The 288,358-nt window shown below is 44.0% G+C and overlaps 1 protein-coding gene across 3 annotated transcripts; it reads left to right on the top strand.

Annotated features, from left to right (window-relative positions):
* The first annotated feature begins 139,980 nt into the window (after window positions 1-139,980).
* Window positions 139,981-287,322, top strand: LOC137525837 (sodium channel protein type 2 subunit alpha-like). 3 transcript variants are annotated; one of them, XM_068247056.1, is made up of 27 exons: window positions 139,981-140,235; window positions 141,112-141,230; window positions 157,396-157,485; window positions 162,099-162,227; window positions 175,067-175,158; window positions 180,506-180,703; window positions 186,628-186,691; window positions 188,301-188,442; window positions 190,143-190,349; window positions 195,541-195,834; window positions 200,530-200,865; window positions 210,635-210,767; window positions 211,208-211,449; window positions 214,567-214,740; window positions 215,965-216,321; window positions 218,053-218,535; window positions 229,787-229,802; window positions 232,131-232,256; window positions 235,503-235,657; window positions 251,235-251,408; window positions 251,521-251,643; window positions 260,594-260,875; window positions 273,414-273,467; window positions 275,460-275,597; window positions 278,166-278,270; window positions 281,581-281,851; window positions 286,133-287,322. In XM_068247056.1, exons 1-27 carry the CDS (start codon window positions 139,981-139,983, stop codon window positions 287,320-287,322), a joined length of 5,949 nt encoding a protein of 1,982 aa, XP_068103157.1. The 3 variants fall into 3 exon arrangements, with proteins under 3 accessions (XP_068103157.1, XP_068103158.1, XP_068103156.1); XM_068247057.1 differs by lacking the exon at window positions 229,787-229,802 and adding an exon at window positions 191,337-191,366 and having other exon boundaries at window positions 195,541-195,816; window positions 232,127-232,256; window positions 275,460-275,601; window positions 278,170-278,270; XM_068247055.1 differs by lacking the exon at window positions 229,787-229,802 and having other exon boundaries at window positions 232,127-232,256; window positions 275,460-275,601; window positions 278,170-278,270.
* The last annotated feature ends 1,036 nt before the right edge of the window (window positions 287,323-288,358 follow it).

Here is a 288,358-nt window from a genome sequence, read left to right as displayed (position 1 = left end):
ACACAATGAAGCAATAACCGATGGCTGTATGAGTGTCTCGGGGGGGGGGGGGGGGGCACACCCACGATAATAAGGTCGTTGCTTTATTGTGGACAGACCAAATTCGATTAGCTGGACAGTCACTGTTCTGTCATTCAGCTACCTCAGCCCGGCGACCATATGGGCTTGAACTCTGGCCTGCACTCTAGCCATGGTGCGCACCAGTCCAGCAAGGCCGTCACTACACAAACAGCTGTTTGTGGTGCGTTACACAGTGAGTTTGGTGTCTTAGTGTGAAGCAGTACTCTAATTACACTCTGGGATTGATGTATACACATGCAAGATGTTTTAAAGCACTTTATGCCTAAAATTTAGCATTGCAATGTGATTTCTGCCCTTAAAGAGAACCCGAGGTGGGTTTGAAGAATATTATCTGCATACAGAGGCTGGATCTGCCTATACAGCCCAGCCTCTGTTGCTATCCCAAACCCCCCTAAGGTCCCCCTGCACTCTGCAAGCCCTCATAAATCACAGCCACGCTGCTGACAAACAGCTTGTCAGAGCTGGCTGTGTTTATCTCTATAGTGTCAGTCTGCTGCTCTCCCCGCCTCCTGCAGAACTCCAGTCCCCGCCTGCATCCCTTCCCTCCCTGCTGATTGGAGGGAAGGGAGGGGGGCTGGGACCGGAGCTATGCAGGAGGCGGGGGAGCAGCTGAGACTGACACTACAGATGTAAACACAGCCTCACAGAATGGCTGTGATTTATGAGGGATTGCAGAGTGCAGGGGGACCTTAGGGGGGTTTGGGATAGCAACAGAGGCTAGGCTGTATAGGCAGATCCAGCCTCTGTATGCAGATAACATTCTTTAAACACACATCGGGTTCTCTTTAAAACGCTGCTTTGCGTCAAATACAGATTTTTCCCCGGGACTTTTGGCATCTATCCCACTCATCCATGCAAAAACTCAGATGTTAGACCCCTTGAAACATCTCTTCCATCACTTTTCTGGCCAGAATTAATGTTTCTAGTTTTCAAAGTTCGTCTCCCCATTGAAGTCTATTGCGGTTTGCGAAAGTTCGTGCGAACCGAACTTTTGCGGAAGTTCGCGTTTGAGGTCCGTGAACCGAAAATCAGAGGTTCGAGCCATCTCTAATCATCAGGGGTGTCTGTATGTGGAGGGGTGAACTGCGTTGCTGTAGGTTCCCAGGTGAGTATGGGCCTCTACAGTCCTTGAACTGGAAGCTCTGAAAAGTCTGCAAGACAATGAGGTGATCAGTATCACCAATGCAGACAAAGTAGGGGCTATTGTAGTTCAGGACAGGTCTAAATATGTGAATGAAGCCATGCAGCAGTTAAATCGTAAAGACCAATATAGGAAGTGTAACAGGGACCCCACGATGAACAATCAAAAAAAAAAAAATGGATTTATTGATTCAACAAGGTATTGAGGATGGGATCCTAGATGGACAAACTGCAGCATATTTATACTTAAAGGGGAGCTTCAGCCTAAACAAACATACTGTTATTAAGTTACATTAGTTATGTTAATTAAAATATATAGACAATACTATCTCTTACCCACCCTGTTTTAAAAGAACAGGCAAATGTTTGTGATTTCATGGGGGCAGCCATCTTTTTGGTTGAAAGGAGGTGACAGGGAGCATGAGACACAGTTCCAACTGTCCTGTGTCCTGATCACCCCTCCACCCCACCCCTTGGCTTCAAATTCAAAATTTAAAAAAAAATTGCACCAAAACAGCAGAAGGAGAACAACAACATCAGAAATCCCATCATGCTTTGCACAGCATCAGGGGAAAAATGCCCGGGCAGTTTTCTTATGTGCAGCTAAAAATGAGGCTTGAGTAAGAAAAATAGCTCTGATTCTCTGTTAAAGAAACACCAAGCCTTTTCAGTGCTGCTGAGTAGATTTTTAGTCTGAAGTTTCACTTTAAGATACACAAGTTTTTGGACACATTCATGGGAAGCCCTATAGTCTCGGGGATTATGACATGTCCAACATGACTGTAAAAGTCCTGCGCTGAATTTTCATTTCAGTACTGAAGCGGACAATGAGCAGAATGGAAATGTCGGCACGTCTGAATGGATCCTATGTTTAACCACTTCACATTACTGGATTTTTACCCCTTAACCACTTCTGTGGTTTACTACAGTATATCTACATCAGACAGGACTTCAGTACCTGCCCAGTCATGTAGATAATCGTCAATGGCTGCGTATGGCCGCTGCTCGCTCCTGCCGCCGTACTCACTACTGCCTGTTGGAGGGGAGATGAATGAATGGGAGTTCCCATTCATTAATCTAAGTCCCCGTGTCAATGATCGCCGGCATCAATGAGATGCCGCGATCATTGTAACAGAACAAAGTAACACGTCCATGCATTTCTTCCTGTTCACGTACATATAGTACGCTAATAGGAAATAATGCCTGAGACATCTTGTGGTCAAATAGTAAAATTACATCTAAATACATTTATTTTAATAAAAAGACCCACACTTACATTTACAATTAACTCCTTCCCTTCCATCCTCTCCCATAGTTACCTAAAAAAATTATATGCATGTAAAAAAATGACAAATAAAAAAAATACATAAATAGTTACCTTAGGGACTGAACTTTTTAAATATCTTTGTCAAAAGGGTATATTAATGTTATTTATTAAATTATGGGCTTGTGATTAGTGATGGATGCAAAATTGAAAAAAAATGCACCTTGTGTCACGAATGGGGCAGCTGCGGCGAACAGCGCCGCCGCAGCTGCCTCCACGCCGCCACCCGTCCTCCCGGCGTTTAGGACGCCGAGGACGGAACGTTTGTCTCAGGAGGTCGCCGTCTCATGCGGGCGCGCGCACAGACGGGACCTTTATGCTGGGAGGAAGCCTGCCAGCTGACCTGCTGGTCAGCTGATCGCAGAGGAGACTCACGGTGCCCAGGATTGGCTGTGCGCAGGGTGGCGTGCCAGTGAGGTCTCCTCTGCTTCTTAAGCCTCCGGGCTTCAGTCTGGCGCTGTCTGCTGTCGTGAATACCTCGTGTGTTAGCGCTCAGACCTTAGACTAGATCCCAGGTGTTGAAACCAAGGACTTCACACCTAGCTTAGGAATTATTTATATTGTATTGATTTTCTGTGTATGACTCTGGCTATACTCTGACTCTGATGTCGTTTACTGATTCTGTACCTCCGCCTATCTGCCTTATAGTTGCTGAACCTCTGCCTGATTTCCGATTACTCTTCTGCCTCACGATTCTGTATTGATACTGTCCTCTCTGTTGCCGATCCTTGCCTGTCTGACCATTCTACTCACCAGTGGGCACTCGCCACTGGTGAGGTGCTAGCTTCACCAGCTCCTCTGGTGAAGTTATTCGTTAGTGCAGTGCTGTTTGTGTCTTCTGCTCCTAGCAATCCAACAAAAACCCCTGCGCTCAAATCTTGGTCTCCAAACGATTCCACAAGTCCTGGCTGTCTCTATGTACCAATGCACGGCTCAGCTCCGCTCTCAGGGGTGTGTACAGCTTTAAAACAAAAACATGGAGCGCTCCATAGTGCATTACCATAAAAACTTCTTTTATTCCGCAAAGTAAAAGTTGTACTTACAATGTATCTGTAAAAAACTCGCTTATCAGCGGCAAGCCCTCCGCTTAACTCCCCGGCGGCTAAGACCCTCGCACTGTGGCCAGCAGCGCGGTCCGATGGTTTCCGTAGCTCGTCTCTAGGGGGGTGGGCGTGGCTTACTCCGAACGTGCTTGTAGCGTCATTACGCGTTTCGGCGCTCTGCGCCTTCGTCAGATGACGCTACAAGCTGGATCACGCCTCTTATCTGGTTGTATGCCCCTGTAGTCATGGCAACACCCAGAGGGCGGATGGGAGGCGCACGGTGGTTTAGAGTGGGAGGCATAGTCGGTATCTAGGCAACCCTCCGCCGGCTGTTAACACGTATTATCGAAGCCGCTCTGCTGACCTCCATGCACTCATTGGTGTCTGAACAGTTTAAAATACTTAGACAACATATCTATCTAAAAAAGCACATACAATAAAAAATATATATATATATAAACACTGAAAAGTGCAATATGCTTCCTATATACCTTCATAATTTACATATACATACTGATACATACATGCATATCTCTAGGATTATGTCTCAACTCATAACTATAGCAATGTTGGTTTTGCCATGCATTTTGCAAACAGTTCGTTCTCATGACGCCATAGAAGCATAAAGAACCAATTTTAAACGATATATGTATACAGATAAAACACATGATGCAATTTCATATCAACCATGAACGGCCACTTTTATAACCAGCATTTGATTCTTTCAGACCCTACTGCAGCACAATGGGTGAAATCCATATTTTCTGCGATCAGTTCATGCCCATAATGAAACAGCAACATAAACACCAATCTTAAACATCATATGTGTATGAATAAAAACCATAATGTTTCCATATACAAATGAACAACCGCCTTTTGGTTTATTCAGACCCTATTGCAGCAGAATCAAAGGATGGAGAACGATGCGCTGCATGGGACTGGAAAGGAATGGAAAACAGGGGGGAAGGGGGGGGGGGGGGAGGGGGGAGAGGAGAACCGGGACACAAAAGGAAGGGAGGGGAGAAGGAAGACATCTCGGGGGGGAAAAATAGGGGGGGGGGGAGGAAGAAGTAGAGGGGGGACTGGGATGGGGTGGATTTTTTGTGTGTTATAGACCGAAAAATGAAACCATAATTCGGAACATTATTTTTCTTTCCCCTATGTTCTGAGGGCTTGATGAATTATACATTGAGGCTGCCATGCATATACCTACTATCTTATATCTATAAGGTACTCACCACCCTCAACTGATATGTGCGACTATTGTACAAGGCAGTTAAAAAAGGCTATATGGGAAGAAAAAAGAAAAGAATAGAAACAAATATTGGTTAGTACTTTGAGGCCCATTACATGAATGCTATACTTTAACTTATAAATATGTAGAAATCTCTAGTGCCTCATTTAAACCTTTTGGGGTTAGGGAATCCATTTTGAATATCCAGAACGTTTCTCTTTCACAGAGCTTCCTATACCTTTCCCCCTGATGTAATTTTTTGGAGATCGTTTCCAATCCCATAATCGTGAGGCTATCAGTTTCGCTACAGTGGTGTTCTTTAAAATGTTTTGGGACACTGTGTTTTTCGGTCCCCTCAAGGATATTTCGTTTATGTTCACCAAACCTTTGGCGAAGGGGTCTTGTGGTCCTGCCGACATACACTTTGGGGCAGTTGCAGGAGAGAAGGTATACTACGTAATCACTCCCACAGTTAATAAATTCTTTGATCTTAGTGGCTTGTTGATTACCATCCATTATTTCTTTTGTTCTGTGTCTCATAAAGGGGCAGCAGCCACATCTTTTGACATTACATCTAAAATTGCCAACAATAGTGGGAAACATATTATTACTCTTTGCCGCATTATTTCTAATGTTACTAGGAGCGATACAATTCTTAATCGACTTCGCTTTCCTGAAAATAATTCCAGGTTGGTCTGGTAAAGAGTTTTTTAACAACGGATCTTGCCTTAGAATTGGCCAGCTTTGTAATATGATATTTTTAATTTTCCTGGACTCCTCTGTGTATGGTGTAATAAAGGAGATTTCTGATTTATTGTCTCTAGGGATACTAGGTTCTTTATTTTCCTTGTTTTCCACTGGCCTTACTTTGAATTCGTCAAAGACAGTCTGAACCTGACCTTTTTTATAACCCTTTTCAACAAATTTTCTGGATAATATTTCTCCTTGCTTTACATAATCTGTATCAAATGTGCAATTGCGTCTCAACCTGCAATACTGGCTCCTGGGAATATTATGGATCCATTTGCGGTTGTGGCAGCTGGATGCATGGAGGTACGAGTTGCCGGATGTAGGCTTAAAATGTGTCCTAGAACAAATAACCCCACTAGCATCAAAAAACAATTCTAAATCCAAAAATACCAGTTTTTCGTTGGAAACCACATGTGTGAAACTTAAACCAAAGCAGTTCTTATTACAATATTCAACAAATTCAGCTAACAGCTCAGGACCTCCGTCCCAGATTATCAAAATATCATCTATAAATCTCGTATAACAAACAAGATTCCTGGAGAAGGGGTTGGAGGACCAAATGTGTTGACTCTCCCAGTACGCCATATACAAATTGGCGAAACTGGGTGCGAACCCGGCTCCCATGGACGTTCCGCACGTTTGTAGGTAGAGTTGCTCCATAAAACTAAAATAATTATGTGTGAGGGCAAATTCAAGCAAATCATGAATGAATTGAGCTTGAATTATAGGGACAGAGCCATCTTGCAATAAAAAGTACTGGATGGCTTCAAGCCCCTTTTCATGCGGTATACACGTATACAAAGAGGCTACATCAAGTGATACCCAAAGGTATTCTTTCTCCCATCTGTATTTTTGCAAAAGTTCCATGACGTGCAACGAGTCACGTGTATAAGCCTCTGTTTGTAATACAATGGGCTGTAGAAAATAATCTATGTAGGCTGAGACATTGGCAACTAACCCCTCCATCCCTGCAACAATTGGTCTCCCCGGTGGTGCTTCTGGATTTTTGTGTATTTTCGGGATATGATAAAAATATGGGATGGAGGGGTGGGCTGGTATTAGGAACCGTTTCTCTGGTTCATCCACTATCCCATTCTGAAAAGCATTGTCCACTAAATCACGCAGTTCTGTGATGTATTCTATTGTAGGATCGGATTTGAGCATCTGGTAGGTGGTTCTATCTGACAGCATTCTCAAGCCTTCCTCCCTGTAGCTCACATGATCCATTAATACAATACCCCCTCCTTTGTCGGCTTGTCGAATAACAATTTGTTTGTTGTCAATAAAATTTTTTAGGGATGTTCTTTCATTTTTGCTTAAGTTATGATACTTCTTGGAGGGTTCTTTGCACAGTTGTTTAAACTGTTCCAGCACTATTTGGTAATATGTATTAATGTATTGACATTTTGAGTGAGTTGGGTAAAACACTGATTTGGGTTTGAAATTTGTGTGTTGTATATTTCCATCAGGAATATATTGTAACCAGTCGGTCTCCATTTCCCCGATATTCTCAACAGTTTCTATGTCAAACTGGTAATCAAATTCTGGGGTTTCAGAGAACTGGTATGCTCCAGTTTCTCCCAAGCCCTTATCGTTATTTTTGGATTCTTTTATAGCAAAAAACCTTTTTAATGTGAGTGTTCTAATAAACCTGTGTAGGTCCTTATAAAGTTGAAATTCATTGGATCTAACGGTTGGGGCAAAGTTTAGCCCTTTCTCCAATAGACATTTTTCACTGGGGCTCAAATTATGTGAGGACAGGTTAAAAATTTTTATGGTGGAACTATCTGCCATCATTCTTTGTCGTTTCTCTTTTCTTTCTTTGATCGCTCGCCCTCCTCTATTACCCCTTCGACGTCTTCTAGCCCCCTTTTTCTCTGGGTCCCAGGTGTCTGGGTGGTTGTCACCCCTAAAAAATGATCTAGTTTGGGATCCCTTTGCACTCCCTCTGGGCTGGTGGCTCTCAAGGATAATCCCTCTTCTATTACTTCATATCCCTTTAATTCCTCAGGGGTTAGTAGATCTATGGTCCATTGTGGAATTTCACTGATGATTTTTATATGATATTTTGATAATCTGGGACGGAGGTCCTGAGCTGTTAGCTGAATTTGTTGAATATTGTAATAAGAACTGCTTTGGTTTAAGTTTCACACATGTGGTTTCCAACGAAAAACTGGTATTTTTGGATTTAGAATTGTTTTTTGATGCTAGTGGGGTTATTTGTTCTAGGACACATTTTAAGCCTACATCCGGCAACTCGTACCTCCATGCATCCAGCTGCCACAACCGCAAATGGATCCATAATATTCCCAGGAGCCAGTATTGCAGGTTGAGACGCAATTGCACATTTGATACAGATTATGTAAAGCAAGGAGAAATATTATCCAGAAAATTTGTTGAAAAGGGTTATAAAAAAGGTCAGGTTCAGACTGTCTTTGACGAATTCAAAGTAAGGCCAGTGGAAAACAAGGAAAATAAAGAACCTAGTATCCCTAGAGACAATAAATCAGAAATCTCCTTTATTACACCATACACAGAGGAGTCCAGGAAAATTAAAAATATCATATTACAAAGCTGGCCAATTCTAAGGCAAGATCCGTTGTTAAAAAACTCTTTACCAGACCAACCTGGAATTATTTTCAGGAAAGCGAAGTCGATTAAGAATTGTATCGCTCCTAGTAACATTAGAAATAATGCGGCAAAGAGTAATAATATGTTTCCCACTATTGTTGGCAATTTTAGATGTAATGTCAAAAGATGTGGCTGCTGCCCCTTTATGAGACACAGAACAAAAGAAATAATGGATGGTAATCAACAAGCCACTAAGATCAAAGAATTTATTAACTGTGGGAGTGATTACGTAGTATACCTTCTCTCCTGCAACTGCCCCAAAGTGTATGTCGGCAGGACCACAAGACCCCTTCGCCAAAGGTTTGGTGAACATAAACGAAATATCCTTGAGGGGACCGAAAAACACAGTGTCCCAAAACATTTTAAAGAACACCACTGTAGCGAAACTGATAGCCTCACGATTATGGGATTGGAAACGATCTCCAAAAAATTACATCAGGGGGAAAGGTATAGGAAGCTCTGTGAAAGAGAAACGTTCTGGATATTCAAAATGGATTCCCTAACCCCAAAAGGTTTAAATGAGGCACTAGAGATTTCTACATATTTATAAGTTAAAGTATAGCATTCATGTAATGGGCCTCAAAGTACTAACCAATATTTGTTTCTATTCTTTTCTTTTTTCTTCCCATATAGCCTTTTTTAACTGCCTTGTACAATAGTCGCACATATCAGTTGAGGGTGGTGAGTACCTTATAGATATAAGATAGTAGGTATATGCATGGCAGCCTCAATGTATAATTCATCAAGCCCTCAGAACATAGGGGAAAGAAAAATAATGTTCCGAATTATGGTTTCATTTTTCGGTCTATAACACACAAAAAATCCACCCCATCCCAGTCCCCCCTCTACTTCTTCCTCCCCCCCCCCCTATTTTTCCCCCCCGAGATGTCTTCCTTCTCCCCTCCCTTCCTTTTGTGTCCCGGTTCTCCTCTCCCCCCTCCCCCCCCCCCTTCCCCCCTGTTTTCCATTCCTTTCCAGTCCCATGCAGCGCATCGTTCTCCATCCTTTGATTCTGCTGCAATAGGGTCTGAATAAACCAAAAGGCGGTTGTTCATTTGTATATGGAAACATTATGGTTTTTATTCATACACATATGATGTTTAAGATTGGTGTTTATGTTGCTGTTTCATTATGGGCATGAACTGATCGCAGAAAATATGGATTTCACCCATTGTGCTGCAGTAGGGTCTGAAAGAATCAAATGCTGGTTATAAAAGTGGCCGTTCATGGTTGATATGAAATTGCATCATGTGTTTTATCTGTATACATATATCGTTTAAAATTGGTTCTTTATGCTTCTATGGCGTCATGAGAACGAACTGTTTGCAAAATGCATGGCAAAACCAACATTGCTATAGTTATGAGTTGAGACATAATCCTAGAGATATGCATGTATGTATCAGTATGTATATGTAAATTATGAAGGTATATAGGAAGCATATTGCACTTTTCAGTGTTTATATATATATATATTTTTTATTGTATGTGCTTTTTTAGATAGATATGTTGTCTAAGTATTTTAAACTGTTCAGACACCAATGAGTGCATGGAGGTCAGCAGAGCGGCTTCGATAATACGTGTTAACAGCCGGCGGAGGGTTGCCTAGATACCGACTATGCCTCCCACTCTAAACCACCGTGCGCCTCCCATCCGCCCTCTGGGTGTTGCCATGACTACAGGGGCATACAACCAGATAAGAGGCGTGATCCAGCTTGTAGCGTCATCTGACGAAGGCGCAGAGCGCCGAAACGCGTAATGACGCTACAAGCACGTTCGGAGTAAGCCACGCCCACCCCCCTAGAGACGAGCTACGGAAACCATCGGACCGCGCTGCTGGCCACAGTGCGAGGGTCTTAGCCGCCGGGGAGTTAAGCGGAGGGCTTGCCGCTGATAAGCAAGTTTTTTACAGATACATTGTAAGTACAACTTTTACTTTGCGGAATAAAAGAAGTTCTTCTGCTCCTAGGCTGCAGTACAGTCTGAATAACCTGCTTCTCAGGCGATCATTATTTCAGTACTGTTTGTATCTCCTGCTCCTAGGCTGCAGTACAGTCTGAATCACCAGCTCCTCGGGTGATCACTCGGCTGCAGTACACTTTGAATCACCCGCTCCTCGGGAGATTCAGTCTCTTCAGTATTGTATCTCCAGCTTGCTGGAGCTTGAACCCTATTACACGGTCAGTGTACCTGTAGTACCTCACCAGCCCCTCTGGTGAGGTCTCATAAGACTATTAAAGTTACGGTTGCACCAAACACTACACACTCAGCTCTTTCTGTTACTATACTGGTATTATTGGTGATTCTGCAGATCACCCATAATCAGGTATAGCGTCTGCATTGTTGGTGATTCTGCAGATCACGAAATAATCAGACATCTGAGTTGCGACACCCAACCGTTACACCTTAATTTCCAAATAAAATATTCGCACCATACATTGTACTAGGGAAATATTTAAATGTTTTAATAACCAGGACAAATAGGCAAATAAAATGTGTGGGTTTTAATTACAGTAGCATGTATCATTTTAAAAATATAATTAACTAAAACTGAAAAAAAAATGATTTTTTTTCTATTTTTTCGGTATTTTTCCCATTAAAATGCATTTAGAATAAAATGATTTTTAGCAAAATGTACCACCTAAAGAAACCCTAATTGGAGAGGGGGGGGGGGGGGGGGGGGGCAAAAATATATAGATGGTTTCATTGTGGGTTCATTGTGAAAAGTAGTAAGAGAGTTATAAGCAAATTAATGGAAGGAGTGCTGAAAGGTGAAAATTAGGTCAGCAAGGTCCAAATTCAGCCATTTTTAATTAAATATATAAGGAAAACACGAATTCAGACACCAACACTCTTTAGAAGTACATGGCGTCTTGTCGCCACTCAGTTAGGCAAGTAATGGCTCTCCCTGCTTCCGCTAAACTCAGGGATGCCGTTAAATACTATTCCTTACTCCGAGTTGCGACAACTGTAATTTGAATGGCAGCCGCCAGAGCCCCGAATTACCAATACACGGGGCGCGCTGCATAACATTGCTGCTATGACAGCGCCCAATTTCAGCGCACGGCACTTACCACCGCGTGCCAAAATAACCTGATTCGCTCTTTAGGAATTTAGTAAATCATCTTTCCTTAACAGATACCATGAACAAGGCTGCAAAGGTTAAACAAGTCAGAAGAGGGCGCCAGAGTAGTGATCTGAAGTTCTTCAATACATTTCCCAAGAAAAGGAAAGGATGTACAGTATATCTTTGTATATTATATATTATATACTCATTGTATATCCTGTACAATCAGTAACTGTTCAGCAAGCCGATCAGATGCAAACATTGGTTCATTTCGAGTTCTACTGATAATCCTGATATATCTTCTTATTTTATTACTTTTAATGTAAAGTGAAGTAGAGAGTATTGAGGTAAAAAACAAAAAGGTACCCCTCTAGCTGCATATAGAGTAAGGAAGGGTTATAATTTCATTAGGATTTTTGTTACTGTCTGTGTTTTTAATTGAATGGCTTCTGCTCACTTCCTGGTAAAGCGGACCTGAACTCAGAACTTCCTCTCTGCTCTAAAAGATACGCAACATCATAATAACTTTTTAAGAAAAACATTTCTTTGTTACAGCTGATAAAAATCCTGCAATAAATCTGCAGCGTGTCTACTTCCTGCTTTCATGAAGTAATCATATTATTAACACCCTGTGTTCACATACGAGCTGCTCTGTTGAGGTGACCACCTGCCACATCTGAGAAATCAAGTTACAGTTGTGATTAGGCATTGGTAAGGGAGAATTAGACAGGTTGAACTGTTTAAATGCATACAGGGTGTATTTCTCTATGTTTTCCTTCTGTCCTGTGCAAGAGTTCAGCTGCACTTTAAGTTACCCCTTAGATTAACCTAGAGAGGAAATAAAGGAAATATTTACATAAAAGACACAGCAGTAGTATGGATTTAGTGCAGCTGTTTTTTGAAAATTGTGCTTTCTCGTACGTGGGCGGCTTGGATTAGCATTACCTATATCCATAGGGAAAATACTATTCCTAGACCTAACCTACCTCTCTGATTCCATTCATGATAAGTACCCCCCTCACAATGTCTATCCCTAATCTCCCCTGGGGTTAGTCCCTTTCTGATGCATAACCCAAACTTCTCTAACAGCTTATGCTAATAAGATGTTTTTGCAGGACTGGCCTTTGCCCTGAGCAACCGGAGTGGCCACTCAGTGTATCACAATATTCCTCTTTCATCGCCCCTAGCCATGGCCATTCTGCAGTTCTGCACAGCCATGGGTGGGCCATATTTTTGAGGTTACTGAACTCTAGGCAGTCCATTGACAACATCTCTCTTGAAATGCCCTTTTTTCCTGTTACCCCCTTGGGGCCCCTCTGGCCCAAGGGCCCCAATGCAGTGGCTACCTCTGTACCCCCTATTGCTATGCCACTGGGTGCAGGGCTACTTAAAACAATACTAAAGTGAACCTGAAAAAAGTTACATACTCCCCTATGGAGAGGGATCCAGTAGAGCCTTTCCCCTTCCCTGCCCTCTCTCCATGCCCTTGTTTCACCGCGGTACCTTCGTGAAAGTTATTTGACCAATTAGCTGAATATGCCTTCCGGAGTCCTTGTGAAGGCTTTGGAACTACTCCTGTCCCTGAGTACTTCAGACACAAGCAGGTTCTTATTGTGTGTGGAAGCATGGAAGCAAGTGCTTCTAAAGCCTTCTGAGGAATCCAGAAGGCGTGGACTTTCATGGGGGTCAGCGGTGGACTTAAGGTGGAGAGGGGACTGGGAAGGCTCTATAAGATCCAGAGCCTTTCCTCTCCATAAGTGAGCATCTAACTTTTTTTACAGGTTCAGTTCAGTATTGCTTTATTACTTAGGGCACATCTGGCGTTTTCCAGTGGTGTTTCCCAGTGATTTCCCAGCAATTGTTTTCATTGTGTTGAAAGCTTTTTTTTCAGAGATTAGGGCCCATTCACACTTGCTGATTGCAAAACGCTAGCGATTTTGCTAGTGTTTTGCTCTGGCGTTTTTTGGAGATTAACGCTAAAAAAAAATCTCCATTCACACTTGGCGATTTTTTAGCGATCGCGTTTTGCGCTTCTATAGCACTAAAACGCGATCGCCGGGAAATCGTCTGAAAATGGTGCAGGCTACACATTTGCGTTTAGCGTTTTTGGGTGATTTGCGGCGATGAGCGCAAATTGCCCAAATGAGAACGGGCCCACAGACTTTTATTACCCTAGTGCTTTGAAAAGCGTTAGCGTTTGAGCGTTTTTCCGAAATCGCTGGCAAAAGTGTGAATGGCCCGTTAGTGTTTTATGATTTCTATTTCAATGAGCCTTTTCTGGGTAATCTGCAAGGTTGGCTGGGTAAAATCGCTGGGAAAACTGTTGATTGTGAACAGGCCAGTGATTTCTGAGCAATTTTCCAAAATTTTGGTTTGACGAAAATTCATTCGGACTACATTTTTTTTCACTCAATGGAGATTAACCAATGGAGATTAATTACAACCAATCCGATCAGAATTTCTGATCGCTCAAACGATTTTTTGCTAGAAATTGGACCGTTAGTTTTACTTTAGGTTTAGGTTTACTTTAATTATTTACTGACTAAGGTAACTCCTGGATGAGCCTCCTGACACCGCCTACCACATTAAAGGAAAACTATTGCGAAAATCATAAAACTGTAAATACATGTAAACACATTCAAATACAAAGTACATTTCTTCCAGTATAAAATGAGACCTAAATTACTTTTCTCCCATGTTGCTGTCACTTACAGTAGGTAATAGAAATCTGACAGAACCGACAGGTTTTAGACTAGTCCATCTCTTCATGAGGTATTCTTTATTTTCTTTATTTTCCGAAGCACTTTATAAATGTCAGTTGCTCCATCCAGCTACCAAAATAGTGTGCAGCGAGCATGGAGGCAGGCCAGCATCATTGTATAAATCCCTTTTCAGGGATTGTCTTTATAAAGACTAAAAACCATGCTGAGAATCCACCATGAAGAGATGGACTAGCCTAAAACCTGTCAGTTCTGTCAGATTTCTACTACCTACTGTTAGTGACAGCAACATAGGAGAAAAGCAATCTATAGCTCATTTTACTCTGGGAGAATTGTACTTCTTATTTGTGTGTGTTTACATGTATTTTACATTTTTTCGCAATAGTGTTCCTTTAATGGGCAGCCAGAAGAACAGACAGGGACAGGGACAGATTGCAGCCGGGCCCGTTTGTGGCACTGTTCGCCGGGCCCCAGATTCATTGGGCCCCATACAGCAGTCTCTCCTGCAGTGGCGTAGCTAGAAATTATGGGGCCCATAGTAATATTTTCATGGGGCTTTCAGAACTAGACACTCATGAGCAATGCCACCTGCCCCTATGGATATGAGTTGATTGGGCAATGGAGATTCCCGTGCAATGTACACTGTGTACAGTACATCAAGTACAACCTGTGCCCCCTCTGCTCCAGGGCCCCATAGCAGTTGTTATGGCTGCTATGGCTATTGCTACGCTCTTGCTCCCCTGAAGTTGGCCCTGAGTTCAGCCTTCCTGCTGAAAAAGATCTAAAGGTTTGGATCATGTTCACTTTCAGGGATAAAAAGATTTGACTGCTTTTGACCACTTGATGGCAGCATAGAAGCTCATCATTGAATATACTGTATGTTACAGTACAGTGTACAGATTTCACATGTGCTCTGTATAGTAAATAGTAATAATAGTAATAATACTTTGTCAATATTGAAATGCATTCAGGTAGGTTATGTAAAACAGAATATCAGTCTTTGATGAACATCTTAAATAGGAGATGATAACCCCTACCTTTGCCTGCTAACCCCTTGGTCTACTCCTCCAGCTCCAGTGTCTTAACCCCACTAACCCTTTAGATTGTGAGCTCGCACAGGCAGAGGCCTCCCCCTTTTGTTTCCTGTTTCTGTGCAATTTATCAAATGAACATCTATCAGTATTGGTGACGGTATTCAAACTACACATCAATTGTATGTATCCACACATGTGTCACTGCTTTCCTGCTTGTACAGTAAGCTGCACTGCTCATGTATCCATGCTTTCCATTGTTGTATGTTTTGCACATTGTACAGCACAATGGAATATGTTGGCACTCTAAAAATAAAAATAATAATGATAAGAACAAGAGCTGAGGGGATCTGGTCGCTGCAAAACCGCGGCTCCCTGCCCAGGCCCGGATTTACCTCACAGGAGCCTATAGGCACAGATGTCCTGGCACCCTAGACTTCACCCTAAATGACCCTACAAACCTCCACCAAAGCGCACCGCAAGTGTGCTGGCTGGCCGAGCTGTCCCTTCTCCCTTACTTCCCTTGCCCTTCATAGGTAGCTACAGGTGCCCCTTCCTATTAGGTGGCCAGAAATACCCTCAGTATTAAATAGCTAGAGGTGCCCACAAGTATTAGGTGGCTAGATGTGACTCTGACTGAAGGGAGATCTGGTCAGTGGAATGTCGAGAGCAGGGTGAGCAATCTCTCATTTACACTCTTATCAGGACTCTGCGTAGGGAAGGAGGAAGGGAGGCTCTAGGGGAGGGGAGTGAGCCGCCTTTTCATCATCAGGCGTCTGTAGGCACGTGCCTACAGTGCCTTATGGTAAATCCAGCCCTGTCCCTGCCACTCCTGTGGGCCGTAATGGCCCACTTTCAGTTGCGTGACCTCTGGGTCATGACGCTGCAGTGAGAGACTGTGTGTCTCTCATAGTGTGCAGGGAGGTGGAGGAGCGGCAGGGGGCATGGCCAGGGAGAAAGAACTGCCCAATGGCAGCTCAGGAAACCCTGCAGGAACGCCCCTGGTGGGTGTTTTGAACAGGGAATTCCTCTCCCGTATGTTTACCTATGAGTTAGCGACAAATCTTGTCACTAAACTCGGGGGGCTATAGCGTGGGGGGGGGGGGTGGCAGAGAGCAGCAGTTGGGGGACAGAAAGCCATGACATTAGGCAGAGAACATGCCTCTGTGTTCCATCTGCTCCCCAAAGATCCACCTCAGGTTCTCTTTAAAGAGAATCTGTACTCTAAAATTCTTACAATAAAAAGCATACCATTCTATTCATTATGTTCTCCTGGGCCCCTCTGTGCTGTTTCTGCCACTCCCTGCTGCAATCCTGGCTTGTAATTGCCCGTTTTAGGCAGTGTTTATAAACAAAAGACATGGCTGCTAACCAGCATGTGATAGGCTGAGAGAAGCTCAGTCTGTGACTCATACAGAGCCTGGAGGGGGCATGGAGAGGGTGTGTATAGCTTCTTCCTATCACAAGCAGAGCAGCACATTCCAGCCTGAGCCAACAAAGCTGACAAAAGAAAGAATATTAGATTATATAACAGAGATAATACAGCCACTGTGCAACTAGGAAAGGCTGCAGTAAGCCAGACTACATGAGAACAGGCATGGAAACTTATAGGATAGAAGAAATAACGGCTGAAAATGTTGTTACAGAGTCTCTTTAAAGCAAGGATGTCCAACTCCAGTCCTCAAGGGCCATACCAATACCAGTGTTTAGGATGGGCTGAGAAATTGAGTTGTGTTCTACCTGATGAACGCCACCTTTCCTGATTTAGTCCCATTAATTAATTTGAGCTGTGCCAAAAATGCGTGAGGACCTCAGCCCTTAAGGGCTGGAGTTTGACAGACCTGCCTTAAAGTGTCCCTGTGTGGGTAAAAAAGTGCAGCTACGGGGTACGGACCTTTGAAGAGGGAAGCCTCTGGATCCTGAAGAGGCTTCCCCTGTCCTCCTCCATGACACATTTCAGCGCTGGGCCCCCAGGAAAGCCGCTTGTTGACAGTTTGTGTTTGCGCAGTTTGCACGACCCGCTCTGGCGGAAAAAGCCGAGCTCCTTGTGTCCGGCTACTGCGCATGCATGAGCTACCTGTGCATGTGCAGTAGCATGAACTGGATTGGGCTCATTTTTTTCTGCCTGAGCCCTAGTGGGTCTGTGTGCAGGTGCACTTCTTAGGTCCCATTGCTGGATCAGCCTGGCTGAGGACGTTGAGGAAAACTTCTTGAGGATCCAGCAGATTCCCCATCCTGAGGCAAGTATTGAAATATGCCTGTAGCAAACCTCATAGGTTTGGCTTAAACTGGACAATGCATTTCTGTTATAGAACATTTTTCTCTCATTGCTGCCACACTTACTTCTTCATGTCTAATGAGGTCGGGTCAGGAAAATATGGCGTGAAGAAAAAATGGCGCAGTGATAAATCTTTTAAAACGGTATTTATAGTTTTAAGGATATGTAGTAACTTTAAAATGTTATTTATCGTTGGTGTGACCCCCACCCCTCATGTCCTGCTGTGTCCCCGGTTCCTGTCTTCTGCCTCCCCCGCACGTCCAATTTTGTCCCCCAGTGATTTCACCTCTGCCCCGGCCTGGAGTATAATGCTACAACAGTCCTACCCACGCAGATCTTACGAACAGCTAGTGGATGTATCTGCACGCTGCCGCTGGAGACTTTCTGATCCACCAATCACGCGGGGGGCGCTGCTCCAGAACCGCCAATCACTGCTGCTCATTTCTCTGCTCCGTCTGCTAATTGGACCCAATGCTCCCGCCTCCGAGACCATCGCGTCCAATTAGCAGACGGAGCAGAGAAATGAGCAGCGGTGATTGGCGGTTCTGGAGCAGCGCCCCCCGCGTGATTGGTGGATCAGAAAGTCTCTAGCGGCAGCGTGCAGATACATCCACCAGCTGTTCGTAAGATCTGCGTGGGTAGGACTGTTGTAGCATTATACTCCAGGCCGGGGCAGAGGTGAAATCACTGGGGGACAAAATTGGACATGCGGGGGAGGCAGAAGACAGGAACCGGGGACTCAGCAGGACATGAGGGGCGTGGGTCACACCAACGATAAATAACGTTTTAAAGTTACTGCATATCCTTAAAACTATAAATACCGTTTTAAAAGATTTATCACTGTGTGCCATTTTTTCCCCATGCCATATTTTACTGTACGCGCATAATAACTAACTGATATTATTATGCATATGTTAATTGTTTAATTGACTGGCTGTGCGTACACAAATGCCTAGGCAAACATGTGGAATGGATCAGTTTTGAAAGGCATCATTCGTGACCCTCTGCTACATTGGCGAAGATCCAAACTTGCAGTCTGTTTGGTGGAACGGACCGAACGGATCCGTTCAAAAGGAGAAATGTAAACGGATCCTTGTGATTAACATAGGATCTGTTCATCTCTGTTAGGGTCAGTTCCATTACAGTTTACTAACAGGACCATTTTTTTTGTCCAATGTGAGCCTTAGTCATCCTGTAGTGGTCCATATGCTTGCTCAGATATTGCCTCTCCATTTGAGCAAAAAAAGATGTACAATTTATGCCAGCTTTCTTTTGATATAACTTGAATAAAACATAACTGAAAAAGAACAAAAGCTGTTTAAAATGAAGGTACATTTGTAGTGAACAAAATTGTGTTAGACCCCAGAGATCAGATATGATCTTGAGGTACCGTTGTGACACTTTGGATATGATGTACGTAGCACTGGTAAAACTGCTTTGTGCAGGCAGCTCACTGCAATATTACTGGTACTAATGCTCAATTCACATAACCTGATTAATATTTAGAAAACACAAGAATAATTCCTATCTGGAGTGTGTACATTATAAAATATAACTTTTATTAATATAATTAAAATAAATTCATATGCCTAATTGACCTAACTGAGGTAGGTTACAAAATCAACGATCAGATATTAATCATTTGTAAACATACATCTGATCAACCTATTCCTCACTAAGATTGCTAAAGTGCTATAAAGAAACCCCCCACCACCAATCCGACATGTTTCAGCTCCCCATTTGGAGCCGTCGTCAGGGAATAAAGTGCTAAGTGCTAGGGTGCAAGGTGCATATCTTATACATTAACAATCATAACATATAGAAAACAATAAATGAGAGCTGTGCTCTCTAGCTCAGTCAGGCATCCATGCACAGCTCTCATTTATTGTTTTCTATATGTTATGATTGTTAATGTATAAGATATGCACCTTGCACCCTAGCACTTAGCACTTTATTCCCTGACGACGGCTCCAAATGGGGAGCTGAAACATGTCGGATTGGTGGTGGGGGGTTTCTTTATAGCACTTTAGCAATCTTAGTGAGGAATAGGTTGATCAGATGTATGTTTACAAATGATTAATATCTGATCATTGATTTTGTAACCTACCTCAGTTAGGTCAATTAGGCATATGAATTTATTTTAATTATATTAATAAAAGTTATATTTTATAATGTACACACTCCAGATAGGAATTATTCTTGTGTTTTCTGGTACTAATGCAAGCAGATTACTGAAAGTTGCACAATCAGTGCGACTCAAAGTGCATGGGTAACATGACCAGTACTATGGTAATGCGTGGTAAGTTACTTGCATAGTGTTTTACCAAAGCAAAACTTGCAGCACCCATGTACTGCAAATTGCACTAATTGTGCAACGCACGGTACTCTGCTGGCGTTAGTACCAGTAATATCGCCAACTGTTTGCTGCCTGTGCAATGCAGTTTTACTGGCGCTACATGAATCAGGCCAGGGACGCCTTCAAGGCATTGCAGGAGGCATTGCTGTCCGGGGTCCGTACAGTAGCAGTGCCACGTGGGCTCCAGCTGTCAATCTCTTCTGCAGTGTGCAGTGTGACTGGAGGACATGCGGCAATGCAAGGGGGGGGGGGGGGGGAGACTTCACTGGAAAAATGCATTGTGGCTCCGGCCCAGTAGGTTTGCCCAGAATTGGGCCCAGAAAATCTAGATGGTGGCCCTGAATCAGGTCCTTTGTGAGCAGCATACTAGGAGCCCCAGAAATCTAGAAAGTCAAGGGTGGTTCTTCCCAGCCCTGACTCTCTTATCACTACCACTCAAGGGCAACTCAAGCTGCTATGAGCCAATAGAAAAATTGACAAGGCATAGTCCACTATCCCAGAGGGACTAAAGATTTCTCCTCCTCAGGTTTTTTATGAAAGATATAGCTCCAAGCAGGGGCACCAGGGGCGTTGCTCGGATCCGAAGAGATCTGGGGCACTTTTGGGCACTCCAGCCAAAAAATGGGTGGGGCCATGCACCATAATGTGGAGCCAAATTTACATAAATTTAACAGCAGTCTAAGTAGGCCTGCTGAGCAAAATGTTGGAAGAAGCCCCCTCTCCATCAATACAATAAATACATCAATACATACAGCAAATCACATAACTAGGCAGAGTTACCAGGCTTCTGTGCTGGCTGTTCTGGCTTTATGCTGGGTGGGCTGGCCTGCAGCTAGTCCCCCTATTGCATTCCCTGCCCTTCTAGTGGACCCCCTCCCATGCTCCTGTGGACCTCCCAGTGAGGCACCACAAGTCCTAGCAAGCTTCCATAGAAGAACCATAGTTCCCTGCATGCCCCTATAAAGTCACCACAGCACCTAGCATGGCACCACAGCACCCTGCATGCAGCCTTAGAGGCACCACTGTACCCAGCATACCCCCCATTGTTGCACCAAAGCTCCAAGCATGCCCACCATTGAGGTACCACAGCTCCCAGCATGCCCCCATAAAAGCTCCACAGCTCTGACTTTCCCGGGGGGATATCTGGGGCACCCCAAAATAGATCTGTGGCACGTGCCACTGATCTTTGGCTCTAGCAACTCCCCTGAAGGGCACCGCTGGCATTGGTCTTCTGGTTCGATTTCAGTAAGTTTACATTTAACCTGGAAATGATATACAGTCTACAGACTCTAATTTTCCTTCTATGGCTTCTACAATAGACAGTATACAAAGACCTATAAAAACCGGTTTTTCAAATACTCTTTACACATTCGCCCTAGGTGTAAAAATGGTCAGTAAATCAGGCAGGACTGTGCAATTTTTTTCTCTTGTTTATGTGGCTAGAAGCATCTGGGACCACCGTATTGGACCATCACTTGACTGAATCTTCTTCTGTTGATTGTAGAGGCCACCTCTCTGTGCTGATTGCAGTCTTGTCAGATTGCTTGAAGAGCTACTGCTAGCAGTATCTGGGCTCTCTTAACGTGGACCTGAACTCTTGCACAGGATAGATGAAAAACAGAGAGAAATGCACCCTGTATGTATTTATAGAGTTTAGCCTGTTTAATTTTCAGCTAAACTAATTTTAAAGCACAGCCTGATAACAATATGTCTGCTTCCATGAATCAGGAAGTAGAAACAGTACAAATTTATTTTAGGATTTGTATTGTGTATCTTTTAGAGCAGAGAGGACGTTCTAAATTCAGGTCCGCTTTAAGGCTCATACACATGTCCAACAAAGTGCACGATCAACTCCACGACATGACCGACCCCACGACAAACCGTTTACGCAACTTGCATTTTCCGTGCACCAACCAACTAAACAATAGAGATGGGCCGAACCTTCGCGGAAGGTTCGGCTCGCGGAAAAGTTTGAGAACCGCAATAGACTTCAACGGGGATGCGAACTTTGAGAAATAGAAAAAATTATGCTGGCCACAAAAGTGATGGAAAAGATGTTTCAAGGGGTCTAACACCTGTAGGGGGGCATGGCGGAGTGGGATACATGCCCAAAGTCCCCGGAAAAAATCTGGATGTGACGCAAAGCAGCATTTTAAGGGCAGAAATCACATTGAATGCTTTAAAACATCTTGCATGTGTATATGTTACGGCCAGAACCCGAATTGTGGCCACTTCGCGTTCTGGCCAGCCACTTCAGGTTCTGGCCGGCCAATGTGCGAAGTGGCCGCAGCGCAGCGGCCAATGTTAGAAATGTAACGTTTACACTTATTTTACAGCCGTCTCGTGATAGATGAAGCCGCCGGCTTTTGCACTGCCTCCTCCTCCTCTCCCCCCCCCCCCCCCCCCCGCCTCTCTCCTCTCCCTGCCTTCCATACAATACGGAGCCGCCGGGAGAGTCGTTCGTCGCGGCAGGAGAGCAGAGCGGGGAGGCTGCAGACATTGCTTCTGCCAGCACCCGCTCTGCAGGAACGGCAGGATTCCCCTGCCGCGACGAACGACTCTAGGGGACACGCGTGTCCCCGCCCGGCTGCTCCGTATGTCGTATAGGAGGCAGGGAGAGGAGAGAGGCGGGGGGGGTGGGGGGGAGGAGGAGAGGAGGAGGAGGCAGTGCGAAAGCCGGCGGCTTCATCTATCACATTGCCGCTGGCTATATTTAATTAAATTAAGCAACTTTTAATACATTTGGCCGCAGCGAGACGGCCGTAAAATAAGTGTAAACATTACATTTCTAACATTGGCCGCTGCACTGCGGCCACTTCGCACATTGGCCGTAACATATACATCAATCAGGGAGTGTAATTAGAGTTTTGCTTCACACAGACACACCAAACTCACTGTGTAACGCACCGCAAACAGCTGTTTGCGTAGTGACGGCCATGCTGGACTGATGCGCAACATGGCCAGAGTGCAGGCCGTGGCAGTTTTTCAGCCCATATGGTCGCCGGGCTGTGGTAGCTCAATGATAGAACAACGGAGACTATCCAGCTGATCAAATTTGGTCTGTCCACAATGAAGCAACGACCTTATTATCTTCTTGTATGTAGGTAGGCATAGGTAGGAGTCCCAGTATAGGTAGGTAGGCATAGGTAGGTGCCTCAGTAGTTAGCTAGGCATAGGTAGGAGTCCCAGTATAGGTAGGTAGGCATAGGTAGGAGTCCCAGTATAGGTAGGTAGGTATAGGTAGGTGCCTCAGTAGTTAGCTAGGCATAGGTAGGAGTCCCAGTATAGGTAGGTGGGCCTAGGTAGGTGTACCAGTAGTTAGCTAGGCATAGGTAGGAGACCCAGTACAGGTAGGTAGGCATAGGTAGGTGCCTCAGTAGTTAGCTAGGCATAGGTAGGAGTCCCAGTATAGGTAGGTAGGCATAGGTAGGTGTCCCAGTAGTTAGCTAGGCATAGGTAGGAGTCCCAGTATAGGTAGGTAAGCATAGGTAGGTCCCCTAGTATAGGTAGGTAGGTAGGTGTCCCCGTATAGGTAAGTAGGTGCCCCAGTCGTTAGGCATAGGTAGGAGTTCCAGTATAGATAGTTAGGCAGGGCCTGGCTGGCACAGTAATAACAATTACCAAGGTCCAGCTGCAACAGATAGGGCTGTATAATGTCAGTGAGCAACACACACACAAAAAAAAACACATCAGGAAAACATTAGCTCTCAAAAGAGCTGTTGAGGGGTGCTATTTTAGCAATAACAATCAGCCAGGAGCAAGCCAAGAGCCTAACTAATCTTTCCCTAGGAGAACAAGTCTAGGTAGCTATATGCAGTGAGGTGAGTTCACTGAACACAACAGGTAGTTAGATGCAGTCAGCTGAGTTCACTCAACACAAAGGTAGTTATATGCAGTGAGGTGAGTTCACTCTACAGAAAAGGTAGATATGCAGTGACGCAAGTTCACTCAACACAAAAGGTAGTTATGTGCAGTGAGGTGGGTTCACTCAACACAAACTTAGGTGTATGCAGTGATGAGGTTGGTTAACTAAACAGGTACTAGTAGTAGGTAAATGCAGTACTGGGTAGGTAGTACAATGTGCAGCTCCCTGTCACACACACAGGTGTCACTGAATGTGCTGCTGAATGCTGGTGGGCTGCTGGCAGTGGGACACACACATTATGAATTAGCAATGCTGTCTAAGCAACACAAGTGTCTCACACACACACAGGTAGTAGTCACTGAATGTGCTGCTGCTGCTGGCAGTGGGACACACAGTATGAATTAGCAATGCTGTCTAAACAACACAAGTGTCAGTTTCAAACACAGAAAAAAAAATTGATCACACGAGCAGGATGAGCTCTGAAAAGAGCTTTTCTGGGGCGCTATAATAGCAATAAGATTCAGCTAAGCAAGCTAAGAAGGCAAGAGCCTGACTAATCTGTCCCTAGGAGAACAAGTCTGCAGCAGCTGTCCCTAGTCTGTCTCTAGCAGGCACACGAGTGAGTGTAATGGCCGGCAAGCCTGCCTTATATAAGGGGGGGTGGGGCTCCAGGGCTTAGTGTAGCCTGAATGGCTACAATGTGCCTGCTGAAGGTGATGCAGAGGGTCAAAGTTGACCCTCATAGTGCATTATGGGGCGAATCGAACTTCCGCAAAAGTTCGCCTGGTCCAGGCGAACGCGAACCACCAAAGTTCGCCTAGAACCGTTCGCCGGCGAACCGTTCGGCCCATTTCTACTAAACAACCAACTCATTTGCGTACTGTACGCACAAGCGAAACGATGGACTGCACAACAAGGCTGTATTTAAAACAAGTACGTTGTTCAAAGGACTTGTACACATATGGCCAACTGTTATGTGAGTTGATCCGCCGATTAGATTGGGCAAACCGCCTGTTATCAGTCACTCATCTAGTCTTTTGCTACGCGTACACACACCTGATTGGCGTCCAGCAGATCAAATTCAGATGACAATTGGGCGAATTTGCTGGACCTGTGTATGCGCCTTTAGAAGGACATCTATACAAATAAGTCATTGCAGGGGTGCATATCTGATCACTTTATTATTCACTTGCATTAATGCGTGAATTGTACATTTCACATGAGAAAAGCAGACATGCTGTCTGTATTTAACTAGTTACTGTAGTATATCTACATCCTGCAGGACTTCATCTGAAGTCCTAGGGATGTAGATATTCGTCTACTGCCGCCTGTTAGTGGGGAGATCAGTTAATGGGAATGCAGTTCCCATGTCAATGAACACCGGCATCGATGAGATGCCTGTGGTCATTGTAAAAAACACAGTAACACATACATGCGTTACTTCTTGTTCATGTACTAACCAAATTAGTAAAATGACATCTATATACATTTTTTAAAATTAAAATTACATACATCGCCCATTAAAATTAACCCCTTACCTCCCCCACTCTACCATAGTGACTCAACTTTTTTAAAATGTCTGTCATGAGGGTATCTTACTGTTATGTTTGCAAATAAGGACTTAGGTGTAAAGGTGTAATAACCAGGACAAATGGGCAAACAAAATATGTGGGTTTTAATGACAGTAGCATGTGTTAAACTATAATATAATGGCTGAAAACTGAGAAATAATGATTTTTTCCCCATTTTGTCTTAGTATGCCTGTTAAAATGCATTTAGAGTAAAATAATTCTTAGCATAATGTACCACCCAAAGAAAACCTAATTGGTGGCGAAAAAAATAAAATATAGATTTTTTTTAGATAAGTAGTGATAAAGTAAAAGCAAAAGATTTATACATCCCTGGGGCTTCCTCCAGCCCCATCCGCTCGGATCACTCCCACGCCGCCATCCTCCGATGTCTACAGCTCCGGTACCTGGTCCCCGCACTTCCGTCAGTCGGAGCCAGTCTACGCAAGAGAATTGCGTTCTTTGTGTTTCTCTCTAGCAGCTGCTGGAGAGATACATAGAGGCTACACTTCAAACACAGAACATTTATATCACGCTTTTCTCCTGGAGGACTCAAAGCGCCAGAGCTGCAGCCACTAGGACGCGCTCTATAGGCAGTAGCAGTGTTAGCGAGACTTGCCCAAGGTCTCCTACTGAATAGGTGCAGACTTACTGAACAGGCAGAGCCGAGATTTGAACCCAGGTCACCTGTGTCAGAGGCAGAGCCCTTAACCAGTACATTATCCAGCCAGCCACTTCTCTTGCGTAGACTGGCTCCGACTGACGGAAGTGCGGGGACCAGGTACCAGAGGTGTAGACATCGGAGGAGAGCGGCGTGGGAGCTCTGGTTTCCTTTAAAGTGTATCTGAGATGTCGGATTAAAAAGATTTGTTACCGGGGCTTCCTCCAGCCCCACGAGCACAGATGTGTCCCACACTGTCCTCCCGGGTGCTTCTGTTCAGCCGCAATCACTCCCGGTAATCTGGCTCAGTCGCGGCAGTCAGCTCTTCTGCGCATGCATGGCCCATCCACGCGTGCACACAAGAGTTGACTAGTGTGGCTGAGCCACATTACTGGGAGTTACTGCGGCTGAACGGAGGCACCAGGGAGGACAGCGTGGGACACATCCGTGCTCATGGGGCAGGAGGAAGCCCTGTGTAAGTATCAAATCTTTTTAATCTGATGTCTCAGGTTTCCTTTAAGGGGAAAAAACCCTCAGTGGTCAACTAGTTTAAACAAGGAAATAATGCAGATCACATACGAACGCACAAAAATTGTGATGCCTTTGAAATACATTACATGTGTGTCAACTATGCTTTCAGAGATTTGCAAATCACACAGGATTTCTGACAAGTGTGACTCCTGCCTTACTCCTTAATGTTAGAAAACCATTTCACATACCAAAGTCATTTAATCTTCCAAGCCAGGATGTCATATTTTTCTGGGATCCATCTGAAAATGGCGCCTGCGAATAATGGCGCACAGTGTTGCCGCTAATCAGTTTGTCACTTATCGCTATTTAATGTTAAAGCCTTAGCGTTATTTATCGTTAAAGCCTTATCGTTATTTAGCGTTAACACACAGAACCCTCTCTTTACCTATCTCTAACCCCTAAACCCACCCTGGTGGTGCCTAACCCTAACCACCCCCCTGGTGGTGCCTAACCCTAACCAACCCCCCAGGTGGTGACTAACCCTAACCACCCCCAGGAGGTGCCTAACCCTAACCCCCCTCCCTGGTGGTGCCTAACCCTAACCACCCCCTGGAGGTGCCTAACCCTGAGACCCCCCTGGGGGTGCCTAACCCTAACCACTCCCCTGGTGGTGCCTAACCCTAAGACCCCCCTGGTGGTGCCTAACCCTAACCACCCCCCTGGAGGTGCCTAACCCTAACCACCCCCCTGGTGGTGCCTAACCCTAAGACCCTCCTGGTGGTGCCTAACCCTAACCACCCCCCTGGTGGTGCCTAATCCTAAGACCCCCCTGGTGGTGCCTAACCCTAAGCACCCCCTGGGGGTGCCTAACCCTAACCACTCCCCTGGTGGTGCCTAACCCTAAGACCCCCGTGGTGGTGCCTAACCCTAACCACCCCCCTGGAGGTGCCTAGCCCTAACCACCCCCATGGTGGTGCCTAACCCTAAGACCCCCCTGGTGGTGCCTAACCCTAACCACCCCCCTGGTGGTGCCTAACCCTAACCACCCCCCTGGTGGTGCCTAACCCTAACCACCCCCTGGAGGTGCCTAACCCTAACCACCCCCCGGTGGTGCCTAACCCTGAGACCCCCCTGGTGGTGCCTAACCCTAACCACCCCTCTGGAGGTGCCTAACCCTAAGCACCCCCTGGTGGTGCTTAACCCTAACCACCCCCCTGGTGGTGCCTAACCCTAAGACCCCCCTGGGGGTGCCTAACCCTAACCACCCCCCTGGGGGTTCCTAAAACTAAGCAACCCCTGGTGGTGCCTAACCCTAAGACCTCCCTGGTGGTGCCTAACCCTAAATCTCCCCTGGTGGTGCCTAACCCTAACCTTGACTTTGTCACATTAAATCCATTCACCGTTTTGCAGTTAAATAACGTCTGCAGTTTGGCTTATGTAGGTTAGCTATTGATAAATAACGTTACTGTGCGCAATAACAACTGCTGTTTGGCATATAAACGGCACTATTGATAAATAACGTTACTGTGTGCCTTTTTTCTTCTTTTTTCCCTGTGTGCTATTTTTATGCAGTACTAACGATAAATAGCGATAAGCGTATCTTTTTAATGCGGCACCATTTTTATGCATAGGCGCTGTGCGCCATTATTCACTGATCCGATTTTTCTGATCTCTGGAATTTTGCACTGGGTGGATACAGCTAGATTCTGTACAATGACATAGATTAGGGAAATAAGGACATGTAACAAAGATCCTGACTGCAGTGTAGAAAGTTGTGGCGTGCTCTGTGTATATTTATTAATGCACTTCCGTTTGTCACTTCCCACTCTCTGCAACGTGGGTGGAACAAACGGGTGAAAAACAACCATTTAAGGCTCTGTGTCTCTTTACACGTCTGTTAACAGCACATAACATAAAACAGAGGCATGGCCTATTCATATGCACAGCTAAATGGTACACATGTGGTTATCTGCTGAAAAGTCTGGAAAATAATGCAGATATAAGCGCGAGACAGCTACCCCTGCTGGGCTTTATAGCCCCACAGCCACAACTGTGACAACATATTCTGAATCTACAGGTCTGACCGTCTGATGAGTCTTTTGTTACTTCTCTGCCTCACTCTGAGGATGCTCAGGCACTGCCGTCTCCCTCCTATAATATTACTAAAAGTGTAACTGTGAGGCATAAAATCAAAAATCAATTCTTTATTTTTATCTGGTAAACAAGTAATAAGGATGCTAAACAGGAAATCCAAAAGTTAAAAATCATTCTTACTTTTCTTATCCATAAAAGAACATAGAACAACAAGAAAAGCTTTATGGAGATGAAGATTTCATTTTTCAGCACGACCTGGCACCTGCTCACAGTGCCAAAACCACTGGTAAATGGTTTACTGACCATGGTATAACTGTGCTCAATTGGCCTGCCAACTCTCCTGCAGGGACGGATCTAGGGGGGGGGGGGGGACAGGCAGGTATCTTGCCCCAGGCGCAGTTTGTTGAATTCTTAAAAAGGCTGCAAAATTTGGATGGGGAATGGCAGTTTAGGTGCCAAAACCTGATCTTTAGGCGCCAAAACCTGAACTTTAGGCACCAAAACTGGATGGGGAATGGCAATTTAGGCGCCAAAACCTGACCTTTAGGCGTCAAAACCTGACCTTGCCCCAGGCGCAACTTGGTCTAGATCCGTCCCTGCTCTCCTGACCTGAACCCCATAGAGAATTTGTGGGATATTGTGAAGAGAAAGTTGAGAGACGCAAGACCCAACTCTCTGGATGAGCTTAAGGCCGCTATCGAAGCATCCTGGGCCTCCATAACACCTGAGCAGTACCACAGGCTTATTGCTTCCATGCTACGCCGCATTGAAGCAGTCATTGCTGCAAAAGGATTCCCGACCAAGTATTGAGTGCATAACTGAACATAATTATTTGAAGGTTGACTTTTTTTGTTTTAAAAACACTTTTCTTTTATTGGTTGGATGAAATATGCTAATTTTTTGAGATAGGAAATTTGGGTTTTCATGAGCTGTATGCCAAAATCATCAATATTAAAATAATAAAAGGCTTGAACTACTTCAGTTGTGTGTATTTGAATCTAAAATATATGAAAGTCTAATGTTTATCAGTACATTACAGAAAATAATGAACTTTATCACAATATGCTAATTTTTTTGAAGATCCTGTAGGTTCAGCGAATGAGGATATACACGTAGTCACCAGCTAACGAACAAGATAGGGACTGTAGGTTAGTTCTTAACCTGATTCTGTTCTTAAGTTGGAACACTGTTCTCTTTTCCTCCCCGTGTCTCCTTCTGTCCCATTTCGATACCCCTGGGCCACCATTGGTTCCCTTGTGCCACCTTTATTCCCCCAAATATCCAAAGAAGGCACACCACTTCAACAGGAGCTTTCCATTGCTCCATCACCATATACATGTATATACATATACATCATATCACCCACATTACATATAACCTTATTAAACCAAGTTGTATGTAACACTGGTGACACGATTGTAACTGTGCATTGATTGTGTGTACAGTATATGGTGATAGAGCATTAAAAAGTTCTAATAGTAATCAGCTAATTACGATTACATGAAAATTCATGTAAATTTTTGCATTTACACTTATGCGTAATTACGATTTGTAGATTCAATTGATTTCGTATAGTGATTTGTAATTTCGCCTAAAATTTTGCGTAATTTTCATGTAATTTCGTGCTGATCTTGGCAGTGAATAGCAAAGCAAAGCCCCTATACATGGTAGTGACACCACAATGGCTACATATGTTAAGGAGAATAGTGGGTACAAGTCAAAAAAAGAATTTTCCAAAAAGACCTTGTATTTTTTGAGAAAATCTATTCTAAAAACGCAAAGAAAAAGTGTTTTTTAAACTAAAAAAAAATGAGTTAAAAAGTTTTTTTCTTTGCATAATTAAAATCAATATTCTCGAAAACTACGTCTTTTTGAAAAATTATTTTTTTAAAATTGTGCCCAATATTCTCCTTAAAGAGGAACTCCAGCCTAAACAAGCATACTGTCATTAAGTTACATTAGTTATGTTAATTAAAATAGATAGATAATATAATCTCTTACCCACCCTGTTTTAAAAGAACAGGCAAATGTTTGATTTCATGATAGCAGCCATCTTTTTGGTTGAAAGGAGGTGACAGGGAGCATGAAACACAGTTCCAACTGTCCTGTGTTCTGATCACCCCTCCCAGTTGCTAGGCAACGTGAATAACAACATAGGAAATCCCAACCTGCTCTGCACAGCATCAGGGTAAAAAAGCCTGGGCAGTTTTCTTTTTATGGGTGGAGCTTGGCTAAAAATGCAGCTAAAAATGATGCTTTGGTAAGAAAAACAAAGTTCTGATGTTGTGAAACTGTTAAAGAAACACCAAGCCTTTTCAGTTCTGCTGAGTAGATTTTTAGTCCAGAGGTTCACTTTAACATGTTAAGCAATTTTGGTAGCAATAGCATGTTTAGGGGCTTTGCTATTATCACAAAATTATGCAAAAATTATGCGGAAAATTACGTGAAATTATGAAATATTACTATTACATACAAAATGAATAACGATTTTCCCTGAAATTTCGCATTACAATTATAATGCGTAAATGCGAATTTTGATGTGAAATTTCGCATATGCGAAATTTCGGCCCACCACTGCTGTTAAAGTGATGTGCAGACCTTCTTTGGATACATGTATAAACTCTGGCTACTTGGTCCTGCACCCACCACCTCTGCTGGACGTTGATGTGCAATCTTTGGAATTACCTTTATTCCCCCTGTCCCTCCTTTATTCTCCCTGTGCAACCACTAGTCCCCCCTCTCCCCGTGCCACCATTATGTCCCCCTCTGCCACCGTTTGTGCCTTTATACCATTACAGTATGTCCCCTGTGCCAACTCTTCCTGTGTCATTATGTCCTTGCTCTGCTGTCCCTTACTGGCTCCTCCCCCATGCTCTCAGAAGCTGTCAATTTAAAGAGAATCTGTACTGTAAAATTCTTACAATAAAAAGCATTCCATTCTATTCATTATGTTCTCCTGGGCCCCTCTGTGCTGTTTCTGTCACTTACTGCTGCAATCCTGGCTTGTAATTGCCAGTTTTATGCAGTGTTTACAGACAAAAGACATAGCAAATGATAGCCTGAGAGTATCTCAGTGTGTGAGTCATACAAAGTGTGCAGGGGGCCTGGAGAGGGTGTGTATAGCTTCTATCCAATCACAAGCAGCATAGCACATTCCAGCCTGACTGCCTGAGCCCGACAGACCCGACAGAGGAGAGAAGATTAGATCATATAACAAAGAAAACATAGCCACTGTGCAACTAGGAAAGGCTGCAGTAAGACAGGGCACATTAGAACAGTTATAGGAACTTATAGGATAGAAGAAATAAGGCTCAAAATTTTGTTACAGAGTCTCTTTAAAGCAGAGTGCTAACTCGGCTCCCTGCTGGAGTCCAGCACTGTCCGTCCTCCTAATCACTGCTAATCTCTCTCACTGGTACCTTCACTTCCATATGATGTCATACGGAAGTGCTGGCACTAGTGGGGATTAGCGGGCCATTTGTAACGACGGGTCATTTGTATGTCAAGGGTTCATAAGTCGGTGACTGCCTATACAGTAAATCACCCATTCAGTGGAAAGGACCATAACTGTTAAACCCAGCCCCACGTTGAAAAAAAACCCACCATGGCTATGGCCTGATAGGCGGCCGTTGAGCTGGGAGTGGTAACAGTAGGGTTGGCCATAGAACTCCAAACTTCAATGAAGAGGCTTTGGGTCTGCAATAGGGGTGGGGTTTACCAGTGGAATGTCCCAAGGGCTTTGGGTAAGTTGTTCACTAAAGGCAGGGAGTTAATGTGAAACCAAGCATACCCTTATTTCCAGCATTAGAAACGGAATGCTATCTGATTGGCTGCTCTGTTCAGATGCCCACCTGGGGTATACAAGTATCCTCATCAGCAGCCACCAGTGTCCCATGGAAGCAGGGTGTCTTTGTTACTATTCAGGTCAGGACACATGTCTATAGATGGATGGTTTAAGTATGCTCCGCTTTCTTCGATATTAAAATACAAGCAGTGTAACAGCATGCAATAAATATACATGGGCTAATCCTGGCTCTCCCTGTAATTATTCCGTCTGTCTTTGTTTTATTAGCGTGCCTTCTAACAATATGCAATATTCTTCCCATTTGAAAGTCGCTGTTCTGTATTCATGGACATATGCCGTGCAACCCCGTCCCCTCTCCCCCCATATGTTACATGTGCAAAAAAAAACATTATTATTAAACAATTTAGATAGTAGGATTTTCCTGGTGTTTTGACTTTTGATTTTTGTCCAGTCATTCATTTTCAGGGTGCAATTGCATTTAATAATAATAATAATAATAATCCGAACATTTGTATAGCACTTATCTCCTGTCGGACTCAAAGCGCTCCAGAGCTGCAGCCACTGGGACGCACTCAGGAGGCCACCCTGCAGTGTTAGGGAGTCTTGCCTTGGTCCGACGGTTCTTTGGTAAAAGAAAAGAAAAAACTAAATAAAAACAGTGTAAGAGTGAACAGAGGCGCCAGCAGGATAAAAGGTTCTAAAAGGCTTAAAATCCCTCAGGAGGTGGTGGTGGACACAGAGGCGCTATTCGTGACCTTGAGACTATACTGTGTACTCCTATCTGTTTATTGCCTGAGGAAGTGGGAACATACCCGTGAAACGCGTTGCACTGTTTGTTTTGGAGTATATTAATAAACCTGTTGTCATAAAACTGACGGTATCTTGTCTGCTTCGGGAAGGCGAGTCCACCACCACCTCCTGAGGGATTTTAAGCCTTTTAGAACCTTTTATCCTGCTGGCGCCTCTGTTCACTCTTACATTATCAATATCCACCTCTGGTGGAGGGGTGTTGCCCCTTATTTCCTTATCTACAGAGAGCGACTTTTAATCCTGAGTGAGGACAGGTCTAATCTCCTCACCTGCCTATACAGTGGTTGCCTAGGCGGTAACCCACGTTTGTGAGTATATACATTATATACTTTTCATTTCCAACCCTTTGTTTTGCATACCACACTATATTGGGCTCTCGGTATTTCTTTTGTCTAAATAAAAACAGGGACTCTTTCAAAAAGTTTACTTACACCTAAACTGTAAAGGTGACCATAAATCTAGTGATTTTGCTGCTGATCACCCATCCGATATGATAAGTGTTATCAAAATCGGTTGAAAATCACTGCCACAACAAACATGCCTGATCCATGATTTGACTGGTTTCACTCTGAAATCTGTTGACTGTATCGATCAGGCGAGCTGGCAAATCTTTGGCCGATGTGGTCAATTGGGTGTGCAGTGGTACCGGTGTGCGATATCGGAATGAGCTACGAAAATGATGGAACCCCTGGCAGCTGTCCCCCCCATATGTTCATCTGGTGTTGAGGAGGGGTCAGGGGACTCGGAACATATAGTGTGTCTTGCTCAATAAATTACAAACGCAAGTTTGGAGCCTGTGGAGTGCCTTTTTCTACATTGGTGGAGTACTTGTTTGGCAGGAGTGGTGTACCTGCAGAGAAAGAGCACTGGCATCTGCTACCTATATCAGGTTAGCCAAATCTGAGCACCAAGGTGGAGATTGTGTTCATCTGGTGCTTCCTGGTGCCTGTGCATTAAAATCTCTCACCTGTCCAGCCGCTGCAAGTCAAGCTGCTCCTTCTTCCACATATTTGGGCTCCACATGGCTGCTGCATACAGCATTGGCATGTGTGTGACATCACAAATGCGCCTCATGCTATGCATGGCAGTCACGTGGGACGCAAATGTAGAAGAAGAGCAACTGGATTTGCGGTGGCCAAACAGGAGATTTCAATGCAGGAGCACCCGGGAAGTGAAGGGACACATTTTGGGGGACAACAAAGGAGACGGTGGATGCAACGTCACAGGGCTGATTCCATGCTGAAATTTATCGAGAATTGGCTTGTGGTGTATGGGCAGCTAACAGATTTCTCTCTGTTTAGATTGGATCAGAGAGAGATCTGTCTCTTGGTCTATCTGGCCATACATCGCAAGTAGGGATGCTCGTTTTGATTCTGCGAAAATGCAGTTTCTGCATTTCCAATCGGAAATTGCATTTCTGCATCGGAATTCGGAAATCGGTAATACAAGTGCGGTAGGCTGATTTTCGCAGAAATCGCGGTAATTTCCGCCGACTTTAACATTGATTTTCCCCCAAACGACAAGGTCTTTTGAAAGATCTTTTTCCTTTTGTTCCCACTCTTCTGTTTAACATACCCTGAATGTCTCTAGCACCTACAGGGGCTTTGCTATTAACTGCTAAACTTGGCGGCCATTGACTCTAATGTAAAATGCGGAAAATCCGCATTACTGATATGCTGTATGCCGCCGAGTTAATAGCAAACCCCCATAGGGGCTAGGAACGCCACATTTTCAAAAAGACCTTGTAGTTTTTGAGAAAATCCATGTTAAAATCGGCGGAAATTTCATCAAAAATCTGCGGAATGCGGAATTTGGTAGCAGAAAGCGGTATTAATCGGCAATGGTGGAAAGCGGATTTTCCACGGAAGCGGAAATTGGCAATTCCAACCATCCCTAATCGCTAGGAGAGCTAATGCAGGAGAGCTAATTAAGGAGAGATAATTCATTAGATAAACATATAAGGAGAGATAAACCATGAGTTAAATAAGTTAAGGGACACCTGAATTGAGTGAAATATGGTGGTTGCCTTTAAAATTCTGCTGATCTCTGGCTGCAGTAGTGTCTGAATCACTCACCTGAAACAAGCATGCAGCTTATCTTGTCAGACTTCAGTCAGAAACATCTGCATGCTTGTTCGCCGCCAATGGCTAAAAGTATTAGAGGCAGAGGATCGGCAGAACAGGAAATAAGAATGACAGCCTCCACGTCCCTCTCACTTCAAGTGTGCTTCAAGGAGAGATAAATCATGAGTTACGTCAGATAAGGAGAATTAAATGATGAGTTTTGTTAGATAAGGAGAGATAAATCATGGGTTAAGTCATTTAAGGAGAGATAAATTGAGAGTTATTTAACAGAAAAGCTTTGTGAATCAGCTACATTGTGAGATAAGGATTCTAATGAGGTTTTACTGTAGGAAAGTTCAAAGGGGCATCATTAGTTCTGTAAGGGCCCATTCACACCTAAAATCTGTAAACGTTAGCAATTAGCGTTTTGCGTGGGGGATTTTTGCGTCATTTAACACGGAAAAATCACTTGACAAATTTGCGTTTTTGGAGCGATCGTGATTTGCGCTTCTATGAAGGCTAATCGCGATTGCTTTAGAATCCCCACAAAACTGCTGCAGGTAATGCGTTTGCGATTGGTGCTAATCGCAAAACGCCCATGATCGGCGCCAATCGCAGCAGTGAGAACACTGCCATAGGGTAGAATGGCACTAGCGTTTTTAAAAAATGCTAGCGCTTTGTCAGTTAGCGGGAATGGCCCACTAATCGCCCTAGTGTAAATCTTCTTGCCGGTAACCCAAGCTGAGCTCGGGTAACCTGCGCAGGAGGATTGCTCTGGCCCTGCTGGGCTGATTTTCTCAATTTTTTTCTACACGCAGCTAGAACTTTGCTAGCTGCATGTAGTACGTGATCGCCGCCGCTACCCGCCGATTCGCCGCTACCCGCCGATTCGCCGCTACCCACCGCGCCGCCCCCCCCCCCCCCAGACCCCTTGCGCAGCCTGGCCAATGAGTGCCAGGCAGCGCTGAGGGGTGGATCGGGACTCCCTCTGAAGTCCCGACGTCCATGACGTCAGTGACGTCATCGCGATCGTCGCCATAGCGACGGGGGAAGCCAAGCGGGAAATCCCATCCCGGATTTCCTGCTTGCGCAGATCGCCGGAGGCGATCGGAGTGGGTGGGGAGATACAGCTCACCGGCTATCATGTAGCTAGCGCCAGGCTAGCTACATGATTTAAAAATAAAAAAAATTTAAAAGTGCTGCGCCGCCCCCTTGCCAACATAATTAGAACGGCAAGGGGGTTAAATAAGGCCAAGTGTGGATTGTAAACATCAGCAGTGACAGTCTGATGCAAGCTTAACCACTTCAGGACCAGCACCCTCTGCCCCCTTAAGGACCAGGGGGTGCTGGTCCAGTAAACCACCGCTTCCCGACGAATCACCGCTAAAATCCGCCGCTCCCGCTCCTGTCCCCGCTGCAGCTGCAGGCTGCTTTCTCTGTCGTCTCTATGATGGCAGAACGCTGTGCGCCGGTCAGGAGCCGATTTTATTGGCTCCTGACCCTGTCACTCCATGTAAGCCAATGGGATTGGCTTACAGTAATGACAGGGCCAGGAGCCAATGAAAACGGCTCCTGCACGGCTCACAGTGCTCTACCGTCATAGAGGTGGCAGGGCAGCATATTGCGGCGGAGATCGAGCGCCGACAGCGGCGGGGAATGGCGGGGGCACGCGGTCAATGGGACATAGTGTTTACGTCAGGTCAGAACCGCAGCGCCCCCTGCCCGCCGTAGATTTATACTGTGGCAGTCCGCAGGTAGTTAAAAATAAAGTTATAAAACTGAAAATAAAAATATGAGACTCTTTTCTGTTTATTATCATCCATACTACACATACAATTCATTATCTCACAAGTTTATTTTCACTTCAGGATTGTTTGATGATCGAGATGATCAGTTGTGAACAGCCAGGCTCCACTTCCCGGAGGTAATGAGGGGAGCTATCTCAGGTCAGCTACTGGAGGTGGGTGGAGGTGTAACCAGATCTGCACTGCAGCCCACATAGAGATTATCTTTTAAATGATCTGTTGTTATTTTCTAATTCCAAACAATAATAAACTGTCTGTCCTTAGTGGCATCCTGCAATTAGTCAGGCCCTGCAGGAAAATGAGAAACCGAAATATGAAAATGTCAAAGAACACTTATTATTTTGGTGCGTTCTCTAGCCTCAAGCTTTGGAACGCATTTTCCTTTAATTAAAGAATTATAAAGAAAGTATAATATCATTTTTGTGCAATTCAGTTAAAATACTGAAAAACTAAAAAACATTCCCAACTGAATGCCTAGCAAGTCTGAAAAAAACACTTATAGCTGAGATGATTAAGGAAAAAAAAAAAAGGATGTGTGAGCGTTGAAGAAATAAGGAGAGCCTTATCTCTGCAACTACAGCTATTAGTTTTAGGGCTCGTTCCCACTATCGCGAATCCGCATGCGTCCAATGCATGCGGATTCGCACATGTAATGCAAGTGGATGGGCCTGTTTCCACTGTAGCGTTGTTGAGGTGCGTTTTTTTCAGCGGTAAAAAAACGCACAAAAGAGCCAACGAATTCGCCTGCGAGTGGAATGCATGCGAATCGCCGCTAATGTATTTAATAGTAAAAACGCATGCGTTTGTTACATGCGTTTTTACCCGCGATTTCGCGTGCGATTTCGCACCTTTTTCAATTTTATTTTGCCCTGGCAGTGTCATGGTTAATTTCGCATGGCACCCTGCCATGCGAAATCGCACGCGAAATCGCGGGTAAAAACGCATGTGGAAACGCATCCGCATGCGTTTTTACAAGCGTCGGAATGCCGGCGAAATCGCGTCGCAACAGTGGAAACAAGCCCTTATTGTGTATTTTGTGCATTTATATAACATTATTGTATATTTGTATAACTCTGACCTTCTTCTACAGTGCATTACAGAGTATACAGTCATGTTCAGGTGCGTAACTAGACTGAATGCCCCCCCCCCCCTGCAAAAAAAGAAAGCATGAGGTCCAATTGTTCCCCCCCTCCCCCACCACCACCACCAGTGCAGCTAATTCACAAGATATATATGTAAACAAACCCTCCCCCATTTCATTACCTTACAAAAGCACGGAAGATGACCATCTCCCCACTTTACATAAGTGGACCTGAAGTGGGGAATGCAGAATTCGCCAGAAACTTTGTTCTATGTCCCACCTGCGGCAGCCTCTGCACCAATAGTTGCACAGAAGGGAGGATTACCTATGATAAAGGTGTTGTTGCTACTCTGACCAATCACTGGAACCCACTCACTCAACCATTGTGAGTGGCACCGATACAGGGGCGTAGCAATAGGGGGTGCAGAGGTAGCGACCGCATCGGGGCCCTTGGGCCAGAGGGGCCCCGAAGGGCTCTCCCTCATCTACATTATTACCTCTCTATTGGTCCTGTGCTCATAATAATCATTTCTATAGATGCTGTGAATAGTAGTAATCACTAACAAACTGTTTCCCAGCCTCTTCTTGCACCTCTGACACTGTAGTTGCCATTGGCAGGTTTTGGCATGCCGTATCAATTGTTATGTATAGAGTGCTTGGGGGGCCCCATGTAAAACTTGCATCGGGGCCCACAGCTCCTTAGCTACGCCACTGCTCCGATACCTGTGCGGGTGGGACCAGGGTAATGGCCGACACCAATCAGGTGGACAGCCAAGGAGTTGGCAACAAATTGGAGGCAGGGGATTTCCCCTGCTCCCTTCAGGGTAAAAACTGAAGCTGATGCTACTGTGAACAGGACCAGGATCATAGTTTCTGGCCAATCGTGTACTCCCCACTTTGGGCTCACGTATATAAAGTGGGTAGGCGGTGATTTTCACGAATTAGATGGACATCCGAGGAGCCGGAACCCAATTGGAGGTCAGATCGCGTTGCCACAACCATTACACCCAATAGAAATGGTTTAGGAGAGCATGAGGGGAGGATAGGGAAGAAGGATTGATCCTCAATTTGGAAGAAGCTTGTAACATTTATTGTGATTAGACATATCTTGCAAATTGACTGCACTTATGGATGGGGATAAGGAGGAGTAGCAGGCCCGCAAAGCTATGTGTGTGGCCAGCATTGGATCAGATTGCTGTGTGTGTAGCCAGCATTGGATCAGATTGCTGTGTGTGTGTGTGGCTGGCATTGGATCAGATTGCTGTGTGTGTGGCCAGCATTGGATCAGATTGCTATGTGTGTGGCCGGCATTGGATCAGATTGCTGTGTGTGTGGCCAGCATTGGATCAGATTGCTGTGTGTGTGGCCAGCATTGGATCAGATTGCTGTGTGTGTGGCCAGCATTGGATCAGATTGCTGTGTGTGTGGCCAGCATTGGATCAGATAGCTGTGTGCGTGGCTGGCATTGGATCAGATTGCTGTGTGTGTGGCTGGCATTGGATCAGATTGCTGTGTGTGTGGTCGGCATTGGATCAGATTGCTGTGTGCGTGGCCAGCATTGGATCAGATTGCTGTGTGTGTAGCCAGCATTGGATCAGATTGCTGTGTGTGTGGCCAGCATTGGATAAGATTGCTGTGTGCGTGGCCGGCATTGGATCAGATTGCTGTCTGTGTGGCCGGCATTGGATCAGATAGCTGTGTGTGTGGCCGGCATTGGATCAGATTGCTGTGTGTGTGGCCGGCATTAGATTAGATTGCTATGTGTGTGGCCGGCATTGGATCAGATTGCTATGTGTGTGGCCGGCATTGGATCAGATAGCTGTGTGTGTGGCTGGCATTGGATCAGATTGCTGTGTGTGTGGCCAGCATTGGATCAGATTGCTGTGTGTGTGGCCGGCATTGGATCAGATTGCTGTGTGTGTGGCCAGCATTGGATAAGATTGCTGTGTGTGTGGCCAGCATTGGATAAGATTGCTGTGTGTGTGGCCGGGATTGGATCAGATTGCTGTGTGTGTGGCCGGCATTGGATCAGATTGCTGTGTGTGTGGCTGGCATTGGATCAGATTGCTTTGTGTGTGGCCAGCATTGGATCAGATTGCCGCATGTGTGGCCAGCATTGGATCAGATTGCTGTGTATGTGGCCAGCATTGGATCAGATTGCTGTGTGTGTGGCCAGCATTGGATCAGATTGCTGTGTGTGTGGCCAGCATTGGATCAGATTGCTGTGTGCGTGGCCGTCATTGGATCAGATTGCTGTGTGTGTGGCCGTCATTGGATCAGATTGCTGTGTGTGTTGCCAGCATTGGATCAGATAGCTGTGTGTGTGGCCGGCATTGGATCAGATTGCTGCGTGTGTGGTCGGCATTGGATCAGATTGCTGCGTGTGTGGCCGTCATTGGATCAGATTGCTGTGTGTGTGGCCGTCATTGGATCAGATTGCTGTGTGTGTTGCCAGCATTGGATCAGATAGCTGTGTGTGTGGCCGGATTTGGATCAGATTGCTGTGTGTGTGTGTGGCTGGCATTGGATCAGATTGCTGTGTGTGTGTGGCCGGCATTGGATTAGATTGCTGTGTGTGTGGCCGGCATTGAATCAGATTGTTGTGTGTGTGGGCAGCATTGGATCAGATTGCTGTGTGTGTGGCCAACATTGGATCAGATTGCTGTGTGTGTGCCCGGAATTGGTTTAGATTGCTGTGTGTGTGGCCGGCATTGGATCAGATTGCTGTGTGTGTGGCCAACATTGGATCAGATTGCTGTGTGTGGCCGGCATTGGATAAGATTGCTGTGTGTGGCCGGCATTGGATCAGATTGCTGTGTGTGTGCCCGGAATTGGTTTAGATTGCTGTGTGTGTGGCCGGCATTGGATCAGATTGCTGTGTGTGTGGCCAACATTGGATCAGATTGCTGTGTGTGTGCCCGGAATTGGTTTAGATTGCTGTGTGTGTGGCCGGCATTGGATCAGATTGCTGTGTGTGTGGCCAACATTGGATCAGATTGCTGTGTGTGGCCGGCATTGGATAAGATTGCTGTGTGTGGCCGGCATTGGATCAGATTGCTGTGTGTGTGCCCGGAATTGGTTTAGATTGCTGTGTGTGTGGCCGGCATTGGATCAGATTGCTGTGTGTGTGGCCAACATTGGATCAGATTGCCACATGTGTGGCCAGCATTGGAACATGTTTGCTACATTTGTAGTCAGCATTGGATCAGATTGCTGCGTGTGTGGCCAGCATTGAATCAGATTGCTCTGTGTGGCTAGCATTGGATCAGATTTCAGTGTGTGGCTGGCATTGGATCAGATTGCTGTGTGTGTGGCCAGCATTGGATCAGATTGCTGTGTGTGTTGCCAACATTTTATCAGCCTGTTGCATGTGTGGCCAGCATTGGATCAGATTGCTATGTGTGTGTGGCCTGCATTAGATCTGATTCCTGTGTGTGTGTGGCCAACATTGGATCAGATGGTTGTGTGTGTGCCCAGCATTGGATCAGATTGCTGTGTGTGTGGCCAGCATTGGATCAGATTGCTGTGCATGTGACCAGCTTCGGATCAGATTGCTGCGTGTGTGGCTGGCATTGGATCAGATTGCTGTGTGTGTGAACAGCATTGGATCTGATTGCTGCGCGTCTGGCCAGCATTGGATCAGATTGCTGTGTGTGTGGCTGGCATTGGATCAGATTGCTGTGTGTGTGTGGCCGCATTGGATCAGATTGCTGTGTGTGTGGCCAACTTTGAATCAGCTTGTCGCACGTGTGACCAGCATTGGATCAGATTGCTGAGTGTGTGGCCAGCATTGGATAAGATTGCTGTGTGTGTGGCCAGCATTGGATCAGATTGCTGTATGTGTGTGGCCAGCATGGGATCCGATTGCTGTATATGTGTGGCCAGCATTGGATCAGATTGCTGTGTGTGTGGCCGGCATTGGATCAGATTGCTGTGTGTCTGGCCAGCATTGGATCAGATTGCTGAGTGTGTGGCCAGCATTGGATAAGATTGCTGTGTATGTGGCCAGCATTGGATCAGATTGCTGTATGTGTGTGGCCAGCATAAGATCAGATTGCTGTGTGTGGCCAGCATTGGATCAGATTGCTGCGTGTGTGGAAAGCATTGCACTGATAATCTGGCCACAACAGAAGACAATACAGATGTCATGCTTCCTGATTGAGACTGCAGTGCAGACACTGTCTCACACATGCTCTGTTCACAGTCACAGGGGCGCCTCGGAGCAGTAACAGTGTCACTGGGGTCTGAGTTATGTTAACCATATACTGTACACAGAGGAATGCAGGCCTAATAAATACTCTGACTAGGCTATCACTAGGAAATAATGGCATTACCATAGCTGATGAATAGCCTATCTGCTGTCCATGGTGCTGATCCTGTGACTTTGTACAGAATCAGCACTGGACAGCTCCTCTTTTTCTGTTTGTTTTCACTTGCTGAATGCTTATGCCTCCTCCTCCCCTCCACAGATACAGGCTCAACACAGCAGGAATGTGGGCTGGTGTCACAGGGCTGGAGGGAAGGAAGGCACATGGGTCTCACTGTGATAGGGTACATGTTGGGGATAGTTAGCCTCAGAATCACTCTGCTCTGCATACCTCCCACACAGCTGCCGGCTGGACTTTTCTTTTAACTCCAAAGCTCCCGTTCACACTGAGGCGGTGTGTGATGTGGGGAGCTTCTGCTCCAGCCGACAGCATTAGTTGCGTGGGAAGTGCAAACCGTTTTAGCTGTATTGAATAGAGCTGTGCTGCATTGCACAGAATCAAAGCCAGAGGTGGGCTGGAGGTGCTCAGCGCTGCTTCCTCTGTGATAGTTACATAGTTGGTTTGAAAAAAGACATATGTCAATCGAGTTCAACCAGAAAATATCTTCCAACACTAGCCTACACCCTCATGTATTTCAGTTGATCCAGAGGAAGGAGAAAAACCCTTACAAGGCTTAAACCAATTAGCCCTAAAAGGGGGGAAAAATCCTCCCCAACTCCAGATGGTAGATAAAATCCCTGGATCAACACTGCCGGGATTTACCTAATGATTATAGCCATGGATATCTTTCAGTGCAAGTAAAGCATCCAAGCCCTCTTTAAAGAGGAACTCCAGTGAAAATAATGTTTTAAAAAAGTGCTTAATTTTTACAATAATGATGTATAAATGATTTAGTCAGTGTTTGCCCATTGTAAAATCTTTCCTCTCTCTGATTTACTTTCTGACATTTATCACAGGGTGACATTTTTCCTGCTGGGAGGTGATGTCACTGGAAGGAGATGCTGCTTGCTTTTTTGGCGGTTGGAAACAGATGTTATTTCCCACAATGCAATGAGGTTCCCACAGTGTGATGTCAGTACCATGGTCCTGATATCACACTGTGGGAGGGGTTTCACCACAATATCAGCCATACAGAGCCCCCTGATGATCCGTTTGAGAAAAGGAATAGATTTCTTATGGGAAAGGGGGCATCAGCTACTGATTGGGATGAAGTTCAATTCTTGGTTACGGTTTCTCTTTAATCACCATAACTACTTCCTGTGGTAACACATTCCACATTTTAAATACAGGATACCCGCTTATTCAGGATACCCACTTTGTTAATTACAGTACCTGGTTTCAGCATCACAAACACTTCTTATACCTATATGTTGCTGTATATTGGTATGTGACCCCACCCTCCTGGTGATGTCACAGCCTAGGCTGTTTAGCTATGTGGATTTCTCCTCCCCCCCCCCCGAACATTCTGGGAGACCAGGTATAGTCTGTACTGGCTTCGGGACTCCCAGTAAACAAACATTCCGCAGAGAGCACCTGACAGGAGATAAGATGTCACCACCTGTAAAAACTCTCAAAATGTAAATTAGGGTTTTACAGTGAGAAAACACTGACTTAATACTAAGTAATATAACCCTAACTGTCCCTGCATCATCCTGTCCCTGTGTCCCGTATAACTTGGCTACTGCGCATGTGTAGCCGGTGGGACAGGAGGAGGACGGGGCTAGGGGGTGCGGGCGGACGGGTGCGCACGTGCATGCGGTGGGCGGGTGCACGCGTGCTGACATGCGGCGGTGGCGGCGGTGAGAGAGTTATTTTTTAGCTCTGTTCCTCTTTAATATGAAATAGTATAAAACGAAGACACAACTCATTTACTGTTTTGTTACTTTTAATGTAACTTTAGTTAAAATAAAATTATTACACATACAGTATAGCACATCAGTGTTATTTATTGATGTGAAAAACTTCCATTTAATTTGGCATGCACCTATAATTTTCTATGAATGATACATTTCTTTTTTACTTTTTTGGCAGCCATGGTTACAGCACAGAGTTTGGTGTACTCTTTGACATACATAATGCCCCCAAAATCCCATTTCCAAGTAATTAGCTGTACAGAACTGGAAGTCTTGATATTGTTTTTGCACACCTGGACTAATCAAGTAAGGGTCTTTTGTCTTCTTCTGTAACAGTTAAAACTCTTTTCTCCCAGTACCCCCTGTGAACGCAATTCTTTTAGCCATCCGATGCTTTGCTCAAGTTTGTTGATGTCTTCACTTCTGATCATTGGAATAATGGGAAAGGTAAGAGAACAACAGTCTTGTCAATTAATTCCACATTCCTTACCCTACTTAAGTTCTGGTTGCCCAAAGGGTGGTATACAGCTAGAGATGAGCGTAATGGAGTAATTACGATTTCGCGAAATTTCGCGTAATTAGTGTAATTACGTTCTTGGCCGTAAGTACATAATCGTAATGAAGAAGGATTTCGCGAAATTTCGCGTAGGCGTAATTTTCGCGTAATTTTCGCATTGCAACGGGTATTACGAAATTAATGCGTATGATCATGCTCCCGAAGCGGAAAAGTTGACGCATGTATCAATGTTAGGTAGCCGCCGACTTTAAGGGTTAATAGCAAAGCCCCCTTAAATGCTAAGAGCCTCAAATTTGGAGAATATATTAAAGAGACTCCGTAACAAAAATTGCATCCTGTTTTTTATCATCCTACAAGTTCCAAAAGCTATTCTAATGTGTTCTGGCTTACTGCAGCATGTTCTACTATCACCATCTCTGTAATAAATCAACTTATCTCTCTCTTGTCAGACTTGTCAGCCTGTGTCTGGAAGGCTGCCAAGTTCTTCAGTGTTGTGGTTCTGTGATGCATCTCCCCCCTCCAGGCCCCTCTCTGCACACTGCCTGTGTGTTATTTAGATTAGTGCAACTTCTCTCTGCTCTATTATCTTTTACAAGCTGGATAAATCCTCCTCTGAGCTGGCTGGGCTTTCACATACTGAGGAATTATACAGGCAGAGCTGTCTGCACTCTGCAGGAAGAAACACCCTGACACTTCAGTGGAAGATAGCTGCAGGGGGAAAGAAACACACAAATGATCTCTTGAGATTCAAAAGGAAGGCTGTATACAGCCTGATTGTGTATGGATGTATTTTCTATGTGTGGACATACTGTACATCAACCTACTTCCTGTTTTGGTGGCCATTTTGTTTGTTTATAAACACACTTTTTAAAACTGTTTTTAACCACTTTTAATGCGGCGAGGAGCGGCGAAATTGTGACAGAGGGTAATAGGAGATGTCCCTTAACGCACTGGTATGTTTACTTTTGTGCAATTTTAACAATACAGATTCTCTTTAAGGAAATCAGGAGGAATAAGAGGAAAATTTTTTTTTTCAAAAAGACCTTATAGTTTTTGAGAAAATCGATGTTAAAGTTTCAAAGGAAAAATGTAAACATTTAAAAACCCGCCGACTTTAACGGTTAATAGCAAAGCCTGCTTAAAGTTTAGGAACACCACTATCCCACTATGCATATATCACCCACAGGAGGTAGCCAGGGAGGAGATGAGAGGAGGAGCCAGACAGTTTTTTTTTCCCCGTGAACAGAGAGCTGGCCCTGCCCAGTTTCTCCTTTTGCTCCCCAGGAGGGAGCAGAGGGAGGAGATGGGTGAGAACAAGTGATGGCACATGTGAGGTGGTAATAGTGAGTGTGCAGAGGAAGAAGCTCTCATCCTACTTGTAGTTCTGACTGACTGTTAGAAACTGAAGTTCTGTGGAACGGTTGTGTCCCCCTATTCCCCATTACTAACAATAATAAATCTGGGAGGGGGAACTAAGGCATTTATGTGGAACTCTAGGGAACTGTAAAAAAAGAAAATGTCATACTCCCCTTTCCAGATCGCAGCTCTGCCAAAGCTTTTTTCCTCCATGGTGACGGCAGGAAAGTTCTACCGACTCATCTTCTAAGATGGACGCTGTATATAGAGTTGAGCTGAAATTTTCGTAATTTCGCATTACTAAAATTACGCATGCGAAATTTGCGATTACGATGCGAAATTACAGTAGCGTAATTGCCATTAAAATCGTAATTGAAAATACCGTAAGCGTAATTTTCAACGCGTAATTTCGCGTTTCGTTCATGCCGTAATTTCGCATTAAACGCTATGGTAATTTCGCGTTAAACCGTAACGCTCCATATAATGTAAAAAAGCCGCCGACTTTAAGGGTTAATAGCAAAGCCCCCTTAAATGCTAAGAGCCTCAAATTTAAAGAATATATTAAGGAGATCAGGAGGAATAAGAGGAAAAATTTTTTTGCAAAAAGACCTTATAGTTTTTGAGAAAATCGATGTTAAAGTTTCAAAGGAAAAATGTAAACATTTAAAAACCCGCCGACTTTAACGGTTAATAGCAAAGCCTGCTTAAAGTTTAGGAACACCAAATTCCCAGGGTATATTAAGGGGATCAGTGGGAATAAGAGGACATTTTTTTTTTTTCAAAAAGACCTTATAGTTTTTGAGAAAATCGATTTTTAAGTTTCAAGGGCGAAAATGTCTTTTAAATGCAGAAAATGTCAGTTTTTTTTGCACAGGTAACAATAGTGTATTATTTTCATAGATTCCCCCAAGTGGGAAGAGTTTTACTTACTTCGTTCTGAGTGTGGGAAATATTAAAAAAAAACCACGTGGGGTCCCCCCCTCCCAGACCTCTTTAACCCCTTGTCCCCCATGCAGGCTGGGATAGCCAGAATGCGGAGCACCGGCCGCGTGGGGCTCCGCACCCTGACTATACCAGCCCGCATGGTCTATGGATTGGGGGGTCTCGGAAGGGGAGGGGCAGCCAAGCTTTCCTCTCCCCCTCCGAGCCCTTGTCCAATCCAAGGACAAGGGGCTCTTCTCCACCTCCGATGGGCGGTGGAGGTGGAGGCCGCGATTTCCTGGGGGGGAGGTTCATGGTGGAATCTGGGAGTCCCCCAGATGCCCACCCCCCCTCCCAGGAGAAATGAGTATAGAGGTACTTGTACCCCTTACCCATTTCCTTTAAGAGTTAAAAGTAAATAAACACACAAACACTTAGAAAAAGTATTTTAATTGAACAAAAAACATAACCACGAAAAAAGTCCTTTAATATTCTTAATTAACCATTAATACTTACCTGTCCCTTTAAATAAATGATCCCTCGAAATAGCCTCGGAAATGTTCTATCAGTTACAATGTAACAAAGTTATTAAATTGTAACAACTTTGTTACATTGTAACTACGCCGCACCCGACGTCACTCGCCGCCGCCGCATACGCGTCTGCGCTGCACACATTCCCGACAGAGCTCTGAGCTATATAGCTCAGAGCTCTGAGAAGCATCTTTGTATTTTGGCTCCAAGGAGCCCCATTGGTCCTTAGCAGACCAATGGGGTTCCTTCAAATCAAAAGGAACCCCATTGGTCTGCTAAGGACCAATGGGGCTCCTTGGAGCCCAAATACAAAGATGCTTCTCAGAGCTCTGAGCTATATAGCTCAGAGCTCTGTCGGGTCCGTGCAGGACGCTAAGTCCCCGCATCTCCCGCTGTCCACCCCGCCCACATCTGTCACCCACATGTCACCCACATGTGGGTGACATGTGGGAGAGGCGGGGAGGGCAGCAGAGCCGGCGGGGACTTAGCGTCCTGCACGGACCCGACAGAGCTCTGAGCTATATAGCTCAGAGCTCTGAGAAGCATCTTTGTATTTGGGCTCCAAGGAGCCCCATTGGTCCTTAGCAGACCAATGGGGTTCCTTTTGATTTGAAGGAACCCCATTGGTCTGCTAAGGACCAATGGGGCTCCTTGGAGCCAAAATACAAAGATGCTTCTCAGAGCTCTGAGCTATATAGCTCAGAGCTCTGTCGGGAATGTGTGCAGCGCAGACGCGTATGCGGCGGCGGCGAGTGACGTCGGGTGCGGCGTAGTTACAATGTAACAAAGTTGTTACATTGTAATAACTTTGTTACATTGTAACTGATAAAACATTTACGAGGCTATTTCGAGGGATCATTTATTTAAAGGGACAGGTAAGTATTAATGGTTAATTAAGAATATTAAAGGACTTTTTTCGTGGTTATGTTTTTTGTTCAATTAAAATACTTTTTCTAAGTGTTTGTGTGTTTATTTACTTTTAACTCTTAAAGGAAATGGGTAAGGGGTACAAGTACCTCTATACATATTTCTCCTGGGAGGGGGGGTGGGCATCTGGGGGACCCCTTTTTAAAGGGGACTCCCAGATTCCACCATGAACCTCCCCCCCAGGAAATCGCGGCCTCCACCTCCACCGCCCATCGGAGGTGGAGAAGAGCCCCTTGTCCTTGGATTGGACAAGGGCTCGGAGGGGGAGGGGAAAGCTTGGCTGCCCCTCCCCTTCCGAGACCCCCCAATCCATGGACCATGTGGGCTGGTATAGTCAGGGTGCGGAGCCCCACGCGGCCGGTGCTCCGCATTCTGGCTATCCCAGCCTGCATGGGGGACAAGGGGTTAAAGAGGTCTGGAAGGGGGGACCCCACGTCGTTTTTTTTTAAATATTTCCCACACTCAGAACGAAGTAAGTAAAACTCTTCCCACTTGGGGGAATCTATGAAAATAATACACTATTGTTACCTGTGCAAAAAAAACTGACATTTTCTGCATTTAAAAGACATTTTCGCCCTTGAAACTTAAAAATCGATTTTCTCAAAAACTATAAGGTCTTTTTGAAAAAAAAATGTTCCTCTTATTCCCACTGATCCCCTTAATATACCCTGGGAATTTGGTGTTCCTAAACTTTAAGCAGGCTTTGCTATTAACCGTTAAAGTCGGCGGGTTTTTAAATGTTTACATTTTTCCTTTGAAACTTTAACATCGATTTTCTCAAAAACTATAAGGTCTTTTTGAAAAAATTTTTTTCCTCTTATTCCTCCTGATCTCCTTAATATATTCTCCAAATTTGAGGCTCTTAGCATTTAAGGGGGCTTTGCTATTAACCCTTAAATTCGGCGGCTTTTTTATATTATACGGAGCATTACGGTTTAACGCGAAATTACGGTAGCGTTTAATGCGAAATTACGGCTTGAACGAAACGCAAAATTACGCGTTGAAAATTACGCTTACGGTATTTTCAATTACGATTTTAATGGCAATTACGCTACTGTAATTTCGCATCGTAATCGCAAATTTCGCATGCGTAATTTTAGTAATGCGAAATTACGAAAATTTCAGCTCAACTCTATATACAGCGTCCATCTTAGAAGATGAGTCGGTAGAACTTTCCTGCCGTCACCATGGAGGAAAAAAGCTTTGGCAAAGCTGCGACCAGGAAAGGGGAGTATGACATTTTCTTTTTTTACAGTTCCCTAGAGTTCCACATAAATGCCTTAGTTCCCCCTCCCAGATTTATTATTGTTAGTAATGGGGAATAGGGGGACACAACCGTTCCACAGAACTTCAGTTTCTAACAGTCAGTCAGAACTACAAGTAGGATGAGAGCTTCTTCCTCTGCACACTCACTATTACCACCTCACATGTGCCATCACTTGTTCTCACCCATCTCCTCCCTCTACTCCCTCCTGGGGAGCAAAAGGAGAAACTGGGCAGGGCCAGCTCTCTGTTCACGGGGAAAAAAAACTGTCTGGCTCCTCCTCTCATCTCCTCCCTGGCTACCTCCTGTGGGTGATATATGCGTAGTGGGAGGAGTTTGCTATTCATTCCAGCCAAGCAGTATCTGACATTAGTACAGAAAGTTAGTACTGCAAACCTAGCAAGCCAGTTAATAAAAATGAATACAGCAGAAATAACTTATGTTCAAAGCAGAAAACTTTGTGCATTGTTAATTATAATATATATTCCACACAAGGGGGCGGATTCGTAAAGTTTTTCTGTTAAATTATGTCACCTTACTTATTAACTCACAATTTATTTTCCCTAAAATGATCTAACTCATGATTTATCTATCATTATCTAATGTAGATGAATGAAGAAAACGGACTCCGGCACTCCAAAGCAAGAGGTAGTTTATTTAAGCACGGTTACATAGCAACGAGTTACAAGCCGCCTGTGTCAACAGCTGTTTCGCGTGTAGTCACGCCTCCTCAGGACACCAAGGCTCACCCCTTCCTCCCTCTAGCCCACCTATATACCTGGCCCAGAGGGCGGGCACATTCCACAAACAGTACACAGAACATTAACCCATTAACGGAGGGGTGTCCAATACACATACAATTCTATACAGATAAAACCCATACACTATTTTAAAAAAGCTGAAATTTCATTTCTATCGTTAAATCCTAAGTTCCCCAGCGCATTGGTCATTGATATGATAGAGGCCTCCTTACGTAATAACAGTTCTTCCTGTGAACCCCCCCTAGACATATCTGTGATTTTTAATAGGCCTGCCACTTCTAAACAGTCTGCATCACCCCCATGGCAAGAATTAATATGGTCAATCATGCGGCGTGATCCCACCCCACTTCTGATCGACCTTTTATGTTGCAGGAATCTATCCTTAAGTGGCTGGGTGGTCTCCCCAATGTAGAATCTCCCACAGGGACGCAACCAGACGCAATACACCACATACCGGGACCTGCAATTAATAAATTCTTTAATATGCCATGAAGTGGCTCCTATCTGGACTACCTTGCCCTTCCATACAAATTTACATGCTGAGCAATGGCTACATGGGAAGCTGCCTTCCCATTTTTTCTCTGTCAACCAGTTTGTCGATTTAGGTTTATTTGACTTAAATTCACTCTGGACCAACATCTTTTTTTAATCTTTTGTTATCTAATGTAGCTCATGGTTTATCTCTTTAGCTAACTTAACTCGTGATTTATCTATTCTTATTTGACTTAACTCATGATTTATCTCTCTTTGAGACACATTCACAAAGCTTCTCTGTTTAATTTATCTCTCCTTAACTGACTTAAAGGGACTCCGAGCAGTGCCTGTGGGTATGCCTTTAAGCATACCCACAACTAACTAATTAATTATATCCTCACACCTACCGGCATGGTGTTTGTAATTATATCCCCCTGGGTTCCTTGTATTTCATTGCATTGCACTGAATGGAGCTGCCGATACTGGGGAAAGTGTCGTCCTGCATAATACAATGCTGAATAAGGAATCCAGGATGACGGCCACAAATTCGATCGCGAAAATAACGAAAACTAAAAGGTGTAGGGTGGCGGTTTATATATCATTAGAAAAGAGGAGAAAGAGAGCTTCAAAATGGTATACATCTTTCCATAGTTACTGCACTGCTTGAAGTCCCTTTAACTCATGGTTTAACTCTGCTTATTTGACAATTTATAATTTATCTCTCTTTTTCTGTTTATCTCATGAGTTACCTCTCCTTACAATTAGGGTGAAAAATAAGTAAGCTTTGTGAATCAACCCTCTTATCTGTTTATGTCATGAATAATCTCTCCTGGGTGTTGATTCACAAAAGGCCAGTAACATTGCCCACAATGCGGTGTGCAACTATCACTAAGGAGAGAACTCAAGAGAAAAAGTGAGTTGCTTATGGGCCATGGTGAGAAATAAGTAAGCTTTGTGAATCAACCTCAGTAAGCATTTACCACTTCCCCACCACAGTTTACTTCCCTTTAAAAACTAGAGCAGTTTTTACATTTCACGCTCCTCCAATTCATTCACTAATACCTTTATCTCCACTTATGACACCGAATTGATCTATACATTTTTTTCGGGGGGGGGGGGGGGGGGGGGTTGCTGCAAATTAGGCTTTCTTTAAGTGTTACTTTTTGCTGAGAATTATTTTATTTTAGCTGCATTTTTAAAGGGAGTAATTAAAAAAAATATTTTTTAAAAAAAGCATTATTTCTCAATTTTCAGCCATTATAGTTTTAAAATAAAATGTGCTGCGATAGATAAAACCAACACTCTTTTTTTTTTGCCATTTTGTCCCAGTTATTACAATGTTAATATTGTGTCCCTAATACAATGTATTGCGATAATATTTTATTCGGAAATAAAGGTGTATTTTTTCCATTTGCATTTCTTTATACTAAATTAATAATTATAACCCCTAATTTGCAAAAGTAGTAGTTATATACCCTAATGACATACATATTAAAAAAGCTGAGCCCCTAAGGTATCTAGTTATGATTTTTATTTTATTTTATGTTGTCACTTTTTTTTAACAATAACTATAATTACATAGATAGGAGGGGGAAATAAGGGGTTACTTTTTTTTTTTTATTATTCATTAACATTTTTAGGTGTATTATTTTTGGCCACTAGATGCCCCCATAATATCCTGTGTATTGAACAGCACACAGGAAGTAGTAAAGAGCTGTGAATGAAGACAAGTCTCATTGATGTCGGATCATCATTCACTTTGAAACTAGGTGTTTAAAGTGGACCTGAACTCTTGCACAGAACACAAGAAAAACAGAGAGAAATGCTCCCTGTGTGTTTTTAGAGAGAAGAGCCTGTCTAATTCCATCTCATCTGTAAGTAGTCACAAATGTAGTTTGATATCTCAGCTGTGTCAGCACAGAAATTTGGCAGTCCTCGACCATCACCGCTAATATGTAAACAAAGGATGTTAACCCTTTGTCTGCTTCCATGAAAGCAGGAAGTAGACACATCACAGCTTTATTGCAGGAGTTCTGTAAGTTGTAACAAAGAAATGGTTTTTATTTAAACGTTATTATGCTGTTGCTTATCTTTTAGAGCAGAGAGGAAGTTCTGAGTTCAGGTCCGCTTCAAGTAATGGTACCACGTTAGTTTTATAAAATCAAACACTACTTTGTCAACCAAAGTTACGTTTTAAAAGTAAATTAAAAAAAATAAAGATGACAGTCATTGTAAACAGCAGTCACAGATGAAAATGTCTTCTTTTTTACCTCTCTCTCTTTTGTCTTAATGAAAACCTAAACTGAGAAGGATATGGATTTTTCCTTTTAAAATAATACCAGTTGCCTGACTCTCCTGCTGATCCTGTGTCTCTAATACTTTTAGCCTCAGCCCCTCAACCAGCATGCAGATCAGGTGCTCTGACTGAAGTCAGACTGGATTAGCTGCATGTTTGTTAGGTGTGTGATTCAGCCACTGCTGCAGCCAAAGAGATCAGCAGGGCTGCCAGGCAACTGGTATTGTTTAAAAGGAAACATCCATATGCCTCTCAGCTTAGGTTCCCTTTAAGTTCTCCTTAAAGCCACGTCTCCTCCACCCATTCCTCAGAGACTGTGTTTGGCACGCTGTCTTATCCTCGTGTCCTTATTATACTTTTACCAGCAGATGGAGCTGCCATATTAAGGTGTTGCATGTGTGTTTTTTTTATATATTTATTTATCCTGCAGTTTCATGCATTACCGACCATAGAGAGAGACAGAGTGCGAGAGAGCACCAGTGCCGGAGATGCAGAACAGTAAGAAAACCCTTATGTTCTGCTTGATAAGAAGCATGAAGCCAATATAGGCAGCCTGGTGGGTTGGGTGCCTCTCAGCTGACAGCCTGGCTTGGGGGGGAAGAACTGCCTCTACGCTGTGCTAAGCTATCTCAGTTTCCCCTCATCAGGTAAGATCGCTGTGGCTTTGCTGCCCCTGCCTTTTCCCCGCACACATGGTCTGTGTGGCTCCCTCCTGAAATCATTGCAATTGTCATGTCTAATTAACTGATCTATTCAGCTCCCTCGCCCCGCAATCCTCAGTGTATTTCACAGCTATCTGTTGCAAGTTAGCCAAATGCATTTTCCTCTGTTGTGTGGTTTTTTTTTTTTGATCTGTTGGTATTGTTGTTGTTGTTGCTTGGAACAGTCTAATCAGCCTATCATTATTTAATACTTCTTTATCTTTCGCTCCCCATGAGAGATAGAGAGAGAGGGAGGAAGCTACAGCTTGCTTTCAGCCTGCCCTCCCCAATACACCAGCACTGTTATCACACATTCACATCAGATCTGTTATTGGATGCTTCTGTTTATTAGACCTACTGCTATTTTCTGAAAAGAAAAAAAAAAGAGAAAAAATAGACACATCCTATAGGCCTCAGGGATCATTTTTTTTTCTTAACAGGCTTTAGCAGAGGCCTTTTAGACAACATCCTTCCTATTCCCTATAGAAAAAAAAATCCCAAATATTGGCCGCAACTCCCAAGTTAAGTTTAAACAGTCGGCCTTGAATAATATGATAATAAAGAATTTTGTTTGCTCAGAAGTGAATAGAGCCTTCTGACTTGTAGCTGGTTAATTGTGTCCTTTCTCTCCCCCCCCCCCCCCCAATTACGTCTCGAGAACAATGAATGCAAAAGAGGTCATCGTTATAGTAAAACTGGTGGTTGTGTAGAGTCCGGTTCTGTTGGGCGTTGCCATGTGTTAATTGTCTTCTGCACGTTCCTTTGTTGGGTGATCCCAGCTGAAAAAAAGGTTAATTGCGGGAAAATCATGCAAAGCGATGGTAATTTATGCAGATTGGGAGGTATTCTTTCACTATAGGTAAAAGGTTTGGTGATTGCAAGTAACCTCATTAAGCTAGGGAAGTCTCTGTACTATAGATTTAACGTCTTCCTGGCTGAGGGTGTGGTCGGTGAGCTTTGCACTCGATTCAAAATCGCTAACTTGATACGCAACACCTTTGACTGGGATAACTTCGACACGTGAAAAAAAAAATCTGACTTGATCAGTGTAGAGGGAAGAGGACCTGTCATGGAGTGGGCATTGGTAGTTTTGTTTCTTTTAACTCTGTGAGCGCCATCCTGAGTTCTCTAGCCAGAGGTGAGAGTGATCTAGAATAGCCTTGTACAACGGAAGTTTAGACCCTCAGAAATCACCCCCATGCCTGATTAGGGCCCATGACTCACTGGGTCTGACTTAATGGATCACTATTGCAAAAACATAAAAAAAAACACTTAAAATACATGTGAATGCATATGAATAAAATGTGCATTTGTTCCTGCGTGAAATGTAATATACATTTTTATCTTTTGTCAATGTCACTTACAGTAGGTTGTAAAAATCTGACAGAACTGACAGGTTTTGGAATAGTTTATCTCCTTACAGGTGATTCTCAGTGTTTTCTTTATTGTTAATAGCACTTCCTGAATGGCAGCTGCTCAGTCCAGCCTGCAAAATAGTGTGCAGGCGAACAGGGAGGCCGGTTGGCATCTTTGTAAAGTTCCTTTCCAGGAAGTGCTTTTTTAAAGAATATGGGTATTTAAAGTGTACCACATAATTAGTACGTTTTAACTTTCCAAATGATCAGCCTGAAATCTAACAGCCTGTTATTATTATTATTTTACTGTTATTTTTATTATGTCAATTTTTCATCATTATGTCCAGAAATTTTGATGCACAGATGACTGTATGAGTGTCCTCTCTCCTCCTCCCTGGCCTGCGTTCTTTTTTTAGCCTGTTTGCAGAGTCCACTCTGAGTGGTTTTCTCTTGTGTACATAATTCTCTATCACCTGAGTCTAGCAAATCCTTTAGCATATCAACTATGGACTCCGTTTCAGTGCAAGTGATTTATGCTGAGTTTCATCAATATGTTGAAATGGCGTTTTTAAGCAACCAAATATAATATTTTGTTTGTTTTCTATCTCAAATTTTCTCTGTTTGCCTTATGGCAGGGGGAGAAAACAATTTGCACCCTAGAGAAATGGGTACTGCCATTGTACATTACTCAATTACAAGCTACAGGTGGCAATTTGGGCACAAGCGGCATTGCATGTTAATAGTGATGGAACCTGTTTTTAGCAGCATTAAGTTCACACCATGTACAGTGGCAACACCTCATTTTGAAATATTGGAAATAAATATGGCAGCTTCCATAGGTCTCACTCCTTGGGTTTCCCTAAAATATCATCATTAGGACACCAAAGGCAATGATTTGGTGGGGGTTGCATCAATAACTTTAGCTGCACTGCTGGTGTTAGGTGGGGCGATTAGTGTTAGGCATAGATGGGGAAGTTTCGTTTTAGGAATAGATGGGAGTAGGTTAGTGTTAGGAATAGATGGGGGTAGGTTAGTGTTAGGCATAGATGGGGTAGGTTAGTGTTAGGAATAGATGGGAGTAGGTTAGTGTTAGGAATAGATGGGGAAGTTTCGTTTTAGGAATAGATGGGAGTAGATTAGTGTTAGGAATAGATGGGGTAGGTTAGTGTTAGGAATAGATGGGGGTAGGTTAGTGTTAGGAATAGATGGGGGTAGGTTAGTGTTAGGCATAGATTCTCCCAGTAATTAGAGAAGGGAGAGGTGCTGCAGAGAGAGCTATAGGGAAAGCTTAGTTAGGCTCTTGTAGGCTTGTTAGCTTGCTCCTTGCTGATTCTTTTTGCTAAAAAAGCACCCCTCAACAGCTCTTTTGAGAGCTAATGTTGTTCTTGTGATCTTTTTTTTTTGTGTGTGTGTGGCTCACTTGCATTATACAGCCCTGTCAGTCAGTCGCAGCTGGCCTTTGGCACCTTAATTCCTGCTGTGCCACTGCCAGGCCCAGCACATTCAGTGACTACCTGTGTTTGTGACAGGCAGCTGCACATTTGTAATCCCAATCACTGCACCTGTTCACTATTCAGTGCACCTACCTACCTATACCTACGTGAGCGCACGCATTGTTAATACCACCAGTCATTGCACCTGTCATTGCAGTCCGTGTGTGTGACAGGCAGCTGCACATTTGTAATCCCAATCACTGCACCTTTTCACTGTTCAGTGCACCTACCTACCTATATCTACGTGAGCGCACGCATTGTTAATACCACCAGTCATTGCACCTGTTCAGGGTACCTGTGTGTGTGTGTGTGTGTGTGTGTGTGTGTGACAGGCAGCTACACATTTGTAATACCAGTCACTGCAACCTGTTCACTGCACCTGTATAACCACACATTGTTGTACCAGCAGTCACTGCACACTGTACCTGTTCACTGCACCTGTGTAACCGTACATTGTATTAGTCAAGTCAGTGCATACCTTTCACTTCATCCCCCCCAATATGGACAAAACAAAAGGCAGAGCAAGAGGCAGGCCACCTGACAGGTCTGTTCGAGGTTGCGCTGTCGTGATTTCGTGCGGCCCTCGACCAAAGTACAGTATTCAGAAGAAGGCACGTGCCATCAACCCCCAATATTGTCAGGACGTAGTTGACTATTTTACACAGAACACCTCATCTTTCTCAGCTTCCGCACGGAAGCGTGACATATCTTCCTCCTCCTGCTCTGATTCTGGCACCCCACTTAACACTCAGTCGGCCGCCACCACCAAAGTGCCATCACCCCAGGGCTCAGCGGTGTGGACATTTTTTTGTGTGTCTGCTTCAGATGAGAGCAATGCCATCTGTACTCTCTGCCACCGAAAATTGAGCCGTGGAAAGACCAAGACCCGCGTAGGGACAACTAAACTGTACCGTGATGTTGAAAGGCAAGTTGTGACATCTCTGGCACACAGCATTGGGTCAAGGGTCCATCTGACCACGGATGCCTGGTTTGCAAAGCAAACTCAGGCCTGCCCGAAGACTAAGTCAGTCCCCACACACAGCATCTCTGCCTGCACGCCGTGTGACTGCCTGCCCCAAGACTAAAGGCTCATACACACATCAGACTATAGTCTTTGGAAAATGAAAGATCACAGACCAATCTTACCCCCCTTTATGTAGTATGAGAGCCATACTCTACACAGTCTTTTCTATGGAGCTGAACTCCACATCAGAAAAAAATCTTTGCAAGATGCTGCACACACAGATGCTGTACAGACACAAAAGATCAGTATCTGCAAAAGATCTGTTCCTGCCAAAAATCCATTCCTGCAAATTGCAATGATAGTCTATGAGATCTGCAGATCATCATACACACATGATTTAACTGACATTCATCTGCAGATCAAGCAATCATCCGCAGATCTGAAAATCCATCCTGGTGGATCTGATCTGCAGATGAATGTCAGTTAAATCATGTGTGTATGATGATCTGCAGATCTCATAGACTATCATTGCAATTTGCAGGAATGGATTTCTGGCAGGAACAGATCTTTTGCAGATACTGATCTGTTGCATGTGTACAGCATCTGTGTGTGCAGCATCTTGCAAAGGTTTTTTTCTGATGTGGAGTTCAGCTGCATAGAATATACTGTATAGAGTACGGCTCTCATACTACATGAAGGGTGGTAAGATTGGTCTGTGATCTTTCATTTTCCAAAGACTATAGTCTGATGTGTGTATGCACCTTAAGTCGGTCCCCACACAGCATCTCTGCCTGCAGGCCGCTTGACTGCTTTCTCCGCCACCACCAACAGGGTCCACCAGGACTCCAGGCATATTCCTGAATTTTTAAGGCCGCTGCTAGCAGCGGCCGCTATGGTAATTTTTCTGGTGCATGTACATGCCTGCCTAATTTCTCTGCCTGCACTGCAGCTGCAACAACAAAACAAAAGGCATGTACATGTGTCAATTCTCCTTCGTGATCATTACCTTGCCGCGGTGAAGGGGCTTGTGTATCACAATGAAGCACTGACCGCCGGCTATATTAGTGTCTCGGGGGGTGGCACACCAACAGGGTCAGACTGGGCCACAGTAGTACAGTTTTTTCCCTCGGTGGGCCCCCCCCTCCAGGTCTCTGGTGCCCCCCCCCCCCCCTCCTTGTCTAAAAAAAGCTCCAATTGCTGCCTGCAGCACACAAATTCTCTTCTCAGTGCTGTAATCACTCATGCTGAGAGCAGTGGTGTAGCTAAGGAGCTGTAGGCCTCGATGCAAATTTTACAATGGGGCCCCCACAGCACGCTATACATAACAATTGATACGACGCACCAAAACCTGCCAATGGCAACTACAGTGTCAGCGGTGCAAGAAGGGGATGGGAAATATCTTGTTAATGATTACCACTGTTCAAAGTATCTATAGAAGTGATTATGAGCAAAGGACCAATAGAGAGGTAATACTGTAGTTGAGGGAGAGCCCTTCGGGGCCCCTTTGGCCCGAGGGCCCCGATGCGGTTGCAACCTCTGCGGTCGCAACCTCTGTAGAGTAGGACATTACTTTATATTGAAGGAGGGGACTCTATGCAAAGTTTTGCTGGGCAGCAGTGTCTTTGAATTACAATGCTGCTAAGATCATGTACATTTGGCCCTGTCCATAATACAACATGACCACGCCCACCTTCCGGTGCATGGTCCTGCCCTTTTTTCACCGCAATCATGGGATGTGTGGGCCCCAGGTTGAAATTTCTTTGGTGGGCCCTCAGTGTCCCAGTCCGACCCTGCACACCAACGATAATAAGGTCGTTGCTTCATTGTGGACAGACCAAATTCGATCAGCTGGACAATCACTGCTGTTCTGTCAATGAGCTAGCTCAGCCTGGCGACCATATGGGCTTGAAAACTGCTATCGCCTGCACTCTCGCCATGGTGCGCACCAGTCCAGCACGGCCGTCACAACACAAACAGCTGTTTGCGGTGCGTTACACAGTGAGTTTGGTGTGTCAGTGTGAAGCAGTACTCTAATTACACTCCCTGATTGATGTATACACATGCAAGATGTTTTAAAGCACTTTAGGCCTCCAATTTAGCATTCAATGTGATATCTGCCCTTAAGACGCTGCTTTGCGTCAAATCCAGATTTTTCCCCGGGACTTTTGGCGTCTATCCCACTCATCCATGCAAAAACTCAGATGTTAGACCCCTTGAAACATCTTTTCCATCACTTTTGTGACCAGCATAAATGTTTCTAGTTTTCAACATTCGCCTCCCCAATGAAGTCTGTTGCGGTTCGCAAAAGTTGGCAAGTTCGTGAATGTTTGCGGAGGTTCGCGAACCCGGTTTGTGAACCTAAAATCGGAGGTTCGGGCCATCTCTAGTTAAGAATAAATGGGGGTAGGTTAGTGTTAGGTTATTGAAGTGAAGATATGCCTGCTAAAAAGATGCCTGCTAATTGGCAATGAGAAGAGCTCCACTTGTCCTGCCCTGAACCCCTGTGCGCCCAATCACTTTAAAGGACCTTATCTTTGATTGGCCTAATAGGCTGCCTGTCACTTGACAGGAAATTTGACAGGCAGCCTATTGGGCCAATGAAAGTGCGGTAATAACATCCTTTAAAGTGATTGGACCTGCAGGGGCTCAGGGCAGGACGAGTGGTGCTCTCGTCATTGCCAATTAGCAGGCATAAGTTCATAGCGCTCACTTAGCTACTCTGATAAGGCATGCCAACTCTGACAAGTCATGTTAACTCTGATAAGGCGCGCTAACTCTGATAAGGCACGCTATTTGTTATAGTGAATCAACTCCTATGAGAGCTTTCTGGGAGCTTTTCTGACCCTCAGCGCTTTCCCATTGACTTGCATTAAAATCGCAGTAAAATTGCTGTGATGGAGTGTTTTGAAAAATCATGATCACTGCAATTTTACTGGGATTTTACCACAATTTTAATGAAAGTCAGTGAGAGCATTTTTTACAAAACTGCTCAGAAAGCATTGAGAGTCAGAAAAGCCTATATATTGACAATTTTCCATGAAAAGGTTATTTCACTCTGAAAGGTAGTAATATTGGGAATAGAATAAATAAAATGCTCATCTACATGCATAGGAACACAACCCCTAAATTTCACAAGATTCGGGACAGGTGGCGGGAGCCTTAAACAACGTGCCAACATGTGAGTTGGGGTGTCTTACACTAACCCTTAGTACCCAGCTACAATTGAAAGTGGCTATGAATGTCTGGGAATCACCAAAATAGTTGGTTGTGGTTTTAGGATCTGCATATTCTATCCTTTTGATACATAAATGTCCTGAAGTGTGCTGTTTATTGTATAGCTATCTAGGTGCTAGAGCTGCCACCAAAGAATGTATTACAGCGTCATTGATTATCCCTAAATTTGTAGTGGTGCATTATTTTTATTTATTTTTTATAGTATTTATATAGTGCCAACATATTACGCAGCACTGTACAGGGTATATTGTCTTATCAGTAACTGTCCCTCAGAGGGGCTCACAGTCTAGTTCCTACCATAGTCATTTGTCCATGTATGTATCGTGTAGTGTATGTATCATAGTCTAGAGCCAATTTTTGGGGGGATGTGGAGGAAACCAGAGTGCCCAGAGGAAACCCAACCAGACACAGGGGGAACATACAAACTCCTTGCAGATGTTGACCTGGCTGGGATCCGACCAAGGGACCCAACGCTGCAAGGCGAGTGCACTAACCACTACACCACCGTGTAATCAATATTGTTCTACATGTTATAATTTCATAAGATGCGCAATTGTACTTATACTGTACATGGAGATGTTTATTGTGTTACAGTGCCTCAATAAGCTTCTTTGTCAGGGCTCGTTTCCACTGTTGCGGTGTGGAATCGCCTGGATTCCACCGCGGACGAAATCGCATGCGGATGCGTTTCCGCATGCTGTTTTTCCCGCGATTCCGCATGCGATTTCGCATGGCTAAGAAGCAGGCGAATTTAACATGTCACTGCCTGTGTAAATTTTCATAGCATTACATGCGAAATCGCACGCAAAATCGCAGGGAAAACCGCATGACAAAGCCGCATGCGATTTCCCTATTAAAAGCATTGTGGGCGACTCGCCCGCATTCCAGCCGCACGCGAAATCTGACGTCTCTGCCGTGCAGATTTCCCCCGCACACCAAAACGCATGCAGTGTCCGCATGCGGATTCGCTATAGTGGAAACGAGCCCTCAAAAAAAAACAAAAAGCAAAAAACAAAACACCTGATACATTAAAGTGACACTGAAAAAAAACAAACCCTTATGCTATAATGAATTGTAGGTGACATATGGATAAATAGTAGAACGTTACTAAAAAGGAAAGGGTCTCATATTTTTATTTTCAGCTATATAGCTTTTTTTTTTTTTTTAAATAACATTGAATCATTTCTAATATTTGCAGTTTACAAACTACACGCTGTATTTTAAACTATGAAACAGAGCAGAGCTAAATGACCCTTTGAACTTGCCTGTAGTAAAACCTTAAACAACCAAGAAAAAGTGAGAGACAGGTTGAGATAAGTGCTTCAGAAAACAGCACTGTAGCTGACCAAATTTGGAGAGTTCAGAAAAGTTCTTTTGCAAATAAAGTTTCTTAACCTCCTTGCCGGTCCAATTCTCGCCGGCAAGGAAGCAGCGCAGCACTTTTTATTTTTTATTTTTTCAAATCATTGTGAGGATCCGCTCGGCTGCCTGCGCAGGCAGGCAGCTTTTTGACCACTGTTCAGGTCTGCATTCTGCAGGTCTCTGGAAGAGAGTCCTTTTGTCAGTTTTGCAGCTTGATGCTGCTGAGGAATTTGCATGCGTTGGTCATGCAAATTTCCTAGCCACATCCTGTGGAGGTTTGTACTATAAATACCATGTGATATCACAGACCTGGGCTGGTCATAAGGGTTAGTTCCTGTGTAACACTCCTGAAGTGTCAGCCTTGCTCATTGTTTGAAGATTAGCTTAGAGTAATTCCTGGGACTGCACTAGGCAGATTCCCTAGTGCAGTTAGGATTGCATATCTGTTTTGTTTGTCTGTTGCGATTGTCCTGTCCCAGCGGTGGTCGACAGGAGGTCGTTCTGATCTGTTGTTCTTGGAGTATAGCTGGAGCAGCGGTTGCTACCAGCTATCTCATCTGATCTGTCTTGCCTGGATCGCCTTGCGCTTGTGCTGTGGATCCTTCTGTTCTGTCTTCCTGGATCGCACTAGCCTCTTGCGCTAGTGCTGTGGATCCTATCTCTCACTTATTCCTGTTTTCGTGTATCTGTCTTGTCTGCTACGAACGCTTGCTGGAGGCTCGGTGAGGTAACCGTTAAGCAAGCGCTCACGTCCTCTGTTTCATGTTTGTCTGTCGGTGGTTAGTTAGGCGTGCTTGTCTCTGTTGTGCTTAACACGCGGAGACCGCGCATAAATGCGTGCACTGTTGCGAATGAGTGCGGTGTTCGCGTTTAGTTAGCGTTTGTTTTCCTTATCTTCTCATTGTATGATTTGCTGTGCCTTTGCTACTCTCTTGCTCTGCCTTGCTGTAGCCTTGTGTCACCTCTGGCAATCGCCTCTCTCGCGATTGCGTTCCTACTTCATATCTGCTGTTGTATGTGCACTGTCGCGGGTTGGCGACTAGATTGGGGCACATACATACATTCTGTCCCTGTGCTCATTCTCTTCCTCAATCGCTTCTCTTGCAATTCCTGTCTGGCGTCTGTGGCAGGGCAGAGGAGCTGTTCCTCTGCACTCCACAGCTCCACCTGTCGACAGGAATTTCCCTCTACAGGTGCGTTGCACCTTTTGCTGGGTTCCCGCAAATTATACGCTTGTGGAGGATTTCCGCAGTGTCAGCGCACGTCTTGTGCGCTGATCACGGAGAGAGTTCCACAATCGTTACAATCATGTAGCGAGCCCATGATCGCTACATGATAGCCGCTGAGCGGCAGAATCCCCCCACCCACTTCGATCGCCTCCGGCGATCAGAGTAAGCAGGAAATCCTGTTCAGAACGGGATTTCCTGCAGGGCTTCCCCGGTCGCCATGGCGACGGGGCGGGATGACGTCAGAGGGAATCCTGATCCACCCCTCAGCGCTGCCTGGCACTGATTGGCCAGGCTGCGCAGGGGTCTGGGGGGGCGGCTTGGTGCGGTGGGTGTCGGCGAATCGGCGGGTAGCGGCGGCGATCGCGTACCACACGCAGCTAGCAAAGTGCTAGCTGCGTGTAGGAAAAAAAATTATGCAAATCAGCCCAGCGGGGCCTGAGAAATGCTCCTGCGCAGGTTACCCCGAGCTGAGCTCGGGATAACCGGCAAGGAGGTTAAAGCTAACAAAATGTTGGGATGCATTAAAAGGGAAATAAAAACTCGAGATGCTAGCATAATATTGCCCCTGTTTAACTCTCTAGTAAGGCCACATCTGGAATATGGAATTCAGTTCTGGGCACCACATTACAGGAAAGATATTGCAGTTTTAGAGCAGGTGCAGAGACGAGCAACAAAATTGATACGTGGGATGGAAGGTCTCACTTACCAAGAAAGGTTAGATAAACTGGGTTTATTTAGTTTAGAGAAAAGACGCTTTAGAGGGGATCTAATTAACATGTATAAATACATCAGAGGGCAATATAAAAGCTTGGCGGATGAGCTTTTTGTCCCTAGGCCTTCTCAAAGGACGAGAGGACATGATCTGCGCATGGAGGAAAAACGTTTTAGCCATTTATTTAGGAAAGGGTTCTTCACAGTAAGAGTGATTAAGATGTGGAATGCATTGCCACAGGAAGTCATTATGGCAAACTCTATACCTGCATTTAAAGGGGGCTTATATGCTTTCCTTGCGTTGAAAGACATCCATGGCTACAATTACTAGGTAATGCCTAATGATGTTGATCCAGGGATTTTATCTGATTGCCATCTGGAGTCGGGAAGGAATTTTTTTCCCTTTTGGGGCTAATTGGACCACGCCTTGTAAGGGTTTTTTCGCCTTCCTCTGGATCAACAGGGATGTGTGAGGGAGTAGGCTGGTGTTGGTGTTGTACTTTGTTCTGTGGTTGAACTCGATGGACGTATGTCTTTTTTCAACCCAAATAACTATGTAACTACATAACCCTTCCTGTACTGGAACAATATGAGACTCATATCTGTGCTACTAATGTCCTATTTCTTAGCTGTACTACACATACACATCATTATCTCATCATCTCATATTTTCACTTCTGATTCCCTTTAAATACATAATCCATCACCATAAGTCCACTAAACTCATTAAAAACCAGAGACAGTGGTGGAGCTAGTAACATCATACACGAGCGTTTGATCATGCTCCTAAAAGTGCATATGGCTGTCAGCCGGCACAAGCAACAGTATCCATGCAACCCCAGTATACACACGCACACACACACACATGCACAGTACACACACACACACACACACACACACACACACACACACACACACACACACACACACTCCGTACACACACACACACACACACACACACAGTACACACACACACACACACACGCACACACACACAAACACACGCGCACACACACAAACACACGCGCACACACACACACGCACACACACACACACACACACACACACACAGTACACACACACAGTACACACACACACACACACACACACACACACACAGTACACACACACACACGCACCACACACACACGCACACACACACCCACACACACCCACACACACAGTACACACTCACGCACACACGCGCGCGCACACACGCACACACGCGCGCGCACACACGCACACACGCACGCACGCACACACACACACAGTGTTTGCCACCATGTATAGTGCTGACCAACAGTCTGAAACTTGAATTCATTAGATAGTCCACAATGATGTCAGCCACCTTAGCAGCATGATACCATCACAACAGCACTGATCTCACTGTGCAAGTAATACAGTTGTTCATTCTAAAGTGGCTCAAATCAAGTGCCCCCGCCCACCACCACCGACACATTTCACATCCTCATTAGATGCTTCATCAAGGTGTGTCCCAGTGATCACTTTACAGACCCAGTGCTTTGCAAATTTACGGGTCAAAATGCAGAATCCACAGCACTGATGGAATAATAAGGATTTATTGATTGATAACAAAATGACAGATTCACCTCCAAGGGTTTTTCCCCATAAAACAAGAGCACGTTTCACCTTTCAGCGCTCCTTCCATTCATTCGCCTATCACTTTATTACTACTTATCACAATTAAACAATCTATCTTGTTTTCTTGTTTTTTTCACCCCCAATTAGGCTTTCTTTGTATGGTACTTGTTCCTAAGAATTATTTTAGTCTAACTGCATTTTAATGGGAATATTAAAAAAAAAAATGGAACAAAAAAAATTATTATTTCTCAGTTTTCGGCCATTATAGTTTTAAAATAAAACGCTCTACTGTTGATAAAACCCACACATTTTATTTGCCCATTTATCCGGTTATTGTTTAAAACATTTCCCTAGTTCAATATATGGCAACAATATTTTATTTGGAAATATAGGTGCATTTTTCAGTTTTGCGTCCATCGCTAATTACAAGCTCAAATAACAGTAATATACCATTCTGACACACATATTTGAAAAAGTTCATCCCCAAGGTAAGTATTTATGTATTTTTTTTAATTGTTATTTTTTTTATGCAAAATATTTATTTGGTTACCATGGGAGAGTGTGGAAGGGAAGGAGTTAATTTTAAATGTAAGTGTGGGCCTTTTTATTAAAATAAATGTAGGTGCAATTTTACTATTTGGCCAGAAGATTTCCTTGCATATTATTTCCTATTAGCGTACTATAAGTACGCGAACAGGAAGTGATGTGTGGCTGTGTTACTTCGGAAGTTACAATGACTGCAGGCATCTCATTCCTATTCATTCGTCTCCCCTCTGATGATCAGCGGCGAGAACGAGCTCAGATGCATGCGCAGGAGTGAGCGGGAGTGCGCGGTGGCAAGGGACGAGTATCTACATCCCTGCGAGGTGTAGTTGTGTTTCGCCAGGGAAGTAGATACTTGTCCCGGGGAGGTAAAGTGGTTAGATGAGTAATAAATGAGTAATAAACGATCTGAAGCTTTATTGCACCTTGCCACTGTAACCCTGAGGGCCTTTTTTTTACACTATGGTGTTGCAATAAGCAATTTTACTGAAAGAGGCTGCTAAGTCAATGAAAGTGTTTGGAGTAGTCAAATCGCTGCGATCCCGACGCAAGGTGTACCTACCACTAAGTCGGCCATGGAAGTCTATGGCGATACAGTAAGTGTAAAAAATGGAGCTTGGTGCAATGTGGCAATGAGAATCCCGGTGACATACTTCCTGTCCAGCAGGAAGTACGTTGCTGAACGGGGCGGGCCTCTGCATATGACCCTGTTGGCACACTCTGCAGCAGGGTCACATGAAGTACGGATTTGTGCTGTGTAATCACCGCACCACGTAAGTGTAAAAGCAGCCTCAATCCACCTATGGGTACAATAGCAAGGTGCAATACTGGCACAGGTCATTTATTATTCATGTGTCATTTTATTATCAATCAATAAAACATTTTATTCCCTTAACGCTGTGGTTTATGCATTTTGAATTGCTTTAGATTTTGACAGATGTAGGGAACTATCTTTTCCTTGTAACTGCTGATTTAGTCCTATTGGGGCAAGATCTGGTTGTAGTTTACAAGACAACACACAAAAGATTTATATTGCGCTTTTCTCCTGGCAGACACAAAGCGTCAGAGCTGCAGCCACTGGGACATGCTCTGCAGTAGCAGTAGCAGTGTTAGGGAGTATTGCCCAAGGACTTCTTACTGAATAGGTGCTGGCTTACTGGACAGGAAGAGCCTGAATTTTTCATAAAGAATTTGCATAATCCTGCATTCATTCAAAATTATTTGTATCTCATTGACCATTCCAAATCGAATGTGGCCAATGACATATATTAAAAAATAAATCGAAAAATCAGTAAATAAGATGCTTTTCGAGACATCCACTATCCATGAGTCGTTGTAGGTGACACTTTTGAGGCAACGCCCGCCAACCATGGATAACTACAGCTAAGACGTTCCTACCTGTTCTTACAAAAAACAGGTTTTCCCTGGTGGCAAGTGACATTTTCTCAGCAAGAGAACACAGCAAAAAAAAGTAAAGCCTTGAAAGTGTGTGTTAATTAGTCTTTAGGCAGTGGTAGCTATTTTTATCCACAAAGGATTACATTAAAATACAAGTTTGGGCACAGAACTTTGTTTTCAGTTAAGTAAGTAAAAAAAAAAAGTTTAAAAAAAGAAAAACCTTCTGCATAGATCCTGAAGCTGGGCTTCCTTTGGGGTACAGCGTCCATTACATAAACGGACGCCGCATCCGTGCTGATGCGAATTTCAAATCATGTCAAGCACTGTCAGGGCTGGTTCTAGACTCTCTGCAGCCTGAAGCAAACTTTGGAGGATCCGCCTCTCCAAATGCTGATGTCACTGATAACCTCCCTCCCCACCTATCAGATGTCACTGCTACTGATCAAGTGCAGTGTTTGGCCCAGAGACGGTGCTGTGGTCCTGCCCACTAGACCATCGGCACCAGTTAGCAAAAAGTAGCAGCGGGCAGCTGTAATTGGCCGGTCTGGTTACAGCGCCCCTGCCTGATTGGACACATTCCAAAGCTTCTCCTCTGACTGGCCATGGTGTTCTCCCACCGGTGATGGGGTATTACTGTAGCATACCGCAATAAAAGGCATATATGTAAACCTCACCTGCTTATTGTCATAGGGAAGGGCAGCAAGTGCCAGCAGTGGAATGGGGATTTGGGGATGCGTGGAAGAGACGGGCAGTGTGTGAGCCAGGAAGAGCAGAGAGGAGGCAGTCGCCAGGTGGCCTAAACTGTTTGTACAAATGTCACCCCTCAGAGTTGCCTGAACTTTACCTCAGTAAATGGAAGCCTTGGGATAATTCAGAGGCTTACCCTTCCACCTTGCCATTCAAGCCCTGGGACCCCCCCACTACTCCGGAACCAACAAGGGCTTGTTGACAGAGCATGGTTGCACTGTGAAGGTGCAGGATGTCTTGGCTTTTTCTGCTGACCCCAAGTGGCAGCTCCTCGCTACTGCTCAGGTGTGAGTCGTCATGTGCCTACCCAGTGTGGCTTTACTCGTTCACATACAGGAGCGCAGCCACGTACTTTCAGAGGTTCCCAGGCAGCGGTGGTGGTCTGAAGGAGGATGTGTAATGTTTAAAGCCTCTGGAAGATCCAGAGTATTCCCTCTACTGAGGTAGGGCCTCTTTTCCTCAAGCAGCTGAAGGCCGAGTTCCATCAGAGCACAAGGGGCTATGAATAAGGACACAATTGTCCGAAACATGTCAGGCTTTCTTTGCTGTTTTATGGATGTCTAACAAACTGTATGGAAGCTACTTGTTGGTGAGTGCAGACATTTTCCCTTTGACAAACTTGTGGTGTTAGCAAAAACTACTATTTGGCTGCATGTAATTGCAGTTGAATGGCGTTGCTCAACAAACGAGCAGTTAATCTGCTCGTGAAAAAGAGGCCAGAGTATCTGACTTTTCCCTAAAATCAGGTTTGCTTTGAATAAACGTTTGGGCAGCACAGTGGCGTAGGGGTTAGCACACTTGCTTTGCAGTGCTGGGTCCTCTGTACGAATCCCATCCACAGCACCATCTGCAGGGAGGTTGTACGTTCTACATGTATCTACATTGGGTTTCCTCCAGGCACTCTGGATTCTCCCACATCCCAAACACTCTGGATTCTCCCACATCCCAAACACATACAGATAAGTTAATTGACTTTCCCCTAAATTGCCCCTAGACTACGACACATACACTACACGATACATACATAGACATATGACTATAGTAGGGATTAGATTGTGAGCACCTCTGAGGGACAGTAATGTGACAAGACAACATACTCAGTACAATCGGCGCTATATAAATACTAAATAATAATAATAATTAGGGGCATGGCATACTATACAATAAAATCATGACATAACCTTCAATTCATACTCTCTATTCCCTACCTAATTATATAGGAAAAATTACTTTGTGCCAAAGTATTGCCATCTATGTGAAAATCACAAGTCCTTCTCCAATCACAGTGCAGCAGTGGCAGGAGCTTGCATGGGTAAAATATATCTTCTGTATTTCTCTAAAAAAATGGTTTTCAGTGAAGAAAACTAGCCCTCTTCTACTTACAATAAATGCAGCTTGGACACAGAAGCTTTAGGCTGCTTTCACACTATCCATCTTGCTGCATGCTGCATTGCTCTATGTGAACTCACTGCCTAGTGCCTATACAATTGCATGGGGATGTTCACATGACCACGTTATCCAAATACACTTTTCTACAGTGGATTTCTATGAGTTAATGAGCAAGCTATGAAAAGTATTGTGCACGTTATAACATGCAGAGTGTGTGCTGTGCTATGCCCAGATTATAGCGTATATATTGGTAGGTGAACAGAGGCGCCAGAAGGATAAAAGTACATAACATTTTTAAAAAATTGCTGGGAGGAAGTGGTGGACTCGCCTCCGTTAAAGCAGACACCAAGGACTGTAAATGTATAGATATACACATTTATTGAAAAAACCCCAAAGATGCAACGCGTTTCGCGGGCACAGCCCACTTCTTCAGGCAATAAGCAGGGGATAAACAACAGCAATTCAGTTATAGCAAGCAGAGCACCTCTGAGAAAAGAGATAAAAACGGTCAAAAAGGGAATATCTATACATTTACAGTCCTTGGTGTCTGCTTTAACGGAGGCGAGTCCACCACTTCCTCCCAGCAATTTTTTTAAAAATTTTATGTACTTTTATCCTTCTGGCGCCTCTGTTCACCTACCAATATATTTGAGTCCACCCCAGGTGGAGGGGTGATCTACCCCCTTTCTTCCTATCTACAGAGAGCGACTTCTTAATCCTGAGTGAGGACAGGTCTAATCTCCTCACCTGCCTAATGAGTGGTTACCTAGGTGGTAACCCGTGTTTGTGAGTATTACCATCTCACTGTTTCATTTATCCAATCAATTTTGACATACTACACCATATTGGGCTCTCGATTTCTCTTCAACTCCAGATTATAGCGTGAGCATTATGTAATGCTTATAGTGTCAACTTAGCCTTAAGGTATGTGCACACCTTTGTGTTGCGGTGCGTTACAGCATAAGTTATCATCGCAAAAGCAACATGTGTGGTGATTTGACATTGGGCACGTTCACAGGTGCGTTGTTGCCACCATGGTGCATCAGATTCCTTTGTTGTAACAGGAACTGAGCTTTGCGCTGCTGGACCCCACACACATTACGCCTGTGTTACAAATGAAAGGTGATCAGGGGCCGCATGTTGCTGGAAAAGATTATTTTTTAAATGTATGCGGCACATCCCAAAGGATTCGGTGTGAATTTATAATGTATTTATCCTCCTACTCCTAAAATGATGTTTTTAGGATATCCCATGGTTTTCTTTTATAACATTTACAACGTAGATTGAATGTTTTATTGTCTTTGCTCAATGGCAGCCTATCAAGTGTTCTAGAGTTAAAATACATTACTTATTGCCCATTTTCTATCACTCTCCTGTCCTCAGAAGTTGTATTCTGCCAGGAAAACTTTTATGGCTATAATTTGCTTATCTGTGAGGTTTGCTATATTCTGGACACGGTATCAACAAGACAGAAGCTGACACGTGAATGCCTGAAATTGAACTCTCTCAGGCAGCAAAATGCAAAAACTAAAACAGCCTGCTTATTAATATGTTTTGCACTGTACATACACTTGTTTACCTCGTCATGCCACCTCGACTTTAAGGTTTGTACACATCTTAGAATAAACTCGGTACTGGCAGCCGCTAAAGACTGCCTTGGGTGAGATACTAGTGTGTGTACTGTGGACAAAAACATTGGTGAGAGACCCAGCATGCTGGATTATCTCCCCCGAATGCAGCATGACTCCATTGTTGTCACTTGTGCTCTGCCTCTTCCGTTGTGCGCCGCACATCATCTATCTGCACCCTGTTAGTGACACCCTGTATGCTAGGGATGTGTCTGTACAGCCTTGGTCATGAACCTGAGGGATCGTGACCTGATCTCTGCCAGGGAACAGTAGTGGGAAGTGTATATGTGCCTTTAAGGTGCGGGCACGCCTCTTGATTTTATGTCGCCCATCAGGGATCGGGACCCAATTCAATTCACTAGGGCGACATTGGTGGCCAGCTTGTACAGACGCATGACATCTATGCTGCTGAAGATGCATTCTGTTGCCATGGGGGGGGAGGGACCAGGTGTTGCGTGATGCCAGGCATGAGAGCGGCGCAGATAATGCAATCAGCTGTCACGGGGGGGGGAGGGGGAGTGTTGAGTTAATCCGGCAGGCAGATCACTCGCAAGTTGGGGTTCAGGGATCAGCAGCCACTGTACACACCCCTGACTATCAGGCGTGTGTACAGGCCTTTAGCCTTTGTCTTAACTTTAGCACAACGGAAAGCTCTCTGCAGCATCTGATAAGTCCTAAGGCCTGGGACCCACTAGCAGCTCTTTTCTAAGCGCCTTTGATTTGATAAAGCTTTTGCTAATTTAATGCTATGGGGAATCTTTTAAAAAAAAAATCACAAATCACATAGTGCAGTGATCTGCAAACTTGGCTCTCCAGCTGTTAACCTTCCTGGCGGTAAGCCCGAGCTAAACTCGGGCCATGCCGCCGGAAGGCACCGCTCAGGCCCCGCTGGGCCGATTTGCATAATTTTTTTTTTGCTGCACGCAGCTAGCACTTTGCTAGCTGCGTGCAGTGCCCGATCGCCGCCACTACCCGCCGATCCGCCGCTATCCGTTGCGCCGCAGCCGCCCCCCCAGACCCCGTGCGCTGCCTGGCCAATCAGTGCCAGGCAGCTCTATGGGGTGGATCGGAATCCCCTTTGACGTCACGACGTCGATGACGTCGGTGACGTCATCCCGGCCCGTCGCCATGGCGATGGGGAAGCCCTCCAGGAGATCCCGTTTTTTGAACTGGATCTCCTGATCGCCGGAGGCGATCGGAGGGGCTGGAGGGATGCCGCTGAGCAGCGGCTATCATGTAGCGAGACTTTGTCTCGCTACATGAAAAAAAAAAAATTTAAAATAAAAGATTTGCTGCCCCCTGGCGATTTTTTAGCAAACCGCCAGGAGGGTTAAGGAACTACTAGTCCCACAATGCATTTGCCTTTATGAATCATGACTGTGGCTGTCAGACTCCTGCAATGCATTGTGTCCCTTAACAGCCGGAGAGCCAGGTTTTCAGATCACTGTGGGATCACAGCCATAGCATTACATTAGCAAGAGCTTTTCAAATCCCAAGCGCTCAGAAAAGCTTAGTGAAGCATTCCTAGTGGGTTCCAGGCCTTAGAAAAAAGTGAAAGCAAGTCTATTAACCCCTTCAGGCACTTTTTAACAACAAGAGTTTGTTCCTAGAAGTCCTTATGGTGTGGCTAATCTGTTGGAACACAGGGGAAATTTAGACTATTTTTACACTTCAAAAATTGTTGCTTTTACAATAAAAGTGCAGAAATACATATCAAGCAGGACTCACTGTGAGACCAGAGAGGATGTTTCTTATAGGTTACATCACCACCACTGTACACTAGTGAATCTATACTGAGACATTATGAAACCCGTCACTGCTGACCTCATTCTAAAAAAATACATACATTGCTAATTGGCTGCCAAGCCGACCTTCGTCTTCAGTAATTACTAGGTCACCCTCCTGCAACAAACATGCAGCGAATGGAGGCAGCGGTACCCTTGCCTGGATTGATTTTAAGATGATTGATTATTTAATGCTATTGATGTCCAAACAAACAAAATAAGCCAACTCAGCTGTCAAGTCTCAGCTGTTCACAAGATTGTATTTTTATTTTGTTTAGATGAGATTGTTTTGCTGAAACAGTCATTTCATTGTATAATCACATCTTACAAGTAACCCGAGGTGAGAGGGATATGAAGGCCTCCATTGTTATTTCCTTTTAACCAATACCAGTTGCCTGGCTGTCCTTCTGATCTCCTCGGCTGCAGCAGTGCCTGAAACGCACATCCGAAGCAAGCACAAAGAAAATCTTATCAGACTTTAGTCAGAAACACCTGCTTTTCATGCTTGTTCAGGATCCATGGCTAAAAGTATTAGAGGCAGATGATCAGCTCTTTAAAGGACATCCAAGGTGAAAATAAATTGATGAGATAAACAATTGCATCTATCCTCTTTCTTTTAAAATTACTTTTTTAGCTATCCCACAGTTTTATTTTATGTTTAAATCTTTTTAAATTTTGACTGTTTCATTGTCTCTGCTCAGTGACATCGTCATTGAAGTATTCCCTTTTTGACCCTTTTTATCTCTTTCCTCTTCTCAGAAACCATTTACTGACAGGAAAGTGTTTTATAGCTGTAATTCCTTATCAGTGAGGGTTATGCTATAGTCCGACTCAGACAGAAGGTGTTACTTCCATACCTGATTTTTAACTTTTTCAGGCATAGAAAAAATAAAGGAACACAGCATAGTCATTTGTGTGCTTGGTACTATACATACACATGTCCATCTCATCAAGTCACATGTCACCTTGGTTGTCCTTTAAGGAAATGACCAGGACAGCCAGGCAATGTGCATTGTTTAAAAGGAAATAAATATGTCAGCCTCCATATGTCTCTCGCTTCGGGTTCCCTTTTAAGCAAACATGAACTGAGAAAACTCACTTCAAGCTTGATACTTGCCTAAGTAGAGAGAAGGCGCAGAATAGTATAGAGCACAGGTGCCGAACTCCAGGCCTGGACGGCCGGATCCATGCCTGTGTTTAGGATGGACTGAGAGAGAGAGGAATGTTTTCTACCTGATGGACCACACCTTTCCTCATTCAGTCCCATCAATTCATTTGAGCTGTGTCAAAAATGTGTAAGGACCTCGGCCCTCGAAGGACCGGTTTGACATCCCTGGTATAGAGCCTTCCTGCTCCTCCTTCTGGCTCTTTGTTGAGGTTCCCTCCTCGGCTGCAGCTATTCCGTAGAATAGCTGTTCAGGATGCCTCAGGCAATTGTTTAAAACTACTTGTGTTCTCAGAGTGAATGATACTGGATGAGCGCATCTCTACTAGGTATACACAAGTTCAAACTCGTCCATATGCTGTACGGATGCACAGCAATGGCATAGCTAAGAAACTTAGGGCCCCAGTACAAGTTCTACATTGGGCTCCACAAGCATTCTATACATATCTCAATTCATATGGTGCAGCAAAACCTGCCAAGGACACCCACAGTAGGTGTAAGAAGAGAAGGGGAAAAGTTTGTTAATGGTTACCAGAATTCAAAGCATACATAGAAGTGGTCATTACCAGCACAGCACCATTGAAGAGTTAATACTGTGGTTTAGGTAGGGCCCCTCGTGGGCCCTTCTGGTCCAAGAACCCCAGTGCGGTCACAACCTCGGAATCCCCTATTGCTACGCCACTAATTTCCAGTATGTAGCAATGACATCTTCTGTAGTACTTTACGGAGTGCATAGGTATGTGAGCTTCAAATCATCGAGTGTGTGGGCCCCGGGCTTAAATTTCTCTAGGGGGGCCTCAGTGTCCCAGTCCAGTCTCTATTGCAGTTCACAAACATAATAATGCATGCGTGATGCAAGGCACCACTGTGAATTCAGCCTTAACCTCCCTGGCGGTATGCTTATTTCTGGATTTGCAGTCTAAGGCCTCTTGCACACTGCAAGTGATTCCGATTCAGATTCCGCTTTTTAATCAGTTTTTACATCTGATTCAGATTCTGATTTGCAGTTTGCTCCCTGCACACTGCAAATCGGAATCTGATTTGGATGTAAAAACTGATTAAAAAGCGGAATCTGAATCGGAATCACTTGCAGTGTGCAAGAGGCCTTAAAGCGGTGCAATTTTTTCGCACACTTTTGGATGCTTAAACCAGGAAAAAAAATCATACCACAGTGAGATCTGCAATCCTTTCTGCACAGGTGGTGCTGTAACCCTATAGTGAGATCGCCATCTGTTGAAACAACGACAAATGGCCATCTCACCCGAGGGATCCAGAGCCTCTGAGGACCGAAAGTAGAATGGCTGCCAGCATATGGATCCCAGGGGAGGTTAGTTCTAACTCGCCCCATACCTCCCTGCAGCTACCCCGAGTCAGGCTCGGGTTTACCACTCCTGGCTTCTTTTTTCCACCTCGAGCCTGACTCTGGGTTGCCGTCAAGGAGGCTAAATAAACTGAGCAATGGTCTTCAAAGATACCTGCAGTGATATGTGACATGATGAGATAGACATGTGTACGTACAGTGCCTAGCACACAAATAACTATGCTGTGTTCCTTTTTTTCTTTCTATGCCTGAAAGAGTTAAATATCAGGTATGTAAGTGGCTGACTCAGTCCTGACTGAAATGTCAGGACAGGAAGTGACTACAGTGTGACCCTCACTGATAAGAAATTCCCCTTTTTACCTGTTTTGCTCTCAGAAGCCATTTTCTGCTAGGAAAGTGTTTTATAGTTAGAATTTCCTATCAGTGAGGGCCACACTGTAGTCACTTCCTGTCGGGACTGAGTCAGCCACTTACATACCTGTTATTTAACTCTTTCAGGCAGAGAAAGAAAGAAAGGAACACAGCAATAGTTATTTGCATGCTAGGCACTGTACATACCCATGTCTATCTCATCTTGTCACATGTCACTTCGGGTATCCTTTAACAGCAAAGCAGTGCGAACTGTGTTGACACGTCCTGTCCATTTCTGTGGGAAAAGGTAGATAATGGAATCAGGCAGGAAACTCATTGTAATAAGATCAAGTGTATGTAAACAAATGCTTTATTTGGAAGAATCATTCATCTTAACATAAAATTATTATTATTGATCTGTAGAACTCCAACCTCTTCCCTGTCATTTTATAAATCCATAATAATATAAATGACACAAAAACACAATGTTTTCACACAGTATTTGTTAGACAAATAAAAATAAAGGGAACTTAGCTTTGCAGCCAGCGCTGGAAGGAAGGATTCCTCACATCAGTGTGTGGTACTTGTTGTGTAGGAGGGTGTTCACTACCGCTGCTGCAAAGACAAGGCTCACACCTGCATTTTATAGATCAGGCTCTCTGCAAGCACAGTCACATAGCTCCCAACTGTCCCTCTTTTGGAGCCCTGTCTCTCTGTCCCTCTTTCCTTCTCATTTGTCCCTCTTTCTACGTAAAAAGCAAGGAGTTTTGAATCAGGATGATACCATTTATTGGCTAACTTAGAGATGGATAAACAGAAAGCTTTCGGCTTATAAAAAGCCTTCGTCGGAACCAGTCCGACGAAGGCTTTTTATAGGCCGAAAGCTCACTGTTTATCTAACTCTAAGTTGGCCAATAAATGGTATCATCCTTATTCAAAACTCCTTGCTTTTACTCATGGCTAACATGGTACAACACTCTACTGCTTTTCTACGTAAATATATGTATTTCTCTATTAAAAAATGTGTTTAATTGACTCTAAACTTTATTCCCATCCTTTAGGCTACTTGCACACCAAGACGTTGCGTTAGGTGCCACGTTAAGGTCGCATAACATGCACCTAACACAACGTATGGTGCTGCAAGATATGTCGGTAGAGTGAGCCGCGTTAGGCGGCTCTATCCCTATAAGGTCTCCCAGAGTGGCACTGATTGGCCGGCGGGACCACGTGATGCGGAGCGAGATACTTCGCATCACGTGGTCCCGCCGGCCAATCATCTGCCGCCAGTGCAGTGAATATTAAGTAGCCATGTGCGCGGCTACTGTAGCTGGCTCTCCCCGCCTCCTCTCTGCCCCCCACTGAGCATGTGCAAACAGTCTAACGCGGCTATAGCCGCTCTAACGCCGTAGCATGCTGCACTTTCGGGAGAACGTGCAGCGTTACATGTAACGCAACGTGGGCTGTGTGAACAGCCCACTTGTGTTACATTGCTGTGCGTTGGGGCGCCTGTAACGTCCCTGTGTGTAAGCAGCCTTAAATTGATATTACCCACATTAAAACGTTAATATGAAGGAAAATGAACCAGGATGGAAAGGACCAGTGTGGTTTGAATTATAAAACAACATATTTTTCTTATGAAATCTTTATGGTATGTGTGACTAGGGGTGTGATAAGGGGTGTGGCAGGGGCATGGCTTAAGTGTCCCTCTTTCCTATCTCAAAGAGTTGGGACGCATGCAGTGACCATATTTAGGCCTCTTTTCCACAGACAGTTGATAGGCAGTGAGATGCCTCTCAAACTCTCACAACTACTTGCTGCTGCCTAGTAACTGCTCACTGCTGCCTGGTAACTGCTTGTTAAGCTGCCCGTGGAAAAGAGGCCTAATACATTTTATTTTATTTATTTATTTATTTTACATTTGTATCTTGTTCTCAAGTTTAGGAATATCCATTGTAAATTAAATAACAATAATAATGATAATTTGCAGAGGATAATTTCAAAATAAATGACATAATTGTAGTAGTGGCGTTCAAATAAATACATTTGCTGAGGATGACAGAAAGTGGTTTCAATCATGTTATGACAGTTTAATTATTTTTTTAAATCTTCTCATTTAAAGTGTATCTCCGCTTTCCCAGAGAGGAAAACATCAATCATCATCCCGCCACCTGTTTAATTAATCTATTTTAAGCTGACACACCTGTGATAACTATGGTGTGATCCTGGGCATGCTCTGCATGTTTCATCGTGTAAGCTGCCTTGTATAGCTCTCAGCTGTTAGTGACAGGGGAGTGATTACTCCAGACACAGTATACGCAGAACCAGCATCCCTCTAGATATGTAGGATTCTGCCTTCCTGCAGAGTGAGGCTGGGAGCACACTAGGCAGTGCAGAAAACCATTCGTTTTCTGCGCTGTGGGTTTTAAAAAATTTTCCGGTGTGTTTTTGTATGCATTTGTGATTGTGTTTGTGTTTTTCATGCATTTTACTGCCTTTGTGTTTTGCATGGATACCTGGATACTGGAGACTTCTATACTTGGATACCTATACTGGAGACATCTATACCTGGTTAGCTATTACTAGGGCACCTATACCTGGCTTCCTATACTCGGGCCACCTATACCTGGCTTCCAATATGGGGGGCACCTATACCTGGCTTCCTCTACTGGGGACACCTATACATAGCTACCTAACTACGTATACTAAGGAGTTTTTTTCTAATGCACAGCAGCAATAATGCGCTGTGCAAATCGTCAGGTGTTGTGCAATCATTCCAAATTGTGTGTGTGTGTGTGGGGGGGGGGATGCATATCCCCACAAGTTTGCTTTAGGCAACAAAAAGTCTACATCCAGCCCTGTCCATAGGAAAGCATAAGTTGCGTTTTTTTGCATGCGATTTCGCATTGCGGCAAAACTCTGCAGATTTTCACAAAGTTGACCCCTGCTCAAAGGAACTGCATCTTTTCCGGAACATGTCTAGTTGCTATAGTGCTGACCCATATGGGTGTTTGCAGAAGAGTATTACATACGGTTTCTGTGTTAAATTATCAACTTAATGTGTACTTAGAATAATGTGTAGGTGTAACATCTTGAATAAATTGCTTCATTCTGTTTAACTGAATGAGCCATGACAGCTTTACAGCTTTTTTACATGGTTCACTTAAAGACTAATCTAAGACCTGCCTCAAGCAGGCATTCACTGGCAATGCAGTGGTGAAGCTGTGCTTTTGTTTTGTAAAGAGGAAAAAAATGGTTTGATTTTATTTTTATCATGAATAAAAACAAAACAAAAAACAAGCAAAAAAAAAAAAAAAAAAAAAAAAAACAGGTTGGAGCTTTACACTGACTGAACTATATATAAAATCACTCACACTCCCAGCCATAGTAGCTGATAAAAAGCAGAAAAGTGGTTAAAGGGAAACCGAGGTGAGAGTGACATAGGAGCTGCCATATTTATTTTGTTTTAAACAATACAAATTCACCTGCATGTCCTCCTGATCCTGTGTCTCTAATACTTTTAGCCATAGACCATGAACAAGCATGCAGATCAGGAATAGCGTAAACAGAGGCGCCTGTAGAATAACATACTCTAAAATGTCAAAAAATGCTGAGAGGGCAGTGGTGGACTTTCCTCCCAAAAGCAGACACAAGTACTGTCAATTTCAAAACATTAAATAATTTATTGACATAATCCAAAAACAGGTTGCAACGCGTTTCACAGGTTTAACCGCGCTTCATCAGGCAATAAAATAGGAGTATATGGCAGTGCTTGGTCAAATTTTTGGTTAGCGCCTCTGATGCAGATCAGGTGTTCTGACTATGGTTGAGCAAAATCTGTGGGGGTTAGCTCATCTGGCCACCCCAGCATTTGGATGTGGTCAGTGGTGCGTTCTATTGGCTTATGCATTTGGAGCCGGAAGTTCCAGCTCCAGTGCTCAATGCACTAGTATCGATAAATCTGCCCTACTGCTAAACCTCCCTAGCGGTATGATTACTTCCGGATTTTAGGGTTTAAAAGCGGTGCAATTTTTTTTACGTTTTTACACCCTAAAGGCAGGAAAAAAAATCATGCTGCGTGACAGATCTGCATTACTTACCTCCCCTGGATCCAGTGCTGGAATTCTCCCTCCATCCTCTGGATGGCACTGTAACCCTATAGTGACATCTCTGTTTGTCATCATGACAACAGACGGCGATCTCACCGGAGGGAACGAGAGCCTCCAAGGACTGGAAGAAGAATGTCTGCCAGCATTGCATCCCAGGGGAGGTGTATTATAACTGCCTGCTGCACACAGGCTCTGCCCATACCGTACCTCCCTGTGGCTACAACGAGTCAGGCTCGGGGTTAGCGCTTTGAGCTGCGGATTTCCGGCACCAGCCTGACTCGGGGTTACCACTGAGGAGGTTAAATTTTGAGATAAAAAAGAGGGACAATAAGAACACACCGCTGCCACTCAGTCTTCCTTTATTTTAACATTTAAAAATAGGAAATATATCAGTTTTTCAATAGAGAAAAAAATACATATATGTAAATAGATCTGTATATAAGTCTTGAAAGAGGGCCAAATGAGGAAGAGGGACAGAAGGATTTGGTTACCAAATAGGGACTGTCCCTCTGAAAGAAGGACAGTTGGGAGCTACAGTATGCCTGCGAGATGTAGTGATGATTAAATGAACAGAGAATGCAGACCCCCCCTTTAATACTGTTCCACTAACCACATCTGTGATTTTCATTGCACCCAGCATGCCACCTTCCCACTGTGTATTGTTTGTAATATTGGACGGCTCACTGGAAATGTGAAGCAAGGAGAGCTTTAAACACATGCTGTAGTTTCCATGATACTGACGAATGGAAAGTGAATGGCTTGCGTGAGTAATGTGTTTTAGGGGGAAGGACTCTTGCAAGATGGCATCCCACCATCTGGGAGAGTAGGTGGAAAATTGCAGACTTGGATTGGTCCATTAGAGCATATTTGTACAGCAGTACAGTGTTTCCACTGAAAATAAGAGAGGACGAGAAAAACCTCCTCAGCAGCAGCAGTAGCAGCAGCTTATCAGAGCACAGCTGCACACATTTCTGTCCTCAGGGGACTTGCTTGGGTGAGGACTGTCTGAGACATATCAGGCGGCTTTGCCTCTGGTACTGGTGTCTGTCACTGCTGTGATTTTTTTTTTTAATCTTAATGCACCTGGCTACTCTCTGTGTATTGCAATGAGGCCCCAGGGATATTTTTTCCCTCTGTTCATAGAGGCAGTACAGATTATTACAGGGAGCAGACTACAGCTTGGCAATCGCTTGAAATCTGCAATATAAACACAGAGAATATCTAATATTAGCTTTCAGGAATAATGGCTGGTAAACACCGTATGCCTGTTATACCTGATCTGTATGTAAACAGTTTATGCTGCAAGTGATAACTGTAGCGTTGGAAAAATGATATTATTTATTGATTTGTATTTATATTGCACTGATTTCTTCCGCAGTGCTTACAGTTCATGTTGCTAACTGCAAAGCGGTAAATTTGGGTGGTTTCGTGTGCCTGGTAGCCTGCAATGTTTATTGTGGCTATAGTTGTAATGCGCTCACCTTCTGTGCATGCCCGTGGCACGCCTCAGACTTCTGAGTGTCCGTCAATGATGCGCCGGCTTATTCCTGACAGGCATGTGCACGCAGCGGGGATCTAGGTGGGCGAGCTCCTCTCCTTCCCCGCTCTCAGTATGCGATCAGATGCTAAGATAGTGTCAGCTGACATTCCTAGTCAGCTGACACTCAGGCAGGTATATTGTGTGACTGGGGGATGCTTGTGTGGCTGACCACTGATTGGATGCCCACAGTATTTACGCCCGGTTTTGTTCATTCCAAATTGCCCTTGATAGCGTTAGCAGTTGCTAATTGATGGGTGCTCACCTGTTGCATTTATTATTACCAGTGGATTGGTTTGTCTGGATTTTGACCCTTGCTTGTACCTGGCTTACCTTTGTTTGCTGCTTGGACTGACCTATTACCTGATACTGACCAATTGTGTTTGCTGCCTGGACCGACCCCTGCCTGTTCTCGACTACAATTTTGGATTATCTCTTTACGTGTTCTGATCTGTGGTGTATGATCCCTGGATAGTTTGTCTCTTCCATTGAATCTAGGCGGTACTGTTGGTTTTCTTTCCCTCTCTGCAAGAAGCCCCATACCTTGCATTTTAAGGCCTGGATGTAACCAAAGTCAGGCAGACGCTACTCGGCCTCCTGTTCAAGCGAGGAAGTGCCACATAGGGTGAAGACTGCGGTGTTAGATTGGGGCATTGAGATTGATACAAAGGTGGGAATTTCAGCAGGCTGAAAGTTATTGACTGATGGGGGCCAACTGAAGCCATGTGAAGAAGCAGTGGCCTGGGTGTGTGGTGTCATTGCCAATCTTCATTGCTCTGGAGTGCAGTTTTCAGTATGGAGGAGGTCTAGTGGGCAATGTCGGACTGGGCTGGTGTAAAGCTGGGGAAATCCACCTGCTGGCCAAGCAACAGAAACTATGGCCCATATGCAATTACCTTTTTCACCTAAGTTTTCTCCTAAGTGATATTTTCACACCTTGTCATAAAATGTTTTTTAAGCTACTAACAAGGAAGAAACTACTCAAAATAAATTTGATAGTACTTTTTCACCAACTTTTGGGTACTTTTTCAATTGTAATATGCTGAAAATTTAGTTTAAAGAGAAGATGAAAATTATCTTCTCGGAGATAACTCAGGTGAAAAAGTTAATTGCCTATGTGTTATCACTCCCAATAGAAACCTGCAGCAAGTCTTCACTGTGAGCAGCAACACATGATTGCTGCTGCTTGGCCAACAACAGCTCAGTCAGACACTGCTAGTGAGGAATGAGGATTCCCGATAATCCTCTCCACTGATCTGATGACCTTCTGAAGTTTGTATCTGTCGTTAGCGCATACCCCCCAACTTTTTGAGTTAAGAAAGAGGGGCACTTTAAGACACACCCATGCCACACCCCTAATCACGCCCCCACCAGGCCCCTCTTCACTGATACTAGAAATAATTCAGAAGCAAAAGTCGAAGTTTTTACATTGAGACCACACTGGTTCTGTCTATCATCACTAGTTCTCCTTCATATTAACATTTAAAAATAAGAAATATGGGGGGCGTGGCCTGCGCATCATGGTGGCTAGACACACAATTCAGGAGCTCCGGGCATAACTCTCTCCATCCCTGCTCATCCTCGCTGTCACAAGCAGCAGACCCACTCTTCAGCCGGCATAACCTCATCTGCACACAACTGAGACACAGCCAGCGTCCTTGCTTGGGACTGAGAGGCGGATTCCTCCTCTGGACGGTTCGGATAAAGGTAGGCCGGTGCGGCCAATTAAACACATCTCCTGCTCTACCCGAGCCCCATCCTGCCTGGCAAACACCACCAGAGGGGCTGCCAATCGCCACTGAACCCCTTAAAGTTTATGTGCCCAAAAATAGTCAGCACTCAGGACTTCCGCGCCGACCACGCCCCCCCCGCGGGCAGCAGCAACTAATTGAGGCCCAGGCTTCATTTAGGCTACTAGGCCTCAATTTGCAATTTTTTGCAGGACTGTTCTTGGCTCACAGTACACATTCCCCAATCACTCCCCTGGCTCCCAAAACGTTGCTAAACTTCTGCAACAGGTATTTAAAGGGAACTGAAGACATATATGACAGGACTCTCTACCTCCTCAGTCATGTTTTAATCATCACTGCCACGGAACATTAATATACAATCTAGAATGTGTTCATAGGGGGCGGAGCTAGCGATGCCCGCGTGATGACGCTTCTTGTTATAGCTCCCTCTCTAATCCACCATTAGAAGCTAAACTAACCGCCTTCTCCGCTATATGCTTGCCGCTGACTATGCCCGGGAAGTCAAAGGGGTCCTCTAGTAAAGAACCAGCAGCTAAACGAAACACCTCGGTGCAGCCGAAGGTAACGCAGTACCTCCGAAGAAACGAGGCCACACAAACATCAGCCAAAATGGCCGCCGCCTCGCCTTCTTCCAGCCCGACACAGATGGCAGCGGGCTCTGAGGGGTCCGCCGCTGAGTCTACAGCCAAGGCTCTAGGCGAGATTAGAGACTTCTTACACAGTCTCCCCACTAAAAGCGACCTAGATGATCTTGCGAACCGCATAACCTCTGCCACCCGCGCAGAACTTCAGACCATCCAGGAAGACATTCTCGATCACGGAGGACGTATTGCTACCCTGGAGGCAGAATCAATAGCCATGAGAGCAGAGCTAAAAGCCTTGACGACCCAGCAAGAGCAACAGAAAGCAACTAATGCTGCTCTACGGGCGGGGATGGAGGACTTACAAAATAGAAGCCGCCGCAACAATATAAGGGTCAGAGGCCTCTCGGAGGACATCACAGCACAGCAACTTATTCCCGCACTGACTTCTATATTCAATAACCTACTGCAGCAACCTCAGGACACCATCATTAGATTTGACCGTGTGCACAGAGCCCTGAGACCGCAGCCTGCGGCAAACGAGCCTTCAAGAGATGTAATCTGCCGCCTACATTATTTTACAGCAAAAGAAGCCATCATGCAGGCAGCGCGAAAAGCAAATAACATTGAATACGAGGGCCAACGACTACTCCTGTTCCAGGACCTGGCACCCACCACACTCGCGCAAAGAAGAGCCCTCCAGCCACTACTTAAAGTATTGCAGGAGACAGGAGCTTCATACAAATGGGGCTTCCCATTTCAGCTGCACATCCTGAAAGGCAATAAGTCCTTCACTCTCCGCTCCCCAACAGACCTACCGGAGATGTACCTGGCATTAGACATTCAGCAAGTGGAACTTCCGGAGTGGCTCCCAGAGAAAATATTCATAGGATTACCACTACGTACAAAGCGACAGAGACTGGGAAGAGGACAACCACAACAAAAGCAACAAGAATAGGTTCTCTCAACACCTACCTGGACTTCACTTGCACCTTTGGGTCCTGTCAAATCAACACCTACAGATAAGTACTTATGGGGTTACTTTTCTTCTCTTACATATTATATTAACTGTTTGCAGGGTGCGATAGGTGGGATTCTGCTGGGGAGGGGGGAGAAAAGAACTGAGGCATCATTATGGAAGAGGCTTCGAGCCAGTGAAAGACTTCCTTTACTTGACAAACGTATGAACTGAAAGCGCAATATGTTAAAGGGGGACTCCCCTTATACAGCATGGCCTTCCAAGCATACTTAAGCGTGTGAGCAGACGCAACTTAGTCAAGCTTCCTTCCGACGCAATTGCTACTTCACAGGATGCTGAAAGAGCCCCTATTGACATGGTCCTAGGTTCATACCACATAGACATGGGGACGCATATTATCAAAGCACATCGCTTGCATATCAAGGGGGTTTCCTGATACGGTGGATGAAAAATGAGCGGGAATATTTAAGGGGAGGGATGCTGTATTACCACTTCGGTGCGGACTGGAACAAATGGGTGAAACTGTATGTTAGATGCTAAAAATGATATTACAAGTGCCAATGTTTTATGAATACATATACACTGAAGACCTAGCCCTTACTTATTAGAAGGGTATGGGGATGACATCACGCAGCACACTCAGTCTGATATATCATCTATATGAATATATAACATGGAGACACACATATGCATGTACATTCAAGTTGTAAACTGAGGGCGGTGCTGACATATGTGGTGGCTATCTTAAATTGACAGGCATCTAGCTATGCCTGTCTACCAGCCAGATGGGGGCTGCTAGACACGCCATCGTGCCATCACCACCAATCTATTCTTATATATATGCTCACTATGTCAGTATCTCACTACCTGCATCCTATGGGTGATACAGATTGAGACAAAGGCATACGTAGACGGACGAGATAGAGCCACCTATCTCATTTCACCCGACGCCCCTCTGGACACGTCCCTATCTACGGCATAATATGAAGGATCACCCCATGTAAGCCTGCCGTTCGTCGTCATGCATGCCCCTGACGGGGCCCTAGCGCGTAAGTCACACGTTCTTGTTACATGCCTCGCAGAGATTAGGGTCTTTGCCTCATTTAAATGACCCATACCTCTGAACACACCGTACAGATATAACTCATATACAATATCGGGGCTCTGGCCATAGACACAGTATAGCTATGTCACTGGTATATACTGGTAACTTAAATTATGCCTCTCGAAAATCTGATCTCCTCCCCTCCTCGGTCGATTTCTCCCCCCCCCCCCCCCCCCATTTTCTTACATAAGTTCAACAGGCTCAACTTACTTCACTCTAGTTTGTTTCTTCTTTAAGATAAGGGTGAATTTGACACAAGGCCTGAAATACTACAAACAATTTTCATATGGTTGATCTTACCGGGATCTAGATATGCTAGCACTTTTGCCCATAGCGGCATGATTAGTTTGGAGGTGGAAAAAGGGAGGGAGCTGCTACCTCACGTGGCAGAGCATGGCATCTCCTTTCCCTCATAGGTGGGCCCTGATACCACAGGGCAAGAAAATGGCGATAGCCTATCTCTTAGGGTTTTACTTCATGTTAAAGAATATGTTGAAGTTGGGGGTTTGGGGTTTTTCATACTTGTTACACATCTTCTTAGATAAGATTGGGTATCCCCTGGGTGTCTTCTCTTGGTCACAGTTCTTGACAGAGATTCCGGTATGGCTCACATGAAAGTTATAACCATCAACGCTAAAGGCCTCAATATACCTGAAAAGAGGCGCATACTACTAAGAGACATGTGGAGTCAAAGAGCGCAAATTGTTTTCATACAAGAAACACACTTTAAAGGGTCCGATCACCCAAAGCTGCGCGATAGACGCTTTCCCAGCTCATACTACAGCACCTCCCCACATTCCAAAACTAAGGGTACAGCAATACTTATTAGCAACTCCCTGGCCTTTACAGAACTAGCAGTTAAAACTGACCCCTTGGGAAGATATGTGCTCCTAAAGTGCCTAATTAAAGACCGGAAATACACCCTGGGTTCCATCTATGCTCCAAATTCAGATCAGGATAAAATCCTCCAAAAATTCTTATTGGAACTTGACACCTTCGCAGAAGGTAGCATCATATTAGGAGGTGATCTTAATGCAGCACTTACTCCATCCCTAGACTCTTCACACGGAAAGACAAGCGTTGCCTATGCTAAATTGAATAGAATTAAAAAAGCTCTTCACGACAGGCAACTAATAGACGTATGGAGGGCGACACATCCTACGACTAAGGATTACACATTCTTCTCTGCAATTCACAAAGTATACACTAGGATTGATTATATCCTGATATCACACAACCTTCTTTCGGAGCACATAACTTCTGAAATAGGAGTAATTACATACTCAGACCACGCCCCTGCACATATGACACTAAACTGTAAGTCCAAAAGAGAACTGCCATTGACATGGAGGTTGAACACCTCCCTGTTGCAAGACAAATCAATAGAGGAGAAAATAGAGAAACAACTACAGGAATACTTCTCTCATAATGACGTGGAGGACATGTCACCCACTATACTATGGGAAACCCACAAATGTGTTCTAAGGGGATTTCTCATTAGATTGGGCTCAAAACTAAAAAAGGAGAGGGGGGAAGCAGTGAAGCGACTTCTAGAAGACATCCGCAACCTGGAACACAAACACAAACGACAGCCTAACCATGCTGACCTAGTTAAACTGACAGAGACCAGACATAAATTAAACCAGCTACTTCAAAATAGTGCCAAACAGGCAGCACGTAGATGCCAACACGCATTTTATATGTATGGGAACAAATCTGGGAAACTTCTGGCACGGGCCTTGAAACAGCAGCACCAAAAAACCTATGTCTCACACATAGTAGACCAGGCAGGCAAAAAACACGTCAGAAGCGAATCCATCGCCAATACCTTCAAAAACTTCTACAATAAATTATATAACTTGACACAGGGCCCTTCTGCTGCCTGTAAAACACCCTGTCTCACAGATATAGAAGAATACATTGCGCAATCAAACATGCCAAAACTATCCGATGACATGAAAAAAACAATGGAAGACCCATTTACAGAGACTGAGATTCGGAAGGTCATAGCGGGACTTAAACCAGGAAAGGCGCCAGGGCCAGATGGATACCCTGCCGAGTATTATAAAAAATTCAAAAATGCATTAACCCCTTACTTATGCAAAATGTTTAACGCTCTAGCAGAGGGCAAAGGTCTGATCAATCTGCCCGTACAATCACTTGAATCCCATATTACGGTCATAGCAAAACCACAAAAAGACCCGGCAGCATGCGGAAGCTACCGCCCAATATCACTTCTAAATTCTGACCTGAAAATATTTGCGAAAGCGCTGGCTAATAGGCTGGCAGAACACATGGGATATCTGGTCCACTGGGACCAGGTGGGCTTCATTCCACAACGAGAAGCAAGGGACAATACTATCAGAGCGATTGACATGATCCAGCTTGCCCGGTCGAGAGATAACCCTTGTATGCTATTATCTACTGATGCCGAAAAGGCTTTTGACCGGGTAGGCTGGACATGGATGCACACGGTACTACAACAGATTAATCTAGGAGACAGAATGCTCTCCTGCATAAATGCTCTCTACCATTCCCCGTCCGCTAAAATCAAAGTAAACGGGACACTTTCTGACCCCCTACATATTACAAATGGCACTCGGCAGGGTTGTCCCTTATCACCACTAATATTCGCCTTAGCCCTGGAGCCTTTCCTCTGTAAGATCAGAGATAGCACCGACATTACTGGTTTAAACGTTAAAGGTACAGACCACAAAATTGCAGCTTATGCTGACGACCTACTCTTTTTCCTGACGCACCCTGTGGTGACACTCCCGAATCTCATCTCCGAATTCGAACGATTTGGTAAGTTGTCCTTTTTTAAAATAAACTTTGACAAGTGCGAGGCGTATAATGTTGGGCTCCCCATGGAAGAAATTAACAGCATTAAAAGAAACTTCACATTCAAATGGAACAATAAAGCCATCAAATATTTAGGCACACATATCTCTAGCTCCCTCAAAGACATTTACTCACAGAACTTCCCCCCCATGCTCCACACCCTAGGAAAAGATCTGGAAAAATGGGACCTCCCCCAGTTATCTTGGTTTGGGAGGATATCCGTTATCAAAATGAACGCCATGCCCAGGCTACTATACCTATTTCAAACCCTCCCAATTACTATCCCAGCATCCTTCTTGCAACGGGTACAAACTGTTTTCAACAGATACATATGGAAGCGGAGGCCCCCTCGCCTTCGAAGGGATATTTTATATAGCACAAAGCAGGACGGGGGACTCGCGCTGCCCAATGTAAAACGATATTACTATGCAGCTGTTCTAACCAGGATAGTGGATTGGGGCAGACACCAAGAATACAAACAGTGGGTAAATATGGAGGACTCGTTAGCAGCCTATCCTGTCAGCAGCTTGGTCTGGGATTTAGCAAGGCCACAACAATCCTGGAATCTACCGCCTCTATCTCACATTACATTATCTGTCTTCCATAAGGCAAACACTCTCCTAAAGTTGTCACCCAAACCCTCTCCGTTATTATCACTTCTACATAACCCTAACATAGGGGGCGACGGGGGAGACTTTTCGAGGCATAGAGATTGGAGACGGAGAAACATCCGCTTCAAAGATCTGTGTGCAGATGGCAGATGGACAGACCTGATAGAACTTAGAGAACGACAGGGAAGGGATAACATTCGATGGTGGGAATATTTCCAATACAGACACTTTCTTATGAAGAACGGGATACAACCTTCACAACTTCAGAACACTGAATTTGAAGAGTTATGCCAGGGTTCAGAGCCTATTAGGAAGACCCTATCTCAGATATATACTATCTTGACGACTCTGGCACTGCCTCAGATGCCATTCTTCCATGCCTGGGAGCTAGAATTAGGTAAAACTTTTACGGCTGCACAAAAAAGCAAAATGTGCATATATGCGCATAAGACATCTAGAACGGTGAGAGTTCAGGAGATAAACTACAAATTACTTACTCACTGGTACTACACCCCGGTTAAACTTCATGCTATGTTCCCAGAACAAGAAGATAAATGCTGGAGATGTGAAAGAGAGAGGGGAACTCTCACTCATATTATGTGGTCATGCCCTGTCATTGCTGCTTTCTGGAAAAAAATTGAAAGACTCCTGAGGTCAGTGACCGACAGACATGTACCCTTCTCTCCGGAGTTTTATCTTCTTCATCTCAATGACTGGAACATGAAAAAGTACAAAACATCGGTTGTAAAACACATTCTCAATGCAGCCAAATGCTTACTGCTAAGACATTGGAAGAGAAGGGAATCCCCAGGCATGGAGGAATTGGTGAGGGAGCTGGATAATGTAGAGTTGATGGAAGACCTTACATACGCTGCTTTAGATAAAACAGAGTTATACAAAAAGACTTGGGCCTACTGGAACTATTTTAGATCCACGGAGGAGTTCCAATTGGTGCTGAATGGACCATAGCCCAGCCCTCACAGGACACGCTGTATAACTAGGCCTGAAGCAGACGTTGATGATAATATAAAATTATGAAGCTACTTGCAGCTTCCAGGTAGCCGATGACCATACCGGAGACATTCACCCAGGGGACGGGATGGGAGGGGGGTGGGAAAGGGGTTTGAAGGGTATCAAAAAACCTGGAACGTTGAAAAGATTGGGTACTTAAAATATTTTTGCTTGATACTCGCTGAATTTTTATGCTCTTAAGCTATATTGAAATGGGTATCCCGGTTGATCTAGAGTCCTTTTTGGACACATATACAAGCTTCATATACCATGTATAACAAATATATAGATCTAAGTAGATTTATCTGTAAGCCTATGGAAATTTTACTGTTTCTTAAAAAGGATTGTATATAAGCAGAATTGGTTGTGAATATATGCTACTACCTTACTTGTTTTTCCTGTACCACATGATTTTCACAATAAAGAATATAAAAAAAAAAAAAAAAATAAGAAATATATCAATGTATTATTATTATTTTATTATTATTATTTTTATTATTTATTATATTTATAAAGCGCCAACATATTATGCAGCACTTTTTAAATGATAGAAATAGCATTTAGAGTATATTAAACACATTTTTCAGAATAAAATACATAGATTTACATCAATCTGTATATGAGTACTGAAAGACGGATAAATGAGGAAGAAAGAGGGACAGTGGGATTGGGTTTTCAAAGAGGTACTGTCCCCCTGTAAAATGGACAGTTGGGACAAACACTAGACAGCGTGCCAGACCAGGATGGATAAGCAGAGGACACTAGGGGCGGAGTAGAAGGACCTAGAAGTCCCCGAGCCAGTCCAAACTTCTTAAGTTGGCAAAGGAAGAATAGTCTATGCTGGCCTTTCTTCAGGGTAGAGGCGGTGTTGGCCTTTAAGCTCCTGTTGGTTGTGCATAGGAGGTGGACACTAGATACTTTTTTTGACTGTGGTGGGATGGGGGCGTGGGTTGGGGGGCATGCTTCCTGAAGTCGATGATCATTTTGATGGTTTTGGCTGTGTTGAGGACCAGCTTGTTTTCTTGAAACCAGTGACATATTCTATAAACCTGCTGATGGTAGGCTTGCTCAGCGTTCTTAGTTACATGGCCAGCGATGGTGGCGTCGTCAGCAAATATGATGACTGTGACAGAGTTTGCTGTGGACATGCAGTTATTTGTGTAGAGGGAAAACAGGATGGGTGACAAGACACCTTTTGCAGATGTTTTGGAGGCAGCACACGCCTTCATCCAGGCTCTTAATTAACATCTGTAGAACAGTGTCAGTTAGGTAGATTGTTGGCTAAAGGAAGTGGATTACCTGCACTTATTATATTACTAGGAATCTCCACCACTCATTAGCACTGAAACATTTCTGGAGCAGAAAAAGGTTTCCATTTGAAGCTACTTTAATTTTGTCATTAATAATTAATTAATATTTAATAAGGGCAAAATGCACCATTAATATTTGTGGATGAGCTGAGGCTGTAAGATGCCTACAAACTCAGATAATGTTTACGGTTTTTATATTTTATTTTATCATAGAATATAGCATCTACAATGTTCTATACATATTGCGATTGCTATGCGATTTTCCTTCTCAAGCGCACAACAAAATGCAGCAGGACTGATTTTGAGATCTAGAAAAATCTCGCTGCAAATACATCCCTTTAATGGAAATGTTCCTGAATGGTTTTCATAAGTTTAAGGCTGCATTTCCACTTGTGCGGTGCGGAATCGTCGGGAAATCACCACAGACGAAATCGCATGCGGGTGCGATTTTGCATGCGTTTTTTCCCGCGATTTCGCATGCGATTTTGCATAGGGTAGTAGGTGGGCGATTTTAACCATGTCACTGCCTGTGTAAATTAGCATTACCTCCTAAGCGAAATCGCATGCGAAATCGCGGGGAAACCGCATGCCAAAACCGCATGCGATTTCCCTATTAGATACATTGTATGCGATTCGCTTAGCGGTGTGCGGGGAGCGAATTCTGACGGCTCTGCCGTGCAGATTTTCCCCGCACACAAAAACGCTCCGCACAACGCACAAGTGGAAACAGGCCCATCAACTTGTATTGGCTGTGCGAATCCGCATGCGGACAACGCATGCGGATTCGCTATAGTGGAAATGAGCCCTCAACCATATCTAGAGTTTTGCGATCTGCAAGTGATTGTAATTGGATAGCAAAACATTGCTGCTGAAAAACCGCCCTGAGGGCTGAAACCCACTAGAGCGATTTTGTGAGCATTTAGGGAGCGATTCAAAACGCTAGTTATTTCCCTAAATGCTCAGCCAATGTTGATGGATAGGCCAAATTCCACTGGAGCGATTGCGATTACCAAAATCGCAAACGCAGGACATGCAGCATTGTTAGCGTTTAGCGTTAGCGTTTAGCGTTAGCGTTTCTGCAGTGTAAAGTATATAAACGCTGGCGTAATCACTTGTCAAAACCTACACAGAGCAATTTTACTAGCATTTTTACATTACTGCACACTGGAAACGAATTAAAATTAATTGAAAGGACCAATCAGAATTAAAAACGCTAACTGCTACACAATCGCTGGCAAAACGCTTACACTTTTTAAAATCGCTACCAAAATTGCCAAAAAACGCTCATGAAATCTCTTCGAAAACGCTCATATGAAACGCTAGCATTTGCGATTAGCAATAGCGATTTGTAGTGGGTACCAGGCCTCAGTGTTATTTATTCGATGATTCTAACTTCATAACCACAGTATATGGACTAGTTCACCTCTCTTTGGGAGGAGAACTGCGCATAGCTAAACATCCTAGGCTAAATATCACTAGGAAGGCGGGTTACATACCAATATACAGCAATATATAGATATAGGAAGTGTTTTGGATGCTGAAACCAGAAAATGACTGTAAAAGTGGGTATCCTGAATAATTTCTTGCATTCTTTATGGGTCACTACAGTGCTTCTTTAACTAGTTATTGCCCCGGGGACAGTATATCTACGTCCTGAATGACTTCATCTAAATTCCCTGGGGCATAGATGTACATACATCTCGTGCACGCTCCCGCATGCTCTAATCACTGCCCATTAGTACACTGATCAGTGAATGGGAACACAGTTCTCCTTCACCGATCAAAGTGCCTGTGGTCATTGGTCACCAGCATCAATGAGATGCCGGTGGTCATTGACTACATTGGGAGCAAAGCATACACACGTTGCTTTCTGTAATGCATGTATGCAGTACACAGGAGGAATAAAGTGGGAGGAACATCTAGTGACCAAATAGTAAAATAACACCTACATACATCCCAGTATAAATAAAGTATAAATAAATACATAAAATACTCTGTTAATTTTCCCTTACCTCCCCTCCCAAAGTTAAAAATAAACAAATAAATAATAAATAAATAAATGTGACATAAAAAAATACATAAATAGTTACCTTGGGGACTCAACTTTTTAAATATGTATGACATGAGGGTATATTACTGTTATTTTCAAATAGAGGGTTGTAATTAGTGACAGGCGCAAAAAGGAAAAATACACCTTTATTTCTAAATAAAATATTGCTAAAGCGGCACAGCTTAATTTGAGCAGCGTGAGTAAAAAAAATCCTCTGCGCACGCTACACGCTGTTGTGCTGTGTAGCGCGCGCTGCCTATTTACGTGTGCTCTTTTTCCTGTCATGACAGGCAGCCTATTGAGCCAATCAAAGTGCAGGAATCATGTCCTAGAAAGCTACAGGACCTGATGGGGCTCAGGGTGGGAATTAATGGAGCAGCCGGTACATACAAAGAGCGCATGTACGTTATCAGCGCATGCCACGCAGCACTGCAGCGCGTAGCGTGCACAGAGAATTTTTAACTCATGCTGCTCAAATTCAGCTGCGCTACCTTAGCAATATTTTAACTGGAAATAAATTAATCGAGCCCATATTACGGTGTAATAACCGGGACAAATGGGCACATAAAATACGTGTGTATTAGCAGGGAATGCAGTGATTGGCCCCAATGATGGAGCTACATCCGGCCCTCGAGACCATCGGTGCCTATTAGCAAAGGAGCAAGGAGCAGTGAGCTGTGTGATTGGCAGCGCCACATACTTGATTGGTGCATGTTTCTGGGCGACTTGCTAATGATGGGAGCTGCAGATGCTTATATGTATGGACACCGGAGGACACAGGTGACGGAGGAAGAGAACACTGGGGCTTCCTCACTTTGGCTCTGCGTTCCTCAGCCTTCCTGATATCATGCCTGGTGTCCACTCCAGTAGGTCAGAAGCCAATCCTTGCATTCAGAATATAAGATGCACTGACTCTCCCCCCCCCCCCCCCCCACACACACACCACCACCACCACCACCACCACCATACACACACTTTTGGGGGAGAGGAAGTGCATCTTATAGTCCTAAAAATACAGTATTTTAAAACCATAAAGGCTGAAAACTGAGAAACATTTTTTTCCTTACTATTCCTGTTAAAATGCATTTAGAATAAAATAATTCTTCACAAACTGTACCACCCAAAGAAAGCCTAATTGGTGGTAAAAAAAAAAAAAGATATAGATCATTTTGTTGTGATAAGTAGGTGATAAAGTTATTAGTGATTGAAAGGGAGGAGCGCTGCCGCTGACAGGTAAAAATTGCTCTGGTCCATAACTGGAAAAACCCCTTAGTGGTGAACTACTTAAAGGGAACCTTGGGGTGCCCGATGAGGAGATAGTTCAGTCCAAAACCTGTTGGTCAAAAATGGCAGATTAAAGAGACACTGAAGCGAAAAAAAAATTATGATATTATGATTTGTATGTGTAGTACAGCTAAGAAATAAAACATTAAGATCAGATACATCCGCCTAATTGTTTCCAGTACAGGAAGAGTTAAGAAACTCCAGTTGTTATCTCTATGCAAAAAAGCAATTAAGCTCTGCGACTTTCAAAGTCGTGGAGAGGGCTGTTATCTGACTTTTATTATCTCAAGTGTTATTGAACTATTTACTTTTTCTTTGCCAGAGGAGAGGTCATTAGTTCACAGACTGCTCTGAAATAATCAGTTTGAATGCTGAGTGTTGTGTAATCTGCACATATTATAGAATGATGCAATGTTAGAAAAAAACACTATATACCTGAAAATAAAAATATGAGAATATTTTCTTTGCTGCTAAACTTCTAGTAATTATTCATAGTACACAACCAATTCATTATATCATTTTTTTTTTTCGCTTCAGTGTCTCTTTAATATCAGCTAAATGACAGCTACATCACAGGAAAGTCATTTACAGTGCATTTTTCTTTGGGACAAATGTACATCTGTTGTGTATGTGCAAGTGTGTAAAATGTTACAGTTTTTGTCGTAGTGCTTCTTTAATGGATGGAATAATGCAGTTGAGGACTGATTGCACTCTAGAGCACAGGTAACACTTTCTAATGACACGTTTCTTCCATGGAGTTTAGCAGAGTTCAGGTTTGAGAAATGAAGCCCTCGGGAATTTCAGAGCTGATGGGTATACTTGTTTAAACCGCATCACTGAATTCGTTGAACATTTTGTTCCAGCTATTGTTCACAAATTAATGCTGTTAATTCCTAATATTTGATTCAAATGATTGCGATGCAGCATTGTGCTATTGAAATAACGCGTGCACAATTCAGAACATGAAGGTATGGTGTAGCTTTGTTCTGTGTTCTCCTAGGCATTGTGTTTAAATACAATACAACAACGCACACGGAACTGGATTCGCTCAAACGCTGTAACCTTTGACGATCACCAAATTACTTAAAGGACCTCTGCCACAAAAATCTTAAAATTGAAAATATATGTAAACTTATACAATTAAGAAGTATGTTTCTTCCAGAGTAAAATGAGCCATAAATTACTTTTCTCCTATTTTGCTGTCACTTACAGTAGGTAGTAGAAATCTGACAGAATTGACAGGTTTTGGACTAGCCCATCTTCTCATAGGGGGTTCAAAGGGATTTCTTTATTTTCAAAATGCACTTAGTGAATGGCTGTTTCTCTGTCCAACTGCCAAAAAAGTGTATGGTGAGCATGGAGGCTGGCCAGCATCTTTGTATAAATCTTTTTCAGGAAGCGTCTTTATAAAGAATAAAGGCCATTCTGAGAATCCCCTATGGAGAGATGGACTAGCCCAAAACCTGTCGGTAATGTCAGATTTCTACTATTTACTGTATATGCCAGCAACATAGGAGAGAAGAAATGTATGGCTCATTTTACTCAGGAAGAAATGTACTTCTTATTTGTATGTGTTTTAAATTTTAAGATTTTCGTGACAGTTCCTCTTGAAAGTGGACCTGAACTCAAAACTTTCTCTCTGCTCTAAAAGATACGCAACAGCATAATAACCTTTAAAGAAAATCATTACTTTAATACAGCTGATACAAATCCTGCACTAAATCTGCACTGTTTCCTGCTGTCATGGAAGCAGACATATTGATAACATCCTGTGCTTTTCAAATTAGCTTATCTGCCATGGCACTGGGGAAATCAAATTACAACTTGTGATTAGAAACAAATGAGGGGGAATTAGACAGGCTAAACTCTCTAAATACATACAGGGTGCATTTCTCTGGGTTTTTTTTGTCCTGTGCAAGAGTTCAGGTCCCCTTTAAGAAATGCCAGTGTGGGCATGTATATGACTGTGCTGCAGTTTCGCATAGCAAAGTCACCTTTGTCAGGTTTTCTTATACAGCGGCATAGCTACACAGCCATGGGCCCCCACCCCAACAACGTACATATATATTAACCCATTCAGGTTCCGTGGTTTTCACGTGAGAAATGTTCACCTCCCATTCATTAGCCTATAACTTTATCACTACTTATCACAATGAACTGATCTATATCTTGTTTTTTCCGCCACCAATTAGGCTTTCTTTGGGGGGGGTACATTTTGCTAAGAGCCACTTTACTGTAAACGCATTTTAACAGGAAGAAGAAGAAAAACATGGAAAAATTCATTATTTCTCAGTTTTCAGCCATTATAGTTTTAAAATAATACATGCCTCCATAATTAAAACTCACGTATTGTATTTGCCCATATGTCCCGGTTATTACACCGTTAAAATTATGTCCCTATCACAATGTATGGCGACAATATTTTATTTGGAAATAAAGGTGCATTTTTTCCATTTTGCATCTATCACTATTAACAAGTTTAAAATAAAAAAAAATATAGAAATATTTCATCTTTACATTGATATTTAAAAAGTTTAGACCCTTAGGTAAATATTTACATGTTTTTTTTTTTTATTGTAATGTTTTTTTTTTTTTTTATAGTAAACATTTTATTTGGGTAGTTTTGGGAGGGTGGGGGGTAAACAATAGATTTATTATGTAAATGTGTGTTCATTTGAATTTTTTTTTATTTTCAGTTGTAGTATTACTTTTTGGCCACAAGATGGAGGCCATGAGTTTGTTTACATGACGTCACTCTAAGCGTAACACACGCTTAGAGTGGCGCATCGGGGAGGGAACGGCCAGAAAAGGCGCAGCTTCCGAGAGAAGCTGTCGCTTCTTCAGCGGGGGAGAGGAATCAGTGATCGGGCACCATAGCCCGATACATTGATTCCCTGGCTACCGAATCCACGGCCGGGAGTGCGCGTGCACGCGCGCGATCGGCCGCGGGGGCGCGCGGTAGCGCGCATGGTTCCTGGACATAGTTTCTACATCCAGGAACCAAAATAGGTTAAAGATGGTCATTGAGATGCAAGTCATTCCGAGTTGATACAGGATTGTGTAAATTTTGTAATGCCGCAATTTGCATGTCCACAACCCCCTGCGCCCATGATGCCATCGGTTGCTGAAATATACTATGTGTCCCACTAAACAGGCGCATCTGAGCGCCAAAATTTGCCTTCCCTGCCACATATCTCGATTTTGCCGCAGAGTGGGGGTTAAAGAGGAACTCCAGCCTAAACAAACATACTGTCATTAAGTTACATTAGTTATGTTAATTAAAATAGATAGGTAATATAATCTCTTGCCCACCGGTTTTAAAAGAACAGACAAATATTTGATTTCATGATGGCAGCCATCTTTTTGGTTGAAAGGAGGTGACAGGGAGCATGATACACAGTTCCAACTGTCCTGTGTCCTTAGCACCTCTCCCAGTTGCTAGGCAACGTGAACAACAACATAGGCAATCCCATCATGCTCTGCACAGCATCAGGGAAAAAAAGCCCGGGCTTTTTTTCTTTGATGGGTGGAGCTTAGCTAAAAATGCAGCTAAAAATTGGTAAAAAAAAACAAAGTTCTGATGCTGTGAAACTGTTAAAGAAACACCAAGCCTTTTCAGTTCTGCGGAGTAGATTTTTAGTCCGGAGGTTCACTTTAAGATTTAGGAGGGGGTTGGGGTTAGGCATGGGGGGAGTTTAGGGTGAGGCACCACCAAAAGGGGTCTTAGGGTTAGGCAGCTCGGGGGAAGGGGGGAGGGTTTTTTAAATAAATGTTTAATACTAATTTTGAAAATGATCAGATTTGTGAAGCCCACTTCTGGTGGCATACCTTGTGGCATCCTTCCTAATACTAAGTAAGCTAAGCTAGTCTGTCTGGATCGCTCTTCAAGGAAGGAAGGAAGAGGAGGGGTATGTCCCCGTTTTATGAGTCACATATCAGCATCAACAGCTGTCATATGAGTCTGCCAACACTGGAGCCTCTTGCTTGGAAATCACCACCTGCTAACTAAAAGCTGTGAATGTGAGCCGTACCTGAGAATGTGAGCCGTACCTGAGAATGTGAGCCGTACCTGAGAATGTGAGCCGTACCTGAGAATGTGAGCCGTACCTGAGAATGTGAGCCGTACCTGAGAATGTGAGCCGTACCTGAGAATGTGAGCCGTACCTGAGAATGTGAGCAGTACCTGAGAATGTGAGCAGTACCTGAGAATGTGAGCCGTACCTGAGAATGTGAGCCGTACCTGAGAATGTGAGCCGTACCTGAGAATGTGAGCCGTACCTGAGTATGTGAGCCGTACCTGAGAATGTGAGCCGTACCTGAGAATGTGAGCCGTACCTGGCTTCAGATAACATATTGCACAATAAAAATCATATATACAGTATATATATGCAAATGGTGCATGTGTTATATTCCAGATAGGCATAAGATTTAGCCAGATCCGTAGTTTTATCAGGAGGTCCAATAAGATGTACATGAAACTGTCCAAGGCATAGTAATTATTGTGTTTGGTATGTAGTCTGGTGAGACGGTCTCCTGGGAATCTCAGAAGTTGTTTACAACAGAGGGAAACCGGCTGGATTTTAACTGCTTAACTACAGATGGAAACTAGGCTCAGCATGTTAGGCTGGCAGCACGCACTGCTTCATTTCTAACTGGCTGTGCACGGCAGTGCCGCTGTGTTTGATACTGATGAATGATGATGCCCTTTTGCCTGGATCCATCCTATCCACCCCCCCAGTCTGCTAAAGAAATGTTATTGTGACTATTAACCACTTTAGCACCACAGGGTTTTTTGCTTAAAAACCTGAGCAATTTTCACATTTCAGCGCTTCTCCCATTAATTCACCAATAACTTTATTGCTACTCATAAGATGTAAATGATCTATATCTTGTTTTTTTTTTTTTGCCACAAATTATGCTTTGTGAGGGTGATATTTGCTTTTAGTAATTATGTTATTATCTGTGCATTTTAAAGGGAAAAATGAGAAGAAAAAAATACACTATTTCTCCATTTCCATCCACTATAGTTTTCAAATAAACAATGTTACCATAGGTAAAACCCACACATTGTATTTGCTAATTTGTCCTGGTTATCTCAACATTTAAATAATGTTCCTAGTACAATGTATGGCGATAATATATTAGTTTCTGGTTTGTGTTTTTTGTTTTCTCATTGTACTCTATCAGTGATTAAACGCCCTTATCTTCATGATTAACAGTAATACACTCTCATGGCATACATATTTTAAAAGCTAAGTCCCTAGGGTAACTATGTATTCTCTTTTCAATGCTGTCACTTTTGTTTTGTTTTTACAAGTATTTATTTAGGGGTATAGAGTACATGAAAATAACAGTTGTATTGCTTTTCAATCAGTTTTCCGGTAAAAAAAATCACATGACTTAGCCCTCAGTTGTCAAACAACACAAAATCTATTCTCTCACTTGTCACGGTTAAAATGATACCCTATATAGATAATCAGATAGCTTATTGGGCATACAGCACACTGTTTACCACAAGTACGCCTATCTACTCCCCTGAGCTTCAGATGAAGTTTTGTGGGGAGTAGATAAACGTAGCAAGGGAGGTGAAGTGGTTAAAGCAAGAATTTGCTAATGGAGGCATTTTGCTAGCTGTAAACTCAGCATACTAAGGGCCCTTTCACATGGGTAGCTGACATGCGGTGAAGTCACCACCTGTCTGCTCTCCTGCACTGGATGGGAGCTTGTTAGCACTCAGTACTGACGCTGTACAGGCGCCCCCGCCCTCAACAATGACAGAGGTTCATTAGAATAGTCTGTGTATGATGAGTGCTGCAGTCTCGCATAGCAAAGTCACCTTAGCTGCTCCCAAGGTTTTAAATTTGGGTTAGGTCACTTGCCCGGAGGTTTGCCTGAGTTTCCTGTTTGCATAATAAGTAGTAGCAGATTTGCATATGATTTGCATCTGAATTGAATGCGAAGTGTGCAGAAAATCTATTTAGGTGCTGCACACTGAGCTGGTGGTCATTTCAGATGCAGCCTTAGCGGTATGCGCTGGCGTTCTCCTCGCTGTTCAACAAAATGTAAGTTACACATTTTCTTTTTGCTTAGCTGCTCCCAAGGTTTTAAATTTAGGTTAGGTCACTTGCCCGGAGGTTTGCCTCACCGTGGCACAAGTGTCTAGTATAATATACTTTGCATGCAAACCATATTGGAAGCTAAAGTTCCTCCTAGCTTAATAAATGTTAGCACTTGTCTTGGATGCAGGACATGCATATTTCAGTCTGGCAGAGGTGGTGTATGCCTGTGCGATTAACCATTCAACTGTGGCATGTGTTTAGGGATGCGCAGCCTTTCCCCCCACCTTTTCTTAACTTTGTAACTATGTAACTATTAGGTTAGCTGCTCCCAGCCCCTCCTCCTGAGTTTCCTGTTTGCATAATAAGTAGTAGCAGATTTGCATATGATTTGCATCTGAATTGAATGCAAAGTGTGCAGAAAATCTATTTAGGTGCTGCACACTGAGCTGGTGGTCATTTCAGATGCAGCCTTAGCGGTATGCACTGGCGTTCTCCTCACTGTGTATGATGAGTGTGCACTGAATCTTTACTCTTAGCGACAAGACTGATTGTAATTGACCTGGAACTGCCACCTAAAAGTAATCTTAAACTTACTTAATCCTCAAATTCAGGCCGGGTTAGATGTCAGGTAGGTAGATTGTGCAGGTAGGGGGGGTTTAAGGGTTAGATGTCAGGTAGGTAGTTTGTGCAGGTAGGGGGAGTTTAGGGGTTAGATGTCAGGTAGATAGTTTGTGCAGGTAGGGGGAGTTTAGGGGTTACATGTCAGGTAGATAGTTTGTGCAGGTAGGGGGAGTTTAGGGGTTACATGTCAGGTAGATAGTTTGTGCAGGTAGGGGGAGTTTAGGGGTTACATGTCAGGTAGATAGTTTGTGCAGGTAGGTGGAGTTTAAGGGTTAGGCATCAGGCCAGTGGTTTGTCAAGGGAGAGGGTTCTGTGTGAGAGTAGGGTTAGGTTTAGCTATAGTAAAGCACCGGTATTTTTCTTCCCTTATGCTGACTTGTTTGTGGTTCCCCATTTCCCCATTCCCCTTCCTTACATAGTAACCACCCTTCGTGTGTGCAGCAGCTTTGCTCCCATTCCGTATGCAAACTCCAGCCTGCTCTTCCTTATTTAACATGCAGTTTCCTTGTCTGACAGTGACAGGCGTTCCCTTGATCCATGTGTTGCTCAACATTGTCAGCCCCCTATTCTATCAGCAGCCTTCTCTTCCATGTGCAGCAACCCCCTCTAGCATCTTCACAGGCCATACCCTGTGTCCTTCTGGTGCAAAGAAAACGGAAGCGAAAGCGTAGCTATTGCCTGGGGCAAGCAGTTCCTTCAGCAGGAACCTGTCTGTTTGCCCCAAGCAGCTGCGACTCTTCAGTTCCAGTCCTCTAGATAAATCGGCCCCAGAGAGGCTTGTCTTTCTTCTTGGAAGGCCGTCTCCTCCTTCATTTCTGCATTTGAGTTTCCTGCTGAATCTACCACAGTCCGGAGGTGATCAGACAAGTGAAAGCAAAACAGAGAAGCAAAGCCTTGTGCTTCCACGCTGTTTCTAGATAATTATAAATGACAGCAGTGACTTTAGAAAACAAGTATGCGTATCTTCCCTCTGCTGCTGTATAATAATACGTGGGTGTTAGAAGTCTTTCCCTGAACAGATTGAAGTTATACAAGAGAAATCTCGGCTTTTCAAGTGCAAATCTTCTTAAAGGAATCCTGTAATCTATCGCTACGCCGCAAGGCTGAGTACAAGCGTAGTCTTATTATCACCAATCCTATAGTGTCAGATTACACAAGGCTGGATCACCACAGTTCCTCGGGGCAAAGAAAGTGGATTTGACATGGAAGATTCGGCTCGATCCTTGGATACATGCAACATATTTATTAAGAGACTTGAGAGACTGACAACTAAGGGCAGGAGAGAAAAAGCTTTCTGCCCTCTGCACAATTGTTTTACTGACTGCATCTGCTCAGCCACTGATAAGGAATCCTTCAAAGTGTTGCAGACAAAGATTTGTAGACATTCCCTATTCAGTGTGCAGCAGGCTCTTGTGTACAGCACCCAGCCCCCAGCCTCTCTATCCCTCGCCAAGTGCTGTGTACTGTAGTGATGCTGGAGGAATCTGCAGAGCCAGTTCTGCTCCATCAGAAGTGGACAGAGTGACTGCAATAAGCTGAGGCTGGGAGCACACTCGGCTGTCGGTTTCCTGTATGCGTTTTGTGCACACCATGTGTCTCTGTATGTATGAAATCATGCACGTTTTATCACAGAAGCTAATGCAATTGAAGAAAAAAATGCGTGCAGTGCTTTACCGCTGTCCATTTTTATCTGCATGGGGAGAACACATTCAAGTGTACACTAGCCAACTGAATAACATTGGTTTACCTGTGCAAAAAGCGAGGGGAGGGGGCCCCATCCAAAGTTTTGCAGGGGTGCCCAGTGATTTCTATTTACACCCCTGATTGCCACTAATACTTTTAGCCACAGACCCTGAACAAGCATGCAGCAGATCAGGTGCTTCTGACATTATTGTCAGATCCGGTGAGATGAGCTACATGCTAGTTTCAGGTGTTACTCAGACACTACTGAAGCCAAACAGATCAGCAGGGCTGCCAGGCAACTGGTATTGTTTAAAAGTAAATAAATATGACAGCCTTTATAAACTTCTCACTTCAGTTGACCTTTAAAGTGGTTTGTGCACAGGCATTGGAAAGAGAACCTTTCAGCAGAGGTGCAAAAGGTGATTTTTATTCAGGGAAAGGGAGTCTATAAAGAAGATAGAAATAGGGTGTAAATTAGGAGAATTAAAATATCTGGCGGCAAGTTTTATTCTTAAAGGAAACGAGAGCTCTAGCTATAAGAAGAACCAATACTTACCCGCTGCTTCGTTCTGAAGCAGAAACACGTGCAAGTCCCTCGCTGTCCTCCCGCAGTCTGCTGTCAGCCACGATCAGCCCCGGTAATAGGCTCAGTTGCTTCAGTCTGGGTCTACTGTGCATGCACAGTAGCGCAGAAGACCCAGACTGATCCCGACTGAGCCTATTACTGGAGCTGATCTTGGCTGAACGGCAGACCACGGGAAGACAGCGAGGGACTCGCACGTGTTTATGCTGCTGGAGGAAGCAGCGGGTAAGTATCGGTTCTTCTTATAGCTTAAGCTCTGGTACACTTTAAAGAGGAACTCCAGTGAAAATAATGTAATAAAAAAAGTGCTTCATTTTTACAATAATTGTGTATAAATTATTTAGTCAGTGTTTGCCCATTGTAAAATATTTGATCTCCCTGATTTACATTCTGACATTTATTACATGCTGACATTTTTACTGCTGGCAGGTGATGTCAGTGCAAGGAGATGCTGCTTGCTTTTTTGGCAGTTGGAAACAGCTGTTATTTCCCACAATGCAACAAGGCTCCCACAGTGTGATGTCAGAACCATGGTCCTGACATCACACTGTGGGAGGGGTCTTACCACAATATCAGCCATACAGAGCCGCGTGATGATCCGTTTGTGAAAAGGAAAATATTTCTCATGGGAAAGGGGGTATCAGCTACTGATTGGGATGAAGTTCAATTCTTGGTTATGGTCTGTCTTTAAGTCAGAACTCCCTCTGATCAAATATTATCGTTGAGAGATGTGTTGGGCGCCATAAACTGCAGGTCTATTACCAATCAATTTCCCTAGGCAAGATACCAGTTTATTTCCCACCTCTGATGGTCACCTGGCTTTTTTTTAAGTAAGAGTAAGTAAGGGGCTAGCATCCACCTGGTGCCTTTTCTCTCTCCAGGCCCTAGACAATTGCCTAGGCTTGCCTTGTGGATGATCCTGCTCTAAATCATGTTAAATCCTACACTGGAACAATAACACTTGTTTCCATCCGGCCTTTGCCAACCACAGAAGGCGAGGGGGGGGGGGGGGGGGGGTTACTGAGAACCCAGGCAAATCTACTTGTTGTAAAATAATAATAAAGTAAGATTTAATGTATTAGACTGTGGATTGTTTTTTATTTATTTAGTTAGCACTAATGCTTTGCAGGTATTGTTTTAAGGAAACATTAATTTCCTTCTACTGGAAAAGCAATATTGCTGCCCAATACATTTGTGGGCTCTGTGCCATTTAACAGCAGAGCTAGAACAGCCTTTGAGAGCTGATGTCCTGCCTCTTTTTTTCTTCTTCTTCCTCCTGCTGACCAAAACGATTACTAGAAGCATCAGCCCTCCTAGCCTCTTGCAGCACTCTGACCTGGGAGGACGGTGGCTACGCAGGAAGTAATGCAGGTATCACTAGAAGGGTCCTGACTGTTCATTGAGGCCTTTGTGCAGCTAGTTATTTCTGGAGGCTGATTAGAAGTGTGTTACTTTTTCTTCAGGGCAGGGGCATAACTAGAGGGGAGCAGCCACTGCAATCACAGTGAGGTCCAGAGCTGTGGGGGACCCCAACTACTAACCTTCCCTGCCTCTGATACACGGGACTATACTGCAGATCAGGTGTTTTTGTGGCTACACTTGTTATGGGTGTGAAGATCTTGATGGCCACACTTCTTTTATAACCCTTGTAAGATGGACCCCAAGGCCGTGAAGGGCACCAAGGGGAGGATAGGGAAGGGGTGTGAGCATTGGGGGGGCCTATCAAAGTTGCTGGGGGGGCAAGCATGAATTGCAATCAGAGATGAGCAGAAACTACGCCAGTGCGAATTTACGCATCGTAGTTTGTATCTACGAATCGTAGTTCATAGGTGAAGTTTCAAAACTACGCTTACGAATTTACGCGTAGCGAAGCACCGCTACGCTTAGCTTACGCCCACTATGCGTAGTTAACATGTGTATTGCGTAGTGAACTACGAATGCGTTACTCGCGTCTAATTTTCCGTGTGCGATTGTATGCTTACAAATGTACGCATTGGAAAGAGGAATGTACGCATAGAAGAGGTCCCGGTATGACCATTTAAAGAGAAATTACATACACTACGCTTCACACTACGCATAATTGCGTATTTTAACGCATAGTCTACGAAATGCATAGGAAGCAAATATTTGATTTCGAAGCCGTAGTTTGGCGAAGCGTACTTGCGTAAAACTACACGTAGTTCCAGCGTAGCGAAGTTGGCTGACTACGACCATTCCTGATTGTAGTTACACCCCTGCTTCTGGGGTTATTAACTAAGGCTGCTTACACACAGGGACGTTACAGGCGCACGTTAGTGCGCCTGTAACGCTCCCCCAACGCACAGCAATGTAACTCAAGTGGGCTGTTCACACAGCCCTTGTTGCGTTACATGTAACGCTGTACGTTGCCTAGAAAGTGCAGCATGCTACGGCATTACAGCGGCTATAGCCGTGTTAGACTGTTTACACATGCGCAGTAGGGGGCGGAGAGGAGGCGGGGAGAGCCAGCTACAGTAGCCGCGCACATGGCTACTTAATATTCACTGCACTGGCGGCCGCTGATTGGCCGGCGGGACCACGTGATGCGGAGTGTCTCGCTCCGCGTCACGTGGTCCCGCCGGCCAATCAGCGCCACTCTGGGAGACTTTATCGGAATAGAGCCGCCTAACGCGGCTCACTCTACCGTCGGCTCTTGCAGCACCATACGTTGTGTTAGGTGCACGTTATGCGACCTTAACGTGGCACCTAACGCAACGTCTTGGTGTGCAAGTAGCCTAAAGGAGAAATGTAGTAACAAATGGTAAAGTTAGTTGTATAGTCAAGAAGCTTGCGGCCTCAGTGCAGTGTTGCACTGGGCTTCCCTCAAACAACTGATAAAGAACACCAAAACCTGTCAAAAACAGCTGCAGAGTCCGGGAGGTGTAAGCAAGGGGAGGGGGACAGTTTATTGTTTCCACTATTCAAAGTACAGCTAATATAGCAGTTAGGGCCGCTGACAGGCCCCTCTAGTCAGGGGCCCTGCCGCGGCAGTCACAATCTATGCATCTCCGCTACGCTATTGGGTGACGTTCACTTGGACAAATTTCTGAATACCAAGAAATTGGAGCAAAAGAGAAGTAGTAATGATCGTAATTTGTTAATTACTATGACGAGACAGTTTCTGTACATTTTTGCAACTATAGTCATATGTAATTATGATTTGAACATTCAATTGATTTGTGTAATCCATGTGTAATTTCACCTAACTGTCACATAATTTTGTGCCAAATTTAGTGGTTAATAGCAAAGTCCCCATACAGGCTATCGTTAGTAAAATTGCTACGTTTGTGGGAACAAGGCAAAAAATGTTAAATAAAAGACCTTGGGCTTGATTCACTGAGCTCAAGTAAGGGCTGGTGCACACCAGAGTGGTTCTGGAGCATTTTTTAAAACGCTAATGGTTTGAACACTGCTTGAATAATGTATTTCAATGGGCTGGTGCACACCCGAGCGGTTCGTTTTTCCCACAAACGCAAATTCATGGGCTGCAGCATTTTTTAGATTTCTGAGGCGTTTCTGCCTCAATGTTAAAATATAGGAAAGTGGAAAACCGCTCTGAAAAACGCTAGATCAGAGCGGTTTTCCAGGCGTTTTTGTTGCAGAAGCTGTTCAGTAACAGCTTTACTCAGTGGCGTAGCTAAGGAGCTGTGTGCCTCGATGCAAGTTTTACAATGGGGCCCCCCAAGCACTCTATATATAACAATTGATAAGGCGCACCAAAACCTGCCAATGGCAACTACAGTGTAAGAGGTGCAAGAAGGGGATGGGGAGCAGTTTGTTTATGATTTCCACTATTGGCTTTACTGTAACAATATATGAAATCTGCTACACAAAACGCTCCAAAAAACGCTAGGCATGTTTAGAAAACCTCTCTAAACATCCATAGAATCGCTCTGAAAATCTGCTTCAAAAACCTCTAGCGTTTTGCGGATGTGCTAGAGGTTTTTGGTGTGCACTGGCTCTAATACAGCAGTTAGGGCCTCTCACAGGCAGGGCCGGTTCTCTCATGAAGCAAGGTGAAACATTTGCATCTGGCACAGAGATTACAGAGGCAGCATTTTAGTAGTGTGTTACAGCATGCAGTCAGAGTAGGAGGTGAAGCAAGAGGAGAGGGAGGTGAAGAGGTAGTCATTCGGGAAAAGCAGCTTGTTGTGCTGTGTGAGGAGTCTGACAGTGAGTGAGGAGGGGGGAGGCAGGAGAGCAGAGGTGTTTCATTTGACTTTCACAGGAGAAGGGAGTAGGTGGCACAGCTGTCCTGACTGAGGAGGAATGGAGTGGCTGAGGGTGAGCAGTTTGCTTGGCACGGACTTACAGCCAGCCAGTGTGCTATTGTGTTGAGCTGCAGAATGTCATGTGAGAACATTAAATAAAGCAGAGTAAATTGTCGGGTGCTGTGTGATCATTCTAAATCGGCAGGGGGGGGGGGGGGGGGGGGAGGGCATCCTTACAAGTTTGCCTCTGGCAGCGAAAAGTCTAGAACTGGCCCTGCTTACAGGCCCCTCTGGTCAGGGACCCTGGTGCAGTCGCAACCTCTGCATCTCCGCTATGCCATTGGGTGAAGGTCACTTGGGCAAATTTCTGAAGATCAAGAAAATGGAGTAAAAGAGAAGTAGTGATGTGCTAATCTGCTAATTACGATTACAAAAAAGTTTTTGTACATTTTTGCACCTATATCCATACGTAATTATGATTTGGACATTCAATTGATTTTGTGTAATCCATTTGTAATTTCGCATAATCTTCGAGTAATTTTGTGCCGAATTTTGTGGTTATTAATAGCAAGGCTCCTGTACATGCTATCGTCACCAAACTTGCTAAGTTTGTTAAGGAGAAGCATGGGAACCAGATAAACATTTTTTAAAGAAGTTTTTGAGAAAATAGATTTTAAAAATGCAAAGGAAAAATGTTTTTTAAACTCAAATAAATATAGGTTTAAAAAATATTTTTCTTTTGCATTTTTAAAGTCGATTTTTGCCTTGTTCCCTTTATTCCCCTGAACATACATAGCAATTTTGGTGATGATAGCATGTATTTGCTATTAGCCGCTAATTGTGGCAAAAATTGCACAAAATTGCAAAATTACAGTTCCTGATTACGTTTACAAATGAAATTATTACACATTTTCCCAAAATTTCACATTACGATTTTGCATTGTAATTGTGAATTACAATGCAAAGATACAATTATGTAAAATTTACACTCATCACTAAGAAGTAGTTGCCAATGTGAATCCTTATTTCATGGAACTCCTGAAATCTGTTTGCTCTGAGAAGCTGAACCAATTCTCCATTTTTGTGCATCTACCTTGATAAATCTGCTTCAGGGCTGGGCCCAACTAGAGAGTTTTTGGCAACGTTTTTGGATCGCTTTCAATTTCAATCAACAATTTCCCAAAAGGCTTTGCTAATGTAAGTGGATGGATCAGATCCCACTGGAGCGATTGCCAATGCCATTAGGGAAATCGCAATCTCAGGACATGCAGCATTTTTTTTCATTCTAAAGTATTGCATAGGAGCAGGGAAATCGCTTTCAAAATCGCTTACAAAGCACTACCACAAATCGCTAGCGAGTGCGATAGTGCTGTGCAGTGGGTCCCAGACTCCCAGGTGTCACTGTGTTTAACTAAACAGCTACTCCACTTTTGTTGCATTTGTCTTTGCACTGGTCTTGACTAGTGTCTTCTTATGTGTTTCCGATCTGTAATGGGCTGTGTAAAGTCATTGTAAAGCTCAGCTTACTGTAGTTCAAAGCATAATCGAAAGAAAGCACATGGTAAACTCGCTGTATTATTGATGTTTAAAGCGCTAACTTTTTAATTAACATAGATTTGTAGATATTACTTATAAATATGTATGGAAACATGCTTTTTGCAATAATGTTGCTATGCTGTATAACCTCTGTTTGATGCCCTTTAGATCACGTTCACAGTGACTGTGACAGCACAGGAGCACAATTAAAAAGTGGTGCCACGCGCTACCCGTACCTTGCGTTGCATAAAGTGACACATACAGTGAAGTATACAGTCGATAAAAAGTATCCTTCACTGTAACAGTGCCTGCATTTTGCGGTAACGCGCGTAGTGTATTTTGTGGGAACGCTGCTGCATTATGTGGATTTCTAGGGGAATGCTAACATATTGCATTTGTATGAAACGCTGCCGTATTATGAGTATTTTGTACGAATACTGCTGTATAATGTACATTTTTAGGGGAATGCTGACGTATTATTGTATTTTGTAGTAAATGCTGCCATATTATGTGTATTTTTGTGGGAACCCTGCCGCATTATGCGCATTTTGGGGGGAAACACAGGCCGACATGCTTGATCAGGTGCACGGCAGTAACAGCATGTGATAATCACAAACGACGAACACGACAGAAACACTTTGCTGCATCCCCCTAAATGTACAGTAGATGTTCGCCCCAATGGCCGTGCATTAATACTTTACTTTTATGGTGTCCTCCGGTGTCCACCGCTGTTTCCACACTCTTCTTCCTCATTTGCGCCCCAGGTGGTTGCTGGCGTATTGCACGTGGGCCCCATGTGCAATATACCGGCAACCGCGTGAATGAGGAAGAAGAGTGCTAAGACATCGCTTAACACCGGACCTTTATGGTATTAAGGCATGGGCACCGAGGGGGTACATCTACACTCGGGGGGAGGGGGAGTGGCCGACGGCGACGAGGCGTCATCACTAGGCTGATTCCCAAAACATTTCATGCTGAAATTGATTGGGAATCAGCCTGCAATTTATGGAAGCCAACAGATCTCTTTCCAGTCAGATTTGATCAGACAGAATTCTGTCTTAGGGCTGGAACCCACAGGAGCGCTTTTGGCAGCGTTTTGGCAGCACTGCGATACGCTAGCAGTTTGCCAAAACGCTGGGCTAATGTTAATGGATGGGGCAACTTCCACAGGAGCGTTTGCGTTTCTCAGAAACGCAAACGCAGGACGTGCAGCATTTTGGGAGCGTTAGCACTTCAATGTAAAGTATTGAACCGCTAGCGGAAACGCTCAGCAAAACCTAAACCGAGCGGTTTTGCTAGCGTTTTGCGGTTCAGCACACTGTAACAAAATGAAAAATAATTCACAGGACCAATCAGGATAAAAACGCAAAACGCAAAATGCTAGCCACCCGCTGGGGAAAAAAATACAATGTTGCAAAACGCGACCCAAAACGCGCATGAATCCGCTTGCAAACCGCGCAGACAAAACGCTAGCGGTTGCGTTTTGCGTTTGCGGTTTTCAGTGGGTTCCAGGCCTCATGGTTGATCAGCCTGACAACATTTTTTGATGTATGACCTCCTTAAAATGCCAGGCAGGGACTGCTGGTCACCACTTATTCAACAAAAGAGGCAAAAAAAAATCTTCTAAACTCAATCCATGATTAAGTTGATCCATGATGCAGTTTTGAGCAATTTTTCAAAACATACTACAACTGCATCTTAGATTGAGTTTAGAAGATTTTTTTCCTCTCCTGTTGAGTCAGCATACCAGCCTGGTACACACACTTTCAATTATAACTGGTCAATATTAAGAGAAGGAGAACTTACGGAGAAGCATGTGATCAGTTTGTTCAGGTGATAGATATGTAAGCCTCTGATTTGCTAGTCATGATCATGTGCTAAAGCATATGCATACAACAAATCGATCAGTTGATCATACGAATCACATGCTTCTCCGGGAGTTCTCCTAGACATGACCATCACTAATGGCCAATCATTAAGCAATTTTACCACCTCCATGTAGTATAAGGGCTCGTTTCCACCATAGCGAATCCGCATGCGGCGACGAGATGCGGATTCGCTTGTTACACTGAAGTGGCCGGGGCTGTTTCCACATGTGCGGCGTGCGGGAGCGATTTGGCGGCGGGCCAAATCTGCACGACGGGACCCACAGAATTCGCCTGCGTCGGGAATCCGTGCGAATCGCCGCTAATGTATTTAATAGTAAAAACGCATGCGTTTGTTACATGCGTTTTTACCCGCGATTTCGCACCCTTTTCAATGTTATTTTGCCCTGGCAGTGTCATGGTTAACAAATCGCACGCGAAATCGCGGGTAAAAACGCATGCGGAAACGCATCCGCATGCGTTTTTACAAGCGTCGGAATGCCGGCAAAATCGCGTCGCAACAGTGGAAACGGGCCCTTAGGGTTTCCCTACACAATCTGCTCATAGTATTCAATATCAGCTGACCCTCATATTACTTGGAGGTGGTGAAATTGGTCAGTGATTGGCCAATCTCAATTGAAAGTGTGTACCAGGCTTTTATAAAACGACTTTTTATTTATTTATTTATGGGCATACTAGAGTTCCCCTTTAAGGAAAAGTCAGAAGGAAACATAGACTGTTGTATACAAATAATCCCATTTTCCTGATTTGATGTCACCAGATAGGAATATGCTTTGCCAGGGAACAGAGATTTGGCTGCCGAAATAATCCATGACAGTTTTTGCTTGCAGCTACATAGTAATTAAAGAGTACATCTTCCTATCCCTGTATTCCTGACAGCACTGCTATAATTAGGTAGGACACCGAGATAACTATTTAAATAGAATGTATTACATATCTTGTCTCTTTCCTGTGATGAGAGAGGTGAGAACTCAAATCTGACTTGTCAGTGGTTTTGGATCTACATTTATCAGAAACGGCAGCCCTGAATCTTTAACTTTGCATGGAATTAATCAGATTCAGAAGCTACTGATAAATGAACTGATCTGCTTGATCAATTAAACGTTTTCTGTTTGGACCTTGCTATTGCCAATACTGCATCCCATACGCTGGAAAACTGAATTTATTGTGCATTTTAAATGGCAAACATTATTTCCTTCCAATTTTCTGCTGGACAGTCGGGATGGTCGATTTATGATTCTGCGGAATTTTGATTTCCACCAATACCGATTCTGCGGATTTCTGATTTCTAAGGAGTCTTTTTTGGTCATTTTTTTTTGCATTGTCTGATTAGCCAAATACTTCCGAGTTGAATCTGACTCTAAGCAAGCAAGAGCTTTTCCAATCACAAGAGCCTTCAAACGGCCAAGAAAAGCGCTTCTAGTGGCAGGGCCGGATTTGTACTCTTTACCACCCAAGGCCACTGTCACCAGCCGCCCCGTCAGTATAGGTAGCCAGATGACCCCTCCCCCTTCCCTCCAGTATAGTTAGCCAGATGATCCCTCCTCCCTTCCCTCTACTATAGGTAGCTTGATGACCCCCCCAGTATTGGTAGCCAGATGACCCCTCCCCCCTTTCCCTCCAGTATAGGTAGCCAGATGACCCCTCCCCCCTTTCCCTCCAGTATAGGTAGCCAGATGACTCCCTTTATCCCCCCTTTTTCCACCCCCCCTTTAGCATAGGTAGCCAGCTTGCCTTCACACCACAGCAGCCATCAGTGTCACTCATTTCTCCACTCATCTCCAGCGCAGAAGTTTCCTCTTCCCTTCCTCCAATGCTGCCCAAGTCCATAGCTGCCGGCCACAACGCAAACGTGCACAGAAAGCAAGGTGGCTGCTGCACAGGGGGCTGGCAGCAGAGTACCGTGGTCAGGCGCTCGCCTGATCTCCCTGCATTGCAGCATTTGCCAGCTTACAAATGCTGCACCAATTTAGCCTGCTGCTTTGGTGCCCTTGCTCCTGTGGTGCCCTGGGCCATGGCCTAGGAGGCCTTGGCCTAAATCCGGCCCTGTCTAGTGGCCTCCATGCAGCGCAGAGCCCCATGGCTCTGCACTGCACGTCACTCCCGGCAGGGGGCGGGGCTTGCTATTCCATTCATTATATTGAATGGGATCATGGGCTGAAGCGTCCCGAAATGCAGCAAACCATGCACAGCGATTCAGCAGTGAATTGCCGCTCATGAATGGAAACGGCAGACAGTGCAGTCTATGCACTGTCTGCTGTCCCTGCGATTGCCTTTCCATATGTGTGCATGAAAGCACTCTATATGGAAACGAGCCATTAGAACAGTCACAGTTTGTCCAGTCTGATTTGTTATAACCATCATCATTCCATTGTTTGTCGCTTAATTTGTTCTTAAAAATAGCCAATTGCTTGTCTGTGATTCTGATCTTCTGGCACCAGCCACTAGTGGTGCTCAGCAGAGCTCGAATATTCGAGTAGCTCGAATATTCGAGCTCTTTTTCAGCTATCCGAGCTCGGTATTCGAGCTCCGAATAGCTGTAGCTATTCGAATGGGCTATCCGAGTACACTCGAATAGCCCATTCACTATTCGAGCTATTCGAGCAAACGGCGCTATTCGAGCTCGGTACCGAGCTCGAATAGCGTCATAGCCCAGATTGATGTCCTTAGAGCCAATCAGAGGGCTCCCAGGCCCTCTGACGGCAGCCAATCACAGAGGGGGACCCTGGCCAGCCCCTACCCTATAAATAGCGGCCGCCATGTTCCGTTTCTCCATGCTTGCCTGAGACTTGTACAGAGAGAGAGTTGCTCCTTTGTGCTTTGGCTTAGCAAGTGCTCTATTGTGATCATTTACCTAGCGTTTTTGCTCACCTACACCTGCCATATACACCTATATTGTTGTTAGTTAGATAGACATTGTATTTTAGTTAGTAGCTTGTGTGTTACATTAGAGCCAGGCAGCTGCTGCAAGCTTACAGGTTTAGGCCTCAGGGGGGCCTTGCCTCTGTGGGCAGCTGTCCTCTGTTTATTTCTCTCATCTATACCAGTATTTCTGCTGTCCTTTACTAATAGTATTGTAGTTATACTGTACTAGGAGTAGGACACTCACTGACTGTCACTGTTTATAGGCTACTAGCTAGCTCCTGCGTGTGTGCACTCACTCACTGTCTGTGTGTACACACACTCTATTTCCTTCTGATTACTGATAGATTATTGTTAGTTAGTTGTACTTACTGTTACTACTTACTCTTACTGTACTAGGAGTCTAGGACACTCAGTCAGACAGTCACTGTGTTCATAGGCTACTAGCTCCTGCGTGCGGTCACTCACTGTCTGAGTGTACACACACCACCCACACTCCATTTCCTTCTGATCGCTGATTGATTATTGTAATTAGTTAGTTGTACTTACTGTTACTACTTACTCTTACTGTACTAGGAGTCTAGGACACTCAGTCACTGTGTTCATAGGCTACTAGCTCCTGCGTGCGGTCACTCACTGTCTGAGTGTACACACACCACCCACACTCCATTTCCTTCTGATCGCTGATTGATTATTGTAATTAGTTAGTTGTACTTACTGTTACTACTTACTCTTACTGTACTAGGAGTCTAGGACACTCAGTCACTGTGTTCATAGGCTACTAGCTCCTGCGTGCGGTCACTCACTGTCTGAGTGTACACACACCACCCACACTCCATTTCCTTCTGATCGCTGATTGATTATTGTAATTAGTTAGTTCTACTTACTGTTACTACTTACTCTTACTGTACTAGGAGTCTAGGACACTCAGTCACTGTGTTCATAGGCTACTAGCTCCTGCGTGCGGTCACTCACTGTCTGAGTGTACACACACCACCCACACTCCATTTCCTTCTGATCGCTGATTGATTATTGTAATTAGTTAGTTCTACTTACTGTTACTACTTACTCTTACTGTACTAGGAGTCTAGGACACTCAGTCACTGTGTTCATAGGCTACTAGCTCCTGCGTGCGGTCACTCACTGTCTGAGTGTACACACACCACCCACACTCCATTTCCTTCTGATCGCTGATTGATTATTGTAATTAGTTAGTTCTACTTACTGTTACTACTTACTCTTACTGTACTAGGAGTCTAGGACACTCAGTCACTGTGTTCATAGGCTACTAGCTCCTGCGTGCGGTCACTCACTGTCTGAGTGTACACACACCACCCACACTCCATTTCCTTCTGATCGCTGATTGATTATTGTAATTAGTTAGTTCTACTTACTGTTACTACTTACTCTTACTGTACTAGGAGTCTAGGACACTCAGTCACTGTGTTCATAGGCTACTAGCTCCTGCGTGCGGTCACTCACTGTCTGAGTGTACACACACCACCCACACTCCATTTCCTTCTGATCGCTGATTGATTATTGTAATTAGTTAGTTGTACTTACTGTTACTACTTACTCTTACTGTACTAGGAGTCTAGGACACTCAGTCACTGTGTTCATAGGCTACTAGCTCCTGCGTGCGGTCACTCACTGTCTGAGTGTACACACACCACCCACACTCCATTTCCTTCTGATCGCTGATTGATTATTGTAATTAGTTAGTTGTACTTACTGTTACTACTTACTCTTACTGTACTAGGAGTCTAGGACACTCAGTCACTGTGTTCATAGGCTACTAGCTCCTGCGTGCGGTCACTCACTGTCTGAGTGTACACACACCACCCACACTCCATTTCCTTCTGATCGCTGGTTGATTATTATAATTAGTTAGTTCTACTTACTGTTACTACTTACTCTTACTGTACTAGGAGTCTAGGACACTCAGTCACTGTGTTCATAGGCTACTAGCTCCTGCGTGCGGTCACTCACTGTCTGAGTGTACACACACCACCCACACTCCATTTCCTTCTGATCGCTGATTGATTATTGTAATTAGTTAGTTGTACTTACTGTTACTACTTACTCTTACTGTACTAGGAGTCTAGGACACTCAGTCACTGTGTTCATAGGCTACTAGCTCCTGCGTGCGGTCACTCACTGTCTGAGTGTACACACACCACCCACACTCCATTTCCTTCTGATCGCTGATTGATTATTGTAATTAGTTAGTTGTACTTACTGTTACTACTTACTCTTACTGTACTAGGAGTCTAGGACACTCAGTCACTGTGTTCATAGGCTACTAGCTCCTGCGTGCGTGCACTCACTGTCTGAGTGTACACACACTAAATTTACTTGTGATTACTACTGATTATTGTAACTGCTAGTTGTACTTCCTGACTGTTACTACTTACTTACTGTACTAGGGGACACTCACTCAGTCACCTCACCAACCAACCCACTCCATTAAAGTACCCCACTTTTCACCCGCCCTTTTACAAAACTTTTGTCTATACGCCCAAAACATTTAAGATGTCTGGAAGTGGCAGCCAGCGCGGTTTGGGCAAGGGGAAGGGCAGCAAGGGAATCAGGAGGAGAGGGAGCAGCATTGTGGCAAGCCGCGGCCGCGGGCGCGCCACCATGCACAGTTCCGCAGCAGCAGCAGCAGCGTCAGTGGCTAACATTCCTCCCATAGCCACTGGCCGTGGACGCCTTGGGCGCCGCCCAGCAGGAGCATCTGCAACTCACGCTGCAGAGACACAGCAGCAGCAGCGTGTAGCACCTGCTCCCATTTTCCTCCAGCCGGGTCGGAAACGTCCCATTGAGGAAAAGGATGCAGACACTGTGGTGCAACTCATGACGGAGGATGAGCAGCCCGCCATCAGCTCTGCATCCGAGGCCTCCACCCTCACCACCACCACCACCCCTGTTCGCAGCAGCCGCCCAGCAGGGTCTGGGGAGGAGGCCAGTTCACCGTCACTCGCCGACCTGTCATTCAGCAGTCTTTTGACCCCAGGCATCATGAGTAAATTGTCTGCTGTTGTTGGCGATCTTGAGGAGGAGATGCTGATGGGCACTTTGGGGGATGAGGGATTGGACAGCAAGACTGTGGCGACAGTCAAGCAGCCCATCCATGCATCAGGAGAGGAGTTTGGGGGGTCCTCATCCCAGCAGGACATGTTTCAGGAGGGGGAGGATGATGATGACCCGGTGACAGACAGAGACTGGGTGCCACCACCTCCAGGGGATGTCGTCCTCAGCAGCTCTGAGGAGGAGGAGGAGGATGCTCTTGTGGGCCTTGCAAGGAGGCGCATCATTGCAAGCATTGGCAGCAGCAGTAGGCAGGTCCCACAGCCTGCTGGTGTCTCAGGCTCAGCAGCAGCAGCATCTGCCAGTACCACCACCAGCCGCACCCAAGCCCCCCCCCCAACCACCACAGGGAGACAGGCAGCAGCGCTTCCATGCCGTAGGGGGATGTTTAAGTCACCAATCTGGCGATATTTCACCATGCCCACTGTGTACAGCAAGTACGCCACTTGCAACCACTGTCAGCGGAAGTTGAGCAGAGGTGCAGACCCCTTAAAGTTCTGCACCAGCTCGCTCATCAACCACCTTGCGGCTAAACATTTCCACCAGCATGAGGAGTTCCAGAGGCTGAAGGCATCTGGTGCTGGCAGTGGCACCACACCCATCACTGCACAGCCTTCAGCAGCAGCAGCAGCAGCAACAGCAGCCACCCGCCCTCCTGCTCCTCCAGCAGCACCAGCAGGAGTGCGGAAACGCACTGCTCCTCCCCCCTCTGCAACTCCTGCCGCCGACACTGAGGCCTGTTCTGGCAGCCAGTCCTCAGTGGCCTCCTCCGCTGTGTCTGCTGATTCCCGTGTCAGCAAAAGGCCACGCCAGAGCCTTTTGAGCGAGTCCTTCCAGGGGGTGGTTAGGGCTCTGCCTCCCAGCAGCCGTCGCGTGCGGCAGCTGAACGGCTTGCTGGCACGGGCCATGTGCTCCCAACTCCTGCCGTACACGCTCGTGCAGGAGGGGAGCGACATTCGTGCGCTGCTTGCTTGCGCAGCCCCAGACTGGCAGCTCCCCAGCAGACACTTCTTTGCCCGCAAGGCCATTCCTGCACTGCACCGCTTTGTGATGGCCAATGTGGAGCGAGGGCTGGAGCACGCGGTTGGTGAAAGGGTCCACGTCACCATGGACTCCTGGAGCAGCCGCTTCGGGACAGGCCGCTACCTGTCCTTCACTGTCCACTGGGTCAGCTTGGTGGAAGGGGGTGAGGATGGGAGAGCAGCAGCGGGCACAGCAGCAGCAGCAACACAGTGGGTGGTGCCACCCCGCAGGCTCAGGGGAACTGCAGCAGGTTCCTCCGATCCTCTGCCATCCTCCGGCACACCTGGCCAAACCCCCCGCCTCAGCAGCAGCGTGAAGGCCCGCCACTGCCAAGCGCTGCTGCACTTGGTCAGCCTTGGGAAGACCAAGCTGACGGCAACCCATGTGTTGGCCAAACTCCAGGAGCAGGAGAGGATTTGGCTGACCCCCAGAGGCCTCAGAGTCGGAGAGGTGGTGGCCGACAATGGGGCCAATCTGGTTGCCGCAATAGACAGGGGAAACCTGACCCACATCCCCTGTCTTGCCCACGTGCTGAACCTGGTGGTGCAGAAGTTCCTGCGCACCTACCAGGGGATGGGCGAACTGCTGGAAACGGCAAGGAATGTTGTGCGTCACTTCCGGCGCTCGGCTGCAGCCTGTGCGAGCCTGGAAGACGTGCAAAAGGAGCTGGATCTGCCACGCCATCGGCTGATCCTTGACGTTCCGACTCGCTGGAACTCCACCCTGGCGATGTTGGAGCGTCTGGTTGAACAGAGGCGCGCTGTCAAACAGTACCTTGCCCTGGCCACTGTTTCCGCAGCTCAGAGAAGGGACAAGACCAGCAACATCCCGTCCATCGTCCCCGATGATGACTGGAGGCACATGCAGCAGGTGTGCTTTGTGCTGGCTCCCTTCCTGCAGGCCACAAACATGGTGAGCAGGGACCATGCTATGGTCTGCGAGTGGGTGCCCCTGGTTTCTCTGCTGAACAGGGCCCTCGATGCTTTGCTGGAACAGGGAGCGGCAGCCTTGGACCAGCAGGAGCGGCAACCAGCTGCGCAGTCCACCTCTGAGGGGGAGGAGGAGGAGGACTTGGTGGAGGTCCCTGACCTGGCTGCTGATGAGGGGGATCAGCACAGCGCAGCTGAGTTGGTGCGGGGGTGGAGAGAGGATGAGGCGGCAGAGGAGGAGGATGAGGACAGCACTGACGTTGATGTGCCAGCAGACGTGGCCCGCCTCTTCCCAATGGCAGCGCACATGCTGACGTGCCTGCGCAGGGACCCCAGGGTGATCCAGATGAAGCAGAGGGAGGAGATCTGGATCAGCATGATGTTGGACCCACGCCTCAAGGGGAAGTTGAGCCAGTTCCTGCCGCCTGCAGGAGGAGACCCAGCGCAACAAATAAGGAGCTTGCAGCAGGCCCTTGTTGAGCGCTTGGAGGAAGCCTTCCCCCAGCCTTCCGCCCCCACTGTCCAGCAGCCAGCACAGAGGCAGCAGCAGGTGCCTGCATCCAGCAGCAGCAAGCGCCCCACAGACCTGCTGTCTCTCAGCCACGAGCTCTACAGGACTGTAGAGGCTCCGGCAGCAGTGACTAGAGAGGAGATGCATGCAGCAGCATCCTCCTCCGGTCACAGCCAGCGCCTGACCCGCATGGTGGCTGACTACATGGGGTCGTACAGCGGGCTTGACAGCGATGCCCCTGTTGATCCCATGGAGTATTGGGTCAAGCGCATGGAGATCTGGAGCGAGCTGGCGCAGTACGCCCTGGAAGTGCTGTCCTGCCCCCCTTCCAGCGTGCTGTCCGAGCGCTGCTTCAGTGCAGCTGGTGGCGTGGTCACCGAGAAACGCTCACGTCTGTCTCACAAGTCTGTGGACAGACTGACGTTTCTCAAGATGAACCAGGCGTGGGTGGAAGGCGAGTTCCTGGCCCCTGTTGTCGGCGAGAGGGGGACATGAACTGGCTGCCGGAACCATCGTTAATGTGCCTTACCACCCTTTACCACCTCCTGGCTCCTGCTCACTAAGCCAGCCTGGTTCACTTTGACTATTACGTCGCCTGCAGCCACACATTTTACACCTACAGTGGGCTGCTGTGTACTGCCCTTCTGCTGTCTGTCTGTGTTTCCCACTGCCAGGGTACACAGCATTACCTTCTTCTGCTGCCACTCTGCCACCAGCTATTACGTCAAACAATAGCTATATTGGTTGTAAAACCAAAAACCAAAAAACCATTAAAAAAAAAAAAAGGTTTAATTTTTCTGAGGTGCCCGGGTTGAAAACTGTGTTGTCCCAGTTGTGTATTGGACACAATGTGGGCTGCACGACCGCTGTCTGGGACCTCCTGTTGTGTTTATTTACAGCCCTGGTATCACCGCTAGGTACCAGGGCTATTATGTCACGCTGCCTACCTGCTGCCACACTCACACTGCTCCTCCACACCTCCTCCTGCTGCTGCTGCTGCTGTCTGTCTGTGTTTCCCACTGCCAGGGTACACAGATGATTTACCTTCTGCTGCCACTCTGCCACCAGCTATTACGTCAAACAATAGCTGCTCGCCTACTCCTCCATTCCTCCTCCTGCTGCTGCTGTCTGTCTGTGTTTCCCACTGCCAGGGTACACAGCATTACCTTCTTCTGCTGCCACTCTGCCACCAGCTATTGCGTCAAACAATAGCTATATTGGTTGTAAAACCAAAAACCAAAAAACCATTAAAAAAAAAAAAAGGTTTAATTTTTCTGAGGTGCCCGGGTTGAAAACTGTGTTGTCCCAGTTGTGTATTGGACACAATGTGGGCTGCACGACCGCTGTCTGGGACCTCCTGTTGTGTTTATTTACAGCCCTGGTATCACCGCTAGGTACCAGGGCTATTATGTCACGCTGCCTACCTGCTGCCACACTCACACTGCTCCTCCACACCTCCTCCTGCTGCTGCTGCTGCTGTCTGTCTGTGTTTCCCACTGCCAGGGTACACAGATGATTTACCTTCTGCTGCCACTCTGCCACCAGCTATTACGTCAAACAATAGCTGCTCGCCTACTCCTCCATTCCTCCTCCTGCTGCTGCTGTCTGTCTGTGTTTCCCACTGCCAGGGTACACAGCATTACCTTCTTCTGCTGCCACTCTGCCACCAGCTATTACGTCAAACAATAGCTATATTGGTTGTAAAACCAAAAACCAAAAAACCATTAAAAAAAAAAAAGGTTTAATTTTTCTGAGGTGCCCGGGTTGAAAACTGTGTTGTCCCAGTTGTGTATTGGACACAATGTGGGCTGCACGACCGCTGTCTGGGACCTCCTGTTGTGTTTATTTACAGCCCTGGTATCACCGCTAGGTACCAGGGCTATTATGTCACGGCGAGCTGCCTGCCTCATTGACTGCCTGCTGCCACACACTCATCCTCCTCCTCCTGCTGCTGAATTTACCTCCTGCTGTCTTTGTGTTTCCACTGCCAGGGAGCACATACAATGGCGCTTCCAACATGCGTGCGCCCACCAGCTATTTGTTACGCTCAAAAATAGCTGCATTTCTTTAAAAAAAAATTGAAAAGAGAAATACGTGAAGATGATGAAGAAGAAGATGAAAAAGAAGAAGAAGATAAAGAAGAAGAAGATGAAGAAGATGAAGAAGAAGAAGATGAAGAAGAAGATGAAGAAGAAGATGAAAAAGAAGATGAAAAAGAAGAAGAAGATGAAGAAGATGAAGAAGAAGAAGATGAAGAAGAAGAAGATGAAGAAGAAGAAGAAGAAGATGAAGAAGATGAAGAAGAAGAAGATGAAGAAGATGAAGAAGAAGAAGATGAAGAAGAAGAAGATGAAGAAGAAGAAGATGAAGAAGAAGAAGAAGAAGAAGATGATGAAGAAGAAGAAGAAGATGAAGAAGATGAAGATGAAGAAGATGAAGATGAAGAAGAAGATGAAGATGAAGATGAAGAAGAAGATGAAGAAGAAGATGATGAAGAAGAAGAAGAAGAAGAAGATGATGAAGAAGAAGAAGAAGAAGAAGAAGAAGAAGATATAGAAGAAGAAGATCTAGAAGAAGAAGAAAGATAAAGAAGAAGAAGAACAAGTATATACAGTAACACTACTGAACAAAATTTAGGACACAACTTCTCTTTCCACATTTTTTTTTTAAAGGAACATCCCCACATAATCACTTGCTGTTGTTACTTGGAAAAAAAGATGTTTCTTGCATCATTCACCCTCAAAACAAGTGTTGGAAGCTATTTAAGGCCAATTCGAATAGTCAGCTCGAATAGTGAGCTCGAATACCGACTCGAATAGTGAGCTCGAAGTCCGAGGTCGAATCGAATAGTAAAAATTATTCGACTCGAATATTCGACTGACCTCGAATAATTTACTATTCGAATTCGACCTAACTCGAATTTTAAATAGGGGTATTTGAGCACATACACATAACATAACTGACTGCAGCAGGCACACTTCTGGCACCAGCCACACATAACTGGCTGCAGCGCACATACACATAACATAACTGGCTGCAGCAGGCACACTTCTGGCACCAGCCACACATAACTGGCTGCAGCAGGCACACTTCTGGCACCAGCCACACATGTCTGGCTGCAGCGCACATACACATAACATAACTGGCTGCAGCATGCACACTTCTGGCACCAGCCACACATAACTGGCTGCAGCGCACATACACATAACATAACTGGCTGCAGCAGGCACACTTCTGGCACCAGTCACACATAACTGGCTGCAGCACACATACACATAACATAACTGGCTGCAGCAGGCACACTTCTGGCACCAGTCACACATAACTGGCTGCAGCACACATACACATAACATAACTGGCAGCAGCAGGCACACTTCTGGCACCAGCCACACATAACTGGCTGCAGCGCACATACACATAACATAACTGGCTGCAGCAGGCACACTTCTGGCACCAGCCACACATAACTGGCTGCAGCGCACATACACATAACATAACTGGCTGCAGCATGCACACTTCTGGCACCAGCCACACATAACTGGCTGCAGCGCACATACACATAGCATAACTGGCTGCAGCAGGCACACTTCTGGCACCAGTCACACATAACTGGCTGCACCGCACATACACATAACATAACTGGCTGCAGCAGGCACACTTCTGGCACCAGCCACACATAACTGGCTGCAGCGCACATACACATAACATAACTGGCTGCAGCAGGCACACTCCTGGCACCAGCCACACCTAACTGGCTGCAGCACACATACACATAACATAACTGGCTGCAGCAGGCACACTTCTGGCACCAGCCACACATAACTGGCTGCAGCGCACATACACATAACATAACTGGCTGCAGCAGGCACACTTCTGGCACCAGCCACACATAACTGGCTGCAGCACACATACACATAACATAACTGGCTGCAGCAGGCACACTTCTGGCACCAGCCACACATGTCTAGCTGCAGCGCACATACACATAACATAACTGGCTGCAGCAGGCACACTTCTGGCACCAGTCACACATAACTGGCTGCAGCGCACTTACACATAACATAACTGGCTGCAGCAGGCACACTTCTGGCAACAGCTACACATATCTGGCTGCAGCGCACATACACATAACATAACTGGCTGCAGCAGGCACACTTCTGGCACCAGCCACACATATCTGGCTGCAGCGCACTTACACATAACATAACTGGCTGCAGCATGCACACTTCTGGCACCAGCCACACATAACTGGCTGCAGCAGGCACACTTCTGGCACCAGTCACACATAACTGGCTGCAGCGCACATACACATAACATAACTGGCTGCAGCAGGCACACTTCTGGCACCAGCCACACATATCTGGCTGCAGCGCACATACACATAACATAACTGGCTGCAGCAGGCACACTTCTGGCACCAGCCACACATGTCTGGCTGCAGCGCACATACACATAACATAACTGGCTGCAGCAGGCACACTTCTGGCACCAGTCACACATAACTGGCTGCAGCACACATACACATAACATAACTGGCTGCAGCAGGCACACTTCTGGCACCAGCCACACATAACTGGCTGCAGCGCACATACACATAACATAACTGGCTGCAGCAGGCACACTTCTGGCACCAGCCACACATAACTGGCTGCAGCGCACATACACATAACATAACTGGCTGCAGCATGCACACTTCTGGCACCAGCCACACATAACTGGCTGCAGCGCACATACACATAGCATAACTGGCTGCAGCAGGCACACTTCTGGCACCAGTCACACATAACTGGCTGCACCGCACATACACATAACATAACTGGCTGCAGCAGGCACACTTCTGGCACCAGCCACACATAACTGGCTGCAGCACACATACACATAACATAACTGGCTGCAGCAGGCACACTCCTGGCACCAGCCACACATAACTGGCTGCAGCACACATACACATAACATAACTGGCTGCAGCAGGCACACTTCTGGCACCAGCCACACATAACTGGCTGCAGCGCACATACACATAACATAACTGGCTGCAGCAGGCACACTTCTGGCACCAGCCACACATAACTGGCTGCAGCACACATACACATAACATAACTGGCTGCAGCAGGCACACTTCTGGCACCAGCCACACATGTCTATCTGCAGCGCACATACACATAACATAACTGGCTGCAGCAGGCACACTTCTGGCACCAGTCACACATAACTGGCTGCAGCGCACATACACATAACATAACTGGCTGCAGCAGGCACACTTCTGGCACCAGCCACACATGTCTGGCTGCAGCGCACATACACATAACATAACTGGCTGCAGCAGGCACACTTCTGGCACCAGTCACACATAACTGGCTGCAGCGCACATACACATAACATAACTGGCTGCAGCAGGCACACTTCTGGCACCAGCCACACATATCTGGCTGCAGCGCACTTACACATAACATAACTGGCTGCAGCAGGCACACTTCTGGCAACAGCTACACATATCTGGCTGCAGCGCACATATCATAACATAACTGGCTGCAGCAGGCACACTTCTGGCACCAGCCACACATATCTGGCTGCAGCGCACTTACACATAACATAACTGGCTGCAGCATGCACACTTCTGGCACCAGCCACACATAACTGGCTGCAGCAGGCACACTTCTGGCACCAGTCACACATAACTGGCTGCAGCACACATACACATAACATAACTGGCTGCAGCAGGCACACTTCTGGCAACAGCAGAGCAGGGACAAGGTCCTCCAGCACCCAAGGCTGAGACACCAAAGTGCGCCCCTCCATCCCTCCCACCCCAGCTGTCACACACTGATTGCTATTAGACTAAGAGGGCCACAGGGCCCACAACCTCCCCAACACCTTAATATCTAGTTATCTGGCTTGCAGTCACTGCTATGTATCCCCTTTTCTTATTTCTTTCTGCTTTATACACAATTAGGAATGACAGCTGAATGAATTGTGCGCCCCCTCCTACACTGCGCCCTGAGGCTGGAGCCTCTCCAGCCTATGCCTCGGCCCGGCCCTGGGCAACAGCTACACATATCTGGCTGCAGCGCACATACACATAACATAACTGGCTGCAGCAGGCACACTTCTGGCAACAGCCACACATATCTGGCTGCAGCGCACATACACATAACATAACTAGCTGCAGCAGGCACACTTCAGGCAGTGAGCACTAAAAATTAACTGAATATGCAAATTCACATTTTTGACAGGGACTGGAAATTTGCATATGATAATTTAGACCGGAAATGTCCCATCGAATAAATATGCCTGCTGGTTAGAAACTTCCAATGCTAATCAGGCAATGCAAATTTCCACATCCCCAGAGGCAAATGTCTGCTTCCTGTTGATCAGTAATTTGCATATACAGAAAATGTTTAGCTCTTTTCTGACTGGTGGTGGATAAGGCATGAGTCCCTCATCATGTGCACACTTATTCTGGATCAGCCCCTAGCAAGGGTTAAAGAATAAGGGTCACCATGACAACGTGGCAACTAGCATGTCCGCCTGGACAGCTCTGACAGCACATCACTTCCTTCTCTCTGCTGACTCAGCATACGCTCTGTATTGCAGTCAGGGCAGAGTGTTGGGGCTCATTCCCATTGTGTTCCGCTCACGTTAGTGTTGTTCTTTTTGTAGCGATTTGTTTTCGATTCCTGGCGCTTGGGTGGGCGTTCCGTTTTTTGTTAAAAGCGCTTTTCCCGAGCATATTTTTAATTCACTCCCTGTCCTGATGCAAGTCAGGAAGTGAACTCTTTGACCCAGAAAATAATAAATACAATGTATTTATTCTTTAAAATGCAAATGCAATCGCCTGACAGAGCGATTTTTTGAGCGTTTAGCGCTCTTCCTATATCTTCCATTATAGCAAAATCGCCCCAAAAATGAGCCAGGCACCGCTTTGCTGAATGCACAGCGCACAAACCGCACTGATATGAACCTTCTCATGAAGATTCATTGTACAAGCATTTTGGGGGTGATTTTTAAAATCACATGCGCTTGAAAACAGGCCAAAAACGTCTCTAGTGTGAACGAACCCTGGGGCCTGGAACCCACTGAAATCCGCAAACGCAAAACGCAACCGCTAGCGTTTTGCATGAGCGGTTTGCAAGCGGATTCATGCGAGTTTTCGGTCGCGTTTTGCAACAGTGTACTTTTTTCCTCAGCGGTTGTGTAGCGTTTTGCGTTTCGCGTTTTTATCCTGATTGGTCCTGTGAATTATTTTTAATTTTGTTACAGTGTGCTGAACCGCAAAACGATAGCAAAACCGCTCAGTTTAGGTTTTGCTGAGCGTTTCTGCTAGCGTTTCAATACTTTACATTGAAGCGCTAACGCTCCCAAAATGCTGCAGGTCCTGCGTTTGCGTTTCTGGGAAACGCAAACGCTCCTGTGGAAGTTGCCCCATCCATTAACATCAGCTGAGCGTTTTGGCAAAACGCTAGCGTATCGCAGCGCTGCCAAAATGCTCAAAAAAACGCTCTTGTGGGTTCCAGCCCTCAATGAGCGTTTAGGGCTCCGTTTCAGAGACTGTCAGTGCAATGCAAATGTTTCCAAAAATGCATGAAAAAGTAATACTTTTTGCAGCATGGAATTGGGCCAATCAAAATTAGAATTGCATGCAATCCTAAATTATCTCATTGACCTGGAGGCTGGTAGCACACATAACATAGCGTGAAAGGCTGCGTTTTATGTCATGTTTTATGTTAATGCTGTGTGTGTTTTTGGTGCATTTGCGATTTGTTTGGTGTGCGTTTTAATGCATTTGCGGTTTGCATATACAAAATGCATATGCGTTTTGTATGCGTTTTCCATGTGTTTTTATATTTCCATTAATGTAAATCAGCTTCCTACTTTTTCCCCAAAAATATTTTTTTGGGCCTGAATTTCCACTTCCTATTGTCTTCCAATAGGAAGTGGAAATTCAGGCCCAAAAAAATATTTTTGGGGAAAAACGCATATAAAAACGCATGGAAAATGCATGAAAAACGCATAGCATTGCATTCCCATTGACTTTCCTAATGTGCGTTTTTGATGTGTCTATGAATATTATGAAACAAAACCAGCATTCTTAAAAACGTAGGTTTGAAAATGCGTATAAAACGTCGCATATGCGTTTTTTATATGCGTTTTTTTCCAGTGGCCCATAGACTTCCATTAGCGGCAAAAACGCAGTGTTTTACGCAACACTAGCGTTTCTGCTATGTGTGCACCCAACTTCAAAGGATTTTCACCATAAAAATCAAATTTTAACAGCAACTGGTCTGAGTGTATTAAGTTATAAAGATGCATCCTGCATTCAAAACTTTTTCTGCTGTTATGGTTTGGAGTTATCACATACTTTAGGAACACAGGCTGTTTAATAGTCAGTGCCAAATAGTTGCATGCTGGGGGTTCTTTTTATCTATAATATATTCCTCCTCTTCCATTTATTTCCCTGACTAGCTGCCTATCTGAAACACGATCCTTTGCTCACTTGTGTTTACAAGTAAGGCTGAGGTAACTCAGCGATTGTAGGAGAAAATAAAAAAAGTAAAGGGCAGAAATGACATCAGGATTTAGCCTCAAACTGTGGGCAAAAGACATGGTTCCCACCAGGAACAGAATTCTCTTCATTTACTATATAACATTCACTGAAATCAAAATGTGGACAGTACAATACATGTGTTATGTAAGTAGATCAAGTATTTCTCCACTTATATATGTGTTTTTTCCCTGACATAGTATGGCTAAGCCTACTGCTTACTTACTTACTGCTTACTTACTTACTACTTACTTACTGCTTGGACGGTTCAAGCAAAATTAAAAAAAAAATGAGTTTCACTTACCTGGGGCTTCTACCAGCCCCATGCAGCCATCCTGTGCCCTCGTAGTCACTCACTGGTGCTCCAGTCCCCCGCTGGCAGCTTGCCAACCTCGGAGGTCGGCGGGACGCATTGCGTACATATTTACGCATTCCCGCTAGTGCAGGAACATTAACACATACATTTTTACGCGTTACTGGTTCAATGCGTAAATTGACATTCCCTTTAAGGATGGTTGGAAATGCCTCAATGCGTAAATTGACATTCCCTTTAAGGATGGTTGGAAATGCCTATTCTGAAATTCAGACTTCTGTTTTTCTGATTTCTGATTTTCCGATTTCCGAGTAGCACTGTATAAGTCATTTTTGCAGTGAAATTCTGCATTCTTTGATTGGTCCAATGCTTCCGAGTTCTGTGATTAGGCTAAAATTACTGAGTTGCAGTAAATCAATTTTCTGCAGAATTCCGATTTCCATTTTTCGATTTCTGAATTCCGATCGGAAATGCAGTAATTTCAGTTCTGCAAAATCATGCCAATTGACCATCTCCAGTTGGTAGAACATTATGCAAACTCTTGCAAATGTATGCAGCTTGAAAATGGACCAAATGAAGCTTGGTTTTCAAACTGCATAAGATTGTATACAAAAACTCTGTGTGTACTGCTGTCAACCGAATGATCAGCAATCAGTAAAAAATGATCATTCGTGCCCAGAAACGTGGAGAAAAATGTCATCTAATCTAATGCAGTCATGTTGCACTGCACCTGTGCGTCACATACAATAAGGTCCTGTCGATAGTGCGGAGTTGCGGTGCAACGTAATGGACGCACTGTAATGCAGGATGTCGCACTCCAATTTAAAACCCGTTTGATGATGTTCCCTGGGTGGTGCGATCTAACAGCATGGGGCATCCCAGTGAGTGTGTTATCACAAATCACACACATTAAAGCCATATTAAAAGTGTGACAACAGAACAAAAAAGTTGTAACAAATGTTACGGACGTATTGTGTTGCATACAGTAAAGCCTACAGTCAAAAAAACAGTGCTTCACTGTACCTATTAATGCATTTTGCGGTAACGCACTACATGCATTGTATTACCACACCGCACGCTGTGGCATCACACCCAGCTGACCTCCTTACGCACACGGCTGACCTCCTTACACACACAGCTGACATCCAGGTTGCGCACATCTGCAAAAGCGCTGGCCCGGCTATACACACGTCCTTGATCGTGCTCCTCAGTGGCGTAGCTAAGGAGCTATGGGCCCTGATGCAAGTTTTACAATGGGGCCCCCCAAGCACTCTATACATAACAATTGATACGGCGCACCAAAACCTGCCAATGGCAACTACAGTGTCGGAGGTGCAAGGAAGAAGGGGATAGGGAACAGTTTGTTAATGATTACCACTATTCAAAGTATCTATAGAAGTGATTATTATGAGCACAGGACCAATAGAGAGCTAATACTGTAGTTGAGGGAGGGCCCTTCGGGGCCCCTCTGGCCCAAGGGCCCCGATGTGGTCGCAAGCTCTGCAACCCCTATTGCTACACCCCTGGTGCTCCTGTTGCCAGAAGCACTCTGCACAAGTGCATTACATAACGTAGTGCACATGTACAGAATACTCTGTCTATGGGACCATGGTCAAAAACGTGCACTGCAGGGTCAGCGCTTGTGCAGTAGTGCGCAACCTGGTCGACCTGCCAGCACGTATGGAGACAATTACAAGGCAACGCAGGGGGCGTAGGAGAACAACGGAAGCTCTGGGCATGAGGACTGCTGCCTATTCATGCCTGCTCCCTCTGTTTGTAGGAATTACTCTGCCTCGGGTATCCTTTAAGGGGATGAAAAAGATCAGTGCATCCATGTAAGAGGTCCCCCTGGGCTTAACGCTTGTTGCAGTCTAGTGACCACTTCATCAAAAGCTTTTGCTGAAGCTCTGATCTAAGGCATCTGATGAATCGGTCACTAGAGCGTGACACGTGTTAAGCCCAGGGGGACGTCTTACACAGAGGCGAAGATCTTTTTCATCAGGTAAGCACTGAGCACTTTCCTGCATTTACGGTATTTATTTGTATGCAGATAGATTAGGATTATTGCACTGTTTTGTATTCAAACTCTTGATTGCAGGACTTCAATTGTAAACTGAGTCTAGAACTCTTGAAGCGTATTTTTTGTCTATATTTACAGGGCCGGTTCTAGACTTTTGCAAACTTGTGAGGATGCATACCACCCACGATTTGTAGTGATTGCACAGCACCCGAAAATTGTCATCCCACAGTATAGGTAGGTAGGTAGCCAGGTATAGGTGCCCCCTGTATAGGATAGACAGGTATAGTTGCCCCCAGTATAGGTAGTCAGTATAGTTGCCCCGGTATAGGTAGCTAGTATAGTTGCCCCCAGTATAGGTAGCCAATATTGTTGCCCCTGTATAGGTAGCCAGTATAGTTGCCCCAATATAGGTAGCTAGAATAGTTGCCCCCAGTATAGGTAGCTAGTATAGTTGCCTGAGTATAGTTAGCTAGTATAGTTGCCCCAGTATAGTTGGCTAGTATAGTTGCAGCAGTATACAGTGCTGCCCATAATTATTCATACTCCTGGCAAATTTTTACTTAAAACTTACTTTTATTCAACCAGCAAGTAATTTTTTGATGGGAAATGACTTAGGTGTCTCCCAGTATAGGTAGTATAGTTGCCCCTAGTATAGGTAGTTTAGCTGCTGCAGTATAGCTCCAGTGCCTGCTCCCTCCACGGCCGCCACTAGTGTCACCTTACGAGCTGGTGGCCGCTTCCTTCATTAGAGTCCCAGCTGGACCCCTCTCCTCTGTGCACGATCTGTCCTCTTGCATGGCAGCGCGTCCTGAGACTGCTATGAAGAGGAAGGAAGCAGGACAGCATTTCCCTTGGTAACGGTGATATACATCGCCGAGCGGTGGGGGGTGAGTGGTGGTCTTGGGGGGAGGGGGGATGGAACACTGCCCCAGGGCCCATGCCGACTGATGCAAATGCGTCACTTGGCTTCATGGGCCAACCACCCCTGTGTATATACAGTAGTTGTATGCAGACATACTAACACTTTTGCACCTTTTGTACATAATAACATTTTTCTTTTTTTCCTGTTGCCAGAAGCACTCTGCACAAGTGCATTACATAACGTAGTGCACATGTGCAGAATGCTCCGTCTATGGGACCACGGTCAAAAACGTGCGCTGCAGGGTCAGCGCTTGTGCATAAGTGCGCAACCTGGCCGACCTGCCAGCATGAATGGAGGCAATTACAAGGCAACGTAGGGGGCCTAGGAGAACTATATGAGCTCTGGGCATGAGGTCTGCTGCCTATTCATGCCTGCTCCCTCTCTTTGTAGGAATTACTGTGCCTCGGATATCCTTGAGTGGGATGAAAAAGATCAGTGCATCCATGTAAGAGGTCCCCCTGGGCTTAATGCTTGTTGCAGTCCAGTGACCGCTTCATTTTTTGGGGGGACATATGATGGACACCTGGTACTATTATGGTGGGTGGGAAGTTACCTGGCAACCGGCTTGGTTAGCCCAGGGCAGTGAATTTGCTGTGCAGGGCGGGGCTGTGCTAGGTTACTTTTGCCCTGGGACCCCATTGTAGCTAGAACCAGCCCTGGTTGTTGCTATCGCACTCTATAGAGTGCAGAGTATACATGTGTATGTGGGGAAGCAGTTCACAGGCTGTTGTGGAGGGGGCACCAAACCGGTCAGAAACAGCCCTGCCCTTCTTTTGTTTGTCTCATCATGGGTGCAAAAACCTGAATTAAGCATGAAGTAACGTATTAGTTCCATTGCATCCCTAAGATCAGCTACTCAAGTGGAGGTGCACTTATTACCACTGGGTGGATGCACTTTACATCTGTGTGGATTCTAGAAGGTGTATCCATCATTTGGGAGTAATTGCTCCCATCTCAGTAACAAGTGACAGCCAAGCAAGGTGGTTTTCCCAGTTAAGCACTGCGAAGCAAATGAGAAGGTCCAAGGCAGAGATCAGGGAAAACACCCGAGTAATCGCAGATATAATGCAACATGCATTAAACAACATGTTAAAGTGTACCCGAGGCAAACCACTGATTAAAAAAGGACATACTTACCTAAGAAGCCCCTGGTTCCTATAGATGCTCCCCACGCTATCCTCTGGTCCCCTGTTGTCAAGTGTGGACCCCTCAAATTCTGACTAGGGCTTGTCTGAATGAAGACCAGGGCCATGCTCCTTTTCAGGCCCGGTGTGGCCATATTGCTTATGTGTGAGTGTAGCCACGCCAAGGGAAGCCTCTTCAGCATCTAGAGGCTTCTCTCTTCTTCGGTAAGTACCGTATGTCTTTTTTTTTTGACAGACGTTTGCCACCTCTTGTTCCCTTTAACCTCCTGGGGAATAATCCCGAGCTGAGCTTGGGGTAAGCCGACGCGGAGGATTTCTCAGCCCCTGGTGGGCTGATTTCCACACTTTTTGCTTTGTTACACACAGCTAGCACTTTGCTAGCTGCGCGTACAAGCTGATCGCCGCCACTCCAAGCCAATTCGTCGCTACCCGCCACTTTAGAAGGCCCCCCCACCCAAGACCCCGTGCGCAGCCTGGCCAATCACTGCCAGGCTGCGCTAAGGGGTGGATCGGGACTCTCCCAGACGCCATGATGTGGGGCGATGGGGGAAGCCAAACAGGAAATACCATTCTGAACGGGATTTCCTGTTTGCTCTTATCGCCGGAGGCGATCAGAAGGGGTGGGGGGATGCCGCTGCACAGCGGCTATCATTTAGCTAGCGCTAGGCTAGCTACATGATTAAAAAAAAAAAATTTAAAAGTGCTGCGCCGCCTTCCTGGCGATTTTATTGTATCGCCAGGGAGGTTAAAGTACTGTACTTAAATACCAGCACTTCTCAAATCATCTCTACATAGTTTATGTGGAGAGTGAAGATAGTGAGGTGATGCTAGGCAGGAAATCACATCACTTACCGTCTCTTTGTCCAGGGGCCAGAAGTATGTGCTCATTGGAGACACTCCAGCACGTTAAGTGAAGTAAATTGAAATCAGGTTAATCGTTCTAAGAAACTGCATTAATGCATCAATTAGCAAGTATCTCTCATCGTCACTTGAGTGCAGAATTCCAGCTATTGTGTGAGGAAGGCTGTATGCATTACGGGGCTGCAGGAAGTCTTAGTTTTCTTCAAATTACTTGGAAAAGTAATGGCTTATAATGACTTCTGCCTCCTTTACCGAGGTATTCACATAATTGTGTTTTTAAGGAGTGAAAGCAGGGCGTGTCTGCTGCCTCGGGCGATGGAATTGGCACAGTTTTCCTTGATAATACGGCTCTATATAAGTAGTTGTAATAATGGAGTATGTCTCTCTCTGTGTTCAATACAGCATGGTTTGTGGGGAGTAAAGCAGATAAACTCTAGCTATGAATCTATGGCAAGACATTGTCCATCCACACCAGCACCACCCTGTTCCAGTGACTGGCGTTCCAATTCACAGGTGTCATGATGAACAGGGCTGAACCAATCACACATGATCGATGCCCAGCTGCTTGTGCCAGGCATACCTTATAGCTCTGTTCATCTTGGCACAGATTCTTCATGAGCAGCTCTTTTCTTCCCGTCTGTCATGTTGAACTGTTACTGAAGGTTTGTATTTTGGGGGTTTTAGGCAAAGCAGGAAATTTGGGCACCCGCTATCGTTAGAAACTTGGGCGCGGCACAGGCGCCATTATAAATAGCGACTATAGTGAGAAATTTAGGTGCCTGATAAATAGCAAATTTCACACTAAGGTTTCTTGATAAATAGAAAAGTTCACACTGCTTTTTATAATGGCATCTGTGGTGGGGCCCCAAAATTATAGTATTAGCAGGAGATTGACCGTGGGGTCCATTAGGTGTGGGGTGAGGAAGCAGTTAGGGTCAGGCATGGAGGTGGGTGTTTTTAAGAGTTAGGCAAGGTGGGTGGGGGGCGGGTTTCAAGGGTTAAGTATGGGAGGGGGGTGGTTTTAAGGGGAACGGGAAAAAAAGGGTGCAGGCAGCTAGTGGACAAAAAGGGCGCTGCCATTCACTCCCATAATAAATATCGTTTACTGGGCGGCGAACAGGTAAAAAGGGCGCCGGAGATAAACAACGTTTTACAAGCGGCGCCCGGTGCTTTTTAATCTTTTATAACTGTGCTTGTGATGATTTACGTTTACAAAATGCACCAGTGACGAATAATGTTTATAAAATTACTTAACATATTTATCCTATTTAACTAAAACATTATTTAAAATGTTTTCCCTTACTGTTTGTAAAACATTATTATTCACAAAATAAAGTGATCAGTACGTACCGTAAATTGCAATATATTTTTTACAGTCACTATTTGTAAAACATTATTATCCACATAATAAAGCGATCACTAAGGGGGGAGGGGGTTAGGCACCACGAGGGGGGTCTTAGGTTTAGGCACCACCAGGGGGGTAGTTAGGGTTAGGCACCAATAGGGGGGTGGTTAGGGTTAGGCACCACCAGGGGGGGTCTTAGGGTTAGGCACCACCAGGGGGGGGGGGGTGGTTAGGGTTAGGCACCACCAGGGGGGTGGTTAGGCACCACCAGGGGGGTGGTTAGGGTTAGGCACCACCAGGGGGGTGGTTAGGGTTAGGCACCACCAGGGGGGTGGTTAGGGTTAGGCACCACCAGGGGGGTGGTTAGGGTTATGCACCACCAGGGGGGGTGGTTAAGGTTAGGCACCACCAGGGGGTCTTAGGGTTAGGCACCACCAGGGGGGTCTAGGGGTTAGGGATAGGTACAGGGAGGGTTCTGTGTGAGAATAGGGTTAGGTATACAGGGAGTGCAGAATTATTAGGAAAGTTGTATTTTTGAGGAATAACTATTATTATTGAACAACAACCATGTTCTCAATGAACAAAAAAAACTCCTTAATATCAAAGCTGATTATTTTTGAAAGTAGTTTTTAGTTTGTTTTTAGTTTTAGCTATTTTAGGGGGATATCTGTGTGTGCAGGTGACTATTACTGTGCATAATTATTAGACAACTTAATAAAAAACAAATATATACCCATTTCAATTTTTATTTTTACCAGTGAAACCAATATAACATCTCAACATTCACAAATATACATTTCTGACATTCAAAAACAAAACAAAAACAAATCCGTGACCAATAGAGCCACCTTTCTTTGCAAGGACACTCAAAAGCCTGCCATCCATGGATTCTGTCAGTGTTTTGATCTGTTCACCATCAACATTGCTTGCAGCAGCAACCACAGCCTCCCAGACACTGTTCAGAGAGGTTTACTGTTTTCCCTCCTTGTAAATCTCACATTTTATGATGGACCACAGGTTCTCAATGGGGTTCAGCTCTGGTGAACAAGGAGGCCATGCCATTAGTTTTTCTTCTTTTATACCCTTACTTGCCAGCCACGTTGTGGAGTACTTGGACGCGTGTGATGGAGCATTGTCCTGCATGAAAATCATGTTTTTCTTGAAGGATGCAGACTTCTTCCTGTACCACTGCTTGAAGAAGGTGTCTTCCAGAAACTGGCAGTAGGACTGGGAGTTGAGCTGGACTCCATCCTCAACCCGAAAAGGCCCTACAAACTCATCTTTGATGGTACCAGCCCAAACCAGTACTCTACCTCCGCCTTGCTGGCGTCTGAGTCGGACTGGAGCTCTCTGCCCTTTACCAATCCAGCCACGGGCCCATCCATCTGGCCCATCAAGACTCACTCTCATTTCATCAGTTCATAAAACCTTAGAAAAATCAGTCTTGAGATATTTCTTGGCCCAGTCTTGACGTTTCAGCTTGTGTGTCTTGTTCAGTGGTGGTCGTCTTTCAGCCTTTCTTACCTTGGCCATGTCTCTGAGCATTGCACACCTTGTGCTTTTGGGCACTCCAGTGATGTTGCAGCTCTGAAATATGGCCAAACTGGTTGAAAGTGGCATCTTGACAGCTGCACGCTTGACTTTTCTCAGTTCATGGGCAGTTATTTTGCGCCTTGGTTTTTCCACACTCTTCTTGCGACCCTGTTAACTATTTTGAATGAAACGCTTGATTGTTTGATGATCATGCTTCAGAAGCTTTACAATTTTAAGAGTGCTGCAGCCTGTCAAGTCCTTCTTTTGACCCATTTTGCCAAAGGAAAGGAAGTTGCCTAATAATTATGCACACCTGATATAGGGTGTTGATGTCATTAGACCACACCCCTTCTCTTTACAGAGATGCACATCACCTAATATGCTTAATTGCTAGTAGGCTTTCGAGCCTATACAGCTTGGAGTAAGACAACATGCATAAAGAGGATGATGTGGTCAAAATACTCATTTGCCTAATAATTCTGCACTCCCTGTAGTTTTAGTAAAATTTTAGTAATACTTACTAATGTTTTACAACACTTATTACGAACGTAGTTATATTTATATCATCGTTATAAACAATATTTTCACATTTTATTTTAAGAAGAAACAATAAATGAAGGTTATTCACAATAATGTACAATTATAACGATTAAACATATATTATCTTTTTTTTAACAGACGTTATTATAAGTCTCACTTTTGAAACAGGGAAGATTAACGTTTTCACAATTGACGATTTCATACACATTATTTAATGATTTATAGATTTGTAAAACATTATTTGTAAACGAAATACAAAACAATATTATCGTTTACACCCCGCGCCCTTTTTCCCGACGCCCTTTTTGTACGTACGCGGTTTTAAGGGTTAGGTGTGTGTGTGTGTGGGGGGGGGGGGGGGGGCAGTTAAGGTTAGGTGTGTGCTGGGTATTTTTAAGAGATAGGCATGGGGAGGGGAAGACGGTTAAGGTTAGGCGTCAGTAAGGCAGGGTTCAGTGTGAGAGTAGTGCTGGGTTAAGTTGGTGCAAAAATTAGGTATTATTTTCATATATATTTTACTACAATGATTTACACGTTTAATTGAGTAATGAAGTCCAGTATGCCCTCACCCCATTGCAATATACAGTATATACAGGTAGGCCCACCTAGTTGAGAGGTCAGTTGTGGTCAAACCTTGTAGTAATGTAGTGGACTGTTACTGTAAGACATTCTGTTTCAGATGTATATTGTTGCATATTTAATGTATCATATATGCAATATACTTTTGTGTTATTTTCATGAAGATCAATAAAACTGATTTAACTTGATTTACACTTTTAAAACGTAAAATATTGATAAATTATACTGATATTCTACTAGCCGAAGTTGGGCACCCAAATTTACTTGCACCCCTTATTCATGCAAACGTTTTAGGTAAACCTGGGAATATTATGTAGTCACTGAAGGATGTTGTGTTACCTTTGGAGTGTAAGCAGTATTTTTAGGTGTGTGTGTATGGCACCAGGATGAGTGGGGGTTGTAATGCATTTATTTATTTGGAGAGTTAGCATTAAAGTGTTGGTGTCCTTAAAGTGAAAGGACCACTATTACGTCACAGGTTTTAGGTTGAGGGCAGGTGTCAAAATAAATGTCAGCCTTTTCTCAGTGAAGAGGTCAAAATGAAAAGGCTTGAGTTAGAGCTGTCAGTGGATGGGGAGGGCCCATGGTTAGGGAAGATCTATGGATAGCTTAAGACGTGGGTGTAAGGTGAAAGTTAATATTTGGTAAACGCATAGGGAGAGAAAGATACTTGGGGTTAAGGTTGGTGTAAGGAAGAGACTTTGGGTGGAGGTAAGTTTAAGAAAGAGACTTGGGGTGGAGTTAAATGTGAGGAGGAGTATTGGGGTGAAGGATAGTGTGAGGGAGAGGCCAGGGGTTGAGGTTAGTGTAAGGAAAAAATGTGGGGTTAGTGTGAGGGACAGGCTTGAAGTGAAGGTTAATGTTGGAGACTCACTCCCCCTTGTCCTTCTTTCTCCTCCTCCGCAGAGCAAAGCACAGTGATTGGCTGAGAGCCAAACATCCTGTTTGTACGGATCAAAACCCAGGGGCAAACCCAGGATTTTCAAGGGGGAGATTCCTGAAAGGTCTCCCTCAGCCATGCACAATATAGTATAATAATATGGTAGGACATCATGCTGGGTACACAAAATGCAATTTCCTGTCCGACTGACAGGATCTGACAATTATTTCCTAAATGTCCGATCTGCTCCTGATCGACTATGGGATCGATCAGGAGCAGTTTGGATACAGATAATAATGAGGACAGCAGACATTGCTAATGAAGGGGCAAGGGAAGCATTCACACAACAGGGCACAGGGCTGTGCTCATATCTGGCTCTGTGCTCTGTCAAATTCCCCAGAGCTGCTCCATGCTCTGTACACACGCTGCTGCCCCATGCCTTGTACACACGCAGCTGCTCCATGCTCTGTACACACACTCCTGCTCCATGCTCTGTACACACGCTGCTGCTCCATGCTCTGTACACACACTGCTGCTTCATACTCTGTAAACACGCTGCTGCTCTATGCTCTGTATACATGCTGCTGCTCCATGCTCTGTACACACGCTGCTGCTCCATGCTTTGTACACATGCTGCTGCTCCATGCTCTGTACACACACTGCTGCTACATACTCTGAACACCCACTGCTGTTCCATGCTCTGTACACATGCTGCTGCTACATCTAAAGTCAACTCTAGCAGGGAAAGAAAGGGGGCAGTGCTGTGAGCTTCAGGATGCCTGCAGATATTCTGGTATCTCAACTTGTGCCTGTCCCCAGACACTGCACCGGCCCTGGTCTGAGGGGGGATTCTGGGCAGCTGTAATCTCTCCCTGCGTTTGCCTATGCAACCCTATGAAAACAGTTATCTCAAATGACCATTGATTTCTCTGTTGGTCTTCTGTGTTCTTCCTCTTTAGGTAATAAGCCCCACTATGTATGGCCTGATTCTGCCACGCTTTATTCATACCGGTGATAACTTACGCAACCTATTTGTGTTTATTACTTTAGAGTTTTGCTATGCATGAAGATCGATGGTGAATAAGCAGAGCAGGATGAAAAGATGGCGCAGCAACGGATTGTACCACCTGGGCCAGACAGCTTCCGACGTTTTACCAGGGAGTCTCTCAAAGCCATCGAGAAGCGCATTGCGGAGGAGAAAAATGCCAAGTCCAAATCAGAGGGCGAAGAAGATGCTCCGAAACCAAATAGTGACTTGGAAGCTGGTAAAACACTGCCCTTTATCTATGGGGACATCCCCCCAGGAATGGTATCAGATCCCCTGGAGGATATGGACCCATATTATGCTAACAAGAAGGTAGGAGATAGATAAACATTGCACCAGAAAATAGGATTTTCGGATTGGAACATGGTCATTTGAAAAGGCCTTTATAAGTTTAATACACTTACAAGCATGGGCGTAACAATAATCCCTGTAACCCCTGCATTTGCAGGGGGCCTGGGACCTTTGGGTGCCCCTTTTCCTCCAATCTGCATGTAAAGTAGGGCAGGGAGTGTTATATTTACCAGCCTCCAGCGCAATGAATCTCTGTACATCACAGCAGCAGCACTCTCTGCTGCATTTTGCTGAGCTCCCGATCACATGACTTGCATCAGTCATGTGACGGGGAGCTGATTGATGACAGCAGAGAGAGCATATGCTGTGATGCACAGTGCAGACCCGCAGCACTGGAATCAAGTAATATTACACTCGCTACCTGTTCCAGTGCGGCGGGCCTCCTCTGTGTATCACAGCACCCTCTCTCTGCCGGCATTCGCTGACTCCCTATCACATGACCAATGCCAGTCATGTGATTGGGAACTCGTTGAAGGGTAACAGAGAGTACTGCTGCTGTGATGCATGGAGATCCGTGGTGCTGGAAGCAGGTTAATATAACGCTGCCTGGTGGGAGGAGGTGGCGGGGATAAGTGTTTACCAGTTGCCTGCCCGCTCCCTTGGGGGGGGGGGGGGGGGGCTATGGACCTAGGGTGCCCCATGCAATCTTTTTTATCAGGGGGGCCCCATACATGGTGGTTCCGCTCCTGCTCACAAGGTAGATCCTGGTAGTTTATTCTGCTTGCTATAACTCCGTCAGCAGAAAGATGTTATACAGACCTGTACATTGAAAGCAAATGCGTTATACCACGACCTATGAGCTCACCAATTTGCATGTGTTTGACTTTTCTCTTTCAGACCTTCATAGTATTGAATAGAGGGAAGGCCATCTGCCGCTTCAGTGCCACGTCTGCCTTGTACATGTTAACTCCTTTCAACCCTTTACGTCGAGTGGCTATAAAAATCCTGGTCCACTCATATCCTTTATGTCATTTGTAGCATGGAAAGTGGTGATCACAGGAGGAGAATGTGAAGTCTGAGTGAGGGCTGGTGCACACCAAGCGTTTTTGGTATCGTTTTCAAAAACGTTGCCGTCTGTGAAAACGCTTGGCTGATGTATCTCGATGGGATGGTGCACAGCAGCGGTTTGTGGTTTTTAGCAAACCACAAACGTGGGTCCTGCAGCATTTTTGCGGTTTGCAGAAGCGTTTCTGCCTCAATGTAAAGTATAGGAAAAGCTCAAACCGCTCTGAAAAAAGCTAGATCAGAGCAATTTTCCAGGCGATTTTGTTACTGAAGCTGTTCAGTAACAGCTTTACTGTGACAATATATGAAATCTGCTACACAAAAACACTCCAAAAAATGCTAGGCATGTTTAGAAAATCTCTCTAAAGGCCCATTCACACTTAAAAGCGCAAAACGCCGGCGATTGCCACCGGTGTTTTGCGGGACGAATTTTTCCGCAATTTCACGTGGAAAAATGACTGGACACTGCAGCGATTTTTCCGCTATAACGTTTAGCGCTTCTATAGCACTGAAACGCGATCGCACGGAAATCGCCTGAAATGGTGCAGGCTACACATTTGCGTTTTTAGCGATTTGCGTTAATCGTTAAGAACGGACCCATAGGGTATTATAGCACTAGTGCTTTCAAAAGCGCTTGCGCTTGAGCGTTTTGCCGAAATCGCCTGCAAAATGTTCTAATGTGAATGAGCCCTTAACATGACTAAAATAGCTCTTAAAATCTGCTTCAAAAACCTCTAGCGTTTGGCAGATCTGCTAGAGGTTTTTGGTGTGCACTGGCGCTTACATGGGAGGGGGATGAGCATAAAATCTAAGCCTGTTGATGCTGTTTCAATATTAATTTATAATTTTTTTAGTCACTGTTGTGAAATCTTTCCTCTCCCTGATTTACATTCTGCAATTTATTAATGGTGGCAACATCTTTAGTACTGGCAGGTTATCTCTGTGGAATGTTTGCTTACTGAGATTTCTAAAGCCAGTACAAAATATACTTAAGGTAGCCATACACTGGTCGATTTGCCATCACATTCGACCAACAGATAGATCCCTCTCTGATCGAATCTGATCAGAGAGGGATCGTATGGCTGCCTTTACTGCAAACAGATTGTGAACCGATTTCAGCCTGAAACCGTTCACAATCTGTTGTGGTGGTGGTGCTGCCGCCACTCTCCCCCCCCCCCCGCATACATTACCTGCTCCGCCGGCGCGACTGCCCCCGGTCACCGCTGCTCCGTCTCCGCTCTGGTCTCCAGGTCCGGCATGCTTTACTTCTTCCTGCCCAGCAGGAAGTTTAAACAGTAGAGCGCCCTCTACGGAGCAAAGTGAATTAACCTCCAAGTCAGCTAGCTAATTGTACAAGCTGTTAGTCGGTATTTCTTCTGTTTGGCTTTCGGGGAAATTGCTGATGCTGCTGAAATCCAAGAGAAGCTAAAGATGTGTCTGACGCTTCCGCTGCCCGGTGAATCAACTGTATACACATCACCATGGCAACAGGGATATGAGCCCTACTGTCCCAGTTTGAAACATATTGTATGGCTCTCATGGAATTACATTTTAAAATATGTGGCGTTTATGGCTCTCTCAGCCAAATAGGTTCCTGACCCCTGATATAGAATAAAAACTGAAAAAATACAACTTTTATTTCCAAATAATATATTGTTTCTATACATTTTACTAGGGACACAATTTAAACATTATAACCGAGACAAATGGGCAAATAAAATGTGTGGGTTGTATCTACAGCAGCATCTTTTATTTTAAAACTATAATGGATGTAAACGAAGATAATAATAAATAGTTCATTTTTTTTTCTTATTTCCTTCCATATAAAATAAAATAATCCTTAGCAAAAAGTACCACCCAACTGGGTGTAATCCGGGCCTGCGTGAGCAAGTCTTGCAATAATAGGTGGTTTTATGCCCGCCACCCCGGGTCTTACTGTCCCTACATACAATGCAATCATTGGTATTTCGATTGGGCAGATTAGCAATAAAATACTGGCTACTATTTACACCCTCCCCCAGTCCATCCCATAGGATGCCATTCATTATTTCTATAACTTTGCAGGCAATCTGCAAGAAAAAAAAATTAATCTGCAATTATTTTTCTTTTTTTTTGCAGAATGGAATCTGCAAAAATAATCCAGCAACTACTTTTTATTAAAAAAAAAAACAGGAAAGAAAAGGAAGTGACATTTAAATCTAAATGTCACTTCCTTCTAGCGCTGATGGGGGAAATTATGGGGCTGGGGGGCATGTACAGTGTGGGCATGTAGTAATACATGGTGATCGGCGGTTTGCGGCGGTCCCGATGCGCTGCAAACCCCCACTGCAGGGATGTCCCGCATAGCAGGACATACGAGCGCATCAGGCTTTTCCATATGTCCCGCTATGCGGGACATACAAGTGCAAAGGGTTAAGGGAAGGGAATCCTAGGTTAGCTCCACCCATAGAATGTCATGACCACGTCCTTTTTTCGTTATCCACCAGCCCCATTTATTAAGCCAAGCCCTTTTTTCACTGCACCCTTTTTTCATGCACGCGATAGGAACTGCCACCTACATACCTGATGTTTAACTGTTGGCAGAGAAAGAAAAAAAGGAACACAGCATAGTTATTTGCCTGCTAGGCACTGTACATACCCATGTCTATCTCATCATGTCACATGTCACTTCGGGTATCCTTTAAAGTGGACCTGAACTCAGACCTCCTCTCTGCTCTAAAAGATACACAACAGCATAATAACCTTTACACAAAAAACATTTCTTTGTTACAGCTGATACAAATCCTACAATAAATTTGCACAGTTTCCAGTGGCGTAGCTTTGGAGCTGTGGGCCCCGATGCAAGTTTTACATGGGCCCCCCCAAGCACTCTATACATAACAATTTATACGGCGCACCAAAACCTGCCAAGGACAACTACAGTGTCAGAGGTGCAAGAAGGGGATGGGGAACAGTGTGTTAATGATTACCACTATTCAAAGTGTCTATAGAAGTGATTATTACCAGCACAGGACCAATAGAGAGCTAATACTGCACTTGAGGGAGGGCCCTTTGGGGCCCCTCTGGCCCAAGGGCCCCGATGCGGTCGCTACCGCTGCAACCCCTATTGCTACGCCCCTGAGTTTCTACTTCCTGACTCATGGAAGCAGACATATTGTTCACAGCCTGTGCTGTCAAATGGGCTTATCTGCTTATCTGCCGTGCCATAGGCAGTCATGTGACACAGGGGAGGATCAAATTACAACTTGTGATTAGACACAAATGAGGGGGAATTAAACAGTCTAAACTCTCTAAATACATTCAGGGTGCATTTCTCTACGTTTTCCTTCTGTCCTGAGCAAGAGTTCAGGTCCACTTTAACCACGTCAGCCTACAGTGTTGTTCACCTTATGCATCCAAACAACTTTCACATCCCATGTATTCGCCAATAACTTTATCACTACTTATCACAATGAAATGAACTATATCTTGTTTTTTCCGCCACCATTTAAGCTTTCTTTGGGTGGTACATTTTGCTAAGAAATATTTTATTCTAAATCCATTTTAACAGGAAGATTAAGAAAGAAATGGAAAACCAATATATTTTATTTGCACATTTGTCCTGGTTACTACACCATTTAAATTATGCCCCTATCACAATTTATGGCGCCGATATTTTATTTGGAAATAAAGGTGCATTTTTTCAATTTGCGGCCATCACTATTTACAAGCTTATAATTTTGAAAATTATATGAATATACTCTATTGACACGCATATTCAAAAAGTTCAGACCCTTAGGTAACTATTTATGTTGTTTTTTTTTTTTTTTTTGTTGTAATTTTTTTTTTAATTAAACATCTTATTTGGGTAATTATTGGTGTGGGCGGTAAACAGCTAATTTTAAATGTAATATAATGTGTTTATTTAATAAAAAATGTATGTGGGTGTAGTTTTACTATTTGGCCACAAGATGGCCACAGTCAAAAAGTCCTGGAAGCGAACGATCTTGCTTCCAGGAAGCATTAGGAGGACAGGAAACTTTTTTTCCGTCGGTTTTTCTGCCGGGGTCTTAGATCAATGAATGGGAATTATATTCCCCTTCATTGATCTCGGGGCTAACGGCAGTGGCAGCAGCAGAGTCTATCTGGATGGATATATCTGTCCAGATAGACTTAGGCTGCTTTCACAGTGGGACGTTAAAGTCCCACGTTAGAGCAGCCTGTAACACATCCCAACTCACAGTAATGAAAAATCAATGCGTTGTTCACAGTGCCCACATTGCGTTAGATTGTAACGCTACACGTTGAATGAAAGTGCAGCATGCTGTGCGTTATATATGGTTTTAGCTGCGTTAGACTGCTTGCACATGCTCAATGACTAGCCACATGGCTAATTAATATTCACTGCACTGTGGTGACGTAACCTGGACTCCTAATGTTCTCTGGATCATAAATGAATTGTTCATTTGATCCGGATCTTTTTTGTGAGTCAAATCATCCGGATCATCACAATGAACGATTCAGTTCACAGTGGATGTCTGTCTGGAAGAAACAAGAACATACAGAATGTACAGTGCAGGGAAAGTCCTGTCCTGCTAGTCATTTCACCCCCAGTCTGCTTCCCTAGTAAAATGATTCAAATGATTTGGTTCAAAGATCCGGATCTTTTCAATGATCCGATTCGAATCATCCGAATCCTTGAAAAGATCCAGACTCCCCATCACTATCCTGGAGCGGCTGTTCTATCAGTATAGATAGAACGAAAACAGCACACCAAGAGCTGCATAACGCGGCTCAATCTGACGCCCAACCTCAACACCACCATGCGTTGCGTTAGGGGCACGCTATGCGACCTTAACGTCCCCTAAAATGCAATGACTTGGTGTGAAAGAGGCCTTACGTGGTTAAAGTGAACCTGAAGTGAAAATAAACTTATGAAATAATGAATTGTATGTGTAATATGTATTATAAATAGAACATTAGTACAATAAACCCCTTTTATCCGGTACCAACAGGGATTGGCTGACACAGGATAAGTGTAATTTCTGGTTGCTTGAGAGTAAATGTTAAAAATTGGTCTAAGTTAAAAACCAGTATTATACCCTACACTGTATACTTACCATAAACTCTGTTAATATTGAAATACATTAATTAAAAACAGATTAGGACATACTAAATGTAACAGGTTTATTACTGAAAAAAGAGGTATAAAAGTAAGGCCTGTTTTTTTTCTCTGGTTGCTTTAGAATTCTGGTTAACTGAGTTCTGGATAATGAGGGTTTAACTGTAGTATAGAAAAGTCTCATTTTTGTTTTCAGTTTTATAGCTTTATTTTTAAGATTGCATTAGACTGTCACAGTTGCCGTTTATAATCCACTCTCTGCCTTTTGAGCTGAAAAAGATGAAGGACTTTCCTGCAGTAAAACCTTGTTTTCTCCTTCACAGATAATAGCCTTTCAGCTTCTATTTGCCTTTAAGGAAACTGGACTAAATTCGACAAGCTGTTGACAAGCTCTTTTGCATAGATAACAACTTAAGTTTTATAACTCTTGCTTTGCTGGAAAACTGAAAGGATCTTCAAAGATTTTCTTATTAGGGCTAGTACTGTATGTGTATATGTTTATCTCATCATGTCACAAGTCACTTCAGGTACACTTTGAGGTTCATACACACCTTCAGTTAGTATCACCCTTGCTGTTACGATGACACTGCAGTGCACAAGCGATATGCAGACACACTTCTTAACTATGGGTAAGGAGCGTGTACTGGTATATGGAGAGAGGAGGAGGGACAACAGGGTGGTGCATGGCAGGTGGGACAAGCAGAACAAGAAGTTCCTCATTTCATTAATGATGCTGTATGTCCGATTGATACACAATGTCAGGGAGCAGCTCTACAAATTCTGGATTCTCAAAGAAGTCCTCCCAGAATGATAATTTATTGTTTAATCTAGTGTGTGTACCGGGCATTAGTGTCTGACCCTTGGTTTTGCCAGTGTCTTTGTTTACACAGTTGCTTGCCAATCAGAGGCTTTGTGTACCTCCAGCTCCCTGGTGCCAGTGTACTTCCGGTGTACCTCCACTTTGTTAAAAATGATACTGCATATGTCATCCGTACACAGTTCTTTCTGTATTGTGTTGAGTAAAATTATCTTTGTTGCTCAGTCTGTTATTTTCTGAATTACGTTTCTTTGCAGCCATGGCAACAGTGCCATGTTCAGTGGACAAATCCACTTAAAATGTTCTTTTTGCAATCTGATTTCCCTTTGCACTGAGTGCACCCTATCCTTCTCTCCTCATCCTGTGTGATCCCTGCTGCTCTCCCTCCTGATGTGCACCCAATCCTCTCCTCATCCTGTGTGATCCATGCTGCTCTCCCTCCTGATGTACACCCAATCCTCTCCTCATCCTGTGTGATCCCAGCTGTTCTCCCTCCTGATGTGCACCCAATCCTTCTCTCCTCACCTGTGTGATCCCAGCTGCTCTCCCTCCTGATGTGCACCCTATCCTTCTCTCCTCACCTGTGTGATCCCAGCTGCTCTCCCTCCTGATGTGCACCCAATCCTCTCCTCACCCTGTGTGATCCCTGCTGCTCTCCCTCCTGATGTGCACCCTATCCTTCTCTCCTCACCTGTGTGATCACTGCTGCTCTCCCTCCTGATGTGCACCCTATCCTCTCCTCACCCTGTGTGATCCCAGCTGCTCTCCCTCCTGATGTGCACCCAATCCTCTCCTCACCCTGTGTGATCCCTGCTGCTCTCCCTCCTGATGTGCACCCTATCCTTCTCTCCTCACCTGTGTGATCACTGCTGCTCTCCCTCCTGATGTGCACCCAGTCCTCTCCTCATCCTGTGTGATCCTTGCTGCTCTCCCTCCTGATGTGCACCCAATCTTCTCCTCATCCTGTGTGATCCCAGCTGCTCTCCCTCCTGATGTGCACCCACTCCTCTCCTCATCCTGTGTGATCCCAGCTGCTCTCCCTCCTGATGTGCACCCAATCCTCTCCTCACCCTGTGTGATCCCAGCTGATCTCCCTCCTGATGTGCACCCAGTCCTCTCCTCACCCTTTGTGATCCCAGCTGATCTCCCTCCTGATGTGCACCCAATCTTCTCCTCATCCTGTGTGATCCCAGTTGCTCTCCCTCCTGATGTGCACCCAATCCTCTCCTCATCCTGTGTGATCCCAGCTGCTCTCCCTCCTGATGTGCACCCACTCCTCTCCTCATCCTGTGTGATCCCTGAAGATCTCCCTCCTGATGTGCACCCAATCCTCTCCTTACCCTGTGTGATCCTTGGTGCTCTCCATCCTGATGTGCACCCAATCTTCTCCTCATCCTGTGTGATCCCAGTTGCTCTCCCTCCTGATGTGCACACAATCCTCTCCTCATCCTGTGTGATCCCAGCTGCTCTCCTTCCTGATGTGCACCCAATCCTCACCTCATCCTTTGTGATCTCTGCTGCTCTCCCTCCTGATGTGCACCCAATCCTCTCCTCATCCTGTGTGATCCCTGCTGCTCTCCCTCCTGATGTGCACCCAGTCCTCTCCTCACCCTGTGTGATCCTTGCTGCTCTCTGAAAGAATTCATTTTAGGCATTCAAATGAAAGCTTCTGTCTTGTCGGTACCTTGTCGGGAATTTGGTAAACCTCACTGATAAGCTAATTACAGCCATAAAAAAATTCCTGGCAGAATACAACTTCTGAAAGCAGAATGAGATAGAAAAAAGATCAATAGTACAAGTATTTGAACTCTGGGACACTTAATGGACTGCCACTGAGCAGAGACAACAAAACATTCAATGTACTTTGTTAATGTTTAAATATATAAAATAAAGCCATGGGATACTGAAAAAGTCATTTTTAGGAGTAGAAGGATAAATACAATTGTTTATCTCATCAGTTTATTTTCACCTCAGGTTTACTTTAACCCTATTCATCATGTATTATATGCCTTGTGCTGTTCTTATATCTTATTTGGCTAAAGCTGAGTACACACGTACGATAACGATCGTTCGAAAACGACCGATAACGACAATCGGACCGATAATCGTGCGTTCCAAATTTTCCAACGATCGTTTTTTTGGACGATAACGACTGTTATCGTTCAATCCGACCGATCCAACCCGGCGGATTTTTTCGAAAGATAATCGTTCAATCGTTGCAGTGTGTACAAAGATCGTCCGATAATGATTATCTGTGGAGTAGTACGCATGTTCTTATTGCCTGTCATAACGTCACTTCCGTTTGCGCACGCATTTTTTTTTCGTTCGTCGTTCAGTACTTTATACTTATATCGTTCAAGTGTGTACACAATCGTTCATTATGAACGATCTTTTCGGTCTAATTTGAATATCGTGTAAACGTCACGAAGCGTTCGTAACGAACGATCTTTATCGGACGTGTATACGAACCTTAACTATTGCTGCCTGCTGCCGGGTATAACAATTGGTATAAGGCTCTCCAGCTGATATGGATATAGTGTACTAAGCATAAGAGAGGTCTCACCAGTGTAAGATCCTGTAGTGCTGCCCTATTTGTCCTCTGCATCCACTTCATTACCCGTTCGCACCTGTAATGTGTTGCTAAATCATCTGGATTGCATGGGGCCTGACTCCAGTTTGCTGCATGTTATGTATACTGTAGGTACTGCAGCCAGTCTCTGAAGTGAAGGCATCAGGACTATGGCTATCATTCATAAAGCATTTCCGCATGCGGAAATGCTAAAAACAGCTGACTTTACCGACCACTCGGCAAAGTCAGCATTCATAAAGGCTCTTTCCGCATGAAAAAATGACACTAACGAGCAGAGTGATAAATCACCGCCTTGTGCGGTGATTATCGGAACAAATGTAGCAAAATGTTCATTCATGAAGAACACCGCAAGCGGTGTCAGGTCGGGAAGTCCCGCTCCCTCTGATGTGGCGATACCAATGCAAGTGAATGGAGACACACAGACCTCCCAGGCAGCTGCAGCAGAGCGGAACACGGAGAAATGTATCAACTCTGCAGCTTCCGTGTCTCCACCTGCCTACCGCCTGCCTATCGCCAGCCTAGTTCGGGGAATCTCCGCAGTGCTACCGCACATGGATACTTTTCTGTGAATGCCCACCCAGAAGTCTAAAATACCGCCAGCGGTGTTTTCCCGCACTGATTCCCCTTACCGACAGCCTCTTTATGAATGATAGCCTATATGTTTTTGTTACTACCCAGTGTGTCAATTCTGCAGTATCACCTCAGCACTGCAGTTGTCAGCAGCAGCCAGGCCCCGATCCTCTACCCCTGACTGATTTTTGTATCAAAGACAAGAAATAATGTAATTTCTTAAATCGCTGAGGATAGTGGCTGTAAGTCCGGAAGCAGGAAATTTGGGCGCATGAGGCAGGTGAACAAAAAGGGCGCCGCCATTCACTCCCATAATAAATATCGTTTAATGGGTGCCCAACAGGAAAAAAGGGCGCCGGAGAAAAATAACGTTTTAAAAGCGGTGCCAGGAGACTTTTAATGTTTTATAACTGCTTCTCATGATTACACATTATTTAATGATTTATAATTTTTTAAACATTATTTTTAAACGAAAAACAGTACAATATTTTTTTAAAACATTATTTTTAAACGAAAAACCGTACAATTTTTTATAACATTAATTTTAAACGAAAAAACGCACAATATTTTTTAAAACGTTATTAATGCTTATCACAGGGGGGTCTTAGGTTTAGGCATCACCAGGGGGGTCTTAGGTTTAGGCACCACCAGGGGGGTCTTAGGTTTAGGCACCACCAGGGGGGTCTAGGGGTTAGGGATAGGTACAGGGAGGGTTCTGTGTGAGAGTAGGGTTAGGTATAGCTTTAGTAACATTCTTATTAATGTTTTATAAAACGTTATTATAAATTTCACTTTTTAAACAGGGAAGATTAACGTTTTTACAATTGCCGATTTCATACACATTATTTAATGATTTATAACTTTATAAAACATTATTTTTAAACGAAATATAGCACCATTTTTTTTTTAAACGTTATTCATGCTTATCGTTTAAAACCCTGAGCCCTTTTTTCCCGGCGCCCTTTTTTAACGTACGCGTAAGTCCTGCTGCTGCTACCAGTGGCAGAGATTGTCATGCCAGAGGATGGCTGCAAATAGTAATGAAGCAAACTCTAAAAAACAAACATGATGACATGTGACTCTGCTGGATGGTAACCGGCCTGAGACACCCAGCTAGACACAATACTGTGGCTTGTGCCATAGATTTCAGACTCGTATGATAGCCCAGCCTCAAAAGCTAACTGTAAACTGCTCTTTTAATAAAATGCCAAACCAAGGCCGGATCGAATGTTTAATTTTTCCTCTGCTAGACCAGTGTTTTTGTGTCTCCCCTTTCATGTGCTACAGCTCCTTTCCTATTCCATGTGCAGCCCCCTCTCCCATGTGTAGCATCCACATACAGCCTCCCCTCTCTTCATAAACAGATTCCTGGAGTAGCAGTTTCCCACTTCCTGTGTTGCCCCCAATTTGGAACCTCCTCTTCCATACGCAGCAACCTCACTTCCTTGTTCTAGTCCCTCTCCTCTGAAATAGGCCCCTAAGGCCCGGGCCCCAGTAATCTGTTTATGTTTCTAACCTTGTTTTATCTACTTGTCTATCTATCAGTGAAACCATCGTTATTGACATACCTCCCAACTTTTTGAAATGAGAAAGAGGGCCACTTAAGCCATGCCCCTTCCACACCCCTGGGCATGCCCCCTAGTCGTCACACATACCATAAAGATGTCAAAAGTAAAAATATGTTGTTTTATAATTCAAACCACACTGGTACTTTCTATCCTGGTTCATTTTCCTTCATATTAACATTTTTAAATTAGTAATATATCAATTTAAAGGATGGGAATAAAGTTTAGAGTCAAACACATTTTTTAGTAGAGAAATATATATATTTACATAGAAAGAGGGACAAAGTCCTAAAAGAGGGACTCATGAGGTGGAAAGAGGGACAGGGCTCCCAAAGAGGGACTGTCCCTCCAAAAGAGGGACAGTTCGGAGCTATGGTTATTGATACATTCTTTTTGTCATAGCTTAGCCCTAATCTAACCCTAAACTGATCCCACAGCCACCACCTCTAATAGCCTTTTCTGATCTTCTATCCCCTGATACTAATGATATGTACCGAAGCGTATCTAAGGAAAACAGCGCCTATGCCAAACACTGAAATCTGCCCCCGGGGGAGGGGGTGCACCATCCACATATTCAGTCTCGGTTGAACTGGTTGTGTCCAAGTTAAGGTGAAGCATGGTTTATAAGAGTATCGCAATAGGTCAGCCTGTGCATATCCCCCAAATCACAGTTAAATAGTTTGTGCCCCAAAAAGATGGAACCAGGAAGCAAAATGTCCCCCAGATAAAAACTAGAATCTGTATGAAGAGCACCAGGCAGCAGCTATGCTACAGGATATGTATAGCAGGATATGTATCTAGCTGGATAGAGTACCAATGCCACTTTACACCCAACCAAACAGCAATGCAACTGTTGCTGCATTGCTTGAATATGCTGCAGTGTACACTTACAATGTTCATTATTATTATTATTTAGTATTTATATAGTGCCAGCATATTCTGCAGCACTGTACAGAGCATATTGTCTTGTCACTTAAAGAGACTCTGAGGCCTTGAAAATTACCTGTTTTTATTAGCCTGTCCTTTTCAGCATTAATGGCATAGATGAAATGCTGCATTCCCGCAGCTAAACGAGGCCTTTATCACTCCAAAATCCCCCTTTCAAAGTCGTGGATTTTGCTGCCCGGGGGAGTTTGAGCTTTGGGCTGTAACTCTGTTCCAGTCGTGTCAATCCCCACGAATCTCCGCCTCCTAACGCCCCTCTCAGTTAAAGAAGAATGAGAGGGGCGGGAGGAGGCAGCGATCCGCGGGGATTGACGTGAATAAAGGCAGAGCTACAGCCCAAAGCTCTGCCTCTAACAGGAAGGAGCCCCGCAATTTTCTCCAGGGATTTTACGGTGATTAAGGCCTCGTTTAGCTGCGGGAATGTGGCGTTTCGTCTATGCCATTAAATCTGAAAAGGACTGGATAATAAAAACAGGTAATTTTTAGGGCTTCAGACTCTCTTTAACTGTCCCTCAGAGGGGCTCACAATCTGGTCTCTACCATATTCATATGTCTATGTATGTATCATGTAGTGCCTGTATCATAGTCTAGGGCCAGATTAGGGGGAAGTTAATTAACTTATCTGTAGGTTTTTGGGTTGTCAGAGGAAACCGGAGTGCCAGAGGAAACCCATGCAGACACGGGGAGAACATACAGATAGTCCCCTGGCTGGAATTTGAAGTGGGGACCCAGATCTGCAAGGCAAGAGTGCTAACCACTGTAATGTTTTACATATGTCAGACTAGGCAATTCAATCATATAATGAAAAAAAGTAGCTGCTGTTCCTGAAAACTACGGGGTTGATTTACTAAGAAAAATAGTGCAAGTAACCTCCAGTTACTCATGCTATTTAATCCTGCACGTCTTAATGCACGCTACACGCGCTATTGGCAGCATAGAGTGTGTTACTAACCACTTGCAGTCCCTATGATGTGAATATAAGTTTCTGCGCTCTCCTCCCTACAAAATCTTAGATAACACTGTTTATTTATCTCTGACCTGATAACATCACTACAGAGTTGTAAAGTAATGACAGCAAACCCCTCTCCTACTCCCAGGGAATTCAATAGCAGAGCTAATTAGTAAACAAGTGAAAAATACACATTCTAGGAGCAAACAGTACCAGATTGTATACATTACTTAATTGTTACATCTAATACATTATCAAAACAAAAAAACTGTTTAAATAAACAGGAGGGATAAACAAATAAAATGTGTTGGTTTAATGTACAATAGAACTGTTTCCATTAAGGCCTCTTTCACAGTGCGACATAAAGTCGCACGTTAGAACATTTTATAACGCAGACTAACGCACAGCAATACAACGCTTGTGCCACATTCCCAGTGCACACGTTATGTTTGTGTGTAACGTGAGGCGTTATTAGAAAGTGCCGCATGCTGTGCGTTTAGCAATGTATCTGCTACGTTAGTTGTGTTGCACATGCTCAGTAATGTATTTTTTTTTTATATGTAACGCATGCGCCGTTTTCGTTCCATGACTGTGCGACGAAAACGACGCACCAAATGCATGGCTAAAGAATTGGGTCCAAGTTATAGTGCACAATGCGTTGCGTTAGGGGCACGTTGTGGGACCTTAACGTCGCATCAAATGCAACGTCCTGATGGGAAAGTAGCCTAAAGCTACAATGTATGAAAGTGGATAAAGTGTGTATTTTTTCACTTTTTTCCTTATTTTTCTAAAATGTATAGAAAATAAGGTAATGACTAAAAACAAATATCAGCCACAAAAAGCATAATTTGTCCTGAAAAAAAAACAATACATAGATCATTTAGTTGTGATAATTATTGATTAAGATATTGCCAAAGTAATCAGAGCTGAGCTGAACTGTGAAAATGACCAGGGTAGGGAACTGGTTAAGGTCCTTCAGAGGAGCGCTCGCTATGCTTTGCATAGGTGCATAGCGAGCGCTAGTAACCTACGCTCTCTATTTGGCCACTTTTCCCGCCCTGTGCCCCTTCGGGTCCAGTAACTTTAAAGAATGTGATCCTGGTGCTCTGATTGGCCAAATAGGCTGCCTGCAGGTCAGGCGTTATAAAAAGGATTACCGTAATGTTAGGCTTCAGGGAGGTTTTTTTTTTCTTTAAAGGAATACTGTAGGGGGGGTCAGGGGAAAATGAGTTGAACTTACCCGGGGCTTCTAATGGCCCCCCACAGACATCCTGTGTCCGCGCAGCCACTCACCGATGCTCCGGCCCCGCCTCCGGTTCACTTCTGGACTTTCAGACTTTAAAGTCTGAAAAGCACTGCACCTGCGTTGCCATGTCCTCGCTCCTGCTGAAGTCACCAGGAGCGTACTGCGCAGGCCCAGTATGGTCTGTGCCTGCGCAGTACGCTCCTGGTGACATCAGCGGGAGCGAGGTCATGGCAACGCAGGCGCAGTGGTTTTCAGACTTTAAAGTCTGAAATTCCAGAAGCGAACCGGAGGTGGGGCCAGAGCTTCGGTGAGTGGCTGCGCGGACACAGGATGTCTGCGGGGGACTATTAGAAGCCCCAGGTAAGTTCAACTCATTTTCCCCCGACCCCCTACAGTATTCCTTTAAAGAGTAACTGTCAGGCTGCAGAAGCTAATTTAAACCTCTATTCTCCTGTGTTAAACAGTTTAGACAGAAGCCAAAAGACATTACTAAAGATAAAAATCTCTCTTACATTTAATGTGTGCTTATCACCAAAGCTAAGCTCCTAAGGAGGACGCAAGCCGCATTCCATACTGCAAAGCATTCTGGGGCCCTCCCCTCGGCTGCTAAGGAGAAGACGGGATCAAGTTTCAGCAGCTTCTAAACTCACAGCACAGATAAATCTCCGGGAAGATTACTCTGCAGGAGTCCGCTATTGTTCCTAGCCACATGGCTCATTAATATTCACTGCACACTGTGTTATTCTGTACGAGCTGTTCTGTGATCAGAAGCAGGCAGGACATGACGACACATTTGGCTTCACAAACATGGAACCTGCCATGGGCTGTCAGGAGCATCATTCTCTGCATATACTATATACAAATTCTGTGAAATCCAAACGTGGACAGTGAAATGCATATGTAATGTAAGTACAGCCAATCTTTAGCTACTGATATATGTGTTTATTTTCTCTGAGACCTTATACCTAACAGCTCCTCTTTAAGGCATTGCAGGAGGGAGTGTTCTGTGTGTGAATAGGGTTAAGTTTACCTGTAGTAAAATATCGGTTATATTTACCAATATTTTACTAATGAATATTACCTCTATATATAGTAGAATGTCTGTATATCTTACTGATATTCTATTATCTGCTACTGCCTGACACCCAAATTTCCCAGCACTTTTTTATTCTGCATACCCATTATTATTATTATTATTATTACAAGCTTTATTGAGTACATGGCACAATTTACACTGTCGCTGTGCCTCAGTGGGTCTCGCAATGTAAAGTCACAACCATAGTCTAATGGTACCCATACACCGTACAATAAAAACGTTCGATTTTCCCGGTTTTTCGACCAAAACGATCGAATCGAATGAAAGTTGAAAAAAATCCCTTTTTTTTAGATCAAGAAAAACAAATGGTTAACATTTTTTTTTCTATAAAAATCCGATCAGACATGATGAAAAAATCTTTATATTCGATCGAACGGAATAATCGAACTAAATTATCTTGAAAAGAAAATGAAAACCATGTATGGGCACCTTAAGGATCACAATTTATGGTGCCCATATATGGTACAATCTTTTCATTTCTTTTCGATTACATAATTTTGTTCCATTTATTCCGTTAGATCAAATATACTGTAAAGATTTTTCTTGATCAAAAAAAAAATTCTTCTATACTTTCATTTGATTTGATCGTTATGGTTGAATAAATGGGAAGTTTTTATTGTACTGTGTATGGGCCCCTTTGAGCTGAGACTAGAGCACTGGGGGGAAACCCATGCAATCCCAGGGAGAACATACAACCTCCATGCAGGTAATGTCACGACCAGAATGTGAGCATAGCACTCAAGTACGGCAAAGCAAGAGCGCTGCATTCTTCTGCAGATATGATCAATCCCCTTCGGCAGTCCATGACTTAAAGGTTAACGTTAAAGTTTCCATATTTAATTGAATTTTCTTTTCACAGCAGAAAAAGCACATTGTTAGAATCATGCAATTTATTCCGCCAGGGTGCCATAAATTTAGTTTTCCTCCCCCCTCTCGGTTGCCGCTCCTATTCTCTGTTTCCTGACTCACTATTCGGTTTAATGTCTGTCACAAAGGCTGTTCGCTCTCCTGCGATAGGCGGTTTTTGTTTCACCTGTGCATGTTCTGGAAGTGGAAGGAAAGGGCAGAAGTAAAGCTTATACTTAACTCTCTAGGATACGGGCTTTTGTGCTATAATCAAGAAATGACATTACATCACCGCAGCACTGGCGGAGAAGCAGACTTCTCATATTCATTTTGCTTTAGACATTGTTACAGCAAACTATGCTAATGCTTGACTTCCTTGACTGCGGTTTACATTATTCAGCATGCTCATAATGTTCACTATTCTCACCAACTGCGTGTTCATGACCATGAGCAACCCACCGGATTGGGCCAAGAATGTAGAGTGAGTATCTATCCGAGCATAAAGTCATTGTTCTAATGCGCTGCCTGTCTTAAAGCGAACCTGAACTCAGAACTACCTCTCTGCTCTAAAAAATAATCAACAACATGCTAACCTTTAAAGAAAAACATTTCAACATTACAGCTGATAAAAATCCTGCAATCAATCTGCGATGTGTCTACTTCCTGCTTTCATGGAAGCAAGCATAGGGTTAACATCCTGTGTTTACCAATAAGCTGCTCTGCCATGGAAGCCAGCTGTCACAGCTGAGAGATCAAATTACAACTTGTGATTAGTCACAGATGAGAGGGAATTAGAGGGTTTAAACACTCTAAATACATACAGGGGCATTTCTCTATGCTCCCCTTCTGTCCTTGCAAGAGTTCAGGTCCTCTTTAAAGCTGGGCATACACTATACAATCTCAAACAATATTACTGTATTTATGCCATGTAAAAGTCGACAGATTCAGACTACTTCCAACAGAGTGTTTAGGTCAGCGTTTATACGAAATGGAATTGGTAAGACTGGACAATCAAGATTATGTGGTGTATGACCATTTTAAAGTGTACCTGTCCTGATGGCATGTTACCTAAGATGAGCACAGAGGTATGCTCATACTGGATCCACGTACCTCCATGCATTGTCTGTTCCTCTCCTCGTTCCCCCTGGTCTCTATAATCACTTTTTTAAAAACATGACTTATGGCTAAAGTTAAATTTTCAGACAGGAAGAGGCGGGCTTCCCACGATGTTCCCTCCTAATCCTATCACCCTCCTCTTCTCTGCTCCATTTAGTCTCCTTAAAGTAAAGTGTGAACTGTGAAGTGAGTTGGAAAAAAAAGGCAGATACTTACCTATGGACAGGGAAGGCTCTCAATCTTATAGAGCAGTGATGGCTAACCTTGGCACTCCAGCTGTGGTGGAACTACAAGTCCCATGAGGCATTGCAATACTCTGACAGCTCTAAGCATAACTCGGGGAGGCAGAGGCATGTTGGGATTTGTAGTTTTGTCACAGCTGGATTGCCAAGGTTAGTCATCACTGCTATAGAGCCTTCCCTGTCCTCTCTTGCTCCCCTCATTCCAGCATTGTCACCCCCCTTGTGTGTATTCAACCAACCAATCAAATACATGTCCGTGAGCCCTTGGGACTGGTGGCTTCATACAGTGCATGGGAGTGTGCACTTGCTTATGCACAGTATGGAACTGTCCATCCGTAGCTGGAACGAGGGGAATAAGAGAGGATAGGGGAGGCTCTATAGGATCCAGAGCCTTCCCTGTCCATAGGTAAGTATCTTTATTTTAGATTTTAACTCACTTCACATTTACTTTAAGAGGAGGGAATGGGAGGATGATGGGAGGGAACATTGCAGCAAGCCTGCCTCTTATTGTCTGAAAATTTGACATTAACCATAAGGCTCAGTCCACACTTGTCCAGTTCCAGATCGGATCCGTGTCAAACGGATTGGTTTTTCTAAAAAACTGATCCATTTGACATAGATCTGATCTGGATGTAGGCCACGTTCTGCGTCCGCACGTCGGTACATACGCTTCGGCTGCTCGCATGTCTCGCTGCCACCGTTTGTCCCGCCGTTCGGTCCCTTCCACAGCCTGGAGGCCAGCAGGAGCATGGTTCTCCATAGGCTGCAACAGGGCAATTCTGCTCAGCAACAGGGAGAATTTTCATTAGTTCAACATTAAACCAATTAGAATTATTTCTGTTGCTGAGGATTCCCATTGGTCTGTTGCAGCCCCATGGAGAATCCCGATGCTTCTGTTGGCCTCCGGGCTCTTCAGAAAGGACTGAGCGGGGCAATTGTGAGGGTTGGTGGTGCGCTCGATTACGACGTCGCAACGGGATGCGGCTGAAACAAGCGACACGGATGCGGCAACTAGCCTAGTGAGAGTGGACAGTGTCTATTTTCATAGGCTTGCATTGGACACGGTTTCCCATCCAGTCCGGGAAAAAGTGTCAAATCCGGACTCTCTGTTACGTTTTCTTTACGTGCAACACGGATCCGGGTCTGGTCCGTGCTGCTGCACGAGTGGAAGCGGGTCCAATTTTTACATTTTTTAACATAGGATCCACTTACTGCGTTTTTGCAGAGCTTTAAAAACATATCCAAAGGATACGAACCGGCCCTTAGGCAAAAGTGTGAACCGGCCCTTAGGCAAAATTTTCAAGAAGTGATTATGGGGACCGAAGGCGGTGGGGGGAATTAAAAACACTAAGAGGTATGTGGATCCAGCATGGATATACATCTATGCTTATCTTATGTGGCTTTGCCTCAGATCGGGTATGTTTTTAAGAGTAGACAAGTCAAACTCCGATGTAAGGATGAGATGCTAAGGCAGTTGTATCGTCATCCGCAGGCTTCTGTACAGTGACTTACTGCCTGAATTTCATCATTAACATTTGTTTGAGATTAGAAATTAAATGTTAATTATAATAAAAATATATCTTGTTATTTGATATGTGCTTTCCCCATTACTGTGCTTGCTTTATAGTCTCCCCAATAATGCTGCTATCCCCATTGCAATGCCCCCTTTATAGTGCCTTCATAGTGCTTCCATGATGGTGCTGCCCACATTTGGATACTCCCTTTGAGATGAGCCTCCATAGTCTCTCCTCCGTTACAGTGCCTTTTCATTACCTTACCCCATTATAGTATTTTCTCTGTGATGCTACCTTTGTGTGCCTCCATTGTGGTGCTCTCCCCGTTAAGGTGCCTCCATTTTGCCACCTGGACCTCTTGTGGTGCTCTCTCCATTAAGGTGCCTCCATTATGGTGTTGCCACCTGGACCTCTTGTGCACCTATCCCTGTTAAGGTGCCTCCATTATGATGTTGCCACCTGGACCTCTTGTGGTGCTCTCCCCATTAAGGTGCCTCCATTATGGTGTTGCCACCTGGACCTCTTGTGGTGCTCTCCCCATTAAGGTGCCTCCATTATGGTGTTGCCACCTGGACCTCTTGTGGTGCTCTCCCCATTAAGGTGCCTCCATTATGGTGTTGCCACCTGGACCTCTTGTGGTGCTCTTCCCATTAAGGTGCCTCCATTATGTTGTTGCCACCTGGAGCTCTTGTGGTACTCTCCCCATTAAGGTGCCTCCATTATGGTGTTGCCACCTGGAGCTCCTCCTCTAGAAGCCATGAGTTCAGTATGAATTAAGGGAGTTAGGGCAAATGTAGTGAGGCACTTGTTTTAATAAAATTATTACTTAGGAGGATTTAGAATCTTTGGGTCTGGTTGCTTGCAGTTTCTGGCTCACCTGTGAAGCAGAATCAGTGTCTACACTGTTAACTAAATTCTTCAATTTTTCATCTCCCCATGACCGTAAAGTTGTAAAAACTTCCCATACTACATAATACTACTGATCTTTTCACTGCTGCATTTTTTCATTAGCTAGAGCTGAGCAACTACTCCACCCGGAGCTGCAGTGTGAAAACCCCTCCCCATTCACAGCCTGAAGTAGATGCCAGGGTTGCATGCTGGCGGCACACACAATACCACCTCATACATGATATCCTTTGTTTGGCAAGGGAATTGGGATCATGTGACCAGATCAGTTTTGACTTGTACCCAATAGTCTCCGCAACATATGTAGAAATGTTGGTGACAATAGCATGTATGAGTGCTTTGCTATTAACTACTAAAGTTGGCACACAATTGCGTGAACATTACACCAAAATTATGCGAAATTACAAATGGATTGCATGCAATCAATTGAATTTACAACTCGTAATAATGTATAGGCGTAATTCAGAAAATGTATGTAAAATTTCACATAATAGTAATTAGCTGAATATGCTCATCACTACCCAGGAAGCTTTCTAGATCATCCAGGCAACTTTCTCAACTTCTATCTCAAGTGTGACCACCATGACTCCATCCTGCCATAAAAATATATGGCCACAACAACATCCACTGTTGGGGTGAGGCCTGTGTTTCAGAGAAAGGGTAAGCTGATGGGCCCCACCACATCCTCGACCCCAATGCGACCACACAGGCTGCTCCCCCAGGTGTTTGGCTTCTGTTTGTGATCATTTTATAATCGATGGCTCAAGGAGACTGCGTTAAAGTGAGTCTGAAGCCAATCTGTAAAAAAAAACAGATACTCGCCTAAGGACAGGGAAGATTCGGGGTCCTATAGAGCCTTCCCGTTCCTCTTACAGTCCACTCATTCCAACGCTGGCACCCCAGTTCAAATCCCACGTTGCGGCAGGCTTCAGAAGTCTTCGGGAGTCTGAGTGCGGCTCCATACTGCACACGTGCGAGTGGGTGAGAGTGATTGCTCGCGCATGCACAGTATGGAGTGAAATGATGGTCTTTGGGAGCACTCGGGCTCTCGAAGACTTCCAAAGCGTCTTGCAGCAGCAGAGAGCAGTCTCTCACCCATCGGACGGAGACTGCTAACGGGGGAGCCATCGATGGAACAAGGGGAGCTGGAGAGGAACAGGAAGGCTCTATAGGACCCAGAGCTTTCCCCCTCCTTAGAAAAGCATCTGTTTTTTTTTCACAGATTGGCCTCAGACTCCCTTTAAATTCTATCTGTGCTGCAGCCTTATGCTTGAATAATTCCCATGTCACTAAGTCTGTTTAATTGTTTGTTTCAGATACACATTCACTGCGATTTATACCGCAGAATCACTCATTAAAATTCTTGCAAGGGGCTTCTGTTTAGAAAAGTTTACTTTCCTGCGTGATCCATGGAACTGGCTGGATTTCAGCGTCATCCTGCTAGCGTAAGTGTTCTTTCTGTGGTTCCTAATTGGAGATTTTTATTTAATAACTACAGCTTAGTCATAACCACATGATGATTTGTATTTTAAGTAGGACATTTACATTATAACCAGACGGCTCTCCTGCAGAAAATGCGTGCAGAATAATACTCCATTAGTTCTTGTCTTCTGTCCCAGAAGGAGGGTGGGGGACGGAGTATTGTTCTGGATACACTGGCAGTGACTTAGGTTTGTTGGTGTTTATTTTCTTCCTGTTCAGATAAAACTGGCACTGAAGATGGAAAATTATCAGAATTGTTGTGTGAATTTGTGTAAATTCTAAAGGTGACCATACAGCTATCGACTTGGTCCATCCGATAATTATCCGATAATTATTATCGAATTGATGAAAATCGGTGCTGCCAAGAGCATGCCCAATTGATGATGCAACCAATTACAGGCCAAAATTGGTTGCATGTATCAATTGGACATGCTGCGAGATGTCGGTTGATCGGATATGGAGTGGTAACAGTGAGCATTATCGGGATGGGCAACAGAAACCCCTGGCACTGTCTGCACAGATGCGCCCCACGTGGTTTCTATAGTAATGTGGGTGAGTGTGTGATGTCACACACACGCCCACATATATGACGGCAACCATGTGGGGCGCGTGCAACCTGGAGCCAGTGGTGGATACAGAATAGTACAGTATAATGCACCGGGGGGGGGGGGGCAAATTTTTCATTGGGGCAGCGTGGGGGTGGCAGTGATGTGGCATCACAAGGCCGATCCCCGAGAGCTTCCATGCTGAAATCGATTTGGTATCGACCTGCGGTGTATGGACAGCTAACAGATCTCTCTCTGATTAGCGAGATCTGTCTCTTAGCCGGTCTGCCCATAGATATTTGTCTGGTGTATGGTATGTGGATCCAACATGAGCATACCTCTGTGCTTACCTCAGGTAGGTAGCTTTGCCTTAGGTCTGGGGGTTACTTGCCTTGGGATGGGTAAGCCTCTGGATCCTAATGATGCTTCTCCTGTCTTCCTCTGTCCCTTGGATCCACCACCAGAAACCCCAGAATAGCGGACATGTAAAGATTTACCCACTGCGATCCAGCCCAGGCACAGTAGCAGCTTTCTAATTGGGCTTAGGCGGAAATAGCTGAGCACGATCGGGTTGGGAAATAGCTGAGCGTGATCTGGTCCACCAATAGGGCTCGGCTATTTCTGCCTGAGCCTGATCAGAAAGCCACTACTGTGCTGGATGATCCAGAGGCTTTTTTCCTTACAGTTTCTCTTTAAATATGTTTTTTTTGAATTTGTGAAAATTTGTTTTCAATACAGTGCCGTCCATAATTATTCATACCCCTGGCAAATTTTGACTTAGAGAATCCGAGGTGTGTTCTAAGAATCCAATTAGCATACAGAGGCTGGGTCTGCATATAATACCCAGCCTCTGTTGCTATACCGTCTCCGCCAGTCTCTCCCCTGCGCTCTGCTATGCCCCATAAATCAATCGCCGTGCTGGCGACAGCTGTTTACATGTGAAGTGTCAGTCTGCAGCTCCCCCACCTCCTCCATAACGCCGGTCTCCGCCCGCGTCCCTTACCTCCCCGCTGATTGGAGGGAAGGGACGCGGGTGGGGACCGGTGCTATGGAGGAGGCGGGGGAGCGGTAGACTGACACTTCACATGTAAACTGCCGGCTGGTGACACGCTGCGTGTCACCAGTGCCACGATTGATTTATGGGGGACAGCAGAGTGCAGAGGTGGGCTGGGGGGAAACAGTATAGCAACAGAGGCTGGGTATTATATGCAGACCCAGCCTCTGTGTGCTAATTGGATTCTTAGAACCCACCTTGGGTTCTCTTTAAAGTTATTTTTATTCAACTAGCAAGTAATTTATTTGATGGAAAATGACATAGGTGTCTCCCAAAAGATAATAAGATGATGTACAAGAGGCATTATTGTGGAAAAAAAACTTTTTTTAGCTTTTATTTACATTTGACCAAAAAGTGTCCAGTCCAAAATTATTTCTACCCTTCTCAATAATCAGTAGAAAAGTATTTATTAGCTATTACAGCAATAAAACGCTTCCTATAATTGCAGACCAGCTTTTTGCATGTTTCCATGAGTATTTTAGCCCATTCATCTTTAGCAATGAGCTCCAAATATTTCAGGTTGGAGGGTTTTCTTGCGATCACCCTGATCTTTAGCTCGTTCCACAGATTCTCAATTAGATTCAAGACAGGACTCTGGCTAGGCCACTCCAAAACGTTAAAGTTGTTGTCTGCTAACCATTTCTTTACCACTTTTGCTGAGTGTTTTGGGTCATAGTCATGCTGAAATGTCCATTGGTGGCCACGGGCAAGTTTCTCTGCAGACTACCTGATGTTGTCATTGAGAATTCTCATGTATTACTCTTTTTTAATGGTGCAGTTTACTGTGATTAGGTTCCCTAGTCCATTGGCTGAACAAACAACCCCAGAGCATTAGATTCCTACCACCATGTTTGACAGCGGGGATGGTGTTCTTTGGGTTGAAGGCTTCTCTTTTTTATGCCAAATGAAGGAAACATCATTGTGACCAATCAATTAAATTTTAGTTTCACAGAAGACCAACAGTCTTCTTGTTTGTCCAGATGAGCATTTGCAAAGGCCAAGCAAGCTTTTGTGTGCCTTATCTGGAGAAGTTGTGTCCTCCTTGTTCTGCATCAGAGGAAGCCAGCAGTGTGCAGTGTCTGTTAAATTGTCTGCCTTGAGACATAGCCACCAGCAGACCCCAGATTCCCCAGGATGGGCTTGGTGGTGATCCTTGGATTCTTTATCACCTCTCTCACTATCCTCCTGGCCAGCACAGGTGTCACTTTTGGCTTCTGACCACGTCCTCTGAGATTTTCCACAGTGCAGAACATCTTGTATTTTTTAATAATACTTTGCACTGTAGCCACTGGAACTGGAAAACATTTAGAAATTGCCTTGTAGCAGTTTCCTGACTTGTGAGCAGGCACAATGTGCAGCCGGAGGTCCTCACTGAGCTCCTTTGTCTTAGCCATGACTGTCCACAAACCAGCTGCAGAGAGCTTCTGTTTTTCACCTGTTGAATTGATTAAAACAGATGTTCCCAATTATTCTGGGTAATTAGGATACTTTAGAATAGCTTGGACTATTTGGAATGATATAGAACTTTGGATTTTCCCACAGACTGTGACAGTTTGTGAAGGATATGAATAATTTTGGACTAGACACTTTTTGCTCAAATTTAAATAAAGACTGAGAAATGTGTTTTCCACAATAATTAATTTTGTACATCGTCTTATTATCTTTTGGGGGACACCTACAGTATGTCATTTCTTATCAAAAAATTACTTGCTGGTGGAATAAAAGTAATTTTAAGTCAAAATTTGCCAGGGGTATGAATAATTATGGGCAGCACTGTTTATACACTTTTTCACATTTACCCATTCATGTCCCTCAAGCATACTTAGTAGAGTTTTTCTTAATGTTGGGGGGGGGGGGGGTGCTAGCTACCTTATCCTGGGGAGGAGGTAGAGAGGGGGCACTTCTGGCTAAAATACTGGGGGGGGGGAGATTAGGGAGCACACCTGGCTATTACACTGGGGAAGATGGCACATCTGGTCATTATACTGGTGAGGGGGCTGCCTAACACTTTATGGGGGCATGTCTGGCTATTGTACTGGGGCAAGTTATACTGGGGTGGACACACAGTTTGGCAGGGGGGGGCAGTTTGGAATCTCAGGGCCATATTTATCAAGAGTGTCTGAGACAAAAAATTAGTAGGTTTTTAGAAATCCACGCAGAACTGTCTCGTGCATCTTAAGAAATCATTAGATAGTGCAGATTCCTTCTAAAACTGTTGTAGAATAGGATGAGCTAGGAAGGTCTCTCAGACAGTGCAGTGTGTGAGGGGAATTGCTGTTGCTGAGGTAACCAACACACCTGCTGTATTGATAGCAGCAGGCTCTGTTGAGGAATTCAGCAGGTGGAAGGGGCACATCACAAATCATGTATAGCCTGCAATCTGCAATCATGTCTAGCCAGCAGTTCTACATCTGTAGAACTTCTATCAAGCACTTCTTAATCTGCGCCAGTTTAGGGATGGATTTGCACTTTAGTGCAGCTCTAGAAATTCATGCTAAATTGCCACTATTACCTAGAATTTAAGAAGGTTCTTGTTATCATGCAGAACTGTCCTCCCTGCTAGTTAGAACAGATTAAGAAGAAAAAACTGTCGGTAATGCGTTGATAAATCTACCCCTCAGCCTCTAGTGCTGGAGAACTTTGTCCCAGTCCTGACATCACTTTCAGTCAGAATTTACATGTTGAAAATTCGGCTTTCAACTCAAAATTGTGATGACAGAGTATTGCAAATACTATGCAAATACTACAAAAAAAAAAAAAAAAACTGCACTCATCCCAACTGGTGGGTATGCAAGCAAGGAAGTTAAATGTACATCCAACTTGGTATGCAAAGCAGTGGATTCAATGTGCTGAACACGGAATACGACAGGCCCCAGCAAGTAAAGTTGGTGTAAAAGTAGACTAATCCACAATAGCAAATGCACAGCAATGCAAATCCATAGTGAATATACTATGCTGCTGTACGCAGGATGGCAAAGTCACATCCCATAAATACTAGCTTGCTCCGGACTGGAGTTTGTTTATGACTCTCAAGGCAGTGAACGCTTCCTGAACCCATCCACTCATTAGGTGCTGAACAGTGGAGGTCCTGAGTATTCGGGTGTTCTGAATCAGCCATGCCAAATTCGAACACATTGACATTTGCCATTATATGAATCAGTCCATCTACCATCTAAATGCCCCAAGCATTGACTTAAAATGGTGAAATAGGAGGACATGGGAAAAGTCATGAGTAAATTGCTGATAGCTAAATTGTAATGCAAACTGGTTTCATCAGCCCATTTACTGACTCCTCAGTGGTAAATTCTCATCACATATGTCCCCGGGATCAGCCAGCACTGTGAGGGTGCTCAGCACAGACGCTGCATCCCTGGTAGCATGACAGGCAGCTCGCTGGCTGCCCAAAGTGCCCCTGCTTCTCTACCTCTCTCTGCAGAGAAGTGCAGAAGCATTAACAGCAGTGGGCACATCTGGCTATCTAAACGGGGGAAGGGGGCATATCTTGCTATCTAAAGGGGGGCACATTTGGCTAAATATAGGGGAAACATTTGGCTATTTAAATGGGGAACATCTGGCTAGATAATCAGGGGAAGGGGACGCATTTGGTTAGTTAAAGGGGGGGGGGGGCACATCTGGCTATCTGAACGGGGAAAGGGGGCACATTTGGCTATCTAGATGGTGGGGATTGGGGGTACAAATGGCTATCTAAATAGCATTTGTACTTTTGACTCCACCCATAATCACGACCACATTTGGATGCGTGGCCATGTCCATTTTGTCTTTGTCCCCGGGCAATAAAAATCCAGCTATGCCTCTGGAAGTGCTGCTTGCGAAGCGCACAGTGCTCTGCTAGCATTATATTGTAACAAAACAGAGGCGCCAGGAAGATTAACCCTTTGGGGACCGGCTTCCTAACCCCCCTTAAAGGAGTTATCAGGCAAAATGTAGAAAAAAGCCAGGCGATTTTGCTGAAGGGGGGGGGGTGCGTTTGGGGGGTCAGGCAGCTGCATTCCCCGTGCAGTTGGCAAGGCTTGGTGTCCCGTGTGTGGCCAGGTGTCCCCCCTGCATGCAGCAGCCATTACTTACCTCCCAGGCTCCAGCGATGAGCCGCTGTGGACACCTCCGCTCTGGCCGAAATCCCCGCTTGTACTGCTGCTCAGTTCCGGGTCGTGGCTTGATGGCGTCATCAAGCTGGGACCCAGCACTGATGTCAGAGAGAGTGGGGATGCTGGCCGGAGCGGTGGGGAGCGCCAATCATCATGGGAATGTAAGGAAAGTGAGTGGATCCTCTTCTGCCCACCTTCCGCCGCAGCTACCTACCAATGGTGATCACTTTGATTCGCTGGCAGTCATAGTGATCACGTGATCAGGAGCCATACGCGATGGCTTCTGATCACTGAGGGGAGATGTCAGCTGTCATCGGGTGCACACGATCACGTCGGGAGCGGAAACGGCGGGCGGTTTAGATCCTACGCTGCATCAGGCTAGAACAGCGACAAGTGTGGCGTAGGATCTACTACAGGTGGTCCCCAAAAGGTTAAAATATACTAAAAACTGTTTAAAAATGTGAGGTAGTGGTGGACTTAACTCTCCAAGAAAGACTCAATGGGCTTGATTCACAAAAGAGTGCTAACTGTTAGCACAGCCGTTTTCACGCGAATTTTCGCATTGCGCGCGTTCGCGAATTTTCGCGCGAAACGATAACGTTTTTGCGCGCAAACGCAAATTTTACCGCAAAATCGGTATCGTTTCGCGCGAAAAACGGCCGTGCTAACAGTTAGCACTCTTTTGTGAATCAAGCCCAATGTGTCAATCTCAGGCAAAACTTTTACTGTATACTCCACAAAAAAATTGTTATTTCACCTGATTCCTCAGGCAACTAACGGGAGCAACTTTCCACCACCAGCTCTTAGCAGGCAAGACACCTCCACTAGTATTAATACCGATGGTATTGCCGTATGCTTTCTGTCCACGTCAGACTTACTGGCAGTTCATGCATCAGGCCCGTTATCTGCTGCAATTGATCCTTGTCCCGGCTTTTTTCAATTCACTTTTCCTACTAAGTTCTCCTCTAGGAAATCATTTTTCATCTTTTTGTTTAAAATAACTTTTCAGCACTCTGCAATTGAAAAAATTGGCAAAAAGTAGGTAAAAGAGTACTGTCAAATTTTAATCTGCCTATTTGCTCGTTTGTTGGTGGCTTAAAAAGTATTTTATTGATAGTGTGAATATCAGCTAGTACAAAACTTGGTAAAAAAAAATAAAATTGAATAAATGGCTATGGCTGTCATGGTTCCTCTTTCCGCCCATCCGTTGGCTTGTTGAAACGCGGCACTCGTGCATGTGAGTCCCGGAGCGTTGCTGCAAAATGGACGTTTCTAAAAAGTCCTATTTTCACGAATGCAAAAATACGGTGTTTATCATCCATTTTGCACTACGTGGTTAATTCGCTTTTTTTTCTCAGATTTGTGTAACTGACTTAACCAATAAGTAAATACAGGTGAAATTCGAAAAATTTAATAGTAGGCAAAAGTATATTTATTTCAGTAATTCAACTTAAACAGAGAAACTAATGCATGTAATAGGAACCCTTTGCAGGTGTTTTGGATGAATTACCTGATTAGAGGCTGACACTTTGAGCCTAAAATATTGAACATTTTCACAAAATTCTAATGATCTGAGATTTTGATTTTGGGGTTTTCATAAGCTGTAAGCCATAATCATCAAAATTATAACAAATAAAAACTTGGAATATGTCACTTTATGTAATGAGTCTATTTCACCTTTTAAAGGGAGTCTGAAGCTAAAATGAAAAAAAAAAACAAAAAAAAAACCAGATACCTAAGGAGAGGCTCTGGGTTTTATAGAGCCCTCCTGTGCCTCTCTTCGCCTTGTTGTTGCTACGCTGGCCCCACCATTAGCCGTTTCCAATTGATCGGTTGGATACTACTCTCTTCTCCTTTGTGTGGGCTTCGGAAGTCTTTGGGAGCACTCAGGCTCCCAAAGGCAGGCCACTTCATACTGTGCATATGCGGGCACCCTCACTCGCGCACTTGCACGTGCGCAGTACAGAGCTGCTCGTCTTCAGGAGCACTTGGGCTCTTGAAGATTTCCGAAGCCTCTCACCCCACAGTGGAAGATTTAAATGGAGAAGTCTATGGGGAATGAGGGGATGAGGAGAGGGATGGGAAGGATCTATTGCATACATGTCAAACTTGGGCCCGTGGGCCAAATCTGGCCTCAGAGCCATTAAATTTGGCCCTCAAGTGGTTTTCCCTTTTTGCATTATGTTTGGCCCACTATAGACCACCAGGAAAGCTATATTGGAGGTGAAGCCCTAGATCACCAGGGAAGCCATATGGGGGAGGGAGGGGGAAAGCACTAAACACCAGGGAACTGTATAGGGGAAGGCAGGGGCCACCTGGGAATTTTATAAGGGAGGATGGTGCCCAATAGACATCAAGATTGGCCTGCGACTGGGTCACTGGTGTACAATTTATGACCACTTTGTATTTGAGCTTGACACCCCTGCTCTATAAGACTTAGAGCAGGTATTTCAAACCAGACCTACGAGGGCCGAGGTCCTCACACATTTTTGACACAGCTCAAATTAATTGATGGGTCTGAATCAGGAAAGTTGTGATCCATAAGGTAGAACACATTCCTCTCTTTCTCAGTCCATCCTAAACTCTGGCATGGATCTGGCCCTCCAGGCCTGGAGTTCGACACATGTGACTTAGAGCCTTCTCTCTCCTTAGGTAAGTATCTGTTTTTTTTTTTTTTTTTTTTTTTTTTTATCAGGCTTCAGATTCATTAAAATAAATAGACTTTTGCATGATGTTCTAATTTTTCGAGTTTCACCTGTAAGTTAAAAGGACAATCGGAACAAATTTACTTTAAAGAGAGCACTTTGGACTAAACCACCATACAGCTCACAGTCTGAAGTTGCTGGAGTAATTTAAGACTTATAAATGGCAACTTCCCTTATTCTCCAAGTGGACATTTTCACCGTAATGTGCTGTTTTGCTTGGTTTCTTTATGGTTTTTTTTATTATTTACTTTTTTTTACTTTTTTTTTATTTTTTTATTTTTACTGCCATTAATAGTCTTATTGACAGGCCAACATAATTGTTGTAGAGGGAGACTGACTCTGACAAATTGAGTTTGGTTAATATCAGCATTACAGTTCTATGCAGCATCAATCACACGGGCGTCGGATGTCAGAGAAAGAGATGATCAGTTAATAATCGGAAGCTATGGTAACATGACTTCCTATTTACTGAAGAAAAAAACTAAAATAAAAACCGTCTTCCTGTGTTTCCGCTGTAGCTGCAATCAGCGTTGGAGAGAGGTGATTACCGTTTACCGGGGGAACAGGTGGGAGGAAGGGATTAAACTAACAATAGAGGTGGCAGCTCTGAATATAATAACTTTATCTTTAGCACGTTGGGGTTGGTTTATAAAAACTGGAGAACAGTGCACAACATAAGAGATCCAGCAGACCTTGGGCTAGATGTTTTATTGTTTCCACAAGTGTCTGCTGATAAAGGGCAAAGGTTTGCAATCTTCACCTGCGTCATATCAGAACATGGTTAGGCTGTTAAATGGTTGGTTAATTAGCAGCTGCCTGTTGCATATTAATAGGAGATGCAAAGGTTGTGAGGCATTCATGTAAAAAGGGTGCCTCTGTGTTTTGGGTGACGGGGATAGCCACTAGAAAATATAAATACAAGTGTTGATATTCTACTATTGAGTAATGGGTTTATCGATCAGAATATTTGTAATTTTTACTGATATTTTAATACTGCTAAACTTAACCCTATTTTCACTTGAACCCTCCCTCTCTCGATGCCTAACCCTAACCCCTACCACAATCTCCACCTATATCCCCATCGCCTGAAAACAATATTTCCGGGTGCCGCTAAGTCACCCCCTGGGTGCTGCTTTAGCCACAATTATCATTTATTGATCAAGTATGAAAATATCACGTAGGAGAAAATGTAGGAAATAAAGTGAATTGAATAATGGTCTTTCGACCCGATCCAATTCAGTTTCTCCCCTATGTTTTCACCTTAGTGATGTTCTCACACCATATGCAATTCACTTTTTCTCCTGAGTTTTCTCCTAGGAGATAATTTTCCATTTCTATTTAAAATAACTATTTAGCATTTTACAATTAAAAAGTACCAACAAGTAGATGGAAAAGTATTATTAAAATTGTATTGAGTGTTTTATTGCTCGCTGGTGGCTTAAAACGGATTTTATTGACTATTTTGAAAATGTCACTTAGTAGGAAACTCAGGAGAAAAAAATAATTGCATATGGGCCCTTGGCTCATATGCAATTAACTCCTGAGTTTTCCCCCTTAGTGATACTTTCAAATGTGTCAGTAAAATGCCTTTGAAGCCACCAACAAGCAAGGAAATACTTAAAATAGTTTTGATAGTACTTTTTCAACTCCTTTTTGGTATTTTTTTTCAACTGCAAAGCGCTAAAAAGTTATTCTAAATAGAATATGAAAAATTATGTCCTAGGAGAAAACTCAGGAGAAAAAGTGAATTGCATATGGTTTCTTAGTTATATTTTTAAGTGTGTTAATAAAAATGCCTTTTAAGCCACCAACAAGCAAGAAAATACTCAAAAAAGGTTTGATATCACTTTTCCACCTTCTTTTTGGAACTTTTTCAGTTGCAGACGCAGAGTGCTGAAAAGTTATTTTAAACAGAAGATGAACAAGTACCTCCTGGGAGAAACTGTAGAAGAAAAAGTGAATTGAATAAGGGCCACTGCGCCTTTACATTACTGTTATGGGTCCTGTATTAAGGGATGATTGTACATTTTCAACAAAGACTCCGAACCCAAAAAATTCATGAAAGTGTTCAGAATTTTTACAAATGAAAAGGAATATATTTTTTTCACAATTTTTTTCTCATGTGCTCTTGAATTCAATGCATTTTTGAGAAAATTCTAATTTTTGTGAGAAGTCGATATATTTTGACGAAAATGCTAGTCATCATTCCTGAACATGTTGGTTTTGAGACCATGACCATAAAGTTTTTACTTTATTCCCAATTCTCGAGTCTTTTATTTATATAATGCACATATTTATAAGGGCCTTTTCCCACTGGATGAACTTCCATTTGATTTTGGGGACACCTGTGATTGGACTTTTTTTTTTTTACTAATGCCATTACATTTTTTCCCCCAAACTAAATGCTTTGCCTAATTCATTTACCATATGTGCCTTTGTGTTAAGTCATAGTTACATAGTTGAGTTTAAAAAAAAAAAGACATTTGTACATATAGTTCAACCAGAAAGTATAATTCTAGCATAACAGTAAACATACTGAGAAGTCATATATGTAAAAAGGGCCACACCTTAACATACCTCCGTTGATCTACAGCAGCCTTTCTAAACCTTTTTTACCCTGCAAATACTTTTTGGATCTCAGGGAACCCCTGCAAGTAATTTTTAGATCTCATGGAACCCCTGAATTTATTTTGCAGGTGGCACGGTCTTTAAACCCCTGCAGAGTACTCAAGGAACCCTGGTTGAGAAAGCCTAATCTAGAGGAAAGCAAAAAGTAAATGGGAACACAAAAAACTGTCCTATACATTTTTCTTGCAATTGTCTTTTTTCCTTTGCCAAACCAAGCAAAAAACACAAGCGCAGCAGTGTTGCTTTTTAATTTTTGTCAAAGTCATTTTTGCATTGAAAATGCTATTTTCGGTTTAAAAAAATATTTATGAAAATCCATTGTATTTTTTTTTTGCAATATGGTCATAAAAAACTAAATTTTCTTTCCAATGAGAACATTTGCAAAAACACAAAAAAAGCATTATTTTTACCACAATAATTTGCAAAAAACACAAAAAATTGAATGTGAAAATCAAAAATTTTACAATCGAAAGTTGAATTGTACATTATGTTCGGGAAAATGAATGTAAAAAGAATATTGGCATTTTCGCGCATCCCTGAAGTGCAGGCATGACAATGAAAAACAGCATTGACAATTCATGGAAAATCGCAGTGCGTTTGCACATGTGTTTGCAATTGGCAGTGGAAAAACAATGTGGTCAAGCTCCCCTCAGGCCCAGATCTACATCACAAGAGCCTATAGGCACAGATGTCCTTGCACCCTAGGAACCTTCAAACCCTCCATGAACCTACAAACACCCGCCGAACTGTGAGCTGGCTTGACCGGCTGTCACTTCTCCCTTACTTCCCTTGCCTGTTATAGGAAGCTACAGGTGCTCCTTAACACAGAGGATAGCTCTGGCTACCTAATACTAAGTAATTAGAGGTGCCCCCAAGTATTAGGTAGCTATAGGTGCCCCCGACTTAAGAGAGACTCTGTAACAAAATTTTCAGCCTTATTTCTTCTATCCTATAAGTTTCTATGTCTGTTCTAATGTGGTGTCTCTTACTGCAGCCTTTCCTAGTTGCACAGTGGCTGTATTATCTCTGTTATATAATCTATAATCTAATCTTCTTTCCTCTGTCGGCTCTGTCGGGCTCAGGCACTCAGGCTGGAATGTGCAGCTCTGCTTGTGATAGGATAGAAGCTATACGCACCCTCTCCACGCCCCCTGGAAGCTCTGAGTGAGTCACAGACAGAGCTTCTCAGAGCCTATCACAAGCTTTTAGCAGCCATGTTTTTTGTTTGAAAACACTGCTTAAAACTGGCAATTACAAGCCAGGATTGCAGCAGGGAGTGGAAGAAACAGCACAGAGGGGCCCAGGAGAACATAATGAATAGAATGGTATGCTTTTTATTGTAAGAATTTTAGAGTACAGATTCTCTTTAAGAGAGATCTGGTCAGTGGAATGCTGAGACCCAGGTAAGCAAACCCCCCATTTACACTCCGCTTGGGACTCTGAATAGGTAAGGCAGGAGGGAGGCACTTGGGGAGGGGAGTGAGCCATCTTTCCATCATCAGGCGCCTGTAGGCCCGTGCCTACAGTGCCTTATGGTAAATCTGGCCCTGCTCCACCCGCTGAGTACTTCATAGAAGTAAATGGAAAATGAAGTTGAACTGCACCTACGCTGCTTGGCTGATAGGTCACTCCTTTAGGAGCTGTACCCACAGATCAGTGTACTGTGAGGAAGATGTAACTAGTGGATCAGTACTTACAATGACTTTTACTGTACGTGTCTGTCAATGTTAATACTACAAGTGTCTGTTGATGTTAATATTACAGGTATGTAACAGAATTTGTAAACCTAGGCAATGTTTCAGCTCTCCGAACTTTCAGAGTATTAAGGGCTCTGAAAACTATTTCTGTCATCCCAGGTAAGGTGTATAATTGGTGTTAGGTGTCAAGCCGCTGTGTCTATCCAGCTATGTGTATGTTGTGTTTGTGTTTGTGCTTCCTTGTGGTTTCTGTAGATATGTGACCGAGTCTGTGGACCCCGAGCCTCAGTTCAGTCTATCTCAGGGAACTATTCTCATTTAAAGTGGATTTGAGATGAAAAACTAATTATAACAAGTAACTTGTCTATATATCTTATCTAAAGTTTAGATAGTTTACACAGCAAATCTAGCTGCAAACAGCTTCAACAGTATATGATTATTTCTTCCTGTGATACAATGAGAGCAGCCATATTCAGCTTGTCATTATTACACACAGGCAAGCTGCTCTGTATCTCCACCCCACAGCCTGTAAACACTCCACTCCTCTCTCCTCCCCTCTATACCCCCTTGCCTCCGAAATCTCTGGCTGGTAATGCCTCCTGCTCCTCCTTTGGGAAAAAACTCCTCCCCCCCAGACTGAGCTCACAAGAGCACTTGCTACATGGGACTCAGAATGCCTAGGCACTGGAGGAGCTGTTGGTGACGTTTGTTTAGTTTATAGTGAATTAGGATATTAAAACAAAAAAAAAAGTATTTGGCTTGAGGATTTCCCTATAAACTATATGTAAGGGGCACAATTATGTAATGAGTAAAGGTTTATCTCGGATCCACTTTGAAGCAGTTAAAACTCTTTAAAGGGCTATATCACTTATGCAGCATTTAGTTCTGTTTTCCCTGTACTTCCTGTAGTGTCAACTGAAACAGGAAGTGTGGAAATTATTTTTAATTGAATATTATTTAAAATGTCATTATGCATATAAAAAATACAGTTTTTGCTATATAACAAATGAAAACACAAAATAAACAAATTATTTTTTCGTTTTATCAAAATTACAACTGCACCTTCCTGCTAATTCCTTTCCCTACCAGTCAGTCTGAAGCCACACCTTCCTACTACAGACAGAACTGTGATAGGCTATAAGTCAGCAGGGATGCATGGCTCCTGCAGACAGAGCAAGAACTCTCCCTGCTGCATACCCATGTGACTGAATAACTGCTAGAGACACTCTGGTCCACATGCAAGTCACCTTTTTCCTGAGTTTTCTCCTAGGTCATATTTTCACATTTTGTCAATAAAATGCCTTTTAAACTCCCTGGCGGTAATCCCGAGTGGTACTTTTGCTAGCTACTGGGAGCTCAATGCAGAGTATAGTGCGCAGTGGGTGCTTTTACTCACCTCCCGGGGGATCCAGACATCGGTAGCCATTCTCCTTCCTGTCCTTCGAGGCTCTAAATCACTCTGGTGAGATCGCTGTCATCGATCTCACTACAGAGTTACAGCACCACCCGGAGGACAGAGGTAAAATTGCAGTTCTGAGTGAGAGCGGGGCTGCTGCACAGACTCTGGCGGCATGATCTTAGGGTCTAAAACTTTTAAAAATAAACTAATATCCGGAAATAATCATACCACCATTGAGGTTAAATCCCCAGAAAGCATTAAGATACTCAAAATAATTTTGACAGTACTTTTTTACCTGTCTTTTGGTACTTTTTCCAATGCAAAGTGCTAAAAAGTTATTTTTAAAGAGAAGATGAAAAATGATCGCCTAGGAGAAAACTTAGGAGAAAGTTAACTGCTTATAGGCCCCTGTATTATAGTATACCACTGTTTTTGTATGGATCCAGAAGGCAACAATGAACAACAGGAATGGAACACCCATGTAAGACCTTAACCCTTATCCAATTCACTTTTTTTCTTCCCAATCTACACCACTCTCTATACCACTCTTCAATTGAAAAAGTACCAAAAAGTAGGTTAAAAAGTACTGTCAAAATTTTTTTGAGTACAGTACTGTTTTTTGCTTGCTAGTGGCTTAAAAGGCATTTTAAGGTGTGAAAATGGGTGATAGGAATTTTTTCTATTTTTAGCAGCAGTTTGTATAGCAGGTGGCCCAGGCATTTTATCAGGTGTATCCGGCACCCACATTTTTAGTTATAGCTCCCAGCTGCAGCAAAAAACATGGTACCTAGGGCAGCACCCAAATTTCCCTGGTGCCTCTAGCACCGGATAAAATAGATGACACTTTTTTGTAGTCGCAGTTAGGCTAGGGGTAGGCATAGATCGGGCAAGGATATCGGCGGGTATTGTGGCAAACGTGGGGGGGCGGTTAAGGTTACGCATTGGTTGGGGGTTTGTTAGGGTTAAGCATTGGTTGGGGGTGGTTAGGGTTAGGTACTGGTTGGGGGGTTGTGTGTAGGGATAGGCATATGGTTGAGGGGGTTGGATAGGGTTAGGCATGGGTTGGAGGGATAGTGAGGGTTAGGTATCAATTGGGGGGTTAGTTTGGGTTAGGCCTCCATAGAGGGAGGTTTCAAATGACAATGGGGTAATAGTAAAATATCAGTATAAATGATGGATATTTTGATATCATCAATACATAGTGCTTAATAATAGAATGTCAATAATTTTACTGATATTTTATTATTGGCTATCTCGGGTACCCAAATTTCCTTTTGCCTCTATTTCATATGCGCGTGCAAATATCTCCTCGAGTTAATTGAATAATGGCCCTTATATAGGTAGCTGCAAACTGTACATTGTTGTCCTTTACAGTGTTTTACTAAATAGACTCATGTTTTCAAAACTTCATCTGTGGCCCTTCCCTCAGAATGTAGACTAGCTGCCACTCGATGGTCCTGCCAGACTCTGTCATATGCTGTCATTTTTGGTGGGCTCAGTAGCGCTTGGCTTGTAGAACACATGGTCACTGAATGTGTTTTTTTTATATTTTATCCTACACTATCATGTGACAGATAATAAATACATACAGTATTTCTTTGTGTATATATGTGTGATCTAAAGTTTTAATAGTAAGCATATTAGACTTCCTCCAAAAGCAAGTTAAATTGATCCTGTAGTGCTGTCAAACTCCAGTCCTTGAGGTCAAGGTCTTCTCACATTTTTGGCACAGCTCAAACTAAATGATTGGACTGAATCAGGAAAGGTGTGGTTCATCAAGTAGACCACATTTCTCCATTTCTCTGTCTATCCTAGACACTGGCAGGGATATGGCCCTCCAGGACGGGAGTTGGACAGCCCTGCTGTAGAGAATCACATCACGCTAACTTTCCCAAATTTCAAAAAGGTTGTTCTTGCTTAGTGTCCGATTTTAAGTGGCCTTCATGGTGAATTTCTGTAAGTGGGAACTGTTTGTTACTCCCAGCAAGAAGAAAGTTTGAAATCCCATTTATGGGTTGGAGCCTAAGACTTTTAAGCTGTTTGGTACTCTGCAGGCTACAGACGCTTGCATTAAATCTCACTGATCTAAAGGATTTCTCAACAATTTGGTTGATGTTTTAACATTTCCTATCACATCTAACGTCAATTAAAACCCAACACCAGAAACAATTTTAATTTTATTTTACACTGTCTGGTTAGGGGTTAAAACTTTGATAATGTCCATCATTTCATGTTCAGACAGGAATTTGGGAAATCACTCCAGGAGGGCCCACAAAGATCACAACAATCAAAACTCCCTTTGACCAGTTTTAATTACTTCCACTTATTTTTTCCCCAGTTGAAAACTCTGGAAATTAAATTCACCATATCCAAAAAATGAAATATGCACCATCACAGTGGACCGCATCAAAGATTTAATTGTTTTGCGCCACGTTATTAAACACAGACTACATCCCAGAGAAAGAGTTTCAGACCCTAGCAGGTCCTAAATTGTAGTCAGTCTTCGTAGTACAAGCCACTTCCTCAGCCAATAGGAACTAAAACCTTTGACTGCTCAGTATAATAACCAATAAAAAATACCTAAACAAAACAGCTAGTTGCTAAAAAAGTGTGTAGGACAGCACTCAAGCGCTGCAGGGTAAAAAGCGTGCAGCAGATACACCCGTGTACCACCTGGGTTAGTAATCCAACTTCTCCAAAGTAAGCTGGCACAGCTCTTTTACAAAATTTGCTTTCTTAATGGTGGCCACACACCACACAATTTTTTAAATATCTGTTCAATTTAAGAATTGTAATCAATTTTTCTGACTGATTGTAACATTTAAAAAATATGACCAATGTACCACACACGTATGTTCAATATTTCCCCTATTATGATAAAAATGATTGGAAACTCTGCCAAAATTTCTTGGGTGTATATATTAATAAATTGAAAATCTAACACACACCATACAATCTTTAGAAAGATTGAAGAAAAATATCTGGCATTCCGGATCGATAAAAATCGAAGAAAACGGGAAATCCGATCGGATTTTTCAGTCGAATGAAAAAAAAGCTTTCGAATTTTTTGGGGAGATCCGATGGTTTTCATCGAATTGCTGTAAAATTGGATCATTTTATTGTATCATGTGTGGCCACCTTTAGTCTTCAAAAGTTAAAAGATACAAGCTGCATAGTGGCAAAACAGCTGAATGAAAACATGCCAGCCATTAAGTCATGACATAGACCTTCAGTATGTGTACTGTATATATAATGTATATACATACACAGTATAGATTTAGACTAGTAAAGAAAAACTAAATAAACCGATTGTCTTCTTGTCTTCACGGCGGTAGTTGAACCTCCTAGCCTCTTTAGTTCCCGTGTGGAAACAATGCAATAACATTTCCATTTCCAAGAGCTTTCTTAGCTGGTATTTCCTCTTAATATCGCTATGAACTCTCTCCACCCCACATTGAATGAAATGAGTCACTTCACCTCCATGGCACTGTCCTGTCCAAAGTGTTTAAGTAAATTCAGCAATTTCTTCCTCCCAGATTAACTGCTCCACAAAGTGGTCGGCTGTCCTTGTACACAGCGATCTGGTTGTACAGCCTACATATTGTTTGTGGCAGGCTGTATGGGTCAACAAGTAAAAATAATAAAATAACTGTACAATGCATTTATATACATATCACAGCACTTAACAGATTATATAAAGTCTTGTCACTTATACATAATAGAATGTCCATTTTAGTCTGAGTATCCTCTTTCAGGATTTCTCACAATCTTCTCCTCTGTACTGGAACTCCCATATTCCATTTGACACTCGCCTATGAACCTAAAATGTAATCATAAAATGTCTTCAGGCAAGCATACAATATTACCTAGGAGATGTTTCTGTCAGTTACTGATCCAGCTTTGTCTCATTCTCCATTACATAGCCAGCCAGGGCATCACAGCTTTGCAACTACTACCGTCACCTCCAATTTCTTCATTCTTTTAGACTATAAGCTCCTCTGGGTAGGATTACCCTTCTGAATGTGTCAAGAGTAACTTCCTTCATATTCCTATCACAATAGATACCCTTACATTTTTCTGATCTCTTTAATTTTTCTTTTTCTTTAGGCTTAAAGACCATTGTAGGAGCCCTGATCCAGTCGGTTAAGAAGCTTTCGGATGTGATGATCCTCACAGTGTTTTGTCTGAGTGTGTTTGCATTAATAGGACTGCAGCTATTCATGGGACACCTGCGGAATAAGTGTGTGTACCTTCCACAAGATTTACCTCTTAATATGAGCATTGAGGAATATGCAAAAGATGAAAGTAAGTTCTAAACCTGGGTTTTGACTCTACATATGCCAGAAGATTAACTGAACTGCCAGGCAACTGTCGTGGTTTACAACAAAATAAATATGGCAGCCTACATATCACTCTCACTTAGGGTTCCCTTTAAAGAGACTCTGTAACAAAATTTTCAGCCTTATATCTTCTATCCTGTAAGTTCCTATACCTGTTCTAATGTGGTCTGGATTACTGCAGCCTTTTCTAGTAGCACTGTCTCTGTAATATATCTAATCTTCTTTCCTTTGTCAATCTTTGTCGACCCAGGGAGGAATGGGCTGCCTCTGTTGTAACGGGGACACATTATGCACGCCCCCTGCAGGCTCTGTGTGCTTTGTTTATTACGCACAGTCTGCTCCCAGTTTCAGCTTGTCTGTGATGCAGTTTGTGAGGCTAAGGGGGAGGGAGCTGCCCATCACATGCTAAGAAAGTGTGAGAATCTCAGACTGGAGTGCAGTTAATTCACTATGTAATAAAAACTTGTAGTATACTGTAACAATATACAGTATATATATATATATATATATATATATATATATATATATATATATATATATATATACCCACAGGTACACAAGGGATCAGCAGCTCGTGAATATCCCTCGCTGAGGGAGGGTGTGCAAGCAAACAGAGGATTCCCCAGGTCCTCAGTAATACAACAAAGTTCCACAAGGGTTTGCAGCACACGAGTGTGCTGCAAACCCTTGTGGAACTTTTTATATATATATACACAGTGGGATGAAAAAGTTTGGGCAACCTTGTTAATTGTCATGATTTTCCAGTATAAATTGTCAGTTAAATATATCATATAGGAGATGCACACAGTGTGTGTATGCATGTATGCACCTGCCTAATTTTGTTTAAACAATTATTGCATACCTTCTGTAAATCTAATAAACTTAATTTCACTTCTCAAATATCACTGTGTGTGTCTCCTATAATATATATTTAACTGACATTTTTTTATTGTAACAACCAACGATATATATACTGTGTATATATATATATATATATATATATATATACAGTGGTGTGAAAAACTATTTGCCCCCTTCCTGATTTCTAATTCTTTTGCATGTTTGTCACACTTAAATGTTTCTGCTCATCAAAAACCGTTAACTATTAGTCAAAGATAACATAATTGAACACAAAATGCAGTTTTAAATGATAGTTTTTATTATTTAGTGAGAAAAAAAAACTCAAAACCTACATGGAGCTATGTGAAAAAGAAATTGCCCCCTGAACCTAATAACTGGTTGGGCCACCCTTAGCAGCAATAACTGCAATCAAGCGTTTGTGGCAACTTGCAACGAGTCTTTTACAGCGCTCTGGAGGATTTTTGGCCCACTCATCTTTGCAGAATTGTTGTAATTCAGCTTTATTTAAGGGTTTTCTAGCATGAACCGCCTTTTTAAGGTCATGCCACAACATCTCAATAGGATTCAGGTCAGGACTTTGACTAGGCCACTCCAAAGTCTTCATTTTGTTTTTCTTCAGCCATTCAGAGGTGGATTTGCTGGTGTGTTTTGGGTCATTGTCCTGCTGCAGCACCCAAGATCGCTTCAGCTTGAGTTGACGAACAGATGGCCGGACATTCTCCTTCAGGATTTTTTGGTAGACAGTAGAATTCATGGTTTGATCTATCACAGCAAGCCTTTCAGGTCCTGAAGCAGCAAAACAACCCCAGACCATCACACTACCACCACCATATTTTACTGTTGGTATGATGTTCTTTTGCTGAAGTGCTGTGTTACTTCTACGCCAGATGTAACGGGACACGCACCTTCCAAAAAGTTCAACTTTTGTCTCGTCGGTCCACAAGGTATTTTCTCAAAAGTCTTGCGAATCATTGAGATTTTTTTTAGCAAAATTGAGACGAGCCTTAATGTTCTTTTTGCTTAAAAGTGGTTTGCGCCTTGGATATCTGCCATGCAGACCATTTTTGCCCAGTCTCTTTCTTATGGTGGAGTTGTGAACACTGACCTTAATTGAGGCAAGTGAGGCCTGCAGTTCTTTAGATGTTGTCCTGGGGTCTTTTGTGGCCTCTCAGATGAGTTTTCTCTGCGCTCTTGGGGTAATTTTGGTCGGCCAGCCACTCCTAGGAAGGTTCATCACTGTTCCATGTTTTTGCCATTTGTGGATAATGGCTCTCACTGTGGTTTGCTGGAGTCCCAACGCTTTAGAAATGGCTTTATAACCTTTACCAGACTGATCGATCTCAATTACAGTACTTTGTTCTCATTTGTTCCTGAATTTCTTTGGATCTTGGCATGATGTTTAGCTTTTGAGGTGCTTTTGGTCTACTTCTCTGTGTCAGATAGCTCCTATTTAAGTGATTTCTTGATTGAAACAGGTGTGGCAGTAATCAGGCCTGGGGGTGACTGCAGAAATTGAACTCAGGTGTGATAAACCACAGTTAAGTTATTTTTTAACAAGGGGGGCAATCACTTTTTCACACAGGACCATGTAGATGTGGAGGTTTTTTTTCTCACTAAATAATAAAAACCATCATTTAAAACTGCATTTTGTGTTCAATTATGTTATCTTTGACTAATAGTTAACGGTTTTTGATGAGCAGAAACATTTAAGTGTGACAAAGATGCAAAAGAATAAGAAATCAGGAAGGGGGCAATAGTTTTTCACACCACTGTATACATACACACAATACATACACACATGTTAGTGTATTAGTTAAAAGCTAGGATCATGGTGGGGAGTGGCGGAAATGACAAAGTGAGATCCAGGAGATCACAGGGACTCGATTGGTATGTTTTTTTTAATTGTACAAATCGGACAGTACAGATTCTCTTTAAGCCTTGTACACACGCAAGACTTTTCCCAGCTGGCATTTCCCCAACCAGCCTCCTTGGCCTACAAAAGTCTAGCACGTGTCCCCCAAAGACCACCAAGGTTGCTTCATGATCCAACAAGAAACCATATTTGTATTACCAAACTCCATTAAGTAAAAACAAAAATGAGAAATAAATCCCTATACATTCCATGTAGCTGGCTTGCTATAAGATGACCGGTCAGTGCAGCTATTATGAAGAAGACTACAGAGTCATAAAATAAAACGGGCCAATTTGTATATTCAGTAATTTCCTTGCAGATAAAGCATTAAGCCTGTAACAAATAAATTGCACTTTGGTTCCAGGGAGATGAGTGATGTTAATCTACAATGTCTTTCAGGCCCGAAGCTGTACTGGTCACCATTATTAGATTAGGTTTTTATAATTCTGCGTTCTCTTTGCTGCTCGGAAACAAATTGTTTCAGTACCGTCCATCTGTAGAGCGAGCTAAATGACATACATTAGTTCAAGCTTGTCTCCTCTTAAGACACATCATCCATCAGTCCACATTGTAACAGTGGACTGTGCGCCAAGGAAGGCAGACATACTGCAAGTGAGCTGTGCTCTGCATTCTAATCAGAGCAGGATCGTGTAAACAAAAGAAATAAAAATACTCACCACTACGCTAAGTGGGGGTACTTGTTAACTACTTTAGGACCAAGCTAATTGAAATCTACGCCCTGTTTTGTTGGTTACCTGGCTGGCAGGGTGTAGATTTCAATCAGCCGCTGCTGCGCGTTTCCGTCGCTCCCGCTGATCTCGCCACTTAATCCCGACGTCTCTCACCGCAGCTCACTTGCTCTGCCTGTCTCTATGACCGCAGAGCCCTGTGAGCGGATCAGGAGCCAATTTCATTGGCTCCTGGCCCTGTCTTTCAACGTAAGCAACTCCCATTGGCTTACATTGAAAGACAGGGTTATTAGGAGCCAATGAAAGCGGCTCCTGACCGGCTCACAGAAACTCTGCCGTCATAGCGATGGCAGAGTGGGTGGCCCAGGTTCCCAACGTGCGGCGGTGATGGCGATTGTGGCGGGTATGTGCGGCGATTTGTTATCTGTCGGTGTTCCACCGTTTCTGGTACCAGCGTTCTCTGGTCCTTAAGGGGGCATAGTTCGCTGGGACTTAAGTGGTTAAAGCCCTAGTTTAGCTGTGCTTTTGCAGTAATTATAATGAAAACACCCGACTGGCTAAGTCCTGTAGCTCCAATTCCTGTTGAGATGACACTGCAGTTTTTCTGCAGAGAAAGCTATTCAGAGACTTCAGACCCCGCCCACATCCCATCCACAATCATACATTAAGCAGCCAAAGAGGAAATGGGAGGAAGCAGCATCTAGTATCATATTGTTGGTGCAAATCACCTGACCTCTCCCATCCCCTTCCTCTGCTATAAGACTCTCATAAAACAATGTTTCATAATAATAAGAATTTGCTGAGCTGCAGGGCTGGCCACAAAGTGTTTAATCTCTCAACAGCACAGGATGAGTAAAAATTGCTCTATTGCTGATCAACACCCATTCTGCTGCTAGCTCCATTTTTGTTGGAGAAATCTCTCTGTTACATGACTGACTTTTCCAAGGGAAACTTCTCTGGAATGGCTACATCATTGCACAGTCCCCTTTCTAGCCTTATTAATAAATAAATGTTGGAAGCATTAACTGGGGCTTTGTATAAAAAACAGTACTTCCACAGGTCAATTATTTAGACTTTTTTCCTTGGTGAAGAAATTAACAGATTTATTTGGTTAATATGGTTTGTGATAACGATGTAAATGGGGAATGGTGGAAGGTGTTATAATAAAATTATCTATGTAGCCAACTTTTCCTTTATATTTCTAAACATGCATTATTATTATCCCTGCTGTGAAATTATGTTTGGCCAACTGAGCTTAATGCCAGGAATTGTCATCTATACCCAAAGGATCCAAGTCAAACTCCCAACTCTACTCATTCAAAGCTCTCCAAAACCTGTCCCCTCCGTACAGTTCTTCATTAATCTCCAGATACCATCCCACCTGAAACCTTCACTTCTCCCTTGAAAATCTCCAGTCCTCCAGTTTGAATATCTCTCACATAGGACTTCTTATGAGTGTCACCTCTCCTGTGGAATTCTTTCCCACAGTTTGTTTTTCATGCTCCAAACCCAGAAACCTTCAAAAGTACCCTTAAAACACCCCACTTCTTACGAGCTTAACACCACCACCCTTTAGATTGTAGGCTTGCAAGGATAGTGTATTCTTCCCAGTGTTTCCTGTTTCCACTGTACTTTAGCAAATAAGCAAGTACCAGTATTGGTGATGCCTCAGTCCCCACATGAACTATGTATGTACTTTGTATTTATGTTGCTGGATGTTCTGATTGTATTTGGCAATGAACATGGCAGGTTTAAGCCACACGGGGGCCCTAGGACAAAAGTAACCCCCCCCCCATGAAAGTCAGCTCCCAGGTCCGAATGCACTGCTGGACCTCCCAAGTGGCCTCCCCTGACTGCTCCCCATGGCCCCCATTCGGTAGTTTATCTGCCTTGAACTCTTTCACCTGTCCCGTCGGCTGCTCGATCCCATTTTCTCTCTTCAGCCCAGCTGCCTTGGTCTTCTCCATCCAGTGCATATTATGTGTAAATTACATGCACAGGGCATAGAGAAGAGGCAGGAAACGTGGCTGAAGATGGAGATCAGGGCTGAGCAGCCACCGCCGAGACAGGTAAGATGTTTCAAGGCAGCTGAACTAGCAAACATGCGAGGCCACGGGGAGCAGTTGATGGCAGCCATCTGGGAGTTCCGGTGGCGTGGGGGCCCCTGAAATGGTTGGGGCCTTGGGGAAAATGCCCCCTTTGCCTTAATGGCAGTGCCGGTCCTGGCATTGAATTAGTAATATATCTATGCTCAACACTGTTGTCTTGTACTCTGTAGAGTGCTACAACACATGCTGACATTTAATAAATAAATAATTGTAATAATCATTATGCAGGTCAACTGACACCATATCACTTTGCTATAGAGGACATGCTGGCTGATGTTATTAACAGGATGTTTGCCATTATCTTTTTATTTACCGATAGGTGTGTTTTATAAAATGGAAGGCGAGAAGGACCCCGTACTTTGTGGCAATAGCTCGGATGCAGGGTGAGAAAATATTCCAATCTTTTTCTTATTGAACTTATTGAACAATATGGAAGAATTCCAACACTGAAGAGATAGATTTACAGACGTTGTGCTTAGACAATGTAGCATACACAGCAGCATAATTACCCTTTTTATTGGTTAGGAGTCAAGAAGGGAGGTGTTTGGGTTAGATGTCAGGAAGGGGTTTTTAGGGTTAGGCATCAAGAAAGGGGGGTTTAGGGTTAGGCATCAGGAAGGGGGCTTTTAGGGTTAGGTATCAGGAAGGGGTGTTTTAGGATTAGGTTTCAAGAAGGGGGGGGGGGTTAGGGTTAGGTGTCTAGAAGGAGAGTTTTAGGGTTTGGCATCAAAAAGGGGGTTTGGGGTTACGCGTCAGGAAGGGGGTTTTTAGAGTTAGGCAACAGGAAGGGTGGTTTTAGGGTTAGGCGTCAGGAAGGGGGGTTTTAGGGTTAGGCATTGGAGGGGGGATTTCTGTGTGAGATTATGGTTAGGTTAAGCTATAGTAAAATACTGGTAACATTTACATTTGTTTTACTATCATTATTACCACTGTCAGTATTAATCGTTTTAATTTGGTGCCCAATTTGCAATGGTATTTAACGTTTATACGTCTATCGGCTTCACTCAGCATCTATTTTTCCTCGGGCTCCTATTTCATGCACGCCATGAAATACCTATTTTGTTGAATACCCATTTACCAGTGGCAGTGGCTGCCATCAGATAAGTATGTACCTCAAGGACTAATTCCCTATATCATAACAGAAGATAGACCAAAAGATAACAGTTGCTACAAACAGTTTGAGATGGGACAATTTTAAAAAGTTCTTAAAGCAAACCTGAACTGTACTAAAACCTAAAAGACAAACACAGAATCTAAATACTTAGCCCTTGCAGATTCGAAGCAGCATCTTCTTTATTCCCTATGGAATCCCAGGTCTTCCATTTCAGAAATGTTGCCGATCGGAACAGCTTCAGGATTGGTGTGCGTTGACCTACTGCTAACACGTTTCATAGCTCAGCTGGGACAAGTAAGAGGGATGTGAACGTGCATGAGGAGGGCTGGCAATGGGCAGTGAGAGGGCGGTAATGGGATGAAAGGAGGGGGAAAAGATGGAAGGTCATCCTGTTCCTTTAGGTTGATATCCAACAAATATTTTAAATGTTTTACAAGCAGATTTCAGAGACCGGGGGTGACAGCAAAGAGGAAAGGAATGGCTAGGGAGGTATGTCTGCCGTAAAAGTAGTCACCAGTATTGCAATTTGGCATTCTTAAAAATGACTTCACGTAACTGAGCAGAGTAAGGCTCTATTCATAAAAATGCAAAGTCAGGTGTTTCCTTGGCAATTTTTGCAACAAAAAAAGTCGCATGGCTATTTGGAAAAGGAGCACCATGGTATTTTATGGGATCAATGGGCAGAGTACCCATGGCCAGCATTTATTCGCACTGTCACTGTGGTCACTCACATGCACAAAATGCAAGGGAAGGGGAGCTGTTAGCGGCAGTGGAGGTACCATGACAAACAATCATAGTGAATGTTGAGGCAGCAGGACATGTGAATGAGGCCTAAGCCTTTTATTTATTATACAATGTGTTTTTTCCACTTTAACCAGTAAGTGTCCAGAAGGTTACATATGTATGAAGATCGGGAGAAATCCAAACTACGGATATACAAGCTTTGACACTTTCAGTTGGGCATTTTTATCCTTGTTCAGACTAATGACTCAGGACTATTGGGAGAACCTGTACATGAAAGTAGGTATACATTTATCGCCTCTGTCATATTCTGTTTTCACACCTAAGTTGTTAAAGTGTAAATCCTTGATTGTCCCAACCCTGCAATTAATATTTTTACAGTTGACTTAAAGTACCCATACACTAAAGAATACGTTTAATTGATAAGACATCAACTGCAAAACAAGCATTCAACCTTATGAAAATCCATAAAAAACTGGTGGCCTGTTGATCAAAATTTTATCATTTTAATGTTTGAAAAGGCCAAGGTTTAGATCAGAGGGTTTAGTGGGAAAATATAAGGACGTCTTAGGGTGGGTTGGGATGGGTTTTGGTAAGGCAAGGTTAATAGGTGAAAAAAAAAGGGCAATCTTAGCATAAGTTTTGGCTAGGTATCATTTTAACAGTGGAGCATAGGGTTGGACACAGGTAAAGGCCATTGTTTGGGTTGGACATTGGCTAAGGAAGTAGTCAGCATTATGTACTACATTAAAGTTTGAACTTTTGGAGGTTGGGGGTGGTAGCAACAAGGAAGGAACTTCTGCTAGGTTTGGGCACAGGAGAAGGGGGAGTTAAGGCTTAAGGGTTGAAGGTAAGGTTTGGGTTGAGCTAATTAGGTGATTTTGCTGGAGCAGCCTATAAAAAAAAAATCAGAAAAAACATACCTGGTGCTCAAATGACACACATTTATTAGACAAACATATTATAAGGGTATTGCTTGTAAGTAGGAGGCATTATCGTAGCTTCAAAAAGTTATACTTATGTTGGTTTGAGACTTTTTCATCCTGTCTGCAGGATTTTGGTAAATATGATAGAAAGATTGTGTGTGATGATGTAATATAGTAACAATAATCTAGGAGTATGTAGATGTAATATAAGTACAGTGTATTGATATAATTAATCAGCAGCCATAGGTTTTCCAATCTGCCATGGAACAGCATGTCATAGATAAATAATAATCCTCAACGCTCTCTATTGCACTCCCGCACCATGTGAAGCCTGCAGACACCCTGGGCCATATGCAATTCACTTTTTCACCTGAGTTTTCTCCTAGGTGATAATTTTAAACTTGTCAATAAAATGCCTTTGAAGCCAACTAAAAGCAAGGAAATACTTAAAATAATATTGCCCATACTTTTTCACCTACTTTTTGGTACTTTTTTTTGTTGAAAAGTGCTGGAAAGTTATTTTAAATCGAAGATGAAAAATTATCTCCTAGGAGATAACTCAGGTGAAAAAGTGAATTGCATATGGCCCCCTGTGCACAATATTGGAGACAGTGACCATCACCCAAAAAAAAAACATATATGCAGGAGTCAGGGCTAAGTTTATACCCGGGGTGGGTACACTTTTTTGCAACAACTCAATAAAATAAAACAAAACACAGATCCACATCGTGGGCCCATGCACACTGCACACTGGACTTTTTTGGTTTAAAATGCATCAATACACTAATGCACAATAACTAGTAAAGTGCCAAGTGCTGAGAAAGTCACCAGACTGTAGTTCAGAGAATGCCCGTTCTCCTTCCTGACCAGGTTTCGGCTTTCGGCCTTCATCAGTGGTTCTAGTAAGCAATAATCTATAAATAGAAAATCTCTATATTTCTAAAACTAACACATTCTCTTCATCTCTAAACTCTACACGTGTTAATAATTTTGGCAGCAATTGAATATCGATACTGAAAATGATAATAAATAAAACAATTGGACTTTCCTCAGACCTTACGAGCGGCTGGTAAGACCTACATGATCTTCTTTGTGCTGGTGATCTTCCTCGGCTCTTTCTATCTGGTCAATCTGATCCTGGCTGTGGTGGCCATGGCCTATGAAGAGCAGAACCAAGCGACCCTGGAAGAAGCGGAGCAGAAAGCTGCAGAGTTTCAGAAGATGATGGAGCAGCTGAAGAAGCAACAAGAAGAAGCTCAGGTAACAGGAGCCATTTACATGCTAGGCCTCTCTCCATACAACTAAATGCCCACTTCACTACCACCATCCCAATTTGGGCAAAATGATGGTTGGTGCTATTAGCTGATGTGTCACTCATTACTCTCGACTGGAATAATATTTTGTGCCTGACCTGGATTTGCTCTTACAATGTTTCTTGAAAAGGTGGAAACCTTTGTTGAATTTGTTAAATTTGATTTGTTTTTCATGCATGCATGTCTTAAAATTAGATAAGAAGAGCCCAGTTACGTAAACGTGTATTGTTTATCAATTGAGGACTATAATCCAAAGTTCTAAATGTATGGGTAGTAAAATGAAATGCCCTCATAGTGTTTCCCAGCTTCCAAGTGCCCCAGTAAAGTGTTCCAGCTTACGCAAGATCCAAGAGCCTGTCCTGGCATCCCAGGCTCCTCTGTAGTGCGCTTTCCAATTACCCCCATAGTTTTCCCCAGCTACCCAGTATCCCCATTGTGTGTCCCAGGTTCCCATTTCCCTGATAGTGTGGCCCAGCATTCCATTTCCCTGATAGTGTGTCCCAGCTTATCAGTACCCTTGTAGTTTGCCCCAGTTACCCAGTATCCAGCATCCCCATAGTGTGTCACAGGTTCCCATTTCCCCCTATAGGCTCCCTGCACACTGCAAATCCGTTTTCCGATTCCGATTCCGATTCCGTTTCCGATTCCGATTCCGTTTCCGATTCCGATTTTCCTTGAATACATTCAACAGAAAAACGGATCAAAAAACGCAGCATGCAGTTAAGATTAAAAATCTGAATCGGAATCGGATGTAAAAACAGATTAAAAATCTGAATCTGAATCTGATTTGCTTGCAGTGTGCAAGAGGCCATAGTGTGTCCCAGCTTCCCAGGGCCACATCCCCCTCCCATGTCATGACCGGGATTAAGTGGTGAGTGAAAGTTTGGCCACACCTCCTCCTTCCAGAGGGCATAGTTATTCCACCAAGGAGAAGGCAATTAGTACAGCAACATTTGCAGGCCCGGCCCTAGACTTTTTGCCGCCTGAGGCAATTTTTTAAAGAAATCGCCGCCCCCCCCCCCCCCAAGCCATGGGTGTGGGGGGCCGCCCGAGCTGGAGGGGATAGCGGGCAGGAAGGGGGTATTGGGCCTAGCGGCGGGGAGGGGGGCAGGACCCCCCCTCCCTCGCCTGGGTCCCCCGTCCTCCGCTCCCCTCCAGCTTTAAAAAGTTCCGTGCTGGCTGCAGCTATGTGTAAGAGGCAACGGGCGGGGATCACTCGCCTCTTCCTCGTTCCAGGCCAGCCTGCGCTCCACTGTCGTCACTTCCTGCTAAGCCGCAGGAAGTGACGTCAGTGGAGTGCACGCTGGAACGAGGAAGAGGTGAGTGATCCCCGCCCGTTGCCTCTTACACATAGCTGCAGCCAGCACGGAACTTTTTAAAGCTGGAGGGGAGCGGAGGACGGGGTCCCAGGCGAGGGAGGGGGGGTCCGACCCCCCTCCCCGCCGCTAGGCCCAATACCCCCTTCCTGCCCGCTATCCCCTCCAGCTTGGGCGGCACCCACACCCACGGACGGGCGGGTGCCGCCCCCCAGAAGTGCCGCCTGAGGCAAAAGTTTCACCCCGCCTCATGGGCGGGCCGGCCCTGAACATTTGCCACACTACAGGCTGTTATGGTGTGATGTGTTTGGGTGTGTGCTCTGCTATAATATTGGCAATATCAACAACTGCAAAATTGGCTACTGCTGGATACTTTGGACAATGACAACTTATTATACGCTTAAATCATGGCCTGTCAAGATTTTGCCCCCAAGTGCATGAATTCAGGGTAAATCGGTTAGGACCATTAATTAGAATTAGGTGTCACCTCATGTTAAGATTAGGAAGGGGGAAGTAAGTTATATCTGTTAGAAGTAGAGGTTTTAGGCTTCTTTTACACTTACCACGTTGCCTCGCATCACGGTACTCTCCCTGCCACAGCCCGTCTTGGGGACAATGCATATCTATAGACTTCCTCTGTGGGCTGAAACAGAAATATAACACTACTGAGCTGAACTACCCGTGATCAAGCATCGGCAGGTGCAAAACAATTGTCGGGAGGATGGGCTCTGTGTGTCAGGTGTCATCTGGACGGGTGATGTAATCTCTTGGTGTTACCATTGTCATGCTGCTACACTGTTTTATACGCAAAATCACTAGCGTAACAATAGGGGATGCGACCCCTGCTGCCGCGGGGGGGCCCGGGGCCCCTCTAGGGCCCGCTCAGGGACTTTTGTGGGGCAGGAGGGGTCGCAGCATAAGAGGAGAGCGTGGCCGCAGATCAGTGGGGAGGGGGGACATTTCCCCCCTCCCTCAGCTCGGGCTCTCCTCTTAGCGCTCCCCTCCTGCAATCAGTGGTGGCAGCTGCGGCGGCAGGCTGAACACATTACCTCCTTCTTGCTGGAGGTCTTCCGATCTCTAAGAGCAACTTCCTGTTTACACAGGAAGTTGCATGAAGCTCTTAGAGATCGGAAGACCTCCAGCGAGAAGGAGGTAATGTGCTCAGCCTGCCGCCCCTGCCTGCCCACTGCCACCAATGATTGCAGGAGGGGGAGCACTGATAGGAGAACCCAAAGTGAGGGGGGGGGGGAATGTCCCCCCTACCCACCGATCTGTGGCCACGCTCTCCTCTTATGCTGCGACCCTTCCTGCCCCACAAAAGTCCAGATTTTTATTTTTACAGGGGGTCCCGGGGATTTCTAGGTACGCCCTTGCGCTAAATGTGCAATAAATGCTGATTGAAGTACACTGGTGCCCACGCCTTCTCTCTCAAGATCCACCAGTTATTGATGTATGCTCTGTGGAGGCACAGTGAGAGACCAGTCAATGCACACAAGTGTATATCCATGAGATTGTTGGAGTGCGGGCAGGGACGGATCTAGGGGGGGGCAGGCGGGTCTCTTGCCCCAGGCGCAGTTTGTTGAATTCTTAAAAAGGCGGCAAAATTTGGATGGGGAATGGCAGTTTAGGCGTGAAAACCTGATCTTTAGGCGCCAAAACCTGACCTTTAGGTGCCAAAACTGGATAGGGAATGTCAGTTTAGGCGTCAAAACCTGACCTTTAGGCGGCTAAACTGCCATTCCCCATCCAGTTTTGGCACCTAAAGGCCAGTATTTGACGCCTAAACTGGCATTCCCTATCCAAAACCTGACCTTTAGGTGCCAAAACCTGACCTTGCCCCAGGCGCAACTTGGTCTAGATCCGTCCCTGAGTGCGGGGAGTTTCTTTTACTCTGATTGGACATTAGAAAGCAGAAGCAAGCCATCACCATGTTGAAAGCAGCCAAAGGCGTATTACTTAGTCACCTGATCAGAATAATCACAATTTTTTTTTCACGTATTCTTGTCAAGGAGCATTTAAATTAAATTAATAGTTTCTAAGACTATTTTTGTAGCCTCAAGGAATAGTGATCTAAGAAAGATACATAGAGCGCTCCATAGTGTAAAACCATAAAACAGTTTAATATGCGCAAGTTTAAAAATGTACTTACAAAATCACAGATGCAATAAGGCTCAGAAATGGCCTGCAGACACCTATTTCCCTCCTGTAGTGTGGGCACCGCCAGGCTGTGGCCAGCAGCGTGGCGTCCGATGTCTTGGAAAGCCTCTCACTGGTGGGGGGCGTGTCCGCTGTCACAACGTGCCTCTAGCGTGATGACGCATTTCAGAATCCCTGCCTTCGTCAGATCACCAATTTTTTTGTAGCCTAGTGGCTAGAAAGTATCTAAAAGAAACAAGGGTGTAGCAAAACATTCAGCAAAACTTTGAAGGGGCCTTCCTGACATTTACACCCCCTTTTCCCATGGTAAGCTCCAATCTTCCAGTAATCTTATAATGAGTGTAGCATCCAGGATACCCCCACCAATAACAAAGGCGCTTAAAACAATAATGTAAAGCAGGGAGCTGAGATGCAGAGGACCCTCCCACTTCCCATTACCCCAGCCCCTCCTAGCACTGTAGTTGCGATTCTGCCTCCAGGATTTTGTGTGAGTGTACAATATTTCTTCCACTAGCCCAGAAACGTTTAACAATTCAGCAAAACCACACACAGCTTTTACAGGTAGACCCCAACTTATAAACGCCCAACTTACAAATGAAATGTGATTCTCTGGGAACAGTTCAAAATTCTTTTTCAAAAAGACCTTGCAATTTTTAAGAAAATCGATTTGACAAAAATTCAAATATTTTTTTTTTAACTAGTAAAATCAGATTTTGCTCTGGTGCATTGAGGGGACAGAGGTGACTCAGTGAGAAAGGGTCAACAGAGGGTACAGTAATGGCAAGGGGGGAGAGAAGTGACACAGAGGGGGACATTCAGGGCCAGATTTACCATAAGGCACTGTAGGCACATGCCTACAGGCGCCTAATGATGGAAAGGCAACTCACTCTCCACCCCTAGTGCCTCCCTCCCTCCTTCCCTATGCATAGTCCCGAGCAGAGCATAAATGAGGGTTTACTCACCCAGCTCTCGGCATTCCACTGACGAGATCTACCTTCAATCGGGCAGCACTAGCTACTTAATACTGTGGGTACTTCTGGCTACCTAATACTAAGGGGGACCTGTAGGTACTTATGACGGGCAAGGGAAGTAAGGGAGAAGTGACAGCTGGGACAGCCAGCACAATTGTGGCGCGGTTAAGGGTGGGTTTGTCAGTTCATGGAGGGCAAAGTCTAGGGTGCCAGGACTTGTGTGCCTATAGCAGTGATGGCTAACCTTGGCACTCCAGCTGTGGTGGAACTACAAGTCCCATGGGGCATTGCAATATTCTTACAGCTCTAAGCATAACTCAGGGAGGCAGAGGCATGATGGTATTTGTAGTTTTGCCACAGCTGGAGTTAGCCATCACTGGCTTATAGGCTCCTGTGATGCAAATCTGGGTATGGGGACACTGGAGGCACAGGGGGTATAAAGGAGGTACAGGGGACAGATATGGCACAGTCTTTTCAACTTATGGACAGATTCAGGTTAAGTACAAACCTACAGTCCCTATCTCATGTAACCACCTGTATTTGGGCTAGCTTTACATTTTGTGATTGTAAATTGACATTTGTACATTTGGGGGGGGGGGGGAAATAACCCCAATCTGTTTCTCCTTCAATTACTTTTTAGGAACAATATTACTTTTAGGGTCATAATGCGTATTTTCTCTGTATACCAATGTAGGATGCAGCTGATGCAGTGGAGTCATCTGCCAATGAAGAATCAGATGCTGAAATGGACGAGCCTTCAGAGAGCTCTTCTGCAATATCAAAGCTGAGTTCAAAGAGCGCCAAAGACAGGAAGAACTCGAGAATGCAAAGGCAGCCGGTGCAGCAATCTGATGATCATGAAGAGAAAAGGGATCGGGAGAAATATTACATCTCTGGATCTGAAGACAGCCCAAAGACGAAAGGGTTCTACCCTACCAGGGAAGGCAATCAGCTAGACTATTCCAAGAAGGCATCTTCCCCCCGAGAGGTAATAGTAGCAGCAGCACTGGGGTCCTCCTAAGCCAGTGCCATGTTGTTACCCATAAACAATTCATAGCGCACTGGCAAATCTCCAGTGTCTTCTTTAAAGAGGAACTCCAGTGAAAATAATGTAATGAAAAATATTGCTTAATGTTACAATAATTATTTATAAATGATTCAGTTAGTGTTTGCCCATTGTAAAATCTTTCCTCTCCCTGATTTATATTCAGATATTTATCACATGGCAATGGCAACATCTTTACTGCTGGCAGGTGATGTCTGTGGAAAGAGATGATGCATTTTTGGCAGTTAGAAACAGCTGTTATTTCCCACAATGCAACAAGGCTCTCACAGTGTGATGTCAGTACCTAGGTGCTGACATCACACTGTGGGAGGGGTTTCACCACAATATCAGCCATACAGAGCCCCCTGATGATCCGTTTGAGAAAAGGTAAAGATTTCTCATGGAAAAGGGGGTATCCGTGTCCCTTTGCTGAAGAACATTACCAGGTGGAGGTGTAGACGGAGCTACAAAGCAATAATCGTTATATGTTTCTCATACATAGGTGGGGGTGCTGAACAAATATATTTCCTATTAAAGTATTTATTTATTTCCTATTAAAGTATTTATTTCTACTATTCTCAGGCAGGGCCAAATTTACATCTCAGAAGCCTACAGGCACAAAACCTCTGACACCCTAAACTGTGCCCTCCGCACCCTCAAATCCTCAAGTCCTGACGTGATCGCGGGTTAGCCCAACAAGCTAAACCACAAGTGTGGTTTACAAACTGCCCATTCAGTCTTACCATCTAGCTCTCTATGCCCCTTTGTGGTGACCAGCCCAGCTCCGTTCACCTAGCATAGACCCATTCAAATTCAGATTTCTATGCTTTGGGGACGGTGACATCAGTGTGGCTCCAGGATGGTGATCATGGCTTTGCAAACCCATGGCAGCCACCTCTCAGCACACTGGTGCTCTTGGGCTGGTGCCTAGTGCTAAATCCAGCCCCAGCACAAAGAAATAGCTTATACCATATATTAGTGGCGTAGCAATCGAGAATGAAGAGGTTGTGACTGCATTGGCGTTCCTAGGCCAGAGGGGTCCTCCTTCAACTGCTGTATTAGCTATACATTGGAGCTACACTGGTAAAGATAGCTTATATATATGTTTTAAATAACCTTGCCTGGGTATGTATTTGGCTGGTGTTGGCTCCACCCACTTTTTCTAACCCTAACACACAGTTCCTCAATGACCTAGTTTGTGAGCTGTGCGGTTTTGTGGCTGTGGCTCCACCACCTTTTCTGAATTTGAACCCCAGTCACCCAATGACCAACTGTTCCAGGATTGAGGCTCGTGCCATTAACAGTGCAAGATGGCCGCAATTAAATATTCCACTGGAAAATCAATAGGTGAATTTTGATTGGCTTTTGTAGGCTCCACCTACTTTTCTGAATATTAATCCCAGTCACCCAGTGGCCAGCTGTACAAAGTTTGAGAACCCTACCATAAAGAGTGTAAGAATGGCTGCAAATTACATTTTCCCAGTGAAATTTGTATTTGTTTCCATCCACTTTTTGGTTATGGGAATAAAAAGTATCCAATATGTTATTCCAGGTAATGTACTAATGTGTGTGCCAAATGTCATTCAAATCCGTTCAGCCATTGTTGCGTAATTGAGTAACAGACATCCAAAATTTTGCATTTATAATATTAATGAGATTTCTAAAAATTAAATTTACAAACACTATGTAGATTCTTTGCGGTTGTCATAAAGATACAGTAGAGTACAGACACTTCTCCATTAAAGTGGACTTGAACACTTGCTCAGGACAGAAGCAAAATCTAGAGAAATGCACCCTGTGTGTATTTAGACTGTTTAGCCTGTCTAATTCCCCCCTCATCTGTGACTAATCACAACTCTAATTTGACCTCTTAGCTTTGTCAGCTGGCTGTCTCGGAAGAGCAGCTAATTTGGAAGCACAGGATGTTTGCTTCCATGAAAGCAGGAAGTAGACACATTGCAGATTTATTGAAGGATTTGTATCAGCTGTAACAGAGACATGTTTTTCGTTAATGGTTATTGTGCTGTTGCTTATCTTTTAAAGCAGAGAGGACGTTCTGAGTTCAGGTCTGCTTTAAAGGTCCCCATACCTCCCAACATTTAGGAAAGGGAAACCGGGACATTAAGGCCACACCCCTAACCACGCCCCAATACACCCCTAGTCCCACATTCCATAACGAATGTTTAAAGAAAAAAAAATGATTGAGGCGCCAGCCGGCAATATAAGATGCAGAATGCCGGTGATCACAATGTATAGTCATCTTACCATTCATCCTTGCCGGCATCTGGCTCTATTGATTCCTGTTTCCTGTGACGTCACAGGAAGCAGAATGAAGCTGATGCCGGTCCGGCGAGGATGAACGGTAAGATGAACGCCGCTCTGCTGCGCACTTTATACTCTGCAAACAGGGGACACGGGGGCACATTCGGAGGGAGGGTGGGAGGGAGGTAGGAATGAATGTACATTGTGATCACCGGCATTCTGCATCTTATATTGCCAGCTGGCACCTCGATCTTTTCTCCCCGCTCTAGTCTCTCCTCGCCATGAGGATGGCTCCCCGCCCCGTGACACAGTGAAGGAGGGGTCAAAACAGAACTGCCACGGCGAGACCGTGACAGTTGGACCTACTGGGTCCCCAGTGATTGGAAGGGGCTGCATTGACCTGTTTTGAGTTTATAACGAGGTTTAGCTGTGAGAGCCACTGTAGAAGTTATCCAAACATAGGCGGGGAAAGCTCACATGAGAGGCTGAATGTGGGCGTAGCGGTACACATGCACTTTAGTTATTAGTTTAATCATTACCAGTTTAACATATCAATAGTGTTAGAGTCCTCATTATCATGTTAATGAAATCATTGTGGAGGCGTACTGATGACTCATACTGCTTTGCCTTACTTATTACTTCAGGGTCAGACAATCACTTTACTCCCTGATATCTTCTGCTGTCTTTTTAAGTCCTGCAACCATCACAGTTGTTGCTTCTGTTTTAGAGCGGTGTCAGACTACCTCTTCCTAGAATAGTCATTTCCTTCCGAGTATAGCTCTTGTTAAAAATCACTGCTACACTTGCATGGTGGAAACAACAGAGAAAAGATGCATTTATAGCATTAACCGAGTTATCATTGCTGTGTGTCTACCTGGAGGGTAACGCTTTCACTTTCGTAAGTCACAGTGGTCCTGCTTTCTCTATGTGGGGAACTAAGGTTATCTATGCAGTAGAAAAGGAAGAGTAAGACAGTGTTCACTCTTGTTTAAAAAAACGTATCCGTGGCTCCGTTTTTTGGCCCAGATCAAAAATGGAGCCACGGATACCAATGTCAAAAATAGCATCTTTTTTCACTTAAAAAAAAATAATGATCCGGCTGCGTTCAGGGGAATCAGTTTTAAAAACCTGAACGAGCGATCCAGATTTGCAGCATTTTCCCGGACCATGATCACTCCCGCATACACGGAGGGGTAGTGAAGGGCCATGTAAAAACAGATCACCCTCTACACAGGCAGTTTTGGACACAGAAACGGATCTGTTTCTGTGTCCCAGCCTGTGGGTGTGAAGGGGGCTGCCATGCTGGAGGGGGTAGCAGTCAGGACGGAGGTGCCAGCGGTCGGCGGGGAAGGGGGTCACTTCCCCCCTCGCCTACAGGACGAAAAAATAAATAATGACTGAGGCCATCTTGTGGTCAAATAATAAAACTACTTTAAATATACACATTCAATTACATTTAAAATTAACTGTTTACCTCCACACCTTAAAAAGAAAACAAATACATTTTTTAACAAAAAAAAATAAATAAAAAAATTACAATAAAAAAACCCAAAACATAAAGTTACTTAAGGGTCTGAACTTTTTTAATATGCATGTCAAGAGGGCATATTACTTTTATTTTTTAAATTATAATTAATTTAAATTAAATTATAATTATAAGCTTATAGTGATGGACACAAAACTGAAAAAATACACCTTTATTTTCAAATAAAATTATTGGCGCCATACATTGTGAGAGGGACATAATTTAAATGGTGTAATAACCGGGACAAATGGGCAAATAAAATACATGGGTTTTAATGACTCATAATAGAGCGTGCCTTTGGGGGCACCGGGGTTGGGGTGAGCTTGACTGCTTACCTACAGGGTGCTGCTACTCTGGCCTCCAGCCCATACGGGATGCACCATCTTCTCCATCTGACCGTCCGCATCTGCCGAAATTTGTATCTTGTGCGTGAGCCAAAATGCAGGCCCGGTTGAGAAGCGATGTACAGAGATGTACTCATATCCACCACGGACTACATCTCCCGGCATGCAGTGAGACACTCCCAGGAACTACATAATTCAGCAGATGCAGCTGGCGGGATGGAGAAGATGGTGCATCTCATCCAGGTCGGGAACCAGAGGAGCAGCATCCCATAGGTAAGTAGTGAGGCTCACCTCAACTCCAGTCCCCCAACGTCACACTCTGTTAAGAATCTCCCTTATGGGGAGGGAGGTTCATTTAAAAATCACTGGTGCTCAGTTACCTTTAAATAGTCTTTCTGCCAACTGAAAAGAAGTTGTTTTACCATATTGTGTCTAACATCATCATCATCAGTTGAGCATTGTTTTCTTGCCACTGCTAAATATGTACCATTGTGTTTATTTTTACAGTCCCAGTTGAGTGTCCGTGACCCCCGCTTCACCCCCAGACGCCACAGCGGAGGCAGCCTCTTCAGTTTCCGAGATCCCCCCAAGGATGTGGGCTCGGAGAACGATTTTGCTGATGACGAGCACAGCACATTTGAAGAGAATGAAAGCCGGAAAGATTCTGTGTCTGTGCCTGGGAGACAAGGAGAGCGACGGAACAGCAGTGTAAGCCAGACTAGTCGATCGTCCAGGATGCTACCTTTACTTTCTGTAAATGGTAAAATGCACAGTACAGTGGACTGCAATGGAGTGGTCTCATTGGTCAGCGGGTCATGTGCCCCTGGTGGACTCTACCCAGAGGTAAAGATATAGATTTGTTTTTTTCTAAACTGGATTTCTAACTTTTGGGTAGAACACATTAACCCATTAGCAGCTTCAAAGGAATTTTCTCATTTGAGATAAATGCTCTGCTTTTGACCTCAGCTGGCAGAACTCGTGCTGAAAATTATTGGGATGCTTTGATGTCTCTCTGCTAGCAGAGGATATAGAAACTGAAATCAGAACTCTTCTGTTATTGTCTCACACCGCCCTCTAGTGACAAGTGGCCATAAATACACATTACAGCAGTACTAATTAGTAGTGAGGAAATGTAACAAATAAGAAATGCTAAAATAAATAGGTCTGGGGCACTTGCAAGCCTCTAAATATATTGGCTGCTAAAGGGTTAAAGCCACATTTTGGTATATACGTTCATCAGCCCATATCCTGAATATATTCATATTTTCTGCGTGTTTCTGTGCTGCTGTTTGTGATCTCTTGTCGTCTGTCCATATAAAAGCATTAAAATGTGTGTATTGCTTACGTCAAAAACCGTCACAATATAAGGCTTATATGATAGACGGAACAGTAAGAGAAACAGTCTGCCCATAGCCATGATTGACAAGCTCAGCGCTGCAGGAAATGAAAGCATGGGGAATTTTAGACTGAGAACAGGCTGTGTAAATTGCTTCTCATTAACATTTTACTAGGCTGTACTGTACACATGTATGGGATAGAATATCATCCAGAATTTTTCCATTAGGACAATTACCAGTGATGGACAAAAAATGGGCTTAAATTAGATTTTATTTTTTCAGTTGTGAGTTTCACAGTAAACTAAATGCATGGACGTTAGAGTAAAAAGACAACATTTGTTCGGTTTACTGCAAATTTAAAGGACCACTATTACAAAAAAAAATGCAAAATATAAAATACATGTAAAGAAAAGAAGTATGTTTCTTCCAGAGTAGGAAATGAACCATACATAACTTTTCTCCTATGTTGCTGTCACTTACAGTAGTAGAAATCTGACAGAGCTGGGGATTCTCAGCATGGCTTTTATTCTTTGTAAAGACACTCCCTGAAAAGGATTTATGCAAAGATGCTGGCCAGCCTCCCTGCTTGTTGCACACTTCTTTGACAGTTGGACCAAGCAAGTGCTTTTGAAAATAAAGAAACCCCTAAGACCCTCCCTCCCCCTCCCGGAGATGGGCTAGTCCAAAATCTGTTGGTTCTATTAGATCTCCACTACCCGCTGTAAGTGACAGCAACGTGGGAAAAAAAGTAATTTATGGCTCATTTTACTCTAGATGAAACATACTTCTTATTTGTATGTGTTTACAGGTATTTAAAATGTTGTGATAGTGGTCCTTTAAATAATTATTTTTACAAAATTCCACCATGACGAATACCATGACCAGGAGGCTACCAGGAATCATTTAACAAATATCTCTACCATGATTCCCCAACTCATAACAAGCATGGCCACAAGAGCACTTGCCTGGAGGGGGAGTACTGTAAGAAGTTAGGGCCCTCAACTGTGGGGGCTGATCCTCCTATTGCTATGCCTATGAGGAAAAGCTTTAATGAACAAATGTGTCACTTGCACTTGCTGGTGTTTGAATCCATGTTTTCTTATTCAGAAAGCGGTATTATGCCGTACAGACCAGGTTAGCATTACTATGAACCGAGAAGAGTTATGAGGATGCATTACCTGTCATGCTTCACCTGACTTTAAAGAGACTCTGTAACAAAATGTTTAGCCTTATTTATTCTATACTATAAGTTCCTATACCTGTTCTAATGTGGTCTGTCTTACTGTAGCCTTTCCTAGTTGCACAGTGGCTGTATTATCTCTGTTATATAATCTAATCTTCTTTCCTTTGACGGCTTTGTTGGGCTCAGGCACTCAGGCAGGAATGTGCTGCTCTGCTTGTTATAGGCAGAAGAAATACACACCCTCTCCATGCCCCCTGCAGGCTCTGTATGAGTCACAGACTGAGCTCCTCTCAGCCTATCACATGCCATGTCTTTTGTTTGTATACACTGCCTAAAACTGGATTGCAGCAGGGTGTGGCAGAAACAGCACAGAGGGGCCCAAGAGAACTTAATAAATAGAATGGTATGCTTTTTATTATAAGAATTTTAGAGTACAGATTCTCTTTCAATGTTTTCTCCTTGCAAGCTAGAAGGAGACTCTCCTTGAGGACCGAGGTCCTCACAAATTTTTTAGCTCAATTTATATTAATTGATGGGATTGAATCGGGAAAGGCATGGTTCATCAAGTAGAACACATTTCTCTATTTCTCAGACCAACCTAAACACTATCATGGATATGGCCCTTCAGTACTGGAGTTCAACACCTGTGCTTGAGGCCCCTTTAACACTGGCGCGTTGCGTTACCCTGTTTTGTTGCAGGCTAATGCTACACCAATGAAAATCTAAGGGGCATTTCATACGTGGCGCAATGTGATTCGCCGGAAGTGCCCGATTTAATGCAAAAGCAACAGCGCATTGTCGGGTAACATACGCGGCAATGTGTGGCGACTGGAAGTCATGTAAGTCTATGATGATGCTGCTTTTTTACATTTTGTGGCATTCATGTATCGATGCACAGGCATGGAAGCATATTTTTTCAGTACACTTATGCGCAATTCAAATTTCGGCCACAGGAAGCGAGCGCTAAAGAGCCTCACTTCCTGCTTGGCCTGCAGCCAGAAGTAAGATTACCGCGCACTGACGCGGTTATCCACAAAGGCTATTTTTAACATGTGATCATCACACTGCAGGGCAGCTATGCATTCTGAAACTGGCCTCAGACTATCCAGAGGCTTACCTTTTTTATTTTGCTGCAGATGTCCTTTAAGCTAACAGTTTATTTGTGTATCAAAAACATATAGTACATATAGTACTATATATCATTTTTCTCTAATACAGCAAAGTCCCCGGTATCCCGCATTGGCCGGGATCGCCTGATGCCGGATACATCTGCATTTGCTGCTTGCTTGAGCAACTGGCCGAAATAGCACAAACCTCAACCCCTGAAATACTTACCGAGGCTCCAGCGATGTCTGGCAGTCTCCCTCTATATCCCCGTGGGCTCAGAGTGGCTTTCCCCAGTGCACGGAAGCCAGAGTGTCAGCTGACTCACATCAGGTCATGTTACACTCCAGTTTCTGTACACAGATGCCGGAGGCTGTTAGGAGCCCGCAGGGAGATAGAAGAGGCTGCTAAGAATCGCTGGAGGCTCAGTAGTATTTAAAAGCCTGCCAACCAGGGCCGGATTACCATAAGGCACTATAGGCACCTGCCTACAGGCGCCTGATGGAAAGGCAGCTCACTTCCCTCCCCAAGTGCCTCCCTCCAGCTTAACCTATGCATTGTCCTGATGAAAGTGTAAATGAGAGGTTACTCACCCTGCTCTCAGCATTCCACTGACAAGATCTCCCTTCAGTCAGGGGCACCTCTAGCTACCTAATACTTGGGGGGAAACTCTAGCTACTTAATACTGAGGATAGCTCTGGCTACCTAATACCAAGGGGCACCTGTAGCTACCTATGACAGCCAAGGGAGATAAGGGAGAAGTGACAGCTGGGACAACCAGCACACTTCTAGTGCGTTTTGGCAGGTTTTTGTAGGTTCACGGAGGGCGAAATTTAGGGTGCCAGGACATCTGAGCCTATAGGTTCCTGTGATGTAAATCTGGGCCTGCTGCCAACACCCACATGAAGCCCCCAAGAGAGGTCCCCATTATCTCTCAGGCATGGCAGTTACATAGTTATTTTGGTCGAAAAAAGACATACGTCCATCGAGTTCAACCAGAGAACAAAGTACAACACCAGTCTGCTCTCTGACATATCCATGTTATTCCACAGAAAGGCGAAAAAACCCTTACAAGGCATGGTCCAATTAGCCCCAAAAGGGAAAAATTCCTTCCCGACTCCAGACTTCCGGTTGCCTGTATTCCGGATAATGGGGAGTTTGCTGTACCTGCATACTTTATAATTCTGTTTCGCAAGTCATTCTGTTTCTTATTATCTGGGGAAAATCATACAGAGCGGTGTTAATTCTCAGGTGATGTGGACGTCAGGCCAGCTATAAGTGTCTTATTTTAAGGTTTTCTGCGTGGGCACGTTGTCATTTTAGCAGAACCACTGGGGAATGTACAGTTCAAGGACTGAAATGACATTTAGAGGCGCTTTCACAATCCCCCCCACCCCCTTTGCCAAATTACACTCCCACTTAATCGTAGTGCAATTATGAATGATGTATCGGTAATTGTGGCAGCTTTACAATAGAGAAGATCTTGTAAGATTGGAGTTCCGGTGGATGTACTGAGGCGATAGTGTGTGGGAGATCACTTCAGAAAAAAATGAATGGTGTGAACAAAAGGCTGCGGCAATATCCTGCAGCATCAGAGGCATATGTTGGGAGCAGCGGGGGTAGCCCTGCAGAGAGGATGCAGGACGCCGTGTCACATTAATATTTAAGAAAAAAAAATTACAATAATGTAAGTAAGTCTGTAAGTCTCAGATTGCTTACTGATTAGTATTGCATTACTGATTTTGCTCCTGAAAGGGGTTCTCTTGCATGTTTTAAAAAACAAAAACTGACACTTACCTGGGGCTTCTATCAGCCCCCTGCAGCTGTAATGTCCCGTGCCGTTCTCCTCTGATGCTCCGTTCCTCCATTCCTCCTCCAAAGTTTCGCAGGGGGGGCCCAGTGATTCTAGCTACGCCCCTGATTCTGTCTTCTACTTTGTACTTCTGCTCCTTTGATTGCTGGCCTGTGTACACTGCATCCCTGCACAGTAGAGATCACTTTCTTTAGGGTGTTGGTTAATTGGTCCATTCATGTAGACCAAAAAGAATCCAGAAGGAGATTCGAATAAGCTTCCAGCAGGAAATTCAATATTTGAACTTACTGTTGAGTATTCCCACTGATCCTGAATGTTGTGAGCCATGTGTGCTGGTATTGGGCAGTGACATGAAGAATACCAGACTGTTTGCAGATGAAGGACTCACAGACAAGAAGTGATCTATAATCTTTGCAAAAAATAAAAATAGCACTGGAAGGCAATAAACTACCTCAAAACTACCTTTACAGTATACTCAGCACGGGCAGCACGGTGGCGTAGAGGGTAGCTCTCTCGCCTTGCAGCGCTGGGTCCCCGGTTCGAATCCCAGCCAGGGCACTATCTGCAAAGAGTTTGTATGTTCTCTCCGTGTCTGCGTGGTTTTCCTCCGGGCACTCCGGTTTCCTCCCACATTCCAAAAACATACAGATAAGTTAATTGGCTCCCTCTAAAAATTGGCCCTAGACTACAGTACTTACACTACATAATATAGACATATGGCAATGGTAGGGATTAGATTGTGAGCTCCTTTGAGGGACAAGATATATATATACACTGTACAGCGCTGCGTAATATGTCGGCGCTATATAAATACTAAATAATAATAATAATAATAATAATACTCAAAACTAAAATGAAAAAGATATTCCTGGAATTGGCCTAATGGGGGAGGAGGTTAAATAAATAGTGCATGCATATTACATTGTTGATCAGGGCTCTATTCTGCACCATTTTCAGAATACTGGAGCATTCATAAAATACCATTTCAACATCTTTTTTTTCCTATATGTAATTTCTGACAAATTTGATAATGATATCACATTGGAATGATTTTTTTTTTCTTTTTAGTTTCTCAAATTTAAAGTGGACTCAAACTCTTGTGCAGGACACAATAAAAAGTCTTTATTCCACATAAAAGTTGCTTAGAAATGTACTGCTTTGCTTAGAAATTCACTGTTGCTGTGTTGTTTATTTAGCCAGCTCAAACTGTCTTATCAGTAGCTGTAAATACAAAGCAGAGAGAGCTCTGCCAGGATCTCTGCCTGCTGTCTCCTCTACATTAACACTGCTGCTTAACCCTCTCAGTCCCCCCCGGGAAGTGCATCCTAGTTAAAGCTTCAGCTTTTTTTTTTTGTGTTTTCCATAAAAGTTAATATGCTGCAGATAATCCTCTAGAGCAGAGAAGAAGTTCTGACTTTAGCTCCGTTTTAAAGTGTTATGAAACTCAGCATTTCCTCTTTGCTCTAAACAATTATTTATAGCATAAAATCTACTACCTCAAATGTTGCAGAGTAGCATTCACACTACACAGCACTGTGTTTTTCAATGGAAATAACCTTGCTTCAATGGAAAGCTTCTGGCTGCATTCAAAGAGGTGATCATTATCTTTTGTTTACATTCCTTTGTCAGATATATTTAGTAAATGTTAGAAAACATTAGAAACTAAACTGTACTGAGCTGAGAAGCAGAAAGAACTGAGAAGCGATCACTACATATGTTTTAAAATATATGAATACAACAGCTATGCAATAGAATGCAATGGCAGCATTCAGAGCAGATACACTGTACTTTGTGAATTTTTAATTTGTAAACAGACAATATTACTTTATTAAATGATGTCAGAATTGTATCCCACTTTAACAAGATTGTATAAAATATGAGCTTTGTGTGAGGAGGTACTTTAGTTATTATGTTCAAAGTCATGTAATCCAAACTTTTACACAGACAATGGCCTCAATTCACTAAGATCATGCTAGAGATAATAAAGCAAGAGAAAACTTACCTCCACACGTGAGAGAGTTATCTTACCTCTTCATTCCTTAAGTTACCTCTCCTGTAGTTAATTTACCTCCTCTGTAGTTAATTTACCTCCTCTGTAGTTAATTTACCTCCTCTGTAGTTATTTTCACACGCAGTTAATTAACAGCCTGTCTTTAACTCTGGAGTTATTTTAAGGATTGGAGAGTTAATTTAAAGACAGAAGAGTTAACTTTAGGCTTGCCTGAGGTAAAATGTTTCCTGAATACTACACGCCTTATCACCATGGTAACAACTCTAGAAGAGTTATTAAAGACAGGAGATAAGCTTAGTGAATTGAGGCCAATATGTACTAATTAATTTGTGGTAATCATGCTCCAATCAGATTTGATAATTTGGTACTTGCATATTATCCCATCTGGAAAGTTTGGCAGCTTTTTGTTGAAGTCCTGTTTAATCCCCTATCCAGATCTAACCATTTGTGGAAAGCTGAAAGTCCCAGCTTCCTTTGCACTTGGTCCCAAGTCAATGCAATTCCCTATTCCCAAGTTGGGGGGGGGGGGGAGGGGGGTTGGGGCAGTGTTGCCATCTGCCCGTAAATTTATGGGCATTCCGTAAATTTTTTTACAATTTTAGCTGCCCGTGAATTCTGTAAGGAGGGAGGCAGAGAAGAGGGAGAGCTGTTGGATCAGCGATGTGAAGGGCGGACGTCTCCCCCCCCCCCCCCCCTTCTCTCACCTTAGGGCTCTCCCTTCCTCGCTCGCTCTCCCCTCCAGAACGAAGTGTGGTACGGCATTTGGCAGTGGGCGAAACTTACCTCCATCTCGCTCCAAGCGCCAGAAGTTCTGGTGCCGCTGCTCTGGTCTGGACCAGACCAGACTAGCGGCAAATCCATCCCACGCCTGCAACAAGACGGAGGTAAGTTCCACCCGCTGCCAGCCACCGCACCACACTTTGTTCTGGAGGGAGAGTGAGCGAGGGAGGGAGAGCCCTAAGGTGAGGGAAGGGGGGGAGATGACCCCCCTTCCCCGCTGATCCCACAGCTCTCCCTCTTCCCTGCGCTGTTCCCCTCCTGCTTGGGGCACACCTGGCTACCTATTCTGGGGGACATATACACCTGCCTACATATACTGGAGACATATACACCTGTCTACATATACTGGGGACATATACCCCCGACTACATATACTGGGGACATATACATCTGCCTACATATACTGGGGACATACACGCCTGCCTAGATATACTGGGGACATATACCCCCGACTACATATACTGGGGACATAAACCCCTGACTACATATACTGGTGACATAAACCCCTGACTACATATACTGGGCACATATACACCTGCCTACATATACTGGGGACATATACCTCTGGCTAGTGGCTACATATACTGGGCACATATATCCCTGACCGCCCTTCCCCGCTGATCCCACAGCTCTCCCTCTTCTCTGCGCTGTTTCCCTCCTGCTGCAGGCACACCTGGCTACCTATTCTGGGGGACATATACCCCTGCCTACATATACTGGGTACATATACACCTGCCTAAATTTACTGGGGACATATACCCCTGCCTACATATACTGGGGACATATACCTCTGACTACATATACTGGGGACATATATCCCTGGCTACATATACTGGGCACATATACCCCTGCCTACATATACTGGGCACATATACACCTGCCTACATATATTGGGGACATATACCTCTGGCTAGTGGCTACGTATACTGGGCACATATATCCCTGGCTACATATACTGGGCACATATACCCCTGGCTACATATACTGGGCACATATACCCCAGGCTACATATACTGGGGACATACACCCCTGCCTACATATACTGGGCACATATACCCCTGGCTACCTGTTCTGGGGACATCTCTACCCCTGGCTACCTGTTCTGGGGACATCTATAGCGCTGGCCACCTATTCTGGGGACACCTATACTGCTGGCCACCTATTCTGGGGACACCTATAGACCTGGGGCTACCTATTTTTGGGGAACCACTGCTGTCAGATTAAGTGTATTTTGGGGAACTACTGCCAGATTATGTGTATTTTGGGGGATCGCTGCTGCCAGATTACATCTATGTTTAGGGTACCACTGCCATATTATCTGTATTTTTATGTGGATTTTTGGTGAAATGCTGTAAGATTACATGTATTTTGGGGGAAGTGGGGAAAACACTATGGCAGAGCTCAAACTTCCCCGGCAGACCTTTTACAGCACTACTAAAATCATGTATATTTGGCCCCACCCATGACCACGCCCACATTATGTTGCATGACCATGCCCATTTTTTCGGCACACTGCGCGTGGCACAGGGGATTTTGTCAGTAAGAAAAATCTTTTGGCAGTACATTTTTAGGTATTTGACAGTAAAAAATAATGTGAAAGGTTGGCAACATTGGTTTGGGGGATGGGTGTCCCCTGCACTTTGCTGCAGAGAGCACAATGGAATTGAGTCTCCTGCCCATGCCATTAAGACAGAGAGGAGCTGAGGGTGCACAGCTGCGCTGCTCCTTCATCTGTAATGAGAAACCCAGGGCACTTGACATAAGTTTTGAAGAAACAGATTTATGCTGCGAAATAAGAAGAAGACCTACCAGGTGTGCTGCTTATCATCATCTCGGGTTCATCTCCTACTTCTGTTATTGCACTTTCTGCAGCCAAATTCAGGGGACACTCCTTATTCACAACCCCATAACTTGGGAACTGAGCATCATACCGACTCGGGACCCGGTGCAACAGAAAGCCGGGACTTCCAGCTTAGCTTTCCAAAAATGGTCAGATCTTCCTGGGGGAGAAAACAGAACTTTAACAAACAGCTGCCAAACATTCCAGATGGAATAATACATAAGTACCGATAATTCTTACAGATTGGACAGATTGCTAATATAGTCACTCGTACCCTTTAGAATTGCTCATGTAAAACAGAACCCAAGGAGAAGCATGTGATCAGTTTGATCAGGTAATAGTAACATGGTATTCCCTGAAGGCCTATTTTTGGCGGTGTAGTATGGTATGGTGGGGCCGACGCACCGCAACGCTGCCGCCAACTTACAGTGTGAAACCGCCTTAGTGCTTCTCAATTACTTGTGAGCAACTCTGCTCTCCACTAAACATGCTAGAGTTTTCTTTGGTGGTGAAATAATGACTAATTTTGTGCCTTGATGTTTAGGGCACCACGACGGAGACTGATGTAAACAGAAGAAGACCAAGTTCATACAAAATCTCCATGGATTTAATGGAAGAGCCATCTGCCAGACAAAGGGCTCTCAGTATCGCTACCATTTTAACAAATACCATGGAAGGTAGAGGACATCTGATCTTGTCTGTATGGTTGTGGGGGCAGGGGGTTTGCTATGGATGTATGGATGCCAAGGTGGGGGAGCCGAAGCCATTGTTCTCTCTACTCTTCTTCTACTTGCTTGACTTTTCTGTCTCACTGCAGTTGCTAGGTTGTATTTTTTTTTTCCTGCAGACACATATGCATCTAAGCCTTATTGTACCCAGTGGTTAACAATACACTGTTGCATACCTGATGTAAGATGCCCAACAACTATGCATGACTTAGCACTGTGCCGATACTACGTTCCTGTAACTTGTGCCTTGTTTGTGTTTTGGTAATTAGGAGCGTTGCCTAATCCCTGCTCGATTTCACTTGTATCTTGATTGCTTTTTAATGCCAAGGTCAGAAGCTGTCAACCTAATAAATACTGTATATAAAACTTTTTTTTAACTTGTCTTTCAGAACTGGAGGAGTCGCGGCAGCAGAAGTGTCCACCCTGCTGGTATAAATTTGCTCATTGCTTTTTGATCTGGGACTGCTGTGGTCTTTGGCTGAAGATTAAAGATATAGTAAAGTTGATTGTGATGGACCCGTTTGTAGATCTCGCTATCACCATATGCATTGTTTTGAACACCATCTTCATGGCCATGGAACATGCTCACATGACAAAGGACTTCATTTACGTTCTTTGGGTTGGAAATCTGGTGGGTTGTAAAGACTGTTAGACAATTTTCTCATGCATTAATGTATGCTTGTACTTTATTTTGTCATCTGTACCTCCCTCCACCTAACCATTTGTGAGTGTGAAGAAGCATTTCATTTGCTTCTCACGGTGAATGTTTTCAGGTTTTTTGGGGCGTTTAGCGAGCAAATAAAGATGTTTTTTGTACTTTTTGACTGGTTCAGTTGGAGGACCCATGCTCCATCCCAGAGCCTGGACTCCGCCTCCCTTTAACTGACACTAACTGAGTGAATAATGTCTTGTATAGAACTTCCTTTGAAAGGCCCGATGGCAGCCAGAGTCGACATACTGCTGGGAGTTGTCTGCTCCTATTTAGCAGGAGGAGGGGACCCTGCATGACTGGCTTGGCTTCCTGCAATTGTTGTAATTGGTAGCCCACATGGTCCTGTCTGCATACTGGGAATCACCACACTTTATGATATCAGTAACTTAGCGACCGCAGCCATATCACAAGCGCCTGGATGACCAACACTGTACCACATGAGCAGGGGAAACTCGAAAAATTAGAATTAGAATATTGTGCAAAAGTCCATTTATTTCAGTAATTTACCTTAAAAGATTAAACTAATATATGAAATAGGAACCCTTTGCAGGTGTTTTGGATTAATTAGCTGATCAGAGTCTGAGACCTTTGAACCCAGAATATTGAACATTTTCACAATACTCTAATGGTCTGAGATTTTGATTTTGGGGTTTTCATACAGTGGGTTGCAAAAGTATTCGGCCCCCTTGAAGTTTTCCACATTTTGTCATATTACTGCCACAAACATGAATCAATTTTATTGGAATTCCACAAGACCAACACAAAGTGGTGTACATGTGAGAAGTGGAATGAAAATCATACATCATTCCAAACATTTTTTACAAATCAATAACTGCAAAGTGGGGTGTGCGTAATTATTCGCCCCCCTGAGTCAATACTTTGTAGAACCACCTTTTGCTGCAATTAAGCTGCCAGTCTTTTAGGGTATGTCTCTACCAGCTTTGCACATCTAGAGACTGAAATCCTTGCCCATTCTTCTTTGCAAAACAGCTCCAGCTCAGTCAGATTAGATGGAAAGCATTTGTGAACAGCAGTTTTCAGATCTTGCCACAGATTCTCGATTGGATTTATATCTGGACTTTGACTGGACCATTCTAACACATAGATATGTTTTGTTTTAAACCATTCCATTGTTGCCCTGGCTTTATGTTTAGGGTCATTGTCCTGCTGGAAGGTGAACCTCCGCCCCAGTCTCAAGTCTTTTGCAGTCTCCAAGAGGTTTTCTTCCAAGTTTGCCCTGTATTTGGCTCCATCCATCTTCCCATCAACTCTGACCAGCTTCCCTGTCCCTGCTGAAGAGATGCACCCCCCGAGCATGATGCTGCTACCACCATATTTGACAGTGGGGATGGTGTGTTCAGAGTGATGTGCAGTGTTAGTTTTCTGTCACACATAGCGTTTTGCATTTTGGCCAAAAAGTTCTATTTTGGTCTCATCTGACCAGAGCACCTTCTTCCACATCCTTGCTGTGTCCCTCACATGGCTTGTGGCAAACTGCAAACGGGACTTCTTATGCTTTCTGTTAACAATGCCTTTCTTCTTGCCACTCTTCCATAAAGGCCAACTTTATACAGTGCATGACTAATGGTTGTCCTATGGACAGAGTCTCCCACCTGAGCTGTAGCTCTCTCCAGCTCATCCAGAGTCACCATGGGCCTCTTGACTGCATTTCAGCACTCTCCTTGTTCGGCTTGTGAGTTTAGGTGGATGGCCTTGTCTTGGTAGGATTACAGTTGTGCCATACTCCTTCCATTTCTGAATGATATGACAGTGCTCCTTGGGATGTTCAAGGCTTTGGAAATCTTTTTGTAGCCTAAGCCTGCTTTAAATTTCTCAATAACTTGATCCCTGACCTGTCTTGGACCTGTCTTGTGTGTTCTTTGGACTTCACGGTGTTGTTGCTCCCAATACTCTCTTAGACAACCTATGAGGCCCTCACAGAGCAGCTGTATTTGTACTGACATTAGATTACACACAGGTGCACTCTATTTAGTCATTAGCACTCATCAGGCAATGTCTATGGGCAACTGACTGCACTCAGACCAAAGGGGGGCGAATAATTATGCACACACCACTTTGCAGTTATTTATTTGTAAAAAAAAAAATGTTTCGAATCAGGTATGATTTTCGTTCCACTTCTCATGTGTACCCCACTTTGTGTTGGTCTTTCATGTGGAATTTCAATAAAATTGATTCATGTTTGTGGCAGTAATATGACAAAATGTGGAAAACTTCAAGGGGCTGAATACTTTTGCAACCCACTGTAAGCTGTAAGCCATAATCATCAAAATTATAACAACTAAATTCTTGAAATATCTCGCTTTGCATGTAATGAGTCTATTTCATAAATGAATTATTGCATGATATTGTAATTTTTTGAGTTTCACCTGAAAAAAATAATTGTTCATTCACTGGGGCACAGCTGACCATGGTTATATGATGGTATAGTCACTGACCTGTAGTGGTGGGGGAACTGTGTGTTTATTCATGATGATATCATGGTAGCCTTGTTGACATGTCACAGTAGCCTATGTGACCACATGTCACTTTGCAGAAGACCACAGGACCACAGCTTTGTTACAGGTGTACCAATGTACAATGTACCAAATAGAGCCAGGCTGACTGAGATAAGATTTATTGCAGCAGAAACATTTCTGATTATATTGGAATGCTTGCATTGCAAGGTTAAGTTGCAGGCTGCATAATAAACACAGAGCAGTGGGTAAATGGAATTTGATTGTATGGCTGACAATCCCACTTTAAAAGAATGTAGCATTGTGTCCTGTTCACTAGAGGGTGTCTTTGACTTTTGTCGGAATGGCCTTTGCCCAAAAACAGCCCTGCCTAAGCTGAACATGCTAAATTCATTAAAGACCCAAGGATAAGAAAAATCAAGCCACACACTACAGAATACAACATGTCCCATGTTACCTCCCCCTTGGAAGTGGATATCCTGTTTACTGCTTTTTTGAATTATATTTACTGTAAGTTTATTGGTTACATAATGCTAAACAGACTTATTTCTTGTAATTCTAGGTTTTTACAGCAATATTCACAGCTGAAATGGTTTTTAAGTTAATTGCACTGCACCCGTACTATTACTTCCAGGAAGGCTGGAATATCTTTGATGGGTTTATTGTGAGTCTAAGTTTAATGGAACTCGGGCTTTCAACAACAGGCGGATTCACTGTTCTGCGATCTTTCAGACTGGTAATTCAAGCTTTACAGTTATGATTGATTGAAAATGTGCATACCACAATACAGATATAACTGGCTTAAATATTAAGGCTACTTCAGGGGAACAGATGGAGAGCAGTGCAGTTACTACGTCTTTACCACCTTAACCACTTGAGGACTGCAGTGTTAAACTCCACTAAAGAACATTTTTCACTAAATTGGTCACTGCAGCTTTAAGGGCTCGTTGCAGGGCCGCACAACACAGCACACAAGTGATTTGCTCCCTTTTCTCCCCACCAACAGAGCTTTTTAGTTGGTGGGGTCTGATCGCTCCCCTAATGTTTATTTATTTATTTTTACAAATATTTGTATTATTTATTTTTAAATAAATGTACTTATTTTTTTTTTAATCCCTCTCCCTCCCCCCACCAGCCTATCAGCACGATCGGCTGTGATAGGCTTCAGCCTATCACAGCAGATCGCTTTCCTGCCTCTGGAGGGGACAGCCGAGTGACATGGCTGTCCCCCTGTACAGCACTGCCTTACATCGCATCGCTGTACCAAGTAAATAGACGGTGGTTTCGGCGTCTAACAGTCTCCTAGCGGCGATCACCGCTAGGATACTGATGGCAGAGGGGAGCTCCGTCATTCATGCGGAGATGCGCCCTGTGATCTCCTGCAAATCCCGCCCCAGGACTTGACGACAATTTGCGTTAGGCGGTCCAGGTGCTGCTGCCGCGCTTACGCCCATTGCCGTGAGGCGGTCATTAAGAGTTTAAAGAGGAACTGTAACCAAGGATTGAACTTCATCCCAATCGGTAGCTGATACCCCCTTTCCCATGAGAAATCTTTACTTTTTCTCGAAAAGATCATTAGGGCGGTTTGTGTGGCTGATATTGTGGGGAAACCCCTCCCACAGTGTGATGTCATGACCATGGTCATGACAGTTTCCTTTCTATGAACCTTGTTGCATTGTGGGAAATAACAGCTGTTTCCAACTGCCAAGCTTCCAGTATCTCCCTCTGTGCACATGTAAAGAAACCAACCTTTTAGCCTATTGTGAGTAAAGAGGTCCATCTGCTATGGTGGCAATGTTTTCTCTTGGGAGGTACTCTATACTCCATAAGCCCTTTATGCTAGGTGTCCAGCATGAATTTGACTTCACTTCATGCCGTTTTTAGGAATTAATCTAGAGCTGAAAAAAAATGTTAGTTCTTCGGATTCAAATCAAACAAACTTTATTTTTTCCTGTTTTAGCTCCGTGTATTCAAGTTGGCAAAATCATGGCCTACACTCAACAAGTTGATCAAGATCATCGGTAATTCTGTGGGCGCTCTGGGAAACCTGACTCTGGTATTGGCCATCATTGTGTTCATTTTTGCTGTGGTCGGCATGCAGTTATTTGGTAAAAATTACAAGGAATGCGTCTGTAAGATTTCACAGGACTGTGAGCTTCCACGCTGGCACATGAATGACTTCTTCCATTCCTTCCTGATTGTGTTCCGAGTGTTGTGCGGAGAGTGGATCGAGACCATGTGGGACTGTATGGAAGTAGCTGGGCAATCCTTATGCTTATTGGTGTTCATGTTAGTCATGGTGATTGGAAATCTTGTGGTAAGTTGTTTTATGACTATATTAGATTTTGTAAACAGTCTTCCAATGTTTCATTAAGGCTCCTTGCAGGCCTTGCAAGTGTGAGTTGTGTTACCCTGTTTTACCGCCGGGTAATGCAACGTCAATGCAAGGCAATGGGGCCTAGCACACTTGCAGCGGAAGTTACCAATTGGCTGCCGACCTGCCGCAAAGTCAACAGTGACTTACCATCAGACTTTTGTGATGACACAGCAGCAGCGGAATGCATGTAAGCCAATGGATGACGTGGAAATTTTACATTTGTTGGTGCCGGCAGTGTGGCGACATGCGCGGAAAGACATAAATTTGATGGGAAACCCAGGAGTCCCAGTGACGTACTTCCTGTCCAGCAGGAAGAACTACACATGGCAAGGTGTGGCATGTGGGGGAGCAGGGTGGGCCATGCGGGGGTGGGGCTATGCATATGACCCTGTCACGCACTCTGCTGCAGGGTCAAATGAATTAAGTTTTCGGTGTTGCAATGACAGTGGAGCATCACACTGCAACGCAATAGCCCAGTGTAAAACTGGCCTGAGAATTCTTCTTTGGGTTTTAAGCCATCTGGTTCTCTGATATGTTTCCCATTTTTTGATTCTGTCTCAGGCTCATCTAAAAGCTCTGACTGTCTAGACAGTTCTGTTCCCCTAAATCCACCAGTCATCTATGCCTACTGTTATTTACAGTATACTTCTCACTTACATATAGTGAACTAAAATCAGATAAGAGCCTCCTCAGTATTGTGTTTAGCGTAGCTGCTACTTGGCCTAGATGCAGCTAAATTCTGTGTGCAGTACAGTAAGGCATAGGAAGGTTCAGCTGAATATAACATGGAGGACTTCATTCAGCACCATGCTTGTTTATCAGAAAATCTCTGTATCCAGGGAAAAAGACCACTGACCTTAGTGGGGCAGGACACCCAGTGTCCCCCACTAGTGATGGGCATGTCTTAAGCCTCATCTACACGAGTAGATGAGGCTCCGATCCGGCGGCTCGATTGGCCGCCGGATCGCCTCTTCCGCGTCCCTGCGCGTGCCCGGCGCGTCCCCGCTCGCTGCGCGTGTGCCAGATTCGATTCCCTGCTCATCCCCGCCGGCGCCCCTTATCTTCCGCTCGATTCCCTGCCATTGTCCCCTCACGGGGAGAGAGCAGGGAATCTGCGGTGAGGAGATCCGTCCTGTCAGATCTTATCAATCGAGCCGCATCAGCGGCTCGATTGATAAGCAACATCGCCGCCTCATCTACGCGTTTAGATGTTCCATAAGATTAGAGAAGCATGTGGTTTGATTGATCAGCTGATAGATTTGCAAAGCTCTGATTTGCTATGATCACATCCTGCTATAGCACATGATCATGACTAGCAAATCAGAGATTTACATATCTATCACTTCACCTGACCAAACTGATCACCTGCTTCTCCATGAGTTCTCCTAGACATAGCCTCCACAATCTGATGAGATATATTATAGCAGATCATATTTACTTATTCAGAGATACCCACTATTACCTTAATTGTCCTGGTTTCAGAAGGAGAAATGCTTCATATATCTCTTTAGCAGAATATTATATATAGCACTGCCCCATCAGTGATGTTTTGTCAAAATGTGTTTTACCGTATATTCTTTACGCTCTATATTTATTGTGTATAAACACAGAGCTGTGTAGTAACTATTTCATCCATTTGAAAGATTTTTTTTGTATCCACTTGAATTATAGGTGCTGAATCTGTTCCTGGCCTTACTCCTAAGCTCATTCAGCTCTGACAATCTTTCGGCCACCGATGATGACAGCGAAATGAATAACCTGCAGATAGCGGTGGGCAGAATCCAGAAAGGGGTCAATTATGTCAAGAGGTGTCTGCAAGATTTTTTTCAGAAATTGTTTTTGAGGGCTAAAAGGGATGCGGATGACACGAAGCAGCAGCAAGGCGACCTGGGAATTCAGTTTGATAATGGCGTTTACAGCAATACCGTGGTGAAGACCGTTAAAGTACAGGGCTACCTCCGGGATGCAAGTGTGACAACCAGTGGGATAGGCAGTAGTGTGGAGAAGTACGGAGGGGATGAGAAGGACAGTCTGGCTGTCAGCAACCCACAGTGCCTCACCGTAGCAGTGCCTATTGCAGCTGGAGAGTCCGATTTTGAAAACCCAAACACTGAAGACTTCAGCAGCGAATCAGACCCCGAAGAAGGTAAAGAGGTAAGATGTGCTTCTCTTTTACTCTCTGTCCTTCTTTCTAACTTAGAAATGATGTGTCCACTGACGCATTCATACTATTTTACTTCTGACATACAAACAAACGTTTTTTTATTAATAGATAAGTAACATCTGCCATTAGCAAATGCAAACACGGACATAAACCGGCCACACACATCCACTGGTAATGATATTACAGATGTAGCACAGGGTATGACTATCTAGTAACAGAAGTGAGTCTTTAAAGTGAACCTAAATCAAAAGGGGGTAAAAAGAGTTTCACTTACCTGGGGCTTCTACCAGCCCCTGTAGCCGCCCTGTGCCTGCGCCGGTACTCAACGATCTTCCTGTCCCCCGCCATGGCGAGGTTTCATTTTCACTAGTTTGTCCAATCGATGGCCACTGCGCCTGCCCAGCCCTGGGCACATGCTGAGGGGAGTGTGAACGAGGACGCACACGGAAAGGGCCGCGCAGGGGCATTGGCCGGTCAGGAACAACAAAACTTATCCACGGCAAGGGACCGGAGGATCATTGATGGACTTTGTGGGCACAGGTCTTCTGCTGGTGGTTGGTCTGCCCCAGATAAGTAAAACTCTTTTTTTCCCCTTCGGTTTAGGTACACTTTCAGAAACACATCTTCTATGAACAGTAATAATTGTGGATAGAAACACACATTTCTCATACCACAATAATGATTTGAATAAGCACCAAAATGACTAAAGTGTGTCTTAAAGAAGCATGATTTTTGTTAACTCCTATAGTTAGGAATGAGGGACTAGCTAAGAGGTGTTAAAGTGAACCTGAGGTGAAAATAAACTGATGATATAAACTATTTTATTTTACCTCTTACTTTTACCCCTTTTTATACCCCATGGTTTTATTTTATACTTAAACATTTACAAAGTTGATAGAATGTTTTGTTGTCTCTGCCCAGTGGCAGCCTATTAAGTGTCCCTAAATGAAAATACATGAACTATTGACCTTTTTCTATCTCCCTCTGTTCTCGGAAAACTTTTATGGCTGTAATCTGCTCATCAGTGATGTTTACTATATTCCAGACAAGCTACTGACAAGACAGACACTTCCATGCCTAAAAATTAACTCTTTCAGACAGCAAAATAAAACAAGTAAAACAGCCTGGTTATTAATAGAACTACAGGTGCCTCCGGACATTTGTGCAGCCACACGGCCGGCACTCACTCGACCTGAGGAAGCGGCTTACGCTGAGAAACGCGTTGTCATAGTGCTGTTCGCAATCAATAAATGAAATTATATTTTATTGCAATTTTATATTTTTTTAGTTTGATTTCAATTAAGGAACATCTCCTCTTACTCATGATCTTCTTTAATTCGAAGATCTAATATTCATTCTAATTGGGCGCCTCCAACCTTCCAAATTTATCTACTATATCTTACCTGGTAGGACCTTTTTCGTTCTCTCCTATCTGGAGAGTCGAAAATATTTTTTCATTTCTGGAGTTGCGACCGAGAATCTACGGTTAAAGGCCGAGTGGAGACGGTATCTCTCCACCTGCATGCACGAGTGGTTGCCTCTTTAGAGCAACCCACCTTTGTGAGTATACTCATATAGCCCTTTTCCTTTTTCGCTGTACCAACTAAAAGGGTAATACACCAGATCGGGCTCCCGGTTGCCGGGTGTTTGTGTATTTGTCTCTTGCCAGTTTTGAATCCTGGTTATTAATATGCTATGCACCGTAATTACACATATTTATCTCACCATGTCATATGTCACCTCGGGTACACTTTAAGAGAAGAAGCACAGATTTGCCATTGCGTATTGATGATGTCTATAGGCACTACAGAATCCTTCTACTAAGGCAAGGTTGTGGTATCTCTTAGTGTACATTTTCTTGGAAAATATGAGAAAGGAAATAAACAAAAAAGAGTTGGCAGGACTCAGGGGATGAGAAAAGTCACAAAGATACGTATCGGGGGGGAGGAGACACGGCTTCTTGCAAGGGTTATACTCAGCACCAAAATAGATGTACAGTTAAGGAGATCTTGGAGAAAAGTTTGCCTGACAATACAGCACAACTTAATTTTGTATGTTTGAAAAAAGTATTATACATAATCTTAATTATAAATATAAAACAATATCAATAACAATAACTCAACGATTAGTAGTCAATTCATAAAACACAATTAAAACCCCCCATTAAGGCCTCATTCACGCTGGGAATTGCAAACGCGATTTTGCACTGTGGGGTTCTGCAACTTTGTGATTGCCACAAATCGCAATTGCACTGCAAGTGCTGCAGTTTGAGTAATACCATAAAATGACTTGTGTCACAGTGATTTGCTGATCGTCGGTGACCAGGAAATCGCAAAAACCCTGCCAGAAGGGGACCTAAAAACTCATTGCCCTTTGTCTGGTAGCCAAAGAATACCAATATCAATATATGAGCCCAACAATCTGTAGAAGTGTATTTGCTTACCAGGACTTTAAAGATGACAGTGCATTGAAAATGCTGTTTTTGATATTGATATTCACTAAATTATGGTAAAAAAAACAAAACGATTTGTTCTTTCCAATGTGAAAAATCCTGAAAAACGCAACTTTTTTAACAGTGAAAATGTATGAAAAGTACGAAAATCATTTATTGAAAATTGGTGAAAAATGAAAAAAATCACAAACTTATCACAAAATGATTTTTGATGCCATTATGACATGAAAGTCGAATTTTACGTGAATTTTTGCAAAAAATGAATGCGAAAAGAATACCTGCATTTTCACTCATCACTGAAAGATGAGGCGGTTAACGATTCATATTTTGCAAATGCTAAATATTCACTGCCCGGGGCAGGACAGAGGTTTTTATATTGAGGCCAAAAAGATTCTCCACCACTTAATTACCTAGCAAATAAACACACAAAAACTGAAACCAATAAAAAAAATCATTATACATTCCCTTTAAATAATGATAAGAATACTTTACCACAATGTGCATTTTTCAAAGAGGCCCATTTTAAAGCATCTTTACATAAAAATATTCATTCTGTTGCTTTCTCAATTGTACAGAGTACTGAATTTACCACCCATCTGTAAAAAAAAAAAGTATTTAACAACCTAAAAAGGTACCATAATTCAATTAACCTGGTGTGATCTTTACAAAAAAAGAAATAAAGAAATTAAAGAGACCCTAATCAGAGGACGCTTAGCAATGTATATTGAGAATTTAATGGAAGCCTGGAGTCTCTTTAATTACATTTGCTGTCAGCCAAGTGCTTGTGACAGCCATGTGCTCCTGATAAAGAGATGGACCCACTCCAGACACAAAGGATTTCCTAGATATGTGTTCACAAAGGTTTTACTAGATTTGTGTTGGCACCCAGTTGCATTGCTTGTTTTGTTTGTGCATAAGCTTCTTGAATAAATTACTTTTAAAGCACATGGGGAGCCCAGACACTGCGTACTTCTTGCATCACAGACAGTCTTCGCTATAGGCTTCCATTTTCTCAGAAGATTCAGTCTGCACTCTCCCTCCAGCACTCTAAACAGCAGAATGAGGCAATCATAACAGCAGCTAAGCCCACTGGGACTGAAATTCAGTACCTGGAGTCCAGGGACTTTACCATAGCCTCCACAACTCTCATGATCATGGGGGGCAAGGGTGGGGCAGATGGCTTTGGGGGCCCACTCCTCCTTCCTCTCCACCCTTACACTGAGTAGAGTAGGGAGTGGTGTAATTTTACCTGCTACAGCACTGTGGGTCTTTTCCATGCTTCACAGCAGCACATTTCTGCTGATATTCACTTCCTACTGATCACATGACAGGTACAGTAATTGGGAGCCAGAGGATGGAGCAGCTGTGATACATGGAGAAGACCCCCAGCTCTGGAGTAGATAAATATTACACCCACTGCCTGCATTACTCCGCATGGCGGGAGGAAGTTACGGAGATGTTTTTGTGTATAATTCTGATATTATTGTGCATATCTTTTTTTTAATGTTCCATCATAGCTCGCTGGACTTACTGGGGGGTGGGTGGGGTGGTTTGAGGGGCCTATCTACCCAGGTCACACCAGGGTATGTTTATTGCAGGTGAGCCCCATAAATTCTAGTTACGCTCTTGCTGGAATCTGTTTCTTCTGGTGATGTACTGTATATTCTGGCGTATAAGACGACTAGGAGTATAGGATGACCCCCCAACTATGCCAGTTAAAATATAGAGTTTGCGATATACTTGCTGTATAAGAATACCCCTCTTTCAACGCACACCACATAAAATCATAATCATAAACTGGTGCTATGTATAAACAAATACTGGTGCTGTACTGTATGTCGTTACCCAATATATAACAATAGGTGATTGACTGGTTGGATTGGTCAACTCTCCCTCTACCTAAGTGGATTGGTTAGCTCTCCTTGTCTATCCATTTATCAGAGTGGTATGGAAGAATAAATCACGCTGTGCCCATAAAACACACATCTTTCACCCTTCTAGCCCACCCTTGTATCCTATTTACCTCCTTCTCTCAGATCTCGCCTCTCAGATCTCGCACATGTGTGTCTGCGCCGCTTCACTACAGTCCTCAACAGCGAGATCTGAGAGTAAGTAACAGGATAGGGCGTATCACTCGGCATCAATGACACCGGGCGTATAAGACGGCCCCTGACATTTCAGAAGATTTTCAAGGGTTAAAAAATAGTTTTATACGCCAGTATATACAGTAGTTAAAATTTTTAAGACATGACTTTTAACTGCTAGTGCCCTCTTTCTCACAAAAGGGTAAGATTTGAGAACTGGGGCTTTCTGAGAGGTTATTTTTAGATCTGTGTCTGGATATGGATTTGATTTAACCTATAGTTGATAAACAATGGCATTCCCCACCGAATTGTGGGAAGTTTTTGATCTCAATGGTAAGGCATCTAAAGGGGCCATGTAGTTGAAGCACCCAAGTAAACAATAATATGTACAGTATAACAATATAATGTGATTGTAACTGCATTTATTTGTCCATTGCATTTGAATTCTCACCCATGTAACTGTGTACGAAGATGGAAAATGTTTACCTTTATTGCTTCCCCTTCTCACTTCTCACAGGGGTAAAAACAAGTTGGAGGAGTCAAGGATACAGCTGTGGTGTTTATTTTTTATGAGGCACAACAACATGTCCTCTCAAGTAATTTGTATGGTTATGTTACCAATGACTATCAGTCTGCATGCAGCTCAGCTATGGGCCTCCTCTTCATCCATTGCAACTCTATAATAATACTGCACAAGTGTCTCAAGTGCTGAATGATTTTACTTGACCATAGCATGATCATGCAAGACTGGCAAACCTACCCTGTTCTGTGAATCTGCCTCGATACAGGTTAGGCAGTTGCCACTCTCCATGGTGCTGAGATGTTCAAGAACAGCATGTTGCTTTAACCATGTTCCATCAACTGTCCAGTTGATGCTGCTGTAAACAGGCTGCATGGAATCAGTGGTTACAGGTGCCACTCTACTCAAACAATGTGCATGCCATGATCTGCGGGCAGACTAACTATATGGAGTGCAGGAAAGTCAAAATGCAGAGGGATCTTGCATCATTTTTCAAAAAGTTATGTATTTTTGTATTTTTTAACTTTTTCTATATCCAACAAAAATTAAAAATAACTACACCGTAATATTAAAATAAAGACAAAGCATATAAGTTATATTTGGATCTGAAAAATTATGCATGAACCCTACCTGCATTTGGTGATGATCTAATTACTATGAAGGTATTTAGCTGGATTGCTTGTATTCAACCGACAATCTGTTGTATTTTTTTTACTTGGCTTTAATTTCATTTGCATAACCTTTACTTATTAGAAGGCATTTTTATTCCCTCAAGTAGTAGTTCTAAATAAGAAGTTCAGAGGTTTTCACTTATCTGAAGTGGCAGTTTCTTACCTCTGTAGACATTCACACAAACACGTGGACAACATAAAGACTTTTTATTGGATGATGAGCTATAAACCAATCAAGACCTTACTGCTGCAAAGCAGCAATGGTGACCATTTTACCTAGAGGTTGACTTTGATTCCCATAACATATCAAACTAGCACATCCAAGTGCAGGTAAGTATTACATAATTAAAGGAAGGTGACCAAGTTGGTGCATCAAGTGGACCACATGAGGCCCATTACACTTAACAGCAGAAGTGCTGATTCAATGACCTTTCACCAACCCTTGAGATCTGTAAACTTGAATATCCTTATAGCAAATAATCTTTAATACATTCAAAACTGGTCTGCAAGATCATAATCATGTCCTTTAATCATCTCCAACGCAGGAGAAAAACTGCCCCAATTTGTTTAGGGCCAGTTTCCACTAGGAGCCACGACCATTTCTGATTCTGCCACAGCTCTGGTTCTGCTGTGCAGCAGCAACCCAAATCACTAAGCTGTGCCATGCATGGCTATAGTGATTCAGCTGCCTGCTGCAGAAATCTGTAGCACGCCATCCAGGTTCTCTCTGTAGTGCAATCTGGATGGTAAGCCATTGACAAGATAGGCAGTGATTCTCCGCCCCTCTTGTATGCAGGGAAATGCTGCAGATTCAGCCCAGATTCGGGCTCCGTGGAAAAAGACCCTAGTCCAAATCCATTTCAGGAGACGAATCCAGAGTATCGACATCAAAAATTTTAAGGCATGCACCCGTAAATGTTTCTTCTGACTAAAGTACTTAGATGTCCATTTGACTGTTCTGTAAAGAGCAAACAAATGGAACTAAAGGACACATAACACAGGCCTGCAGAATTCAATGACTTGAAATTGTCATCAATATTTCAGCTGTTCCTTTTTGTTTTTTGGTGTGCTGAATTAAATAATAGCATCCATTTTGGTCCCATCATGTCATGTTTTCCTACAAAACACAAGGCAAAAATCAAGAAAAAAAATGTTCCAGTCACTGACTGTCCCACTCACATAATAAACATAGACATTTGATGTATCCTTCTTGCTGTCCTAGAAGCAAAGACAAGGCATTTAAATGTCTGCATATAGTCCACTTACCATCCTTGTATTTCAACTTTGAGATAAAGCAAGGCCTTTTGAATTAGGATGATACCATTTATCGGTTAGCCTAAAAGAATTAGTCGTAATCTTTCGGCTATTCAGCCTTCCTGTATCTTTGAGAGAATCTCATCCCACTCTTACAAGTGTACTGAATGGCCAATGGGTATTGAGGCAGACTTATTGTCATAGTGCATACAATAAATAATAATAATAGTGAAGCAATAACTTTAGGCTTGGATTTAAGGAGCCAATGACTAGCCTTTATTCCTCCCTTTCAAATTGCACATATTCATTAGCTCAGGAACATCATTGCAGTACATCAATTCACCGTCTAGAGAACAGAATGAAACAAAATCTTCCTCTTAGTTCCTGTACCATGAAAAGAAGGTACTTATTATTATTATTATTATTATTAAATTATAAAGCACCAACATATTCCATGGCGCTGTACAAAGTAGGAAAATGACACTGTACCACCAACACTACATGCTGAAGCCAGCCTGGCATGTACCATTTATGCTCAATCCATTTATGCTCAAAAATACAATTCCTCGGAAAGCGGTGACCATCCCAACTAGAGAGAGAGAGAGAGAGAGATGAATCTACCTGGCTATCTGGGGTTCTCTTTGGACAACTGTTGAACACAAAAGGCAAGGCCATGCCTGGCTACAAATCCTTAAGCAGTGGCTGGATGGTATAATGGTTAAGGGCTCTGCCTCTGACACAGGAGACTTTGTCGAACGCCTTTGGCGAACGCGAACTACCGAAGTTCGCCAGGAACCGTTCGCCGGCGAACCGTTCGGGACATCTCTACTGAATACTCTTATCTGCCGCTGTTTAGCACTGAACAAGTGGGTAGGGTAAGGGGATTCACTGGCTTGTGAGTCATGTTGCCGTTCACGTGATTCTGATACTTCCTCCTTCGGGTTTGGAAGCAGGCAGCATTGCAGTCACATGAAACACAACATGACTCGAAGGCCAGTGAACGCCTGCTGACCCTATCTGCTTGTTCGGTGCTGAACAGCGGCGGAAGGGATTATTTGGGTGTTTTGAACATTTGAAAATAGTGTTGGTGTTCAAATTTATCATAGCTGATTTAACCTCCTCCCGACCGCGTCACGCCGATGGGCGTGGCCGCGGCGGCAGCCCCAGGACCAGCTAACGCCGATTGGAGTAAAGTCCTGGGGCAGCAGTTTGCAGGAGATCACGCACACGCTGCGCGTGCACCTCCTGCCTGGTGGGCGGAGCGGAGCTCCGCCTTCAGGCTCGGAAGACTGTTACACAGCTAAACCGCCGTGTATTTACATGTACAGCTCTGCAATCAGCAGCAGCACTGTACTGGGGACAGCCGTGTGACACGTCTGTCCCCCTGGGGCACATGAGAGCGATCATCTCTCATAGGCAGAAGCCTATGACAGCCGATCGCCATTATTGGCTGGCTGGGGGGTGGAAGGGATCAAAGAAAAAAAAATAAGAAGAAAATAGTAAAAAAAAATAAAAAAAAATACTAACTTAAATATTTATTTTTAAAAAAATAAACAAAGGGGGGCAGTCAGACCCCACCAACAGAAAGCTCACTGAGTTGTGTGGCCCTGCAGCTTGGCCTTAAAGCTGCAGTGTCCATTTTAACAATAAAAGGCCTGGTCTTTAGGGAGGTTAAGCACTGCAGTCCTCAAGAGGTTAAACATCTGAATACTGCCATCTGCCTCATCACCGAACAAACGGATAGGGTCAGGAAGAGTTCACTGTCTTGTAAATCACGTTGAATTTCACGTGATTTCGATACTTCCGCCTTCTGGTTCGGATAGAGGAAGCATTGGAGTCATGTATAACATGATGTAACTCGCAAGCCAGTGAATGCCTTCTGACTATCCACTTGTTTGGTGCTGATCAGCAACAGACAGGAGTATTTGAGTGTTTTGAATCGAACACCAGAATGGCTGTCTTTGTGATTAGTGCCATCAGGAATGCAGAGATCCTTTTTGGAACTTGATGAAGGTGGCACAGAAATATGAGAATCATATTATGAAATATGAATCATATGAAATATGACAATCATGAGGCACATAGTATAGGCTGTGTCTGCCTACTCCTCCTCCTTGCTGCTGGGGACATTTCACCTAAACCTGGACCCCCACTACCCCCTGCTAATAACACTATTTGCAACAAATCAGATTCCCTTCCCTCTTACCGTAACCTTATTAATATTCCACTCCTTCCCCCTACTCCCCCTCCTATCTCGGCTGCCCTCTGGAATGCCCGCTCAGTCTGTAACAAACTGCCCTTTACCAATGATCTTTTAATTTCCAATGCTTTCACATTCTTTGGGATCACTGAAACCTGGCTGACCTTTCTGACACAGTCTCACCTGCCGGCTGCCGCCCTCTCCTATGGAGGTTTCCACTTTAGCCACACTCCTAGAAGTGGGAATAAACATGGTGGTGGTGTGGGCATTCTCCTCTCAGATAAATGCTCCTTCAAGCCTCTCACTCCTATTCATTCTCTCTCCCTGCCATCCTTTGAAGTCCATGCAGTCCGACTATACTCTCCCTCGAACCTCCAAATTGCAGTTATTGACCGCCCTCCAGGTCCTGCTTTTGTTTTCTTAGATCATTTCTCTGCCTGGCTTCCCCAGTTCCTATCCTCTAACATCCCTACCATCATCATGAGTGATTTTAACATTCCTATTGACACCTATTGTCTCCAAAAAACTTCTGTCACTCACTTCCTCCTATGGCTTGTCTCAGTGGTCCTCTACCTCAACCCACACTGATGGCCATACGCTTGAACTCGTATTCACTCGTCTATGTTCTGTCACTGACTTTACTAATGATCCACTACCACTCTCTGACCATAGCCTACTTAACTTCTCTCTCTCCTCCTCTTTTCCTACCACCCTGGCACAAGCGCTCACATACTCGAAGAAACTATCGCAATCTAGACATTCAAACTGTCTCTGATGCCCTGGCACCTCTCCTCACACAATTCTTCACTGACCCAGACTCGGCTGAAAAAAGACACTAGAACAGCTCCATGACAAAAGTCATGGATGACCTTGTCCCCTAGCACTAGGCTAGCTACATGATTTAAAAAATAAATAAATAAAAAGTGCTGTGCTGCCCCCTTGCCGCAAGAATTGGACCGGCAAGGGGGTTAAAACTCCAGCAAGCAAAAAAAAAAAAAAAAACTATTGAGAAATTTTGATAGTTCTTTTTATAGTTACTTTGTGGTATTTTTTCAATTGCATAGTGCTGAAAATTATTTTAACGAGAAGATTAAAAATTATGTCTTAGCTATATAAGTCAGGTGAAAAAGTGAATTGCACATGGGCCAAGATGAGAAAGGAAAGTGAGCAGTGGTAGACTGCATGAAACATGAGCAAATTGTGACTTTTTTTGACTTTAAAGAGAACCCGAGGTGTGTTTAAAGAATATTATCTGCATACAGAGGCTGGATCTGCCTATACAGCCCAGCCTCTGTTGCTATCCCAAACCCCACTAAGATCCACCTGCACACTGCAATCCCTCATAAATCACAGCCGTGCTGTGAGGCTGTGTTTACATCTGTAGTGTCAGTCTCAGCTGCTCCCCTGCCTCCTGCATAGCTCCGGTCCCTGCCCCCGTCCCTTCCCTCCAATCAGCAGGGAGGGAAGGGATGCAGACGGGGACTGGAGTTCTGCAGGAGGCGGGGAGAGCAGCAGACTGACACTATAGAGATATACACAGCCAGCTCTGACAAGCTGTTTGTCAGCAGCGTGGCTGTGATTTATGAGGGATTGCAGAGTGCAGGGGGACCTTAGGGGGGTTTCGGATAGCAACCGAGGCTGGGCTGTATAGGCAGATCCAGCCTCTGTATGCAGATAATATTCTTCAAACCCACCTCGGGTTCTCTTTAACACTGCCTTTTCCTGTAGCTATACATCCTTTGTCTTGTTTATTGCTCTTTCATGACTCCTGCTGGTAGAAAAAGAAACAATTCACTCATTTTTGGCTAGGAATATTTTGAATACTTTGCGGCCCATAGACAATTCATTTTTTTCTACAGAGTTTTCTCCTACGTGATACATTTACATCCTGTTAATAAAATGCCTTGTGTAAACCACCAACAAGCAAGAAAATACTCAGAATAATTTTGATAGCACTTTTCACCTTCTTTTTGGTATTTTTTTCAATTGCAAAAATGCTGAAAAGCTATTTTAAAGTGGACCTGTACTCTTACACAGGATAGAAGGAAAGAAGAGAGAAGGAAATGCACCCTGTATGTATTTAGAGAGTTTAGCCTGTATAATTCCCCTTCATCTGTGACTAATCACAACTGTAATTTGATATCTCAGCTGTGGCAGCTGGCTGCCTTGGCAGAAAGCTAATTTATAAACACAAGACGTTAACCCTATGTCTGCTTCCATGAAAGCAGGAAGTAGACACATTGCAAATGTATTGCAGGAGTTCTGTAAGCTGTAACAAAGAAATGGTATTCTTTAAATGTTATTATGTTATTGTTTATGTTTTAGAGCAGTGAGGAAGTGCTGAGTTCAGGTCAGAAGATGACAAATTATTTCCTAGGGGAACTTCAGCCTAAACAAACATACTGTCTTCAAGTTACATTAGTTATGTTAATTAGAATAGATAGGTAATATAATCTCTTACCCACATTGTTTTAAAAGAACAGGCAAATGTTTGGGATTTATGGGGGCTGCAATCTTTGTCATGGGGGCAGCCAGAGCAGGAGACACAGTTCTAACTGTCCTGTGTGCTGATTACCCCTCCCAAATTCAAAATATTAAAAAAAAAAATTGCACCAAAACAGCAGAGAGAACAACAACATCAGAAATCCCATCATGCTTTGCACAGCACCAGAGGAAAAAAGCCTGAGCGGTTTTCTTCTGTGCAGCTAAAAATGAGGCTTGTATAATAGAAACAAAGTTCTGATGCTGTGAAATTGTTAAAGAAACACCAAGTCTTTTCAGTTCTGCTGAGTAGATTTTTAGTCCGGAGGTTCACTTTAAGCTAGTTGCATATGGGCCAGTGAAAGTAAAGTATGGACTGTCAGGGAATAATAACAGATGGTCAAGTTGAATATGAGGTGAGGCCATGCTCTCCTCTTACGTTGTGACCCCTCCTGTCCCCAAAAAGTCCCTGAGCGGGCCCTGGGGGGGGCAGATTTTTTTTTCTTTTTGCAGGGGGGCAAGTTACGCCCCTGCCTACATGACTGGAAAAATGGGTGCCAGTTTTAGGTTCAGCATCCCCAAAAAACAGAAGCAACTGTGAAAATGTAGGAAAATGTTCTTTCTTTGCAGGCCTGGGTAATCTGGCACTGATATAAATCAAACAAACAAACAAACAAAAAGAAACCCAACTGTTGGATAGATGCAGACGGGTTCAGTGAATCATTAGCTTCTCAGCTTCTCAGCCCCTGTACAACAACAACATCACAAAGGCTGAGTGAGCCTGAGTGAACTTTTGACCTTTATAAAATCGTGAATATCTCAAAAACGATAAAATATATAAATATGATTTTTGCAGCACAAATGAGCACATGCACAACACTACCCACCCATTCCAGTTTCATGTCTGTAGGTTGTTGTATGGGGGCTGGGTGATGGTATTGTTTTGGAAAATAATAATTATTATTATCTTCAAAATGAAAGCAGCACTCATCTTAATTATTGCATCACAAATGGGCACAAACGTTGCAACAACAACCAAACATGATGGAATTTTTATTTGCGCTGATTGTAGCGGGGCCAGCTTTACGCAGCCCTGTATATCAGGTAATACCAAATAAGATTATTTTAGTTGATGGCCGTTCTGCAGCCCTGCTGGGTGAGTAGCTTGCACTGTGCTTGCAGCAATGTGGAGAATATAACAATGGAATGGAAAGCTCCAATTTTGGAGATACAATCTTGTTCAGGAATTGTAAAATCAAAGCTGCATTGTGATTGGATGGCCAAGAGCAGTCACTAAACTCAGGGTAGATCACTAGCTTAGAATCACATGGACAACTGATTCCATGAACTTTGCACTCTTTTTATTGAAAAAGAGAGTGCAAAGACTACACAAACTATTGCGTTTCAAATAAAACAGAAGACTGGCATTCAAAACCTCACTATTAAGTTTACAAGCTTGAACATTAATACATTGGCATATATTTTTACTCTTTAAGAATATGTAGATACACGAGGACATGCTCAGAAAGGACAAATATGTCGACCTCTGCTCTCTGCCCAATGCTAGTGTTGCCAGATTGCCAATCTGGGCATGGCATTGCAGCATAAAAGCACCAGTTACCCAAATGCAGCTTTGGTTTACTGCCATCTAAAACCATAAATGCCTTATTGTTGGCAGTTGTTTTTTTTTATCACACTGGATTCCTTACTGAATAGTAATACATGAGACCAGTATGAACAATGACATAGTAATATAACCCACAGCAATCAGTCAGATATCATCTGTCGGCAACTTTATGGTCTGTGCGTCACTTAAGCACTGGTATGTGGCTGGTTGACCTGGGTTTCTGCCCTTGGAAGTATGTTGATCAGTTAAGGGAATTTTTTTAATTGTATGTCATTGTTGGGCTTCTTTGCAGAAAGTAAAATGTTCCAGCTCTTCAGAAGGCAGCACGATAGACATCAGACCACCAGGGATGGAAAGAGAAGTTGACTATTATGGTTATGACTATGAGGAGACACTGGAACCAGAGCCATGCTTTACAGATGGTATGCTTACGTTCTGTTGCCAATGTATCTCCAAGTATTTTACAGCACTGTATTTAGTTTGAAAAGAAAACATACATATTGTGCAGATAAAACCAAACATAAAGGGGTACTTACCTCTGCAGTAAGGAGTGGTTTATTGTATCTTCAAGTTGTATTTGTTTCTTATCCATTGGTCACAGATGGCAATGATCTTTTTCCGGGGCTGCAAAGAGCTTTTTATCGTGACCTGGCCCGACATTTATCAGCACCATCCTCCACCTTCGCTAACCATTCATCATTGCACTATAACTTTCACAAAAAAGAAAAGAGAAATTGCAAACGCAGAAAGGTGCATGCAAAAAATGGCATGCTTTTTCCACAACAACCCTCCTTCAGGAAATATCTGTTTATGATACTACTGTACATAATATACACTTCACATTTACAAAACTCCTTAAAAAACAGCACATAGTGCAGACATTGGCCTCAATTCACTAAGCTTATCTCCTGTCTTTAATAACATTTCTAGAGTGATCACCATGGTGATGAGGCATGTCGTATTCAGGAAACATTTTACCTCAGGCAAACCTAAAGTGAACTCTTCTGTCTTTAAGTTAACTCTTCAATCCTTAAAATAACTCCAGCATTCTAAAGTTAAAGACAGGCAGGCTGTTAATTAACTGCGTGTGAAAATAACTACAGAGGAGGTAACTTAACTACAGAGGAGGTAACTTAAGGAATGAAGAGATAAGATAACTCTCTCACTGTGTGGTGGCAAGTTTTCTTTTGCCCTATTATCTCCAGCATGATCTTAGTGAATTAAGGCCTTTCCCTAATGTGTCCAAAGGGTAAACAAACCTGGCTGTATGAAGAACACACTGCAGCATCCACCTAAACAGGCCTACGGCTCCAGGCCTGGAAGCCGGTGCCAGACTCCTGCAGGTACACCACTCTAGCTGTAAACTAAGCTATTCACAAAAAGAAGGCACACACAATTGATGTTTCAAGTAAACTGTATTACAATCATACAGTTACAGTGCATGCAGAGCACACAACATGTTTCGGCCGTAGCCCTTCGTCAGGTGAGCCACACTTTGCACACATGACACATTTATACCCCACCCACAGGAAGTCACATGAGACACTTCAGAATCGCATGACATGCAAAATAAACAAACAATAGCAACTCAAGAATGTATAACAAAATATAACAGTATCCAACCAGGGGAACTACACGTACGTGTCTACCCCAGGGTGCAGATGTGAGCCGCCTCAGAAAACTGGTAACAGGATTATACAGTATATGAATGTGGATGGTGTAATCCACTGAAGATTATTGTCCGATTGTTCAAATCGATGAGAAAACTAAATATTTGTGACTATGGGGTGAGCACTACTTTCCTGGGGTAGACACATATGTGTAGTTCCCTTCCGCTTTGTGAATAAAGAAACCTGGCTGTCTACTTGTCAGCGCAGACCCAGTTCTTCAAGTCGTGTCCAGTTAACTTATCTGTATGTTTTTGGGATGTGGGCGGAAACCCGCACATACAGTACACTTGGAGAACATACAGACTCTGCAGGTAATGCCCTGGCTGGCATTTGATGCGTGTAGTGATGATCATCATGTGCTAATTATAATTTCATGAAAGTCTGCATAATTTTTGTGATTACGCAAAATTTCACATAATTTTTCATGGCTAACAATTTTTCCATAACGATCGTAATTTCGACCATGCCCACATTTTCATAATTACGATAATTTTTTTTGAATTTCGAAAAATGTCAGGATTATGAGTATTTTGTAAATTAATTTTAATGTGAAACATGAAATTACAATTTTCGCGTTACCTGTAAATTTCTTGTTTTACGGTAAATAACACGTAGAAAATTAAGAAATTAAACATGAAATTGTGATTTAATAACGAAATAAGGGCCTGGACACACTGCTGCGCTTTTAAAATAACATGGGTTTTTTAATTGCAAGGTATTTTGAAAAACCATGAAAATCGCGGAGACCCACTGGTGCGATGCGATTTTTTTATTTCCATGAAGGCTTTTAAAAATCACATGTGATTAAAAGAAAAACGCAGCGCAAGCGCAGCAGTGTGTACAGGCCCTTACAACAGGAAGTTATGAACTACAAACTTTCTGATAATTACGAATTACAATATTGTTTTTGCAAATTTCATGTTGTAATTACGAAAACAAGAATTCGGGTTCATCACTGGTAAGAGCAGTATCCACCACACCACTGTGCTGCCCAATAATATGAAAATGGGTGAAAATAAAAGACTAAAGGTGTGCAGCTTAATGAGAGGAGCGCGAGTTATGCGCACGCTACATGCGACAGTGCAGCGTAGCGCGCACTGCTAACTTACTCGCGCTCCTTCTAAGTAACGGCTGCTCCACTGAACCCGCCCTGAGCCCCGGCAGGTCCAGTGGCTTTAATGGACGTGATTCCCATCTTTGATTGGCCCAATAGACTGCCTGTGCGCACTACCACGCATAGAGTGCGCATAACTCACACTCCTTTCATTAACCACTTAAGGACCAGGGGTGTTTTGCAGGATCTGTGCTGCGTGGGCTCTCCAGCCCCCAGCACAGATCGGGAATAAGGCAGCGCGACCAGACTTCCCTCCTTTTTTCCCCCACTACGGGGATGACCTGCTGGGGGGGGTCTCTGATAGGCTTCAGCCTATCACACGGTGGCGATCCCCAGCCAATCAGAGGCCGGGGATCACCGATCTCCTTTACGGTGCTGCTGCGCAGCAGCGCCGTATTGATGTAAACAGCGGGGATTTCTTCCCCGCGTGTTTACAATTAGCCTTGCGAGCCGCAATCAGAGTCTCGCAGGCTGTTCACGGAGACGGCCATTTCCATGTAAAACCACAAACGACCAGTCGCCGCCTATCGGCGTTAGCTGGTCATTAAGTGCTGCATTGCTTTAGCGGCACAGCTTAAAGAATCAACCCCAAAATTGGAAATGCAAAAGTGGCTACACAATACATCTCTGATGTATTTCCTTTTTAGTTATTTTTGATAGTTGACCTTTAGTTACTTTATTCCTTTTCTGCTTAATAAATCAGTCTCAGCGTGTTCTTTTTAGGTATAGAGTTTTATATAGAGATGCATATTTCTGAAAACAGTTAATCAAATGAAAAGGTGCAGAAGGTTTCTCTGTTCTGATGGTGGACTTTACATAGTGATGGAGCCTCTTGTTAGCGTACTTTATTGATGACTTGCCAATTCCGTTTCTCCCATCCCCAGGCTGTGTGGAGAAATTTGCATGTTGCCGTATTAACATCGAAGAAGGGAGAGGAAAAAGCTGGTGGAACCTCAGGAAAACCTGCTACCTTATTGTAGAGCACAGCTGGTTTGAATCATTTATAATCCTCATGATTCTACTTAGCAGCGGGGCTCTGGTGAGTACAACCCACTCTGTTCTTCGCCTTGCCAACTTAATCAGACTTATTTAATTCTCTTTTGTTGTGTGGCTTTTCAAACAACGGTGAGCAGGAAGATTATGATTGTGCGGTTAACTCTTTCCTCTATGAAAACTTTCAAAGGAATGTGTAGTGTATCTGTGTTTTTCTTTTTAGGGAGATATATATTTTACTTTTTTATTGTCTTTGGACCAAAAAGTTGAAATATTCTGAAAGTGTCCATACATCAGGCGACTTGGTGGCTGATCGACCATACAATTTGATTATTATATTTAAATCGGATGCCGCCAAGAGCATGGCTGATCGAGGATGTGACCAATTTTGGGCCGTAATTGGTCCCATGTATTGATTGGATGCGTACGTACAAAAAGGGCATCGGGGAAAAAAGGGCACTGGGTGTAAACGATAATATTGTTTTGTATTTAGTGTACAAATAATGTTTTACAAATCTATAAATCATTAAATAATGTGTATGAAATCGGCAATAGTGAAAACGTTAATCTTCTCTGTTTCAAAAGTGATACTTTTAATTATGTTTGTTAAAAAAACGATAATATATGTTTAATCGTTATAATTGTATATTATTGTGATTAACCTTCATTTATGGTTTCTTCTTATAATACATTCGGAAAATATTGTTTATAACGATGATATAAATATAACTATGTTTGTAATAAGTGCTGTAAAACATTAGTAAGTTTTACTAAAACTATACCTAACCCTACTCTCACACAGAACCCTCCCTGTACCTATCCCTAACCCCTAGACCCCCCTGGTGGTGCCTAAACCTAAGACCCCCCTGGTGGTGCCTAAACCTAAGACCTCCCTGGTGGTGCCTAAACCTAAGACCCCCCCTGGTGGTGCCTAAACCTAACACCCCCTGGTGGTGCCTAAACCTAACACCCCCCTGGTGGTGCCTAAACCTAACACCCCCCTGTTGGTGCCTAAACCTAAGACCCCCTGGTGGTGCCTAAACCTAAGGCCCCCCTGGTGGTGCCTAAACCTAAGACCCCCCTGGTGGTGCCTAAACCTAAAACCTCCCTGGTGGTGCCTAAACCTAAGACCCCCCTAGTGGTGCTTAAACCTAAGACCCCCCTGGTGGTGCCTAAACCTAAGACCCCCCTAGTGGTGCCTAAACCTAAGACCCCCCTGGTGGTGCCTAAAGCTAAGACCCCCCTAGTGGTGCTTAAACCTAAGACCCCCCTGGTGGTGCCTATGCCTAATCCTAACCACCCCCCTTAGTGATTGCTTTGTGGATAATAATGCTTTACAAATAGTGACTGTAAAAAATATATTGCAATTTAAAGTTACGTACTGATCGCTTTATTTTGTGAATAATGTTTTACAAAAGTAAGGGATAAAATGTTAAATAATGTTTTAGTTAAATAGGTTTAGTATTTTTATAAACGTTATTCGTTACAGCTGCATTTTCTAAACGTAAATCACCACAAGCACAGTTATAAAACATTAAAAATCTCCGGGCGCCGTTTGTAAAACGTTATTTATCTCCGGCGCCCTTTTTTCCTGTTCGGCGCCCATTAAACGATATTTATTATGGGAGTGAATGGCCTTTTTGTCCACTAGCTGCCTGCGCCCTTTTTTCCCAGGCCCTGATTGGACATGCTGTAGGATGTCGGGCCAACGTGATCAATCGGATGCATGTCAGTAACATGATGGAAATCCTTAGCCACTGTCAACTCTAATATTTTATGTCCCCCCAGTGCTCCATGCTGTTATACTTTAGCTGTTCAGCCACCAGCTAGTGTCTGCCGCTGTGTCCGCCAACAGATCTCTTTCTGGTCAGATTTGATACAAAGAGAGATCTGTCTCTTGGTCGATTTTGCCCATCATAGCTAGATGTATGGCCATCTAAAAATATTTTTTTAATTGCATACATATTATTACAAATAAACATCTACGATATAATCCAGAACTATGGTTTAGGATACCATTGTTATGCAGATGACACACAACTGTATCTGTCCTTCAAGCCTGGCACCCAAGACCCATCAGCATCCATAAATGCGTGTCTAGTGGATTTACAAAATTGGATGAACACCAGCTGGCTGAGGCTGAACTCTGACAAAACAGAGGTGTTGGTGGTAGGTGGTCCACACATGATGGATAAAGTTCAAAACGCTCACCACCTCAAACTAGCAATTGGGGGAGATACTGTGCAGTATAAAGACTCTGTGCGAAACCTTGGGGTGATCCTGGATGGAAATCTAAAACTCAGACAGCAGGTATCAGCTGTCGTCAAGTCTTCCTTCTTCCATCTAAGAAATATAGCGAAAATAAAACACCTTATCCCAGCTGAAGACCTACCTGCCCTGGTTCACGCATTTGTATCCTCCCGCCTAGACTACTGCAACGCCCTGTTAATCGGATCTACAGATAAGGTTCTGCGCCCCTTACAGCTAGTACAGAATGCTGCAGCCAGACTCCTAGCCAATGCCCCCCGCAGCTCACACATCACCCCAGTACTGCAAACTCTTCACTGGTTGCCAGTAAAATGGAGAATCAATTTTAAGATCTGCCTGCTGACATTCAAGGCTCTACACCACATGGGACCCAAATACATAGCGGATCTATTGGAACTTTATGCCCCTCCACGCACCCTCCGCTCTGCCAACAAGATGAAGCTGGTTATTCCCAGGATACACTTAACATTTGGTGCTCGGGCCTTTTCCTATGCAGCCCCTACTCTATGGAACTCACTTCCACAATCAGTACGAGAGGCTCCTTCTCTGGACAGCTTTAAAAAAAGGCTAAAAACTCACCTCTTTTCCCTAGCCTTTGAGACTGCATAATGCAGGGTCACAGCGCTTTGAGTCCCCAGGGAGAAAAGCGCTATATAAATATTATTGTTATTGTTATTGTTGCGAGAGGCTCCTTCTCTGGACAGCTTTAAAAAAAGGCTAAAAACTCACCTCTTTTCCCTAGCCTTTGAGACCGCATAATGCAGGGTCACAGCGCTTTGAATCCCCAGGGAGAAACACGCTATAAAAATATTATTGTTATTGTTGTTATCTAAAGTCTTATGTATCCTGGTGGCTGATATTATAGCACTTTTTTGGCAATCAGAAGATGGCCATGTTTATAAAAGTTAAAACAACCACCACTTTCCTACTTTGTTAAAGGACACCTGACTTACCAGCTTCTTCCTGCCCCAGTAGTCTTGTAGGTTAATCGCTGTCCTCCTGGTCCTCTTCCTTAATTCACTGTGAGGTCCTGGCAGCAAGTGCAAGGCTTAGCCTCCTTGCTCCCATGCCCAGGAGCATTCTGCGCATGTGCAGTTAGGAAACTTAACCTACTATGCATGAGCAGAATGCTTCCAGCCATGGAAGCGTGATCAAGGATGTGTGCCACCGGGCGAGCACACTTTACTGGGCTGCACAGCAGATCAAGGAAGAGGACCGGGAGGACAACGAGGGACCTAGAAGTTCTGGGTAAATAAAAGAACACTTTATTTTTAACTTGGGTATCCTTTAATATGGCACCAGCACGCAGGCTTACAAATCCATGAGAAAGCAAGCCAACATTTCATTGCCACTAGGACTCCCTTGGTCTGCCTTGAACTCCAGCTAATAAGAGTGGGGGAGAATGTACCTGAGTTTTGCAGAGGCGGTAGCGGTTGCAGTGGTTGGGTGCTGGAGTTTGGGGAATTCTGGGTAGTTTTGTGCCAGAGAAGCAGCATCTACGAGGTAGTGACAGAGGTGTTCAGCAACATTGAGCCTTGATTCAATGTACACAACTGCACCACTAAGGAAGACTTGCCTACATAGAAATTGAACTGTGAGGAACAATAAGGAGTCTGGATAGTGGCGGTAGGTAGAGGAAAGGCTAGTGTTGTGGGGGAGGGATAGTGTTAGGTGTACATGGGGGGATTAGTGTTAGATGTAAGTGTGTGTGTGTGTGTGGGGGGGGGGTAGTGTTGGGCGTAGGTGGGGGAAGGTTTACGTGAGATTAGGTTAGGGAAAGTGATAGTAGTTCTACTATTTTAGGGTAGGTGATAGTAGAATATTGATAATGTTACCAATATTCTACTATTGTCTGCTTCCAGCATCTAAATTAACATGTGCCTCAACTCAATATACGCACCCTGGCGGCCTTTCCTCTTAAGTATTGCAGACACACTGTTGTACTTGCTTTCCCCCAATAACTAGTAGAAGCATCATGTAATCCTAATCTCCCATAACAGGGTAGCCCTGCCCTCTACCTCGTAACTAGCGCAGTCACAATTTCCCTTCCCCATAAACAGTACAGGCTTTATGTTATTGTATTACTCACAGGTTACTAAGGGGAAACCATATCCCATCACTGGGGAAGAGGGGGGTGTCTTAGGGTTAGGCACTACCAGGGGGTCTAAGGGTTAGACATCGGTAGACGGAGGGCTTTGTGTGAGAGAGTAGGGTTAGGTGTAGTTGTGGTAAAATATTAGTAATATTTACCAATGTTTTAATATTCTTATTACGTCTATAACTATATTTTTGTTTTCATTGTTTTAGATGATATTCTGTGATTGTATTACTGTTATTTTAACATATTTATTATTCTATGTCAGATAAAGATGAAGAAACAATACAGATATTATTATATGCAATATCTTAAAATGTCAGCTATACCCCGCGTCCATTTTTCCTGGCGCCCTTATTTGATGTATGCCCCATATCAGTGCTGGTCGTAATGAAAAAATCTACGCTTACGGATCATTACGCATAATTTTATGCTATTACACATTACGCAATTACGGTTACGGCGTAGGAAATTATCTATGGTACATCACTATAATTACGCGTAAACTTACGCAGTTACGCATACGGATACCGTAATGTAGGCGCTTACACTACGATGTTACGCATAGTGCCGTAATACCCATTAACGCGTATTTTTTGACGCATACGGACGATATGTATGCAATAGCCATCAATGTGACAGTTATTGCGTACATATTATTCGTATGCGTCAAAACGTACGCTTATACTGAAGGGCGGGAGAAGATACTATTGGTTGCTTAGGATGTTGACTGACTGGCTACTCTTACAAAAGGGGAGTTTTTACGTTAGTAGTTACGCGTAAAATTACGCGTAAGTGTTCGTAAAATTACGCATACCTAGCAATTACGGTAGACAGTGTAATTACGATACCACTTTACTGCTTACGCGTAAATAATTACGCGTAAGACCGTAAGTTACGCGTAGCGCTTACGCGTAAATTTACATTGAATTACGATGCGTAATTACGCTCATGCGTAATTTCGGCCCAGCACTACCCCATATCATTCCCCTTCTACACACAAACACCCACCCACCCAACAACACCCACACCCAAACACACAATCATACACACACACACACACACACACACACACACACAGCTACAGCGGGCCCCAAACTCTCCACAAGCCTCATGTGATAGCACTGCTTGTACTACCCTGTGCTAAATATCAAACACTTAATCCTAAACAACCACCATAATCGGATGTCCATGCAATATTCATCGGTATTTTGAATCTTCAGTTGTTTTGGGGGCAAGTCAGGATGCCTAAAGCTGAAAACATTAGTATTGCACAAGTTTGGTACTTCTATTCCTGGTGATTATCCACCAAGACACTATAAATGCATCTGTAGCGAGACAGACTGGATCGCTAATGAATGTAACAGGGCCTCTTAGTGGATACCGCCTCCAGTGGCACCCTGCCTTCTAGAATCATGCAGACACCAGTATCAATGCAACATATTTATTACCCACAGACCAACGTGATCTAATGGGGTGAAGTAAGCAATAGAAAATATAGCACTAATCAAACACTTGTTAACTCAGCAAGATCATAACAGTAACAGTAATACGCTTCACACATTCAAAGTGCATAGAAAGTGTATGTCCAAGGTAGCCACCTCCTGCGCCCCTCCAGTGTCACTCTAAACAAGTGTACACTAGACTGGCACAGAATGCACCGCAGCAAAGGGACAAGCTTAATAAACTGCAATCAACACACGGTAGTAACCTCTTGCGCCCCTCCAGTGTCACTTTAAAGGAGTGCACACTACACTGGCGAAAGACGCACAACCATAGCAAAGAAACAAACTTAAGACAATGCAATCAGTAACACAATCTTATTTAACTCCCGACTGGCCAGTGGGCTATAGTGCAGTTCTGCACTCGGGGTACCCCTTTAAGGAATGTTATGTGCACAGTTGGGCGCCTTGTGAAGAAGGTGCAGCAGCAAGAAGACTCCTGATGCACTCAGCAACAACAGCATAGATGCCAGTGATGTCAGAGGGGACAGGTTAACCAGGCTACAGTTCAGAATGGCAGGCTATGGCAAACAGTCCTGACATACACTGTCCACAGTTTGTTGTAAGAGGAGTGGTATGACTCCCAAACCTCTCAGCAAGGTTACTGCCCCTCTATCACTGCAAAGATGGTTCCTACCATGAGGTGCAGGGCCAGTCCCTGATAATGGTCACTCAGCAGGTGCAGAACTCACAGGCAGAAGTTTTGAGGAGATTGAGATTCTTTGTAATCCAGCTAAAATGGTTCCTTCTGAAGTCCACACGGCTTGTACAATCCAGACTCCACCAACCTCACAGGTTCACACAGTTCTGGTCCGGCAGCTGTATCCTTTCACCAAGATCCAGCAGCAAGATTCAGCTCAGGGTGCAGCAATCTGTGTCACAGGATCCCTTCTTCACACTCAGAAAATAAATGGAAGCCAGTCTGATGGATTTAGGCCTGAAGATCCAGTCCCAGTCACTCCAGACCTCACTCCCAGGCTCTAGGCACACCAGCCACACACTCAGCTCCCAGCAGCCTCTGCTCACTCCAGCCTCTCTTCCAGAATTCTCTGCAGTCTTAAAGGAACTATGCCCTCTAAAGGCAGCAGTATATAGCATAACAATAACAGCACATTATATGGTGTTACATTCTCCCCCCACTTGAAAAGCTTGGGTCCTCCCAAGTACGGAAAGTTACACAACTTTTCTTTAATTCACAGACATAGACATACCTAAGTGGTCTGGATATACTGACCATAACTAAATGGAACCCACCAACTAGCACTAGGTACTTTGGCTCCACAGGGAGACAGGGTGCCACCTGAAAGACCTGAGTTCATGGTTTTGGGAACATGGGCGTTGATCTCTCGGTGTGAAGCACATACTCTCTCTTCACTGCAGTTCCCCAATGAGTCATAAGTTAATCTTTTAGGAGCTCTAATTTGTCGAGGCTCCCTTCTCTCCACTGGACTTTCTTGGACATTTTCTTCCTGAACTTCTTGTTCTATTATTGTATGACTTTCTGGTTCTTTATCCTTCAAAATATCTACTGGTAGCAATTCTTCCTCAACTTTGTCTGAAAGAAGAGTACCATCTGTATCACTTTCAGTCACCAGGTCTTCTAGATTGCCTGAAGCATTTTGTTCTAGACTACTCGATGGGACAAACTCGGGCGCTTCTATTCTGAGTTGGCTCTCCTCAGCATCTTTCTCCACTACAAATGGACTAGTCTGTGGCACACTCACATCTTCAGGCCTCAAATCTGGGCCATTCTCAAGAGGACCCCAAACAAATCTTCCTACTGGGGGTGCGTCCCATCCCCACTCTTCATCATCTTCTTCAGTGTTGTGGTCACACTCAGGTGATGCTGCCATGCTCCCCTTCTGTGTGGCTGACCGCTGTGACCTCCTCAACTGACGACCTTGATCATGCTCAGCTGCCACAGGATCAGGCATTCTCACTGCTTGTCCCAGTGGTAACAGGTTATTGCGGTGCCATGACTTCACAGGCCCACTTTGTCCTTCTGGCCGAATCCGATATACAGGAATACCTGGCAGTTGAGAACACACCTCATACACCTGCGAACTCCAGCGATCAGCAAGCTTGTGTTTCCCAGGGATCCCCAGATTTCTTAACAACACACGATCACCTGGCTTTAAATCATGAATCCGGATTCTTTGGTCGTACCTGACCTTATTCTGCTGTCCCCGCCTTTCTGCAGCCTCTTGAGCTTTTTCATAAGCAGTCTTCAGGCTCTTTTGGAGACGCTCCACATATCCCTTGTAAGAGACTGTTGTTGTATCATCACAAGAAGTCCCAAAAACAGTGTCAATTGGCAACCGGGCCTCCCGCCCAAACATCAGAAAGTATGGAGAAAATCCAGTGGCATCATTCTCAGTACTATTGTAGGCATGGACAACAGCAGCAATATGTTTGCTCCATTGAGCCTTCTTCTCACTGGGTAAGGTCCCCAACATATTTAACAATGTTCTGTTGAATCTCTCTGGTTGTGGATCTCCCTGAGGATGATAAGGTGTAGTTCTGGTCTTTTTTACACCCAACAAACTCAGCAACTCGCGTATCAACTTGCTTTCAAAATCTCGACCCTGATCTGAGTGAATGCGTTGCGGGAGGCCATAATGTACGAAGTATCTCTCCACCAGTACCTTTGCTACTGTCATAGCCTTCTGGTCCCTAGTAGGGAAGGCCTGAGCATACCTGGTATAATGGTCGGTGACCACCAAGACATTGGCAAACCCACCCTCATCAGGCTCGATACATAAGAAGTCAATGCACACTAAGTCCATTGGTCCTTGGCTTTGTAGATGTCCCAATGGTGCAGCTCGCACTGGCTGTGTCTTCCGTTGTACGCACCTGGAGCAAGACCGGCAGTAATTCTCCACATCCTGTCTCATACCCGGCCAGTAAAAGCGATCCTGCAACAACTTCAGGGTGCGATCAACACCCAAATGCCCATGATCATCATGAAGGGAGGAACAAACCATGTCCCTGTATTTTTCAGGTAGCAGTAACTGCCATTTCTCTGTGTTCTCAGCAGCTGGTGCTAACCGGTACACCAAACCATTCTTCATTTTCAGATGACTCCACTCTCTAAGCAATAATCCAACCAGTGGATGGTTGATATCTTTTAGGTGGTTTTGGTTATTCTCATGTAGAGCCTTTTTGACACCCCGGCACAGTGTATCTTCAGCTTGATCGTGACGCAGCTCTGACAAACTCAGTGCAGGTAATGAAGTGCTTTTCAATGTCACCATATTGCAGTACCTCTGAGGAATTGCTTCATGTGATAGTCCTAGCTTTTCAGCAGCACAGATCGTCCGAATCTCGCATTGTAGACCTTGGCACATGGCTCTCACACCTGGGGCTGGAACCTCTAGCCACTCATCTTCAGGCTGCAACACATCATGAGGTCTTCTAGAAAGCCCATCTGCATCCTGATTGGCCATACCTGGACGGTACTTGAGACTGAATCTGTAATTAGCAAGGGCCGCCAACCATCGATGTCCTGTAGCATCTAATTTAGCTATGGTCAGCACATAGGTGAGAGGGTTGTTATCAGTCTGTACTTCAAACTCGGCTCCATATAGATACTCATGAAGCTTGTCTACCACAGTCCACTTCAGTGCCAGGAACTCAAGCTTGTGTGCTGGGTAATTCCGCTCTGTTGGTGACAGACTCCTGCTCACAAAGGCTATCGGCTTCAGTCTACTCTCCTGCTCCTGGTACAAAACACCCCCTAGTCCATCTCTGCTGGCATCAATGTGTAAGACATACGGCTTCTGAGGGTCTGCATAAGCTAAAACAGGTGTGTTGGTTAGACAACTTTTAAGCTTCTCAAAGGCAGAGTCACACTCCTCTGTCCATTGCTCAATGACAGACTCTTTTCCTGCACGTTGCAGAACGTTTTTCTTCTGATCTTGTTTAGACCCTGGAGCCTGCACCTTCTCTTTCACTTGGAGCAAATCATTGAGGGGTCTTGCGATCTGTGCAAAGCCTTTGACAAACCTTCGATAGTAAGAACAGAAACCCAAGTATGAACGGAGCTCAGAAACTGTTTTAGGTTTTGGCCAAGTTGTTAGTGCTTCAACCTTTGAAGGATCCGTTGCCACACCATCAGCCGACACTACATGTCCCAGGTAAGTTACAGATGGAAGGCAGAATTGGCACTTTTCCAGCGACAACTTTAACCCTTCCTTCCTCAACCGGTCCAGCACCTTGATTAGCCGAGTCTCATGCTCTTCCAGGTCTCTTCCAAACACAATGACATCATCCAAATACACAAGCACCTCCAGCAGGTTCATATCTCCCACTGTATTTTCCATTAACCTCTGAAAGGTGGCTGGAGCACCCATGAGTCCTGGGGGCATCCTATTGAATTCGAAGAATCCTAAAGGACAAATGAAGGCAGTTCGCTCCTTGTCTTCAGGATGCATTGGAATCTGATGATATCCACTTTTAAGATCCAGCACACTAAACCACTTAGCTCCAGCCAAGCATTGCAATACATCTTCCACTCGTGGTGTGGTATACTGATCTGGAATAGTACGTCGATTCAAAGTTCTATAGTCCACACACATTCGAATAGTACCATTCTTCTTCCGCACCACTACAATTGGTGAAGCATAGGGACTTCGAGACTCTCTAATGATTCCAGTTCTTTTGAGTTCTTCCAGCTGTTTCCGTAAATCTTCAATGTCTCCAAGGGCTAGCCGCCTTGACCTTTCCCGGAATGGCCGGTCATCTTGAAGGCGAATACGGTGCTGTGTACTTTTTGCACATCCGACATCATATTCGTGTTGTGCAAAGATTTCACTCTGTCCTCGCAGAATGTTGAGCAATCTTTGTCTCCACTCTGAAGGCAAAAGGGAGTTTTGAGAAACTGAGGTCTCCAATTTCTTCTCCAGCTCTTCTGACTCTCCCCCCACTTGAAAAGGGGTCGTCACTCGGCTTGCTACAAACACCGTTCCCAGTTTTGCCCGAGGTCTTAACATGACTGGTTGTTGTAAGGTGTTTCTGATTCCTACAAGCACTCTGCCATTCTTGCGTTGCAGTTCGTCTGCGGGGATAGTCTCAGGGATAATTTCCATCCCTAGCGGCAATCCAGATCCTTCCTCCCCTTCGATCAACAGCAACGGGACTGACTCCTTCCATGTCGTTCTCACTTCAGCTTTCAGACATACCACTTGTCCAGGCATCAACTGACAGTCTTCTCGCTGAGATAACCACACACTTCCAACCCCATGGGATGGGGCCTCTCGCTCCACCAACAGTTGTTCCCATGCGGCTTGCAGCAAAGGGTGCAATGGACTAGGTGGCTGCCCATAACGGTCCATGATGGGCTCCAATACTCGTCTAATCAGGTGAGTATTAGTTCCAAGGATCACTGAGTACCGTGAGGACCCTGGCGGTCGGGGGCAGACTACTGCTAGTGTATCCAGGACTTCTTGAGTTCCTGCCACTTTATATCCCAGCTGAATCTGAAGGTTCACATATCCATCATATGGTAGCTGTTTCTCACTGATTCCCCAGATCTCCAGCTTATCCAGTGCCTGTAAAGGACAATGAGCTAAATGCTTCTCATAAAAGTCTCTATACAACAACGTCACTTGTGCGCCTGTGTCCAGTAATGCATGAGTAAATACACCTTCTATCTGTACTGGCACCACTGGTGATGGTCCCAAAAGATCTTTAGGGAATGTGATGGCTCCTGTTTCAGAAGCAGATTTTGCCAAAGCTTTCGGCCTCTTCTCTCGTTTCCTCATTTGTTGGCATTGGGTATGTGTAAAGCCCAATGAGGGTGCAGCCCCCAATGACTCTTTTTGCTCAGTCACTTTCTTATTGGCAAAGTCTTTGGAGATTTTGTTACCAAAGTGGTTTTCCACAAGCTGATTGGTCTTCCCCTTCCTGCTGTTGAAATCTGATTGCCAGCTACACTCCTGCTGGACATGACCCAACTCACCACCGCGATAACCAGTCTTTTTTTGTGGTCCTCCCCTTAACGGGATTATTGCTTCTGTCTGGTACTTGGATACATCAGAAGAGGACCGCCCTGTCTTCTGTGATGTCAGAGCCTGCAGGACTTGCAGCTGTGTCTTCTGCATTTCGCATTGTGTCTGTACTACTTGGGTCAACACCTTCCACAGACTGGTTAATGATGCATCCTCCGGAAAGTTGCTCTGAGACACTGGTTCTGCCTCCACTGTACGGACTTGAGAAATCTTCACGGGCCTTGCACTAGTATACCCAGACTTTAGATCTTGTAATGCTTCCTCTTCTCGTATTTTCTTAATCAGTTGAGGATAGCTTGGCACCTCCACTTGATCCCCCAAGTGTAACTTGAACATCACTGGGTCAAGAGCTTGTGATCCCTCTTGGATTTGACGGATTCGGGCCCGATCCACCTGCTTTGGGTCTATTCCTTTACTTAACACTAACTGATGCAGGAGGCGGTCTAGTCGCCTTACATAACTTGACAGCTTTTCTCCTACCCTCTGGTAGGTGTGTTCAAATTGGTACAGTAAATCAGTGTGCTTATCAATCTTCCCAAACACACTATACAATGCATCAAGATAATCCTGTGCCGTGCAATCAGATTGGCTCATCTTCAAATTTCGGACAGTGTCAGCTGCTGGACCTTTCAAGCTTTCTATAATCCTCTGCTTCTTGCTTATTTCAGGAACATCCCATTCTTCCAGTACCTGAGTGGCTTGGTCCATCCATGCCTCAAAATCTTCTTCACCAGGGGGAGTGGGTACTTTACCAGAGAATAACCTCAACTTCCTGTACCCCCAGCTTGCTGGCGAACAGTCAGGAGATCTACACTTTGTCAGTAAGTTTCCTAATGCTTCAAGGACTTCCGGCCCAATACTGTTCTTCCCTTGATCAATGGCAGGCTCAGATAATGGCCCCATAACTTCAGCTTCCACTTCTGCTGCACCTTTTGGAATGGTCACTTGAACTAACCGACCCCCTGGAGTTGTGAGGGTCGTAGGCATCTTGTCATGGGGGACATTGGTCTTCCACTCCAGCAGGGCAAATTGAGTTGGTCCACTTGGGTCTGTTGTACTATCTAACAGGAACCCCCGACCAGATATTGGTAGTCTTTCAGCCACTTCCCTGATCTGTGCATCAGTCCAGTCAGGCCCTGGCAACTCTAGGACTAAGCAGTGTCCCACGGCAGCTTGGTGGTTCTCACACCATCTTCCTGCAGCTCTTGAATCCATACTGTGTCTGATTTCAAGGGAAAAAGGGTGTAGACATCACTGGGCGGAGCCAAAGAGAGCCCCACGTTGGGCGCCAAATGTAGCGAGACAGACTGGATCGCTAATGAATGTAACAGGGCCTCTTAGTGGATACCGCCTCCAGTGGCACCCTGCCTTCTAGAATCATGCAGACACCAGTATCAATGCAACATATTTATTACCCACAGACCAACGTGATCTAATGGGGTGAAGTAAGCAATAGAAAATATAGCACTAATCAAACACTTGTTAACTCAGCAAGATCATAACAGTAACAGTAATACGCTTCACACATTCAAAGTGCATAGAAAGTGTATGTCCAAGGTAGCCACCTCCTGCGCCCCTCCAGTGTCACTCTAAACAAGTGTACACTAGACTGGCACAGAATGCACCGCAGCAAAGGGACAAGCTTAATAAACTGCAATCAACACACGGTAGTAACCTCTTGCGCCCCTCCAGTGTCACTTTAAAGGAGTGCACACTACACTGGCGAAAGACGCACAACCATAGCAAAGAAACAAACTTAAGACAATGCAATCAGTAACACAATCTTATTTAACTCCCGACTGGCCAGTGGGCTATAGTGCAGTTCTGCACTCGGGGTACCCCTTTAAGGAATGTTATGTGCACAGTTGGGCGCCTTGTGAAGAAGGTGCAGCAGCAAGAAGACTCCTGATGCACTCAGCAACAACAGCATAGATGCCAGTGATGTCAGAGGGGACAGGTTAACCAGGCTACAGTTCAGAATGGCAGGCTATGGCAAACAGTCCTGACATACACTGTCCACAGTTTGTTGTAAGAGGAGTGGTATGACTCCCAAACCTCTCAGCAAGGTTACTGCCCCTCTATCACTGCAAAGATGGTTCCTACCATGAGGTGCAGGGCCAGTCCCTGATAATGGTCACTCAGCAGGTGCAGAACTCACAGGCAGAAGTTTTGAGGAGATTCTTTGTAATCCAGCTAAAATGGTTCCTTCTGAAGTCCACACGGCTTGTACAATCCAGACTCCACCAACCTCACAGGTTCACACAGTTCTGGTCCGGCAGCTGTATCCTTTCACCAAGATCCAGCAGCAAGATTCAGCTCAGGGTGCAGCAATCTGTGTCACAGGATCCCTTCTTCACACTCAGAAAATAAATGGAAGCCAGTCTGATGGATTTAGGCCTGAAGATCCAGTCCCAGTCACTCCAGACCTCACTCCCAGGCTCTAGGCACACCAGCCACACACTCAGCTCCCAGCAGCCTCTGCTCACTCCAGCCTCTCTTCCAGAATTCTCTGCAGTCTTAAAGGAACTATGCCCTCTAAAGGCAGCAGTATATAGCATAACAATAACAGCACATTATATGGTGTTACACATCTAAGACTCCTGTAAATTTAATGGGACACTATGACAAAAACTGTAAAACTTACCATGTGTGTTCATACAGTATGTATAAGATGTCCCAGAGTAAAATGCACTGTAAATGACTTTCTTTCTAGGTAGCAGTCACTTACAGTAAGTGTTTTCAAGCTGATGGTTCTCACCTCTTCTTTTGGACTAGTCCATTTCCTTTTGGAGGATTCTCAGAGTTTTCTTTATTTTCAAAAGCTCTTAGTGAATAGCATTTGTTCAGTCCAAATAGTGTGAGATTAAGTAAGCCGGCTGTTCAACATATTTGTAGAGATCCAAGTCAGGGAGGCTTTTAAAAGAATATTGGAGACCTTTGGGCTCCTCTTTGAGGAGAGGAATTGTTCTAAAACATGTCTGTAAAAGGTAAAAACACTCAGATTAAAAACAATTGCTGTAAGTGACACCCACATAGGAATAAAGTCATCTACAATACATTGTACTCTGAAACAAGTCTTTATATTTTATGTATAAGAAATGGTGGAGAGGGGAGAAAAAAACCCAGGGACACCAGAAGCCCAATCTGGTGTATTGTCGTAAGTTTTTCTGGTCAAGTATAAACAAGTAGAAGGTTATTGGCTAGCGCCCAGGGCTAATACTACAGACCCTAAAGGCACAACAATTGACCTGAGGAAACGGCTAACGCCTTGAATTGCATTGTCTCCTAAAGTGCTCAATAAAGTTCAAATTTTTGAATTACTATACACGCGAGAGGTCTTGATTTAAGGGAGGGACCGATTCTTTTATCTACCTGTATTGTTAGTCCTTATTTTTGGTACATACATAGCTTCTTTTTCTGGGCACATTTTACTTTGCTCTTACCTGGATTTTTAAATTTTACTGTTTTTGTTATAGTGCCTTTAAGCCCCATTTACACTTAATCAGTTGGTACATGTTTTATTTTTATTTTCCATAGCAGTGCATTATAAAAAAAATCTTTCAGTTAAAACGCGTATAGTGTGAACTGAGCCATTAGGAAACAATTACTTTGAAAAACAGTTGTCCTTTCAGTTATAACTGAGAGCAACTGATTAAGTGTAAATAGGGCCTTAGAGTTCACACCTGACCAAAAAAGTGTCACAGGTTGACAGTTTACCACTGTTGTAATTGTTTATCTGTATTTTTTCAGGCCTTTGAGGACATCTATATTGAGAAACATAAAAACATCAAGACTGTGTTGGAGTATGCCGACAAAGTTTTCACCTATGTCTTTATAGCGGAGATGCTTCTGAAGTGGGTGGCGTATGGATTTGTTACATATTTCACCAATGCCTGGTGTTGGCTGGACTTCCTGATTGTAGACGTGTGTATTCTTGTTGCTAGCAGTACAGAGACGGTGCCTGTATCATCTTGTTAAGAATCTTGCTTTTTGCATTTGTAATGATGGTTATTTTCTTTTTGTTTTTTTGGTTTAGATATCTTTGGTAAGCCTCGTAGCCCATGCTTTGGGGTACTCAGAATTAGGGGCAATAAAGTCACTTAGGACATTGAGGGCACTGCGACCCTTAAGAGCACTGTCACGGTTTGAAGGCATGAGGGTAAGTTTACCAAATACATAGTTTATTATTTATGTTGCGTATTATATTTACTGTAACATGTTTAAGGGAATTTCCATGAACAACTAAAATTTAGATTCAAATCAAATTTGTAGGTTAGATTGCCATGAGACAATGGCCCATATGTAATTACCGTTTTCTCCTTAATTTTTCATGTTCAATTTAGCATACGTTTTCAGCAATTTACAATGGAGAAATACCAAAAAGTAGGAGAAAAAGTACTATCTAATTTATTTTGAATATTTATTTTTTTGATTGATTGCTGGTGATTTAAAAGGCTATTTATTGAAAAGTTTGAAAATATCACCTAGGAGAAAATTTAGGGTAATTGCATATGGGCCCATATCTTGCTCTTACTGCATGAAGAATTAACTGCAAAGAGGAGGAACAAGTGTTACTTTTTTCCCACACCTGTACTGATTTACTGGTTGGTCCAAGCTTTGACACGCTGCCACCCCAGGTATCTAAATTAAACAGCGTTGTCAACCTAGATATCAGAATTAAGAAAATAGAAGCCAATTTAGGTCTTAGAGCCCCATAAAATAGGTGCACCTCCTGTAAGCAGGGCCGGATTTCTGGAAAAGCCTTGGGGGGCCTTGGGAGGTTTCAGCCCAAGGAGGCACTTGGACAAGGAAAATAGGAGTTGTTATGAAAAATAGGAAGGGGAAAATAGATATGACAGAGGAGGCTGAAATTGGGAACACGTGAAAAAAGGGAAATTGATGCTTAAAGTGAACCTTCAGACTAAAAATCTACTCAGCAGCACTGAAAAGGCTTGGTGTTTCTGTAACAGTTTCACAGCATCAGAACTTTGTTTTTCTTACCCAAGCCTCATTTTTAGCTGCACAGAAGCTAAGCTCCACCCTATCAAAGAAACCTGCCGGGCATTTTTCCCCTGATGCTGTGCAAAGCATGATGGGATGTCTGATGTTGTTGTTCTCGTTGCCTAGCACGTGCAGCTGGGAGGGGTGATCAGGACACAGGACAGTTGGAACTGCAGAAGTGTCTCATGCTCCCTGTCACCTCCTTTCAACCACAAAGATGGCTGCCCCCATGAAATCACAAACATTTGCCTGTTCTTTTAAAACAGGGTGGGTAAGAGATTATATTACCTATCTATTTTAATTAGCATAACTAATGTAACTTAATGACAGTATGTTTGTTTAGGCTGAAGTTCATCTTTAAGTCAATTTTCATGAAAGAACGGGGCTGCTGTACAACATGGATTATATAAATGTAAGTTGTGCCTCCTTTGGATAGTTTCCTTATTGCAGCCTCCCTATAAGTGGTGCACCTCCTGTTGCCTAGTAATATTTACCATACTACTGCCTCCTGCAGCCTTTCCAGCCAAGCAGGAAGACACTTCCTCCCAGTGCAGAATAGGCAGTGAGCAGAGCTGCTAGCATGCTCCCTTGACCAGTCTGATCACTGTGCCCAACCTGGACACAATGATCAGGAGATACCATCAGCAGGGTAGACGAGTCAACAACTCCACCGAATTCCAGTCACTGCCTAAAGCCAACCTGGGATTTCTGTAAACAAAAAAAATTGGATACTTACCTTAGGAGAGGAAAGCCTATGCATCCTAAAGGGGCTTCCTCCTTCCTCCTCTGCTAGGCCGTTCCAGCACTGAGACATGGAAGCTTGTGGGTGCACTGTACCTGCCCAGTGGTAAAGACCTGCCCGGGCTTTGGGAAAAAAAAGCCAAGCCAGACCTGGTCTGTGCTAATGTGCATGCACGAGCCATCGACAAGGGCCTGTCAGCGGTTTTTGAGGGGATGCAGAGCTAAAGCTGCTCAGTAGAGGAGGACGAGGGAAGCCTCAGGCTTCCCTCTATTCAGGTGAGGCGTACGTATTATAATGTCGTCGGTGAGCTGGGTGCAAGGTGAGCCAGATGACAGCTTACTCTGCTGCTGCGCAAATTCCCAGGGGCGATAAATACTATTCCCCCCTCTGAGTCATAGCAACTGTGAGGGAGAAGTAATTCTGGGGCCGGTAACCCTGAGGCACACATGACTGTTTTCGTGCGCGTTTTCTGCACAGAAAAACTAAAAACTTATGTTAATCAATGGGCTAGTTCACACGTAATGCTTTTTTCTCGCACAGAAAAAAACCTGACATTCTGCATCATGATTCTGCACATTTTGTCAGTTATCGCTACCATTTACATTAGCTGCTGTGAAAAAAACGCGCTTTTCTGCTTAGAAACACACTTGGGGCTTGATTCACCAAAGCGTGATAACTGCTATCACCGCAGTTATCACGCAAGGTTTGCACGCGTAAAAGATTACGCCACGTGATAAACGAACATTTGCGCACAATCTCGCACGTGTTTCAAGCGCGCTAACATTCGTTTATAACAAGACAAATAACATTTATATCGCGCTTTTCTCCTGGCGGACTCAAAGCGCCAGAGCTGCAGCCACTAGGGCGCACTCTATAGGCAGTAGCAGTGTTAGGGAGACTTGCCTAAGGTCTCCTACTGAATAGGTGCTGTCTTACTGAACAGGCAGAGCCGAGATTCGAACCCTGGTCTCCTGCGTCAGAGGCAGAGCCCTTAACCATTTCGCGATGTGATCCTTTGCACGTGGAAACCTTCGCACCCGGCAGTTTCTATATTCTGTATGGAGTGATCATCCATAGGGGCAAGCAAACATTATTTCCAAATTTTTTGAAAAAGAAACCCCATACAAATTAAAATGTACATTGAACACTGATCATCCACTAGGTGGCACCAAGAAGACAAGATTATCTTTTAGATTTCAGACATGAAGTAGTATGAAAGGTCATCCGCAGATTCTCATTCTCCTCTCTGAAAGCACTGCCCATTCTTCTATTGCAAGAATTTCCTGGACAAAACAATGGCACCACTGTAGCATTTTTTAGGATGCTCAGCCTGGTCATATCTGGCAAGTGAGTGCGCTATCATCTAGCCTCACACATGGCAATCTGAATGAGAGAAATCCTATTTTTTTGGAGATAAACTGTTCTGTTTTTGTTTTTCCCCATTTTGAGCGTATATGTACAGGATGGAGTAAGCATTGTTTCTGCTTGAATACTTTGTTTTTAGTTTTATAGTAACAGATTACCCAGCAGGCTCATGGTGAATCAGAATTCCTAGGAATAAGTGAGGGGCTAAAAGGGACCAAAAAGCCCTTTTTAATACAATGCTATGCAAGACAGAAATGTGCCTTCTTAAAACAGGTATTTGCGATTATTCAGGTCGGAGTGAGCTCTGAGGTGTCCCACAATGCATCACTGCTGAATATGTAAATCATCTATTTATGTCCCTGAAAGCTAAACCCACCTCCAGAACCACTGGAATGCAATAATGTGTCAGCTAGAGATGGCTCGAACCTCCGATTTTCAGTTTGCGAATCTCGAACGTGAACTTCTGCACAAATTCGGTTTGCACGAACTTTCGTGAACCGCAATAGACTTCATTGGGGAGGAGAACTTTGAAAACTATAAACATGTATGCTGGCCACAAAAGTGATGGAAAAGATGTTTCAAGGGGTCTAACACCTGGAGGGGGGCATGGCGGAGTGGGATACACGCCAAAAGTCCCGGGGGAAAATCCGGATATGACTCACAGCAGCGTTTGAAGGGCAGAAATCACATTGCATGCTAAATTAGAGGCCTAAAGTGCTTTAAAACAACTTGTATGTGTATACATCAATCAGGTAGTATAATTAGTGTACTGCTTCACACTGACAGACCAAACTCACTGTGTAACGCAACGCAAACAGCTGTTTGTGTAGTGACGGCCATGTTGGACTAATGCACACCATAGCCAGATTGCAGGCGATTGCAGTTTTCAAGCCCATATGGTAGGGCTGAGATAGCTGAATGACAGAACAACAGTGACTGAGTGTCCAGCTGATCGAATTTGGTCTCTCCACAATGAAGGAACGACCTTATTATCTTGGGTGTGCCCCTCCCCCAGACACTCATATAGCCGGTAGTCAGTGCTTCATTGTGATACGCAAGCTCCTTCACCGCGGCAAGGTAAAGATCACGAAGGGGAATTGACACATGTACATGCCTCTTGTTTTGCTTTTGCAGCCACAGTGCATCGAGAAAAATAAGGCAGGCATGTACACGCACAAACACTGGTCCACATGACAGCCCAGGGGCCCCACTCACTGGGGCCCCCAAACCACCATGCGACACCTAGAGGGAAGTGCGGGCAAAGCCCTGGACCTCGCACCAGAAAAAGTATTATTCTTTTTGTTCAGCAATCCACCTGGAGTCCAGGACCCTGTTGGTGGTGGCGGAGAAGGCAGTCAAGTGGCTTACAGGCAGAGATGCTGTGTGGGGACCGACTTAGTCTTGGGGCAGGCAGTCACACGGTGTGCAGGTAGAGATGCTGTGTGTGGGGACTGTCTTCTGGCAGGCCTGATCATGCTTTGCAGGCCAGGCATCCATGGTCAGATGGACCCTTGACCCAACGGTGTGCCAGAGATGACACCACTTGCCTTTCAACATCACGGTACAGGTTGGGTATCGCCTTTTTTGAGAAATAATTGTGTGATGGTATCTTACACTGCGGTGTGTGGCTTTGCTTTTGTGTGCTGCTATTCTTCAGGTAATAGTCATCCCATTGCAGTTTGTGCTTTGTAATCATGTACCTTCGTAAGGTAGTTGTCCCTACGCGGGTCTTTGTCTTTCCACGGCTCAATTTTCGGTGGCAGAGAGATGGCATTGCTCTCATCTGAGGCAGACACACAAAAAAATGTCTACATCGTTGAGCCCTGGGATGATAGCACTTTGGTGATGGCTGCCGACAGAGTGTTAAGTGGGGTGCCAGAATCAGAGCAGGAGGAGAAAGATATGTCATGCTTCGGTGCGGAAGTGGAGGGAGATGAGGTGTTCTGTGTTAAATAGTCAACTACGTCCTGACAATATTGGGGGTTGATGGCTAGAGATGTGGCGAACGGTTCCCGAACCGTTCGCCGGCGAACATCTCTAAATCCATGGGCCTCTTACTACTTCCGGGTCGCAATGACCCGGAGTAGTACGCCTGCGCTGCCCGGCGGAGCGCGTCCTAGATCGCGCTCCCGTTGCCGGGCACTCTCTGCGCATGAGCGTGACGTCACTCATGACGTCACGCACATGCGCAGAGAGTGCCCGGCAACGGGAGCGCGATCTAGGACGCGCTCCGCCGGGCAGCGCAGGCGTACTACTCCGGGTCATTGCGACCCGGAAGTAGTAAGAGGCCCAGAGAGGTTCGCCAGGCGAACTGTTCGGCCCAACACTATTGATGGCACGTGCCTTCTTCTGAACACTGCCTCTTGTTTTGTCCATATTGGGGGAGATGAAGTGAAAGGTATGCACTGACTTGACTAATACGATGTGTGGTTACACAGGTGCAGTGAAAAGGTTGCAGTGACTGCTGGTACAATAATGTGTGGTTACACAGGTGCAGTGAAAAGGTTGCAGTGACTGCTGGTACAACAATGTGTGGAAACACAGGTACCGTGAACAAGTATGCAGTGACTGGTATAAATACAATGTGCAGCTGTCACACACAGAGGTACCATGAACAGGTATGCAGTGACTAGTATTACAAATGTGCAGCTGTCACACACACACAGGTACCGTAAATAGGTATGCAGTGACTGGTATATAATATAACACTGCGTGCTGTCACGCAGGTGCACTGAGCAGGTATGCAGTGACTGGTATCAATACAATGTGCAGCTTCCTGTCACACACACAGGTACCCTGTACAGGTTTGCAGTGACTGGTATTACAAATATGCAGCTGTCCCACACAGGTGCAGTGAAAAGGTAGTCACTGAATGTGCTGGGCCTTGCACAGTATCAATTAGCAAGGGCCAGCTGCGACTGACAGCAGGGCTGTATATGCAAGTGTCATTAGGCCACACACAAAAAAAAAAGCACATCTAAAGAACATTAGCTCTCAAAAGAGCTGTTGAGGGGTGCTTTTTAGCAATAAGAATCAGCAAGGAGCACGCTAAAAAGCCTAACAAGAGCCTAACTAAGTTTTCCCTATGTCTACAGCAGGTTCCTCTCCCTTCTCTAATTACTGCAGCCAGACTGAGTGAGGGAAATGGCAGACGGAGCTGCCTTATATAAGGGGGGGGCGCTCCAGGAAGGAGTGTAGCCTGATTGGCTGCCCTGGGTCTGGTGACTGTGATGTAGAGGGTCAAAGTTGAGCCTAATGATGTAGTATAGGGGGCGAGCAAACTCGCATATAATTAGCAGGTCACCGCAAACCAGTGATGTTCGCGTTAACATGCAAACCGTTCGGGCCATCTCTATTTGTGGGCCGCTATAGAGCAAACACTACAGGAGAGGGGGAGAGCAATAACTTCTTAGAGACCAAGAAGGCTGGCTACATCAACCATTATAATTGTTGATTGCAGTAGGGAAAGGCAGAGGGCACTACTGATGAATGCAGACAATGTTGGTGTGTGCGAGTGATGGCATAACGTGCAGTGTGCTCTGAGACAGGAAAGGGTGGCTTGGATATGGCTAAAAGTAACCGAATCTTGTCACTACTGCAAACCAGAGCAACAGCTGTCCTTTTAAACACTCAAAGCAGGTGTCAATTACAACATGTGCACCACAGACATACCGGCAAAAGTAGACAGTGGATGTTGGGCGCAGAAGGAAAGCCTAATAGCCGTTTTGCACTGTGCGTGTGGGTGGTGCCTGAAGATAATCAGCACCAGGTGCCAAATACCCTAGATGGTCACCAAATTGCCGGATGCACCTTGTGCCCAGCTTAACTCTTTGGCTCCAAGGATGTACTCCTCATTCACTGTAAAAGATGTTAACCAGTTCCAAGCTAAAGCCAGGTCAGGGCAATGGTTTTTGTGGGTGGCCTTTACTCAACTCATGCAACAAGGGTATTTTGGTATTTGGTAAGCATGATCCTATCCAATGTCACCCGTTCTACTCCTTTCTAATGGTACCATGTGGTTTTGTATTGCTTTCTTCTTTGGTCTGAAGGCTGTATGCTATCAACCATTTACAGCCCATCTAATAGCTATGCCAGAGGCTTGCCCTGCGGGAGGGGATGTTGGGAGTACAGTTGTGTGTCTAGGGGAGGTTGTTCACCCAGGACTCTTGCCCAGATGCAGAGCAGCCATGTAGGGTACTGTGGCTTAAGTAAATCTGTTTGAGGGGTTGGTTTGTTCCTGTGTTAACTCATCGCTGTATAAGACAGGCTTTCTCAACCAGCGTTCCCTGGAACTCCAGGGTTCCTTGAGGACTCTGCAGGGGTTCCTTGGCTTTTTGTCCCATTGTGGTGGTTGGGGGAAGTATGATATACAGCACACTATAATAGGGGGTACTGTAAAAAGAAGCACTAAATGAGGGGTCAGAAGAATAACAATAAGCACATTAATAAAAATATAATTTGTAATAAAGGGTGCTGTAATAGAGGGTACTGGCATAAACAGCCACATCTGCTTTTAAAGACCATGCCAGGGGTTCATTGAGATCCAAAAATCACTTGCAAGGGTTCCTTGAGATACAAAAAGTACTTTCAGGGTTCCTCCAGAGTAAAAAGGTTGAGAAAGGTTGGTATAAGATGTAGGGATTCTCATTCGGATTTCGCAGAGTTTAAAGGGAACCTTAACTGAACGGGGGGTAAAGAGTTTTACTTACCTGGAGCTATTACCAGCCCCCTGCAGTAGTCCTGTGCCCTCGGCGCGCTCTGGAATCCTCTGGTCCCCCGCTGTCACTTAGTTTCGTTTTTGACGACTCACCAGTCGCCGGCCGCCATGCGTATTATTGGACGCATTCACCAATGCAATTAGCGCTATTGCGGACTGCAACGCGTACAAACATACGCGTTGTCGCATATCTACGCGTGCGGAATGCAAATAGGAAATCAGAATTCCGCAGAAATCCAATTTATGGCAACTTGGCAATTTTAGCCCAATCACAGAACTCGGAAGCATTGGATCAATCATAGAATGCAGAATTTTTCCACAAAAATCAAATTACCACGGTACTTTGAGGCTGCTTTCACAGTGGGACGTTACAGGCGCACGTTAGAGCAGCCTGTAACGCAGCCCACCGCACAGTAATGAAAAATCAATGGGCTGTTCACAGTGCCCACGTTGCGTTACATTGTAACGCAGCACGTCAAGTTAAAGTGCTGCATGCTGTGCGTTATATGCGGCTAAGCCGCGTTAGACTGTTTGCACATGCTCAGTAATGTTGGAGGAGGAGGTCTCCCCTCCTCCTCCTCAGCCAGCCACATGTCTAATTAATATTCACTGCACGGTGTAACGTGCAGTGTTTACTTCCTGGAGCACCGCTCTGTGCGGCGATTGGCTGGCAGGACCACGTGATGTGGATCACGTGGTCTCCATATCCATAGCACAGAAAAGGCGCACCAAGAGCTGCATAACGCGGCTCTTGGTAGCGTCCTCCACCAACATCACCAGGCGTTGAGTTAGGGGCACTACAATGCAACGTCCTGGTGGGAAAGCAGCCTTAGACTAATCACACAAAAAAACTTCACTCCACTCTCCTCCTCCCCTCTGCCTCTGAAATCTCTGGCTAGTAACCTCTATCTCCTCCTGCCCAGACTGAGCTCCCATAAGCCCTTGCTACTAAGGCTCAGAGTGCCAAGGCACTCTGGGGAAACTGTGGACGAGGCTTGTTTAGTTTATAGGGAATCAAGTATTAAAACTAAACAAAAAAAGTATTTGGCTTGAGGAATGCCCTATAAACTATATGAAAGGAACACAATTATGCAATGAGTAAAAGTTTATCTCGGATCCACTTTAAATACTGAAGACAGTGCGGGGTCCCTTCTCTTCGAACATTCCTAATAAGGTGCATACAGCATAAATGTGAAGTTATATCAAGCAAAGAGGAATTGTTTATCTCACGTTAACATCATATAGTTTAAATGAGTGTTGCATATGTTATTCTTGACTTTCTAGGTAGTTGTGAATGCCCTGATTGGAGCCATACCATCCATCTTTAACGTGCTGCTGGTCTGCCTCATATTCTGGCTGATTTTTAGCATCATGGGAGTAAATCTGTTTGCAGGAAAGTTTTACTACTGTGCTAATGCTACAAACGGAGTCATGATCTCTGAAACGAAAGTTGGAAACCGCAGTGAATGCATGGAGCTCCATAATGCCACAGGTGACGTCCGCTGGAAGAACGTGAAGGTGAATTTCGATAACGTTGGAGCAGGGTATCTTGCATTGCTTCAAGTGGTAGGTAGCCAATATCACATTTATGCCAACTTTTTTATTTTTACTAAACGTGGTTGTCTTTATACTTCCTGCCACATTAGGCTGTCTAACATTTTATCCCTTCTACCCTCAGATTGAAAACTTGAAAAATAGGGTTGCAGATTGCCCAGCAACAAGCTTGTGGTGAACCAGAACCCCTTGGAGCAGGGCCGGATTTACCATAAGGCACTGTAGGCACGTGTCTACAGGTGCCTGATGATGGAAAAGGGGCTCACTCCCCTCCCCAAGTGCCTCTCTCCCTCCTTAGAGTAGAGTCCTTATGAGAGTGTACATGAGAGGTTACTCACCCAGCTCTTTGCATTCTACTAATGAAATATTCCTCCCAAGATAAGGGGCACCACTAGCTATTTAAAACTGAGGTTCCTCTAGCTACCTAATTCTTGGAGGCACCTCTAACTACTTAATATTGAGGATACTTCTGGCTACCTAATGCTAAGGGGCACCTGTAGCTACCTATATCGGGCAATAAAAGTAAGGGAGAAGTGACAGCTGGGACAGCCAGCACATGTACGGTGCAGTTTGGTGGGGTCTGTAGGTTCATGGAGGATGCAGTCTAAGGTGCCAGAACATCTGTGCATGCAGGCTTCTGTGATCAGTGGCGGCGCTACACGGGGGCTTGCCGGGGCTGAAGCCCCAGCAGAGAAACTGTAAGCCAATCGGCCGATTGGCATGCATAGGCTTTGGCTGGGCGGCCAATGCGGTCTTAGATCCTCACAATGACTGTGGGAATAATGCTTAAAGAGAATCTGTATTGTTAAAATCGCACAAAAGTAAACATACCAGTGCGTTAGGGGACATCTCCTATTACCCTCTGTCACAATTTCGCCGCTCCCCGCCGCATTTAAAGTGGTTAAAAACAGTTTTAAAAAGTTTGTTTGTAAACAAACAAAATGGCCACCAAAACAGGAAGTAGGTTGATGTACAGTATGTCCACACATAGAAAATACATCCATACACAAGCAGGCTGTATACAGCATTCCTTTTGAATCTCAAGAGATCATTTGTGTGTTTCTTTCCCCCTGTTCTCATGCACTGAAGTGTCAGGCTGTTTCTTCCTGCAGAGTGCAGACAGCTCTACCTGTATGTAATTCTTCAGTATGTGAAAGCCCAGCCAGCTCAGAGGAGGATTTATCCAGCTTGTAAAAGATAAGAGAGAAGAGAGAAGCTGCTCTAATCCTAAATAACACACAGGCAGTGTGCAGAGAGGGGCCAGGAAGGGGGAGTTCATAGCAGAACCACAACACTGAAGAACTTGGCAGCCTTCCAGACACAGGCCGACAAGTCTGACAGGGGAAAGATACATTGATTTTTTACAGAGACTGTGATAGTATAAAGTGCTGCAGTCAGCCAGAACACATTAGAATAGCTTTTGGAATTTGTAGGATGATAAAAAACAGGATGCATTTTTTGTTACGGAGTCTCTTTAAGTGGTCCATGTGCCAGCCATGTTGTTTTTAGAATGTTTTAAACAAGTTTGTGAATCACTTTTTGTATGACAATTTTGCAAGTTATAATTAAATTAAGTAAGCACATGTAGACATACTGGTTTTCTATTTGGTAGAGAACTTTATGTGCATTTACTGGGGTAACGCTGTCTTACGTGCAGTTACTGGGGTAACGCTGTCTTACGTGCATTTACTGGGGTAACGCTTTCTCTTATGTGCATTTACTGGGGTAACGTTGTCACTTACGTGCATTTACTGAGGTAACGCTGTCTTACGTGCATTTACTGGGGTAACGCTGTCTCTTATGTGCATTTACTGGGGTAACGCTGTCTTACGTGCATTCAATGGGGTAACGCTGTCTTACGTGCATTTACTGGGGTATCGCTGTCTTACGTGCATTTACTGGGGTAACGCTGTCTTATGTGCATTTACTGGGGTAACGCTTTCTCTTATGTGCATTTACTGGGGTAACGCTTTCTCTTATGTGCATTTACTGGGGTAATGCTTTCTCTTATGTGCATTTACTGGGGTAACGCTTTCTCTTATGTGCATTTACTGGGGTAACGTTGTCTGTCATTATGAGCATTAACTGGTGAAAAGCTGTCTCTTATGCGCATTTACTGGTGAAAAGCTGTCTGTCATGTGCATTTACTGGTGAAATGCTGTCTGTCATGATGTGCATGTACTTCATATTTTTTTTATGTAACTACATTAGCTGGTGCAACTACATTACAGTTAGCCCCGCCCACATGATGTCATGACCATGCCCATTCCCCCCTGTAAGCCCCACCTGCCAGCCCTTGTGCCCCCTTTGAGCCCTCCCAAAAACCTGAAGCTGGAGCCACCACTGTCTGTGATGTAAATCCGGGCCTGCCTTGAAGTGTGTAAAAAAGAACCAAAAAGCCCTCTTGCTAAAATGCTATGCCAAGCAAAAATGTGCCTTCTTAACAGAATGTATTTGTGATTATTCAGATTAAAGTGAGCATATGAGGTCTCTCACAATGCATCACTGCTGAATATGCAAATCACACCTCCTGGAATGCAATGATGTGTCAACTTGTTTAACCACTTGCCGACCGCCCACAGCCCATGGGCGGCGGCAAAGTGGATGCCTTAAGGACCGCAATACGCCTGACGGCGGCGGGTCCTTAAGGCGTGTCCGGGGAGCGATCGCGTCATCTATGACGCGCGCTCCCCGCGGCGAAAGGTCCCGCCCACCTTGCCCGATACCCCGCCGGCCAATTAGCAGCGCCGGCGGGGTTTAAAATTACGATCTGGGCCAATGAAATAGTATAATACACTTTGTTTACATGACAAAGTGTATTATACTGGCTGCCTCCTCCTCCTCTGCACTCTTCGTCGCACGGATCTCGGAGGAGGAGGCAGCCCTGTGCGGGAGCAGCAGAAAACAGTTTGTGAACCCACAGATCCCCCCGATCGCCCACCCCAGCCCTCAGGACCCCCCCTGACCACCCCAGCACAGCGATAGTTGCACCCAAGCACCCCCCAATAAAGCCATCAATCACCCCCTGCCACTATCTGCCGACGCTATCATTTAGGTTAGGTCCCTAACTGCCCCCTAGGGTCCCTTGATCACCCCCCCCTACCCTCAGATCCCCCCAGACCCCCCCCCCCAGCCCCCCACCCCTGTATACTGTATACTACTGTATACATCTGCCTCACCCACTGACCACCTGTCTATCACCTGTCTGTCACTTGTCTATCACCCCTTGTCACCACCACCCATCAGAGCAGACCCTAAACTGTCCCTTGGGGGCACCTGATCACCCACCCAGACCCCCAGATTGTCCTCAGACCCCCCCCCCCTGATAACCTCCCCAGTGCATTGTTTACATCTATTCTCCCCTGTAATCACTCACTGACCTCCCATCGGTCACCCCCTGTGTCTGCCACCCATCAGATCAGGACCCAATCTGCCCCGTGCGGGCACCTAATCAACCCCCCTCACCCTCAGATCGCCCTCAGACCCCCCCCCCCAATCACCTTCCCAGTGCATTGTATTTGATTGTGCTGTCATTGTATTTCATTGTGCTGTCATTGTATTTCATTGTCCCGTGATTGTATTTCATTGTCCCGTGATTGGCCTGTGATTGTCCCGTGATTGGCCTGTGATTGTCCCGTGATTGGCCTGTGATTGGCCTGTGATTGTCCCGTGATTGGCCTGTGATTGTCCCGTGATTGTCCCGTGATTGGCCTGTGATTGTCCCGTGATTGGCCTGTAATTGTCCCGTGATTGGCCTGTGATTGGCCCGTGATTGTCCCGTGATTGGCCTGTGATTGTCCCGTGATTGGCTGTGATTGGCTTTGATTGTCCCGTGATTGGCTGTGATTGCCCTGTGATTGGCCTGTGATTGTCCCGTGATTGTCCCGTGATTGGCCTGTGATTGTCCCGTGATTGGCCTGTGATTGTCCCGTGATTGGCCTGTGATTGGCTTTGATTGTCCCGTGATTGGCCTGTGATTGTTTCTGATTGCTTCTGATTCCCCACTCGCCACCACCCCCCTGTCACTATCCTAGTGATCTAAAAACAGTGATCAGTGGAAACTGTCACTTTTTTAGTATCACTAGTGTTAGCAGTTAGGCCAGTTAGCTAGGCCCCTTTGTTAGTGTCAGTTAGTGCTCAGCCCACTGCACCACAGTCACTAATTAGCGTCATCACTGTCGCTAATCAACATTGTTACTATATAGTATCTGTAAGTGATCATTACTGATCGCAGTCAGATCTATTAGGGTCACTAGGATCCACTAAAAAACGCAGTGTTTGCCCGATCAGGTCTGATCGTTCGCCTGCACTTGCGTTCAGCCCACCCCACCGCAGTGACAGAATTTTTTTTTCTGATCACTGCAAAAACCACTGTACACTAGCTGTGCACTGTAAACATCAGTTTTGATTTTTTTTTAATCAAAACTCAGTGATCACAGCTTTCTACCGCTCAAATACTCCCTTTCGCTAAGTAGGTGCTCTTTTTTCTGGGTAGTCTCAGAGGAATACCCCCTAAATTTAGCAGTCCACCATGGCAAGAAAGGGGTATTCCGATGATGAGGTTCTCAGGTACATGGCCCAGTCGGATGAGGACGATTGGGACGAACCATTCGACGAATCATCTGGGTCAGAGTTTGTACCTGAATTGAGCAGTGGCTCACTGACCGATAGTGATGACGAGGTTGAGGTCCCGGCTAGAGCCAGCCGTACCACACCCCATGTCGTTGGACCGCAGGTGGCGCAGGATCAGCCTCAAGGGCAGCAGAGTGGTGCTCGTGCTGGTCTGAGATTTCATGGTGGGGCAGGCAGCACAGCATCTCCTGGACCTAGAACCAGTACTTCCGTACACCCTGGTGAAGTGGCGAGCACCAGCGTGGAAGTTGAAACTGGTTCGGTGGCACGTGTAGTAACACCCCAGTCGCAGCCATCAAGTAGACGGGCCCGTACTACCCCTAGTTTACCAGAGGTGCTGGCAAATCCAAATTGGCAATCCCCTGATACCGCCGCACCCGAACTGCCCCCTTTCACCGCCCAGTCTGGAGTCCAGGTGATGACAGATAATCTAGGATCGCCCCTAGACTTTTTTTATCTGTTCATCACCCAGGATCTCTTAGACCTAGTCGTGGCAGAGACCAACCGTAAAGCCACACAATTTCTAACCGCCAATCCGAATGTCTTCCTTGCCCAGCCATTTCGGTGGAAACCAGTCCAAGTTTCCGAACTTAAAATTTTTTTGGGCCTTCTCTTAAACATGGGTCAACTCAAACAAAATGTGTTGCGGTCTTATTGGTCTACAGACCCATCACAACATGTTCCCTTGTACTCTGCTGCCATGTCCAGGACACGATTTGAGAACATCCTGCGCTTCCTGCACTTCAATGATGATGAAACCTGTCATGAAAGTGACCACCCTGCTTTTGACCGGCTCCACAAAATGCGGCCCCTCATAGACCACCTGTCATCAAAATTTGCAGATGCTTATACCCCTGAACAGCAAATCTGCGTAGATGAGTCCCTCATACGTTTTACCGGGCGCCTTGGCATCAAACAGTACATCCCAAGCAAGCGCGCCCGGTATGGGGTGAAACTGTATAAGCTCTGTGAAAGGGCCACAGGCTATACATCTTATTTTAGGGTCTATGAGGGAAAAGACTCCAAATTGGAGCCGGTCGGATGCCCTGACTACCTGGGGAGCAGTGGAAAGGTTGTGTGGGACTTGGCGTCACCCTTGTTCCAGAAGGGGTACCATCTTTATGTGGACAATTACTACTCAAGTGTGGCCCTCTATCAGCACTTAAAGTTAGAAGGAATCCGATGCTGTGGCACCGTGCGGCATAGTCGCCGGGGCTTCCCCCAACGGCTCATTACCACCAAACTTCAACGGGGGCAGAGGGCCGCATTGAGTGCTGACGACCTGCTCGCGGTGAAATGGAAGGACAAGAGGGACGTTTACTTTCTGTCCACCATTCACGCAGACACGACAGTCCAAATTCAACGGCGAACTGAGGTCATTGAAAAACCCCTTGTCGTCCACGAGTATAATACCAACATGGGAGGGGTGGACTTCAATGACCAGAGGTTAGCGCCCTATTTACTTTCCCGCAAAACAAGGCGCTGGTATAAAAAAGTGTCCTTTTATTTAATTCAATTGGCAGTTTACAACAGCTTTGTTCTCTACAGTAAGGCTGGGAGAACTGGATCGTTTCTACAATTTCAGAGACAGATCACTATGGAACTCCTGTATCCAGGAGGTGCCCGGGCCCAACCCCAAGATGCAACTAGCAGGCTGCATGGAAGGCATTACGCCTATCCGATTCCAAGTACCCCAGGTCACCGAATCCGAAGAAAACGCTGTCGTGTCTGCAGCAGGGCTGGAACAAGGCGTGACACCACTGTTTATTGTCCCCGCTGCCCTGACCAGCCTGGACTATGCCTAGGGGAGTGTTTTGAGAGGTACCATGAGCAGGTACACTATTAGAGAGTAGGGAACTACAGACACAGCGGTAGGCACACAAGGGTCTCTCAGTGCTATTTCACACTGCTGCGATGCGTTAGGGCAAAATGCCTAGCGAAAGTCACACTTTGCGGTCCCCCCCTACGCCGGAAGTGCTTGACTTAACACTAGTGCATGCCTACGTTACTGCGTGGCTTCTGTGGCAATTTCGATCGGCCCGGAAGTCATGTTAGTCTATGGCGACGCAGTTCATGACTAGGCCGAATGCTACTTTTGTGGTATTCCCTGAAGGTCTGTTTTGGACGATACGGTGCGGCGGGCTCGACCCACCGGATATGTCAATATGCAGTGTGAAACCAAACATCTGGTTTTGAGAGAGGGTAATACACAGGGCTGCCAGAAACCTCTCCTTTCACTTGGGACAAAATGCGTAATGTACTTCGCCACAACTCTGTGCGATTTGCACTTCGCACATTGTCCCATGGGGGAGGAGAGGTTTGTCCTCGGGAGGTAAGTTAAAAAAAACAAAAAAAAACAAAAAACAGGTAAGCAAAGAAGCTAATGTTTAGTTTGCAATGTTAAGGTTTTTATTAAAAAAGTTCAGTTTATTAATGTTAATGAAGTAATTGCTTTGCTGCTTGCCTGTTTTTTTGTTTTTTTTTTGTATTTTTTTTCCTTTTTCCATCCAATAACCTTCCAGGTGGACCGAGCGAACGACTAACCAGCTGCAGCACTGATGGTGCATCCTGACAGAACATTGCGCGTCTGTCAGCTTACACATAAGTCGGTGCATGCAGCGCTGCAGGACGAGATTTCTCCTCCGCAGTCAAAAAGATACATTTGCCGAGGCATATGGGCCGAGGAGTGGTGTTGGGGATTCATATGCTTTGGCAAACACTTTGTATCAAAAAAGAACTCTGGCAATGATTTGTTCAGCCACATCGATCGGTGTGAATGGATAAATCAGGTTTGCCAGGGCATACGAGCTGGTGGGTTTGGATTTTTGGGGCGGCAGCTCCTATGTCCTGGCAGACGCCTTCTCCTCCTTTTTGTATTGTTTTGTCTTTTTTCTTCTCTCTTTTTTCTATCCAGACCGACCAATCAGCTGCAGCACTGATGGTGCATCCTGACAGAACAATGCGCGTCTGTCAGCTTACACATAAGTCGGTGCATGCAGCGCTGCAGGACGAGATTTCTCCTCCGCAGTCAAAAAGATACGTTTGCCGAGGCATATGGGCCGAGGAGTGGTGTTGGGGATTCATATGCTTTGGCAAACACTTTGTATCAAAAAAGAACTCTGGCAATGATTTGTTCATCCACATCGATCGGTGTGAATGGATAAATCAGGTTTGCCAGGGCATACGAGCTGGTGGGTTTGGATTTTTGGGGCGGCAGCTCCTATGTCCTGGCAGATGTATGGCCAAGTTAGTGGAAAATGACACTTTGTGAAAAAAACAATAAAAATCAATTTTCCGCTAACTTTTGACAAAAAATAAAATCTTCTATGAACTTACCATACTCCTAACGGAATACCTTGGGGTGTCTTCTTTCTAAAATGGGGTCATTTGTGGGGTTCCTATACTGCCCTGGCATTTTAGGGGCCCTAAACCGTGAGGAGTAGTCTGGAAATCAAATTCCGCAAAATGACCTGTGAAATCCTAAAGGTACTCATTGGACTTTGGGCCCTTTAGCGCAGTTAGGGTGCAAAAAAGTGCCACACATGTGGTATCGCCGTACTCGGGAGAAGTAGTACAATGTGTTTTGTGGTGTATTTTTACACATACCCATGCTGGGTGGGAGAAATACCTCTGTAAATGACAATCTTTTGATTTTTTTACACACAATTGTCCATTTACAGAGGTATTTCTCCCACCCAGCATGGGTATGTGTAAAAATACACCCCAAAACACATTTTACTACTTCTCCCGAGTACGGCAATACCACATGTGTGGCACTTTTTTGCACCCTAACTGCGCTAAAGGGCCCAAAGTCCAATGAGTACCTTTAGGATTTCACAGGTCATTTTGCGGAATTTGATTTCCAGACTACTCCTCACGGTTTAGGGCCCCTAAAATGCCAGGGCAGTATAGGAACCCCACAAATGACCCCATTTTAGAAAGAAGACACCCCAAGGTATTCCGTTAGGAGTATGGTGAGTTCATAGAAGATTTTATTTTTTGTCACAAGTTAGTGGAAAATGACACTTTGTGAAAAAAACAATAAAAATCAATTATCCGCTAACTTTTGACAAAAAATAAAATCTTCTATGAACTTACCATACTCCTAACGGAATACCTTGGGGTGTCTTCTTTCTAAAATGGGGTCATTTGTGGGGTTCCTATACTGCCCTGGCATTTTAGGGGCCCTAAACCGTGAGGAGTAGTCTGGAAATCAAATTCCGCAAAATGACCTGTGAAATCCTAAAGGTACTCATTGGACTTTGGGCCCTTTAGCGCAGTTAGGGTGCAAAAAAGTGCCACACATGTGGTATCGCCGTACTCGGGAGAAGTAGTACAATGTGTTTTGGGGTGTATTTTTACACATACCCATGCTGGGTGGGAGAAATAACTCTGTAAATGGACAATTGTGTGTAAAAAAATCAAAAGATTGTCATTTACAGAGGTATTTCTCCCACCCAGCATGGGTATGTGTAAAAATACACCCCAAAACACATTATAGTACTTCTACTGAGTATGGCAATACCACATGTGTGGCACTTTTTTGCACCCTAACTGCGCTAAGGGGTCCAAAGTCCAATGAGCACCTTTAGGCTTTACAGGGGTGCTTACAATTTAGCACCCCCCAAAATGTCAGGACAGTAAACACACCCCACAAATGACCCCATTTTGGAAAGTAGACACTTCAAGGTATTCAGAGAGGGGCATGGTGAGTCCGTGGCAGATTTCATTTTTTTTTGTCGCAAGTTAGCAGAAATGGAAACTTTTTTTTTTTTTTTTTGTCATTAAGTGTCATTTTCCGCTTACTTGTGACAAAAAATAATATCTTCTATGAACTCACTATGCCTCTCAGTGAATACTTTGGGATGTCTTCTTTCCAAAATGGGGTCATTTGGGGGGTATTTATACTATCCTGGAATTCTAGCCCCTCATGAAACATGACAGGGGGTCAGAAAAGTCATAGATGCTTGAAAATGGGAAAATTCACTTTTTGCACCATAGTTTGTAAACGCTATAACTTTTACCCAAACCAATAAATATACACTGAATGGGTTTTTTTTTATCAAAAACATGTTTGTGCACATTTTTCGCGCTGCATGTATACAGAAATTTTACTTTATTTGAAAAATGTCAGCACAGAAAGTTAAAAAAATCATTTTTTTGCCAAAATTCATGTCTTTTTTGATGAATATAATAAAAAGTAAAAATCGCAGGAGCAATCAAATAGCACCAAAAGAAAGCTTTATTAGTGACAAGAAAAGGAGCCAAAATTCATTTAGGTGGTAGGTTGTATGAGCGAGCAATAAACCGTGAAAGCTGCAGTGGTCTGAATGGAAAAAAAGTGCCTGGTCCTTAAGGTTTAGAAAGACTGTGGTCCTCAAGTGGTTAATGTACAGAGCCACAACAATCTAATATGCATACAGACTGTTCAAGACTGGTATTATTAGGGATACGATTAGATTTTTGCATTAAAATTAGACTTTTTGCCTGGCTAAAAAAATTGCAAAAATCGAATCTAAAAAAGAATGTTCTTGAAAATGTCTTCTCGTACCTATTGACTTCAATGCGGTTGATAAAAATGAGTTTTCTTATGTCCATATATTTCTGTCAATATTCTCAATTGTGTGATAATATGACATTTTCTTGAAAATTATGGAGAAACAAAAATTGTATTAACCTCCAGGGCTGGATTTACCATAAGGCACTGTAGGCACATGCCTACAGGCGCCTGATGATGAAAAGGCAGCTCACTCCCCTACGTGAGTGCCTCCCTGCCTCCTTCCCTATGCAGAGTAACAAGCAGAGCGTTAATAAGAGGTTACTCACCCCTCTCTCGGCATTCCACTACCTCTGGCTACCTAATGCTAAGAGAAGTAAGGAAGAAGTGACACCTGGGCCAGCCAGCACACTTGTGGTGTGGGTCAGCGGGGGGTTGTAGTTATACGGAGGGTGAAGTGCCAGGACATCTGTGCCTATAGGCTAGTGTGATGTAAATCCGGGTTTGTTAAGCTCCTCTGTAGGGATGAACAAGCACAATTTTCAAGTTTGGACTCACAGCACATTAGCCTCCAGTTCGCTTAATGAGATCCTTGTGAATTTTCAGCCCAATTTTGGCCAAAATTTTTCATTTTACATTGAAATCAATAGCGCCAATTTTGAGGTTAATCGTAAAGTCCCCATATATCCTTTCATCTACACATTGGTTAGGTATGTTAGGGAGAATAGTGGAACCATTTTTTTAATTAGAGATCTAGTTTTTGAGGGAATGGGCCTCGACTTTACCTGTCCATTTTGAAGCCAAGTTCATCTTTATTCTACCCTCCAGTTATAGTTACCCATAGTTACCAAAAAACATTGCCCCCTCCTGTGGTCTCCTGTGTGTGGGACATTGATTGAGGTGATGCTCATTTATGAGCGGAAAAGTAATGGGAACAGCCGAAGGCTTGATACCAGGAAAAGTAGTGGGAACAGCCAGGAGAATAGCTGTCCTCAAAGCATTACTAGTGGTTGTTAAAGAGCAGAATCCAAAATATCCCGATTCCCGAGTATGTAGTGATGTTGCGCAATAGGGGATGCAGAGGTCATAATGAACCAATGCCACGGGACCCAAGGGGCCCACTTGGGGTCTTCCTCCAACCACTGCATTATCTCTTTATTGGTGCTGTAATGCAAATGCTCATCTCTATATGTGCTTTGAATAGCGGTCATTAGTACACCATTACTTTTTCCCAGCTTAAACATCTCTCACACAGTGACTGTCCTCGTAAAACTGGTTTTGATGATCTGTATCTTGCAGGCCGGGATTTACATCACAGGAGACTTTGCTCTCCATGAACTTACAAACCCCTGCCAAACTGCACCGCAAGTGTGCTGGCTGGCCCAGCTGTCACTTCTCCCTGACTTCCCATTCCCATGCCTGTAATAAGTTGCTACAGATGCCCCTTACTGTTAGGTAGCCACAGCAATCCGCAGTATTAGGTAGCTAGAGGTGCCCCCGACTGAAGGGAGATCTAGTCAGTGGAATGCCGAGACCCAGGTGAATAACGTCTCATTTACACTTTGCTTGGGACTCTGCATTGGTAAGGCGAAAGGGAGGCACTTGGAGAGGGGAGTGAGACGCCTTTCTATCGTCAGGTGCCTGTAGGCGCGTGTCTACAGTGCCTTATGGTAAATCCAGTCCTGCTATCTTGCAACTATTACATATATGGAGCTGCAGGGACCCAGTGTAAAATTTGCACTGGGGTCTATGGCTCTGTATCTACACCATTGTAAGTATGTTTTCAACAATCAGCTCCTTCAATTACTAAGAGATACTTCACCAGGTGTGGACATTTTTTGGTGTGCTTCTTTAACCCTTTTTTATTTTCTACATTCATACCCACATTTACTATGCTGGACTCCTCCTAAGTAAATCCTTGGGTTTTCTGTGCTGCCTGTGAAATCTTTAACTTAAAGTAAACCTGGGACGGGGTAAAGGTAACAAGTTCTATATTACTTACCTGTCCCTGGTGCTTCTTCCAGGCCCTCATAACCTTACAGGTCCCTACATTTCTTTCAGTTTTCTGCATGTGGACTTTATCCCGTGAATGGTCTAATCGGCAAGCTTTTGGACGGGCACAGTGGCAATAAGGAGCAGACCAGGAGGGGCTGTTAGAAGCCCTAGGTAAGTACAATAGAACTTGTTCCCCAGTCTCAGGTGCACTTTAAGCTCAGCTGCTTACTATGTACTATCTACTGGTGCCAAACACAGATCAGAGCAGATCTAAATGATGTATCGTCAACTAGAATTCAGTGCAAGTATCATTTTTATGTAATACTTAGGCGAATAATTAAAGGTACTTGTCCAATTATAGTTTTCTGTCAGTTCAGGTCTACTAGTTATCATATTTTAGTTTATTTATCTTTCTTGCTTTTTTAGGCTACGTTTAAAGGATGGACCCCTATTATGTATGCAGCTGTGGATTCAAGAGGCGTGAGTATCTGTCTAATCACCCCAAATCAATGCTATCTGTTCTTAGTAGTTGATGCAAATGTATGCAATTTTTTTATGCAAATATATGCAGTTTGAAATTGGACCAATCCATTTAACCTCCCTGCCGGTTATCCCGAGCTCAGCTAACTTTGCTAGCTGCGTGTAACTTACGATCGCCGCCGCTCCGCGCCGATTCGCCGCAACCCGCCGTATCAGAGGGTGCCCCCCCCGAGACCCGTGCGCTGCCTGGCCAATCAGTGTCAGGCAGCGTCGAGGGGTGGTTCGGGACTCCCTCTGATGTCATGACGTCGGTGACGTCATCACGCCCGTCGCCATGGCGACGGGGGAAGCCCTCCTGGAAATCCCGTTCAGAACGGGATTTCCGGATGGGTATATGCGCCGGCGGCGATCGGCGCATTCGGGGGGACGCCGCAGGGAGGGGGGGAAGCATGTAGCTAGCGCTAGGCTAGCTACATGCTATAAAAAAAAATGCCAAAAAACACCCTCCCTGCCGTGCGCAGCAATTTTTTATAACGGCAGGGAGGTTAAACCCAAGTTTAAACTGATTGGTCCTTTTTCAAGCTGCATATATTTGCATAAAAATTTGCATAAACTCATAAGAATGTGCATCTCTTTGATCATTCCTAGTTATTAGAGCTTCAGCAATAGTATCTGAAGTAACTGGTGGTTCCGTGTGCAAGTTGTGGTCATTACTGTTTTGTATAGATTAATAAACATAAAACTCTTATGTATTATTATTATTTTTTTTTATATGGCGCCAACATCTTTATACTACTTTTACACTATTGTGAAAAATAATTAGGTCTAATAATAGTACTAAAGGGCTTTACACATTTGCAAGACAGGTCAGACATTGTCCAAAGAGACGTTTGGTTGCCCAATGACTTTCATGAACTTTCAAGATTGGCATGTTAATAGCATGCAGGCACAGTACAATGTCAGATCGGATGTGCATACATTTTCCAACACTAAGTCAGGGGCGTGACTACAAACTTCACTAGAGCCCATCCTATAGAACTCTCTCCCACTGCTTATCAGGCTTGCCTACACCTATCGTGCGACTACACCCTCCCTTTGGAGTGTAAGTCATCAGCAGGGCCCTCCCTCCTTGTGTATACTACCTGATTGTGCATCCTGCTCACAGAATAACGTGAACTTAAATTACTTAGACTACTACTCCACTGTATGATCTGGCATTGAGTATCACTGGCGTAACAATAGGGGATGCGCCGCACGGGGGGGGGGGGGGGGGGGGAGGGGGGCATCCACCCCTTCACCTCGGGCTCTCCTCTCAGCGCTCCCCCTCCTGCAATCATTGGTGGCAGCGGGCAGCAGCAGCGGCGGCGGCAGGCTGAACACATTACCTCCTTCTCGCCGGAGGTCTTCCGATCTCTAAGAGCAACTTCCTGTTTACACAGGAAGTTGCATGAAGCTCTTAGAGATCGAAAGACCTCCGGCGAGAAGGAGATAATGTGTTCAGCCTGCCGCCGCCGCCGCTGCTGCTGCCCGCTGCCACCAATGATTGCAGGAGGGGGAGCGCTGAGAGGAGAGCCCGAGGTGAGGGAGGGGGGGGATGTCCCCCCTCCCCACCGATCTGCGACCACGGTCTCCTCTTATGCTGCAACCCCTCCTGCCCCACAAAAGTCCCTGAGAGGGCCCTAGAGGGGTGGGGGGCCCCGGATTTTTCTTTTTTGCAGGGGGCCCTGGGATTTCTAGGTACGCCCCTGTTGAGTATCTTCTGCTTATTACCTGTACTGTGTTGTTTGTCACCCCTATTATCAGTGTCTGTAACATTATTTATTGTCCAGCAGACCAGCACTGCATAATATGTTGGCGTTATAAAAACCCAACAAATAACAATACTTTGCATCTCATTGACGATCTGTTCTAGGGGACCAGTATTTAGTCATGTCTGCAAACCATTAATTGTCTATGATCCCATACTAACTTGGTATTTTTATTTTTCAATAGATACATCAACAACCCAAATATGAAGACAATCTCTACATGTATTTATACTTTGTGATTTTTATAATATTTGGGTCGTTTTTCACTTTGAACCTCTTCATCGGTGTGATCATAGATAACTTCAATCAGCAGAAGAAGAAGATAAGTATCACATAATTACACCTAGGTTAGATTGGTGTCTTACCCCCGTCTCAGGGAGTCCATTCTGTGGATGAGTTGGGGTGTGCATGACTTTCTTTTCAACTGGCCCATAGAGGATCCAGCATCTTATGCCTCTTTAGCGCTGGGGCAATGTGTTGCCTTTCCTTCGCTGCTCCATGTTGCAGTGGCCATTATTTTTTAGGAGACAGGCCACACTATTCCTTGAAGTACAGAAGTACTTCGGACAATACAGAGGTGACACAGACTCTGCAATGCGTTGCTGGGCAGTATGAGCGGTACCGTTCAACATGCAGCTGCTTTGGAGTCTAAACAATCTATTTAGATTGTTCAGTAGTGGTGTGATAAGCATGCGCAGATCTTTCAGATTTCTTTGATGTACTTCTTCCTGTCCATCAGTGCTGTCTGCCGTAGGGTGTGTAAAGTAGGTAATAGTGTGGTGCAATTGTCCTGCGGCAGGCTCTCCTGGGGCAGGTCAGTTGCACTGCACCAAGTGTAAAATTAAGCTTAAAATTACTATGCTGTGGTCTTTGGGTGTGAACCTGCTGAGTGCGATGAAGCGGAGCAAGCAGTATTCTACTCTAGTGATGAGCTGCCTGTCAGTAGATTGGGTGGGGTCAGTTGGGATTAAGCATAAGTGAGGGAGGGGGGCAGTTTAGAGTTAGGCATAGATTGGGGGAGTTAGGTTTAGGCATCAGCTGGAGGGGTTGGTTAGGGTTAGGCATCGATTGGGGGGTGCTGGTTAGTCAAGTGAGAATGGGGTCAGGCTAGGAGATAATAAAATATCAATAAAAAGTACCAATATTTCACGTAGTAGAATATCGGTTATATTACCAATATTCTACTAGTGTCTATTTCCGGTGCCCAACTTAGCCCGGTGACATTTTTACATGTATTCGGTCAGAAGTAGTGTCCAGACAAAAGGAAGCTCACAATGGTGCAGGGAGGAGCCTGACAACCACTTTTGGTGAATTTGTTGAGGACTACGTAGGTGAGTATGATCAGGGTTTGGGGAATGGAGGCTTATAAGTCTACTAGCCGACCCGCGGCGTAGCATACGCCGCATAAGAGGGTAGAGGGCAGGAAGGGGGTATTGGGCACAGCGGCGGGGAGGGGGGTTGGACCCCCCTCAACTGGGTCCCCCATGTGTGCTCTACCTCCAGCTTAAGCTCAGCAGGAACCCCCCCCCCTCACCTGGGTCCCCCATGTGCACTCCCCCTCCAGCTTAAGCTCAGCAGGACCCCCCCCCCCCTCACCTGGGTCCCCCATGTGCATTCCCCCTCCTGCTTAAGCACAGTAGCAGCCGCCACTATTAGTAAGAGGCAGTGGGCAGGGATGACTCACCTCTTCTGTGTTCCATCGTGCGTTCCACTGTCGTCACTTCCTGCAATACCGCACACTGTATTGGTGTAATTTGCCTTTTCAAAACAGAAGGAAATCTGCAATAATTCAGCAATAAGTAAACATTTGTGGTTCCCACATTGCACTGCTACTACATATGCAAATTACCCCTTTTCCCCCTTGGTAAACCAAGCAAGCATCCAGAGCCGCTGGTGAATAGCAAGCATATAGCTTTAAATTTTACACAGTCATATCAAACCCACATGTAGATGCCTATTTCAGACTTTTAGTCCTCATCAGTACATGGCAGGGATTGATACGGCTGTATGAGATAGGGCTTGGACCAGTACAACAGAGTAACCAAGCAGCTCAGGGTGACCCAAACCACTCGGAATGTATAGGTGGATAAAAGGGACCAAAAAGACCTTCTACTAAAAAAAATGAAAGCTTGGTGTAATTTGCCTTCTTAAAACAGAAGAAAATCTGCAATAATTCAACTATAAGTGAACATTTGTGATTACCCACAATGCACCGCTACTAAATATGCAAATTATTCCTTTTCACCCTTGGTAAGGCAAGCAAGCCTATAGCTTTAAGTTTTACACAGTCATATCAAACCCACTTGTGCCAGCCTATTTCAGACTTTTGGTCCTCATCAGTACATAGCAGGATTTGATATGGCTGTATGAGAAGGGGCTTGGACCAGTACAACAGACTAACCAAGCAGCTCAGGGTGACCCAAACTACTAAGAATGTATAGGAGGATAAAAGAGACCAAAAAGCCCTCCTACTAAAAAAAAGCAAAGCTTGGTGTAATTTTCCTTCTTAAAACAGAAGCAAATCTGCAATAATTCAGCTATAAGTGAACATTTGTGGTTACCCACAATGCACTGCTACTGAATATGCAAATTATCCCTCTTTGCCCTTGGTTTGATATGACACTACTTCTTCTTCTTGCTTGGACCAGCCCCTTCTTCTTGCTTGGACCAGCCCTGGGGGCAGGGCGCTACTTCTTCTTCTTGCTTGAAGGTTGATGCACTTACTCTATTATATATATAGATTATGGAGGGTTAGAGCAATTAAATAATCTTTAATGTTGCTTTGAGTGTTGTACCCAATTAACTGAAACTGATGTAGATTTATCATGGCTTTTATTTTTGTCCCTTTATCTTCTTCTGCATTGTGATTTATTTTTATTTAATATTCCACTTAGGGGGACAAGATATCTTTATGACGGAGGAACAGAAGAAGTATTACAATGCAATGAAGAAACTCGGATCAAAAAAGCCTCAAAAACCAATTCCAAGGCCTGCAGTACGCTGATGTTTTTTTCTATATTTAGCAGTTCTTTAGTCTCTCAATGATGCTCAGACCTAGCACAGATTTAATATCCTGCTTTGTTTCTGCTCTGCTTTTGAATTTGCAAGTGTGTGTGAGCTTTCAGGGGAAATATGGTGTATCTAGGAGCCAGATTTTGATGAAGTGCCTACAAAATGGAACAAAGTCTTATTCTTTTACAGTATATCTATGAATATGTTAGCAGTGTAAATGACCTTCACAGAAACTCCAGCCACATTTTTTTATAAGTTAACCTCTTCCCATTCTTGAACATACCTTGTACGTCCTGATCTGTGCCTCTCTATGTTCCATCCTGGGTGTACGAGGTATGTCCAGGGCAGAATGCTGGCGTTCGCACGCTCCCACTCGTGCACTCTCATGCACTTTTCTGATAGTGAACGATTGCTGGTAGCATCATTCACATAAAGTTTGGTAAAGAAAAAATAAGTGTTTTTTTTTTTTTAAAGGACAGTGAGCCCATTATATATATATGTATATATGTGTATATATGTATATATATATATATGTATATATATATATATATATATATATATATATATATATATATATATATATATATATATATATATATATATATATATATATATATATATATATACAGGGAGTGCAGAATTGTTAGGCAAGTTGTATTTTTGAGGAATAATTTTATTATGGAACAACAACCATGTTCTCAATGAACCCAAAAAACTCATTAATATCAAAGCTGAATATTTTTGAAAGTAGTTTTTAGTTTGTTTTTAGTTTTAGCTATTTTAGGGGGATATCTGTGTGTGCAGGTGACTATTACTGTGCATAATTATTAGGCAACTTAACAAAAAACAAATATATACCCATTTCAATTATTTATTTTTACCAGTGAAACCAATATAACATCTCAACATTCACAAATATACATTTCTGACATTCAAAAACAAAACAAAACAGTGACCAATATAGCCACCTTTCTTTGCAAGGACACTCAAAAGCCTGCCATCCATGGATTCTGTCAGTGTTTTGATCTGTTCACCATCAACATTGCGTGCAGTAGCAACCACAACCTCCCAGTCACTGTTCAGAGAGGTGTACTGTTTTTCCTCCTTGTAAATCTCACATTTTATGATGGACCACAGGTTCTCAATGGGGTTCAGATCAGGTGACCATGTCATTAGTTTTTCTTCTTTTATACCCTTTCTTGCCAGCCACGCTGTGGAGTACTTGGACACGTGCGATGGAGCATTGTCCTGCATGAAAATCATGTTTTTCTTGAAGGATGCAGACTTCTTCCTGTACCACTGCTTGAAGAAGGTATCTTCCAGAAACTGGCAGTAGGACTGGGAGTTGAGCTTGACTCTCCATCCTCAGCTCGAAAAGGCCCCACAAGCTCATCTTTGATGATACCAGCCCAAACCAGTACTCCACCTCCACCTTGCTGGCATCTGAGTTGGACTGGAGCTCTCTGCCCTTTACTAATCCAGCCACGGGCCCATCCATCCATTATGGACTGATGAAATGAGAGTGAGTCTTGATGGGCCACATCAAGACTCACTCTCATTCCATCAGTCCATAAAACCTTAGAAAAAGCAGTCTTGAGATATTTCTTGGCCCAGTCTTGATGCTTCAGCTTGTGTGTCTTGTTCAGTGGTGGTCGTCTTTCAGCCTTTCTTACCTTGGCCATGTCTCTGAGTATTGCACACCTTGTTCTTTTGGGCACTCCAGTGATGTTGCAGCTCAGAAATATGGCCAAACTGGTGGCAAGTGGCATCTTGGCAGCTGCACGCTTGACTTTTCTCAGTTCATGGGCAGTTATTTTGCGCCTTGGTTTTTCCACACGTTTCTTGCGACCCTGTTGACTATTTTGAATGAAACGCTTGTTTGTTCGATGATCAGGCTTCAGAAGCTTTGCAATTTTAAGAGTGCTGCATCCCTTTGCAAGATATCTCACTATTTTTGTCTTTTCTGAGCCTGTCAAGTCCTTCTTTTGACCCAAAGGAAAGGAAGTTGCCTAATAATTATGCACACCTGATATAGAGTGTTGATGTCATTAGACCACACTCCTTCTCATTACAGAGATGCACATCACCTAATATGCTTAATTGGTAGTAGGCTGTCGAGCCTATACAGCTTGGAGTAAGACAACATGCATAAATAGGATGATGTGGTCAAAATACTCATTTGCCTAATAATTCTGCACTCCCTGTATATATATATATATATATATATATATATATATATATATATATATATATATATATATATATATATATATATATATATATATATATATATATAAAGTCTTAACCCCTACCAGACTAATAAAACCCTTGTGTTACCTATACTTGGCGCTAAGATTCATGAAAACCTATAATGGCTGCTGCCCATAGCGATCGGAATGTGAATGTGATCACTATGGCGACAGGTCAGGTAAAGAGGAATTAATGCGTAAAATTTTCTGCATACGGGCATAAGCATCCACATACACTACGCTTCGCACTACGCGTAATTGCGTATTTTAACGCGTAGTCTATGAAATGCATACGAAGCAAATATTTGATTTCTAAGCCATAGTTTGGCGAAGCGTAATTGCATAAAACTACACGTAGTTCCAGCGTAGCGAAGTTGGCTGACTACGACAATCCCTGATCTTTACAGTACTGGAATCCCCAAACTGTGCACTTTAGCGATTGCGTACAATCGCTACAGACACACAGGCTGGTGACAATGGAATGCTACATGCCCAACAATGAGTCAAATAATATATTTTGAGGGGTTTTACAATTGTGGCATTTGTCAAGTAAAAATTAGGAAGGGGGAAACATGAAAAAAATGCATAATTTTTGCGTCAACGCCTAATTTTCTTCAATTAAATGCCTGTTAAATTAAAAAATACTAAGAAAATATATTACCTAAAGAAAGCCTAGAAGGTCCTGAAAAAACAATGTTTGCATCAGTTTGATGACATAGGTAATAAACAGTTATTGCTGTATCAATAGTGACACAGCTGATATGCCAAAATTGTCAGGAACCTTTAGGGGTAAAAACGCTGAAATGCAAAGGAGAGACTGATAAAGGGTTAGAACTTTTCTGGGATTTTTGTTGCTGTTTGGGTACCATTTGAGTATAATTTTCCTATAAAATAGAAAGGGTGAACACCGGTAGTGAAAAAACAAACAAACAAGGATAATGATTTAATCATTTTTTTGTGATTAGAGGTCTACAGTATAATTAGAAGGGTAGTAAAAGCGCTTTACTATAAATTAATATTGTGATATTATTTTTCTTTCCATAGAATTGTTTCCAGGGATTTATATTTGACATCGTCACAAAGCAAGCCTTTGACATCGCCATCATGGCTCTCATCTTCCTTAATATGGTGACCATGATGATTGAAACGGATGACCAGAGTGAAGAGATGGAGAACAGACTGTACTGGATCAATATGGTGTTTATTGTCCTGTTCACTGGCGAATTCCTTCTCAAGCTCATATCCCTGAGGCAGTACTACTTCACCATTGGATGGAACATATTTGATTTGGTGGTTGTTATACTTTCTATTGTAGGTAATATGATCTTCACAATTTATCCCACTTATGGGAGGATAGAGAAATCAATGCTAAAACATAGTTTGTAATGTTATTCTGATAAAAATGGGATCTGAATAAGACTAGATCTACAATATATAGGCGATTTATAGAAAAATGGCTATTGGGTAGATTTATAGAACAATAGCTATAGTTCTTCTGACTGTCAAATTTTGTGTCATATGAGGTTGGACACTAAAATGCCTTCAGACTTCCCTCCACTATTCCAGCTAACTAAACATTCACACACATTACTAACACACCAAACAGCCCAACATGTTTCAACTCTCTTAAATTGGGAGCTTCATCAGGGGCAACTGAAAAAATTCACTAGTGCCAAGGTGCTGTACATAACGTGCAATACACATTTTAAATTACAGTATATAGCCTTTCGGCTACAGATGAAGCTGAAAAAACAACATTGTATGCCACACTTGCCAGCTACAAAGTCATTTGCAGGGTTCTTAGATTATCCTCTTATCTAGCGCAAGTATACCTGACTTGAGACAAAGCTACCTAAGGTAAGCACAGGTATGTTTATGATGTATCCACATACCTTGGAGTGTTGTCTGTTCCTCTCCTTGGACCCGCCTTCCCCCCATTCCTGTCCACACAAACACTCCTTGAAAAATTTCACTATCAGCTAAAGAAACATTACCAGACAGGAACAGACAAGAGGAGGAAGGATGTTCCCTCCTCTTCCCTCTTCATTCACTCCACTTAAAGGACAACTATCAACGTTAACTAAAATTCTAACTGCCACATATATTTACAGTAATTACTAGCAATACAAAGCCTTTTTTTTTGCATTTTTTCATTTTTTATGTGAAGAAAATATGACATTTATAGAGAACAGTTTTCACTGTGGGCATTACTACGGAGGACTGTGGCCAGCACATCCAGCATACAGAAACAATCTTCACTGGCTGTAATAATGTGAGTAAAATGTGTACAGAATGATAGAAAGCAGAAATATAGCTTCAAATGTGTGTAAATAATCATCAGCTGCAGCTCTGTGTGCTTGATCCTGTCTCTCTCTCTCACTCTGGCTCACAGTGTAAAGTTAACAGTTTACAGCCAGAAAGATCTCATTCTGAATGGGGGGGGGGAAGCATCCAAGTAAGGAAAAAGTACAGGTGCTTCTTTTCAGATCCTTTTCTGTATCTAAAAAATACCTCAACTGTTCTCATATGATCCAAGTAAGAAAAAAGTACAGGTCCTTCTTTTCAGATCCTTCTCTGTATCTAAAAATCCCTCAGCTGTTCTCATATGATCTGTAATAAAGCAGGCAGGGCAGAAACAAACAGTAAAGCATTCCTCTTTGAATAGTAATAGAGAAGTGTAGCCTAGCTACATGGTATAGCTCTATCTAGCCGATGCTGGAGGATAAACAGCTGGTAAACAAGCCTTTTTTAAACAGCTGGTAAACAAAGCATTTTTTTTTCCACACAGGCTGTGATTAGACTTCTAAAAAGCTTTCTAGTGTTGCTGGCTAAATAATCTATAGGTATGTGGGGTTTACAGAAGAATAGTTTCTTTGATAGTTTAAGAAAGGTAACCTCCTATGTGAAAATTTGATCAGATTTTTCAAGGAGTGATTATGCAGATCAAAGGGGATAAGGGTAGGAAAGGACAACGCCCAGAAGTATATGGATCCAGCATTAACATACCTCTGTGCTTACCTTAGGTAACTTTTCCTCCCATCAGGTATATATTAAGGATTAATGGCGAGCACTATTTCAACTTACGTCATTTTTACTTTTTTTTTTTTCATTTAACACAGTTATTCCACATGCTTCTAACAGAAAATTGTGGAAAGGGTGTAAAAGTTTACTAACACTCATTGGATTGGTGTTGATGTTGAAAATAAGTAACAATGGCTCTTGCTTTGTGCACATTTGCCTGTGCAGAAATTTTAGAGCTTGTGGGTATGATTAGAGAAGAGGGTGTAGGCAGCGCTTCCAAATACAGAAGGCTGCACCTGAGTTGATTAAGCTGCAGAGAAGTGCAGAGCTCCAATGGACTATATTACACAACATGCATTCAAACAGGTACAGCAATGGAGGGCGTTAGCTTCAGCAATAATGTGTGCACAAATCATTCCTACTAGACTTCCCCACGGCGGTGACGTGCCCCCTTGGGGAAGACCTAACCACTAACCTAACATTAAAAGCATAACTTGCCTGGTGCGACTTATCCTACAATGGTATACACATATAGCCCCTGGGGGTCTGTACACGCCCCTGATGGTTTATAAGCCAGTTGCAGCCTGTGAGCGCTGTCATCTTTGTTTGTCTGTCTTGTGGGTATGATTGCCAAAGTTCTAGAGTAGTGCAATTTGAGCTTGTTGTGAGTTTAGGCATTTTCTAACGGTAACAGTAAATTCGGGCGCCTGAGGCAAGTGGACAAATCGGGCGCCGCCATTCACTCCCATGATAAATATCGTTTAATGGGCGCCCAACAGGAAAAAAGGGCGCCGGAGAAAAATAACGTTTTATAAGCGGCGCCCGGAGACTTTTACTGTTTTATAACTGCTTCTCATGATTACACATTATTTTATGATTTATAATTTTTTAAACATTATTTTTAAACGAAAAACAGTACAATCTTTTTTACAACATTATTTTTAAACGAAAAACAGCACAATATTTTTTTCACACGTTATTAATGCTTATCACAGGGGGGTCTTAGGTTTAGGCACCACCAGGGGGGTCTTAGGTTTAGGCACCACCAGGAGGGTCTTAGGTTTAGGCACCACCAGGGGGGTCTTAGGTTTAGGCATCAACAGGGGGGTCTTAGGTTTAGGCACCACCAGGGGAGTCTTAGGTTTAGGCACCACCAGGGGAGTCTTAGGTTTAGGCACCACCAGGGGGGTCTTAGGTTTAGGCACCAACACGGGGGTCTAGGGGTTAGGGGTAGGTACAGGGAGGGTTACTTACTAATTTTTTTTAAACGTTATTATACGGTTCACTTTTTAAACGGAAGATTAACGTTTTCACAATTGCCAATTTCATGCACATTATTTAATGATTTATAACTTTATAAAACATTATTTTTAAACGAAATATAGTACATTATATTTTTAAACGTTATCCATGTTTATCGTTTAAAACCCGCCGCCCTTTTTTCCCAGCGCCCCTTTTTAACGTACGCTTTTCTAACTGACTACAAACTAATATGTAAAAAAAAAATATGGCAAATTTATAAATGCAAAATAAATAAATACAATAAAATTAAATAATGAAAGTAGAATCTCTCTTTAATATTTTTAGTGTCAATGTTGGATTAAAGCACTGAATAGTTTTCATGTAGAGATGTCATCTCTGAAAAATTTTAAAATATGTTCCTGAATATAATTAGATCATACTTACCTCAGTCTGTGTGTTGACAGGTCCCTCCTTGCTAACCTACACCTCTGACAGCCGGGATCTTTTGTGTGCCCTCTAGTTATTGTATTCCGCACTAGAGTGAGTGGAACAATGTCCATGAGGACAAGAATCTAAAGCATGATTTGTACATTGGAGATTTTGGCTGTCGGCGGCATGGAACTAAGCATCTAGGGACATTCTAACATGAAGTCTTTGACAGAAGAGGTAAGTATACTTTCTTCTTTTAAAAAAAAATATATTTTGAAATGTGTTTGGAGATCTGTTCAAACTTTCCTGTACACTCTTACTTCATCACGAAATTCTAAAACATGCTTAAATCTACTCTTAATACCACTTCCCCTGCATCAGCTGCTTTAAATCAAGTCTGTAGTTTAACTTCAAGAAGGTAACCAAACCTGTGAGTCCTAAATCCTACCCAAAGTAAAAATAATTTTTTTAAAAAGTGCAGGTTTGTTTGGGGAGATTGCAGTGCTGTTGTCCCATTCAGGAGATGCAGTGCCATTGTACCTCCCCCCCTCTATGGAAACAGTATCACTTGGCTGTAGCCTAGCAATTGTCTGTACAGCACTCAGCCCGGAACTGTTGCCTGAGAGATAGAGTCCCGGTCACTAGTGGTGACAGTTATTACGCATGTGTACCTTAAGGGAGGTACCTCTTAAAACAATACATTAAGTACAGACTGCAAAATATAAAGAGAAGCAGGCATGTCACCGTTACAATGTCAATACATGCATTATAACACCTATATAGAACAAAAAGGAACAAGAAATCAGAAAGCAATAAAGTTCCTGTTGTTCCTGATTTAAAAATAGGAATTGTAGTTTATCATTACTATTTAACAAATACGTTTTTGTGTTCATTCACTTTTCAGGTATGTTTCTGGCAAAGATCATAGAGAAATATTTTGTATCTCCAACACTATTCAGAGTCATTAGACTTGCCAGGATTGGAAGAATCTTGCGTCTTATTAAAGGAGCCAAGGGTATACGTACGCTGCTATTTGCTTTGATGATGTCACTTCCTGCCTTATTTAACATTGGCCTCCTGCTCTTCTTAGTGATGTTCATTTATGCCATATTCGGTATGTCCAACTTTGCCTACGTCAAGAGAGAAAGTGCAATTGATGACATGTTCAATTTTGAAACCTTTGGTAACAGTATGATCTGCTTGTTCATGATCACAACATCAGCTGGATGGGATCTTTTGTTGGATCCAATTCTTAACAGTGGAGAGCCAGACTGTGATCCAAATATGGTGAATCCTGGAAGTCCTGTGACTGTGAGAGGAAATTGCGGTAACCCATCTGTAGGCATCTTCTTCTTTGTCAGCTACATCATCATTTCCTTTCTCATTGTAGTTAATATGTACATTGCTGTCATTCTGGAAAATTTTAGTGTTGCCACTGAAGAAAGTGCAGAACCTTTAGGAGAAGATGATTTTGAGATGTTCTATGAGGTGTGGGAGAAGTTTGACCCAACCGCTTCACAATTCATTGAATATAGCAAACTCTTTGATTTTGCTGATGCACTGGATCCACCTCTACGAGTACCAAAACCAAATCGCATCCAGTTAATTTCCATGGATCTCCCCATGGTCAGTGGGGACAGGATCCATTGCCTTGATATCCTCTTTGCTTTTACTAAAAGAGTGTTGGGTGAAGGAGAAGATATGGACAATCTGCGCTTACCAATGGAAGAGCGGTTCATGGCATCAAATCCATCAAAAGTTCCTTATGAACCTATTACAACCACCTTACTACGCAAACAAGAAGAGCTATCAGCTGTTGCTATCCAACGTTGCTACAGAAGATTCCATTCCCAAAAACGAACACAGGCGCCTGTTGAGGGACGAAGAGACAAAAATAAGCGTTCTAGTGTTCGGGCTAAAAATGGAAGTGCTTTAAATAAATACAGTGAAAACTCCTCGACCATCAGATCATCTGACATGTCCACTTCAACAACCTCACCGCCTTCCTATGATAGTATAGAAAAAACACCTGAAAAATATGAAAAAGACAGCGCAGAAAAAGAAAACAACAGTAAAAAGGGAAGCAAAAAATAAACTTATGATTGGCATTCATGTGATGCAGGATGCATGAAGCCTAGACAACTTATTTGGTCTCTGCTGGGAGTTCTATGCCAAATTGTCGATTATACATATGATGTAAGTTTAGTGCCTATAAACCCTTGTAGAAATGAACTTTTTTATGAGATCAGTAATTCATCAAGCTTTTTAATTGGGTTCTTTCTACACGGTCGACGCAACTCTTGAACGATGCAAAATCTCAACGTTGAACAGATGGTCATTTGGCGTTAGGTGTCTATATATATTGTGCTGGACAATCACAGTGACTTTTGCTGCTTTTATAGGCCTTCTGTACGTAACTTATCCATACGATCGCCATTAACGGATGCATACAGTGGGTTAACAAAAAACTGCGTTCTGTCATATCTTGGAAACCTTGGTGATGATAATGTTTTTAGATGGCAAATAACTCAGTTCCATCAAAACATTTATTTTTCTTTTATCTTTTTTAATTTTTTTAATTTTTTTTTTGTATTAGCAATCCTTCAAACGCTACAGGAGGTTGAAAGACATCCTGAAGTTTCAATAATTTGTTCAATAATGTTTATGTGCCTCTGACGTCACAAATGGTTCCGGTATTCTGCTTCAGCAAGTGACATGCGTTTCTGTAAAGTGCTCTTCTGTATAAAGAAAAAAGGGAAAACATTTGAAAAAATACGCAAATTGAATAGGTTGCAAAGTAACCGTTCTACCAGATGGTTAAATCTTTATTATTTTGAAATTTTTTATTGATTTTTTGTTTTCATTTTTTTCTCTTTGCTATAATAATGCCATAGATTGCACTTAGCCAATATCTCAAAATAGGCTTTTTTTATACACTGAACTGCCTCTTATCCTTTATTAGCTATATTATTTATTTTTATTTCATTTTCTTACGGGCTTAAACCAATTCAGCCATTAATTGTTCTCCTTCTCAAGTTTTTAGCATATTGTATTGTGTTGTTCGTTTTCTCATACTAACTTATTTATGAATTTGTGTTTATGCATTTATTTTTATTTATGTTTTGCTCGT

Source organism: Hyperolius riggenbachi, chromosome 7 (assembly GCF_040937935.1).
Source record: "Hyperolius riggenbachi isolate aHypRig1 chromosome 7, aHypRig1.pri, whole genome shotgun sequence".
NCBI classification, from domain to species: domain Eukaryota; kingdom Metazoa; phylum Chordata; class Amphibia; order Anura; family Hyperoliidae; genus Hyperolius; species Hyperolius riggenbachi.
The sequence above is the reverse complement of the archived record's forward strand: the minus strand, read 5'-3'. Positions and strand labels throughout refer to the sequence as shown.

Bases quoted from the DNA above. Each gene is read 5' to 3' on its own strand.
- LOC137525837 (XM_068247056.1), top strand. From the start codon at position 139,981: ATGGCGCAGCAACGGATTGTACCACCTGGGCCAGACAGCTTCCGACGT. The intron at 260,876-273,413 runs GTAGGTAGCCAA...TTGCTTTTTTAG, and splicing joins ATCTTGCATTGCTTCAAGTG to GCTACGTTTAAAGGATGGAC. The intron at 273,468-275,459 runs GTGAGTATCTGT...ATTTTTCAATAG, and splicing joins CAGCTGTGGATTCAAGAGGC to ATACATCAACAACCCAAATA.